Source organism: Tribolium castaneum, chromosome 7 (assembly GCF_031307605.1).
Source record: "Tribolium castaneum strain GA2 chromosome 7, icTriCast1.1, whole genome shotgun sequence".
Classification (NCBI taxonomy): domain Eukaryota; kingdom Metazoa; phylum Arthropoda; class Insecta; order Coleoptera; family Tenebrionidae; genus Tribolium; species Tribolium castaneum.
The window spans coordinates 7,333,904-7,537,062 of record NC_087400.1 but is presented as its reverse complement, the minus strand read 5'-3'; the positions used below and the strand labels follow the sequence as shown (position 1 = coordinate 7,537,062).

The window sequence follows — 203,159 nt, the reverse complement described above, 5'->3', positions numbered from 1 at the left end:
ATTTCTATGTTTCTCACAGATTCGCATTTTTTAAGACCGTTTCTCACAATTATTGTCATTCGTTACGTCGTTTTTACGATGGTGATTTTTTAATAACTCTTTATAACAAAATTTTTGGTTTTTGTTACTAGATTCCGATTAAGCTTTAGATTGAATATTTAATTATACAGGGTGAGGCATTGATCGATTGCTCCTACACTGTCAAATATATAGAAATAAATTAAATGTCACTGCAAATGAGACGCTAAAGTGTACGTTCCAAAATTATTTTGCCTTATACAGGGTGTTTCATTATTACAGTGCAGCCTTTAACATAGTTTTTTTAAATGGGTCCCCCTGTATATTTGTACATATTTAAATTTGCACTTTTTGGGCTGTACAAATCAGTTTAGTTTTTGCAATTTACTATAATGTAATATAGATATTTTTATTTGGGCGTGAATTACATTGTCAATAACAATTCAAATCACAAGTCAGGAAGTTCTTTCGTCAGGCCGTTCCAGCGGATAGACCAACCAGCTCAGACTTCATTCTGTAATGAAGTAAAAAGGGTTGTTGAGTATTTATGTCAACAACTACCAGACTTAACATTAAAGGTAAATTAACATTAACTTAAAAACAACTCTTAGGAACCATGTATAACCAGATCTCTCACACTGAACTGTACAAATCGTGCAATGGTCAGCCCGCTAAACCCCACCTGGTTAGCCTCCACGCCGACCTGATCTTGCAGCTCCTTCAATACTCAATCGTGCAATAGGGTGGAATCCACCATCCCTTGATTAGTATTGGATACCTCCACCAGATTGTGCAATAGGTCAACTTTACAGTCTCCCTAATCCTGGTCTTCGGATGGCAGTCACTACCCTGACTCCATCTGGGACACACCTCATAACATTACAACCAGATCGTGCAATAGATTGGAATCCACCAATCTGACCCTGGCCTAATGATAACTCACTCTACCAGATTGTGCAATAGGGGTTGGACGTAACCATCCCTAATCCTGGTTTATAACACACACGTGATCGGAGTTCATGATACATGGCATAGTACGCGTTCTAGTTTTTTTACTACATTACTAATATTGACTACAAATACTCTGTGAGAACCACACTCACCAAATTTATGCCTTCGTTCTGCTTTTGTCAGGATTGAAGTTCGTATAATTTGTTTATTATTATTTTTATATAGTTACGCACAAACTAATGTGATTCACAAACACAAACACATCATTGGTTAATAAATTTAGTATTTAACAAATTATTTTTATTACAATAACGATTTATAAATTATTTAATTTTTTCTACAATTTAGTGCGTCTGCAGGCACTTGATTAAAAAATCGCAGTGTCCTTGGTTTTTGGGATATCAAGTTGAGACTTTGTCTGTAGGTAAACAAATGTCTGAGGTATCTTTTAATGACAAGACCAAACATTTGCATTGTAGCATCACCTTGCTGTGACACATTCATTTTGGTAAATTTTGAAGAACCATAACTTGAATTTTTTAAATAGCATTCTAGGTATTTTATTACTAATTATTCAGCGTCTAATTTTACATCATTTTTACCTCTTTAGTTTTTTTTCAAGTTGATAGTTAAGGAGGTAATTCGGTTTTTATGAAAAATGCACACAAAATCTCTTGGATACTAAAGTAGCGTGCTATGAAAAACAATACATTTTGACATAGTAATGTCAAAATGGCATTTATAGTACGTCACGTTTTGATTTTGTGAAAATGAATTTTTCGCGTAAAATGTATACCTAGAAATCTCATCTAGACGTAAATTTTAATAAAATTTTGACAAGAAATTATTAAATAAAAATGACAGAAATTTACAATGGAGAAATAAAAAAATAAAAAAACGAGGTAGAACAAATCAATAGCAATAACATATTACTTGCAGTTACAAAACTGTTTAAAATGACGGCATTCTTAAGCAATAAAGTAATACATTGCTCAATTCTTTTTAAAAATTCACCACTTCTAATGTGGCATGATTAATTCTACAAAAAGCTTTTTTAATTCATTCTTGCATATTTTCTCTAGTAGTGCCGTCGTTATTTTTCATTTTTATTTATTGACTTCTTATCAAAATTAAAGTTTATATGTCGATGAGATGTATATGCAATTTACATCAAAAATTCATTTTCATTTAATACGTCACTTACAAAAAACGCCCGTCTGATGTTATTATGTCAGAATATATTGTTTTACATGGCACACTACGTTGGTATCTCAGGGATTTTATGTGCATTTTCAGAAAAACCGAGTTATCTCTGAAACTATCAATTTTTGGAAACAAATTTAAGAGGTGAAAAAGATGTAAAATGAAATGCTGAATAACACATAATAAAATATAGAGGATGCTATTTGAAAAAATCAAGTTATGGTCCTTCAAAGTTCACCAAAATGAATGTGTCACAGCATAGTAATGCTACAGTGCAAATGAATAGTCTTGTCGCCGAAAGATACCCCCGACAGTTGTTTACACATAGACAAAATTCCAACTCAATATCTTGAAAACCAAGCGCACTGCGATTTTGTAATTATGAGCATGCAGACGCACTAAATTGTAGAAAAAATTAAATAACTTCTGGACAGTTAAAGCAAATTGCAAAAACCAAACTGATTTATAAACCTAAAAAAGTGCACATTTAAATATGTACAAATATACAGGGGGTGCCATTTAAAAAACTATGTTAAAGGCTGCACTGTAAAAATGAAACACCCTGTATAGGGCAAAATAATTTTAGAACGTGCACTTTGACTTTCCATTTGCAGTGCCATTTGATTCATTTCGATGTCTTTAACAGTGTAGGTGCAATCAAGCACGCCCTTATCAATGACTCACCAAATCTTTAAATCTAGATTAAATCTAGATTAAATTCAAAATTTTTATTATTTCTGAATTTTTAATCCTTAATTTGTCTTGGTAGTACTGTGTTTCTTACAAGCCCGTAATTTATTTTAGCCTGTTTTTTTTTTAATTTTTGAGTCATTAATTCATTCGCGTCTAAACTTTTGCGGTCTTGGTTTCATTAATAACAACTCAATCAGTTTTTGAACACACTTCAGTACTCTGTAAATTTACGTTTAATAAAATTTTTTTGATCATTCTCCAAAACGTCTCAATATGTGACCAAAGCATTCGTTTTCACGGCCGTGCTCTTCGTAAATAAAATAAATTAAGCTGTCAGCCGCAAAAATTCCCCCGATATCGATTTCGCATCAGATAAAACAAATTTCTTTCCACGTTATTTAATTGAACTTTGTTAAAAGCGCCCCGACACGTTCCACATTTAATTAAAATTCAAACGTTACGAATTAACACAATTCCATTTCAGTCAAATATTTATTTAAAAACAGTTAAATCTCGACTACAACGTCAAAGCAAATAACAAGAAATAAACTCTTCCTCCGATGACACACACAATTTTATTGTCCATGTCTACCAACTTAAATTACACGAAACGTGTTTTAGTAACAAGTGCCTATTGTCATGCAGGTACAACAATTCTTTAATAAATTAATGAAAACATTTAAACATTTAATCGTAAATACAAATATGTATCGATTGTACTAATTAAATAATTTTTGATTAGTTATCACTTTTTGTTCTTGTTTGCTTGGGGTGTTTTATGCTTTTTTTCGGCTTTGATTCTTCGACGTCTTTGACACTCGGATCGATAATCGGTGTTCGGAGAGAGGAACATTGCAAACTGACAAGTCTCGGATCAGGAACTATCGAAAGCTGCTCCAAATCGCCCTAAAAATCCAGCGAAAATATAAGCGGGGGTCAATTAAACTGTCCTAACTCAAAGGGATATTGCGTTAAGCTCCAGAGATAACGTTAATTACCGTAAACAGATAACCGATGATCAGGTCGGAATCGTCGGGGATGTCGAGGGTGTGAGACCTCAAAATGTCAGTCCGGGACCATTCGCAATCCACGTAGCTATCAACCACGCTGTCATCCCGGATGCTGGAACGGGGAAGCAAATGCATTCAATTACATTGGGTTGGCAACAGTGTTACAGGTCAGGTCGGGTAAAAAATTAGCGCATGCGCATAAAGTGGCTAAAGTTACCTTATGGCGATCTGGTGCCACAGGCCGTCCCCCAGCTGGGACGGTATCCGCACCACGTCGGTGCCGTTGGAGGCGGCGTGGATTAATTTCAGGTCAATTCCTGCGATTTCAAGGGACAGGTAGGTGTCCTGGCGGCGGCGCGAACGCAGGCTGAAGATGGTGCCCATCGTGCTTTGCTATTTTGGTAAAATTACGTGTGAAATCCCCATTTTTTTTTAAATAAATGCTTACAAAACCAAATGTTAAAGGATTAGGAAACTAACATTACAAATAACTACACCTGGACTGCTTCCTCGTAAAAATTTTACCAATACATACATTTGTTCTATGTCCTATTTATAATTTTTTTTTCATTTTCTTGGCCAGTTTTCTAGCAGCACTACTTTCCAAAATTTGAAAAGCTTGATGAACAGCAATTTTTTTATTATTTTTTACAGTACCTCAAAAACTAATTGTCATACAGATTCTGCATTTGAGATTAAATATGTAGTCCATGAGATCAGTTTCTCAGAACTTGCAAAATTAACGTCATTTTTAACATAATTCTGTGATTAATTTTTTACTTTTTAAGAAATTGGTCGCAATAATTGAGTTTTTAATGAATAAACACTAGAAAAGGTAGATTTTTGGTCATTTTTTACCAAATTTAGTGTTTTTTTTATCTTCTACTTTAATAAAAACAAGAGAAAAAACTTATTTTTTGATTAAAAAACGTGTTGAAAGCCTTAGAACTTACAAAAAATAATGTCATTTTTTACATAATTCTGTGATTAAATGTAAGCTAATTTTAAGAAATTTTGCACAATAATTGAGTTTTTGCTAAATAAACGTTTAGAAAATGTAAAATTTTGGTCTTTTTCAACCAAATTTAATGATTTGTTAGTCCGAGTTTAATAAAAACAGAAAAAAAAACCTAATTTTTGGACTAAATTTCCAGGACTTGCAAAAATAATGTCATTTTTGACATAATTCTGTGATTTATTGGCTTACATCTTAAGAAATTTTGCTCAGTAATTGAATTCTTAATAAATAAGTAAATTTTTGGCCATTTTCGACCAAATTTGGTGTGATTTTTTCGTTCTAATTTAATAAAAACAGAAAAAAACTAGTTTTTTTGTAAAAAAATGTAATTAAATTCTCAGAATTGGCCAAAATAATGTTACTTTTTAAGAAATTGGGTGCAAAAGTTGAGTTTTTATTAAATAAACGCTAGAAAAGGTAAATTTTTGGTCATTTTTTACCAAATTTGGTAATTTTTTAGTATTCTAGTTTAATAAAAACAGGAGAAAAAACTTGTCTTTTGGTTAATAAATGTGTTTAAATCCTTATAACTTGCAAGAATAATGTCATTTTTGACATAATTCAGTGATTTATTGGCTTACTTGTTTAGAAATTTTGCGCAATACTTGAATTTTTGCTGAATAAGTGCTTAGAAAGGTAAATTTTTGGTCATTTTCTATCAAATTTTGGTGACTTGTTAGCTCGAGTTTAATAAAAACAGGAAGACAAACTAATTTTTAGTCTAAAAACGTCTTCAAATTTTCAGGACTTGCAAAAATAATCTCATTTTTGACATAATTCTGTGACTTATTAGCTTATATCTTAAGAAATTTTGCTCAATAATTGAATTCTTGCTGAATAAGTAAATTTTTGGTCATTTCCGATCGAAGTTGGAGATTTTTTCGTTCTAATTTAATAAAAACAGAAAAAAAACTAGTTTCTTTTGTTAAAAAATGTATTTAAATCCTCAAAACTTGCCACAATAATGTTACTTTTTAAGAAATTGGGCGCAATAGTTGTATTTTTATTGAATAAACGCTGGAAAGGGTAAATATTTGGTCATTTTCGACTAAATTTGATGATTTTTTCATTTTAGTTTAATAAAAATAGAAAGCAATATTTGATTTTTGGTCTAAAACTTAGTTCAAATTCTTAAAACTTGTCAAAAATAATGTCATTTTTGACATAATTTTGTAAATTATTAGCAATATTGGCAAAATATACGCCAATAAACAAAATTCTTCTAGTGTTATGTTCTGGAACATACGATGCCTAAGGGCTTGAATTTTTGGGGCCAACGACAGTTTTCTACGTATTTTTTGGCACAAAACACTAATTACGCACTGTTTGTTTTAAAGAAAAAAAAAATATTTTTTGTAGCAACTTTTTTACGTAAATAAATTTATAATTATTTTAAGGAACTGTAGCCAATTTTTGGAAAAAGTCGCATGCATAGAGATACTACAGGATGTAAGCGAAATAAGTAAGATTTTAAAATAATTTTAAGCCAAAAACTAAAACTTAAAAAAAAGTTATTAGGAAAAATTGTTTGACCTGACGAGTTCTATTACTAGTTAAAACTAATGTACTTATTTCATTTACAACCTGTATAAATATAATATAATATGTAATAATATACATAAAATGAAACTTACATTATATTATTATATACGACCATACTATTATTTTATTGTTTTTACACCAAAAATTAGTTTCCCAAAATAAAATAGATGTCATCTACTTTCGTAACTTGTTAGAAAAAAATTATTTTAATTTTGGCGCCATTGCTTTGTGACGTCGCTAATAAATACTAATAAAATAAAGTTATAAAGAAATACAAGTGGCAGTGCGATTTTTGGATGTATTTTTTTGCAGATAAACAATGAAAAACGTGTGAATAATTGATAAATTGGTAAACGAAAGACAGCAAGTGAGGGCCTTTACTAGTCGAGATTATTAAAGATATTGGCAAGTTATTTTACCTGTTTTAACGTTTTAACGGAAATTGAAAATACCGTTCGTTTTATACCAAGTAGATATAGGTGTATTAAGTGTTATGTAACTTGAAAATTAAGTTGGAAACATTGAATCATATTTTTAGATTATTCAATATTGCCAACTTAATTTAAAAGTCTCAGCCTACTTTGATTGGAAAGTAAATAAAAGACACAGTATTTTGTGTCTTGGAGTAAAAAGTGGTGATTCTTGTGAATTTGGTATACTTTTCCAAAATAAAACGCTCGATGTGTACTAGAAGCACGTTATGGCGTTCGAAGTTCAATTTCCTTTTTAATGTTTGAAACGCCACAAAGAGATAAAAACTGGTAATTTTACGAGCGCTCAGTTCCATCGTCCGTCACCATATCGTGACTGTTTTACGGAATAAATTCAGTTAAAACTCGTCATTTTAAACTTTCCACTATATTATTTCCTGGCTTTGTTAGTATTCAAGCATTGCACGAGAAACAGCATGTGTTCATTTTATGTTAGTTGATTATCGCAGTTAACAGAATGGTGGATGCGCCGGGATAATTTCATTTAATGAAGTCTCGAAATGAAAATTTAAAAACAAAACGCATTTTTCCAACTCGCAGGTGTTCGCTGTCTCACAACGACACTTGCATGAACGGAAAATAATAAACGAAAGAAAAAAACCCGTCAGAGGGATGATTGATGGGTGGAGAACAAGAGGAAGGGACAAAAAGCGGCATGTGTAGAGTTTCTTTATCAGCGATAATAGAAAATTCAATGAAGATAAATCGAGGCTCACGATCTATAAAAAAGGCTTTCTCGGGGTACATTTTTATAACTTACGTTTTGCACTCGGAGGGTGACAAAGAGGGCGAATTCGCGGGGGAATGGTCGAATCTTGGCGTCGGGGAATAGTTGCATTGAGGGCACCCAAATGTACGAATTGGGTTTTAGACGCCATGCTGTCGGACGGTTTGGCACCGTCTGCCAACGATCTTTTGAAGGGTGGAAAAAGCGGCTCTCTTCCAGAGCCAGAGGGTTGACGGTCTCGTCACAACTGAAAAAAAACATGGAGAAAAACCCGATTTTTAACGCTCTCTTAAGAGTTAACTCGAAAGTAAAAATTACAAATAAATTTTAAATCTTCCCTCTGAAGCTGCTTTAGAATCTTTTTTTCCTAAAGCAAATGAGGGTTTACTTTGTGACTTGCTTGTTTGCAAAAAATTACTAAAAATGTAATTAATATTGGCAAAAAATTGTTTAGGATTTAGCTCAAGCTTTACCGTGAAAAAATAATGTTTCTCCAGCCGACAAAAATTTCGTTTTAGCTTCTCAGCTTGGGGTTAAATGGCTAAAATGTTTTCAATCATAACATCCCACTTTTCGTAATGAAAGTAACAAATTAATTGGTACGTTGAAGCTTAAGACATTAAAACTTTATGTTTGGTGTAAGATTTTAAGGTACAGAAAATTAAAGTTCAGCAGCGATCTGATGTAGCTAAATTATTCCAATAAAAAAATTAATGGTGGAAGACCAGCCTTTGTATTCTGTGAAAATAGTAATCACTTTTAATTCCATCTTTAGTAAATAAAATACTTGGTTATTTAGTCTAAGACCCAATGAACCACAATTAGTAATTCAATATCTAAAACCTTATCTGGGTAATCAGAGATAGATACGATTGTTTGAAGGAACAAAAATCTTTTTTTTATTGTTTGAGAACGTTAATTTTTCTTTCTCTCTTGTAAATTTCTATGACCATTCTGCAAACAGACTTTCGTAGGGTTGTGTTGAAATAGTGATTAGTATATTTGTTCCTACAATTTGAAAAAAAAATGTGGAAAAACATACTATGGTTTGGAACACAATTTTGATTCTCTTTGCAACGAAGAAAAAATCAAAAAATAAAAAATGATGCACTCGTAAAAAGTATGTCACATAAATACAAAGCGAATGGGTCATTTATTTAGACAAAAATCCTTGCATGAATATGTATTTAAAACTTTCCCTAGTAGCACAACTGTACTGATAATGATAATAATAATAATATATATATAATAATAATAATATAGCATAATATATAGCATAATAGCATAATATATAATAATAATGAGTTATATTTCGGTTATATAACGTTATATAACCGCAATACACAAATTTAACCATAAGTTATGTTAGACTTAGCATATATAACGGTTATCTAACCACAGTTATATTTAACCTATATAACCATGGCTATATTACGGTTACATAACCGTTATGTTTCTTAAGCAATATGGCCCTAGCTAGATCAGTTATCTAACCATGGTTATGTCTAGCGTATACAGCAAAGGTTATGAGTTAATAATAATAATAAAAGATTATATAACTGCCATTTATGTGACGCAATATAGCGTATGCTAGATTCAGTTTATATATCGGTGATCTAAGCATGGTTATGTTACGGTTATATTTAGTATTCGCCGGCATTTTATAACAATAATTACAAAGCAAAATAAATGATGTAAAAAGTTTTTGGTTATATAATTTAAAATTATCTAGTTTGTTGTTAGTAAATTGCATTCAACAGTGATTTTTGCTTTTTCTTTATTTCTTCGTGTTGCAACCACGTGAATAATCATCCATATTTTTTGTTTATCATGTAAGTAAAGTACAATTTTAATTTTCTTAATTGAAAACTGAAAACGCTTGCCTAAATGTATTTTAGTTTTGACCACAAATAAAATGAATTTGTCAAAACCAAAGCAAATTATTCCAAGAATGTTTTCTCACTTTCTACCTGCCGACCCATTAATCCTACAATGTTAAGCTGGGTTTGGAAAATTTGTCCCAAACTGAGAAAACAACGAAAAAAACAAACAATACGATTTTGAAAATAGTAATACTTTAATTCCTGATGACAGTAATTTGTTTATACAAATTATGCAATTGAAATATAATTGAAAGATAACGGTTAGATAAGGTGGTTAACTAACAGTAAGCTCATTAGCTTATAAGTGTGCTACTAGGGTTAGTTCACTGAAAAAAATACAAACTGATTTGAACACAAAATAAAAAGTGATAGAAGAAATGAGTTTTCTTTTTAATCAAAGTTTAAGATTTTATAACTTTTAGAGAGAAAATGCAGTTGTCACAACCACAAACCGGAAATTCTTATTAAAATTTGTTCCAAATTGCAAAACTACTGAATAAATAATAAATATTTAAATGAGAAACAAAGAAGCTTTATTTCAAAGCGCGGTTTTGTAGCTTTTCAAATAAAATCATGTAATATTTTATAAGAAGGAAATGAATTTTTTATGCAACAAAAATTACAATAAATTTCAGACAGTTGGGAGCATTAGATGCCCCGAAAAAGCTCGCAACAAAAAAAATCTCCCCTCTGGAGCTTCTTATAGGTGAGCATAATTTCAACTCGATTTAATGTCTACTTGAAATCCTTTTTTCCCAAAGCAACTGAGGGTTTACTTTGTGGCTTGCTTGTTCACAAACGGGGAAAAAATTAGGCTGTTGTACACAGCTTATAAAAAATTTATTTAATGTTTATAAAAAAATTGTTTAAGATGACCGAAGAAATATAATTTGCTTGCTTGAGGCTACATCAGTGTAAATAACATTTTTATTGAAAATGTTTTTAAGAAAAATTTAAAAAAATCGAGCCTCACAAGTAGCAAAAAAATATGTAAAATAAGTTAAAAAAAAAGGAAAGACGCTTCTTGTATGAGCATTTGAAGCTCTAGTTTCCTAATTTTATCACTGAACGAAAAGTGATAAAACATTTTTTTTGTAAAACTAAAATTTACACTTCACAGAAATTTTTAAAGTGACACTGTCACAACAAAAATGCTTATTAAATTATGTTTCAAAATTTTTTTCTTCATAGTAATGAGGAACAAAGAAAGGCTCTATTTTTAATGTTCTAGAATTGTAGCTTTTTAAATAAAATCATCTTAAACAGATTAATGGAATAATAATTCTGCAAATGTAAACATTTGATTCGAGAATATTTATAGTGCTTAAAAAAACATTTTATCTTACAGGTATAGTTTTTTAGCTACAGTCACGATAAAAAAACGACACCCCTACCAACCAGGCCGGAGTGCAAAGCAAAAGTTCGACTAAAATCTTTTAGGTGTAAATTTCAACAAACAAGTTAATCTAAAAACTGTCCAGCTAATTTATAAATTAGCCAGACGTACACATTATATCGAAAAGATTTGTGGCTGCGGTTTTAGGGTTTCATTCTTTTTTATCGTAACTGTACATTATACCATAGATGTCGGCGAGAGAAATCAAATTTCTCTCACATGAGAAATAAAGCTGTCAGTTCTACTCACAAGTGAGTAAATCTGGAGAAAATTGGGGAAAACAATGAGATTGTTTATTTCATAAATATAGCAACACAGGTCACTATGAAAACTATTCTAATATTACAGGAGGATATTTACTTGAATTTCGTAGATTTTTTTTTACAATGCACCTGTACGATAAAACGTCGTATATCACACGTGAGCGAAATGCTATTATAAAGCTCGTGAGAAGTGTTCCACTCGTGAGCAAGCGCACTCGTGAGTCAGAATGCACACTCGTGTGTCAGAATGCGCACTCGTGAGTCAGAATGTGCACTCGTGAGTCAGAATGTGCACTCGTGAGTCAGAATTCTCACTCGCATGTAATGATGCATTTCTATCTCTTGTAATACAGTGCGTTCAAAAAGTCTCTAGATCAACTGTTGCTGTGAAATTTTGAACGTATGTTGATTTCTTAGGATTACTACGTACTTATGAAAATACTGGCGTTTGAGAAAATTGCAAAAAGCGCATTTGACATTTCAACAGAATAAAACGATTACCTATCAAAGCAATAAAAACCTGTCAATCTAAATTTCACAGCAAGAGTTGATCTAAAGATTTTTGAACGCACCGTATAATATACTATGTTGCGAACAATTGGAAGCATCAAAAAAAAATCTTCCCGCTGGAGTTTCTTTATAGGTGACCATAATTTCAATTCGATTAAGTATCTACACTTAACATTTTTTTTCCCAAAGCCACTAAGGGTTTACTTTGTAACTTGAATATTAGCAAACATGGAAAAAGTGACTACAAAATTTAATTAATATTGTTTGGGATTTGGTTGAAGCTTTATCCCAAAGAAATATTGATCTTCCAGCCGACAAAAATTTCATTTTAGCTTAGCTTGGGGCTACTTGACTGCGTAAATAATTTTTTACCGACAATGTTTTTAGTAAAAATATAAGAGTAATGAAATTTTTTGTGTTGGTATAGAATTGCAAATTAATTAGAGTGGTAGTTTGAAATTTAAGATTTGGGGTCTACGACATCGAAACTTTAAGTTTGGTGTAAAATTTCAAGGTAGCGAGGCATTAAATTCTATAGTGAGTGAAAATCCCAATAATTTAAATAAATTTAAAAAAATTCAATATAGGAACAGACAAGCATTATTATTTAGTAAACACGATATAATTTTTTTTATGTTCTTGCTTCAAGTGTGTGTAAATAAGTAGCAGTTTAATTATCAATTCATTAAGTGTGCTCGCACAATAAATAACCCAAACGTCTGTTAATAGCAGGCACTTAGCTTCTAGTGTTGTTCCCATACTCATAATTTATGAATATAATCAGTAAATCGCTGTTCTCCCAAGCTCCCGCCCCATTTCCCCCAATCCAAATATCACTTTCGTCGTCCAAAGCGCGAAATTGAAGCGTCAGAGCGGCAGAATCCAGCCGGGGCCATTTGTACAACACAAATCCCCATTTTTATTACAAAACAGTCCAATTTATTATCTACTTAACGTCTCCCAAAGCCCGGCAAAAACTCCGGACTCTTTCTAGCGCGTAATTTTTTCGTCGTTGTGCTTAAGCCAAATCCGGGAGATACAACAACAACACTAAACATAATTAAGTTCTTCTTCGTACCCGAACAGATTGCAGTGTCGCTGTTCCACGTTGAATCCGGGACAGTCCGAGATAAGACAGTGGCGGGTGCGTTGCTGGATCCCGGAGGAACAGCTAACGCTGCATGCGGACCAATCGCTCCACGAACTCCAGCCTGGAAGTGAACCGGATTAATGCACAATACACCGGGATTAGGGAGGATAGAATTGGGAGACTTATGGGAGAAGGATAAATTATTCCGTTAACTCTTGCCGAGTTGACGGAGGCAAAGAAAGGGAGGCAATAATGCGGTCGCGGAACACGACTTTGATAGCGGAGATTAATTAGGGGCTACAGGGACTTCAGAACTCGAGATAAATCACCAAATAATATACATGCTGGCTAAAAAGTTACACCGTATGAGCAAAAAATTGAATCTAATTACTTCTTCATTACTATTACAATGTGTTCAAAAATGGCTGTTCATCAAGCCACCTATGAAATTTAAACGTAATGTGCCGCTTAATTTAAATAGCAAATGCCGTCAAAATGACAGATCCGTCAAAATTATGCAAAAAGGCTGCGAATCCAAAAACAAAGAATACACAACAACAAAAAACACGGAAATATAAAATACAAATCAAGAAAAACCCTACACTTGAAACAAACTTTTTGTCGAAAAATGCCAAAAAAATGAGTTAAAAGCTAATAATTAATGTTTGACAGAGCAACTACAATAGTGATTTAGACGAAGCAGCACATTGAATTTGAATTCCATAGTCAACTTGATGAGCAACCATTTTTGAACACATTGTACAATCTGTTGTTCGAGATGATATTATGGTGTCACACAAACAAGTACATCAGAAATAAGATCTAAATTTTCGAGAAATTAATTCGAGAAACAAGGAGTTAGCTATTTTATTTTATTTCTCAAAGTAATATTGATAAGAGTAAAATCGCTATATATTAAATAATAACAAAGGAAATACAACAACAATTAGAAGACTGGCAAAAAAATGTAAACACTAGAAATGTAAAAAAAATAATAATAAAGGAAAATTTAGAAACTAAAAATACTAAAAAAGTAATCACTAACCAACTAAAGAATTATGAAGCTAATAAAATGAAAAGCCAAAACGTTACTAGAAAGTAAGTATCTAAAAAGTAAAAACCGGAAAAACTCAAAAACTTGAGATACTAAAAAATTAGCATAATACAACAAATAAGAGACTAGTGAGTTACGAAATTCGAAAAAAAAAATTTAAACTAATAAGCTGGTAAAAAAAATTACACTGAAAAACTGGAAAGATAACCTTAAACTGATAGACCAATAAAAGAATTAAACATTGAGAAACCAACAAATCGATAGATTAAAAGACTAAGAGACTAAGAAACAGAGAAGTAACTTCAACACTAAGAAGTTAAAAGGTAAAAAGACCTAAGAGAACTGATAAATCGAAATAGTAAAATACTTTAAAACTAGGAGAAAACATGTAGAAAAAATAACACAGTGATAAATCTGGGAATCCTAATAACTGCTAAGAAAGAAAGATTAAGAAACTAAGAAATTCAAATACTTTAAAAAAATAACGAAAAAGTCAGTAAATAAGTAAACATCAGTTAAGAAACTGAAACAGTGAGAAGTCAACAAGTTAGTACTAGAAACTAAGGAATCTACAAAAATAAAAAAATAAAATATTAAAATAAAAAATTGAAAAATTTTGAAATATCTATAAACTTTTGAAATTTAAAAATCCAAGCAGCAAAAATTAAAGACTAAAAAGACTTAACCTGTGGAGATTTTAAAAACTGGTAAAAGAAAATAAAAAATTAAAATAAAATTAAAAATTAAAAAAAGCAGAAAACTAAACACATAAGAAGTAGATAATTAAGAAAATGGATAACTTGCAAAAAACAAAGGAATTGAAAACCGGACAATATATGAAAAACTAAAAACCTGATAAAAGAAATTAATAACAAAACAAATAAGAAACAAATCAATTAAAAAACTGAAAAACTAAAAACAACTATAAGATGTAAAACGAAAATACTGTAAAAGTGAACGACAGAAACTAAGAAACCGAGAAATTAGAGAACACTTAAAAATTAGAAGCAAAAATTAAAAAACTTAACAAAATAAAAAATTGTGGTAGAGAATTGCTTACATATAAAAGTAAAAATAGTAAAAGATGTTTTATTAAAGTTTTTGATAAATAATGAATTTTAAATAAATGATATGTGGCAACGTTGTCTAAGTATCGTGATCGTAATAGAATTTGATCAACAATAAAAATAAATTGTTCTTGAAACGGTTCTTAAGAAATAATTCCCAGTGTTGGCACGTCTACACATTGTGATTTTTTGGATAAATTTTAATTTTTTTAATTTAAAAAACTGCTAAAGACTTATAGTAAATTTAAAAATAATTATTCATCATTGTTTTATAGACCGATTACTTAGTGTCATCCATAAAAACTTTAAAAAATAATGAAAACTGAAGATGTTAACAAAAAAGTTTTTAGTTGCACATCTTATTTAAAATAAGACTTTGGGACTTTTTTCGAGATTTTTCCCGTAATCTACATATGCTTCTCAACAACGTATCACTGAGTTGGTGCGCCAGTTTTTGAGCACTCTGTATATTACTCGTAAATACTGAAACACTATAAATTGGCAGATTCACAATCGTAAAAAAGCAAAAACTGATTAAAACTACTGAAAGTCCTGAAAACTAGTAAGAAACATAGACAAAAAACTAAACAAAAAACTAAAAAAGTGAAAAACACTTTAGATCTAAATAATTAACAAAGTGTAAGCTGAGATGCCGAAATCATGCGAAACACTAAAAAATTGAAAACTAGACAAACTAAAACCTAAAAAATGAATAACTAAACAAAAAAGAAATGAATAAAAAAAACTAAAACATTAAAAGCAAAGATTAAATAAATTAAATCAATACTAAAAAATTAGGGCATATATGAAATATTAAGAGACTGAAAATCGAAAAAACTGAGTCACTACAAAATTTAAGGCCGGATTACAAAACATTTGCAATTAAATTTTAATATGCGATTAACTTGATCTTTGTCAATGCAAAATAAATGGCTTCATTTCAAATTAGTTTAATCCAGTATTAATTTTAATAAACAGACCCATAATATTGAAAAACTGCGTTTCGCAGGTTGTGGATGTGTATGTATATCCAACATCTCGCAGAAAGCATTAAAAACAATAATTCAAGCTGTGTATTTTATTTGTAAAATTTTTCATGTTTAGCATAATTTTTTGGTAACTTAATAACCAACTACCGTATTTAGAATAAAAACGAAATAAAAACATTCATTAAACTTGGCTGTGTAGTGAATAAAAGCTTTTTTGTAACAATTTGTTTCGAGCTACAGTCTCCATAAATGTATGCAAATTTGCAAGCCGTGATACATCTCTGGCCCAATCTGAATGACAAAGAAACAATTAAATCTCCCGCCGCCCGACAATAAAATACAAACAAAAGCTCTGAAGCCCGTTAATTATTTTTCGTTTACATTTGCTAATTCAAAACCTCTGCTCTTGCAGACAATGTAAGCTTCCAACAGTAGGTGCACAAAAAGAAGTCGTAACGAAACTTTACTGCTTGCCTCGTTCTAAGTTTTCCACAATTTCGTTACATTTTTAATTTAAAAACACGTGTATATAACACCATCTTACTGTAACGTTGTTAAAGCTGTCGTAAATTATATCGTTAAGTACTTCCCGAGCTCTTTCGGTGCTACATTGTGTTTTAATTGGGCGAAATTTAATTTATGGCCAGGGAAGAGATTAGCTCGGGCACACAATTAGTTCGAGTTAATTTTTTGCAAACGTAGAGATTTGCGAAAACACAAAAATTCAAATTCGATTATGGGAAATAGGTCACGGAACTGCAATGTAAAGAACATCACACGAGACAACTTTCGCGTTTCAGACGTCGTAATAAATCCGCGTTTTGTGCACTCATCCATTTTTCGGTCACAATCTGATTTCCAAATGTTTTGATTTTTTTGCCTCGGATTGATTGACGCCTAAGTGAGGTTTTTACCTCTCGGGCTGAGAGAGTGAGTAAAAAGCTCGCTCCAATGAGCTTTTGTCTAGAAAAAACAAAGGTGGTTTTTATCGCGAGACGAAACAATGGGGAAGTGAGCTTTCCAAATGACAATAGCTCCATCTTGTGGCGTCAAGAAATTTACAAATGCATAAATTGGGTTTTCACATATAAGGATGTGCTGAAATAAATTTGGCGAGACAAAGAACTTGGAAGAAATTGCCTGTAATGAGCTTTGTGGCGGAAAAGCTCCAAGCGCCCTGTTACGGAAATAAGGAGCTACTAAAGCAATTACAAGCTCGCTCATTTCGGGGATTTACGGTTGGTTATTGGCGATGGTCCTTTGAAATGCAGATAAATAATAGTTGGGTGAAGATTTAATGCTTGACTTTTTTAAAAACTGAGGTGTTCGGACTACGGAGGACTATAACTAAGGAGACGAAACGAGATACAAAATCGACCCAACAAAAATAGTACAGCAGAGTAAAATGAGGGCGCTTTGAACGTTATAACGTCTCGGTGACAAATCGTTTTAAATTAATTTAAATTTAACCAATTCACTAATTACTTGGAAAAAAATGCAGAAATGTTGAGTTTTGTATTCTCAACAAGCTGAGAAAAACTGACGACTAAAATTTTCATGATAAACATGAGAAAAAATTTATTTAAAATTTAAAATTTGCGTTTTGTCCCGTATTTTTCAAAACGCTGTGATCACGGTTAAAGATACAAGAATAATGTTCAGAAGAAAGTTGTAGAGAATTAAATTTTCTTTAAAAAAGTCAGCGGGATCATATCTTTATCTTCACCGGTTTAGGCCCTAAAGACGCTCAAGCGACGAATTTCCATCAATTTGCCAATGGTCAAGTATTGAAAGTGAATTTATACCTAAATCCTTGAAGATACAAATATGGTGTCGCGGACTTTTTTGTAGCAAATTTAATTCTCTATAACCTCATTCCTTACAATTTTTTATATCTTCGACCGTATTCGCAGCGTTTTGATAAATAGGCGATGGTGCGCAAAAAATTATCGCTAAAAATCATGAATTTGCGTTCCACCTGATATTTTTGCAAACGCAGCAAATACGGTTGAAGATACAAAAGTGTGTAAGAACCGAAGTTGTAGAGAATTAAATTTTCTATAAAAAAGTCCGCGACATCATATTTATATCTCCAACGGTTTAGGTATAAATTCACTTTCTAATACTTGACCACCGGCAAAATGAAATAAATCCGTCCCTTGAGCGTCTTTGAATGAGTTTGAGGCCTAAATGGTTGAAGATAAAAATATGGTCTCGCGGACTTTTTTTTAGAAAATTTAATTCTCAACAACTTTCTTCCTGACATTTTTCTTGTATCTGTAACCGTATTCGCAGCGTTTTGAAAAATAGGGGACAGAGTGCAAATTAGTAAAACTTTAAAATTTTTTTAAATATAGTTTAGGATATAATTTTTGCATTATTTTTATCTCCTACTATTGAGAATTTACTGCTCTATCTGTCTGTATTTTTTTATTCGCCTTGTGCTAACCGTTATTTTTATACTATTTTTATAAAATTGTTGCTCTGAAAACTTGAGCGGTAACGGAACAACTGCGCCTCTGGTGACAATAACGGAACTATCGAGGACGAGGACGTTTTATTTGTACGTCGTTTCACATCCTTAGTTTTAGATATCCATAGTTCGAACAGTCATTCAACTAACATGAGTCAGTTAAAATTCTCGTTTATTGTATTTCAAACACAGTTTAATTAACAACAACTAAATGTGGCAAAGCCATATTTATTTGTTTGTTTTAATTTTTTCCACAGAACTCCAATAAAACACAACGAACGGCTAAAATTCTTGGCTCTAATTGCGACAGTTAATTTAGCAAAAGTTGTTTCTCTTTCGGTATTTCTAATTACGCGTAATTTACTTCTTGGAAAAATTTCAAAACTGTTCTCGTTCATCGATTTTGCGACAGATGATATCATTTTTCGAGAGACAATAGTTACCTAATGCTGCCCAGACCCTTTGATCCGCACTTTCATCCCATTTAGCTACTGAAGTCGCTCGTAGTTCGTCATTCACCAGATTACAAAATATGATGTACTCCCGAGGGACTTGGCTGCCTTCCGAGCACTCTCCAGACGGTCGTGTCAGGAATGTGACGTTTATTCGTCTGAAAAATCAAAATGCGTTCGACGTTAAGAGGAAAAATATCGGCACACATGCTGACTCGGCATTATTGTGTAATAAAAAATAAACGCTACAAGAAGTTAAAACAGTTACAGGCCATTAGCTGATCTCCATAAAATCATATTTGGATTACATTGGCTGTAATTAGGCTTCACAGTTCATGAATTATGCAATTAACGTTGTGGTTGTTAGATCCATCAATTCATGTTTTGCAGTTATCTGATAAATGAGTCTTCAAATTGAATTTTTACGTTTTGTGGTGACAATTAGGGAGCATTTAACCTAGTTATATTCTCCTCAAGTCGAGAATTCTATTTCGAAGCAACCGCTAAAATTGTTAATAAAAATAAGCGCCAGCAAGTCATAATTCTTCTAGTGCAATATTACGCTGCTCCAGGAGTAATAAATCACATTATTTCTTCTTAGTTTTGTTGTATCGTCGTCGCTTTATTTTAAATTATTTATTGGCGAAATAACAATTTCTAGACGTCCATTTCCAGTAAATATCTCAATACTTGTCCGGTTTGATAAATTTGATCACAACATAAACGTCCGGATTCAATCGATTGACAAATTCCATATCTTTAATAACAAAAGTCGTGTTTATTCACCGAAAAAACCGTTTGTTTTCTCGACAAACAGCGTCGGGAAAAAGCTTTTAGTGGGCAAACTATTGACACTATTTTAAAACCAATTTAAAGAGGCCCGGTATTTGCCCACGTTTAAAAGAATCCCTATTTGCACAAATACTTTATTCATCCTGTCTCCAACGTTCAAAATTAAATTTAATGAAAACATGAAAGTTTCAGCCATCAATCAGTGTCGGAAGAAAAATGTGCGAATTGTTTGACGCGACGTGGAAAAAGTTTCCTGTTTATGTTTGCAGCAAAGAATTGCGTTCTCGCGTTCGCAATTTTTTTATTAATTAAGCTTCTAATGGCTCTCTGATTGGAGATGCAATGTTACAAGAGAACACATAGTGCTAAAACAAGGCTATTAAAACGAAAAGTAACCTCAAAGGAGCACTCGGGAAACGTTTAAGTGGAATTAATGGGTTGCTCGTGAAATAAAACTTGCACACTCAACACAAAAATGAAACATTAACGCCAATTTCGTGCCGAGCCAAATTAAAAATTAATTTTTCACACTCGCAATTGTATCCTGATTTTGTATTCCAAAAAAATCAAAAAACTTTTGAACTGATTTCAATAAAGACAGTGTTGTTCAATGGGCTGGCCCCGCAAAACGTAGATTTTTTTATATCTAATAAAACTTCAAAAAAAACAAAACAATTTTTACAAGATCTATGCCCAAAAAATTGCAAGAATGCCTAAAAAATGAATTTTAAGTCATCCTGACGTCACAGGCCGAGAACCACCCACTAGCTTTTTGATTGGTTCGCTAACCTGACGTAACAAAATAACGCAAGCGCAAATCAAACGCTAGGTTATGTTCATGTCATATGACGTTTAGCGTGTTTTAAGTGGTGTGTGTAAGCAATTATGTGATGACAATAAGCAAACACAGCATAAACAAGTTAAGAAATACAAAAATTAACCTAAATTAGTTGATATAAATCATGAAAAGCAGCGCCCAGACCTTCTTTAATCATTCTATCATTGTCGTATGCGCATGCGCGCTTTGAAGTGGGCGTCGCACGGCCTACTACGTCACGCGATCAAAAATTGCTTTTTTTGGCCTTAATACTGAAAATCTATTAAAATAAAAAAATGAGGGTAACCTAATTTTTCATGAATTTTCCAAAAGTGCAGTTAAAAAATTGCGGAACGCAATTACATTTATTTAGTTGAGGCATAAACGATATTTTTTCTATTACTCAAATGGCAATGAAAACGAGTTTGTCTTGCTGTCAATAGAGAAGCAATCAATTAAATGACAAATCCGTCGAGTATTTGCAAAACAAAGCGTGCAACTGCTATTTTTAGCGGCAGTTGAATAAAAATAGCTCGTAATAAATATGATGGAGGATGGTTTAATTACCGACCTGTAATTATCGGCGCCCCAAGCTTCGAGCGCCTCGGCGCCCTTATACGTGTTTATTAGTTCAAAGTAGGCCGTGAAGACGCCTCGTAGATCATTCGGCGTCGCCTCCGAGGCGATCGTGAAACCTCGAAACACAATCTGAGACGTCGAGGCGCTCTCTTCGACGCTCACTTGCTTTTCACTAAAGAATTGTTCGAGATCACAACAGTTCCCGTAAGACACTAGAACGGTGAAGAGGACACTCAGGACGAACATTTCTGCACTGTTTTTCGAAAGAAATGAAGAATTTTTACGACGCCATCTGCATAGCGAGTGATCTGAAACAAAATTGGAGGTTTTAGAGACCGTTTCGAGGCTGTTCAAGGTAAACAGGTGGCTAATAAAGTAAAGAGGTGATGAATTGACTAGTAATTAATGAGAGTGCGTCATTTTGATTTGTTTGGACGCACGCGAATACGTTTGGGATTTTGTCAGGCTGGGGTTTCACAGGTTTTTGGTTTTTTCAAGTGTAATTCGAGAAAATAACCGGCGATTAAGTGCACTCTACGAGGAAGAGTAATTGTAAAATAATTGCAGAGGTTTGCTGGGAAAAAGGCGGCGTTTCGATAATTATAGATGTTCAAATTACAATAATCAAAAAGCGGAATAAAATTTTCCAAATTTAAAACGTACTTGGAAAACTATTACAAAGTTTAACAAATCAACTGGCAAACCAAAACTTGGCAATAATCCACTATATTTGTTAAGTAAATAACCTAATATCTGTTCCAAATTGTTGTGGATCTTCAAGGTTAAAGTTGCCAATACATATAAGTATATCATTTAATAACACTTACTTAGAAGACTTTTTGTTTCATTTTGTGCCTAAAAACAGTTTATTTAAATACCAGTGATAAGTGTGTAGAATATTTTTTGTTAGGAAATGAATAGTGTTCCGAATTGATTTGGTTATCAATATCAAATTTGTCAAATAATAGTCAAAATTCGTTAGATTAAACTTAATTTCCAAAGACAGTTTAATTGTGATAGGTATCAGAAATACGTATGTAGTATATTTTTTGTTAGTTAACGAATAATACAGGCTGACCCAAGGTTGCGGAATCAGTCCATAACTTTTTTGCTATTTGAAATATTGCCATGCTTTTATTATCCGATAGATCAACTTGAAGTCTACAAACCAAAAATATTTTTATTATACACAGGAAGTTATATACAGGTTGGTGGACCAAAGTTATATTTTTTTAAATGGAACACCCTAAGACCAATTTTTAAAAAATTGCTGCGAAATTGCTTACGAATATTTTCCGATAAATTTGCAACAGAAAAATTAAAAATACCTTGTGGTTTTAGCAAATAGACGATTTTTAGTTAAAGCACGCTGATAATATACAGAGTGTGCCAAAACGCAAAAAGTTGAATAACTTCTTTTTTCAAATGGAACACTCTGTATTTTTTATGTATCAATAACATTTTTGATAAGCTTTCTAACAGTATAGAGCTTGCATAACAAATTTAAAATATTTTTCAAGATTTAAAAAAAAAAAAAAGATTTTACAAGAAAATTTGTTATCCTAGAATTTGATAAGTTAAATGGTAATTTATTTTTTGATATGTAGTAATGTGACTAATTACATTAGTAATCTAATTATTACTTAATACATAAATGAACGTTGCAATTTTTTGGAAAATATTCATAGGCGACTTTGCAGTGATTTTTCAAAAATTGTTTTTTTTTTATAACGAAAGTTGAATAATTCCAAAACGAAAAGAGATAGACCCATAAAAGTTTATATAAAGTTACATTATTGGACTAAAATCCAATTATGCAAAAATATATAAAATGTTCCTTTTAAAAAATGTAACTTTGGGTCACCACTCAGTATACAACACCTTGTGTACAATAAAAGTATTTTTGGTGTGTGGATTTTAGTCGATCTATCGGACAGTAAAAACGGCATAACAACATTTCAAATAATAAAAAAGTTCTAGACCGATTATGCAGCCTTGGGTCACCCTGTATGAGTTCCAAATTTAACTCTAGGTTAAATTTGCCAATGAAAATTTAATATTCTAAACTTAAAAATAGTCAAAATTCGTTAATTATAAGATCAAATAATCAAATTTTATGTCCAAAGACAGTTTTATTAAGGTAATTAAGTATTAGAAATACGTATTTTGTTAAATAATAAATAATATACAGGGTCGCTAAAAATTATGGATACAGTTAAAGATTATAAAAATGATTCATCAAAACGTATTGAAATTTGGTGTATGCTAAAGAGCATATAATTTCTAGCGTTTCAGATATTTATTAAATTTCTATCTCCATATGTTCTTCAGATACAAGGGTAACTTGTTATTTTTTAACAAGGGTGAAATTTAATATTTTTGAGAAAAGTTTTTTTCCTGAGTTCTATGATATAACACATGCATACCTTAATTTAATCGAAACCTAAAAAAAAATTGAAAATTTTGAAAAATGCAAAATTTTGTTAACCTTGAAAATGTTGTCTTTATCTATAATTACCTCTTTGTTGTTTAAACATTGAAAAGTTAAAAAACAATGTTAAAATAACCCTTTTAACTATAAAAATTTTTTAATTAAAAAAATTTAAACACAAAATACTCGATTTTTATGCTACAAAAGATGTTCAAAATGATTTCCACTAACTTCTTGGCGTTCTGACTCCATGATAAACATGAGAATATTTTTTGCTCAGTTTTACTTAAATGTGCTATTATTAAACAAATTATTACACCCAAGTTTAATTTTTGGCTAATATACGAGTGACAAATATCGCTAGCAGTAGTATTTTCAAAGTTAACTTAGTTTTACTATCCCAGAAAATTTTTTAATTTTATTTTTTTTACTTTTTAATAAAAGTAAAGGTGGGTATTATGTAACATCACTGAACTCAGGAAAAAAGGTTCTTTTAAAAACGATTAAATCTGACCCTCCTTTCCGTTTAAAAAAATCAAGTTAGCCTTATATTTTTAAAATAAATGACGATAGAAATTTGAAAAAGCTCTCAGATGATAGGATTTAAACACTCTTAACTGTTTCTTAAATTTCAGGATTCTCTGTTAAATCGTTCTCAAGATATTTAACTATATCCATACATTTCAGCCACCCTGTATATTCCAAATTAATGTGGTTACCCAGGACAAATTGGACAATGAAAGTTAATCTTCTAATTCTAGCAATAGTCAAAATCCATTAGTTATAGGACTTTTTCCCTAATTAAATTTTATTCCAGTAGGTATCAGAAATGCGTAAATAGTATAGTTAGGTAACGAATAATATGTGTTCCAAATCAAGGTCAAATTTGCCGATGAAAGTTTAATCTTCTAAACTTAATAATAGGCAAAATTAATTAGTTATAAGATCAAATTTTATGTCCAGCGGCAGTTTTATTGAGGTTGGTATCAGAATTAGAAATACATGTATAAAGTACAGTTTTTGATAGATTATAAATAATGTGTTCCAAATTGATGTATTTATTAATCTTCTAAACCTAATAAAGCTGAAATCCATTAGTTAATTTCATATCTAAAGAGCAAAACCAACTTAATGTATCACTAAAACCAAAAATAAGTTTACTGACCCATAACCTTGACAAAAAACGTAAACAGAACTTGTGAGGTGTTAAATAAAAACAGACGAAACAGGTTTTAAAATATTCCAAAAATTGTAACGAATTCGCATCAAATATTGAGTAATTGACGCAAATCACTTGTTAGGACGTGAGTCTAAGGACGGGAAAAACATGTAGACTCATTAAACTTTTCCAGGCAAGGAAGTGTTTACACTGTGAGCATTTTAAATATTTAAAAAGTTATCAGCGTGTTCGTGTTTCGTATTGATTTTCGATCAACTCGTCCACAAGACTGAAATATTATTTGTTTAGATCTCGTGTTCTTACAATTAGTGAATTCTTCGTTAATTTTGTACTTCCGTACCGAAGGTTTTGTTGCTTCGTTTCGCGTCTGAAAATAAAGAGCAATTCTCGTGAAACAACCACCTTTAGTTGGATCCAATTAGAAGCGCAGGCTAGTCGACATTCTGAAGGCTTCTTTAATCGAGACATGACGGGATTATTCAAAGACAGCTCTATTGGGAGCAACACAACCAAATGAAATTTCTAGTATTTAGTGGCGAAAAAAATTGTGGCAAAAAGAAAATTGATCTCTTTGAAATGCAGTTATTTGAACGAATCTCAAAGAGTGAATTCATTGGAATGTTATGTAAAGGCTCCACTAAATTACTTTGGATATCTTTCAGCAGTCCTTTGACGTCGAGAGATTAAATTGTTTAAAATACTCGCGCAGAAATTTTTCATCAAAACAGTTTGGCTTTTTGTCAGTCACCCACCCTTTTCTGACAGGGCAGTAAAAGTGAAAGTTTAATCCCAAATTCGGGCAAATTCAATTCGTCCTATTAACTAGATAAAAAAGGGTCGTGTAATGGCAGGGCTCTTAAACCGGAGAGGTACGCTCGCATAATTGGGTTTATATAAAATGACCCTTTTTCAGCAAAAACAAAAGGACATGTTTCAGGCCGTCGTGTGTGTAAAACGCGCACTTGAAATTATTGCTCAACTTCCTTTGTGCAATCGGTCGATAAATCCATATATTGCTATGATTAATTCCGACAGATAAATTTCTTTTACGACTCCAACTATCACAATCCAATCCAAGCCCAGTTTGCGAAGGGACAATGCAACAAAATTGATTCTTGCGGTTTACGGAGTTTGTGTACGCAAGGATGAATATTCTAATATGGTTATAGAGACTGACATTCATTACGAAACTCATTACGAAATTATTGTCACAAGTTTTATTTCATTAGCTGTTACGCTAAGATGGCTGAAATTGTAGTTAGATGTGGAATTAATTTACAAGGAAGCTTTGTTACCAACTTAGCTTTAATTAGCGAAATATATGTACTATTTGTTTCAAATTACAAGGCAAAAACATTCAACTGCTAGGGAACAGAAAAATCAATTGCAAAGATCGTTACTTAATTACTAGGAAATGTGAATTTAATAGTCTCATATTGTGATAAGTGTAGAATCACTGACTGAAAAAACAACAAGAAAAAATAATAATAAAAGTAAAAAAAACAAAAAAACGTTAAATTAAGATAACAAAAGATTTTGATAAAACTTAGAAGAACTTGAGAAATGTAAATTTAAACAAAACTGAAGACCAAGCTATAATTAGAACTTAGAGAAAAATAAAATTAGAGAAAAAAACTACAAATCAACGATTTAAAACCATGTATTTACATATTTAATTTTAAATTGCAAAATCAATGTAGAGAAAAACAAAAATGTACATTAAGAAACTTTAAATTATTACGAAAAAAGTTTTAAAAACTTTAAAAACTTTAAAAGCTAGAAAATATAAAATGTACACTTTACTTGAAACTTATTACATCAAGTATACACAAAAACTTAATTAAATTAAATTAAACCAAAATTTAAAAAATATACTAAATACTCTTCAAAACTTAAATGAACAAGGTAAAAAAATGTAAAGCAAATCAACAAAAACTAAAAAAATATTTTATTTTGAATATAAAGTGCAAAATTAGCATAATAAGTAGGTAGTTACATAAAACTAAAAAATAAAAAAAATTATACAGTGCGACTAACAAACGTCTCAAAACCATAGAAGAGACTAGACTCAAAAAACAACAAAAAATGCAAAATCTGAACAAACACTAGAAATAAAGTAAAAAACTAAAGACATATTAAGGCAAACATATAATAATTAGAAATCTACAAAATACTGTAAAAATCAAAAGCGAAAGTTAAAAATTTAATTACATAAAATTATACAATGTGTTTTTAAATGATTCTCATCTAGTTAACTTTGAAATTGGTTTACCTATAAAAAAAAATGGCGCTCTGCGTAGTTGAATCCTCTGTCAATAAATGTCAAATCTGTCAGTTGTGAAATCCAGTTAATTTCTTTAAAAAACTTTGTTAAAATGTTACACTCTGTAAGAAAACACTTTTATTGTCGAAACTTATTTCCGAATTCGAGATTAAATAAATGGAGAATAGTAATATTCGATGTCTAAATGCCTATTAATAGTTTTATGAGCGCCATTATCTGATTTTACTTGAGAATTTCACAGACGACTAGATGAGAATCAATTAAAAATACATTGTACAACTATAGATGAAACGAAAAATTACAAGAAATTAAGAAAACTGAGTTTAAACAATACTTTGAAAAGAGAACAGGAAAATAAAAAAAAAGAAATTACACAAAGATAAGGCGTCAGTGCGTCTAAATAAGAAAATAGGAAAATGTAGAACTAGAGGTAAATAACCAAAAAACAGAAGATTTAATTGCAAACTTGTGTTAAGAGAAACCAGAAGTTAAAAAAAAGTTGAAAGAATGTATAACTTCGAAAAGTGTAAAAAAGTAAACTAAATATGCTAGAAGCAGTAATAAAAAAATACTAGATGGAAATAAACAGAAAAAAACTAAAGCCACAGTAATCAAAAGAATAGGGCAGAAAAATAAAGTATTTTATACCAATGTATTCAAACTAAAATATTACAATAAGAAAAAGGAAGAAACTAACAAAAGTAGGATCATAAAAATTAATCTAAAAACTAATTACATAATTAAAAGCTAGAGAAGTAAATGAAAAATCAGTTAAACAAACAGCTGTGTGGAGAGCAGATGTTACTCAGTTTATGTTTTTAATAAACAGAATTGGATTTTTAACCAAACCAATGTTTGTTATCCGAATATACTTTATTATTAAATTTATTGCTGAAATGTGAAACTATTGACGTAACCATTCAAATAAATACAGCGTGGAATTTTTAACTGGAATAAAATTCATAACTTTGATTTAGGCAATTTTGGTGAAAATTCCTAACACAGGTCAATTTTAATTTTTTATTGCCTACTATTTGGTGCATATGGTATTTGTTTATCTGTTGTCAGAAATGCACAGCCACCTCTAACTTTTTTTTTTCAAATGTAATGGTGTGTCAAGTGACATTGTATGGATGCCCTTTTCGCAAGCATTATAACGCTCTATTTGTTTTTTGAATTTTTGCAAAGCCTACGTGATAAAAAAATAAAAACCAATTTTATAAGTTGAACATTATTTAATGCAACAATTGTTCAAAATGGGCACCGTTCCCCTCCTGGGAGATGACATAACGATAGTAGCATGAATTTTTAATATTTTGGATCATTGCTAGTGTGATTTGCCTAATTTTAACTTATAAAAATTGGTTTTAATTTTTTTATCGCGTAGGCTTTAAAAATATTCAGAAAACAAAGAGTGCGTTGTATTCTTTGCAAAGTGCTCTTTCACATAAGGTGACATACCGTTACAATTGAAAAAAAAAGTTAGAGGAGGCTGGGCATTTTTGGAAACAGATAAACAAAAACCGCATGCACCAAATGATGTGCAAAGAAAATAAAAAATTGACAACTTCGAAAACTATAAAAAAGTAAACTAAATATACTAGAAACAAAAATAACGAAAAAATACTAGATGGAAATAAACAGACAAAGCTAAAGATAAAAATAAAAAAAATAAAATAAAAAAATGGGTAGAAAAATAAAGTACGAGTATTTTATGCGAATGTGTTTGTACAACAGAAAACCAAAACACTACAATAAGAAAAAGAAAGAAACTTACAAAAGTAGAATAATAAAAAATTAATATAAAAACTAATTAATTATGAGCTACAGAAATAAATAAAAAATCAATTAAACAAACAGCTGTGTGGAGAGCAGATGTTCCTCATTTTATGTTTTTAATAAACAGAATTGGATTTTTTAACCAAACCAATGTTTGTTATCTGAATATATTTTATTATTAAATTTATTGCTGAAATGTGGAACTATTGACGTAACAATTCAAATAAATATAACGTATTATTTTGCGTGCGGTATTTACAAACCGAACATTTGGATATATTTAAATACCAATGTTCAATTTTTGCCTTTTCTGTGTGAACAATAAATCATCACTTCAGTGAATTCAACGGGTTACAGCGACAAAATTACTCCAGCGTGTTCTGCACTTCGGGCATTGAAGTTGATTGTCATCTCTCCGTAACAAGTAATTACTCAGAATGATATTGCATTTCAGATCTCTCTTATCACAAATCTTAAAAATTCAGCTAATTTAAATTTCAAGCACATCAAATAACTTTCGAGTTTATCTCCTCTAATACGAAATGCAAATTTTAGTTGGCCGTAAAACTTATGATAACAATTGCAATTATGATGGTAGAATTGAGCAAACAAAGGGAAATTTCGCCTATTTTAGTTGTGTAAACAAGTTTTGCTTGGGATAACAGGTGGGTCATCGTCCCAATTTCCAATTCAAATCCAACCCTGGGGCGAATTTCCACTTACATGAGGTCCTCGTGCACCCAATTCGATTCAAAAACTTACAAATAAACTTTCTGCGCTTGCTTCATTAAGCACTTCACGTGTTCGCAAAGTCGAGCTTTGATTCGGCCGTACCGAGCAAAGCTTAGTCGCGCACTGCTGAGCTTTTGCAGGAATGGTAGCTGAAAGCACAGCGACATGCGCTGTGTATTCTGTTGACACATCGCGAGATAACGTCGTTTTTTAAACGCCGTTATTTCCACCTATTTGCAATTAATTGTTATTCAGGGCCTTTAACGCACGTCTTTTTTACTTTCGGTTCGTCTTAACTAAATATTGAACGACTTGGGTGAATACGAAAGATGGATGTGGGGGGATTACTGATGCGAAGTGGGAGGAGGTGGGATGATTCAGCATAAGGGATTGATGGGTGGCAGATCTTGACCACCGATGGATCACTCAAAAGCTGTGATTTATTTGATTTGGAGGAGTTTTGTGCGATTTCGAGGAATTTATTATACCTTTTTATTCCGCTTTAAGCGAAGCGAAAATTTATATAATACCCTAAAAATCACTTTAAATGAAATAATTTAATGATGTAAGCAGTACTATGTAAAGAATCAAGGTTTGAATATAAACGTAACATTAAAGTTTCTTAGTTTTTGCATGTTTTCTAACTTTTTTCGATTCAGTTTCTTGATTTCTCACAGTTTAAGAATTTTTTGTTGTTTTTTTTGTTTTAGAAACCTTGGTCTTTAATTTCTCTTAGGTTATGAGTCTTTCAGGCTTCCAGTTCATTAATTCTTCAATTTTTTAGTACTTCAGTTTTTCAAATTCTCAGCATTCATCAATTGTTTAAATAGTTTTCTACTTACTTATTTTTCAAGTTTCTAGTCTTTATGTTTCCTTTCAGTTGCAGCTTTTAATTTCTTACTTTCTTAGCTTTCAGTTTCAGTGTCTCACAAAATTAGGTTTCTAGTTTCGGACTGTTTCAATTTCGTTTTATTTTTTTAAATTCTTAGAACCGGTTTACAGAAAGCGAAATTAAGATTTAATTAAAAATTAAACAAATTCCAATTAAGTTGCCATTTAAAATGCATTGACAAATGTCAAGTTAATCGCGATTAAAATTTAATTGCGATTAAAATGTTCTGTAAACCGGCTTTTAGGACCGGTTTATAGAAAGCTTCATTAAATTTTAATTCGTTGTTAAAAGTTAACAACGCGAATGGACCAATGAAACTGGTTCAATTTGATCACGTGATCAGTTAATCACACATTTAAATGCAGATTAAATTAATAACGCATCTATAAACCGACCGTTAGAGGCGGTTTATAGAAAGCTTTGTTAAAATTTAATTCGTTATTAAAAGTTAACAACGCAAATGGATCCATCAAATTGCTTTAATTTGGTCACATAATCATTTAATCACGCATTTAATTGCAGATTAAATATAATTACGCTTCTGTTTCTTTTATCGGTATCTTACTTTTTTGTTTTTTATTATTTCAAGAAATATCTCTATTTTTCAATTTATTAGTGTTTTATTTGTTTTGCACTGGAGTTATTTAGTTTATTAATGTTTCAGGTTTTCAGTTTTTGAGATTTTAATATGCTCTCAGTTTTTAGCTTTCTCGATTCTTTCTTCAGCTTTTTGGTTTTTCTTTGTGCTCGTTTGTGTCTCCTTCTTTTATTTTTTCACATTCTTTTTCTTATTTTCTTACAACACATTTCAGTTTTCTAATTTATCAATTTTATTTAGACAATTTAATAAATTTTATGTTTTTTGGTTTTCAATTTCCCAATTTTTGATTTTTTTACTACCATTTTTTTGATTTCTTAGTTTCAGCTTATTAGTTTGGTAGTTTTTCAGGTTTTCAGTCTCTCAGTCATCTGGTTTCTTAATTTCTTAGTCTCTCAGTATTCCATTTTGCATTTTCAGTCTTTTAGATTTTTAGATATTTAAATATTTCAGTTTTTCGTTTTTTTACGGTTTTCTAAGATATCATATTTCGTGTTTTAATTTCGTATTAGTTTTTAAATTCTAACTGTTAAAAATTCTTGATTTTTCACTCTCTCAGTATTTCAGTTTATAAATTGTGTCAGTTTACAAAAGATTCCCAACTTTTGAGTTTTTTTGGCTCTCAGTGTTTAAGCTTCCTAATTCTTTAGTTTCATTCAGTTTAGTTTCTCAATCATTTTTTAGCACCTTTAGCTGTTTAGTGTTTTACATTTTCAGTCTTCCAGTTTCCTGGTTGGTATATTGTCTAATAAATATTTTTCCAGATTTTCAGTTTTTCAGTTTTGTACTATCTTATCTGGGGCCTTCGATGCTTAGGCTCTGTCTACGTAATTTGCAATATTTCAGTTTCTTAAATATATTCACTTTTATAGTTTTTATTTTTTTAGTTTTTCTATCTCACTCTGTCTCAATGTTTGATTCTGAGTATTTTAGTCTCTCAGTCTCTTAACTATTTAATAGTGTTGTTTCAGTATATTACTCATTTAATTTAGCTGTTTTTAGAAATTAAATGTTATTTTTTTGCAAGGTTTCTTACTCTTTAAAAGCTTTTATTTAACTTGCTGTGTTGTCTGTCTGTCTGTTTTAATTTTTTCTGTCTGTCTGTCTGTTTTCATTATCAATTTTAAAATTCTAATTTGTAAGCAAAAATATTTTTCTTTTATAGAAAAACATTATTTTTTATTTTCTAGTGCATCTTTTAAATAAAAGTTTTTCCTAAAAAACTTTTTTTTATTTTTCTATTTAGTATCCTAATACTTTAGCTATTTAGCGTTTAGTTTTAAACTTTTTTGATGTTTTGTTTTTTACTTTTTTAGTTTTTCATTCCTCGTTTATAAGATTTACAGTCGTTAAGTTTTATTTCTTTGTTTGTCAGCCTTCCACTTTCAGTATTTCGGTTTCTTAAATTACGGGTATCAGTTTCTTAGTTACTTCTTTAGTTTTTCAATGTTACAGTTTCACAGTTTTTTAATTCATCTTATTTTGATCTTTTAAGTAATTTAAATTATGTCTGTTTTTTACTTTTCGGTTTCTCATTCTCTGTTTCTTTACTATTCAATTTAATAGTACAGTTTTTGTTTTTGTTTTTTTCAGTTATTTTATCTTTTCTTCTATAACTTTTGAATTTATTTTCTCACGATTATAAAATATACTTTGTAGAATTGTGATAGGCGTTAGACATATTTTTTTTGTAACTTTGTGTTTTTAGTTAGTTTTTAATCTTTTTTAATGTTGTTTATATGGTTGTGCTTTTGTTCGTTCCGAGAAGCAAATAAAATTTGTCCAACTTGCAGTAAACACATTACTAAAGTTGGCTATATTGCTTTTTTCTTAAATTTGATTACTTGAACTCCTGTTATTGTTATAGTCCTGATGTGAACACGCCTGACTTTTGATTATCCCAGCGCACGGTTATAAAAGCGCCATTTCCCCAAAATCGATAAATTTTTCTCCGTTTATATGAAAATAAGGCAAATATGTCGACATTTAAAAGCAGAAATGTCGTTTCCGAAATCCCATTAGGAAGAAACCCACCGTTTGCAGTGACCTTGATATGCTCAAATGGTCCGTAAAGTTACTCTTTTATGGTATATTAATCAATGTCTTTCTCTCCTATACCCTCCTTTATTGAGGGAAAAACGTCGTCCGAATCGGCATTTTTCCTCAGTATTTAACATGGAGTTTTCAATTTTCGTGCAATTGAGTTTCTTGGAAAATCTATGACCCTATGACCTTAACAATGGGGTGAAAAAGTGAAAAGGCAATTTCCTTCGTGAGGGTGTGCATGCAATACTGGCGTAATTGTAATGCAAAGCCACCTACAGTTGTTTAAGCTTAGGGGTGCATGAATATTAATGAAATCTTAGACTGTGTCATTTCGGACCACTTCAGACATTATTAGATTCAAGGGATTTCAAAGTAAAATCGAGCCAAGCTCGATCAATTTTCAACTAAAAATAAGAATTTCTTGCACGAAACAAGCTTGTTAATCGATAGTGCAAGCTTGAAGTAGTCCAGCTTCATTGTTTTAAAGCGACAAGCTAAAAGCATAATAATTTATTCGAGACATTGGATTTATGACCAGTAAAAATTTCAAGGCACTATGAGACAATCTTATGCTTTATGGCGGTCTTAAAGGAAAGGTTAAAAGAGCGTAATAAAGAATTTTCGCGAGTTAATAAAAGTTTAATTCGCTAATGAAGAATATTTGAAAACTTGATTTATGCATGCATTAGTTCGGACACTATGCACTTTATGACAACAATAAATTACTGGCTAGTGCTTTGAAAGCACTATTGATTTCGCCGCGTGCTTTCAACCAAATTATATAAACAAAGAATCACTTCGATTAAAAAAGTCAATAATTTAATGTAAATATTTTGTTGGTTTTAGTTAAACTTTTATACAATTTTATATTTTTGGGGAAAAACCGGGAAAAATCAAAATACTATTAAGTGTCGGCTCTTGTTCAGTTTAATAATTCAATCCACTTGTATCAAATTTTAAAAGTCTTTGGAGCTCTTAAGCTCTCTGAATCCGTTTTATTTTGAGATTAACATTGATTATTCAGATTTTCCAGTTGAAGAAACTTAACAAAAGCGGAATAATTAACAGTTTCATTCCTGTAAATTTTGTTTGAATTCGATGGCGTAATTAAAAATTTTAAAACTCCAAATAATTGTTGTTGCGAAATAGATTTAAGAAGCTATGGGATTTTTGGCACTTTTTCCAGCGAAAACTCTTTCATTAAAACAAATACAAGAGGCGGAAAGCTCATTAACTCCATTGAAATGCCTTTGTTCTTGTCGTTTCTTTCACCTCTTTTCAATAAAACAATGCCATTTCTTTGGAAACATGATCCTTACTGCATAAAGCTAACTTAAAAAAAATTTCGACAGGTGTATGATGCCTAAAAAATTGTGAAACGCAGTGAGGGTTATTGAATATCTGGAGGCGGGTAATTAATAATAAATTTTATCGGAAGACTATACAGAGGGGCGGTAATTTTCAATTCTAATTTTCCCATTCGGTTGCTGAATTTAAATTTGAAATCATCTAAGGAAAGTTTGCTCACTTAAAATTTCATTATGTGGATTGCTGAATACATATTATTTAATGGGTTAAGTTCGGGCTTGATTTTATCAAAGCGAGTGTTGCGAAAATATATTAATTATTCAATTTGTAGCTTCCTTTAGTTGTATTGATTCGACAGAAACTGGAGTAATCTGCTTTCAGTAATTTTTCTGAAGTATCCAATTAATAATTTGTTTTCTGCTCATTTTAATATTATTTCTATTAAATTTCATACACAAGTATTATTCATACATTAGTACTCCCAACGTTTTTCTTTTCTCAGTTTCTCAATATTTATTTTTTAATTCTTACTCACAGTGTTTTAGTTTTTGGGTTTTTCAGTTTAGATAGTTTGATATCTGCGTAATGATGGGTACGGTTTCTCGGTGTCCTTTTAATTCTTAATTTCATGGTATTTTACTTTGGGCAGTATTTTAAATTTCGATTTTTATAAAGTTTTATTAAAATTTCCAGGCTTCACAGCTTTGTCACAGTAGCAGTTATTGTTATACAAACTAATAATATAAGTTATTTATTTATTTATTTTTATTTATTTTACTATATTATATTTTGGTATATGTTTAATATATTTGCTACAAAAAAGTTTTTTATGTTGTGGATTTAAAATAAAAGAGGATAATCAATAAATTGAAGTAATTCCTAATGCCCGTCCCGCACTTTTTTAACTACATTTTTGGAAAATTCATAAAAAATTAGGTCACCCATGTTTTTTTGTTTTTATAGATTTTTAGTATTAAGCCAAAAAAAGTAATTTTTGATTGCGTGACGTAGTAGGCCGAGCAAATTCCAAAGCGCGCATGCGCATTCACTGGAAACGCATACGACTATTTCGAGTAATTCGACGAATTTCGATCTTTCTTAACGATTAAGTGATTAAAGAAGGTCCAGACATGACTAATAATGTTTTATTTTCACTGTCTAATTTTTATGTTGTTAAAATTTTTAACAATAAAAACCTTTCTGAATATATTTTTTAAAATCATTTTTATACACAAGATTTTCTTGTCCCGTCCGTCATGTGTAAACAAAAATTAATTAATCAGAAGTCGTTACACAATGCCTTGTTCTTTGCTTTTGATGTTTCAACAAATAAAAAATTTTTAAATTGCCTTTTAAATTAACAGAATTTTAGAACGATATATTTTTAGAAATGTAAAAATTTGTGTAAAGTGTGCCGTCTGTTAAAATAGAATGGCTGTTTCACTGCATTTTTAAAAGCTTTTGTTGTCTGTCTGTCTGTATCATATTTTTGGACCCAAATTTGAAAGGGTTTCCGTTGTACCAATGAATTGAAATTTTGCATACTTACGTAATCTGTGTGGCAATGCAATCTTACTGAATCTCAGAGAAAAAGACGATTTAAATAAGTAAAAATTTAAACAGGGATTTAAAAGCAATAAATCAAAAAATTAAATAAAAATTTTAGAAAAAAACTTTTATTTAAAGATGCACTAAAAAGTAAAAAGTAATGTTTTTTTATCAGAGGAGAATATTTTTGCTTACAAATAAGGATTTGAAAATTTATAAAAGCTTTTTTTAATTACAAAAATTTGCTAATTTTTAGAACTTCGTTTGCAAAAATTTTATTCCATTTGTTTTTAATTTTTTTATTTTTTTCCTAATTCAATTCCGAGGTTTTAGCTGTGTATTTAAATTCATAAACATAAAGAGATAAATCTCACATCGTGCAGAACCTAACTTATTTCCGTGAAAGTATTCATAGCATACAGAGAAATTTAATGCCGGACCCTTTTCAATTATTGATTCGCATTTGAGATTTGAGAATTTATGGTCTGGTTGTGAAAATATCAAATTTTATTGATTTTAATCAAACATATTTATTTCTATTTAGAAAATTGAGTTGGAACGAAATTTCCGGCATCCAAATCGTGTTACAGAAAAGAATAAAACTTGATTAACTAGATTGTTTGTATATCAGCACGTGGGCTTGGAAATTAATAAATTGCAATAAAAATTAAACACGAAACGCATCATTGACTAATTTAAAAATTGACAAAAGTTGGTAATTAATGATTGGTCGCTGCCAGGCCCGTTATTGTGTCTCTCTATCCAACTTTTGTCATCTGATAAAGCAACTTGGAAAGCTCCCACTAACGACCAAACTTCCGACGCATTTCTCTTCGATCAAACAGGGATGTGACTGCAGACTGATCGGCTCTGAATAAACATCCTCGAAGCACATATTCCCTGTGTATCAAATCAATAATAGGGAAAAAGAGGCGAAGGCATTTTTGCAACAAGCCAGGTCATCAGTTGAAGCGAAAGCCCAGTTTATGACTTTGGGTGATTGCTAGCTTTAAACATTACAAGAACCTGGGGCTTGGTTCACTTCGAGCTTAATAGTCTGGCGTTGGCGATATACAACGAAAGCTCCCAACTAAATCGGTTTAACGAGTTAAGGGATTGAAATACGCTTTGTTTATATGTTTCGATAAAATGGGATGGGTTGGAGCGGTGAATGGGAATATGGACATTATTTAAATTTGCCCGGTCTCGACAACAAAAGGAGAACGCGAAGTTTGCAATAAAATAAATTTACAATTTTTAATAGAACTCTTCGTATTTAGAGTGTCAATATCTATCTCAGTTTTGTATTTGTTTCTCTCTTAACGAGACTTTATTGCGTTTTTAATTTTAGTATGAAATGTCTCGTAACGTTTTATTAGCGCCATAACCGAGACATTAAATTGTCGTTATTGTAATTTTTTAATGCAGATTTTAAACCCACCTTTGATGACTTGCGTCTGTATTTTCGCGAGTCCAGTGATTTTTGGTTTAATTTTTATTTCAGACATTTGGTTTCCACTCACAATATCTAATTTATTTCAAGTTATTAACTCATCATTTTGATTCCTTGGTTTGTTAGAACTTCACTATTTTCTTGTAATATGTTTAATTGAGAAATATTTAGTTAAGCTTTTATTGCGAACTTTCATGTTTCAGTTTTTAATAAAAGTCATAATTGAATTAAATAAATAACAGAGAAACAACGAAGCGAAACATCAAAGTTGATATAACTTTTATGTGAATATTTTTAACAAATGTACAACTTTTTAAAATTATTATTATTAAAACAGAGTTTTAATTTTTTTCATATTTTAGTCAGTACTTACGTATTCTAGTTTTACTTTAAATAGTTTAAATTAAACAGTTAAAAAACAAAATAATGAATTAAATCAAACATAGAAAGGCTGTTCTTGGTATGCTTTGTTGAATCAGATATCAAATCTGTAAATCTATAAATCTATAAATCTATAAATCTATAAATCTATAAATCTATAAATCTATAAATCTATAAATCTATAAATCTATAAATCTATAAATCTATAAATCTATAAATCTATAAATCTATAAATCTATAAATCTATAAATCTATAAATCTATAAATCTATAAATCTATAAATCTATAAATCTATAAATCTATAAATCTATAAATCTATAAATCTATAAATCTATAAATCTATAAATCTATAAATCTATAAATCTATAAATCTATAAATCTATAAATCTATAAATCTATAAATCTATAAATCTATAAATCTATAAATCTATAAATCTATAAATCTATAAATCTATAAATCTATAAATCTATAAATCTATAGATCTATAAATCTATAAATCTATAAATCTATAAATCTATAAATCTATAAATCTATAAATCTATAAATCTATAAATCTATAAATCTATAAATCTATAAATCTATAAATCTATAAATCTATAAATCTATAAATCTATAAATCTATAAATCTATAAATCTATAAATCTATAAATCTATAAATCTATAAATCTATAAATCTATAAATCTATAAATCTATAAATCTATAAATCTATAAATCTATAAATCTATAAATCTATAAATCTATAAATCTATAAATCTATAAATCTATAAATCTATAAATCTATAAATAATACCTATTTGTTGATACTGTTTCATATTTTCAATTTTTTATAAATTGAAATCTTTAGAATAGTTTTGAACTTTATTAGGAAGAAATTTTTTATTTTTTAATTTAATTTTAATTTTAAAAAACTGAAAACGAATAAACACAAAATTAAAAAAATACTACAAAATTTATATACGTAATAACTATTCTCCTGTTATTGTTTATTTTGTTTTTTTGTATGTTTTTTTCTGGTTATCTTTTAATAATACCTTTACAGAATAGATCAAAAATAACGCACAAAATTCATATCTTTTTAATGAATCATTTTTCAAATTTTTTTTCGAACATTTTGATGCCATAATGACTTTTCTGATGTCATTTATTTTTGAGTAAAATAGTATATGATATTATAAGTGATATAAATGCATCATTGTAGTGAGGATTTTCAGTGTTATTTAAGTGTTCTTAGGTAGAAGCATCTTTTTTAATAGGCCTTATTTATTTTCATAGTTCTTTTTTCTCATTATTTTTGTTGCTTCAGATTTTTAAAATACACTTTTATTTATATACACAAAAAGATAAAAAATAATACAAAAAAGTTTTCTCTATCTCTGCTGTTTGTTTCTTGCGGTTTATTCATTTTCTTTTCCTGTCGTTGATATTTATCATCATTTTTTGCGTTTTTCTTTATTTTTAAATTTTTCGTTTTTTAGTTTTTAAATGAACGAATCAACAGATATCTAAAATAAAAAATTTCAATCTTCCTTATAAATGAATTTTGTTGTGTTTTTTGCTGTATTAGTTTTCTTCATTTGTAGTTTGTTAGTTTCAAGCGTTATGTTTTTATATACCTTCATTCAGAATTGTTGTTTCATTTATGAAACAAAGTTCAAGAAGTTAGAAGTTTTTAATGAGTTGTTTAGTTTTTTATATACTTTTTATTTTTTCATTCAAAATATTTTTTACCATATTGTTTTAAACACTCTCTTCGGCATTGAAATAATCGTAATTTTCTTGAGCAAAATTAGCCTCACAATGAATAAGAAAATTGTTTTCTTACCATTTTTTACTACAGAAAACTTCTCACACAATTTTAATACTGACCTACCTACGTGACATTTGAATGTTTTGACGCAAACAATTTGTAGATAAGCATGGTGTTATTAACAGGAATTTTAGTATTTTTATAACATGTTAAATAAAAATAAAACAACAATTATGTTACAAAAAATGAGAAGATTAAATTTCGTATCCTTCGAAATTTTATATGAAAATGTCATAAAAATTGAATCGTGCTGAATTTTAATTAGACATGAACATCTCCGACTATAAAAATATTATTGCATTTTTACTGACACCTTAAGCATGATAAATCAATTGTTAAAACTCGAAAATTATTTACGAAAATTAATGATTGTATTGTTTTATTGATTAAGTGTAGACCGTTCCGATCTTATAATTACCAAGTAAGTATAAATACATTGTCTTCCGAGACAGGAGCAGTATTTTTCGACTCGGCTACCGTAAGTACCTCCTTGTCTCTCTCAAACTCTATTCAAACTTTCAGATGAAACAACTCATTTCAACACTTTTAATATGCTTTCTGATACAAATCGAAGCGTTCCGCGCCCCTTGGGACCCCGCCCTCCCCGAAGTCTCCAACTTCGTTCCAGTCAAAGGCCAGCCTCTCATGCTTCCCGCAAACTACACCAAAGTCCAGCTTCGAGCACTTACAGGGATTCTCTTCGTAGACACCTTCACTAAACTGTTCAACGTTGACGAAATCCGGATCTTCCAAAGCAACGTCAAAGGTATCGAAGCAGGCGCTTTGTGCACTCCTCCCAACCTCAAAGTCCTCGAACTGGACTTCAGCAACAACCAGAATCCTCCAGTCATCAAAAAGAGCACTTTTGCCAACTGTGGCAACAATCTCGAGTCGCTCACAGTGGCCTTCAACGAGATTTACAGACCAAGGCTTAGTGAAGACACCTTTTACAACCTGTATAACCTCAGAGAGCTGGTTTTGAGGAACCAGAACATCGACCACTTGACCAAGAGATGGTTCAACAACATGAAGTGGTTGCAAGTGTTGGTTTTGGAAAACTGTCGGATTCAGCAAATTGACCCGAACGTTTTGGAACCGCTGAATAATTTGAGACGACTGGAAATTACCCACAATCGGGGATTAACCTATTTGCCGCGGAATCTCTTCAAGTACACCCCTGTTTTGGAGATTTTGCTTCTGGTGGCCAATAGGATCACGGATATTACATGGAATGAGTTCGAAGGGTTGAATCGGTTGAAAGAGTTGAGTCTTGCAGCCAATAGAATCGATTATTTTGATGCCACGAAGGTGGCAAGGTTTATGCCCAACCTGAAGAAGCTTTTCATTGAACAGAATATGGGATCCTGTAGGAAGAAGCTGGATTTCAAGGACAAATTGCAAGCCAAGATGGATCACCCTATACATGTGCAATACACCCTCGATCCTGGATCTTACGACGATTGCAAACATTTCGACGACTGAAGCGTTAATACAATTATTGTCACAAAATAATTTAATAAAAAAATTTGAAAATGACCAAGAGAATTTTAATTGAGACACCCTGTTTACTCAAACGTTTCTGTCAATGTTGGAGTCACGACCTGTAATAACTTCATCATAAACAAATTCGAAATTAGTCGTGTATTTGTTGTCACTGGATTCGAAAGTATTTTTTAAAACTTTTAAAGAGTCGAATCTAAATTTTAAATTTTAGATGAGATTTTTTCACTTGGCGTTATTATTTTTTGTCATCAAATCGGGCGAAAATCGGGGTTTGTGGAAACCAGAAGTACTATAACTGTTGGTACCACAGCTCCAGAAAAATTGTCCACGTCAACTAAACCAGTCGTACCACCAGCTTGAAATTGTGGACGTTTCCGAGACTATTTTTTCCGATTCTTTCTCGCAACTCCACAATGTGACGGAGCTCCGGTTGAGCCACAGCGAGGTCCGAAAAATTGACTCCGGAGCCTTGTGTGCACTTCCAAATTTGACAATTTTGAAGCTTTATTTAAGCATGAACAGTCAAAATTGGGCAAAAACATGTTCAAAAATTATGAAAAGTTGGAGCAACTTTTTTTTAAGATTCACTATAACATGCCTTCAACGAGATTTACCGACCAGGGCTTAGTGAAGACACTTTTACAACTTGTACAACCTCAAAGAGCTGGTTTTGAGGAACCAGAACAGCGACCACTTGACCAAGAGATGGTTCAACAACATGAAGTGGTTGCAAGTGTTGGTTTTGGAAAACTGTCGGATTCAGCAAATTGACCCGAACGTTTTGGAACCGCTGAATAATTTGAAACGACTGGAAATTACCCACAATCGGGGATTAACCTATTTGCCGCAAAATCTCTTCAAGTACACCCCTGTTTTGGAGATTTTGCTTCTGGTGGCCAATAGGATCACGAATATTACATGGAATGAGTTCGAAGGGTTGAATCGGTTAAAGGAGTTGAGTCTTGCAGCCAATAGAATCGATTATTTTGATGCCACGAAGGTGGCAAGGTTTATGCCCAACCTGAAGAAGCTTTTCATTGAACAGAATATGGGATCCTGTAGGAAGAAGCTGGATTTCAAGGACAAATTGCAAGCCAAGATGGATCACCCTATACATGTGCAATACACCCTCGATCCTGGATCTTACGACGATTGCAAACATTTCGACGACTGAAGCGTTAATACAATTATTGTGACAAAATAATTTAATAAAAAAATCTGAAAATGGCCAAAAGAATTTTAATTGAGACACCCTGTTTACTCAAACAGTTTTATCAATGTTTGGAGTCACGACCTGTGATTACTCCACGATAAACAAATCCGAAATTAGTTGTCTGCTCGTTGTCACTTGATTCAAAAGTATTTTTTTAACTTTTAAGGAATCGAATCTAAATTTTGAATTTTAGATGAGATGTTTCCACTTGGCGTTATTATTTTTTGTCATCAAATCGGGCGAAAGTCGGAACTTGTGGGGACTAGGAGTACCAAAACTGTTCGTACCACAGCTCCAGAAAAATCGTCCACTTCAACTAAACCAGTCGTACCACCAGCTTGAAATCGTGGACGTTTCCGGGACTATTTTTTCCGATTCTTTTTCGCAACTCCACAATGTGACGGAGCTCCGGTTGAGCCACAGCGAGGTGCGAAAAATTGACTCCGGGGCCTTGTGATCACCTCCAAATTTGACAATTTTGGAGCTTTATTTAAGCATGAACAGTCAAAATTGGGCAAAAACATGTTCAAAAATTACGAAAAGTAGGAGCAACTTTTTTTGAAGTTTCACTATAACACGCCTTCGACGAGATTTACCGACCAAGGCTTAGTGAAGACACTTTTACAACTTGTACAACTTCAAAGAGCTGGTTTTGAGGAACCAGAACATCGACCACTTGACCAAGAGATGGTTCAATAACATAAAGTGGTTGCAAGTGTTGGTTTTGGAGAATTGTCGGATTCAGCAAATTGACCCAAACGTTTTGGAACCGCTGAATAATTTGAGACGACTGAAGATTACCCACAATGGGGGATTAACCTATTTGCCGCGAAATCTCTTCAAGTACACCCCTGTTTTGGAGATTTTGCTTCTGGTGGCCAATAGGATTACGGATATTACATGGAATGAGTTCCAAGGGTTGAATCGGTTGAAGGAGTTGAGTCTTGCAGTCAATAGAATCGATTATTTTGATGCTACGAAGGTGTCAAGGTCTATGCCCAACCTGAAGAAGGTTTTCATTGAACAGAATATGGGATCCTGTAGGAAGAAGCTTTCAAGGACAAATTGCAAGCCAAGATGGATCACCCTATACATGTGCAATATACACCCTCGATCCTGGATCTTACGACGATTGCAAACATTTCGACGACTGAAGCGTTAATACAATTATTGTGACAAAATAATTTAATAAAAAAATCTGAAAATGGCCAAAAGAATTTTAATTGAGACACCCTGTTTACACAAACAGTTTTATCAATGTTTGGAGTCACGACCTGTGATTACTCCACGATAAACAAATCCGAAATTAGTTGTCTGCTCGTTGTCACTTGATTCAAAAGTATTTTTTTAACTTTTAAGGAATCGAATCTAAATTTTGAATTTTAGATGAGATTTTTCCACTTGGCGTTATTATTTATTGTCATCAAATCGGGCGAAAGTCGGGACTTGTGGGGACTAGGAGTACCAAAACTGTTCGTACCACAGCTCCAGAAAAATCGTCCACTTCAACTAAACCAGTCGTACCACCAGCTTGAAATCGTGGACGTTTCCGGGACTATTTTTTCCGATTCTTTTTCGCAACTCCACAATGTGACGGAGCTCCGGTTGAGCCACAGCGAGGTCCGAAAAATTGACTCCGGAGCCTTGTGTTCACCCCCAAATTTGACAATTTTGGAACTTGATTTGAGCATGAACAGTGAACCCCCAAAACTGAGCAAAAACATGTTCAAAAATTGCGAAAAGTTGGAGCAACTTTTTTTGAAGTTTGACTATAACACGCCTTCGACTATTGAGGAAAATGCTTTGGAGGGTTTGGCCTTGGAGGTATTTGGGGTTGATAGTCTAAAAGTGGAACATTTGAGGAAAAACTTCTTGAAGCTCAATCCGCAAAATTTGAAGAAGTTGATTTTGTCTCACATTCACCTAACCGGGATCGAAGCCGGCGTTTTTGACAGTTTTTCGAAGTTGGAGGAAGTTGAGATTGTCCACAACCCGGAGTTGACTCAACTTCCGGTTGACTTGTTCGAAAAAACGAAACTCAAACGGTTGATTTTGCGTGATAATGGACTTGATTTGACTTGGGATGAGTTGAAAAATTTGCCATTTTTGGAGGAATTGGACGTTTTTGATAATCAAATTAAGTATTTCAATGCCACCAAAATTCACACAAATTTGCCAAAATTGAAGAAGTTCTTCATGGAACTGAATCTACAATCGTGCAAGACTGTGGAAATGTCCAAGAAGGAGTTGAAGGAGAAGTACCGCAGTATTGAATTCCCAGACGAGCATTTTTCCCAGTTTTGTGAAAGCAAGAACTTACATTTATAAATGTGGGACAATGATAAGAGTGATAAATCGAAATGTTAATAACATTCATTGCGTGACTATAAGTTGATTAGTGCTGTCTTCACAATGAATTTCAAACTTTTCACATTTTTGTTGTATTTTCAAATTTTCGAAGGCCAAACTCGTGATTTTTGTGACCAAAATTGTGTCGAAATCAGCGGTTTGCGAGGCCCCCTTTACTACGAAACCCTAACCCAACTCTACGGCATCACCGACTTGAAAATCTTCAACAACCAAATCACAGAAATTGAAACTGGCGCCATTTGTTCACTGCCTACTTTACAAAAGTTGGAACTAAATTTCGCCGGCAATTTTCAAGCTCCACCACTGTCTAAAAACACATTCCGGCAATGCAAACACCAACTCCGCCACTTATTTGTCAAACTCGACTTTGAAAAGCCTTCAAAAATCGACACCGACACGTTTGAAGACACACATTTGAGGACTTTGGCTCTGGAAAGCCACAAAATCGGGTTTTTAAAACGCAATTTTTTGAAGCTGCGACGTGAGAGCTTGACGAGACTGGTCCTCATCAGGTGCCACATTTCCGGGATTGGAAGCAACGCCTTTGAAGGATTAGCGCATTTGGAAGAACTCGAAATCAGTTACAATAAAAACTTGACTCAAATACCCGAAAAAGTGTTTCGCGGATTGATAAATTTAAGGCGCTTGTTTTTGGATTATAACAGGATTAGGGATTTGAGTTGGAGCGAGTTTGAGGGGTTGTCTAAACTCGAGTTTTTAAATTTGAGCGGAAACAGGATTCTTAATTTTGATCCGGATAAAGTGAGTCGGGTTTTGCCAAATTTGAAGTATCTGGAAATTAAGAAAAATTTGTGGCCTTGTAAGTTGAAGGAAAATTTTGCGAGTAAATTGGTCGAGAAAATGAACGATTCGGTCACTGTTGTGTATTCTGATGATAATGTTTGTGTACAGTAATAAAGTTTTGATAAGAATTTTGTGGTTTTGATACACTTTGCCCTCATTCTGCACTGAATGTTATTTTAGTGCAAAATTGCATACAAGATGGTAAGCGAAAAATTAACAGTTACAAAAATCTTGTTTTGTTTTTTAGTTTTTTGAAAGCATCTTTTTGCTTATTTTGGTCGTAAATCCAGCATTATCAAGTCTCTGGGAGGACAGTTTGCCTGAAATTTCCGATATAGAGCTAAGGAAAGAACCGCTTCAAATTAACGAAACTTATACTCAAGTCAAGCTTGATAATGTGACCGGAACCCTTTACGCAACTTCCTTATCAAAATTATCAAAAATAACGGATCTTCAGATTTACACCAACGGGTTAGAAGATGTGGAAGACGGTGCTTTTTGCTCACCCCCGATTTTGAAAAACTTTGAAATTATCTTCAACACAAAGGAAAAGCTTCTAACAATTACCAAAAACATTCTCAAAGGTTGTGATAAGCTTGAAGGGTTGGTAATAGTGACAGAACCCGACAATATGTTGATGCTTGCCGAAGATGCGTTAGAAAATTTGCCAAACTTGAGAAACCTTCAATTGATGGGTTTCAACCTAACTCAGCTCTCACCAAACTATTTTAAAAATTTAAATTCCTTGCAAATTCTTACAATCCGAAGTTGTAACGTGGCTAGAATTGAGCCAAATTTTTTCAAAAATTTGCCAAATTTGAAAGACTTGGAAATCAGTTGGAACGAAATAACTGAATTGCCTCAAAATTTGTTCAAAAATAGCTCAAAATTGGAGGTTTTATCTTTTTATAGAAATAATTTAACAAATGTGACTTGGGACGAATTTGATGGCTTAAAGTCGCTAACATATTTGCACGTTGGTTCGAACCAAATTACAAGTTTTAATGCTGAAAAAATTGCGAGATATATGCCGAATTTGACGGAACTAGATTTTCCTATTAATCCTCTGGATTGCAAGAAGAGGGAAGCTTTCGCTAATGAACTTATCGAGAAATTAAATCGCACTATTAAAATCAGGCATAAGTTTGATCCAGGATATCACGATTCATGTGAGGTTTACGACGTAAAATGGGATGATGATTAAATTGTACTTTTGATGGACAATAAAGTGATAACCTTTTGCGTGTTTTTATATGAAACCTTAGTCTTGTTATTGATTCGCAATTGTTTGTATTACTCTAAAACACCAAAAACGTAATTTTTGAATTTTTAGAAGCCGTTTTTATTGATTTTGTTTCTAATAAACGCCAATTGTTTGGATGATATTTGGGATGTGAAAAGTCTAAATATTATAATAACTGAAGGAGGTCCTTTAGAAATAAACACATCTGATGACGAGTTATATTTGAAGATGTGGGGTGACCTATATTCCGATTCATTTTCAAAGTTGGATAATATAACATATTTCGATTTTTGCAAACAATTTAACTGAAATACAACCAGGAGCTATTTGTTCCAATCTAGCTTTAAGAAAAATGGAGTTTATCGTAATGCCACCATCACTTTTTTCGAAAATTGACGCAAAGTCACTTGGAAAATTGCCAAAATTTGGAAGAATTCGAATTCTATGGTAGCTACAGGAATTTCACTGCCCTCGACGTAGACGCTCTTAAGAATTTACCAAAAGTAAAGAAACTCAAGCTTGATAGATTAGAAATTCCACACTTGACTCACGATTATTTGAAAAACCTCACCTCTGTGACTAATCTAACTCTACAGCATTGTGAAATTGAAGAAATCGATCCACACGTGTTCAGTGATTTGAAAAACCTTGAAGAAGTTGGATTGAATTGCAACAAATTGACAAAACTGCCGCAAAATTTATTCAAAAATAATCCCAAATTAGAAAAACTGACTTTGATTTGGAATAGAATAAGTAACTTGACTTGGGACGAGTTTGAGGGATTGGACACTTTGAAGGTGCTTTACATTGGACAAAACTCGATCAAGCATTTTGATGCCGAAAAAATTTCCAAAAATATGCCCAACCTGAGGGAACTCAACGTGTTTTTGACCAAACTGAAGGGCTCCGAATTGGAGAAATTTCAAAGGGAACTGCAAGCAAAACTGAATCAATCACCCTGTAAATGTCTCAGGGGAGTATGACCACAGGTATTATGCTCTCGGTATTTAAAAATAAATGTACAACCTTTTAACAAGTAAGTAACCAAAAATTTTTTACACTTTGATCAGTCGCTCAAGATAGTTTGTTTGAAACCATACTATTATTTAATTTTTCTGTACAAAAAGTTATTTTAGTGGATAACTCCATACAAGATGGTAAGCGAAAAACTAACAGTTGCAAAAACTTTATTTTGTTTTTTAGTCTTTTGAAAGCATTTTCTTGCTTATTTTGGTAGTAAATCTTCAATTATTAAGTCTTTGGAAGGACTGTTTGCCTGAAATTTCTGATATAGAGCCAAGGAAAGAACCACTTCAAATTAATGAAGCTTACACTCAAGTCAAGCTTGATAACGTGACCGGAACCCTTTACGCAACTTCCTTATCAAAATTATCAAAAATAACGGATCTTCAGATTTACACCAACGGGTTAGAAGATGTGGAAGACGGTGCTTTAGAAATAAACACATCTGATGACGAGTTATATTTGAAGATGTGGGGTGACCTATATTCCGATTCATTTTCAAAGTTGGATAATATAACACATATTTCGATTTTTGCAAACAATTTAACTGAAATACAACCAGGAGCAATTTGTTCCAATCCAGCTTTAAGAAAAATGGAATTTACCGTAATGCCACCATCACTTTTTTCAAAATTGACGAAAAGTCACTTGGAAAATTGCCAAAATTTGGAAGAACTCGAATTCTATGGTAGCTACTGGAATTTCACTGCCCTCGACGTAGACGCTCTTGAAAATTTACCAAAAGTAAAGAAACTCAAACTTGATAGATTAGAAATTCCACACTTGACTCACGATTATTTGAAAAACCTCACCTCTGTGACTAATCTAACTCTACAGCATTGTGAAATTGAAGAAATTGATCCAGACGTGTTCAGTGATTTGAAAAACCTTGAAGAAGTTGGATTGAATTGCAACAAATTGACAAAACTGCCGCAAAATCTATTCAAAAATAATCCCAAATTAGAAAAACTGACCTTGGTTTCGAATAGAATAAGAAACTTGACTTGGGACGAGTTTGAGGGATTGGACACTTTGAAGGTGCTTTACATTGGACAAAACTCGATCAAGCATTTTGATGCCGAAAAAATTGCCAAAAATATGCCCAACCTGAGGGAACTCAACGTGTTTTTGACCAAACTGAAGGGCTCCGAATTGGAGGAATTTCAAAGGGAACTGCAAGCAAAACTGAATCACACTGTAAATGTCTCAGGGGAGTATGACCACAGGTCTTATTCCCTCTGTGTTTGAAAAAATATGTTTTCATTGTTGACTTGTATCGAATAACGATAAATAAATCGATAACCTCTTAACACGTAAATAACCGAAATTTTTTTACACTTTGATCAGTCGCGCAAGATGGTTTGTTTGAAACCAAACATTAAACCTACTAATTTATTTTTTTTAGAATTTTTTGCTACTTGTTTTGGCAAAGTGTGTTCAATCGCGTGACATTTGGGGATGGGAAGTGCTATCAGAAGTCTATAATGTCACACTAACTGAAGGAAAACCTTTAGAAATTAATAGAACTTTGACAAAAGTCCAGCTAATGGGTGTTTGGGGTAACCTTTACTCCGATTCATTGTCAAAACTGGACCAAGTAACTGATCTCAAAATTCTTGCAAATAATTTAAGCGAAATCGATTCAGGAGCGATTTGTGCAAACCCAAGTTTGAAAAAATTTGAGTTAGTGTTAGGCCCTGAAACAAGTCTCCAAAAACTGACAAAAAGTCACTTCCACAATTGCCAGAATTTGGAAGAAGTTTCAATCGTTGGTATTTACAAAAACTCATCGACTTCGATCGAAAAAGGAGCTTTCGAGGACTTGACCAACTTGAAGAATCTCAATCTTGCAAATTTGGAGATTCCACATTTGACACACAATTTTTTCAAAAACCTGAACTCTTTGACACACTTATCAGTGAGGAAATGCGGGATTGAAAAACTCGAGTCTGGTGTTTTTGACGATTTGAAGAACATTGAAGAAATTGCGATTTTCTTCAACAAGTTTACAACCCTGCCGGAGAATTTGTTCAAAAACAACGGCAAAGCGAAGCGGGTGGTTTTGTTTTCGAACAATATCACTGATTTGACGTGGGACGAGTTCGCAGGGCTGGACTCAGTGACCGATCTTTTGATTGGGCGCAATTCAGTCGCACATTTCGACGCTGGAAAAATAGCGAAACACATGCCACAATTGAGAGAGCTTAACATGGAGCTAAACCCGATTTCGTGCGAAGAAATCGAACAATTCGCCAAGGAATTGACGTCGAAGTTGAACCACACTGTGAAAGTCACACACATGTCCGATCCCTCAGCCCCCAATTCTTGTATTTACCAATAAATAATTCCAGTTTTTGCGAGTCGTTGTTAATTGCGCAAGGTGCTTTGAAGTCGCCTTCGAGTTCAATTTCAGATATATTAAGTCGTGGTTTCCGGATCGCTTTGTGCTCCCGGAGTCGAGCTCGGTGATGTCGTGATTTTCTCATATATATTCCGCGGTCTTCGTGGGCGCCAAGCGTGAAATCAGGTCCCAATTTCCGATGCGCCTTTTACTCGGCACTGAAATTCCTTTTATATTGTTCTTTTCGCTGATTCCAAATCGAGAAAAGGATTTTTAGACGCCGACAGCAAGACTGATCGATCCTGAAACAATTTTTAACAATTGGGAAATGAAAATTTGGCAGGTTCGTTATCATTAATGGCATTTAAAACCGATTGAATCAATTCGCTAATTCACCGAGCTGTAACACTGATAAGCAATTTCATTATTACTGCAGTGACGAAATTATTTGTTTTACTCTAAATAAAACTCAGTTCTCGTTTATATACGGTCAACTCACCAAAAAAATAGAACGTTATGTGCAAAAAAAACATTTTTTGAAAAATATAGAACGGAGCGCAAATTTTAAAGCTTTAATATTTAATTTCACGTTTGTTGTGAAAAGTACAAACAGTTTTTCCCAACTTATGAAAATTTAATGATGCTCAACGTTTCATATTTTATTTCAAGCAATCGAGTTATTTTGTCGCCTCCTAGTTCCTATTAGTTCGGATCAGATATTTGAAGTCTGCTGAAAATTTTAATAAATATATGATTCAATATTGCAATAATTATGTAATTTAATTACTTACATTGTGAGTTATCTTTTCTTAAGTTAGACCAAATATTTTTTTAGTTAATTAATTTAATTTAATTTAATCAAACATAAAGGTACAGTCACAATCAAAAAGAATGACACCCCTAAGACCACAGTCACAATCTTTTAGATTTGATACGGTAACTGTGTACGTTTCGCTAGTTTATACACCAGCTAGGTATTGTGTTAACTTGCTGGACAGTTTGTAAACTGAAGGGTTTGTTGAAATTTAGAATCTAAAAAGTTTTAGTAGGTCTTTGGCTATCCGGCCCGGTTAACAGGAGTGTTATTTCTTGTGATTGTGACTGTACAAAACCATTAAACGTCATCCACTTTAGGAAATAACTACGTACAAGTCTGAATTAAGGAGAAATTTTTCCGTAAAATTAATATTTACTTTAATATTTTTTTAATGAATAAGCTTTTAATAAATAATGTAACCTTCTAACGTGTATTTGAGAAATTTACTTCCAAAGTGTACAATCTTCAGGTTTTATTAACTATTCAAGAAACAAGAAATATCTCTTGTCTCTGGAAAACTTTCTTTTTAAAATTTAATAATTTGTTAGTTAACAATTTTGTTTAAAAGAAAGTTATGGATTCAAAAAGAAAAAAGGATTTTTTATTTCAAAAAATTAGGGTAAAACTAAATGAAAAACATTTTCATTTATGACTTAATTTAATGAACACAGTACAACGTATAACAAAGAAAAAGTAAAAGGTGTAGTTGTGTTTTCTCATAATCATGATGCTTTTCACATTTTTCCTTTTTCAATATAAATTAGTTGATCAACAAACATGTAAAATTCGTCTGTTAAGCAAATTATTTTTTTAACAAACAGTTTAATATCAATTTTTTAGTTTTTTGGACTGAAAATGGTATTTTTTGTCGAAAGTACTTTCCCAATATATTTAACATCTTAATGCGTAGGTATGACTCAATATTTTACCTTCCTCTATAATAAGAAAATAAAACCCACTTTGAATATCAAGAATTTTTACAAATTTAACATTTTGTTTAGTAATTTAACTGTTTATTGTGGAATTAACTGCAATTTTCTACATAGAATGGTCCGGCAAAATATTTTTTTTGTTAATAACATTTTAAGTCTTTTTAATATCTGAATCCTAAAATATAAACAGTGTTTTAAAACGCGTTTCCTATAGCAACGTGTTTTCACTATTTTAAAACACGTTTCCCATAACAACGTGTTTTAAATTAAAAAGTTTCAACAAAAATTAAAAAGTTTCAACAAAAAAAAATAACACTCATACGAAAACGCTTAAATTCTTGGGTATGCAACTCTTTTACGCTTGTTGCATAACGATTTCGAACTTTAAGCTTTAAGCTAACTATAAAAAACAATTTTCTATTAAAATTCTCCGCTCGAATTTTATTTTTCTTGAAAAAGGAATAAAATATAACTGCACCCTTCAATTATAATATCAACATCAAAACATTTAAAAAAAAGTTACACATAGGTCTTAAATAATGCAGATCTTAAATAACGTCATTTTCGCAAAACTACTATTAAATCACGAAAAAATTATTAAATTATCAGGTTTATAGAACGCTTTGTTAAAATTTTATTCGTTGTTAAATGTTAACAACTTAATCAAATTGAATTTGATCACGTGATCAGTTAATCACGCATTTAATTGTATAAACCGGTCCCTAATTTTCAATAATTCACGGGATAATTAATATAAAAATATTTTCCTTAGTCGAGAATTTTATTCAGAGAACTAAGTGTCTATGCAACCAAGAAAACAAATTGCTTAGACGAAACACTAGGTTTTTAATGGGAATCTTTCTAACAGAACAACAGATGAATTTCTGTTAAGTGGGATTTAAAAACACCATAAAAAATTTCCAAAAAAGTTATGTTATATTATAAGAATAAAATTTATCGTGTCAAAGTTACCCAAGTCTTCTAACATTATGTTATACTCAAAAACTAATAGTGGGAACAAACACTGCTTGCTTTAAATAAAATGCTTTATATTTTTGTGAGCATGTGTTTTTTTTAGATTTCTTTAAAACTCCTTGCAATTAAAATACTTATTATAATCATAAGCAATTGAAAAAAAACTTCTGAAAAAAAAGTGAATTGGATGCCTAGAGAAAAATATAAAATACACACTATTTAAAACAGTAAATTTGTATGTAAAATTTAGTAAAAAATATAAGCAAACACGTAAAAAAACTATTTCTTTTAAAATAAAATTTGTGCTTTGTTTAGTCAGTTTTTGTATAAAACACTCTCCTTCTAGATATTTTCGCTTAATTTGAACCAAAACTGTGTTGTTAGCGCTGTTCCAACGCGTTTTGAGCAGTTTTGGTGTGGCAATATTATAGTTTTAATTAAACGTGTGATGAAATTCTGCTTCACTTGTGCATCCCTGTAATAATTCAATATCTCGCAATAGCCAAACACTGAATTGACAATGAACCAAAATAATTCCGACCCATTATACGCCTAGTTGCGCCCTAAAACCGGTAATCTTCTATTATTGCCAAATATGACGCTGATATCCACACACTTTAATAGGGATTGTAATAATCTAATAAACGATCGATACAACTCCATCAACTATTTGCACACAACTTAATCGCATAATTTTGGCCGTTCGTGAACAAATTCAAGTCGAAACATTTAGTGTTGCCTAAGTTAATTTTCGAACTTAGAAGTGTGGAAAGATTTATCGCTTTTCATACGGACAATATAGTAAAACACTCGACACGTTTTACAACTTTTGATAAATTTTGAACATAAAAGCCAAGCGTTGATGCTGAAAAGGACGCCTTCGCTTCAATTATTTGGCTCGAAATGGAAACATTGTCGCGGAATATGAAAAACGTGATCTGACCCGAATTATTTTAAACAAAACTCAGCGCTGGATTACCCATTCGGCTACAGCCTAGGAGCGCCAGCAAACAAAAGTTAAAAAAAAAATTAACAACGTAAAATATAATAAAATTTAAAATAAAACAAAAAAAATTCAGTAGTTAAGATATCTTTTGCAAATTGTAAAATGTAAAAATACAATTTGCAATTGTAAAAATTATTCTCAGTGATTTCAACGTTTTGATGTAAATAAAATATCAAGGTACTGATACGTGTTTATATAATTATAACAGATATGTACAAATACCCTAAACATCCATGTTTAGTTTCTTGATATGAAATCACTTTAAATGCATTTTTGAAGGAAAGTAGGTATACTATAAGTCTTAAACGAAACATGACGAATTAAATTCTGTTGTGTATCGGTCGTCTACGATCGTTATTGAGTTCAAATTAATAGAAACATATTTAATATCAACACTAAATCGAAATTTGGAAAATAAAGAGCTTGTGAGCTGGTTGGGCAGAGACAACAGTGAAATTGGTTTCAAAATTATATATAATATACAAGGTGAGTCTTCTAAAAATATTTTTTATTATATTTCAAAAACTAGTAATCACACAGAAATCAATTAATGCTATTAAATACTTACTTAATAATTTTCTCTATGCATGTGACTTTCTTAGAATTGTTTTATGATTCCTCACAATTAAAATTAATTACATAATTAAAAATGTTAATATTCGAACTGGAATTTTGTAATTTCTACTGTCATTCTAAATCGATGCTTATTTAGATAGTGTATTGAGCAAAAAATTCTTAATAAAATCGTTGCCAGTCTTAAAATTACGCTTTTTCATTTTTTGTTTTTGTTTAATTAATTAAATGTTGGGGTTAGTGACATTTTTTTAACATACTTTTTTCATAAATCAACATTTAAGCATCGCTTCTTTTTAGAATTACATGAAATATAGTTTTTTACCTTTTGGTTAATTGAATTAGAAGAAAATGTAAAAAAATTCTGAAACAACTTACATGCACAGAGAACTGTGTAATTATTAGTTTTTAAGATACTGTAAAATATACCTACTCACAGACTCACATTGTAGGTACTGTACCTATAGACAATCAATAGTGATAAAGTTGGTATTATGTGCTCAAAAATTTAAATTCAAGAAGCCTCTTATTTTAGAAGACGTATTGGAGCAAAATTGTATATCAACTTATTTTTTTAAATACGTATAATTTACGTATAAAACTTTATTTCTTCTTCGCAACATGGTTTCTTTTATAAAAGATCTACATCAACAAATTAATGTTGCCTTACAGAATACACTTCTAGAGTATTAGATAACCATGGTCAAGTAGACGTAATATATACTGATTTATCCAAAGCGTTTGACAAACTCGATCATGGCATTTTAGTCAGTAAATTAAGAGACATTGGTTTTTCTAATGTTTTGATAAAACTTTTAAAGTCATATTTACATAACCGACAATTTTTTGTGTCATACAATGGCTTCGCGTCTAAGAAGTGTAGTGTCCCATCTGATGTACCACAAGGGTCTAACTTGGGACCACTTCTTTTTTTATTGTTTATAAATGACCTACAGGAAAGTCTTAATTGCGAAACACTCATGTATGCTGATGATGTTAAATTGTATTCTGAAATTAAAACACTAAAGGAATGTCTCACTTTACAATCCAATATTTCAAAATTAGTTAAATGGTGTAATTTAAACAAACTTAAACTTAATATCTCTAAATGCAAAATTGTTACTTATTCTAAGAAAAAACATCCACTTAAGTATGACTATAGAGTAGATCAATCAGTTTTGGAGCGATCAGATACGGTAGTTGACCTTGGTGTCTTATTTGACACAGAGCTTTCTTTTATAAAACATATAAATTCGTTATCCTCTTCTTCTGCCAAAATCTTAGGTTTTGTATTACGCAACAAACAATTTAATAATAATTTTAGTAATTTTAAAAACTGTCTATTTTACATTAATAAGATCAAAACCTAATTTGGAATCCTTTTTATGAAACCCATAAATTACATTTGGAAAATTTGCAAAAAAAGTTTCTTAAATATCTATATTTTAAACCTTATAGAGGTTCTCCATATGAGACGCTTTTGCTAATGTTTAACTTGCCATCTCTAGATATGTGAAGAAAACAACTTGCTTTAACTTTTTTATTTAAACTTATACACAGATTGACTGTTCTTATATTCTAGGTAAATTAAATTTCTTTACTCCAAGATTATCCGCTCGTGCCAATACTGCATTTTACTTGCCAAATTCAAAATCAAACCTTTTAGCGAAATCTCCTGTGTGTTATAACCAAATTTGCTCAGAGTGTGATATTTTTTGTTGTTCTTTGTCTAACTTGCGGCGTCTTTGCTCTTAATATAATGTGTTTTTTTGAAACTTTTTTTTCTTATTATGTCGTGTGTTTGTATTTTTCTTTTTTATAGTTTATATCTAATATTTTGTTTATACTGCTTTGTAATTATTTGGTAATTTCTATTATTGCGTTGTGTTATTTTTATTATTGTAATTGTCCTGTTATTGGAATTTTGTAATTCTGTTGGACAATAAAGTATTTATTTATTTATTTATTTAAAATGAAAGATTAGTAAAAAGGTGTAGAAGGGGGACACCGAGTCAGAACAATAATCGGGCTCTGACAAAACTTGAATATGTGGTGTCAAGACCGCAAGCAAAACGCTACGTGATGCAACCAAATCGAATTTGAATGCAAGGATGTAACAGAGATGGCCAATAGCCAAGTTAGTTATATCACGATTAAAGTTATTCCCTTGTGGTTTCGGCATGCGATATATAGTTGAATAAGTTGGAAATTCAGATTTGAGGCGATATCTTCGACGTTTGTAATCATCTGGGCTAGTTTATGCGCGGAGTTTGCTCGTAATTTATTGGCACGAAACGGTTGTTATTTTAATTGTGGGGCCGCAAGTGACCTACGTTTATTAACTCGGAGCAATTAAAACTAAACCCCGTTGTGGCGATTATGTGCCTAAGTGTGATGAGATTTCGGGCCGGTCGGGCATTAAATTTTTGGAAAAATTCCTGGCCTAGTAGGCCTTTGTTGATAAGAAAATTTCAAAAAAAATATAGCGGCTCTTGAGGGATTGCGGGATAGTGTCGCATCATGTGCGCTCTTTGATGCTCTTTCCTGCTTCATATTCAAGCGAGGCTTTGACATTTGAGATGTCTAACGACCGAACTTCCACCGAGCGTTTTATCAAGACAAACGGATATACCGGTGGCGTTTATTTGAATTTTCTAGCATAATGGGAATGGCGTTAGACGGAAATAGGATTTGGGATAGTTGGAGAGAAAAGTTTTGGAGTTGGGGAGGAATTTATACGATTTTTAATTCGACTGCACTTAAAACCCTGAAAATACTGGTCTCTGTTCCTGTTCAGGCTTGAAAATTACGCCCTTTTCCGTGTATTCTGATACTTTTATATTTGTTAAATGACAAAGTGTTTTCTACTAATTTACCAACAATTAAGTGTTTTAAATAACTTTGAATAGATGATGATACTCATTAATGTCGCTTTAAAACAAGTATGTATACTTCTTTTCGAAACATTTTACAGAAATAAGCCTAAAAAATATTTATTCATGTCGAAAATGTTCTTATTTTTGCCTATTACAAACGTCCAAAGCTTTCTTTTTAAAAGCTTTTATTTAACTTGCTTTGTTGTCTGTCTGTCTGTTTCATATATTTGGAGCCAAATTTGAAAGTGTTTCCGTTGTCACAATGAATTGAAATTTTGCATACTTACGTAATCTGCGTGACAATGCAATCCTATGTGGTTAAATACCCTCTAAAGAAATTAAATGAGATTTTGTAGTTTTAGGTTATGATTACAAATGGGTTTTCGTACATACTGTAACTTATATCAACATTAACGGATGCTGGTCATTGGGAAATATATTAATACCTAATTATTTTCATTATGTTTCGTTACAAACAAATGTCGCATTTTTTTTTAATTCATTTATCTTGGACGATTGAATATAGACACAAAACAGAGGTTAGGATGTGCTTTCAATGCTAACAGCTGTTTTCTATCACATAGCACTAAACAAGTTTGCACAGATCAGCAAACTAATGGTGTTAGTGTTACAATAATACGGCAAAACTAAATCTCAAAGAAAAAGACGTTTAGAATAAGAAAAGACTAAAAAGCAATAAAAAAAAATTAAAAAGTTATTTTAGAAAAAAGCCAAAAGTAAAAAATAATGTCTTTCTATCAGAGGAGAATATTTTTGCTTACAAATTAAGATTTTAATATTTATAAAAGCTTTGGAAACGGTCCATTAGTCATAACAATAAGCCATTACAGAACTATCTTTTTAAATTGCCAGCAAAAATATTCTCCTCTGAAAGAAAAACATTATTTTGTACTTTTTAGTGCATCTTTTAAATAAAATCTTTTTCTAAAAAAAACTTTTTTTTTAATTTTCTTATTCACTGAACATCTTACTGTTTTTATGAAATTAAAACATATGTCACTAGAGACCGCTAAACCTGCTGAATAAGTACTTCTTCATATTGAGAGTGATGTTCCTTATTTATTTTTTTAAGGTAATTTTAACATTGGTTCTTTTTTTCCTTTTTTTTTTCGCACAAAATTTTTCTTTTTTGCATTATTTCTTTAAAACAGGTTTAAAATTACTTTTGTTTATGTCCACAATATCTCTATTTTGTTGAAAAAAATTGATTTTAGATTAAGATCAAAATTAGAATTTTAGAATTAGGTCAAAAGTGGTATTATTTTGTGTTTCTCTTGAAACAATTATTTAATTTGACCAAGAATTGCATTATTTGTTTTTCTCTGTAAGTAAATCTAATTTTTTATTCTTTAGGCGTCATTTCTGTCGAAATTTCGATGAACATTTCACTTTTTTGTAAAATTTTTCAGAAACCTGTTAAAAAATCATGTAGCTATTTACCTTAAAAATGACATTATTATTGGTTTGATATGAGTTGACACAAAGCTTTTTATTAAAAATGATTTTTGTTTAGAAAAAACGCGCTTATATTTAGTGAAATTGCGTTACCTGGTCAAAAAATTATTTAATCTGGTTGGAACTGAAAATCTTTTTCAGTTTTTCTTCTCTCCGATGAAAATTTCACTTTTACTAAGAAAAATTTTGCTTCTCAAAATTGCTTATTTAGGTCAAAAATATAGATTTTTTTGTTTTAATAAGAATACAAACTCTTCAAAAAGACTTATACTTTCTTTGCTGAAAATTTTTATTTTTTAGTAATGTTTTACATTTTTCACGAGATTTTGCGAACACCTACTGAAAAATACTTATTTTAATTTATTTTTCTGTTTTGTAAATTAAAAAGTTATTTTCGAGGTGATTTTAAAGTAGTTATTCTTTGCACTTCTTTCTAGAAACTTATACTTTTGTTTTCTGAGCTAAACCTTTTTTTTGCTAAACATTTTTTCTTTTTGCAGATTCTGAGAGAAACTGGTTCTGTTTTTTCACATCTATGATTTTTTTATTAAAGCTTACCTACTTATTTTGCAATATAAGTAAGTGCACGTGCATTATAATGGTGAAAAAAGTTATTAATTATCACATAATTGAGTCGAAAAGAAGCCTATTTTGTGTTTTTCCCAAGATAATAAAATATTTATTTTGCTCAAAAATGGCGCTATTTTTGTCTTTCACGACGAATGTTTAAAGTCGTTACCCTAGCTGTCTAAAAAAGCATCCATTTTTATCAAAAAAACTTTATTTATGTATTTTAGGTGCTGGATATTTTTTTGAGAGTTTTCTGATAGAGCCTAAAAAATTACGCACATAGCTTAACATTTACGTTATTTTTTTTTTGTCAGTTGAAACAATATTTTGAGCTGAAACTTTACTTTTTTTAAGAAAAGCTTACTTACCTACTTATTTTGTGATAGTTATAACCGGTTGTAAACTTATTTAACCAGGTCGACATTTTACGCTGAAAATTTCACTTTTTTGCTAAAAGAAATCCAAAAATTGTTTAATTTTGATCAAAAATGTCTTATTTTTTGTACGATGAGTATGTTGTTCCAATTAAAGCCTTTTTTTTCGTTGAAAATTTCATATTTTTCACAAGATTTTACTAAAACTAGCTGAAAAATCAGTGAAGAATTGTTTATTAAATGTCAAGTTTACTTTTAGATGGGCATTGTAGTTTTCCTAGACCTCCTACATGTAAATAGTTTTGCACAAATTGCGATTTGTTGTAGACTTTCTAGACGACATAATTACTCTTCTGTCAGCACCCACACTCTCAGAGATAGATCTAATTTTGAAATAGCACATTCCGAGGAATACAAGCTTTCAAGCTTAAGAATGTCGATAAATGCAAAAACAATTATAAAAATCCCCTAATTAAAAGAAAAATAATTTTCGTACAAAATCAAATTTAATCTTTATGCAGTGAAATGGATTTTTAATTTTTGTTTGTAAAAATCCTCTCATATTCCATTCGTTAGGCCGGCATCAAGCTCTGGTTTTCATAACAGCTGATTCAGCTGCAGTCAACTATTTTAACAAAACAAGAGGATTTTTCTGTTTAATATTTGACTAACGACGTCGCTCTCTCCTAAAGGAAGTAACAGTTAAAAATGTTAAGTGTCCTATAATTAGAGAAGCATTTTTTGTAAAAAAAATTGATAAAAAATTGAAGTGGCTTTTGCAATTAAAGAGATTTTCTATTTTTGTTAGAAATGCTTTCTCCCCCTGTAAAAAATCGCCTCTGTTACTATTCCTTTCGTTAGGCCGTCATCGAGCTTCGGTGATTAGATTACGTCGGTCTCGTGTATCAGCTGCTGGGGCACGAGCGAGGACATCCCTCGTGTCGTGGTGAACGAACTCGAATGTGTAAGTGTAATAAAAACAGCGAGAGGAAAAAAAATACGAACTTCCCATGCTAAAAATAGGAGTCGTGAACGAAACGTTTAAATATATCCATGGGGGCCATGGGGCGCTAGTTCGGAGTTGGGTACCGCAGGGCCGGGCTGACAGTACCTCCCGCGAACATCGCACGGGGTGTCTCTGTGCAGTGATTTTGTGAAAAGTTTATTCAAAAGTGTAGAATTTTTGGTGAGTTTTGGTTGCGCAATTTGTGGCAAAAATCAAAAATTTCCTTCGTTCTTGACTCTCTAACTGAATTAGTGTTGGCGGCCAATAGCGCTGTGGCATCTACTGGAACATTTCCAAATTTAATGAAAATTACATTTCGACATAACTCAGTCGACCTATCTCAATTTGATTAGCATTTCTCGTCTCCGATCCTGCATTAATTTAAACGAAAAAACCGTAATAAAAAATTTTCTAGACGTATGCAATTATCTGTTTGGAAAATCCCTCATTTTCATTTTTATCTGTGTCTCAATTACGACAATTACGGTTTTTCAACGACTTTAAACGAACCCACTTACCTTCGAAAGAACGTAAATCAATGTTTTGTGCACTTTTATGTGCTTTAGAATCGTCTTGAGTCCTTAAATGAAATGAGTCAGAAAATGTCAATTGGTTCGGTCTGATTTTTCGGTTTTATCGAGATTTTGATCGATTTTCGGTACCCGGAATATTTATCGGGCAATAACTCCACAATTATTAGCAGTAATTCCATTGAGTTTACTGTTTATCTTTCTAAATTAATAAGGTTATTGTCCTGAGACCAATAGTTTTCGAGAAAATTGACATCAGGCAAAAATGAGTGAAATCTATATTTGTCTATTACTTGAAAACTATTACGAATTTTCCAATTGCCTCGACGCCAGTCGATTCCTCGGATCATTCTACACAGGCCTTAGATAAAATAGTTGTTTTTTTCCTTATAGTTTTGCCGTAATTGACAAAATAAAAAAAATCTGAACGAAAAATACAAAGTTGCCAATGTTGATGTGCTGATTACGATGGAATAAGACTTTTTCCCCTAGCTCTTTTAGTTTCGCCGTAATCGGTAAAGTAAAGCTACAGACAATTTGAATATGATTTTTACGTTTTTCTCGGACTTATAGCTAAAACCAAAAAGCACTAGAATGCGCTTTAAATGCTCTACCTCTCAGTGAAAACCCGGAACCGCTCCGGGCAACGGCTCCGGTTGTAGAAGCATTTTTAGTTTTTCAGTAAAATAATCATAACTCAGAAACTAAAAGTCGTATAATAAAGTGGTTTGTTCAGACAAATTGTACGATTAATCTTATATACAGGGTGAGTCATTGTACACTGTCAAAGATATCGAAATAAATTAAATAGGAAGTCAAAGAGCACTTTTTCAAATTATTTAGCCCAATACAGGGTGTTTTATTTTTAAAGTGCAGCCTTGAACATCGTTTTTTAAATGGCACTCCCTGTATAATTGTACATATTTGAATGTCTACTTTTTCAGGTTTTATAAATCAGTTCAGTTTTTGCAATTTGCTTTAATCATTTAACAGTTATTTAATTTTTTCTATAATTTTGTGCGTCTGCTGGCATAAAATTAAAAAATCGCAGTGCGCTTGGTTTTCAAGATATTGAGTTGGAATTTTGTCTATGTGTAAACAACTGTCGGGGGTATCTTTCGGCGACAAGACTATTCATTTGCACTGTAGCATTATTATGCTGTGACATATTCATTTTGGTGAACTTTGAAGGACCATAACTTGATTTTTTCAAATAGCACCCTCTGTATTTTATTACTGAGTATTATTTAGCATCTCATTTTACATCTTTTTTACCACTTAATTTTTTTTTCAAAAGTTGATAGTCTCAGAGATAACTCGATCGTGGTAAAAAAGATGTAAAATGAGACGCTGAATAATAATTAGTAATAAAATGCAGGAGGTGCTATTTAAAAAAATCAAATTATGGTTCTTCAAAATTTACCAAAATGAATGTATCACAGCAAAGTGATGATATAATGCAAATGTATGTTCTTTTCACCAAAAGATACTTCAGACATTTGTTTACCTACGGACAAAGTCCCAACTTGATATCCCAAAAACCAAGGGTATTGCGATTTTTTAATAATGTGAATACAGACGCACTAAATTGTAGAAAAAATTAAATAATTTCTAAACGGTTACAATAAATTGCAAAAACTAAACTGACTTATAAATCCTAAAAAAGTGCAAATTTAAGTATGTACAAATATACAGGGAGTGCCATTTAAAAAACTATGTTAAAGGCTGCACAGTAAAATTGACACACCCTGTATAAGGCAAAATAATTTTAAAACGTACACTTTGACTTCCCATTTGCAGTGCAATTTAATTTATTTCGATATCTTTGACAGTGCAAGCACGCCCATATCAATGACTCACCCTGTATATCACATTTTGTACAAGTATCAGGTATTAAATTTTTTGCCTGAAATTAGAGGGTTAAGCTCACTAGACTTTTTCTTAAGAACTTGGTTTTGTCCTAGAAAATTTTAAACTTAGGTATACCATCACGTGTAGCGCGTCATTTTACGTTTAGAAAATCGTGTTTCATACATTTTTAAGATTGATATCGAGTTTTTTTTTCGCTAGATTCAAGCATATTTTACACGCTTTTTATGTCTCTAGACATAATTAGACATAATTATTAATTATAATATTTATAAAAGTGCAGAAATATAAATACAGTGAAAATTTTAATTATATACAATTTTTTGCTAAAGCACATTTTTATAATATAAATAATTATTGAAGATTTATTTATAATTGTTCTGATTAAACATTAAAAAAGGTAGCTATACTAAAACCACATTTTTGGTGTTACTGGTTAAATAATTCGCCCATAAATAATGTGGTTAAAATTAAACATTAAACCGTAGTGAAGGAATTGAGGAAGAGCCATCTCAAACCTTTTAAAATTCTTAACTCTACAAACTACTAATGAACCGAAACGCTAAGTGCAATAACAGTCAGCTAAAATCTAAACTAGTCCATAAACAAGAAACTTAATTCAAATAGTTGGAAAATAGTGCAATTGGCGAAATACTAAAATCCCATGTTTTTATCGACTTGGTGGAAGTTTTAGTTTCATTCGCAGCCAAATTCCCAAAAGGAATCGCACTCAAGTTTCAATTTTCCCCAACATCTTACCACAATTCGGGAAACGCTATCTTTACCTCCAGGAATTAGAAACTCCCGATTTTGTTAATACTCACCTCCAACCTTTGTAAAGTTGAAATCCTCTCGTTTGGCGCAAATTGTCTCTAGTACGTCCGTGGTTCCGTGTCATAAACCGCAAAGGCTACATCTCCAAGCTTTCGAGCTATAAGTGGCTGCAGTGAAAAGCCCGTCATGTGTATAGCATTTCTGACCTCGACATGTACAAATTTGTCACGTCTTTGTCTCCGGATTATTCCGGACGCGCATGCCGCTGGTTGACGCTTTTGAACAAACGCAATTTATTACGCAAAAAGGCGATTTCTACACGGTGTAAAGTGTCGTATTTAAAGCGGGATCCAAAAATAAATCTGAATATAAAAACCGTTATTATCTCGGCGAACTGGTAAATAGACACGCAAGATTGCGCGTCTGCCATTAGCATATATATTGAACTTTGGTAAGGGAAGATTTTTACAAGGAAAGATGACATTTTCATTTTTATCATCCAAATATTTGGAGCGAGTTAGTCAAACTCTCTAGGCGAGGGGTTAGTGACATTTGGACGGGAGGATGCAGCACGAGCCGGTATTTCCCCTCTTTTTTAATCAGTTCCGACTCTCATTATGTCAACTGGGTGGTGATGGATCCCGAATTCTTGGCCCGATGGAATCAATGCGAAAATAATGACTTCCAGAAATAACGCTCATATAGGACAATAAATTAAATCAACAGACACTCTTTGTCAATCTGCAAGGGACAATTTAATTTGATGGTCTTGGAGCACCCTGTCGAGTTCAATGTTCGACACCCTTACAGATGTTTCCGATCTTTTTTCCACAAGATGCGAGACGTATGGCTTGTTTTTATTTACCGCCGATCGAAAATCTAGAGAATTCGGATTTCGGATTAAAGGGGAGGAAGTGGCCGCTAGCGGCGTAATCGAAAATATACAAAATTAAATTTAAAGGGTGAACAAACGGAAACACAATTTTTATGCTCAACAAACGTTTAAAAATAAAAAACAAATTAATGCAAAAACAAATGTAGTAACAATTATGAATGATTAAAAACATTAATTTTCAACCAGGAACTCAATTATTTCAAGGATATTTGCCTCCAAAAAGTCAAATAATGGAGAAATTAGTTCTAAATTCTTTTATTTATCTATTTTTTTCTGGGCTGATTTGGTTTAAGTTTGTTTTGTCCCAGCTCTTCTAGTCTCGCCAAAATCGGAGTTTTACAAATGCAAAAAAGGTAAAATTTTTAAACATTTATGCTTTTTACTATTAACATTTTTATATGACGATTATATTTGAGTCATAGTTTTCATTGTAAGTTCTCAGTAATCGATGTTTAAAATTTAAAAAAATACAAAATTTTGAAGATTTTTGACGTTTTTCTAAAATTGTTATCTACTTAACGAGTTTGGAAAGTGCAATTTCCCACATGAGCACTTTGTTTGCTACACGAGCGTAGCGAGTGCTGCATAAAGTGCGAATGTAGGAAATTGCTTTACAAACAAGTTAGGTACAATATTTTTTGTAACGAATATTTAAAAAAAAAATAAAAAATTTTTTTTGAATAATTTAGTTCTTTTTGCTGATGTTGGTCAAACAATCGTCATATTGTCATGAACTGTCACTTATCATAAAAAACAGTATCATTTTTATTTCAACGGTAGCGATACCAACCTATTAAATGTCCAAACACTGGAGCCTGTGAGAAATAGCTATCTAAAAGCTATGATTACAAAAAACTATTTTCCTATCGTAATTACGATGGTGCCGGAATTGTCGTTCGAGCTTAATAGTCTCGCCGTAATCGGCGCTTGAAAAGTGCAATGAGACACGATTTTTAAACTTTTCAAACATTTTTTAGTGGTTTTTATATAACGGTGGCACCATTTCCGGAGTTTTGGTGATGGTTTTAATAGTGTCGCCGTAATCGGCGTTAGAAAACTGCTACAATACAAAAAATGCAAAAAATTTCTACGTTTTTGGCGATTTTCTAGGAAACTTTATGGCGATGACGTTTGTGTCGAAGCTTTCGCTCTAGCTTTTATATTATCTCTGTAATCGGTGTTTGAATGTGCAAAATAGTTTTCACTTTTTATAATTTCAAAGAAAACACATAAAACTTTTAAAATTATTTTTTTTATTTTAAGAGGTTTTTAAAAATTAAACATTTAAAAACAATTTTTTTCCTAAAAGCCATTTTTGTATGCCGATTACTATGAAGCCAAGTCTTTGGTCTAGCTTTAGTAATGTCGTCGTAATCGGCAATAGAAAACTGGAAAAATGCAAAAAAATGCCAAATTTTTAAAGGCTTTTGACGTTTTTCTAGGAAACTATATGGCGATTACGTTGGTGTCACTGTGCTCGTAGTAGAAGTTTTTGCTCTAGCTTTTATAGTGTTTCTGTAATCGTTGTTTAAAAAAGCAGAATAGTTTTCAGTTTTCATAGTTTCATCGTTTCATAGAAAACGTATATACTTTTTAAAAAACAATTTTTGTTTTTAAAAGGTTTTTAGCGTTTTTCTAAAAACCATTTTTGTATGGCGATTACTATGAAGCCAAGTCTTTGGTCTAACATTAGTTATGTCGTCGTAATCGGCAATAGAAAACTGCAAAAAATGCTAAATTTTTAAAGGCTTTTGACGTTTTTCTAGGAAACTATATGGCGATTACGTTGGTGTCACTGTACTCGTAGTAGAAGTTTTCGCTCTAGCTTTTATAATGTTTCTGTAATCGTTGTTTAAAAGAGCAGAATAGTTCACTTTTCGTAGTTTCATCGTTCCATAGAAAACGTATAAACTTTTTAAAATAAAATTTGTGTTTTTTAAAGGTTTTCAGCGTTTTTCTATAAACTGTCTTTGTATGGCGATTACTATGAAGTCGAGTTTTCGTTCTAGCAATAGTAATGTCGCCGTAATCGGCCTTAAAAAACTGCAAAATGCAAAATTTTTAAAGGCTTTTCTCATGTTTCTAGGACACTATATTGCGATTATATTGGTGTCAACTCTAGCTTTTATAGTGCCTCTGTAATCGGTGTTCAAAAGTGCATAATAGCTTTTACTTTACATAGTTTCAACGTTTCATTAAAAACGCATAAACTTTTTAAAAATAAGTTTTTGATTTTAAAAGGTTTTTAGCTTTTTTCTATTAAACTATCTTTGTATGGCGATTACTATGACGCCGAGTTTTCGCTCTTGCTTTAATAGTGTCTTGGTAATCGGCAATTGCAAAAAATCATAATTTTAAATGGTTTATAGCGTTATTCTAAAAAAGAGTTTTGAAATTTCGTAATTTTACGCTGAAAAAATTGAAAACTAGAGAACAAGCAAAATTATTTGCTCTAAGACATTCTTGTACTGAATCATAATTTTGATAAAATTTTCCATTTAGAACTTAAATTTAGGAGTTTTTATTTTTAAAATTGTGCCGTACAGATTAGTCCATATGTGTTTGAACCTTAAAGATTAAAAAAATAATCTGCTGTTTGTGCATGTTAGCTACGAAAAGAATTTTCCGAAACATTTTGTCCCAAAATAGAACGGAATGTTCTAATGTCCATCTAAATTCCTCATTCTCCCTAACCCCGGCTTGTGATAAAAAAATATCGAATTTATTTTCTATAAATGTCAATAAATACCTGAAGCCTTCGGGAATCGGAAATATTTCTCTTTCAATATCGGCCGAGCGATGATTCGTAATGTTTTTCGTCGATTCTAGAATTTTTCTTATAGAAATAGGAAACTTAAAGAATACGAGAATGTAATTTCGGTCTTTTCTTCCGGATCTGTTGAAGGCTGAGGTAAAAAAAGACAATAAAATAGTGAGAAAATTGTCACCAAGAACGCGAACGCCGTTCATCGTTGCGGAAATTCAGTCTCGCCGTTTGACGTCACATCCTGTGGAATTCTGTCTTTCCGGTAAGCTCGGAATGTCATCGTAAAACACAACCTTTTGTACTGCAATTTCACTAAATCCTGAAAATTTCCAGCAGGACAATACGGTCCTGTTCACCAAAAATAACGTTAATTTCCCGTCCTGTGTTTAATTAATATTGTAATAACCCTTCCGCTGTGTGCTTGAAAAAGCTCTCGTCGTGAAGATAACACAAAATCAATCTTATTTTCCAACAGAAATTACGAAAATTTGTCAGGAGATAAGTCGCGACCGACGAACGAAAGAAAGAATCCTTTCCCTTCACGGCCCATTAGCCTCGAACAGAAATAAATCTGAGGGTTGAGTTCGGGTATAAAGTGACAGTTTTTCGTATAATACTGATATATCTAGCGAAAGTTTCGACGAAAAACGACATACATAGTGATGAGCGGGCAAATATTTACCGGAAAAAACTGAAATATTTTCCCTTGTTGATGCGTAAAATTAAAACCGCCCTTACACGGCTTTCCACCGCTCGTTATTAAATTAATGATGAAAAGGATATTTCCGGGGAAATAGAGCAATGAAACTCTCCTTAAACCGCAAAACAAATTGGTATCGAATATTCGGATTTTTTCATTTATTTTTTGCTTCAGTTAATAGTTAGGCGCCACATACGGTTAGGTGTGTCACACTCGTGTCATTCTATTAATACCCGGAGACTTGTAACTAAATTAGGAATTGCAGCGTTGCCAAAAATTATGGTATTGCCGGAAAACCAAGAAAATTTGCTTGAGGCGTTGTGTTGTAAAGTTCCGGGCCATAGAATTAACCCGGATCTGAATTCCGGTTTGATACACCCGGAGCCAGGTGAAATGTTTCGCTCGACAGAGCTGAAGAAATAATCTGGAGAATGATCCGATATCCATTAAGTAAGAGGAGTTTGTTGACTATCCTAGCTTATCCTCTAATCAAGTCCTTTTAATGATTAGTTTTCATCTCTGCTGTGTCACGTTTTCGCGCCGAAACTTCCGATTGTTTCGATATCTCCATTATCCTGGGACTAATTCCCTCCCTTTTGTATCATCTTATCGGTACTTTTCTTGTATCTGTTTACCGTGCACGAGTTAACAAGTTCCCAACAAAACCCGAGCTTTGATAAAATTCATAAACTCGCTAAAGCTCGTTCTTGTTTTGTGTCAGCTTCAACGCACTAACTTGCTTTCATTGTTGCCGTCTTGACGATGTAACAAAGCTTTATGTAAATGTAACTAAATAATATTTAGTCAGTTTGCGAGCTTTGCTACAATAGTTGCGACTACCTACTAAAGACAAATAGCAAATGAGATAATAAACTGAATTATTACGCGTACAGCGACATTTTATCTTATGCAGAGATTGTCTTGTTACAGGAAAATTTATTGCGCTGAAAGTTTGATGTCATGATTATTTATTTATTAGTTGAGCAAAAACTAAGTTTCTAATTATTAATTACACATCTGACGCTAAATGTTCAACACAACTTTGCAGAAAATGATGCGGTTTTGTTGCAAAACCGCTCTATTATTATTGATCAAACAAATGTAACACCAAAGATACGGCATATTTTCATTAAAGCACTAATTAAAAAAGAATTATTTTAACAATTTCCTAACAAAGCTTTCGTGTAATTTCTATTCAACCAATTCTAGCACATTTAAGGTCTAAATAGGTAGGCATAAAAAATGCAGTGAGAGCTTGAGATAGAAATTCAAGACCTGTTTTCTAAGTTTCTCCCTTCATTAAACAAAAAAGAAAACAAAATTTGAAAAAGTTTTTGGGTTGGCGTTTTTTTAAGAAGGTATTCTATACCTACGGCGATTACTGTGGTGTCAGAGTTTTAGTTTTTGCTCCAATAGTGTCGCCGTAATCGGCGTTCGAATATCGCAAAGCGTTAAAATTTAATGATTTAGGCGTTTTCCTAAGAAATTATTTTATGCAAAAAAGTTAATTGTTTTAATATTTTTGTCGATTTTTTAAGAAGCTGTTTAATATGGCAATAAGGATGGTGTCAACACTAATAATGTCGCCGTAATCGGCATTTAACAAAGTTTTAAGAGCTTTTTGATGGTTTTAGGAAACTATATATTTTATTAGGCAACGCTTACGATGATGCCGTAATAGTGTCGCTGTAATCGGCCTTTGAATCTTGGCTTGTGTCAGCTTCAACGCACTAACTTCATAACCGTCTTGACGATGTAGCACAGCTTTATGTAAATCAAACTAAATAGTATTTAGGTAGTCAGTTTGCAAGCTTTGCTACAATAGTTGCTTGTACCTACTAAAGACAAATAGCGAATGAGATAATAGGTGCACTGAATTATTACGCGTACAGCGACATTTTGTCTTGGACGGAAACTAATGCTAATTTTGCAGAGATTGCTTTGTTACGAGAAAATTTATTGTGCTGAAAGTGTTATGCCATTATAATTTATTTATACAAGTAGAGGAAAAACTAAGTTTCCATTTATTAATCATACAACTATTTTTACCCAGCAATTCGCTGTAGTGCCACTAAGAAAATATTTTGAGACGGCGATTACGGTGGTGACAAAGTTTTAGTTCTAGCTCCAACAGTGACACCGTAATCGGCTTTTGAACGTGCAAAAGTCATAATTTTATAATGTTTTATACGTTTTTCTAATAAACTATTTTATACGTAGATTACGAGGGTGCGAGAGTTTTAGTTCAAGCTCCAATAGTGTCGCTGTAATCGGCGTTCGAAAAATGCAAATAAATCAAGATTTTAAAATGGTTCTTACTTTTTTCTAATAAACTATTTTTATACGGCGATTACAATAGTGCCAAAGCTTTTGCTCTAGCTTTAATAAGAGTGTCGCCGTAATCGGCGTTTAAAAAAAACCGTAAAAAACAGAAAGTTTTAAGAGCTTTATCACATTTTTCCAAGAACTAAATATTTTTAGGTAGCCACTAAGAAAGTATTTTGAGACGGCGATTACGGTGGTGACAAAGTTTTAGTTCTAGCTCCAACAGTGACACCGTAATCGGCTTTTGAACGTGCAAAAGTCATAATTTTATAATGTTTTATACGTTTTTCTAATAAACTATTTTATACGTAGATTACGAGGGTGCGAGAGTTTTAGTTCAAGCACCAATAGTGTCGCTGTAATCGGCGTTCGAAAAATGCAAATAAATCAAGATTTTAAAATGGTTCTTACTTTTTTCTAATAAACTATTTTTATACGGCGATTACAATAGTGCCAAAGCTTTTGCTCTAGCTTTAATAAGAGTGTCGCCGTAATCGGCGTTTAAAAAAAACCGTAAAAAACAGAAAGTTTTAAGAGCTTTATCACATTTTTCCAAGAACTAAATATTTTTAGGTAGCCACTAAGAAAGTATTTTGAGACGGCGATTACGGTGGTGACAAAGTTTTAGTTCTAGCTCCAACAGTGACACCGTAATCGGCTTTTGAACGTGCAAAAGTCATAATTTTATAATGTTTTAGACGTTTTTCTAAGAAACGATTTTTATACGCCGATTACGTTGGTGTCGGAGTTTGAGTTCTAGCTCCACGAGTGTCGCCGTAAACGGCGTTCGAAAAGTGAAAAAAATCAAAATTTTAAAATGGTTTAGACGTTTTTCTAATGAACTATTTTTATACGGCGATTACAATGGTGCCAAAGCTATTGCTCTAGCTTTAATAATAGTATCGCCGTAATCGGCTTTTGAACGTGCAAAAGTCATAATAATATAATATTTTAGATGTTTTTCTAAGAAGAAACGATTTTTATACGCCGATTACGATGGTGTCGGAGTTTTAATTCTAGCTCCAATAGTGTCGCTGTAATCGGCGTTCAAAAAGTGCAAAAAAAAATTTTAAAATGGTTCTAACGTTTTACTAATGAACTATTTTTATACGGCGATTACAATGGTGCCACAGCTATTGTTCCAGCTTTAATAATTGTCTCGCCGTAATCGGTCTTTAAAAAAAACGTAAAAAACTGAAAGTTTTAAGAGCTTTATGACACTTTTCCAAGAACTATTTTTAGGCGGCGATTACGATGGTACCGCAATAGTGTCGCAGTAATCGGCGTTTGACGATGTAACAAAGCTTTATCTAAATTAAACTAAATAATATTTAGGTAATCAGTCTGCTACTACCTACTAAAGACAAATAGCGATTGAGATAATAAACTGAATTATTATACGTGCAGTGGCATTTTGTCTTGGGCGGAAACTAATGCTAACTTTGGAGAGATTGCATTGTTACGAGAAAATTTATTGTGCTGACAGTGTTATGCCATTATAATTTATTTATACAAGTAGAAGAAAAACTAAGTTTCTAATTATTAATCACACAACTATTTTTACCCAGCGATTACGGTAGACTTGAAATTTTCGCTGCAACTCCACTAAGAAAGTATTTTGATACGGCGATTACGGTGGTGACGAAGTTTTAGTTCTAGCTCCAACAGTGACACCTTAATCGAATTTTGAACGTGCAAAAGTTATAATTTTATAATGTTTTAGATGTTTTTCGAAGAATCGATTTTTATACGCCGATTACGATGGTGTCGGAGTTTGAGTTCTAGCTCCACGAGTGTCGCCGTAATCGGCGTTCGAAAAGTGAAAAAAATAAAAATTTTAAAATGGTTTAAACGTTTTTCTGACGAACTATTTTTATACGGCGATTACAATGGTGCCAAAGCTATTGCTCTAGCTTTAATAATAGTATCGCCGTAATCGGCTTTTGAACGTGCAAAAGTCATAATAATATAATATTTTAGATGTTTTTCTAAGAAGAAACGATTTTTATACGCCGATTACGATGGTGTCGGAGTTTTAATTCTAGCTCCAATAGTGTCGCTGTAATCGGCGTTCAAAAAGTGCAAAAAAAACAAAATTTTAAAATGGTTTAGACGTTTTTTTTATACGGCGATTACAATGGTGCCACAGCTATTGTTCTAGCTTTAATAATTGTCTCGCCGTAATCGGTCTTTAAAAAAAACGTAAAAAACTGAAAGTTTTAAGAGCTTTATGACATTTTTCCAAGAACTACTACCTACTAAAGACAAATAGCGAATGAGATAATAAACTGAATTATTACGCGTGCAGTGACATTTTGTAATGCTAATTTAGCTGTCTTGTTACGAGAAAATTTATTTCGCTGAAAGTTCTATTCCATTATTATTTATTTTAATAAATAGAGTAAAAATAAAGTTTCTAATTATTAATTACACATCTGACGCCAAATGTTCAACACAACTTTGTACAAAATGATGCGGTTTTGTTACAAAACCGCTCTATTATTGATCAAGCAGCAACAGCAACACCAGAGATACGGGTATATTTTATAAACTAATTAAAGCACTAATTAAAATAGAATTAATTTTAATAAGGTTTTGCCTCTTGACAAAGCTTGCGGCCCGTTTTTAACTGTCTTTTCTGTGTGGGTAATTAATAAGGGATGGAAATTCAAGATCTGGTGAAAAGTTTAAGATTCCAAATGTTCAAACATAAGAAACAAACAAGATTTTTCGAATATAATTACAAAAAATGTGTTGCTCCCTTTGCAACTCATCCTCGGCGTTTTCGCACAATACCGTCGAATTAAACAAATTTCCCGCAACAAAAAAACGTAAACACGAGGCGCGGTGTTGTCGATTTCAAGAATACGCTTTAATGCCCACGACGTGGCAATAAATCACGATCAGAGCACACAATGGTCCCACTGCAATATTTAAAAAATACAAACTCGCAACAAACAGCGTCCTGATGGTGATATATTAATTGAGGATGATTTCGATAAAAGATGATGGATGGGGAGTGCATTGCGCGACGCCACTGCCTGTTAAGCCACGTCTCGACGCCCCGAGACAAATATAAATAGACATGGCAGGGAATTCCTTTCGCCTAGACGGGGGCTATAATTAGCAGCCCCCCTGCGAACTTTTACGCACAAAGACGCGGTGTATATTTACATAAATTTTTAGTTCAATCTCGCGGCCGAGATTTAACTTAAAACAGATTTCTGGAGTTGTGGTGAAGTAAACTGGCGAATTTTGTAGGTTTCCACTGAGAGCGTCCTCGTGCTTTGACCCCAAGTCGCTAGAAAGCGCTCGAAATGGTTCTAAACTGGAATAAATCAATTCCAGTGGCCGCGTATTGTTAAAAAATGATAAATATAGTTGTTCTGATTGGTAATCATGGAGCGTAATTTATCAAAACAATTTAATTACTAAATATGAAAGTATACCGACGATATTAAGTAACATATCAAATAAATTGGCTTTTATAACCGGCCAGAATCAATATAATTTGTTAACATCATAACGCTCATTAAAATTAAGAAACCGTCTAAATTTATAGCACAAGAAATTAATTTACTTCCAACTATGAAATAATTGACTTAATTAAAACAAAAATTCCTTATCTCGGCACAAATCATTTTTCCAGACTTGTCCGTATAATTGAACAAGAATTATTTTTTCACGATTGAGGAGAGATAAGTAACTGTAACTTGTCAATCTTTTTGCAATACTAATACATAAAATCTTTAATTATTAAGTGTTTTTATTATTATTGTTTCAGAGTTCGGAAAAAAATATGGCGATGCGTGAAAGTATGGAATTTGACAGTTTTATGGATTGTGACAGTATTGCGGCTTCAACGGAGGAGATTTTATGGTCAGACGATGAAACCATCATTGCAGAACAGGAAAATATTTGGCATCAAGGTAGGGATGTTGTGAAAAATAAAAAAAAAATAGAAAACTATTAGCGCGTATTCTGTAACGTTTTTAACGGACTGTTAAAAATAACAAAATTGTATAGAAAAAAAACAGAACACCAGGTTGGTATTTATACTGAAAATTTACAGCTATTGCAAATCTGTTGAATGTTTTACAAATGAGAGAAAAGAGAACTAAAACTTACGGAGTTAATATTTTAATACAGCTAGGACTAAATGCCTATGTTAGATTAAAGCTTTCTTAAAAATACAGAACTTTTAAGATTATAGCTTGTTCTTACAGGTCTTTACAATCTTGGCCTGTAATATAGAAAAAACATTAAATTACATATTGTTGTTGTTTACAGGTAATTTATACAGGGATTCTATTAGCGTGTATAAAAAAACATTTTGTTACAGAATAACTTCCGTAGGTATAATTCGTAAAGTTACAAAAACCCGTAACATAGTTTAAAATGTTTTACCTTAACAAACAATTTAAAGTAAATTGTAGAAGAATTTACAAATCTGTTAATTTACATTAGAAAACTGTTATTGTTTGCAGAAATACTGTTACTTTTACTACCTCGTAAAGTTACAAAAATTGTAACATTGAGTTGTTTCATTTTAACAAAAAAATTAAAGTAAAGTCTTGCAGAATTTACAGTAAATATGTTAATTTTTATCAGAAAACAGTTTTACAGTACTGTTACTGTAGAGTCCAGTTCGTAAAGTTACACAAATTATATGGTAACATTAAAATGTTTTATCTTTACCAAAAATTTGAAGTGTACTGTGTTACAGAAACTCTGTTAGCGTGTATTAGTTATTAGTTTTTTATAGAACTGTTACTCTCGTAAGTATGATTCGTAAAGTTACAAGACTTGTAACTTTAAAAATTGTATCTTAGCCGAAAATTTAAAGTAAGTTGTTTACTTTTTATAGATGACTTGGGCTTCTTTATCGAAGTTTCTATTTTGTAACACCTACGTGCAACAGTTTTTACAGAATTATTCGTACTGTTACTGTAGAGACTAGTTCGTAAAGTTACACAAATTATATGGTAACATTAAAATGTTTTATCTTAACCAAAAATTTGAAGTGTTCTGTTGCAGAGTTTACAGAAACTCTGTTAGCGTGTATTAGTTATTAGTTTTTTATAGAACTATTACTGTCGTAAGTATGTTACGTAAAGTTACAAAGCTTGTAACTTTAAAAATTGTATCTTAGCCGAAAATTTAAAGAAAGTTGTTCACTTTTTATAGATGACTTGGGCTTCTTTATCGAAGTTTCCATTTTGTAACACTTACGTGCAATAGTTTTTACAGAAATAATCGTACTTTTACTGTGGAGTCTAGTTCGTAAAGTTATATAAATTGTTTGCCAAACTTTTTTTGTTTATTTTTTATGAGTTTTTAGATTTTCAGACTGTTAGAATATTTTTTACGATCTTAGAGACACCTATTTATTTTATACCTTTGTAAAAAATCTGAAAACAATCTCTGGACTAGTAACCACTCGTAGTTACTGATTTGTGTTTTAACAATTGTAAAGTTACAAATGGAGGACCAGAAGTTAAGCAGTGTAAGAAGTGAAATAATATTAAAATGAGATAATTAAGAATTTTCTGGTTTTTGAAAAAACTTGACTATTTTTTCTTTGAGTTTTGAGCAAAACACATAACAAAGCGAGTTACTCTTATTTTGGGAATATGCGTAAAAAATACAAATTAGTTTAAATTATTTATTTATTTAATTAGAGATTTGTAATTTTACAGATTCGTATGAGGCTTATCACTTATCAGTTATCGTTACCATAACTGATGTAAAAAAATCAGTAAAATTTCAGGGCCTGAATTATTAATGTCTGTCTATTCGTTGCACTAAAAGTAGAATTATGGTTTCGTTAATTAACTCGTCGCCGTTTAGTGCGACCTATCACCTAAGATTTACGGCTATTTTATTACCGCTTTTGAATAGCAAAGTTTGAGAAAAATTGCTCCCGACCTATGAATTTGTAGCCGTCAAGCTCGAGCTTTCGCGGTTAACATAAAAGCCTCCTAAAGAGTTAAAGACCACCGTCGTCGTGTTATTTTTACGTCAGGTCGTTTGTAGCATTAGTAATAGAGAATCAGTTAGTGTTATAATTACAACCGCGTAAATCTTGATTGAATCTCGTTGGAAATTGTTGGCGTATTTGCTGATATAATGGGGGCAATCAGACCGTCTCGAGGTTTGATTAGCGCCCCCGGTGATATCGGGAGCTGTTGAACGAGTCAACAAACCACCAATCATTTTCTACAACTAACTATCAGTGATAATTGTTTAATCTCTCGTTCAAAAAGTTGCGATTGTCGCTGACGACGACTGGTTGTAAGAATGCGGTTTTATTGTGGATGACTTTTTACACGAAATAAATGGTTTAATATGGCGCAAAATTTATAGCCGACGACGCTAAACGGCCGATTAAAAATGTTATACAAGGTGATTTAAGCAAAACGATTTTATTTCAAGTTTTTATTGCCCGTTTCGCAATTTGTAAAAGACCAAAGCGTAAGAGCAACAGTTTTTAATTACCTGAAACTTTTTCAGTAAATTGCGGTTCAAAGTTTCTACACTCACAGAGCCTCCAAAACTGTAATTTAGTGTGACACTTCCCCAGTTGATTATTAGCGGTTTTTGAGTATTTTGCATAAACATTACGTATAATTTTCGGTTTTTGGTATTCCAGCCATACCACGGACACTGGGTCAAGGTGCTAAATACGTCCTCGGTCTACAAAAAGCTCAAAAATTACTATTTTTCTATGTTTTCATGATTTAAATACGTAGTCCATAAGTAATTGTCCTGATTCACAAAAAGTGTATAAAACCACACCACCAGCCATTCCAGCACAAAAAAAACGGCTTTTTGCAAGAATACTCCGACTATTAGTCAAGTTCTGAAAAATTTTGCAAAATTGGGGTTTCATCCAAAAAATTGTCTTACACTCAGAATAAAAAAAATCACGCTTATGAGGCACAGAAACGCTACACAGATATACAGCGCCATAAGTTTCTTAAGTAAATACTGAATCCTTGCTATCCACCTGCAACGAACTTAATTAACAATTTTTGTGATAATTCTCTCACTTTTTCAATTTTTTGTCTTGAGAGATACACAAACACATATTCTCATATATTGCTTCTTGTCCCGAATCCGGAATTCGTAAAACCATGTCAGTGAGAAGTATTTTTTGTAAATCCAACTGCAAAATGAAATAAAACACCGTCGCCGGAAACCCAATTCCGTGATAAGCCAAAAGCGGGAAAGAAAAAACATAGAAATAATAAAAAAAGGGTGACCACGTTTCAAAATACGTCTTATAAACTTGCGGAGATAAATGAGTTTCATTCAAATCGCCCCAAATCGGTAAAAGTGTAACTTCCAAAGCTACGAACCAAAACAAGACAAAATAATATTTTCGATTGAATTTGAGTGATTTTTTCAAAATTTGGTTTTTAACACTTGGAGCTGAAGAATCGATCGTCCAAAAAAATCGACCACGTTTGTCGATTAATTCCTTAATGAGTTCTTTGTTAAGAAGTGTAACAAACTGGGATAAGAGAAGCTACAATAGAATTCTACACGGTGTTTGAGTTTGAAATAATACTCACATAGTGCGATAATATCAAGGCACATCCGTATTTTGTGAAAAAATCCAAGCTGAAATTTTTAAGCATGAAGTAACTTTCAAGGGTTAAACTGCACGTGTGAAAAATGAAAACAAGGCGGTTGTAATAATTGAGCGGTTTGCTGTAGCCATAATCGATAAAGATTTTTTTAATAAAAATGAAAGGATCGTCCATGTTTTGACCGTTTTCTAATAAAGATTTCAGTCGAATCTGGGTCAGTGAAGTTGATTGTTTTAGTTATTAACTTAATAAATTATGACTGTAATTGAAATCTAATTCAAGTGACATCAGAGTTTTAGACCTTAATTATTTATTTGTGAGGTTTGGTAAAAGATCGAGTCACAATGTAAAAACAAATTCCGATTTATTTATACATGTTATTTGTCGTTTCGCAACTTAAAAAAAATCGAAGCGTCAGAGCAACAAGTTTTAATGACCTGAAAATTTTCGTTAAATTTGGTTTCAAATTTTTACACTTACAGAGCCGCCAAAACAGTAATTTAGTGTGACACTTCCCCAATTGATTTTTAAGGGTTTTTGGCAATTTTGCATCAACATTAGATATAATTTTCGGTTTTTGGTGTTCCAACAATACCACGGACATTGGATCAAAGTGTTAGAAACGTCCTCAGTCTACAAAAAGCTAAATAATTTTTTTAATACACATATCAAAATATTCTGTAGGATGTATTTATTACATGATACACTTTTATAGAAGATGAAAACAGCTCAACAATTTGTCAACAAAACATTTACTGGGAATGAAAACAAGACATAGTCCAGCAACTTTGGAAAATTTAGAAAAAATTAGGTTTCCCATTTTTTATTTCAATAGATTTTCAGTATTAAGGCCAAAAAAGCAATTTTTGATCGCGGGACGTAGTAGGCCGAGCGACGCCTATTTTTTCTATTTTTACCATGCATTTATTACTTTACTGTGCATTTATTATTTTTACTGTGCATTTATTATTTCTATTATGCATTTACTATTTTTACTGTGCATTTATTATTTCTACTATGCGTTTATTATTTTTACAGTGCATTTATTATTTCTACTATGCATTTATTATTTTTACTGTGCATTTATTATTTCTACTATGCATTTATTACTTTACCGTGCATTTATTATTTTTACTGTACATTTATTATTTTTACAGTGCATTTATTATTTCTACTATGCATTTATTATTTTTACTGTGCATTTATTATTTCTACTATGCATTTATTACTTTACTGTGCATTTATTATTTCTACTATGCTTTTATTATTTTTACTGTGCATTTATTATTTTTACTGAGCATTTATTATATTTACTGATCAAAAATACTTTCGTTTTTGGTTTTCATAATTTATATCAACTAATTTAAGTTAATTTTTGTATTTCTTATGTTGTTTATGCGTTGTTTGCTTATTGTCATCACATAATGGCTTACACACACCAATAAATAAAAACACGCTAAACGTTAGATGAACATGAATATAACCTAACTTTTGATTTGCGCTTGTGTTTGCGCTTGCATCTATAGGATGTGCGTCATTTTGTTACGTCAGGTTAGTGAACCAATCAAAACACTGTGGGCGGGTTGGCCTATGACGTCATGATGACTTTAAATATATTTTTTAGGCATTCTTGCAAATTTTTGGATATAGATCTCATAGAAATTGTGTTGTTTTTCCTTGAAGTTTTATTATTGTTTTCAGCACTTGTCTCTAGATTATTTTGATGTGTATATGTATTTTTTAATGTTTTAAATACGTAGTCAAAAAGTAGTTGTCCTGCCTCCGAAAATGTGTATAAAATAAGACTACCACACATTCCAGCAACAAAAAATCCCATTTTTGTAACGTTATCCGTAGTCGTAGTCAAATTCTGTAAGTTTATGAAAAAAAATGTGCTTTCATAACAACTATTTCTTACATTGAGAATAAAAAACATGACAGTTATGAGGCATAAAAACGCTATGCAAATATATAGCGACATATTTCTTTTAAGAGAGAGTCGAATCTTTGCTATCCATCTAAAAAACATTATAATAGTATTTGAAAATAATTTTTTATTTCTCACTTTTTTAATTCTCTGTCTTGGGAGATGCAGAGGCGCATCTTTTTATAAATCCTGACTTGGTCTGAACTCGGGATGAGTGAAATTTGTTCACAGAGTAAAATTTTTTGTAAGTCCAACTGTAAAATCAAATAAAGTGCAATTGCAGGGATCCGAATTGCTGTATAAGCTACAAGCGGTAAAGTAGAGACATAAAAATAGTAAAAAACCGGTGACCAAATGCCAAAATATGTTTTATAAACTTGAGGAAACAAATGTGTCTCACTTAAATCACCCCAAACTGGTGAAACTATAATTCCCAAAGCTACAAACCAAAACAAGACAAAACAAAACTTTCGATTAAACTTGACCGAGTGTTTCACAATTTGATTTTTCACTCGTGGACTTGAAGAATCACTTTTCCAGAAAAGTGATCCACGTTCGCCAATCAATTCCTTGAAAAGTTTCTCGTTCAAGATTGTAAGAAACTGCGAGATGAGAAACTGAAGAGACAATAGACTGTGTTGATTGTAATGTACTCACATAGTGCATTAAAATTACTACACATCCGTATTTTGTGAAATAATCCAAACTGAAATTTTTGACCACGAAATAATTCTCAAGGATTAAAGTGCAGGTATGTAAAATGAACCCAAGGCGGTTGTAGTAATTGACTGGTTTGCTATAGCCATAATCTATGAAAATTTTTTTAATAAGGAGAAAGGGATCGTCTAATTCCCCAAAAAAAGTTCGTGCTTTTAGCTGAGACATTGATTATTTTCTGACATGATATTTAATTGAATTGGGTCAGTGGTAGATGATTGCTTTAGTTATCACATGAATAAATAATAAGAACGTATTTTAATCTAATATCTAGTAATAATGTTTATTTATTTGTGATTCAAAACGAAACAAATTATATAGTGAAAAATCAATTATTTAGCATTTTTCAGTTTATATAAACCTAGAGCATACGAACAACAGGTTTTAATCACCTGTAAATTTCAGATTAGTGATTTTTCTCCCTTACAGAACCTCCAAAATTACACCACTCCAAGATATCCTCAACGGTTTTAGGAATTCTAAGATAACCATAATACATAATATACAGCGTGTTAGGGAATGGTTTAGCAAAAATTTAAGGGTAAATAAAGAATGACAAGACAAATCAATTAAGCAAAATTTATAAAAATCAAAAATGCATAGTTTTCCCAAAAACTGGTTCTGAAATTAAAGTCCCAAATTTTGAGAACCGCTGAACTTGGATTATAAAAATTAGCGTAAATTTTAACATAATTGACAAAACAGCATAAATTAACTTCTTGGTCCACTACGTTATTCTTCTATTTCATTTTGTGTTGTTAATAAATTTTACAAAAAAAAACAAATATTTTTTGCCAGTACCGGGATTTGAACCACCCACACAAATGAACATGTTAACCACAATTTTGAAAAATTTTCAAAACGCCTATGCGCCACGATCTCCACATTGTTTAATGAAAAAAATAACTGGCTATAAATTTCCATAAGCCACACAGTGGTTCTCAACAGATGGGTTAAAAATTTCTGAAGAAAGTTCACACTTTTTGGAAAAATGCAGTTTTTTTTTAATTGTGAATTTTTCTTATACCTACATGAAAGCTGGTTTATTTTACTTAGCTTTTCTCAGTTTATACAAGATCAAGGCATAAGAAGAACAAGTCCTGAATACCTATAACTTTAAAAAATTAGTTCGCTTTTTTTTGGTTTTAAACTTACATGGTTCCCAAAATTATAATTTAGGATTAAACCTCCCCAGTCAACTGTCAGTGGTTTTACGGCACTTAGCAAAAACATTGTGTATATTTTACGATTTTTGGTGTTCCAACAATACCAGGGACATTCCATTAAAACTTGAAAAACGCCACCAGTCTAAAAATATGTAAAAAAATTGCATTCAACATTACAGGTCTCTACATCATCACTGAGTAGTTGTCCTGCTTCGGAAAATATATAGAGAACAACACTACTACAAATGCCACAAATAAAAAAACGTAACTTCATATGAGTACTTGTATTCAAAACCAGATTCTACAAAAAATATCTCAACTGTTGTTTGTTACCGAAATTTTCTTACATTGAGAATGAAAAACATGATGATGACGATACATATTATAGCTAAACAAAAATACACCGGCATTACATTTTTCATGAATTTTAAACATTTGGACAACCAGCTGGAACAAGCGATTTAGCAACTAATGGCAAAAAAATTGTTTACTTTTTCAGAGCCACATGTTGCGAAAAACACAAGCACAAATTTTGAGATACTCTTTCCTGGTATCTCACGTTATCAATATCGACAAGTCCGTGTGATAATTGTCGAATTTTATGATTGAGAAGTATGATTTGTACATGTAATTGCAATACTCCATACAATGCGAAAACAGGGATACGAAGCGATGTGTATAACACAAATGGAAAAGAAGAAACGTAGAAGTAATAAAAAATTGTGCCAAAAGTCCCGAAATATGTTTCATAAACCTTGGGAAATAAATGCGATTCGTCGAAATCACCACATATCGGTAACAATATAATTCCGAAAGCTGCAAACAATATCCATACAAAGTAAAGCTTTCGTTTCATTTTAATTGAATCGTTCAAAATTTGTTCTTTCACACTTGATCCAAACGAATCGATTTTCCAAAAAACCAAGTCACGGATTTTGACTAGTTCAGGAAGGTACAACTTTTCTATAACTACGGTAACGATCTGTGAAATTAGAAACTGATCACTTTGTTAGAATATCAGTGTTTGCCAAAAATATTTACGTAGTTCATTAACATGATAGCACCTCCGTACTTTGTGACAAGATCCATACTGAAATGTTTGATCATGTAGTGAATTTCAAGCACCATACTGCAAGTATGGAAAATGAACGCAAAGCCGCTGTAGTACTTAACGAGCTTGTGATATCCATAAGTAATAAAAACGTGTTTTAAATTAATAAAAGGATCATCTGACTTGTCAAAGTGTTGTTTTTTATGCTGCTTATACATTGATATGCTTCCAAACTGGGGCTTTCGATCGGATTGTATCAATTGATGTAGAAGACAATTAGATTTCTTCAGTAAATTAGTAAACAGTTTGCTCTAATATTCAATAATGACCTCATTAAGGTAACTTCACTTTATGCAAAGTATACAACACCATTTTCAATTCATACAAATAGCCTACATACAAGTATGGAAAGTGAAAATAAGTCGATTGTAGTAATTACCTAACTATTAGGAAATTTTTTGATATTACATTACGGCCTTTAATCAGAAGATACAGGGTGTAATAAAAGTCGATTAAAATTGTAACGTATTTATTTTGTAAGTTTAATGGTATTCCCACCCAAAAAACATACTGACATAATACTGGTTTTATTTGGCAATCTTCAGGTCAGGTTAGGTCAGGTCAGTTCACTTAATCAATATTTAGAGGTTTTAAGAAGTCTAGCATAAACAATAATCTTCAAAGTTGAATTTTGATACAGAGTGTTTTAAAATAAATCTACAAAAAACACAATTTTTTGCACTGCACTCGATTTATTTTGTGAGTTTTGTGGTATTCCCACCCAAAAAAACATACTAACATAATACTGGTCATTTGGCAATCTTTAGGTCAGGTCAGGTCAGGTCAGGTCAATTAATCAATTTTTAGTGCTTTTAAGAAGTCTAGCATAAACAATAATCTTCAAAGTTGAATTTTTATACAGAGTGTTTCAAAATATATCTACAAAAAACACAATTTTTTGCGCTGTACTCGATAAGTTTACTTGGCATTTCTTAAATTATATAAGACTAGAGCATAAGAGCAACAAGTCCTGATCAGCTAAAATTTGTAAATTAATTTACTTTTTACGACACTTTTACTTACAGAGTCTCCAAAACGGTAACCTAGCGTTACACCACCCCAATTTATTGTTAGCGGTTTCAGTGAATAAAGCATAAACGTTACAAATAGTTTTCGATTTTTTGTGTTCCAGTGATACCAAGAACATTTGAGCAGCGTATCAAAAATATCATTACTCTGAAATTTTTTCAAAATTATTTTAATCAACATTTTATTTTGTTTATTTACAGTATCAGTTAGTAATTGACCTGCTGCTGAGAACGTATATAATATCGCATAGCCACAAACTCCGGTAACAAGAAAGCGAATTTTGAGCAGACTACTTGTATTTGTTGACAAATTCTGTAAAAACCTCATAAGGATTTGTTTGACAATGTTTTTTCTTTTACATTTTGGAGTCAAAAACATGACCGCCACCAAACACAAGATTCCCACAATTGAATAAAATGGTACTGTTTTTCGCATGAACTGAATAAGATTTGTGATCCATCTAAAACAAACTTTTCGAAAGAAATCGTCAAAAAATAGCCTACATACAAGTATGGAAAGTGAAAAAAAGTCGATTGTAGTAATTACCAAACTATTAGGAATTTTTTTGATATTACATTACGGCCTTTAATCAGAAGATACAGGGTGTAATAAAAGTCGATAAAAATCGTAACTCATTTATTTTGTAAGTTTTGTAGTATTCCCACCCAAAAAACATACTGACATAATACTGGTTTTATTTGGCAAGCTTCAGGTCAGGTCAGGTCAGGTTAGTCAATCAATTTTTAGGGGTTTTAAGAAGTTTAGCGCTTCAAGGTTGAATTTTTATACAGGGTGTTTCAAAATATATCTACAAAAAACACAATTTTTTGCGCTGTACTCGATAAGTTTACTTGGCATTTCTTAAATTATATAAAACTAGAGCATACGAGCAACAAGTTCTGATCAGCTGAAATTTGTAAATTAATTAACGTTTTACGGCACTTTTACTTACAGAGCCTCCAAAACGGTAACCTAGCGTTACACCACCCCAATTTATTGTTAGCGGTTTCAGTGAATAAAGCATAAACATTACAAATAGTTTTCGATTTTTTGTGTTCCAGTGATACCAAGAACATTTGAGCAGCGTATCAAAAATATCATTACTCTGAAATTTTTTCAAAATTATTTTAATCAACATTTTATTTTGTTTATTCACAGTATCAGTTAGTAATTGACCTGCTGCTGAGAACGTATATAAAATCGCATAGCCACAAACTCCGGTAACAAGAAAGCGAATTTTGAGCAGACTACTTGTATTTGTTGACAAATTCTGTAAAAACCTCATAAGGATTTGTTTGACAATGTTTTCTCTTTTACATTTAGAGTCAAAAACATGATCGCCACCAAACACAAGATTCCCACAATTGAATAAAATGGTACTGTTTTTCGCATGAACTGAATAAGATTTGTGATCCATCTAAAACAAACTTTTCGAAAGAAATCGTCAAAAAATAGCCTACATACAAGTATGGAAAGTGAAAAAAAGTCGATTGTAGTAATTACCAAACTATTAGGAATTTTTTTGATATTACATTACGGCCTTTAATCAGAAGATACAGGGTGTAATAAAAGTCGATAAAAATCGTAACTCATTAATTTTGTAAGTTTTGTAGTATTCCTACCCAAAAAACATACTGACATAATACTGGTTTTATTTGGCAAGCTTCAGGTCAGGTCAGGTCAGGTTAGTCAATCAATTTTTAGGGGTTTTAAGAAGTTTAGCGCTTCAAGGTTGAATTTTTATACAGGGTGTTTCAAAATATATCTACAAAAAACACAATTTTTTGCGCTGTACTCGATAAGTTTACTTGGCATTTCTTAAATTATATAAAACTAGAGCATACGAGCAACAAGTTCCGATCAGCTGAAATTTGTAAATTAATTAACGGTTTACGGCACTTTTACTTACAGAGCCTCCAAAACGGTAACCTAGCGTTACACCACCCCAATTTATTGTTAGAGGTTTCAGTGAATAAAGCACAAACGTTACAAATAGTTTTCGATTTTTTGTGTTCCAGTGATACCAAGAACATTTGAGCAGCGTATCAAAAATATCATTACTCTGAAATTTTTTCAAAATTATTTTAATCAACATTTTATTTTGTTTATTCACAGTATCAGTTAGTAATTGACCTGCTGCTGAGAACGTATATAATATCGCACAGCCACAAACTCCGGTAACAAGAAAGCGAATTTTGAGCAGACTACTTGTATTTGTTGACAAATTCTGTAAAAACCTCATAAGGATTTGTTTGACAATGTTTTCTCTTTTACATTTAGAGTCAAAAACATGACCGCCACCAAACACAAGATTCCCACAATTGAATAAAATGGTACTGTTTTTCGCATGAACTGAATAAGATTTGTGATCCATCTAAAACAAACTTTTCGAAAGAAATCGTCAAAAAATAGCCTACATACAAGTATGGAGAGTGAAAAAAGTCGATGGTAGTAATTACCAAACTATTAGGAATTTTTTTTATATTACATTACGGCCTTTAATCAGAAGATACAAGGTGTAATAAAAGTCGATAAAAATCGTAACTCATTTATTTTGTAAGTTTTGTAGTATTCCCACCCAAAAAACATACTGACATAATACTGGTTTTATTTGGCAAGCTTCAGGTCAGGTCAGGTCAGGTTAGTCAATCAATTTTTAGGGGTTTTAAGAAGTTTAGCGCTTCAAGGTTGAATTTTTATACAGCGTGTTTCAAAATATATCTACAAAAAACACAATTTTTTGTGTTGTACTCGATAAGTTTACTTGGCATTTCTTAAATTATATAAAACCAGAGCATACGAGCAACAAGTTCTGATCAGCTGAAATTTGTAAATTAATTAACGTTTTACGGCACTTTTACTTACAGAGCCTCCAAAACGGTAACCTAGCGTTACACCACCCCAATTTATTGTTAGCGGTTTCAGTGAATAAAGCATAAACGTTACAAATAGTTTTCGATTTTTTGTGTTCCAGTGATACCAAGAACATTTGAGCAGCGTATCAAAAATATCATTGCTCTGAAATTTTTTGAAAATTATTTTTATCAACATTTTATTTTGTTTATTCACAGTATCAGTTAGTAATTGACCTGCTGCTGAGAACGTATATAATATCGCACAGCCACAAACTCCGGTAACAAGAAAGCGAATTTTGAGCAGACTACTTGTATTTGTTGACAAATTCTGTAAAAACCTCATAAGGATTTGTTTGACAATGTTTTCTCTTTTACATTTAGAGTCAAAAACATGATCGCCACCAAACACAAGATTCCCACAATTGAATAAAATGGTACTGTTTTTCGCATGAACTGAATAAGATTTGTGATCCATCTAAAACAAACTTTTCGAAAGAAATCGTCAAAAAATAGCCTACATACAAGTATGGAAAGTGAAAAAAAGTCGATTGTAGTAATTACCAAACTATTAGGAATTTTTTTGATATTACATTACGGCCTTTAATCAGAAGATACAGGGTGTAATAAAAGTCGATAAAAATCGTAACTCATTAATTTTGTAAGTTTTGTAGTATTCCTACCCAAAAAACATACTGACATAATACTGGTTTTATTTGGCAAGCTTCAGGTCAGGTCAGGTCAGGTTAGTCAATCAATTTTTAGGGGTTTTAAGAAGTTTAGCGCTTCAAGGTTGAATTTTTATACAGGGTGTTTCAAAATATATCTACAAAAAACACAATTTTTTGCGCTGTACTCGATAAGTTTACTTGGCATTTCTTAAATTATATAAAACTAGAGCATACGAGCAACAAGTTCCGATCAGCTGAAATTTGTAAATTAATTAACGGTTTACGGCACTTTTACTTACAGAGCCTCCAAAACGGTAACCTAGCGTTACACCACCCCAATTTATTGTTAGAGGTTTCAGTGAATAAAGCACAAACGTTACAAATAGTTTTCGATTTTTTGTGTTCCAGTGATACCAAGAACATTTGAGCAGCGTATCAAAAATATCATTACTCTGAAATTTTTTCAAAATTATTTTAATCAACATTTTATTTTGTTTATTCACAGTATCAGTTAGTAATTGACCTGCTGCTGAGAACGTATATAATATCGCACAGCCACAAACTCCGGTAACAAGAAAGCGAATTTTGAGCAGACTACTTGTATTTGTTGACAAATTCTGTAAAAACCTCATAAGGATTTGTTTGACAATGTTTTCTCTTTTACATTTAGAGTCAAAAACATGACCGCCACCAAACACAAGATTCCCACAATTGAATAAAATGGTACTGTTTTTCGCATGAACTGAATAAGATTTGTGATCCATCTAAAACAAACTTTTCGAAAGAAATCGTCAAAAAATAGCCTACATACAAGTATGGAGAGTGAAAAAAGTCGATGGTAGTAATTACCAAACTATTAGGAATTTTTTTTATATTACATTACGGCCTTTAATCAGAAGATACAAGGTGTAATAAAAGTCGATAAAAATCGTAACTCATTTATTTTGTAAGTTTTGTAGTATTCCCACCCAAAAAACATACTGACATAATACTGGTTTTATTTGGCAAGCTTCAGGTCAGGTCAGGTCAGGTTAGTCAATCAATTTTTAGGGGTTTTAAGAAGTTTAGCGCTTCAAGGTTGAATTTTTATACAGCGTGTTTCAAAATATATCTACAAAAAACACAATTTTTTGTGTTGTACTCGATAAGTTTACTTGGCATTTCTTAAATTATATAAAACCAGAGCATACGAGCAACAAGTTCTGATCAGCTGAAATTTGTAAATTAATTAACGTTTTACGGCACTTTTACTTACAGAGCCTCCAAAACGGTAACCTAGCGTTACACCACCCCAATTTATTGTTAGCGGTTTCAGTGAATAAAGCATAAACGTTACAAATAGTTTTCGATTTTTTGTGTTCCAGTGATACCAAGAACATTTGAGCAGCGTATCAAAAATATCATTGCTCTGAAATTTTTTGAAAATTATTTTTATCAACATTTTATTTTGTTTATTCACAGTATCAGTTAGTAATTGACCTGCTACTGAGAACGTATATAATATCGCACAGCCACAAACTCCGGTAACAAGAAAGCGAATTTTGAGCAGACTACTTGTATTTGTTGACAAATTCTGTAAAAAGCTCGTAAGGATTTGTTTGAAAATATTTTCTCTTTTACATTTAGAGTCAAAAACATGACCGCCACCAAACACAAGATTCCCACAATTGAATAAAATGGTACTGTTTTTCGCATGAACTCAATAAGATTTGTGATCCATCTGAAACAAATTTTTCGAAAAAAATTCTCAAAAATGCAATTTTTTACTTTTTCAGGACTTGATGTTGTGATATACACGCACACATTTGTTTATAAACCTGGTCTTGGTACCCATTATCGCGAAACTTTACCAAATCACTCTTACAATCAGCAGAGATTTGTAAAATTTTCTGGTTGAGAATAACTGTCTGCATGTTTAAGTTGAGCATGGCATAGAGGGCGAGACCAGGGAGTCGGATGGAACTATAAGCTATGATAGGAAATGTGGAAGCGTAAAAATAATAAAACAGTGGCGACCAAAGCCCGAAATAGGTTTCATAAACTATCGGAAATAAATGCGACTCATCCAAATCGCCCCAAACTGGTAACATCACGACTCCCAAAGCCACAAACCAAATCCACACCAGACAAAGTTTTCGGTTAGTTTGAGCTGCATTTTTCACCAGTTCTTTTCTCAAATTTGGATCCAAGCAATCACTGCTCCAGAAAACTGTTCTCTGCTCGCCGACTATTTGGAGGATAAAATTTTGTTTAGCTATTGTAACAAAGTGTGTGATGAGAAACTAGAAATTATGTAAATTGAAAGTAATAAAAACACTTTGCATACTTACATAGCACATCAGTGTCATCACGCCTCCGTATTTGGTTAAATTATCTAAACTGAAGTTTTTGAACATGTAATAGCCCTCAAGCAATAAATTGCAAGTGTGGAAAATGAAAACAAACCAATTGTAGTAATTAATAAATTTGTTATAACCAAAATCAATAAATATTTTTTTTTGGCAAAGAAAAAGATCATCAGACTCTTCAAAACATCGTGGTTTGCCCATTTTTCTTATACTCTGACTTTTGTCTTAAATATTAAACTAGCAATAGAGAATTAGGGATACTTAATAACCAATTAGTCCCATTTAGTTTAATGGTCCTATTGAATTATTGAAATACAAACAGATCAACGAAATTTATTAGGGCTTTTCAACCTTTAAAACTATTGCTTTTGACTGAATGATGTAGAATCAATATTTTCTATTTAATGAACCTAATTGATTTTATTATATTATATCATATAATAATACATAATCTATCTACAGGGTGCTCAAAAACTGGCGCACCAACTCAGTGGTACGTTGTTGAGAAACATGTGTAGATCACGGAAAAAATCTTGAAAAAATTCCTAAAGTCATATTTTGAAAAATCTGGAGCTATAAATTTATTTTGTTAACTTCTTCAGTTTTTATTATTTTTTAATGTTTTTAATTTTCACACTAAGTAATCGTTCCCTAACACAACGATGAATAATTATTTTTAAATTTCCCATCAGACTTTAGCAGTTTTTTAATTTAAAAAAATTAAATTCATCCAAAAAATCACAGTTTGTAGATGTGCCAACGCTGGGAATTATTTCCTAGGAAACCGTTTCAAAAATAATTTATTTTTATTGTTGATCAAATTCTATTGCGATCATGACTGTTAGACAACGTTGCCACGTATCACTTATCTAAAATCCGTTATTTATCAATAACTTTAATACAAAGAATTTTTTTACTACTTTCACCTTTACATGTAACCAGTTCTCTACCACACATCATTGAGTTGGTGAGTTTTTGAGCACGCTGTATATATACAGCGTGGTTCAAAAAGATGTTGCCAAACGTTAGGATGTTATGGAGGTCTCTAAGATAGAAATTTTTTCTATATAAACCCCGGGTCGGAAATGAGCCGTTTTGTGTCTGGAGCCATCTTTTTCCAAAAATTAAACACTGCCTACTTCACATAAAAGACTTTAATATTTAATTAATTAGACTTAAAAATAAGATAAGAAAATAAGAAGAATAAATTTACAATAGTGGTTAAAACCGGCATTCTGTAATTACTTTAGATAAATTTACTCGTCGAATTATTGAATTAAAGACTCTTGTTATTTTTAAGACAAATGTATAAAATATTAAAGTCTTAATGTGAACAAATTGGCATTACATTTTTGGACAAAGATGGCTCCAAAACCAAAACGGCTCATTTCCGACTAGAGGTTTATTTGTAATTTTTTTTTGTCTCAATGAGCTCTATAACATTCTAAAGTTTGGCAATATCTTTTTAAACCACCCTGTGTAAAATTGCTTGTCCTGACTGACTGACCAATCAACGCACAGCCTAAACGTATAGAAACCTGAAATTTTCACAATAGGTAGCTTTTATAACGTAGGCATGTTTTAAGAAAGGATTTTTGGAAAATCACCCTCAAAGGGGGTTAAATGGGGTGTTAAAATTTGAATAAAAATCCGCCATTTTTAAAGTTATATTTTTGAAAATTAGTGTTTGGGTTTTCGGTTGAAAAAAAGACGTGTTTTAAAATATTTGAAAAATCATCCCCTAAGAGGGTTAAATGGCGTAATAAAATTTGTATGAAAATTAGTAACTTTTCAATTTACATTAATTAAAGTTGGTATTTGGGCTTTCAGTGAAAAGTAAAGAAACACTGTTTTAGTTAGAAATACTAACCCTAAGGGGGTTGAACAGGGGTTGGAATTTGTATAAAAATGCGTAATTTTTAATTTCTATCCATGCAATTGGTACTTGAGCTGTTGGTTAAAGATGAAAAAGTTGTGTTTAAAAACATTTGGAATTTCTACCCATAAAGAGGTTAAATATAAAAATCCGTCATTTTTGAACTTATATTCATAAAAATTGGTATTTGGGCAGTCCGTAAAAAATAAAGAAACACGTGTTTTATGACTTTTTGAAATTCCACCCCCAAAAGGGCTAAATATCAGAATCCGTGATTTTTTAACTGATATCTATAAAAATCGGTATTTGGGCATTCGGTGAAAAATAGAGAAACAAGCATTTTATTATTTTTAGAAATTCCATTTCCAAAAAGGGTTAAACATAAAATGCTGCATTCATAAAAAATTGTATTTAATTTTTCGATTAAAAATTAAAAAAGTCGTGTTTCTGGATTTTGGAAATTTCACCCCCAAGAGGGTTGAATATAAAAATCTGTCATTTTCGAAGTTATAATAACCAAAAAAATTGGTATTTGAGCGTTCGTCTAAAAATAAAAAAACGTGTGTTTCAGGTTTGTTAAAAATTCCACTCCAAGGGGGTCAAACAAAAAAATCCTTTTTTGTTAAAGTTATACATATTCATTAATATCTTAGACAGTCGGTTAAAAAAGCAGAGACGTATATTTCAGCATTTTTAGAAATTTTACCATCAGTGGAGTTAAACGCAAAAGTCCTTGATTTTGATGTTGGCATATGGTCTTACGGTTAAAAAGAAAGAAAAAAAAGTGTTTCAAGATTTTTGAAAATTACATCCACAAGCGGGTTAAACAGAGAATGAGTTTGTTTGCAATTATGAAAAAAATACAAAATTTACTCGGATTTGCATTTGGTCACGGTTTTTAAAGTTCACAATAAAATTATGTGTTTCTAGTTTTTATTATACTAAGTTTTGGATTGTTTTTCTGTGTTTTAAAATGGTATGACCATTCTAATTATTAATTAAAAGCATAAAAAAATTTAGTGGTAGTAAAAAATTGGGATTATTTTTAAGATAAAGTTCTATAATCCTGGTTAAGAGTTTATTTACAGTAAATAAGCAAGTGTTCTTCTAAGAGAAAAAAAACAATACAAAATGTTCCAAGCGTTTTATTAAAAAAATTTCATATACTTAATTGCGTTCAGTAAAATAAATGCAAAACAGAACAATTTAATATATTTTCATTGCATTTAGGTGAAAGCAATAAACGTCAGGTGAACTCTAGGTGATAATAGTAAACGCTAGCTTAAAACAGTGATAAAGTGTAGATCAAAATAGAAAATGCTAAGCTTGAAAAATCCATATTTTTTGATAATTCTTCTTTTTAAATATAATTCAAAAAGAAGTGTCGTTGATTAAAAACTATTTTTTTTCAGTTTCTCTTAAGAAACACGCAATTTATTCTTAAATTCCCATTTCACTTTGCATTTCTCATTTGATACAAAACCAAAGCGTAAGAGCAACAAGTCTGAATAACCTAAAATACTGAGTTCATTTCAGTTTTTCTCACAGGTTTATTACAGAGCCTCCAAATTTGTAATCTACGTTGACACCACCCCAAACAATTTGCACCGGTTTTAGCGAGCCTAGCATAAAAATCATCAGAGTTTTTTTATTTTTAGTATTCCAGTTGTACCAAGGACACTGCATTAAAGTATTAAAAACTTGATCATTCTTAAAAAAAGCAGCAATAATTAATAATTAAAAAAGTACCTAATGAGAGTTATACAATTTCGCTAAGAAGTTGACCAGCTTCTGTAAATGTGTACAAAATGACAGTACCATAAATTCCAGCAAAAAGAAAACGGGCTTTTAGATGGTTGCTTGTACTTGTATCCAAATTCTGTAAAAACATTTTTTAATATTTGTTTTAATAAACCGAGATTTTCTTACATTCAGAATAACAAATAATACTGTAATCAGACACAATATTGCCAAACAGAAATAAACAGGAACCGCATTTTCTATGGATTTTAAAACTTTGGCAACAAATCTGGAATTATATTTTCCAAAATCGAATCAATGTGCATTTTGCTACCTTTTTAATGTGACGTGTTGACACACACATGAACGCAAATTCTTAGCAATTTCTTCTTGACTCGTGTCACGTTCTTGCGCAATTTGCAAGATTTTTTGATTTAGTAGGATTATTTGGAAGTGTATTATCAAAGTAAAGTATAATGCCATAGCAGCGATTCGAAGACCTGTATAGGCTGCAAAAGGGAAAGTGGATACGTAAAAATAATAAAAAATTGGCGACCAATTCCCGAAATAGGTCTGGTAAATTTGTGGGAATAAATGTGCCTCACTGTAATCTCCCCACACCGGCAGCATCATAATAGCAAAAATCACAGTCGACATCCACAACACATAAATTTTTCGCTTAAGTTTTGTCATTTCTTGCAAAATTTGCGCTTGTTTGTTGACATCGAGAAAATCCATAGACCAGTAAAGTGATTTGCTTTCTTCCACTATTTGGTGAACAAAATCCTGTTTGATAATGACAATAAATTGTGTGACTAGAAACTAAAAAAAGTGTAATGGACGTTGCAAAGTCACGGAAATTCTTACATATAAAATTAAGTTCGTTGCTCCTCCGTATTGCGTGAAAAAATCTATGCTGAAATTTTTGATTATGTAGTAGCCTTCTAGCAATAAACTACAAGTATGGAAAATGAAAATAAATCTATTGTAACTGTTAATGATCCTGCTGTAGCCATAATCGACAAACAATTTCCTTATAAAAATGAAAGGGTCGTCGGAATCTTGTAAATATCTTGCTTTTGCCATTGATTTCGAAAATTTCAAATTATAGACTTAGCTATCTTCTCGATAAACTGAGTAACTGAAGAGTAATATTGTGCGGAACTACGTTATAATCGATGATAATTGTTTCAGAAATAAACCTAAACCGAAGTCTTACCATAAAACAAAATCAATTAATTGTAATGCGCAATTGAAAAATGTAATTGTTGTATTAAACTATGGTTTTAAAAGGCCAAGGTAATTCAAATAAGTCTAAAGAAATAGATTCTTGAGTCTTCAAAATGGTTTGGTTCTCTTATAAAATACTGAATTTTCGTCAGTTTTATCTGTTGAACTCACTTCTGAATTCTATTTCACAAACCCATTTCTGAATACTGTAATTACTGTATAATTAGTTTTAATATCTTTTCCAATAATTTCTAAAGTTATGTTATAATTATTGATTTATTTAACATATTAGAAAAAGCTGAGAAGCTTTGTTTCTTATAATTTATAGATGTTTGAAAAATAGTATATTATATTATAAGTGATTATATTATTATTTATTATAATATAATTATATTATATTATTATAATATTATTATATTATAAATGCATCATTACATACGAGTGCGCTTGCGCACGAGTAGGACACTTCTCACGAGCTTTATAATGGCATTTCGATCACGTGTTATATACGACGTTTTATCTTATAGTTGCATTGTAAAAAAATCCAAGAAATTCAAGTAAATAACAACTGTCAAAGATATCAAAATAAAACAAATGGCACTGCAAATAGGAAGTCAAAGTGTACGTTCCGTAATTATTTTGACCCATACAGGGTGCTCCATTTTTACAGTGCAGCTTTTAACATAGTTTTTTAAAATGGCACCCCCTGTATATTTGCGCATATTTCATTTATTACTGAGTATTATTCAGCACCTTATTTTAGATCTTTTTTACCTCTTAATTTTTTTTCAAATTTGATAGATAAGAGATAACTCGGATTTTCTGAAAAATGCACGCAAAATTCCTTTGATACCAACGTAGTGTGCCATGTTATTTGTTATACCTTAATTGTTTTATTTCTTTATTTCCCCATTGTAAATTTCTGTTATTTTTATTTAATAATTTCTTGTCAAAATTTTATTAAAATTTATGTCTAGATGCGATTTCTAGGTATGCATTTTAGGCAAAAAATTTATTTTCACAATAGTATAAAAACGTGACGTACTGTAAATACCATTTTGACATTAGTATGTCAAAATGTATTGTTTTTCATAGCATGCTACATTAGTATCCAAGAGATTTTGGGTGCATTTTTCAGAAAAATCGAATTATCTCCTTAACTATTAACTTTTGGAAAAAAACTAAAGAGGCAAATAAGATGTGAAATGCGACGCTGAATAATAATTTTTAATAAAATACAGGAGGTGTTTTAAAAAAAAATCAAGTTATGGTCCTTCAAAGTTTGCCAAAATGAATGTGTAACAGCAAGGTGATGCTACAATGTAAATGTATGGTCTTGTCACCGAAAGATACCCCAGATATTTGTTTACCCATGGAAAAAGTACCAACTTTATATCCTAAAAACTTGATATCGTAGCGACCGTGCGGCTATAGTTATGAAATAAACTGCTAAAGTTATGAAAAATAAAACTGACAGCTTTATTTCTCTTGTGAGAGAAATTTGATTTCTCTCACCGAAAACAATGGTACAATAAACCTAAAAAACTGCACCTGTAAGATAAAGTTAAGTTTACACGAAATTTAAAAAAACATTTTTTTTTATTTCGCATTTTTCAGTTTATATAACACGAGAGCATATGAGCAGCAAGTTTTAATTATCTGAAACTTCAGAATAAGTCTAATTCTTGTTACAAATTTACCTACAGAGCCTCCAAAACTGTAGTCTAGTACCAAACCACCCCAGTAAATTTTTAACGGTTTTAGGGAATCCAGAATAAACATTTGAAATAATTTTCGATTTTTGATATTCCAACAATACCAGGGACACTCTACCAAGGCATTGTAAACTTGACCAGTCTTAAAATAGCTCGGAATTAATGTTTGATTGTTTAATTTTTTTTAGTACAGTATCGACTAGCAGTTGTCCTGTTTCGGAAAATGTGTACAAAATCAAACTGCAGCAAATCCCAGAAACAAGCAACCGGATTTTGAGATGGTTGCTTACGTTCGTATTCACGTTCTACAAATAGTTTTCATTGTTTTGTAATAATTTAAATTTTCTTACATTAAGTATGAAAAACATGATTGTCACTAGACAAAATACACCCAAACACGAATAAACCGGTATGGTTTTTTGCATAGGCTTTAGGAATTTGTTCGTCCACCTGAAACCAATTTTCAGAAAAATCTATAAAACAAAGTTAATACTTTTTCAACGCCACGTGCTGCGAAATGCATAAGCACAAATTTCTCGTCACTTTCTCCTGAAATCTGACACACTCAAAATCGTTGTCTCCAGAGATTTGCAAAATTTTTTGATTCAGTAAAACTATTTGTAAGTCCAAGTTTAAAACGGCATAGAGTATAATAGCAGGGTTGCGAATTGCTGTATAGCCAAGAAGCGGAAATGTCGACACGTAAACATAATAAAAAACCGGGGACCAAATTCGAAAATAGCTTTCATAGACTTGTGGAAATAAATGTGATTCGTTCAGATTTTCCCAAACTGGTAACAGCACAATTACCAAGACGGCAAACGGGCTCCACAGAAGGCAATATTTCCGGTTAGTTTTAGCCGATTTTTTCAAAATTTTGCGTTGCAATTTCGAGTCAAGAGAATCAATGTGCCAAAAAAACAATTTGCTTTCTTCCTCCAACTCGTGGACTAAAGTCTCAATTGCGATTGTAACAAACTGTGAAATGATAAACTAAAAAATGTTATTTCAATCAATGCACGGTGTTTATCCTGTACTTACATAGAACATCAAAGTCATAGCACATCCGTATTTTACGAAAAAGTCTAAACTGAAATTTTCGATCATGTAGTAGCTTTCAAGGAACAGACTACAAGTATGGAAAATGAGGCCGAAATGGCTGTAGTAACTCATGATTTTGTTGTAACCGAAGTCAATGAAAAAAAATTTTAAGGAACCGAAAGGATCGTGTGGGGGGACTTGTCGGTACATGGTTGTAAAAATTTGTGGGTTTTTGGAACATTACGTAACGTTTAAGCTCGTAATTGTATTAACAATTTAATAAATGAAATAAATGGTAAGCACATCACATATTAAATGATTTGTATTAATGGCTTTATTAAACTTTAATGCTACATTATTTATTGCGCATGGTCAGCGTGAAACGGAGTCCAGTGATTGATTTTAGCTAAAAGAAAAAAACACTGTGTTTCTTTCTCAAAAAAAAATTATTTTTTTGATCAGTAGAACAGACTATGTAAGTATGGAAAATGACACCGAAGCGACTGAAACAACTATAACCGAAATCAATAAAAAATTAGGTGAGTTTAAGTTTGTTTTTATACTCCAATCAAATGATTCAAAGTTTTCAATTGTATGCTACCTTATTGTACAATGTGTTTTTAAATGATTCTCATCTACTCGTCCGTGAATTTCTCATGTATAATCAGAAATGCCGCTTTATAGAACTAAAGGACAGGTATTTAGAAATCGAATATTACCATTCTCCATTCATTAAGTCTCCAATTCGGAAATTAGCTTCGATAATAAAAGTGTTTTTTGCACAGTGTAACAATTTATTTGCATTTTAAAGAAATTTTTTAAATCAATTAATTGACAATTTGTGAATTTCACAACTGACAATTTCGACACTTATTGACAGAGAATTCAATTGAACAGAGCGTCACATTTTTTTTAAATGTAAACTACGGATATCTAAAACTAAGGATATGAAACGACATACGAATAAAATGTCCCCGTTCTCAATAGTTCTGTTATCGTCACTAGAGGCGTGGTTGTTCTATTACCATTCAAGTTTTCAGAGCAATGGATTTATAAAAATAGTTGTAATTAAATAACGGTTAGCACAAGTTGAATAAAAAAATACAGGCAGATAGAGCAGTAAATTCTCAATAGTAGGAGATAAAAATAATGTAAAAATTATATCCCAAACTATATTTAAAAAAATTTCAAGCGTTTACCAATTTGCACTCTGCCCCCTATTTTTCAAAACGCTGGAAATACGGTTACAGATACAAGAAAAATGTCAGAAAGAAAGTTGTTGAGAATTAAATTTCTTTTAAAAAAGTCTGCGAGACCATATTCCTATTTTCAACCATTTAGGTCCCAAAGTCATTCAAAGACTCTTAAGCGACGGATTTCCTTCATTTTGCCAGAGGTCAAGTATAGGAAAGTGAATTTATTCCTAAACTGTTGAAGATAGAAATATGGTGTCGCGGACTTTTTTGTAGAAAATTTAATTCTCTACAAGTTCGTTTCTTACACATTTTTGTATCTTCAACCGTATTTGCTGCGTTTGCAAAAATATTAAGTAGACCCCAAATTAATAATTTTAAGCGATATTTTTTTGCGCACTATCGCCTATTTATCAAAACGCTGCGAATACGGCTGAAGATATAAAAAAGTTACGAAATGAGGTTGTAGAGAATTAAATTTTCTACAAAAAAATCCGAGACACCATATTTCTATCTTCAACGGTTTAGGTATAAATTCACTTTCCAATACTTGACCACCGGCAAAATGAAGGAAATCCGTTGCTTGAGCGTCTTTAAGCGTTTTTAGGGCCTAAACCGTTGAAGATAATGGTATGGTCTCGCTGACTTTTTTAAAGAAAATTTAATTCTCTACAACCTTCTTCTGAATATTTTTCGTGTATCTTTAACCATATTCGCAGCGTTTTGAAAAATAGAGAACAAAACGCAAATTTTAAATTTTTTTCTCATGTTTTTTATGAAAATATTAGTCGGTAGCTTTTCTCAGTATGTTGAGAATCCAAAGCTTAACATGTCTGCATTTTTTTCCAAGTAATTAGTGAATTGGTTGAATTTAATTTAATTTAAAATGATTTGTCACCGAGACGTTATAACGTTCGAAGCGCCCTCATTTTACTCTGCTGTACTATTTTTTTTTTGGGTACAGAATATCGCGCGATTTTGTATCTCGTTCCGTCTCCTAGTTATACAGTTGAGCGTTAAAAAATAAATGTTGCTAGCATTTTCCTTAATGAGAATAGTAAAACTGTATATTTTTTTATTAAAAAGATTCAAAATACAACATTTTCTTTTATTACTTCTTACATTTTAGAACGTAACATTCTGTTCGTTAGCGTTTTTCAGCTTATATAACACCAAAGCGTAAGAGCAACAGGTTTTAATGACCTAAAAATTTGGCTTAATTTGACTTGTCTCACTTCTGTTTAAATTAACTTACAGAGCTTCCAAAATTATAATCTAGTATGAAACCACCCCAATCTACTTGCAACGGTTTAAGGGTGTTTAGCATAAACAGCATAAAAACTTTTTGGTTTTGCGTACTCCAGTTGTACCAACGGCACTGCGTTAAAGTATTAAAAATTTCACCATTCTTTAAAAAAATTATATATATTATTTTTATGAATGAGCAAATTTTTGTATCATACAGTGTCGGCTTGAAGTTGGCCAGCTTCAGAAAAAGTTAATAAAATAACAGCACCACAAATTCCAGAAACAAAAATACGAGCTTTACCGTGGTTGCTTGTACTCATTTGCAATCCCTGCAAAAATATTACTTTGAATTTGTTTCAACTGAGATTTTCTACTACATTCAGAAAAGCATACATCACAGCAACGAGACACAGTATTGCCAAAACGAAGAAAACTGGGATTATTTTTTGGATCCCTTGGAGCAATTTTCTGACAAGACTGAAAGGCCAAGTTAAGAAAAATCACAAGAGTGTGGGTGTTACTTTTTCAGGGCTACATGTTGACATATACATGAGCATAAGTTTCGAAAAACTTTCTCTTCATCTCTTGTCTCATCTTGCGACGTTTGTAAGATTTTTTGATTTAGTAGGAGTGTTTGGAAACGCAATTCTAAGGTGAAATACAATAAACAAGCAGGTATTCGAATTGCAATGTAGGCTACAAATGGGAAAGTTGAGGCATAAAAATAGTAAAAAATTGGCGACCAATTTCCGAAATATGTCTGGTAAATAAGTGGAAATAGCAGTATTTCGTCATAGTCTCCCCAAATCGGTAGCATCACAATGCCCAAAGCCACAAACCACAGCCACACCAAGTAGATTTTTAGTTTCATGCGAGTCACTTCTTTCAAAATTTGCGTCTGTTTGTCAAAATGGAGAGAATCCATACTCCAAAAAAATGACTTGATGTCTTCTATTATTTGGAGAATAAACTTCTGCATTATAATAACCAAAAATTGTAAAGTTATAAACTGAAATAAATGACTGGGCTCCAATTAAATAATGCAAAAACTCTTACATATAACATTAAAGCCATCCCACTTCCGTACTGTGTGATCAAATCTAAGCTGAAATTTTTAATTACATGGTAGCTTTCTAGCAATAAGCTGAGAGTGTGGAAAATTAAAATGAATCGACTGTAATAACTAATAACTTTGCTGTAGCCATAAGTGATGAAAATTTTTCTTATATGGATGAAAGGGTCGTTCGTCTGAGTCTTGATAACGTCTCATGATGTACACGTAACAATTTCGAACTTACAAATGAACAGATTAATAAATAAACAAACTTAATAATCTGTTTATGAAATGCTCCATAATGTTATAAATATTAAATTCGTTAGATGTAGCAATGAATTTTTTCACAAAGACAGAGTTGGACGGGTAAATTGTGATTATAAAATCAATTGTTTCTATTCAATAATCTTGGTAAGCTATTGGAAAACGATTTGGTTTTACTCGTTATTAAATTATGGTAATTAATGGTGGATCTTATAATAGGGTTATTTCAAATAAGCCTAAAAAATTTTGCTTTTAGTGTGTCCCTAAGCTTCTCCTGTAAAATTTACATTTTGTTGCTATTCTCTTTTTGCACCGAGGTCTTGAATTTTCATTCTTGGACAAATTAAAAATAAAAAATTTTAATTCAATTAAAAATAAAAAAATTGGTCTAATTTTTTTTAACTAAAGTGTATTAGGAAACAGCGAAATTCCAGATGGTTCGGTAAATATCAGGGGACATTAACCAAACAATCAAATAGCAGTTTTACCGAAGTTGAACGCGTTGTAATTGGTCCGTTTTATTGTTGGGAGTTTCAATTTTTTGTAAAATAAACTCGAAATGTCCATTAACGTCTTAAAACTATATATTTTCTTTATTGTAGATTAAAAAAGCAAAGTATAGAAACAAAAATATTATTACTACTTATCTTGTGTATGCAATTTAAACAATAACGTACCGTTTTTAAATTAGAACAAAAACGCTACATTTTTTTTTTATTAATTACAATTTCTCAGTTTATATAAAACAAGAGCATAGCAAGTTGAAACTTTCCAGTGGGTTTAATTTTTTGACACATTTATCTACAGTGCGCATGATCAGCTTGAAACCAAGCTCAGAGAAAGTAATAGTTTCGCTTAATATTTGCAAAATAATTGCGTTCTTCCTTCAAAATTTAATTTTTTTTATCGTTTTTATCTTTGAAAAAGTCTATACAGTATGGAAAAAAGACCGAAGCGACACACCAAACCGATTAATTTGCTGTAACCAAAATGAATGATTTCTTTTTTTTTCTCTTATTTTTCATTTTCAACAAAATTTTAAATATTTTTCGAAAATGTTAACTGAAATATACGAATTTAAAATTAAATACGACTATGTTTTTTATTAATTATATTTTTATTAAGTATATTAAGTATATTAAAAAGAAATTTTAACAAAATTTGAAATTAAAATTTCAATTGATTTTATTTTATTATATTACCGTGCATTCTAACATGATAGATATACATATAGCGTGGAATTTTTAACTAGAATAAAATTCATAACTTTGCTTTAGTTCTTTATGGTGAAAATTCCCGAAACAGGTCAATTTTTATTTTGCCTTGCCTACTATTTGGTGCATATGATTTTTGTTTATCTGTTGTCAGAAATGCACAGCCACCTCTAACTTTTTTTTTCAAATATAATGGTATGTCAAGTGACACCTCGTATGAAAGCCCTTTTCGCAAGCATTACAACGCACTATTTGTTTTTTGAGTTTTTTCAAAGCCTACGTTATAAAAAACTAAAAACCAATTTAATAAGTTGAACATTATTTAATGCAATAATTGTTCGAAATGGTGCCATTCCTCTCCTGGGAAATAACATAACAATAGTAGCATAAATTTTTAACATTTTGCAACATTTCTAGTGTGATTTGCCTAATCCCAATTTATAAAAATTGGTTTTCATGTTTTTATCGCGTAGGCTTTGGAAATATTCAGAAAACAAAGAGTGCGTTGTATTCCTTGCAAAGGAATGTCACAATGGTGACACTTGACATACCGTTACATTTGAAAAAAAAGTTAGAGGTGGCTGGGCATTTTTGAAAACAGATAAACAAAAACCGCATGCACCAAATGATGTGCAAAGAAAATCAAAAATGGACCTATTTCAGAATTTTTTACAAAAATCGCTTATAACCAAGTTACAAATTTTAATTTAGTCAATATTTCCACACTGATTTAATTTTTTTATCGCGTAGACTTTGAAAATATTCAAAAAACAAAGAGTGCGTTGTGTTCCTCGTGCTCTTTTACATGAGGTGTTACTCGACATACCGTTACATTTGAAAAAAAAGTTGTAGGTGGCTGTGCAGTTTTGACAGCAAATAAACAAAAACCATGTGCACCAAATGATGGGCAAGAAAAAACAAAAAGCGATCTGTTTCTGAATTTTTACAAAAATTGCCTATATCCAATTTTTTCCAGTTAAAAATTCTATTTAATAGATATATAGAGTGTTAAAAAATAAATGTTGCCAGCCCATTCCTTGGTCAGAAGAATGGTAAAACTCGAGGTAAAACTATTTTTTCAAATCACTTCTTCCATTTTAGAACGTAACATTCTGTTCTTTAGAGATTTTCAGTTTATATAACACCAAAGCGTAAGAGTAACACGTTTTAATAACCTAAAAATTTAGGTATAATTTGCATGGTTCACTTTTGTATAAATAAACTTACAGAACTTCCAAAACTATAACCTACTATAACACCACCCCAATCAATGTATGATGGTTTTAGGGAGTTTACCATAAACAGCAGGAGAATTTTTTGATTTCTGTTATTCCAGTTGTACCAAGAGCACTGCATTAAGGTATTAAACACTTCACCAGTCTTAAAAAAATCTATATAATTTATGAAACAAAATGACAGTTTTTTGTCGTACAGTATCGGCTTGGAGTTGCCCAGCTTCAGCAAAAGTGTACAAAACAACAACACCACAAACTCCACCAAAAAAACCACGAACTTTAAAGTGGTTGCTGGTACTCATAGCCAAACTCTGCAGAAATATTACTTTGAATTTATTCCAAATTACGGTTTTTATACTACATTTAGACAAGAATACATTACAGCAACGAGGCAAAGTATTGCCAAAACAAAATAAACTGGGATCATTTTTTGGATACTTTGCTGCGTTTTTGTAACAAATCTGGAAGGCAAAATTTGTAGAAATCACAAATGTGATTGATATGATATTACTTTTTCAAGGCCACGTGATGAGATATACATGAGCACAAGTTCCGAAAAATATCCTCTTGATTTCCTGACTTATTTTGCGGAATTTGTAAAATTTTTTGATTTAGTAACAGTGTTTGGAAATGCAGTGCTAGAGTAAGGTATAATATAAAAGCAGGTATTCGAATTGCAATATAGGCTAAAAATGGGAAACTTGAAGCATGAAAGTAATAAAAAAGTGGCGACCAATTTCCGAAATACGTCTGATAAATAAATGGAAACAAAAACATTTCGTTGTAATCGCCCCACACCGGTAGCAGCGCAATTCCAAAAACCACAAACCATATCCAAGACAAGTACATTTTCCGTTTAATTTTCGTCATGTCTTTCAAAATTTGCGTTTGTTTGATAAAACTGAGAAAATCCATAGTCCAAAAAAATGATTTGCATTCTTCCACCACTTCGGTAATAAGGTTCTGCTCACAAATGAGCAAAAATTGTGAAGTTATAGACTGAAAAAAATGATGGGTTTCGCTTCAATAATGCAACAACTCTTACATATAGCATTAAAGACATTGCACTTCCGTATTGTGTAATAATATCTAGGCTAAAATTTGTAATTACGTGATAGCTTTCCAGCAATAAACTGAGAGTATGGAAAATGAAAATGAGTCGACTGTAATACATAATAATCGTGCTGCAGCCAAAACCGACAAACACCTTTCTTATAAAGATAAAGGGGTCGTCTGAGTCTTGAAAATTTCTCATATTGTACACTTGTACCGACCTGTCGTCAACTGGAACAAAGTTACAAAGTGAATATTAAGTAAAACTAATGGTTTGCGTTTAATATCTAATGTCGCTTTATACAACTAATCCGTAATGTACATATTGATTTTTTTAAAGGTAGCAATAATAATTTAATAAATGAAAATTTTCACAATGATTTATCACTACAATTTTTTATTAAATAAGTTATCATTACAAATTCTTTCTATTAATTAGTATTTCTCAGTTTATATAAAATAAGGACATAAGAACAACCAGTTTTAATCACCTAAAAAATTGAAAATAATGTAATAATTTCGCTTACAGAGTTTCCAAAATTGTAATCTAATGTGAATCCACCCCAGTTATTGTAGCAAAGTTTTCTGTATACAGGGTGCGGCATTTTGGATGTCCGAATAGACGATCTCCGAAACTAAAAAGTTTTTCTCTAAAAAACGAGTTACATATTCTCGGGTCCGTTTTTTGAGAAAATAATTTTGGTCAAATCCACATCTTGCTATCGTCTTTTGTTTTTGACTTAACAACAAAAGTTTGCATTTTAGAGAAATCGTAAAAGATTTATTGTTCCTTAATATAAAAGATACACATTTGAAACAAAAACATTATAAAGGCACTTTTTACAGAGAATTTAATAATGTTATCAGTTTTTTTTTAATCATTCGTTTAGCTGTAATAACATAAAGTTGTATTTTCTTAAATAGGAATCATAGGCGGCTGTGATATTTTTGAAAAGCTTATTATTTTTCTTATTTGATATGTCTATTTGTGTAATACATTATTTTTTAATATTTAAGAAAAAACATAACGTTTTGCTTTTTCTTTATACTAGGCCATGAAAAAAATTTTGAATTTTCAATTAAAACTATGAAAATTTTTTTTTCTGCACATTTTTTTATGTAATTAAAATCTGCGACGATCGCATACTTGTTCAATTGAAAATAACTTTAACATAGCTTATTTTTATAATTTCACATTTTTTACATTAATAACCGTTCACAAAATTTCTAGATAATTCACATCTTTTTTATATGAAATAATTCTTCCATGGCCAACTACTTTCAAATATTTTAAATATATTTTTTCTCAAAAGTATATAATAATATCAAAGTGTATTTATATTCTTCAGAAAAAAATAAGCTTTCCGAAGATTTCACAGACAACTATGATTCTAATTTAAAAAATAAAACTCCATGTAATTACATCTAAACGAAAGGTTAAAAAAATCGCTGATAACATTATCATATTCTCCGTAAAAATGTGTCTTATGATGTCTTTCTTTCAAATGTATATCTTTTATAATAAGGAAGATATGAATTTTTTAAGATGTCAGTCTACCCTGTACACCATTACCTTTCACGCTAATCACTCAGGTAAGCTTAATGTGTGATTTATTGTAAACAGACTGTAGTCCTTTCGACGAACCGATCGGCATCGTAAATATTTTCGGGTCACCCTTGTCGAAACATCTTAGTGAAGGTTGCTTATTTTAAACACCATTATCTGTTGTAAAACTTTAATGGTGCACAAAGAAAGCGTTGCTACAATAATGTTAAGAGCTTTTAAAGACTCCAACATAAAGATAACGAAGATTTTGCGATTTCTTCCAGTAGTGCCATAGACATTTCAGCAACGTGCCAAAAATTCCACTGGTCTAAAACCCAATATTATTTTCCTTAAAAGTTATAATTTTTTCATACATTATCACCACTAAGTAGTTGTCAAGCTTCTGAAAAAATGTACAAAACAAGGCTGCTGCATCTTAAAAATATTGAAACAATTAAAAAAAATCGCAAAATATTTATTACTTAGACGAAAATACATTCTTAACTAGATTTTCTCAAATTGTACAGGACAAGAGCATAAGAAATTGTGGTTCTGACCACCTAAAATTATGTAATCTTTATTTGAATTAAAACTTAATAACATGAATAAATAAATTACTTCCATTTTCAATTTATTTCAAAATTACGGACTCAGTACATTTGTAGTTATCTGGAAACCATCAGTGGTAATACTTATCCATAAAACAATTTTCTTTTCTAATGGTATCTATTGCTCAATAATTTACTATCAAATTATTAAATAATAGCTGTGGTAATAGTAACTAGTTTTTGAATTATAAAACGAATGTTTCCCTAAGAACACTACTTGCACTACTTGCAACTGCATCCACAGTCTGCCAACCGAATTAGTGAAGATTCACAATTTCGGTTGGAAGACTATACTCCTAGTCAGATAAATTACCAAAAGAATTCTGGCTTGAACGTAAAACTATACGGTGTGGAATTTTTTACTGGAATAAATTCATAACTTGGATATAGGCAATTTTTGTAAAAGTTTCAGAAACAGATCGCTTTTTGTTTTTTCTTGTCCATCATTTAGTTGATATGGTTTTTGTTTATCTGCTGTCAAAACTGCACAGCCACCTCCAACTTTTTTTCAAATGTAACGGTATGTCGTGTGACACCTCATATAAAAGAGCACTTTACAAAGAATGCAACGCACTCTATGTTTTTTGTATATTTCCAAAGCCTACCCGATAAAAAAATTAAAACCAATTTTTATAAGTTGAAATTAGGCAAATCACACTAGAAATGTTGCAAAATGTTAGAAAATAATGCTGCTGTCGTTATGTTGTTTTCCAGGAGAGGATCGGTGCCCTTTTTGAACAATGGTTGCATTAAACAATGTTCAAATTGGTTATTATTTTTTTATCACGTAGGCTTTGAAAAAATTCAAAAAACAAATAGTATTGCTTGCGAAAAGGGCTTTCATACGAAGTGTCACTTGACATACCATTACATTTGAAAAAAAAAGTTAGAGGTGGCTGTGCATTTCTGACAACAGATAAACAAAAACCATATGCACCAAATAGTGAGCAACAAAAAATAGAAATTGACTTGTTTCGGGAATTTTCACCAAAATCGCCTTAATCAAAGTTATGAATTTTATTCCAGTTAAAAATTCCACTCTGTAAAAGAACAATTGTTTTATTGATGGAAAATACAGCACAATGCAAAAAATAATAACTGAATAGCTTTGATCGAATTCAAACAAAGCAGTAGTTCCTTTAAATGTAAAACTTTTATTTACTCAGCTCGATTTTCTCAAATTGTACAAAACAAGAGCATAAGAAAATGTGGTTCTGACCACCTAAAATTACGATTTTTTTTGAATATTTTTTTTATTTTTTTCTTACCGAACCCCCAAATCGATAATCCAGAGCGAAACCGCCCCAGTAAAATTTTATCGGTTTCAGTGAATGTAATAAGAACATCAGCAGCATTTTTCTATTTTTGGTGTCCCACTCATACCATGAGCAAGTTGCCAAAGTATCAAACACTTGACTCGTCTGTAAAAAATTTAGACTAAGCTATTTTATTTTGTTATTTCGTACATCATCACTCAGCAATTGCCCGGCTTCTGAATAAGTATACAAGACCACAGCTACACATATTCCAACAAGAACCAACCGTATTTTGAGAAGGTTACTTGTGTTTGAATTTTCCAAATACTACAAAACATTATTACTGAAATAAGTTGAAACGAGGAGAAATTTTCTTACATTGAGAATAAAAAATATAACAGTTACCGAACATATAATAGACAGGCAGAAAAAAATCGGAATGGCTCTTCGAACAATTTGTAGAATTTCTGACATCCATCTGAACGAAAACTTGTCAAGAAAGGTTAATAAAATTGTGATTTTTACCGTTTTAAGGAAACGTGTCGAGACATACATAACTTCAAACTTGTGTATATTTTCTTCTGAAGTCCAGCGTCTAGATCTAGGTTATCATTCTGTGGTATTTGTACAATTTTTTGATTAAGAATTAGAATTTGCAAATGTGCTTGTAAAATTAAATAAAAAGTGATCATAGGAAGGCGAACCGAGGAATAAATCAAAAACGGAAATGTAGAAACATAAATGCAATAAAAAATAATTGACCATTTTCCAAAAAGGGTTTCTTGAACCCGAATTATAAGAAAAGACTTATCTATCTCTCCCCAAAATGGCAACATGACAATTACTAACACCACAACCCAGACGAAGAAAAATTTATAAATGCGAGTGATTTTTGCTGCAAATTTAATGATTTGGGTTTTCGCTTTTTGGTCGCTATCTATTTTCCAAAAAATCGTTTCTCGTTCTTCAAATAGTTGTTTGATGGGTTTTTCAAACCTCATCACAAAGTATTGGCATACTATAATCTAGAAATATATTAAGAAAGTTCTTTACTTTGTCGAAAGTACAGTCACGATCAAAAAGAATGACACCCTTAAAAAATCTTCTCAATATGATACAGTTAATGTGTATGTTTGACTAATTTATAAACAAGCTAAATATTGTGTAACCTAGCTGAACAGTTTGTAAACTAACCTGCCCGGTTGACAGGGGTGACATTCTTTTTGATCGTGACTGTACTTACATAGGCGATTAATATCGTGGCGCACCCATAAAGGGTGACAAAATCAGCACTCAAATATTTGGTGAGGAAAAAATAATGCTCAGTAATTATGCAACAAAGATGAAGTGTGAAACAAAATAAATTGTAAAATTTGATTATTTTGTTGTACCCAAAGTCAAAAAAGACTTTTTTGAAAAACATAAAGGGTTCGTCGAATGTTACATTACTCATTTTTGCTAAGGTACTACAAAAAAGGATCATCTACCTTGAACTAACTTAATGGTGGAATTAAATAAATAACTTTCATTTTCGAATTATCCAAAATTATAGACTCAGTGCACTTCTAGCCATCTGGAAACCACCAATAATAATGGGTTCTTATTGACTAAACAATTTTCGTTTGTAATGACATCGGACAAAGAATTTTTAAATTATGGAACACAGAATTACTTATGAGAAGAACAAATTGTTTATTGAATGAAAATACAATAGCAAATTTCATCGAATTAAAATCTTTTCTCTCAATCTTTCCTCAAGTTGAATAAAACTAGAGCATATGAAAACGTGGTTTTGATGACCTGAAATAATCTAATACAATTTTGATTTTTGACCCACTATCTTACCGAACCCCCTAGTTGATAATCGAGGGCGAAACCACCCCAATAAATTTTTACCGGTTTCAGTGAATTTAATAAGAACATCAGAAGCGTTTTTCTATTTTTTGGGTCCCATTCGTGCCACGGAGATGCTGCCAAAGTATCAAAAACTTGACTTGTCTGAAATTTTTTTAGACGAAACTATTTCATATTTTATTATTTCGTACATCGTCACTAAGTAGTTGCCCTGTTTCCGAAAATGTGAACAGCACTACAGCACCACATATTCCAACAAGAACTAACCGTATTTTGAAAATGGTAGTAGTACTCGCACTTTCCACATTCTAAAAAAAGTTTTTGATTATTTCTACTTAAGAGGATTTTCTTACATAAAGTATGCAGAACATCACAGTTACAAGGACTATAATCGCCAGAGAAAAATAAACCGGGATTGCTTTTTGTACAATTTGTAGAATTTTTGATATCCATCTAAAACAAATTTTATCAAAAACAGTGTTACAAAACTGTGATTTTTACTGTTTTAGTGTTACATGCCGACACATACACACATGCAAACTAGTGCGTATTTTCTTCTGATATCCAACGTCATGAAATTTTGATACATCGTCCATGTGGTTGTTATTCTGTGAGATTTGTCCAATTTTTTGACTGAGAATGAGTATTTGTAAATGTGACTGCATAATTAAATACAGTGTTACGATAGGAAAGCGAATTCCCGAATAAACCATAAACGGAAGTGTGGAAACATAAAGTGTGTAAAAAAGAGTTGACCACTTTCCAAAATATATTTTTTGAATACGTATTATAAAGAAAGTTTCATCCAAATCGCCCCAAAATGGCAGCAAGAAAATTGCCAGTATTACAACCCAAAAAAGGAAGAATTTATAAATGCGATTAACTTTACTAGAATATTTGAGAATTTGAGGTTTTGAGTTAGAATCTATTTCCCAAAAAATAGTTTCACGCTCGTCGAGTAATTCTTTGATGGGCTCTTCCCATTTCATGAGAAAAAATTCGCAAACTATAGTCTACAACTCATTTTAAGGATGTGTTACAATTTTTGAAAAATACTTACATAACCGATTACTATCATGGGGCATCCGTAACGGGTAACAAAATCAGCACTCAAATATTCAGTGAGAAAAAAATAATTTTCAATAATTTGACAACAAATATGAAAAGTGAAGCAAAATAAATGATAGAATCTGATACTTGTGCAGTAGCCGAAGTCAAAAAAGACCTTCTTAAAAAACATAAAGGGTTCGTCAAATGTTACATTACTCATTTTTCTTTAGGTACCAAGAACTAGATCACCAAAGTAATGGCAGCATTATCCAACATTATTGAGTATTATTAACTTAATAAGTGCACTTGTAGCTACCCGAGGACCACAGATAATAATAACATTAATCCACGAACGCTACCGGACAAGGGAATTTAATAGTACCTAATTTTTGAATTATTAAACGAATTTTTCTTTGAGAGCAAGATTTTTTACGCACTTTAAATTAAATTTATTGCAAGTTTCCTTTACCAGTAAAACAATATTCTATTCTAATGGCATATGTAGGAAAAAAGAATCTGTAAGTAGCTAATTTTTGAATTATTGAAGAAATTTTTCTTTGAAGATATTATTAATGCACTTTGATTTGAATTTATGGCAAGATTCCGTTAAATGCAACTGTATTTAAGTCAAATAAATTACCAAAAAATAATTCGATTGCCTTACACAAAATGTAATTTATAGTCGTATTCTTTCAACTGCAATCATGACCCACTGAAGGTAATTGCTTGACAAATTCGGGACAAGTTTAATTTAAAATGTTGCATGAGATGATTTGCGACGTAGATATAATTAAACGCACTTTCCAGTTTTTGGGACAGATTATGTATTCAGGTGAAGTACTGATAGTTAATGATCGGTCAACTGTCATCATTAATTACGGCTTCATGGAACTTTCAATAACTACTGACAAATGCTTGTGTCAATTGTAGTTAAATCGACTGAAGATTAGAACAGTTAGCAACTAACTATTGACTTGCTTAATCAAATTTGTGATCGATAACTACTGACTATGGTCTATGATAAAGTGCTCTGGTAGTTATATCACTTGTTATGCCGATGCAATATCGAGTAACTAAATTGATTATTGTAAATATTTAACTATAGACAAATTAAAGGACTAGCTACCGATTTTTGATTGCTATCGAAATCCAGTTTTGTCAATAACTAGTGACACTCCGGTAACAGCTATTGCCTTATTGACAGTTATTCCCTATTAATCTAATAAGTTAATATTGTAAATTTAATATTGTCAGAAAATATTCAACAAATTTACTACACAATGGCTTTGATCAATTTATCATAATTAACTGTAAACACTTGTTAACTAACTACATAAAAAAAACAAATTAGACTGTCAAATAGTTAACTGGTTAAGTAAATATTTGCGATCTATGTCTATAAACTATTGCCAATAACTACTGTTTTTTATAATTATTACTCTTGACAGTGACATTAGTTAATGATTAGATTATTAGTGGCATGTTGATAAATGTTGTTGATAGATGATAAATGATAAACAATTGATAATGCAACAGTTAGAAGTGGTTCTAACTATTGACTATGTTTTATTTGTTGACAATATGTTGGCAACTAATGGTGGAATTTTTGTGAAAACAATATTTTGTTTTTTTTTAGAAAATTTAGAAGATTTACAATAACTGAAGCAGGTACTGTATGTTGTCATGGTCAGAGGTACCGCCATCATAAGATTTTGACAATGGCAGCAGCTTTTTAACCTTGAAAAAATGAACAAGTTTTGAAAGACTTAGTGTTAGTGTTATAAGTTGTCACAATTTAGTCACACAAAAGTTAACCTAAAATGTGTATTTTTGACAATATAGTCTATTTGACAAAACAAATTTTCAAGGTCAAAAAGCCGTTGTCATTGTCATTGTCATTAGCAGTACCTTTGTCCATGACAGCACATCAAGTACCTATTTCAGTTTTTATAAATCTAATATTTTCTAAACAAAAACCAAACTATTGTTTTCATAAAAATTCCACCATTAGTTGACAACATATTGTCAACAAATGAAACATTGTCAATAGTCAATAGAACCACTTCCAACTGTTGCATTATCAATTGTTTATCATTTGTCTTCTATCAACAACATTTATCAACAATTCACTAATGATCTAATCATTATAACTAATGTCACTGACAATAGTTAATATTTATAATACATTAAACTATTGATAAGTAATTGAAAAGAAGTTAATTGTGTTAACAAATCAATTAACTGTCAATAGTTATCAGTAATTACAGTATCAATTACAAAAATCAGATATTCTATTAATTTTTGATAACTAACTAATGGCTTGATAATATCATAACACTAACTATAGAATAACTATTGTGATTTACACAAACAAAAAAGCTACTGATAGTGTTTATATTTACAAGGAAGATAACTAGTTAAGTTAGCTCGTAAGACTGGTAGTAAGTTACTAATAATTAACTAATGACAATTTACTAAGTACATTTTAGTTAATTTCCCTCAAGCAAGGTTTTCAACAGCTAATAAATATTTACACACATTTGAAATTGTATAAGTTTATTGAAGTTGTTGGCTAACTATAGAGAATTAAAGTTCTAATGTTAAACGTAACAAGTAAAAACAAAATAAAAACAAAATCAAAAATAAATAATAAATAATAATAATAATAAATAAATTAATTAAAATAAATGTAAAAACTAAAGTCAATAGTTAACTAGAAACTAATAATAAAGCAGACGTCATAGTCAATTATTGACTTTGTGTTATCTGTTGACAATATTGTCAATTAGCTGTAAAATTTTTATAAAAATGAAATGGACAATTTAAAATACATCTAACTAGTGACAAATACTTTAAGTTAGATAGTTAATTATTTGAACATATTTGTTAACTGTCAACCATTGACATTAAATAACTAGCTATTTTTTATAATGACAGTAATTCTTGGCAAGTGGTGGATAAAAATCTAACAACTATAACTAGTTGTCACTAGTTAGGCCGCACTAGTTAGCTCGCAAAATTACTGATGATAATTACTTTCAACCCAGTATTGGTGGAACTTTTCAACAGCGTTGCACATAAATCCTCGTAAATCGAGCGTACAAAAGGCGAACGTGTCCAACGGTCCCCGAATATTGAAAATAAGCATTACAGTAAAATCAGACGACAGGTCTTAATATATTATTATAGCTTTTTCATGAATTTTATTAGTTGAAACGAAGTGCCCAGCAGGAGTTTAATTAGAGAGCATAATCTGAATTATTAGCATCTCTGTCTCTTATTTATACAAGCGAACGCACATTTTTCATTCTCGTACGACCGTCGATTGTGTTCCTTTGACTTTTATCGTCTGTTATCATTTTAAATCATCCCGGACGCCTTCACCAAAAAGGAATTGTGTATTTTTACAAGAGTCCATGTCGTATTAATGATTTGTTTGCTTTGAGAGCAGGAAACGTAGGGCAAACTTGTCTAATTTAAGATACAGAGGGTGCCGTGCCAAGGCAACATTTCGAAAAATCGATTCGTTAAAAGCGAAATCGTAAAATTTTATTAAACATTAATAAGAGCGTCTTCCTGTGTGTAAAACGGGCCGAAAAATTTATAATAATCGTGGCCAGTTGCGCGTGTGAAATAACGGCAATTCGCGGGCATTTTTATTACTTTTATTATTAATTATATCGGGGTATAATAACAGCTTTTTAACGTGATTACGCCCAGATTCTTATCGATAATGACGGTTTTTACGTAATACAATCATAAATCTTTTCGTCAATTTCACTCGGACCTGGTTTTGAAAGTTGCAAGGGGCCAATCGAGGCGGCTTTTCTAGTCACGTGACAACAATGTGAGGTTATGGTCGCGATAATATATCGCGCTTCGAATTGGCTATAAAGCATCACCACGCTGCCATGTTTAATCTGCCACAATTTATAGCACTATAATCTTCACGGAAGGAACTAATATCGACTTAACATAAATCATCGGTTTCTTGCCGATTTCATCGGCAATGGCAGCAAGTAATAAGGAACAAATGTAATTCGTGGATTATTTACGAGAATAATTGTTAGTTTGTATTTTGATACTCCAATAAATCTCTCGAAATAAATTGACTGCTAAATGAGTTCTTTCGATAACGATTTTTTAATTAAGTAATTTCGCATCAACGGCGCGATTATTCATTGGCTAATTGAGCGGATCGGAGCTGGCTGTGTCACAAGGGTCAACTAGCGCCTTTTTCCCGTCCACATATTCAATAAATTGCGCAAAATTGTATTTTAATGACGGCTCACAACCCGACTTTATTAAACTAATAGCCCCGACACGAGCTGTCATGCGGACAAATTTACCATATTATTATTTTTCCTGGGTGCGACATACTGGATGCAAGCAGGTTTTTTTCAATTATTGCAAATTTCCTTCAACGGCTTTATTTATTTGCGCCATTACCGCTACGTTAAAGAAATTCTTTTTTAAATGGCCATTATTCTCACATGGCTGCGGCGCGAGGTACAGCTGCGCTCGCATTAAAGCGGACACAATCTACATTTTGCGTAAAAACTTATAAAATATAAGCGAGAGTTCTTTCTTTGCATTCGCGGAGTTGTTTCCACTCTCAGTAACTTGCAATCAAATTTGCATGTACTATTTAAACATTTGCCTTCAAACTAGATTTTTTGTCTATTTGTGACCACAAAAAGCCTAAAAAAAATTGACCAAAATAACATAGGCTGTGCCGATTCTAATTCACTTCGTCTGCGCATGCGCCATCTCAGGGAATCCCCAGTGCAAATCGTGGGATTCCCCAAAGTAACACATGTGCAAACAAAAACAAGCCATGACATCATACTCCAAAAAAATAGCATCCACAGCAGGGGATTCCCATGATTTGTACCGGGAATTCTCTGAAATGGCGCATGCGCAGACAAAGTGAATTAGAATCGGCACAGCCTACGTGATTGTGTTTGTCGTTGTCGCTTAGTGTAATTAATAATTATTATATGGCAGAGATACAAAAATACTTACCAGTTTCAAATTAATTATCAAAATAATACTTTAGGCCGGGAGTGGTTCCTTAGGTTAAAATGAAAAAAATCTTATAAAACTATGTCCGTAAGTTTTTTCTTTGATTTGCTTTATTCTCTATCCTCTGAATATTGTATAGTCTATTTCCTATCCTCTTATTGTTTTCTGTTTCTTCTTTTCAGTTTACTTTTTGTTTACTTTTCTTTTTTTTATTATCTTTATTTTCTATCTTCTATTCCCTATTCTGTGCTCTATTCTCTTTCCGAAATCGGATAGGTATTAACAAGTAGGTATATTTGGCTGTTTTTAACCTTTTTCTTTTTCTCTACAGGCAAAAAGTTTCTATTATCCTCTATTGCTTGTCTTTTTTATTTTTTGTCTTTTATCTTTTGCCTTTTTTCTTTTCTGTTTTATAGTTTATCTTTTTTCCTCTTCCTTCCCTCTTCTTTCTTCTTTATTATTTCTTCTTGTCTTCTATTCTTGTCTTCCTCTTTCATCCCTTTCGTCAATTTTTTTCTTTACTTTCTCGAATATAGGTCTATAGAAACTTTTTTCTATTTTAACTTATGAATCTGTGACGTATGAAATTACTTTGAAATGTTTTTTCAGGATATTCTGTAGTTCATTTCTTCAAAAAATTCATTGCTTCTAGGACATTTTCTTAGGTTTCTAAAAAACTTACGTACCTACAAGTACATATATTTCTCACGCTAAAAAATTCTAACAAATAAGAAGTATATTTTAAATTGGTTTGTATTATAAACTACATAACAAAACTTCCAAAAACAAAACTTATACTATTTTTATTGACATTTTTGACTAAGAAAGCTTCTACAAAAGAGATTACTGTTTTGGATAAAACTGCTAATTTCCTCTTCATTCTTTATGAGCTGATTGGTAATTGTGCTTTTATTTGTGGACGTCTGTACGCGCGCAATTTCGCAAAGACGTTCTACTTGCTCCATTACTATACGGTAAAGTTTAGCATTTCACCAATTAGCTGTAATGAAACGGAATTTATGGCCAATATTTATAACGTACAGCCGTTAAAGATGAAAATATTTTCACAGGATTTTCGGTTTAATTGCAACACATTCGCACGGCGAATTTATAAGGTAGCTCTTTGCGTAAATTTCGCGTAATTGCGAAAAAACCGCATCATCACTACTCCGGATCTAAGTCCCGTAGAAAATCAGGTTACAGCTTTCCGTAGCATCGCATAAACAAGCTTCTGTAGCGCGTAGCAGGAAATGCGTTTTCAGAGCCGTCCTAAAACCTGCTCTACAAGCCATCGAGTGGCTTCTATTCAAACCACCACACCAATAAAAAATTATCGCATAAATATACTGGTTACATAAGTGGTTCGTGGCAATTTTCATAGCACTGCAACTGTCGTTATATAAATTACAGGAACATTTCAAGCATATCCAGGTGGATGGGGAATGCGAGCGGATGTAATTGCCTCACTGGAAAGAAACTTGTATTTTCGTGTTTTTCTCCAAAGGTCAAACTACCCTATATCGCGACGGGTTTATCGCATAAATCACGGAGATTTATTGTAAAACATATTCGGACAACCGCAAATATGACTTACAAGAGATAACCTAGAAGAGCCGTGTTAAGTTTGCTTGTCGCGCATACAATTCGATGCATTATTCAAAATAGAAGTTGTTGGCATTTCGGGACACATTTCTTTCGTGCGAGATGAAGTTGTTAACAAGCGGCCGTTAAAAACGAAAAAATCCACTGATTATGGACAAGAAGTTGCCCACAAACACGTTTCATCTATAAATAGAGCAAGAGTTGCAAAAATCGCGCAATTTACCGGCATAGCCTTGGCTTTTCGTAATTACACACTCGTGAGGGACTATCCCATTTGGAATGACTTTTAGTCAGATTAACTCAAAAAAAAGCCAAGGAGTACCGAAGTTTTTTTTATAAAAAATTCAACTGAAAATACTTTTGTGCTGCGTTTTCAAGTAAAAACTGAACAAATTTAACAAAACAGGCAATTTATTTGTTACACTTGCTACAAATTTTTATTAACCACAATTTTTTAAAGTAGCCGTACTTTTGCATACAGCGATTTTGGTGAAAATTCCCGAAAAAGGTCAATTTTTATTTTTCCTTGCCTACTATTTGATGCATATGGTTTTTGTTTATTTGTTGTCAGAAATGCACAGCCACCTCTAACTTTTTTTTTTCAAATGTAATGTATGTCAAGTGACACCTCGTACGAAAGCCCTTTTCAGAAGCATTACAACGCACTATTTGTTTTTCGAATTTTTTCAAAGCCTACGTGATAAAAAAATAAAAACTTATTTTATAAGTTGAACATTATTTAATGCAACAATTATTCAAAATAGACACCGTTTCTCTCCTAGAAAATAACATAACGATAGTAGCATGAATTTCTAACATTTTGCAACATTTCTAGCAAGATTTGCCTAATTTCAATTTATAAAAATTGGTTTTCATTTTTTTATCGCGTAGGCTTTGGAAATATTCTGAAAACAAAGAGTGCGTTGTATTTCTTGAAAAGTGCTCTTTCACATGAGGTGACACTTGACATACCGTTACATTCGAAAAAAAAAGTTAGAGGTGGCTGGGCATTTTTGAAAACAAAAACCGCATGCACCAAATGATGTGCAAAGAAAATCAAAAATCGACCTGTGCCAAGATTTTTTACAAAAAACGCTTATATCCAAGTTACAAATTTTATTTTAGTCGATGATTCCACACTGCTTTAATTTGGGCATTGACAATATTTAGAAAACAAAGAGTGCGTTGTACTGCTTTCGAAGTGCTCTTTTACATGAGGTGTCACATTTGAAAAAAACAGTTGAAGGTGGCTATGTAATTTTGACAGCAAATAAAAAAAACATATCCACCAAATAATGGGCAAGAAAAAACAAAAAGTGATCTGTTTCTAGAATTTTTACAAAAATTGGCTATATTCCAGTTATGATTTTTATTCCAATTAAAAATTCCACACTGTATAGTATTAATTTTTTTTTAAATTATTCCAATTTTTTTTGTGTATTTTTGTATTTTTTGTGGGTTTTGGAAATTTTTTGTGCAAATCTTGCAAAATAAATAGATGTGTGATTCAAAAATAATTTATTATTGATTACACAAGCCAATTTGTTTTCTTAAATTATATTTAAAAAAAAAAGTTGCTAGTAGTTTCCATTTCTCAGTTTGTATAGAACCAAGGCATAAGAACAGGAGGTCCTCACGATCTAAAAAAATATATACATATTTTTATATTTTTTTGAAACGACAACTTATTCACTTACTTTAATTGCAAACTGGTAATTGAGTGTTATCCCAGCCCATGAAAAAGTCTTAGGTTTCAAGCAATTAGCCATGAAAATTAAAACAATTTTCCTGTTTGGAACGTTCCAACTGTACCACGGACAAGTGGCTATAGCATCGAAAATTAGACCAGTCTAAAAATTGCAAATTTTTGGATTTTCCAAAAACAAAATTTTCTTACTTTATCACTAAATCTTTGACCTGCTTTGGCAAAAGTGGCAACGATTAGAACATTACAAATTGCAACTACTGTTAAGCGTATTTTGAGAATAAATCTTGTGTTTTCCAAACTCTAAAATGAGTAAAAAATGTGAAAGAAATATAGGTGTCAACATTTTTTTACATAGAGAACAAAGAACGAGACAGCAATTGAACTTAGAGCCCCTAATAAAATAAATACAGGCATTGCGGTTTTCGTCAAGTCAATCAACCTTGCCATCCATCTAAAACAAAACCTAATTTTGGCAATTTTCAACAAACTTTACCTCTCCAGAGCGACGTGATACGAAATGCAGTCTCGCAACTGTTTGAAAACTTCGTCCTGGCAATAATTTTCTCCTGATATTTTTGTAATTTTCTCATTTATTAAACTTATTTGCAAGTTGAGATGCAGCGTGAAATATAATATAACCCCCGGTAGTTGGAACGAATTAAAAGAGCTTGACATAAACGTAAATACGTAAAAATAGTACGGAATTACGGACCAATCCCCAAAATATTTTTCATAGACTTGACTGAACATAAACAAGTCGTTAACATGTCCCCAAACCGGGTACAAAATAACCGCCAACAACACAAAGCAACTTAGAGCAAAATAAGTTTGTTTCTTAACTTGTAAAGCTTCAGTTGCTACTGATTGTTGCATCGCATGACTAGAATCTCCAATTTTCCAAAAGTGCAACTCACGTTGTTCCTCGAGAATTTTGAGAGGTTTTGCAAACATAATCACAAAAATTTTGACGCTTATTACCTGAAAAATGTGAAAGAACACGATTGTACTTGATTTTTACTTACATATGTCATAAGACACATCATGCAGCCGTAACGCGACGAAAGCTCGAAGCTGAAATTTGTGACCAAGTAGTGAATTTCGAGAATTAGGGACAGAAAGTGGAAAAGAAGAGTGATACAAGTGTGGATTTTCATCGATTTGCTGTAAGGAAAATCAATAAAAACGCGTCGCAAAGTCAGGTAAGGATTGTCCAAATCTGGGGTTTTTTCTGCACACATTTTTAATAAATGTTTGAGGGCTTGGAAGCTCATTAATTGAGCTTTTCACTGATCAACGCTGTTTTAACGATTTATCCCACAAACAAATTATTTTCCCATCGATTTCACAAAACGACGAACAAATGTATTACTGCATATATTATTAAACGAGATTAGTATTTAATAAGATGGTAGATGCTTTTTTAACTTTTTTCCTCAACTTTAACTTTACAAAACGGAATATCTACCGTATTATGCGAAAGGAAAGATCGACCCACAGTATTTTTTTGTTTATTTTGTTTAACATAAATATATTGTTGTAACTTATATAGGTACAATCACGATCAAGAAGAATGACACCCCTACCAACCAGACTGGACACACAATATCCAGCTAATTTATAAACTAGCCAAATGTACACTCTACACATATCATATCAAAGATTTATGGCTGCGGTTTTAAGGGTGTCATTCTTTTTGATCGTCACTGTACCTATATATCTCTAGAATGAAAAGGGACAAAAAATGTTGAACTTATGAACCGAAATTACAAATGCGAACTAAACTTTTCCCACTAAAATATTTTATTAAATTCTCTAAAAAAATAATAAATTAAAATTTTTCAACAAATTTCGTTAAACTGTATGTTTTTCAAAATAGTGATGGTTACAAAGCAGTTAACTTGCTACTTTTCATATCTCCAGTTATACAAAACCAAAGCGTAAGAGTAAGACATTTTGACGATCTGGTAACAGAAAGTTATTTTTACGGATTGACTTTTCCATTTCCTTACAGTTACAGTAAATTGATAGTCGAGTTTAACGCCGCCCCACGAAAAAGTCATTGGTTTTAAACAATTCAGCATAAATATCAACATAATTTTCCGATTTTGAGCGTTCCAACTGTACCAAGGACATGCTACTACAGCATCAAAAATTGAGTCAGACTGAAAAAACGAAAAATTAAGATCATCACAACTTGAATTTTTATTACATTATCACTAAATTCTTGTCCAGCTTCAGCAAAAATCCAAAGAATCAGAACATTACAGACTGAAATTACGACCAAACGTATTTCAAAAATTAGAGTCATGTTTTGAAGATTCTAAAAAAAATTGTTATACGACAAAAAATTTTTTTTAATCAGTACATAAAGAATGAAAAATGAGACAGCAATAGAATTAATAGCACCCAAGAAGAGGTAAAAAGGCAGAGCTGATTCCAACTCATTTTGAAATATATTTGTCCATCTGGAAGTAGAAATTAGATCGCAAAAAAATTAATTAAATTGACCTTCTTAGCCTCACGTGGTGAGCAACACATGAGCATAATTTTTGGTAAATCTCGCTCTGGCGGGATTTTTCTGAAATTTTGCCAAGTTTGTCATTTATTAAGCTTATCTGTAAGTTTAGGTGAAATATAAAATATGATACAACTGCTGGTAAACAAATAGAGTTGTAAGCGATCGAAGGAAACGTGGAAACGTAAATACAGAAGGGAATAATGGCCCAACTTCCAAAATAATTCCTATACACTCGACCAAACATGAACAAATCGTTCAAATCCCCAAAAATTGGGAACAAAACAAACCCTAACGCCACAAACCACGATAGAACAAAAAACGTTTTTTTCCTAATTTTTGAAGATTCCGCGTTCACCACTTTTTGTGTTTCTTCACTACTTTCTTCAAGTTTCCAGAAATGAGAAAGACGCTCTTCCTCCAAAAATTTGATATGTCTGGCAAATAAAATTTCCAATAGTTTAGCCAAAACGATCTGGACATTTGACTAATAAAAACATTATTTTACATTTATGAGGAGGTACTTACATAAGTCATGAGGCACATCATGCAACCATAACGTGAAAAGAGTTCCACATTAAAGTTTGTAATCATGTAATAAGTTTCGAGGAGTAAAGTCAAGAAGTGAAACACGAAAGTGATTTTAGTGTAGATTATCATGTGGCTAGTGAAAGCAAAATCGACAAAAACGCGTCTCAGAACGATATAAGGGTTGTCAGAGTCTTGAGCTTTCATTGTGAGGTGTTTCAGTAGTAAAAATAACTTAACCATAATATGGAATCAATAACTGACCTGCCTTATATTCGATGATTTTCCTCAAGGTCTCATACATTAATAAATACCATTAAGTTTAAACTGTATAATAATAATCATAAACATAATAAAATTAAATTTAAATTAAGGTTGAAAAATACAAAGCAAAAGTAAACGCATCGTTCAAAACACGGAAAATTTTAAAACCGTAATTTTTGATCTGGTTAGAGGCAATTTTAATTTTCGATTAAAAAAATTAAATTCTAAATCCGTTTCCAAGTTTTGTTCTAAGATTTTTAGTTTTAAAGATATTGGACGAAACGTAGTAGTATTATGTTTTCCAATCAACCAAAAATTAAAAATAAGATAGAAATGAAAATAAAAATTGATTTAGGACAACATGCAATCCTTTTTACTAGATAATTATCCATTTCTAAGCGTAATTTTGTAGTAATCGAATCAAAATTGTTTAAATATACGATTTGAAAATTTCAAAAGTGACCTATTGGACATAAAATTGCCTGATGATTCCAAATCTGTCGAGTTTTTGTTCTACGGTTTGTAGTTTTGGAGATATTGGACGAAAATGCTCCATTTTAAACATAAAAATATAAACATGAAAAATATATATAAAAAAAAATATTTAAAAAAATGTTTTTTTGAAAAAAAACTTTTATTTAGAAGATACACTAAAAAATAAAAAATAATGTCAAAAAATAAAATTAGGTCAGAAACTGAAAGAGGACAAAATCACATATGAATGTGCAATATTGAAGAATAGAAAATAGTAGATAAGAAGAACACTTCTTACCTACTATTTCCTATTTCCTGTTTTTTTTTGTAAATATACAAAAAAAACGGGAATTTTAAGGAACTTCCAACCATACCCAGACATCTTTAGTTTCTCAAATTATTTACTGCTTGTTCGGTTTTCAACGTTTTGTATTTTCTGTTTACTTCACTTTATTTATAAGTTTTGCTTACATCTTATATCATTTCCGCTATAGTTTTTATTCTCTCTCTGTTCCTCTAAAGTAAAAGAATACATGAAGAGATCAAAAAACAAAATTAGATATAAAGGAGACAAGAAAATATAACAAAAAACGAAAAGAGACAATACCTAATGAGAAAAGAGAACGAAAAAACCATAGTGAAGAAAATAACAACAAAAATAGAGAAAGAATTACTCATTTTGTAACAAGCGACTATAGCCAACAAACGAAAAAGTGCAACCTTCAAATACTACAGTCAAGAAAAATTTAAATATTTCAGTTTGATTCAATTTTTATCTTTGTAACGTTACAATTTACAATACTAAAATCTTGGGTTTAAAAAAAATTTTTCTATTGTTGTTATGTTGTGTAATTGCTTGTTTGCTTTAGAAATAACAGCCTTAATGGAATTAATGTTTAATTAATTCCATTAATTAATTAATTAATTCCATTATTTAATTAATGTAATAATGAAAAGTGGAATCTGCAAATAATTTGAAGAACTCCCAATCATACCAAGACATCTTTACTTTCTCAAAATTTTTGCTGCTTGTTTTCTGGTTCAATCTTTTTGTATTTTTTGTTCACTTTTTTTATATTGTTTACATATACCATTTTCTCTCTAGCTTTCACTCTCATCGCTTCTTCTAATAATAATTTTAAAAAAAGGCAAAGAACATATGGATTGATCAAGATACATAATCAGTAATAAAGGAGAAAGGAAACTAAAATACAAAAATTTAAAAGAAAATGTTTTTTTAGAATTTAGCTTTTATTTAAAAGAGGCACTAAAAAGTAAAAAATTATTATTACAAACTAGGATTGTAAAATTTATAAAATCTTTGGGAACAGTGCTTAATTTAACAAAGTAATTCTGTAATATCGTATTGTTATGACTTATGACCGTTCCCAAAGCTTTTGTAAATTTTAAAATCCTAATTTGTCATCAAAAATATTCGTCTCTGATAGAAAATATATATTTTTTACTTTTTAATGCATCTTTTAAATAAAAACTTTTTTTCGAAAAAAATTTTTTTAGTTTTTTTATTTATTGATTTATAGTTTTTACTTATTCTAAATGTCTTTTTCTCTGAGATTTAGTTTCGCCTATTAATCACCATTATTTTGCTAATTTGTGCAAACTTGTTTAGTTGTATGTGACAGAAAACAGCTGTACCTCTGTTCTGTATCTATACTCTATCGTCCAAGATAAACGAATTCAAAAAAAAAAAAAATAGCGCAATGTGTTTGTAAAGAAACGTAATGAAAATGCTTAGGAATTAATATACAGGTGCTCAAAAACTGGCGCACCAACTCAGTGGTACGTTATTGAGAAGCAAGAGCAGATTACGGGAAAAATGTTGAAAAAATTCCTGAAGTCATATTTTAAAAAATCTGGAGCTACAAACTTATTGTGTTAACTTCTTTAGTTTTCATTATTTTTTTATGTTTTTATGTTTCATACCAGGTAATAGTTCCGTAACAAAACGATGAATAATTATTTTTAAATTTACTATCATATTTTAGGAGTTTTTTTAATTTAAAGAAATTAAAATTCATCCAAAAAATCACAATGTGTAGATGTGCCAACACTGGGAATTATTTCCTAGGAAACCGTTTCAAAAATAATTTACTTTTATTGTTGATCAAATCCTATTGCGATCATGACTGTTAGACAACGTTGCCACATATCATTTATCCAAAATCCGTTATTTATCAATAACTTTAATACAAAGAATTTTTTTACTATTTTTACCTTTATATGTAACCACTTCTTTACCACACACCATTGAGTTGGTGCGCCAGTTTTTGAGCACGCTGTATTTTCCTATGACCAACATACCATTAATGTTGGTATAAGTTACGGTATGTACACATTGAAAACCCATTTATAAAGAGCTTCAAAACTCCATTTAACCCCTTTAGAGAGTATTTAACCACATGGGATTGCATTGTCGCGCAGATTACGTAAGTATGCAAAATTTCAATTCATTGGGACAATGGAAACCTTTTAAAATTTTGCTCAAAAAATATGAAATAGACAGACAGACAACAAAGCAAGTTAAATAAAAACTTTTAAAAGATTAAAAATTGGTTTATTTTTTAATTGTTTTTTACCTGCTTCTGAACAAAATGTTGTGGCAATTGAGCCAAAATGGCGCAAATAATCCGAATAAGACAACTTGGTTAACATTTTTTAGTCACGATCACAATATCCAAGAATTTTTGTTAAAAGTATGTAGCGTAAAATTATTTGAGGATTTTAAATCAGTCTTCATTTTTGTTCTCTGATTTATAGTTTTGAAGATATTGGGACGAAATATACTCGATTTTAATTTTTCCAAAAACGCCCATAAGACAAGCATTAAAGCTAACGATCCCAAACGACTTTTTTCGAACATTATTTTTTCTAAAGCATTTAAACTTCGGTTTGCATTTGCAGCAATCAGTGTTGTTCAAACTCGATCCTAGCACTTTTTTTGAGTTCCAAACGCGCTTGGAATCCCGATTTCGAATTTCGACTTACATCAAATTTTGGTGGCAGCGCAATTAGAAAATATCATTTTCTATTACGTTTTTTTATCTAATTCGGCTCAGTTCCCCGTGAACGATCTTCACCTCTCTCTTGGTCCATTTCATGGTCGCCCTACCACGACACCGAGCACTTGCATCAACCGCGAATGCATTAGTATCCGAGCTGCTGCATCGGTGCAGTCACTCTCTTCCGTTTTGCTCCGATTTATGTCAGACATAAATCTCGCAATCGGGACCGCCGACCGAAAAACCGATTCAGTTTACGTTGTTTTTGGTGCACAGTGGGCTTGTGTGCGGTGAATGATGGTCTGATGAAGTCGAGAGAAAAAAGAACGAAACGTAGGTAGCGCCGATGGTGGAAAAGAGTGAAATGTTGCGGGAATAAATGACTCACACAAGTCTGCACAAACCTCACTTATTAAAATACTCTGCATGTTTAAATACGCTTGAATTATCTGACGGGAAGAAAGATTAGATTCGAGATAAAGTGTGCATGGACTATGCAAATTAGAACATGACGTAAATTTAAAATGGAACAAGTAATCAGATTTACTACTGGGTTTTAAATGTTTGACACAAAACTGTAAATACCTGGGTATAATTTTACAAAAGTATCGTTTTATGAAATATTTGCAGTGAGGATACTTAAAACTACGTTTTATAGCCCTTGTGGTTTTCCAGTTGTAAGCATGAAAAATTGCTATCGTGTTACCACCACCGAAAAAATTAACATTCCAGTGATCTTTGACACCAAAACTTTGCCTCCTGCTAGTCTAGACTCAATCAATCATTATTTCGCTTTGTTGTTTTTTGACTTGATCTAGTTCAAAAAATTATTTTTGGTCTTGGAAAAAATCGTACCTCGTATCTCATGGTAGCAGGAAGTATCACGACCATAATTCAGCCGACGTTACCTTAATTCCAGTACTTTATAGGGAGGTAATTACAGTTCACGATCTTGCTAATTTGCTCAAAAGATCACGTATTTTTCGTGCTTTTCGGCAATAAATAAGCAGCTTTCCCGAACGATTCCCGCCGATATTTTACGCTTTTCCTTATCGAAACCGTAAAAATGTGGTTTATAACGCTACCACATTTCCTTTTATCACAGCAAGTAGCTTAATTTATTCTACTTGTCTAAATTAGGATCTTGTTGACAAATGTCGCTCCTGCTAATAAGGAAGAGATTAGAAGATTAGCAACAGCGTCATTAAGGGCCTTACAAAGGGACTTTTTCTCCTGTGTGTAAAAACTCATTACGGAGTGCAAAATGTAATCACGTCGAAAAATTGTGGCGGCCGTGTAATAAAAGAACTGTAATTGTGAAGATGCCCTCGGGGAGCATCAACGCGCGTAAAGAAGAAGATTGCGATGATGATATTGCAGGTAAGGCATTTTCACGTTTTTACCCTTTGAAGCATCAAAACTTTTGCAATAATAAGTCTCAACCGTTCATGAATAAACATCCGATTCTTGTCTAGTCAAGTTCATCCACTCTTAAGGTGTTGTAGAACCGAGTCGGTTTGCAACATCGTAAAATGGCTCATGCTTTGCATTTCAATATAGCGAGCGAGTTATTATAAGTAAATCAGTGCGTTTGGCATAAAATACATTCGAGATTTGACATACCGTAACTTCCACATTAATATTTATCGCAAAGGTATGTTCACAGATAACGAGACGTGATGCTAGGATAATAGAGGCTTTTGTTGCGCTATTGCACTAACTTTTTTCATAAAAGAAAACAAGACGAGATTACGTAAGACAAGCACAGCTAAACATGTCAGAATTTGAAAGAGATATGCTTGCTGGGCACGAAGCCACGGTTTATAGCAAAAATGAAAAGTGAATGAAGATTTCTCTGTTTTAGTTTCTTTGCGAGACACTATAATTTTTTAAGTTTTTAAGTTTTGCTTTTAGTTCTTGTTTAAGGGATTTTTTTAATTTTATTTTAATTTACATTAGCTGTATTATCTTTGTTGTATTCATTATTCAGAGTGGGATTTTTAATTGGAATAAAATTTTTTCTTGCCCATCATTTGGTGGATATGGTTTTTGTTTATCTGTTTTCAAAAATGCTCAACCACCTCTAACTTTTTTTTCAAATGTAACGGTATGTTAAGAGTCACCTCATACAAAAGAGCACTTTGCAAGGAATACAACGCACTCTTTATTTTCTGAATATTTTCAAAGCCTACGCGATAAAAAAATTAAAACCAATTTTTATAAATTGGGATTAGGCAAATCACAATAGAAATGTTACAAAATGTTAAAAATTAATGCGACTATCGTTATGTTATTTCCCAGAAGAGGAACGTTGCCCATTTTGAACAATTGTTTTATTAAATAATGTTCAACCTATAAAATTGGTTTTTATTTTTTTATCACGTAGGCTTTGAAAAAAATCAAAAAACAAAAAAAGTGCGTTGTAATGCTTGTGAAAAAGGCTTTCATACGAGGTGTCACTTGACATATCATTATATTTGAAAAAAAAAAGTTAGAGGTGGCTGTGCATTTCTGACAGCAGATAAACAAAAACCATATGCTACAAATAGTAGGCAAGGAAAAATAAAAATTGACCTGTTTCGGGAATTTTCATCAAAATCGCCTAAATCAAAGTTATGAATTTTATTCCAGTTAAAAATTTCACGCTGTATTTGTTGTAGTGCTGCTCTGTCTTGTTTTTATTTTTGAAGAAGAAGAATTGAAAACTAAGACAAACCAAAAAATAAAACATACAAAACAAAAAAGTACTAATAAATGATTTCTTTATTTTTTGGAAATAATATTTATTGGGACCTTTTTCATAATGAATAATAATAAAAAAAAAAGAAATCAGAAAATAAATTTAATTCAAAAACTACAACTACAACTAATTAAAAAAATCTGAAAATAGAAGATAGGTTGCAAATAAATAATTTGAAAAGCTAAAGGAGTTTTGGTATGTTTTGGAGTTCCTCAAACTATTTCCTACTTCAGATCCGGACTAGGTTCCATTATAAATTATTATAGAAAACAAATAAAAACAGAACGTACAAGAAAAATAAAATTTGTTTATTTTTTTGTATTTTGTTTCATCTACACTTACTATTTTTATTCTATGTATATGGTATTACACATTGATGTTTGATGTTGTCTTTTTTTAGTCTTTTGATACCGTTTTCAATTTTTATTTCATTTGTTACTTATTAAAAGAACAGATAAGTCATAATAAAACTAGAGAAAAAAATAGTAAACTTAAGAAAAATAGAAAAAAACGAACGAAAAATTCAAAACGATTGAAAAGAGAGAAAAAGCAGCAAAAAAGGTGTCTTGGTGTGTTTAGGAGCTCCTCAAATTTTTTTGTCTTTATTCTTTTCTTATTGTGTTTATCCACACTTTTACTTTTTTTCTATATTTTATTACACATTGATATTTGATGTTGTTTTTTTTCAATCTTTTGATATCGTTTTCAATTCCTATTTTATTTATTATTTATTAAAAGGACTGATGAATAACTAGAATAACTAGAATAAAAATGGTGTACCTAAGAAAAAATAGAAAAAAACAGGAACAGAAAATACAAAACGGTTGAAAAGAGAGAATAAGCAAAAACAATCAGCAAATAAAGGTGTCTTGGTGTGTTTAGGAGTTCCTCAAATTTGTCTTTGTCTTTATTCTTTCTATATTTTGTTTTATCCACACTTTTACTTTTTGTATTCTACTTCTATATCTTATTATACGACAATGATGTCTGATTTTGGCTTCGTGGAGTTTTTTGATTCCATTTTCCTTTTTGTTTTTCAATTATTATTAGAAGTGGTGCGGTAGAAGCATAAAAGCATAAACAGAAAATAGAGAAAGGTTGAAAACGAAAAATCTACAGAGAATCATGTGGGAAACTAAAAATATCTTGGTTACGAATAGGTTTGGGCATTTCTTAAAATTTTTAGTTCTTTGTTTTTTATGTATCTTGTTTCATTCTTACTTTTTATTATTATTCTTTATTTTTTGTCAGTGTTTAATTAAATTGAAATTAATTTGGGAATCTGAAGATTGGTATGTTAGGTAAGTTCCTCAAAATTTTCCATCTGTATCTTTCTGTATCTTGTTTCCACAACACTTCTTTTTCTTACTCTTCTTGATTTTATATCGTATTGAACATTATTGGACTAAAGATGTCTTGGTATACATTTTTTGTTTTTACTGTCTGTATCTTGTTTTTGTTTACTATTTTTTATTTTATTTCTTATTAAACATAGATGTCTGACTTTGTCTTCGTTCTTTTGAACTAATTTTTAACTTTAATTTTCAATTATTATTGAAAGAAATGACAGGAAACTAGACAGGAAAATTGTATTACCAAAAAAAAAGGAACAGAAAATACAAAATGACAAGCAGAATTTGGGAAACTAAAAATATCTTGGTATGTTTTTTGTGTTCTTCGCTCATTACGTGTCTTGTTTCATTCTTACTTTTTCTTTCATTCACATCTGGTTTTGTCTTCTTCTAGTCTTTCGATTCCATTTTCAGTTCTGTTTTACTTTTCTTTTGGGTGTTAGTGACTGGGAAATATTTTTCGTGTTTATTTGCATTGCATGCCGGCCACAAAAATTCGGTCTATTCCACCTCTCGGAATGAAGCAATAAATCCCCTTCACCCACTGCACTTGTGAAAAATTTATGACGCCAGGCTCAACAAAGGGGCGTTAAACCCAAGACCTACCGTCTCGTTATGACCAAACCTCGCCGTAAATTGGGGCTAAATCTCAAACAGTGCCGCCCGGATGGACCAATATACCCATCTCCGAACAGTGTTCCCTTCACCCAACACAAGCAAAAAAAGCCATTTCGGTGGAGGTCCACCTTGTACAGTATCATTTGGTGTCGTAAAAAGTAATGGGAAGTATGCAGATTATGTTAATTCCCTTCTTCAAGTCGTTTCTTGGGGAATTTTACAAATTACAAACATCCAAACCGGCCTCTTTTATTCCATGGGTGTAGAAATGGAGCAGGATTGTTGGGCGAAAAAATAACTTTTCCGTGATGAAACAAGGCGACAGGAAACCAAACGTCTTGAAAAATCTTCACGAGATAAGATGCAAGATTCCGAGAAAACGTGATTGTTTTATGCAATGTTTTTAACACTTTTATCATTCCGTATGACCTTAGTCTATTTTTATCTTCGACCATAAAAAGGGGACAAATATAGCGGGTTTGTGATCGAGCCATTAATGAGATTTGAGAACAATTGGTGTCAATGACATCCAAAGAGGTATTGTCATCAATCAATAAGAAGAGGTGAACATTCGTCTTGGCATTGCTACGAAATATTTCACAGAGAAATGAAGAGATTAACATCGCGGTTTACAACGGGAGCAATTCTGAAAATTATTTTTTAATCAGCACCTTCATGCTGCGTGAGCTTTGTTTCAAACAACAATGAAATCAACGATCGATCTAAATTATGTTAGTTACTTCCGTTTCCCGCCTAGATAAGGTTAGAAGGGGTAAAAATTTCGTTTCCATTTTTGCCCTCGAATTATTTACATGACGTAGAGCAAAGCTGTGCTTGGTGAAGCACAACTAACATTTTTCAATAAATAATCACAGCTCGCATATGCAAGTAAGGTAAACTGCGTAACTTCCGGAGAAACTTAAAATTATCTAACAAAATTCTCTTATTTTTGACGCAAATGCAAAGGTCACAAGGAGCTAATAGATACGTTAAAGCGAGCGGAAGTTACTACAATAGCCAATAAAGGATTTACACCTCATGGTTATATTGCTCTTCTGATTTCCTTATTATATCTGTTTTGTTCCTAATTTTTTTATTACTTTCTATTGATACATTTTTCCTCTTTTATTGTTTATTGTCTTGCTTTTTATTGTATATTTTTTTCTATTATTTGTACATTCGGTAACTACTTCTTTTCTTCATTTTTCTCCTATTTTCGTTGTTTTTTTTAAATTGTAAATTTGGAGGAGAAAATATAATGGCAGACATAATACATAATACATATTGAACGGAACTAGTGCATTTACACCCCATAGTTATATTACTTTTCTAATTTCCTTATTAGTTCTCTTGTTTCTTATTTTTTTATTATGTTCTCTAGATATATTTTTCCTGCTTTATTGTTTATTGTCTTGCTTTTTATTGTATATTTTTTCTATTGTTTGTACTTTCGGTACCTACTTCTTTTTCTCTATTTTTCTCCTATTTTCGTTGTTTTTTTTTAATTGTAAATTTGAAGGAGAAAACATAATGGCAGACATAATACATAACAGACATATTGAACGGAACTGACTCTCCTACAGTGGATTTACACCTCATGGTTATATTGCTCTTCTAATTTCCTTATTATATCTCTTGTTACTTATTTTTTAATTATTTTCTCTAGGTATATTTTTTTTGTTTTATTCTTTATTGTCTTGCTTTTTATTGTATATAATTTTTCTATTATGTGTATTTTCGGTAACTACTTCTTTTCCTTTATTTTTCTCTTATTTTCGTCGTTTTTTTTAAATTGTAATTTTTGAGGAGAAAACATAATGACAGATATAATACATAATAGACATATTGAACGGAACTGACTCTCCTACAGTGGATTTACACTTCATGGTTATATTGCTCTTCTAATTTCTTTATTATATCTCTTGTTTCTTATTTTTATTATTTTTTCTACATATATTTTCCCTGCTTTATTGTTTATTGTCTTGCTTTTTATTGTATATTTTTTCTATTATTTGTACTTTTGGTAACAACTTCTTTTCTTTCATTTTTCTCCTATTTTGGTTATTTTTTTTTAAATTGTATGTTTGAGGAGAAAACATAATGGCAGACATAATACATAATAGACATATTGAACGGAACTAGTGCATTTACACCCCATAGTTATATTACTTTTCTAATTTCCTTATTATTTCTCTTGTTTCTTATTTTTTTATTATGTTCTCTAGATATATTTTTCCTGCTTTATTGTTTATTGTCTTGCTTTTTATTGTATATTTTTTCTATTGTTTGTACTTTCGGTACCTACTTCTTTTTCTCTATTTTTCTCCTATTTTCGTTGTTTTTTTTTAATTGTAAATTTGAAGGAGAAAACATAATGGCAGACATAATACATAACAGACATATTGAACGGAACTGACTCTCCTACAGTGGATTTACACCTCTTGGTTATATTGCTCTTCTAATTTCCTTATTACATCTCTTGTTACTTATTTTTTTATTATTTTCTCTAGGTATATTTTTCTTGTTTTATTGTTTATTGTCTTGCTTTTTATTGTATATATTTTTTCTATTATGTGTATTTTCGGTAACTACTTCTTTTCCTTTATTTTTCTCCTATTTTCGTAGTTTTTTTTAAATTGTAATTTTTGAGGAGAAAATATAATGACAGATATAATACATAATAGACATATTGAACGGAACTGACTCTCCTACAGTGGATTTACACTTCATGGTTATATTGCTCTTCTAATTTCTTTATTATATCTCTTGTTCCTTATTTTTTTATTATTTTTTCTAGATATATTTTTCCTGCTTTATTGTTTATTGTCTTGCTTTTTGTTGTATATTTTTTCTATTATTTGTACTTTCGGTAACTACTTCTTTTCTTTCATTTTTCTCCCATTTTCGTTATTATTTTTGAATTGTAAATTTGGAGAAAAAACATAATGGCTGATATAATACACAATAGACATATTGAACGGACCTGACTCTCCTACAGTGGATTTACACCTCATGGTTGTACTGCTCATCTAATTTCCTTGTTATATCTCTTGTTCCTTATTTTTTTATTATTTTTCTCTAGATATATTTTTCCTGCTTTATTGTTTATTGTCTTGCTTTTTATTCTATATTTTTTTCTATTATTTGTACTTTCGGTAACTACTTCTTTTCTTCATTTTTCTCCTATTTTCGTTGTTTTTTTTTAAATTGTAAATTTGGAGGAGAAAATATAATGACAGATATAATACATAATAAACATATTGAACGGAACTGACTCTCCTACAGTGGATTTACACTTCATGGTTATATTGCTCTTCTAATTTCTTTATTATATCTCTTGTTCCTTATTTTTTTATTATTTTTTCTAGATATATTTTTTCTGCTTTATTGTTTATTGTCTTGCTTTTTATTGTATATTTTTTTCTATTATTTGTACTTTTGGTAACTACTTCTTTTCTCCTATTTTCGTTGTTTTTTTTAAATTGTAAATTTGGAGGAGAAAATGTAATGGCAGGCATAATACATAATAGACATATTGAACGGAACTAGTGCATTTACACCCCATAGTTATATTACTTTTCTAATTTCCTTATTATTTCTCTTGTTTCTTATTTTTTTATTATTTTCTCTAGATATATTTTTCCTGCTTTATTGTTTATTGTCTTGCTTTTTATTGTATATTTTTTCTATTGTTTGTACTTTCGGTACCTACTTCTTTTTCTCTATTTTTCTCCTATTTTCGTTGTTTTTTTTTAATTGTAAATTTGAAGGAGAAAACATAATGGCAGACATAATACATAACAGACATATTGAACGGAACTGACTCTCCTACAGTGGATTTACACCTCTTGGTTATATTGCTCTTCTAATTTCCTTATTACATCTCTTGTTACTTATTTTTTTATTATTTTCTCTATGTATATTTTTCTTGTTTTATTGTTTATTGTCTTGCTTTTTGTTGTATATATTTTTTCTATTATGTGTATTTTCGGTAACTACTTCTTTTCCTTTATTTTTCTCCTATTTTCGTAGTTTTTATTAAATTGTAATTTTTGAGGAGAAAATATAATGACAGATATAATACATAATAGACATATTGAACGGAACTGACTCTCCTACAGTGGATTTACACTTCATGGTTATATTGCTCTTCTAATTTCTTTATTATATCTCTTGTTCCTTATTTTTTTATTATTTTTTCTAGATATATTTTTCCTGCTTTATTGTTTATTGTCTTGCTTTTTGTTGTATATTTTTTCTATTATTTGTACTTTCGGTAACTACTTCTTTTCTTTCATTTTTCTCCCATTTTCGTTATTATTTTTAAATTGTAAATTTGGAGAAAAAACATAATGGCTGATATAATACACAATAGACATATTGAACGGACCTGACTCTCCTACAGTGGATTTACACCTCATGGTTGTACTGCTCATCTAATTTCCTTGTTATATCTCTTGTTCCTTATTTTTTTATTATTTTTCTCTAGATATATTTTTCCTGCTTTATTGTTTATTGTCTTGCTTTTTATTCTATATTTTTTTCTATTATTTGTACTTTCGGTAACTACTTCTTTTCTTCATTTTTCTCCTATTTTCGTTGTTTTTTTTTAAATTGTAAATTTGGAGGAGAAAATATAATGACAGATATAATACATAATAAACATATTGAACGGAACTGACTCTCCTACAGTGGATTTACACTTCATGGTTATATTGCTCTTCTAATTTCTTTATTATATCTCTTGTTCCTTATTTTTTTATTATTTTTTCTAGATATATTTTTCCTGCTTTATTGTTTATTGTCTTGCTTTTTATTGTATATTTTTTCTATTATTTGTACTTTTGGTAACTACTTCTTTTCTCCTATTTTCGTTGTTTTTTTTAAATTGTAAATTTGGAGGAGAAAATGTAATGGCAGACATAATACATAATAGACATATTGAACGGAACTAGTGCATTTACACCCCATAGTTATATTACTTTTCTAATTTCCTTATTATTTCTCTTGTTTCTTATTTTTTTATTATTTTCTCTAGATATATTTTTCCTGCTTTATTGTTTATTGTCTTGCTTTTTATTGTAAATTTAATTTTAATTGTAAATTTGAAGGAGAAAACATAATGGCAGACATAATAGATAACAGACATATTGAACGGAACTGACTCTCCTACAGTGGATTTACACCTCATGGTTATATTGCTCTTCTAATTTCCTTATTATATCTCTTGTTACTTATTTTTTTATTATTTTCTCTAGGTATATTTTTCTTGTTTTATTGTTTATTGTCTTGCTTTTTATTGTATATATTTTTTCTATTATGTGTATTTTCGGTAACTACTTCTTTTCCTTTATTTTTCTCCTATTTTCGTAGTTTTTTTTAAATTGTAATTTTTGAGGAGAAAATATAATGACAGATATAATACATAATAGACATATTGAACGGAACTGACTCTCCTACAGTGGATTTACACCTCATGGTTATATTGCTCTTCTAATTTCCTTATTATATCTCTTGTTACTTATTTTTTTATTATTTTCTCTAGGTATATTTTTCTTGTTTTATTGTTTATTGTCTTGCTTTTTATTGTATATATTTTTTCTATTATGTGTATTTTCGGTAACTACTTCTTTTCCTTTATTTTTCTCCTATTTTCGTAGTTTTTTTTAAATTGTAATTTTTGAGGAGAAAATATAATGACAGATATAATACATAATTGACATATTGAACGGAACTGACTTTCCTACAGTGGATTTACACCTCATGGTTATACTGCCCTTCTAATTTCCTTATTATATCAGCTTTTGTTCCTTATTTTTTTATTATTTCCTTTAGAAACTTTTTTCCTGTTTTATTCTTTATTATTTTTTTATTATTTATTTTTGTGGTAACTTCTTCTTTTCCTTCATTTTTCCTTAAATTGTAGTAAGTTTGGAGGAGTAAACATAATGGTAGACATAATAGACATATTAAATTGAACGGAACTGACTCTCCTACAGTGGATTTACACCTTCGCAGCTATATTTCCATTGTGGTGCTGTCACACGTCCCAATAAAAATTCAGAGAGCAACCGCTCGATAAAATCTGAACTGAAACAGTAGATTTTTCTCACACTAGGGTTTGTGTCAGGATTTCCAGCTATTTTATGGTCCATTTGTGACGAAAAAGCAATTTGTTTACACCTGCGTCAAGCAAACAAAAGCTTGATTTTTGACTGTTTTATCTCCTATTGTGTTACGCAGGTGCTTCTTCAATTCCCATCTTTGCCAATAAAACTGTTGAAAAATGTCCAATTAAAGCATCATAATTAGAAGGCAAAATCTTGTTAAGTGCACCACCTAATTAGCCATTTACATTTCTTACCCTCTTATCACTGCATTCTATCTCGTGGCGAAACGAGCAAGTGATTTTTCCGCTAATTACTTGTATGTTCGACCTCATTGCCGATTATTATCGATTTGGGATCGCCTGATAAATGCCACAGTGCCAATATTATGCAAATCGTGCTATATCTAGGTCGGTATTATTTTCGCTGTGTTTCTCTAACTGCTTCCAGGTTCATAAAACGTGCAATTTCCTGCATATGGGAGAGAAAAATTGCTCAAAAATGAGCGGCGAAGAAGTAACGGTTTGGCGCAGTAACATATGGCAAAGCCGAGCATTGTAATCAAGTGTTATTGTCTATTTTCGCAATTTTCGATTTTCCACTCTTGAAAGTGTCCCATAATAAAAAATCGAATTAATTAATGGCACTTACACCGACCATAATGATATGGAATGGGAAAACAAGTGCATAAATTTAAATTTCTCCAAACGTGTGCGTAATACTGCTGGAACTTGTAATTAAACGATGGCCTTTTCCACGAGACGAATTTAAATCGCATTATTTTTATCGAGCGTAACTTTTCATAATGTGGCCTGAAATTCCGAAAATCCGGGAGAAATTCGACCGTTGGCGAAGTGGGTGTGGCCGAGGGTTGATTTTTTTCCAAAGATTGAGTTTCTTCGTAAATAAGACTTCTAGAGTGACTCGAGATCGAGTTGACGTATTAAAGTCAGACTCTAGACCGTATCGAGTTTCTTCCAACAGCTAGGATTCTAAATCAGCGGTGCTTGGCGGCAAGATTCCTCGAAGAACGTGATCAAAGTTTGAGCTCTCAGGTAAATGATATTGTTAAGCATTTGTTAAAGATAATTTTACATGTGACGGCGGGAAACTCGATACGAATTCAAATGATAAAGGAAAATTATGGTCGTGGTCCAGTTTTCCGTTTATGGCAGGGATTGTCGAGGCTATTATTTACAAAGCAAACAAACAATTACACAATGGAACGACAATAACAACGTTTTTCTAAAACCCAGCTATTAATTGCAACGTTACGAAAATTAAAACGGAATGAAACTGGGACTTATTTTTTTCTTGACCAAATACTTCGAGTCACGTTGCCTGGATGTGCAATTTTTCGTAACTATTTGTTAATTTTGTATTCATTTAGATTCTTTTGTTCTCTTTTTTTATTAAGTGTTATGCTTTTGTCTTTTTTTAAAAACTTTTATTTAACTTGCTTTGTTGTCTGTCTGTCTGTTTCATATTTTTGGAGCCAAATTTGAAAGGGCTCCCGGTGGAGAATATTTGTGTTTACAAATTAGGAATTTAAAATTTATAAAAGCTTTGGGAACGGTCATAATTTATAACAATATGGCATTATAGAATTACTTTCTTAAATTGAGCACTGTTCCCAAAGCATTTATAAATTTTAAAATCCTAATTTGTAAGCAAAAATATTCTCTTCTTATAGAAAAACATTATTTTTTAGCTTTTAATGCAAAAATATTTTTTTTAATTTTTTTTGTATTTCAGTTTTCTTTCTCCTTTGTTACTGATTATGTATCTTAAACACCCCATATGTTCTTTACGTTTTTATTTTTCAATTATTATTAGAAGAAGCGATGAAAGTGAAAACTAGAGAAAAAATGGTATATATAAACAATAAAAAAAGTGAACAAAAAATACAAAAGGATTGAAACCAGAAAACAAGCAGCAAAGATTTTGAGAAAGTAAAGATGTCTTGGTACTGGGAGTTCTTTAAATTATTTGCAGATTCCACTTTCCATTATTCCATTATGGCAAGTATTGTCAAGGCTGTTATTTCTAAAGCAAACAAGCAATTACACAACGTAACAACAATAGCAACATTTTTCTAAAACCCAGGATTTTTTTTGTAATTTTAACGTCACAAAATCAAAATAGAATCAAACTGAAATATTTTAATTTTTTCCTGACCAGTTACTTCAAGTCACACTCTAAGGTTGTTCTAGTTACAATTTTTTCTTTGTTCGCTATAGTCGCTTGTAATAAATTTAGTAATTTCTCTGTTTTTATTGTTATTTTCTTCATTATGTTTTTTTTGTTCTTTCTTCTTATTGTTCTTATTGTATTGTCTTTTTCGTTTTTTGTTATATTTTCCTGTCGTCTTTTTAACTAATTTTGTTTCTTGATCCCTCCATGTGTTCTTTAACTGTATTAGAAGAACATAGAGAGTGAAAACTATAACGGAAATGATATAAGCAACACATATAAATAAAGTAAAGTGAACAGAAAATACAAAAATGGTTGGGAGTTTTTCAAAATTTCCTGTTTTTTGTAAACACTTCTTACCTATTATTTTTTAATCTACAGTATTGCTCATTAATATCTAATTTTGCTCTCTTTCATTTTTTGATCCCATTTTTACTTCCATTTTTTTAATTAATGTTGGTAGACAAGGTGATACAAAAAATACAAAACGGTTGAAACTAGAAAAACCAAGTAGCAAAGAATTTGAGAAAGTAGAAAAAATTTTTTAGTGTGTTCCGTAAATTCTTTGCAGATTTTTTTGTTCCCTCTTTTTGTCAGGTATTTTGCTTTTTTGTTTGTTTTTTATTTTATTTTCCTGTCCATTCTGTAACTGATTATGTATGCTTGATCTCTTCATATATTCGTAGCTTCTACTTTTTTGAGTAGATGCCGCAATTTTCGAGGACTTTTTTTGAGACTCGAAATAAATATTGACACAATTTTTATTTTTTCTAAATTCCTAAATTGACTTACAGGGACCTATCCTTTATATGTTCCTTCTTAATTCTTCCCACAATTGTATTATCTTTTTAATTTAAAATAGAATATTTTTGTCTTATTTTAAATTTTAATGTAGTCTAGTAAAAGTGGCAAAAATAATCTTAAATACATACACATATATCTTTTAATTTTGAAGATTCTCAGACCCTAGCAAAAACACAGAAGAGGTACAATGTGTTTTTAAATGATTCTCATCTAGTTAACTTTGAAATTGGTTTACGTGTAAAAAAATTTGTGCCGCTCTGCTCAATTGAATCCTCTGTCAATAAATGTCAGAACTGTTAGTTGTGAAATTCACAAATTGTCAATTAATTAATTTTAAAAATATCGTTAAAATGCAACTAAAGTGTTACACTGTGAAACAAAACACTTTTATTGTCAATGCTTATTTCCGATTAAATAGAGAATGGTAATATTCGGTGTTTAAATGCCTGTCATTAATTCTATAAAGCGGCATTTCTGGTTTACATGGGCAATTCACAGATGACTAGATGAGAATCATTTAAAAACACATTGTACTTTATATCAAAAGTGATCAAAAATAAGTAGCATAACAAGATTAGAAACTTTTGGCCGGAAGCTAGTGAACTGGAGAATAATGTTAAAAATTCTCTAAAAAATATTCCAGTTGATGTTTGTTTTACAAAAATCTACAGACAATATAAATATTTTTGATTAAAAAATAATGGTAATGCAAAGTTACAAAAATATGCGTAAACAATGTAACAAAGAGATAATTTTCTAGGTTGGAGGAACGAAATAAATTACTACAGAAGTAGCGATGTATTGAAGTTATTTAGCTTGTAATAGTTTTTTACAAAATCTCTACACGAAACCTTAATTGAAATCTTCAAGTTCTTTGACATTTGCATTAAAGCTACTATTACCATGTAGGTGCGAATAACGTTGTTATTTACAGGAGAAAATCGAAATAACTGAACTAAAAGTCAGAGAAACATTTTGCTTATTAAAATGACAAACATTTGCCATCTTCTCGATTAATTTGTTCGCCAAATCGGTAAAACCATAAATAACGCACCCACCAAGTGTAAAAGACACCGATCTCGTTAAGCTAAACAAGAAGATTAAAAATCACATCAGTGTAATTTGGTATGCTTCGATCTTGTAGACCAGATTTGTGTTTGTCTTTTTGTGAGCCCATCTCGTCTGGAGAGAGAATGGGAGCTATTTTTACGAGCGAGTCTGGGTATGTGAGGGTCTTCATATTAGCCGGCTAGTAAAGTAGCCAGACAGCGAGCAATTTAGAATATTGCCGAGGAAATAAAAGAACCGTCGAGGAAAACATTACTTCTAATTGGCGTGTAATTAAACGATTAAGGTATGGCGATGGTACATACACGGGTAATTAATGCCACTATATGATAATACCACGATGGTTGAGCTGATTTGTGGGTGTGTTTGGAAAAAAATGCGCGATTTTGCGATAAAATTGTCCCGTAGGTCGACAAGTGCCATAAATAATGTAATTACAATCTTACACAACGGAGATCTTTTGAAAAAACGCCTGAAATGTAAACTACCAACTGCGCAACGCATATAAATGTTTAATACCAAACTAATAAAAAAATTCAAAATATCACGTATTTCTATAAATGCGTGTAAAGTATTTCACTTTATAAATTCGCTTTTTATTGGATGTTAGGTGCAGGTTCTTGATGGTTGCTGTAAATCTCCTTATCTGGAATGGGCATCCACTGTTGGCTTTAATAGAACCATGCGAAAAACTGACACTTGAATCTGGCGATTTTTTCTTCGTGTAATTCGGGGCCAATTCAACCGTCGTAAAGATAAACCCGCGCAAAATAATACTGGTTTCATACAGCTTTGATCATTTTATTGAATGGGAGGAGTGGACCTGGGATGGGTGGGCGAAAATTGCAACCATTTGTTATCACAACTGTAATAATCATAAAAACAAAACGAATTTTGGCCAAATTAATTTACCAATTTTACGTTCCAGTTTTGTTCTCACGTTATTTTCTTTATTCCTTTTCTGTTTTCTTTTGCGTTTATTTTGTGTTGTATGACATGTTTTTTTTTTCGAATCCATGAAATAAGCCCACCGAAAAATATTCACCCGGAAAAAAAACACTCAGAAATAAGCTTACATATAAAAAAACCTCACATGGAAACAACCCACACAGAAAAAAACCTCAAAGATAAAAGCTCATCTAGAAAAAAACTGAAAAAAGCCCATACAGCAAGAAACTCACATGAAAAAACCCACAAGAAAAAAGCTCGCAGCAAAAAACTCACTGGAAAAAAATCTCTGCAATGGTGGATAGATTTATAAATTTGTAACATCTGTGTTTTTTTTCTTTTTGAAGTAGTGTTTATTTGTTAGTAATTTTTAAGTGCTCCTTGCCCAAAAACGGATAAATGATCAAAAGTTTGGAATGCGACAAAACAATAGGTTAAATTTTAATTTATTTTTGGTAAAAAATTATTTTGTCATAATGTCATGAAGATTTCTGATGATAGAGATTGAGAAAGCCCAGCAAGAAGCAAATAATGTCAAATAATCTTGAATTCCAATTTTTCTGGAATTAAATTCTTTCAAATACCTGAGATTTTCTCTGAATATGTTGAAACTGTAAGCGAAGCCCAAGATACCTGTTTTCTACTCTAAGAAAAAGCTGAAAGGGATCGGACAAGTCGGCAAAACAAATAAAAACTACTCATAATAATCACCAGAATTTAGCGTTTGCTTTTAAATGTTCACCTTTCTTCTCAATGTTACCTACAATGTTACTTGTATGTAAATTTTTTCCAAAATTTTTGTACAAAATATCATTGAAGCATCGTTTGTTTTAGAATGACATTTTGGTTAATTAATGTTTTCATATTTTTAATTTTATTAACACTAGTATTAAAATGTATTTTTAATTCAATGATAAAAATTTTATTGTATGGACTTGTAAAAAAAATCCGAAAAAAGACACATGAATAAAGAAAATAATAAAGTATTTTTTGCAAACGCAGATTTCTACGTGAGATTATTAGTTTTTGAGATACCGAAAAAAGTAGCTTTTTAATACCAGTTCTAGTTATGTTAAAAAAAATTATAAACGAGACAAAACCAATCATTACTAAATGACTTCTAGATATCGGGGTTAAATCAGCTTTTTGAATCCCTAATTTTCATCAAATATACAAAATTTTATGTAGGACTTTTTTGTAAAGCTTGTTAATATGGGTAGACCGCTTTTCCCCAAAACGTAAAATACAAGCAAATAATTTGCTGGTGGCTAATAGGTACACAGCTGCTTCCAAGGAGTACCTTCCTCACTGCCCTACCATGACGGAAATTTTGATTTTACAAAATTCTCGTTTTGATATCTTTTCTGTTATCGAATTTTAAAAACAAAAATATATTTGTGATCAGCGAAAACTGTAGATCCGTCGCCTTAGTTTCGTTTTTACAAAAAAATATATTATACGAAATTTTAATTTTTTTTTCAAAAATAATTAAAAAAATAAAAAAGTGTTACGTTGCCCCAAATTTAATAAGGATTCTATATTCAAAACTTTTTTTAGTTTCCGAAAAAAGTGAATGGTTAAAAAGATAATAGAAAAATGCATTCCTTGCGGCTTAGAAATACACTAAAACATGTTCTCCTTTATTAACCTTCAACACAGTGAGCTTTTCTCTGTGTGGGTATTTTAGTTCAGAGCTTTTTCCATGTGGGCTTTTTTCTATGTGGACTTTTTTTCTTAGGGGCATTTTTCTGTGTGGGTTTTTATGTTTGAGAGCTTTTTTGCGAGCTTTTTTCTTGTGGGCTTTTTTCTGGTCACTTTTTTTTAATAGTAATCCAAAAAATGTAGAAACAACCTGTGTCAACTTTTTTCCTGTGGGCTTTTTTCGGGTCACCTTTTTCCTCATATGTATTATAGAATTTTAAAAGTAACCCTAAAATGATGTAGAAGCCAGAATGTGGTAAAAGACACGATCGCAAACGTTTAAAAGGATAGAGACGTCAGCAATCGGTGAAAAAATCTTATCCTCCCTTTACCGTTACTTGTGGAAAAATCGCAACCCAAGTCCGTATCAGTGGATCCTCGTTCACTGTTATTACCTCCCACTTTTCATTAACCTCCGACCTGACATTATCACCTGCGTCTCTTCGTATCGCGTCGAATCCATCCCACTTGGTCCAGTAAGAAAGCAATTCCTCTTCGCGGATTATCCTTCTCGGTTCCTCCGCCAAGTGTTGTCCGACAAGACCGCGATGGAGACTTAATAAAAATCGTCGTTTATTTGTTGTCGAGATCGGACACACCAAATGCATGTTTATAGATTCGATCCGCCCATTTCAGCCTCACGGTCACGATTCGATTCTTCCGGAAAGCTTTCAGGCGTCGGATGATTTGTTTATCGTGTGGTAATATCGCAATAATGATGTTTGCATGAAATATGATTTTCGGACAATTCGACATTAAAGCCACTTTGAAAGTTTAAGCGATTAATGATGATAAATGATGGAAATACGACCGAAACCGCAAGAGAAAGGCGAAATAAAAAGAGTACCACTCGCTCTTAAATATCCTTGCATTATCACGAAAAATCACTTAAATCCACTATTAACATTAAGCAGGATCTGTTTTAAAGATCACTTGTGTAAGACACCGTTCCCGTCCCTTCCCGAGATAAGATCGGCTTGCGTCAGATCGGCTTAATTAAATTTCGAGCAGATCATCTCGAAAAAATCGCATTGAACCATGACACACTTCCATCAAGCGTGTTTCTTCTCGATTGTATGCAATATGGAAGCTAATGCCCGTTATAAATCGCAGTTATGTGGTTGTAAGATTGTTTAGTGGATACGAATAAAATAACTTTGTTATTTGATTGATATTGCAAGAATGACTCGGCTTGGGTATGTACGTTCACGATTCTTTTCAAAATTAATTATCTCAGCATTTCCAGCTATGAGCAAATGGAGTCATAAATTTGCAGGAAATTTTTCCGAATCAGACCAAAGCAAGGTCAAGTCTATAATTATTCTGGTGAAACTATTCAACTCTGCTTCCGTTGCTGATGCCACCACGATAAAAGATGCAAGATAAGAGAGCATCATGATCCAGAAGAGTTTGAATTTGTTCAATTAAAAAAACAAAGCGATTGTGCGGACTGGTTTTCGCATTTCGAGTGTCATATGGACGATAAAAGCTAGATAAGAAAATGCATGAATAAACCCATCCTTAGACTTGTCTGGTTTGACCGGATGATGATGCATCCGACCCGTATATGGCAGTTGAAACCTTCAGACCGTTTGTTTCCTGCTGCTGCTGTAAAAACTATCCAATCAACTCGGACGCCAAAAAGGTGGAATTTATAGAGCGCCAAGAAAAGTCAACTGGGACCAAATCTGGCAGATGGACAATCAGAAGTGCCTCCTAGTACTGTTATTATTTGGTAGCTTAGCTCTAAAGCCGCGGCCATTTGCAGGGCCGGATTACCCATTAGGCTACCTAGGCTGCAGTATAAAAAAATAACTTAAAATAAAATTTTTTTTTTTTCAAATAAAACAAAAAAATTCAAAAGTTGGGATATCAAGTTACTGATACATGTTTATATAATTATAACAGATATGTATAAATACCCTAAACCTGCCTTCTTTACTTTTTTGATATGAAATCACTTAAAATGCATTTTTGAAGGAAAGTAGGTATACTATAAGTCTTAAACGAAACATGACGAATTAAATTCTGTTGTGTATCGGTCGTCTACGATCGTTTTTGACTTCAAATTAATAGAAACATATTCAAAATCAACACTAAAGCGAAATTTTGATAATAAAGAGCTTGTGAGCTAGTTGGACAGAGAAAACAATGAAACTGGTTTCAAAATTCTATATAATATACAAGGTGGTCTTCTAAAAATATTTTTTATTATATTTCAAAAACTAGTAATCACACAGAAATCAATTAATGCTATTAAATACTTACTTAATAATTTTCTCTGTGCATGTGACTTTCTTAGATTTTTTTATGATTACTTCACAAATAAAATTAATTACATAATTAAAAATATTAATATTCGAACTGGAATTTTGGAATTTCTACTGCCATTCTAAATCGATGCTTATTTAGATAGTGTATTGAGCAAAAAATTCTTAAGAAAATCGTTGCCAGTCTTAAAATTACGCTTTTTAATTTTTTTGTTTTGTTTAATTAATTAAATGTTGAGGTTAACGACACTTTTTTTAACATACTTCTTTCATAAACAAACATTTAAGCATCGCTTCTTTTTAGAATTACATGAAATATAATTTTTTACCTTTTGGTTAATTGAATTAGAAGAAAATGTAGAAAAATTCTGAAACAATTTACATGCATAGAGAGCTGTGTAATTATTGGTTTTTAGGGTACTGTAAAACATACCTACTCACAGACTCACATTGTAGGTACTGTACTTATAAACAATCAATAGTGATAAAATTGGTATAATGTGCTCAAAAATTTAAATTCAAGAAGCCTCTTATGTTAGAAGACATATAGGAGCAAAACGGTATACCAACTTATTTTTTTAATTACGTATGATTTGCTTGAAAGTTTTACATTTATCTTAAAAAATTTAGAATATACGTAGCTCCGGAACTACAATTTACCCCTCTGGTATAAGTTCTTTACTAAAATTTATCAATTATAATAAAAACCCTTAAAAATTTAAAAGGGCATTTTAAACTTATTTAGTTTTGTGTGAAAGTTAAGAATTGTAATTTCAGTGATGTTATTAATGAATATTCTTGTATGAAATGTAAAATGTGATTTTAGACTTGGTAGGGAGACTTAAGTGTTCTGTTTTTTCATTCGTTTTTTCTAATTTTTTCTTTAATTTTATTAAGTTATTTACTGTTCTATACATGTGCAATACAAAACATACGTAATACAAAAACAATCATTTAAATATAAAGATTAGTAAAAAGGTGTAGAAGAGGGACACCGAGTCAGATTTGCCTTGGGCCTCCTACAACTATAATCCGGCCCTGGCCATTTGTGGTGTTTGTATTAATTGCGACTTAACACACCTATTCCAATTTAACTGCTTCTTGTTTCATTTAGTCCTCTTCCGGTCCTGGATAAATGATTGCCTTTCTAATTTTCGCATTTTTCCCACAATTCAATAATAAAATTACCAAGCAGTAGATAGTACCACATTCCTTCTGCCATTAATGAGCCGCTAGTCATTTCCAACTCTAAAATTAGATAGCACTCTTGGACATGATATTACGCTTGTAATAACTACAAGTTGTTATAGTTATGCAAATGATTCGATTCCGTTTGTTGATGATTGCAATTTTCGTTCGTTTTTTAATTATTACAGTTATTATAAAAATCGATGTAAGTTTTGCGCCCACCCATCACACTTACACTCCTACCATTCAAAAAGCGATAAAATTATCGAGGCTGGTATTAAACCAGTATATTTGGCTGGTTCGAAGGCGCGGGTTTATCTTTACGATGGCTTAAATTGGACCCGAATTACACGAAAACGAAATAAAAATCTTAGGCAACACCACAAAAAAAGACAAAGGTCCAAATGAAGATCAGGATATGGGCAAAAGAAGGACAACGAAGATGCAGTATATTAAAAATACTAATACAAAAAAAATGTTTTTTTAGAAAAAAAATTATAAACTTATTATAAATTTTATAAATTTTAAAATTCTCTGATAGAAAAACATAATTTTTACTGTTTAGTGCATCTTTTAAATAAAAGCTTTTTTCTAAAAAACATTTGCTTTTAAGTCTTCTAAACGTCTTTTTGTCTGAGATTTAGTTTCGCCGTATTATTGTAACGCCATTATTTTGCTGATTTGTGCAAACTTCTTTAGTAGTATGTGATAGAAAACGGCTGTTAGCATTGAAAGCAGCACAACTTAACCTCTGTTCTGTGTCTATACTCTGTCGTCCAAGATAAATGAATTAAAAAAAACAGCGACATTTGTTTGTAACAAAACGTAACGAAAATGATTAAGTATTAATATATTTCCCAATGACCAACATACAGTTAATGTTGGTATAAGTTATAGCATGTACACATCGAAAACTCATTTGTAAACATAACTTAAAACTTCAAAACCCCATTTAACCCCTTTAGGGGGTATTTAACTACATAGGATTGCATAGTCACGCAGATTACGTAAGTTTGCAAAATTTCAATTCATTAGGACAACGGGAACCCTTTCAAATTTGGCTCCAAAAATCTGAAACAGACAGACAGACAACAAAGCAAGTTAAATAAAGAGGACTTCAGAACATAACAAAAAAATGCAGACAGCAAAAATCAAACAAGTATACAGTATATACAGTGCGGAATTTATTTTGCTGGACATCACATAACACTATTGATAGCAGTTATTAATTAAAAAAAAAAATGCAAAACATAAAACAAGGAATAAAGAATGAACAATGAACAGTGTATCTACACCAAAAACAGAATTTTGAAAATAACACAAAAATAATGTTTCAACTATCACTGTTAATGTATTACAAAACTTTAATTAATTAAAATATTTGACTGGCTTTATTGTATGTCAGTCTGTTTTATATTTTCTGAGCCAAATGTGAGAGAATTCTTGTTGTCAGAATGAATTGAAATTTTGCATACTTACGTACTGCGTGACAATGCAATTATATATCGAGAAAAAAAATATAACAAGTAAAAATTTCAAAGCAAAAAAAAGAAAAATATATGAAATACGTTCTTTAAAAAAGCTTTTTTTGAAAAAATGCACTAAAAAGGAAAAATAATGTTTTTCTATGAAGAAGAATATTTTTCTATTTTGCTTTTAGTGCATTTTCTAAAAAAAGTTGAAATTGTCTTCACTGCTTTGTATATAGTTTGCTTGGATGTCGTTTCAAATTAGAGCTTTCTAGGCGTTTGGGAAAGCATTGTTTCACTTTTACTCCGACTCATGTGTGCTTAATCGCTTAGTCCTCGGGTTGGTGTGAGCGAAAGTGGCCTTAAATTAGCATATTAAGTGAAATTTTCCCGAAAAGCGTTTATTTACGGTCGTGCAGCTCCGTCTCGTGCAATGCTTGTGATTATACGGAGGGCTTTAGGACTGTCGTTTCAGCATAACAACGTTATTAATTTCCTTGATAAATTTGCAACGTACGTGAGGTACTGATAAGCATTACGGTAAACATCTACGGCACATTCGCCGGTCAGAGAATTAAAAGAGCTCGACGTGGAGTCCTTATAAGGATGGAACTAGTACTCGGTGCGACAGCCCCCGGCTCTACCAAGACCCAGACTTTCTGGCTGGCGCTCTGGCTGACTCACTCATCCATGTTTTGCTGAGGTCAACAATAACCACGAATTTTTTACAACGAAATCGAAATGTCTGGCGAATCGTTAGAAATAACAGTTACCTCATTTCAATGCAATTTAAATTTGTAATTAACACAACTGACAGTTGGCTTATTATTATTATTAGAACACCTGCTCTCCAAGATACACCCACACAGAGTTAGACTTTTACAGAATTGTTCCTTAAAAATATTTGTCATCGTGACGTTATTTTCGTTTGGCATTTCTTTGAGGCGTTTGAACGGCTAAAAATAGCCACGCGGACTAAAATAGAAGAACAAAAAGGATGGCAGTGTCGTGAAGTGCCCACACAGTGCCATACACCTGTATCGGTAATGACTACCTATCAAGTGTCTTTTTAATGCGAAGCCTTGGCAAGAAATGTTATTGCGTCTGAAAATTGAAATTATCGAGGCATTAGAATGTTAAGTGAATTTTAATGGAGGAGTCGGTGCAGGATTGCAGCCAGTTTCAGGAATTTAGGATTAAGTAATAGAAAATTTATATAATCAGTCATAAATGCATTGCAAGACAATATATTTACAAACACATGTTGTTCCAAAAGTTTTTTGTTATTTATGTACTGCTTTTACAGGTTTCATCTATTTGTTAGTGTTTTTCTTCTGATTCCATTATTTTTTTTATTTTTTTACACAGTTTTTGGTGATCTATTATTTGCTTTATTCTATTCCTTTTATCTACTGTTTCAGTTTTCCTGCAAAAACAAACGGCACGATTTTTGGTTGTGTTCTCTGCTTTTATACTTTTACACTTTTCTGTATGTTTTCCACTGTATTTATTGTCCTTTGACTTAGTCTCATCCTTTAGTTGTTAAGAGTCTTTTAATTATAGTTCTTTCAAGTGGTCGTACTCAATTATTTTTTGTATTTTTTTTATTATAGTTATTACTTTTTTGTTCTTTTAGTTTCCTCTTTATTTTGGCTTCATGTACTTTTCGTTTTTAAAAAGTTTATTTCTGCTTTGTAGTAGGTACTTTTTTAACAATGCGTTTTCTAATCTTGGTACTTGTTTTCCACCTTCATTTTCTTGTTCGTGCTTTCTTTTTATTTCATTATCTATTGTTTTTTAATTTTTTATGCACACTTGTTCTAGATTTTTTTTGCAGCGTTACTAGTACTTTAAATTTCTAAAAAAAATTAAGAGAACGATTGAAGTTTTATTTTTTCAAGTCCGAAGTCTTTTTTTTTCCATTGTTTTTCTACCCTTTTTGATGACGTAATTCTCTTTTATTTAAATCTTTTATTTAACTTGCTTTGTTATCTGTCTGTTGTCCGAATGAACTGAAATCTTGCATACTTACGTAATCTGAATATTTGCAGCTTTAATAGTAGGTACTTTTTGCGAATTCTGAAAACAATAATAAAATAAAACCTATTATATTTTTCTGTCTTCTCGTCAGATGTTTTTTTCTTGTCATTCCATCATAATGATTTTGATACTTTTTTTTTAAAGAAAAATATATATAAATTGTGATGTTTTTAATACTATGACTTATGTTCTTGTTTCTTGATTTTACATTTTTTCGTGCTTTTTTGTCTTATTATTTGCGTTGTGTTTTATGTTTCATTTTCTCATGCATTGTTTTTGATTTTTTTGCATTTATTGTCAATATTTTGCACCTTCAATAGCTTTTTGCAAATTCTCGAAAATCCAGAAGGAAACGATTGTATGTTTCTATTTTCAACGCGTTTTTTGCTTGTTGTACGTACTTTTTTGAAGATTTTACTTCTAAGATGTTACAGGTACTTTAAGCATAATGAAACAAAAACACAAAAATTCTTGTTTCTTCTTTTCCGACCTTCTATCACTTAATCGTGTTTTTTTCTTGTGCTACCTGCATTGTATTTTATTTTTTTTAAGATTTATTTTACTTTTATATCTGCATTTGTTTTCAATTTTTTACAGTTTCAGTAGTATTCTTCTAATTTTCAGAAAAAATAGGAGTAAACCCATGTATTTTTTATTTTATTTTCACGACTGAAGTCCTTTTTTTTATTGACATTTTTGATTCTTCAAAAAAATAATTCTTTAGTTGTTATGAATCTTCTAACTATAGTTCTTTCAAGTGGTCCTACTTAATTATTTGTATTTTTTTCAATGAAATTTATTACTTTTTTGTTTTCCTAATTTCCTCTTTATTTTGGTTTCATGTACTTTTCGTTTTTAAAAAGTTTATTTCTGGTTTGTAGATGGTACTTTTTTAACACAGCGTTTTCTAATCTTGTTTCTTGTTTTCCACCTTCTTTTTCTTGTTTGTGCTTTCCGTTCTGTGTATTATCTCTTTACCCATTGTTTTTTACTTTTTTAGGTACATTTGTCGAAAATAGTTTACATGTATACTAGTATTTTATGTTTAAAAAAAAACGAAGGGAAAGATTAAATTTTAAGTCTTTTTTTTTCTATTGTCACACCACCCTTTTTATTTTCTCATGCATTTTTTTGACTTTTTTGCAGTTGTTGTCAATATTTTGCAGCTTTAATAGTACTTTTTGCAAATTCTCCAAAATCCAGAAAGGAACGATTGTATGTTTCTATTTTCAAGGCTTTTTTTGTTTGTTGTAGGTACTTTTTTAAAGATTTTATTCCTAAGATGTAAGAGGAACTTTTAACACAGTAGTTCTTGTTTTCCGACCTTCTATTACTTGTCCGTGCTTTTTTTCCTTATACTATCTACATTATATTTAATTTTTTTTAATTTTTTTTACTGTTGTATATACATTTGTATTCAATATTTTGCAGTTTCATAGTATTTTTTGCAATTTTCAGAAAAAATAGGAGAAAACCTATGTACTTTTGTTTTATTTTCACCTCTGATGTCTTTTTTTCTGTTGTTTTTTTTTGATTCTTTAAAAAAATATTTTTGGTTTGTTACACTTTTGACACTACGACTCTTGTTTCTATTTCTTCTTTTTTAACCGTTTATTTCTTCTCCGTGCTTTCTTTGTATTCTTGTTTTTTGCAATAGACTTATTAAATTTAATAAAAAACAGAAGGAAACGATTGTATTTTTTTTTTCACGTCAATAACTTGTCATTCCATATAGCCTCTAAATAAACACGCATGCAATTATCTTGTTGCTATTTTTAATCTGTGATTGATTGTTAACTGTTGATTATAAATTAGTATATTATTATATGATTTTCAAGGTTTTTTTGTAAAAAAGCTAAATAAACGAAGCTGTCAATCAATAATCTTATTGGTGAAAGCAAGTATGAAAAGAGATAATAGCCTCAATGACCCATATCTAACAAATGAATAGAACATGATCAAGCAACTTGAATGAAATTTTTCCAGTTTTTTCGCCGAAGCAAATATTTGTTAATTTTTTCTTAGTAAAATTCGTTCTATTAGACCATAAATATCCGCCCACTTTCTCTGTTTATTCGTTCAGTAATTAATCACCGTGAGTTAATTAATTTATAGCAGTTAACACAACACCCACACAGCGATTTTTCGAAAATTAATTCACAATTTGTAATGATTTAATTCACAAATCAAATAGGGTTTCCAGCCCCAAGCTCTTCGTGACAGTCTACAATTCAATTAATAACAAAATATCAACCACGACATCGGCAAAATGCCCGGTTTTATCCCGAACAAAAAGCCGACTTATGGCATTCCATCGTCTGCAAATTGACAGTAAACTTAATTGGTCGGAACAGATAAATGCATTAACTGAGGCTATTTATGTGATTAGAAACATTAAAAAATTGTTATACCCATCATGTTGCTGAACCTGCCCTACAGCTACAGGACGGAACAAAGGAACGGTTCGCGCTGGGTGTTGTTTCGCTTGAATCAAGTTGTAGTCGAGGCCCACACGAATGGAAATTAAATTTGTAATAAAGGGTAATAACGCGACGCAGCGTGCGATCGACTGCATTAAAGATAAGAAGCCATCATTTGCCGAGTCATACACGCAATTAAGAAATATTCGGTTGACAGTTTACAACTTTGAAACCGTTAGCAAGTTTGCAAAATTCCAAAAATGGGGCACAACGCGGGTAATTTCCTGCGAATGCGCGTAATAACCGACTTCCGCTTCACTTCCGATTATTAACAATTTTCGATCGAAGTTGGCGATAAGAGAGTGCATGTGCACATTTTTATGGTAAAATTAATCAAGATGGTGAACTTAATTATTGATTATAATTTAATTTGTCGCAAGCACCTGCGCTTTCATTGTGCAACAACCTTAATGGATAAATGAGAAAGCTATCTTAATTATTAATTGAATTTGATTAGAGCCGCACTTGGCTATTGTCTCACCTTTTTTCGAGCGTACACATTGCAGGAAAACTAATAAATCACTACAATTTTTCACCAGGAAACTGTGTTTTAGCAGGAATTTTTACGATTTTTTCGGTATCAAAACTATAATTTATTAAGGAATCCACAAATATTTGCAAAAATTTTAATTAAGGCGGCCTAAATTGGTGCCAGATTTAAGTGTGTTTTTAGAATTTTTTGTTCCATTCTTCTGTATCGCAAATTAAAAGTAATTAAATGCCACTCATTCTACTTTAAAGCATCATTAATTGGTCACCTAAATACTTTTTAAATTATTGTTTCCTGATTGGGGACAAAAGGTCACTTTCTCTAAGGTCCCTAATCCTAATCTGCTCTTTTATTCAATTGATTACTTATTTATTAAAGTGCCACGAGAGTTTTTTGCGCATCTAACACATTTACTTGATCAAAACTTGTAGCAGGAAACGAAATATCCAAGTCTAAATAATGTCTGTAGGTTCTTCATAATTCTAAATCGTTTTATTCACTTGTGTGAGATGACAGCAGAAATTCTAGCTTTTTCAGCAGGAAACATGACCTATAACCATTTTCTATTTATTTATATAAATGTTTGAGCTGACAAATTATAGTTATATGCAACAGGAATTGTAATTACACATTTTTCTATTAGGTTTTTATAGTTCAACCTGTTTTGACATTAATAAGAGCTTACAAATCCCCAAACCTTCTAAAAACAGCGACAATAAAGATTATCCAATTTATAGATTCTTCATAATTGTACACTGTTTTATTCATCAAATGCAGCAGGAAACGAGCTTTTTTAGCAGAAAATTAGATAATCTTCGAAAATTTTTAATGATAAAGTTAAGGTGACTTGAAAATTTGTATTTAGTTGAAACTTAAAAAAAACTGCAAAATTAAGCGACAGAGCCTCAGCAGGAACTGGAATAAGAAAACATTAAATGTTTCATTCTTTTGTACTAAATGCAAGGAAAGTGTTTTGTGGATTTAACTCAGTAATGTTATTTTGCAACGGAAAACAATTTTTGGAATCTAGATGAAATTTCTAGATTCTTGATAATTACAAAGCCTTCTCAGTTTTAGAATACGAGCTTTCAGCAGGAAATGAGATAATCTTCGAAAATTTGTAATGAAAAAATTAAGGTGTTTTGAAAATTCTAATTTAGTTGAAACTTAAAAAAAATGTAAAATTAAGCGACAGTGCTTCATCAGGAACTGAAATAAGAAAAAATATCAATGTTTCATTCTTTTTTATTAAATGCAAGAAAAGTTTTTTGTGCATTTAGTTCAGTAATGTTATTTTGCAACGGAAAACAAATTTTTGGAATCTAGATGAAATTTCTAGATTCTTGATAATTACAAAGCCTTCTCAGTTTTAGAAAACGAGCTTTCAGCAGGAAATGAGATAATCTTCGAAAATTTGTAATGAAAAAATTAAGGTGATCTGAAAATTCTAATTTAGTTGAAACTTAAAAAAAATGCAAAATTAAGCGACAGAGCTTCAGCAGGAACTGAAATAAGAAAAAATATCAATGTTTCATTTTTTGTTATTAAATGCAAGAAAAGTTTTTTGTGCATTTAGTTCAGTAATGTTATTTTGCAACGGAAAACAAATTTTTGGAATCTAGATGACATTTCTAGATTCCTGATAATTACAAAACATTCTCAGTTTTAGAAAACGAGCTTTTCAGCAGGAAATGAGATAGTACATACAAAACAACTCACTGTGAGTATTTGCTATTTATTTAAATAAATGTTTGAATGTTGTTTGTACATTTTTCACATTTTCTTGATTAAAAATCCTGCAGCACGAAACGAAATATCTTCCAAATCTAAAAAAAATTCTAGGTTCTTCATAATTCTAAACTATTTTAGTTAGCCTTAGAATATTTTTTTTTCCTGTAAGAAGGTAGCAAAAAAACTAGCTTTTTCGCAGGATAAACATGACCATACAAGCATTTTTTGTGTGATTAGGTTTTGACTTTTTAACTATTTTTTAACTTTTTAATATATATTAAATATCCTCCAAATTTTCTAAAGGCAGCAAAATTAAGGTATCTAGTTTGCATGGTTGCAGAAAATAAGCTTTTTTAGCAGGAAATTAGATAACCTTTGAAAATATAGCAAAATTGAGTGGCAGAGTTTCAGCAGGAATTGGAATAAGAACAAATCTGCTGTCTTACTCAATTAATTCTCGTTTATTAAAAGCAGGAAAGTTTTTTGCGCCTTTAAAACCCAGGAATGTTTCTTTGATCAAATCCTGCAACAGGAAACGATTTATCGGAATTTAAATGAAATTTCTGTATTCTTGATAATTGCAAAGTGTTCTATTCAGTTTCAGAACAGTATCCCTCCTATTTAGTAATGGTAGCACTAGCAGGAAAACGAGGTTTTTCTGCAGGAAATAATAAGTGTATGAACTGATAAAATTAACTGCTTGAATTTTTTTTCTATTGGTCCAATAAGTAAAGAAGCGGGTTTTAAACGATATTGACTATTGGTCCTTTTTGTTCGATTTCCAGGCAGTGATGAGTAAATTGCAGCAATTAAGTGGCACTTATTTCATTTAAAAGCCTCGTTAATTGGCCACCTGAATACTTTTTAAAACTGTTTTCTCATCGGGGCCTAAAAGTCGCTTTCCCTAAAGTTCCATGCGACTTTTCTACTGCTTCTCAATTAATTATTCGTCAAATTACAAGCAAAGCGTGATCTTGTCTAGCTCTCCACAGTCTCCACTTCATCGGCATTAATTACATTTCATCCCGTTGAAGACAATTGATGACCTTTGATACCTAACCCAATTAACATCACCTTTGTGAAAGTGCCTCAACACTTCTAATTTACTTAGTTTTCACACGATCACGGTGTTACATTTTAAACAAGCCAACTCGTGACCGATCTTCCGCATCGATATACTCCCAACTGAACCCTCTGCACGTGCATATTAAATATTACAAATTGATATGCAAATGAGGTCTGGAGAGATCGCATCGTTGATGGATTCGCCTGTCGCGGTGCTTTTTTCAGCGCGGAAACGAAGAGACTGCAACGGGCGCGCAGGAACGAAACACCCGCAGGAAAAAAATGATTTGCGCAATGATCGGGTGTGAAAGGTTGTGCGATTTGCAGGATCGGACATAAATTCTGCTTATAACAAGGTGCCGTAATGATAAACTTTGAGGAATTTTATCTTTTGATCAGACACGAATGGAGAATTTTTTACGACTTTTGCACACTGTAAATCATTGTTTTTGAGATTATTAAGTTTGCTGGAAAAATCACAGCAGGATTACGCCTACTGTGCCCACCGTGACGTAGGCGTGCAAAAATCCGGTTGTATCAAATTTTGAGATCATAACTTTCTAATTTGGATTTTTGCGATTTTTCAAAAGTGATCCGATCTTGGTGAAATGTCACGATCGGAATATATTACTCGCGTTATCGCAAATCACTACAAATTATATTTCATATACGTTTCTCTACGTGAAATAATTACCATCAGGAATTTTTGCCCGTCAAGACTCCCTTGTTATTAATTCGCGATTATCGACAACAACTTGTATTATATTCGCGTAAATAATAATTATGTATGTAGGTTATTCAATTATTTCAAACAATTCTCTCCGAGGAATTAATCACGTTTGAATAACTCGCTTTCTGAAGGAGTTTTCATTATTTCAGCCTGAAAAAATTGGCGGTCCGCACGACAAAAGAAATCATTACTGGAGGGTCCGCGAAAAAATGCGAATCTTACGGTGAATTTAATTAAAATTGACAAGAACAAGACGGTTGCAGGGCGTGATGGGTGGGCTTTGTGAGCGGTTTATTTATCCTGAAAATTGGAAGCTGCAGGAATTTTCCTGAAGTGATTTTCCATCATTAGGAGGCCGACCTGATTCGATCTCTAAATTTTAAAGGCACGACTACCAACCGACAAGATAAAAATACCCCCCGTTGCGCTTTAAAGTGACGTTGATGCTAACTTGTAGTTGTTAATGAAGTCTTCGAATAGAAACAGATTATAAACTGAACGAGTTGTCAGGACGTTACCAGGGGAACATTATTCAAACAAGTTCGAATTAGCTTCCCTATTATCAAATTTGGCCGAGAGATTTTTAATTGACTCTTCGATTCGGCAATCAACGATTAATTTAGATATCTAACCGCTGGTAATTTTATATGTGTATTGCCAGGGCCGGATTACCCATTAGGCTACCTAGGCTGCAGTTGAAAAAGTTGAAAAAAATTAACAACTTGGATTAACATAAAACCTTAAATAAAACAAAAATCTTCAAAAGTTGAGGTGTCTTACATTTTGCAAATTGTAAAAATCATTGTCAATGATTTCATCGTGTTAGATAAAAATAAAATATCAAGTTTCTGATACGTATTTATATAATTATAACAGCTATATACGAATATCCTAAACATGCCTTATTTTTTTTCTTGATATGAAATCTTTTTAAATGCATTTTTGGAGGAAAGTAGGTATACTATGAGTTTTAAACGAAAGATGACGAATTAAATTCTGTTCTATATCGGTCGTCTACGATCGTTTTTAAGTTCAAATTAATAGAAACATATTTAAAATCAACACTAAATCGAAATTTGGATAATAAAGAGCTTGTGAGCTAGTTGGGCAGAGAAAACAGTGAAACTGGCTTCAAAATTCTATATAATATACAAGGTGAGTCTTTTAAAAATATTTTTTACTATATTTCAAAAACTAGTAATCACACAGAAATCAAATAATGCTATTACATACTTACTTAATAATTTTCTCTATACATGTGACTTTCTTAGAATTTTTTTATGATTCCTCACAATTAAAATTAATTACATAATTAAAAAATTAATATGCGAACTGGAATTTTGTAATTTCTACTGTCATTCTAAATCGATGCTTATTTAGATAGTGTATTGAGCAAAAAATTCTTAAGAAAATCGTTGCCAGTCTTAAAATTACGCTTTTTAATTTTTTTGTGTTTGTTTAATTAATTAAATGTTGGGGTTAGCGACACTTTTTTAACATACTTTTTTCATAATCCAACATTTAAGCATCGCTTCTTTTTAGAATTACATGAAATATAATTTTTTACCTTTCGGTTAATTGAATTAGATGAAAATGTAGAAAAATTCTAAAACAATTTACATGCATAGAGAACTGTGTAATTATTAGTTTTTAAGATACTGTAAAACATACCTACTCACAGACCCACATAGTAGGTACTGTACTACAAACAATCAATAGTGATTAAGTTGGTATTAGGTGCTCAAAAATTTAAATTCAAGAAGCCTCTTATGTTAGAAGACGTATAGGAACAAAATGGTATACCAACTTATTTTTTTAATTACGTATAATTTGCTTGAAAGTTTTACATTTATCCTAAAAAATTTAGAATGCGCACAGAAAAATATACGGAGCTCCAGAACTTCAACCTGGCTCTCTAGTATCAGTTCTTTACCAAAATTTATCAATTACAATAAAAACCGTTAAAAATTTAAAAGGGCATTTTAAAATTATTTAGTTTTGTGTAAAAGGAGTTTTTTTTCAGTTAAGAATTGTAATTACAGTGATGTTATTAATAAATATTATTGTATGAAATGTCTAAAATTCGATTTTAGAGTAGCTGGGGAGACTTATGTGTTCTGTTTTTTATTCGTTATTTCTGATTTTATCTTTAATTTTATTAAGTTATTTACTGTTCTATACATGTGTTTACCTTGCTTAAAAAAATAATAAAGCATTTAAAATTAAAGATTAGTAAAAAGGTGTAGAAGGGGGGCACCAAGTCAGATTCGCCCAGGGGCTCCTACAACTATAATCCGGCCCTGTGTATTGCGTAATTCCAATTTGTGGACTTTCTCGCATAAAATGTGACCACCCAACCCATTGTGGCGAAAAATCGCCATTTCTCGGATTCCTGCAGCGAGAACGGATGCAGGATTTTAGAACAAATCAATAAAATTGTTATTAATGTCATTTTTGTTAAAGACGAATTTCCTGTTTAGGACGTGAAGATTTCGAGAATGTTTTACAAAATTTCTTACGGTACTCCGGGTCGTAATTAACCTCTTCCTTGAAAGTAATAGCTGACATCCGATCTTGCATAACTATCTCCAGAAATCTAATCGATAGCTTAGGCCAGATACATAATTTTTCCTCTATTTTAGGCTAGAGATTTCTCTCAGTCATGCCTAAAAATGGTCGAGTAACCTCACCGGTGATAATAATGCGATTAGACCAATCTAATTTAGGTACCTGTAAATGGAGATTAATGTCATTTTCTCTTTTCCAAGCGCTACCGGCTCTGTTTTGAACACTAATTAACTCGACAATGAATGAGTGTTTTTTACGATTCGATGACACGACAAACACTGATTGTATCATTTTCGCGGTTACACAATCGGAAATTTCTGGGCAAATTAATGCAAATTTATTGTCGCAAAGTGTGAGCGAACGAGAAAAAAATCACGTACTAATAAATTCACCTGATAATTGCGTGTGCATTTGTGATTTCTGCAGGTGTTGATAAATATTCTGATAAAACAACGAGTTTAACAACCTTTCCGTATATAAATGAAAATTAGAGCGACACCGACGACGATTTTCTTTCATGCAAGCGGTATGAATGAAAGCCGTAAAACCAATACATATGCCATTAATTAATAAATCAATTTAACGAGTGCACAATCGATTCGGAATAAATCTAGTTACGCAATTTCAGCCCACGATGCAATTCACGAGACTTTCTTCGAGGTGATAAATTGTGGAAATAAAGTACACGCACGCGTGGGGCGAAATGAGAGGTATTAATTTACTTAGGAAAAAATATTAGCTGAGAATAAAATTATCAGCAAAAATTCAAAGAGCAAGAGGTCGCCTCCGACCGTAAAGTTTTACGACAAACCTCACAGTTAACATTTTCACGTTCCTAGCTGCTAGTTTTGGTTTTTGGTTCGATTTTTACAAGCTTCAGATTTGTTCTGCAGATTCTATTAGGCAGAGTTTCAAACTGTCACCAAATTGGTAGCAGGAATTACACAAGTACAGCAGGAATGGAACAAAATGGAAAACTGACAAATAAATAGCAGCAAATTTGGTGCTGTTGTGCTTGTAAAAATTGGTAGCAGGAATGACACAAGTACAGCAGGAATGGAACAAAATGGAAAACTGACAAATAAATAGCAGGAAATTTGGTGCTGTTGTGCTTGTAAAAAATTCCTGCTATTTATTTGTCAGTTTTCCATTTTGTTCCATTCCTGCTGTACTTGTGTCATTCCTGCTACCAATTTTGTGACAGTTTAAAACTCTGCCTAATAGAATCTGCAGAACAAATCTGAAAAATGAAAGGAAGTCCAGCTTCTAATTCTGAACTCAAGAATCTGTTACGATTTCAGTTCCTGCTGAAGTTTCGCAGGAAGTCTAGAAAATGGATAAAAAAGTCTACTCTAACAGATTAGAGCAGCTAAAAATCCGCGAATTAAAATCAAAGAGAGCTTTTAAATCTGAATGCAAAAATTTGACATTATTACAGTTCCTGCTGAAGCTTTACGGTCAGGAAATTTGGAACAACTAATAAGATGATTTAATGCTACAGCAAAAAAGTTCTAATCTTCTGTTTCATACAATGTAGAAGCTTTTAATTCTGAAAACATTAAATTGGCCATTATTCCTAGTTCCTGCTAAAGTTTTATTTATGCACTAAGTAGATCGATCATTTCCCTGCGGCAGCAACAGTTCAATTTTGCTGTACAATATGTTTTATGAAGTCAACACACAATTTTAAATTAAAGCAAACCAGCTATAATATGCACAATAAAACAAAATAAAGCCATTCATTCTAAAGTCAAAAAAATTGTCATTGCAGTTGCTGCTGAAATTTCTCAGCTTAGTAATCAGTAAATTTGTAAAATGGATTTGTAAAATATACGGATTAATCAGTTCATATCCTGTTACAGCAACAAAGTTCAAGTTTACTGTTCTTTACAATAATATGTCTTATCAAGTAAACAAACATTTCTAACTTTTTTTAAATAGAAATAATTTTTACTTTCCTGAGCTCGTATTTTTTAAAATATTGTTTTTCAAGTTGTTTTTAATAAATGTTCAGAACCTTGTTTACAGTTATACAGATCATTATTTCTATCTTTCTTTTCTAAATATTTTTGCCTTTTGTTTCATATTTTGTATTATTGTTATTCTTCCATTTGTCGCCAAATATTGCCTTATTTGCTTTGCCGGCGAGCCACTGGGGCACTTTTAACCTGGCTATCAATTTTCAATATTCGATCGGATTCCCGCCGCGTTCCCAACAAGCTTATTAAAAGCGGTCGGTAGGTATCTAATTACCTCCGTTGTATCGTCCCGATTTGATCGACGTTGATTGCAAACTCGTACTTGAAACATCGAAATTACTTCAAGCCGAACACTTTAGCTACTTCAACGACAACGAAAAACATTCCAGGTATAAAAAAAATAAAGTGGGTTTCCGTACAGGTAGGCGGGATTTATACGAACTTGCCCTGTCTTCAAATAATTATGAGATACCTAAGATACTTCGTGGTCTAGACAGGCGAACGTTGTGAAACTCACTCCTACAGCCGCTTTGTGAAAAATTTATTTCCATCATAGGTGCGTTGCGTGGAACACAGCAGGGGGCTGGTAATTATCAATATTTTGCATATTGTAATGCCTGGCAAGGAACGGTACTGAGGTGACATCACCCGGATTAAGGCTAAAAAGCGAGATTTGGGAGAATTTTGAAAAAAACAAGGAATAAATAAGCTACAGATTCTGAGAAATACAGATCTTTATTTCAACGTTTCTTTTTTTCTATTGCAGCTTGTAGTTCCAGTTTTGTAAACATAATATTACAAAACATAATTGAAAACAAGATATAAAAAAATAGAAATATATATAATTATAATATGCTTAATAATAAGAGGAAGAAATATAATGTAATAAACAAAAAATTAAAAAATGCAAGATAAAGAAAAAGAAGATAGTACCTAAGTAAAAAAGTTAAATCAATAGATATATAATAGTTTCTCTTCGAAGATAAGATGGTTTTGAAGATAGTAATAGTACCAGTATTCAGTGAACAAAAAATGTTTAATAAATAGGTATCTACATTTGAAAAGGTTGTCCAACTTAAGCCAACCAATAGATCAGTTCAAAAGGGCTTAGGTTACGACAAGTAAAGCATAAGTAACAAAAAGATGATTGTAATAATAATAATATTAATAATACTAATAATAATAATAATAAGAAGAAGAAGAAAAAGAAAATGAAGAAAAAGACGAAGAAGAAGAAAAAGAAAAAGAAGAAGAAGAAGAAAAAGAAATAGTTTTCTTCGTTTTTTCTTTTGAATAGTAGTCAGTAGTTCTAATTCTTCCTACCAGATTATGTTATTAGTTTAAATTGTTAAAAATGTCAATCCTTGTTTTTTCCGTCTTTAAATTAAATCTGGTCAAATCAGATAAAAATGAAAAACAAGAAAAAGCAAACCTTTTATTTTAAGATTAGACAACTTTAGAAATAAAATTAATTATATTAGAGGGTAACCTATACAAGGTGAGTCTCCTAAAAATATTTTTTACTATATTTCAAAAACTAGTGATCATACAAAAATCAATTAATGCTATTAAATACTTACTTAATAATTTTCTCTGTGCATGTGACTTTCTTAGAATTTTTTTATGATTCCTTCACAATTAAAATTAATTACAACATTAAAAATATTAATATTCACGAATTGGAATTTTATTTTCTACTGTCATTCTAAATCGATGCTTATTTAGCTAGTGTATTGAGCACAAAATTCTTAAGAAAATCGTTGCCAGTCTTAAAATTATGCTTCTTCATTTTTTTGTTTTTGTTTAATTTATGAAATGTTGGAGTTAGCGACACTTTTTTTAACATACTTTTTTCATAAACCAACATTTAAGCATTGCTTCTTTTAGAATTACATGAAATATTATCTTTTAGCATTTAGTTAATTTAGTTAGAAGAAAATGTAGAAAAATTTTGAAACAATTTACATGCATAGAGAACTGTGTAATTATTACTTCTTAAGATACAGTAAAACATACCTACTCACAGACTCACATTGTAGGTACTGTACCTATGAACAATCAATAGTGATAAGGTTGGTATTAGTTGCTCAAAAATTTAAATTCAAGAAGCCTCGGAGAAGTATAAAAAGAGGATTGTAATAATAATAATAATAATAATAATAAGAAGAAGAAGAAGAAAAAGAAGAAAAAGAAGAAGAAGAAGAAGATAAAGAAGATGAAAAAGAAGAAGACGACGAAAAAGAAATAGAAAAAGAAGAAAAAGTGGAAGATGAAGAAGAAGAAAAATCATTTTCTTGGTTTTTTCTTTTGAATAGTAGTCAATAGTTCTAATTCTTCCTACCAGAATATGTTATTGGTTTAAATTGTTAAAAATGTCAAACCTTGTTTTTTCCGTCTTTAAATTAAATCTGGTCAAATCAGATAAAAATAAAAAACAAGAAAAAGCAAACCTTTTATTTTAAAATTAGACAATTTTAGGAACAAAACTAATTACATTGGAGGGTAACTTCCAATTACTTATGGATTTAACTCAAAAAAAAAACTCAAAGACAACCTGTAAAAGCATCAAAAAAAAGCAAAGGATAATTAATCGAATAGAGCATTGTCCTTTGAATAAAAGACCAGCTACCTGAGCTCGCGCCCAATTTTCCAGAATAACCCTTGTCATTAGTATTTCGTTACACTTTCCTCTAAGTTTCGTGACAAATTTGAGGCTTGTGACCGTATGGTCTATTTTTAGCCACAATTGTATTTCCTGTCTCAGACGCGACTAGATTATCTCTTGGCTTTTTATTAGAGTAGTAAAAATGACTCAAAAAATACAATAATTACAGTTAATTGTCATGTTAATGACCTTAAACCCTGGGAATTGTTGCACATTTAGCGCTCTTGTGACCTCGATTATTTCTTCTAAAACGATTTCGCAAAACTAGACACCATCAAAGAGGTTATAGCGTCCAGTATTTGTAAACAGTTTCAGTTTTATCGGCCTAATTGCTGTAATTATTGCCTGCCATAACAATTACTTGCTTGATAACGAATTGTAATAATTTTGAAGTGTTTAGCGATTGGACAAAAAGGGGCATAAATCCAGTCAAGCTCCTGACACAAATCCCGATCTCGGTTAATTCAAGCTTCTGAATAAAACCTGCGAGCATTAAGCGTTCGTCAGACCATTGAGCCGAGTGATGTGATATTTATTCAATGGTGCAACATATGTGTAAATAAGCGAGTGTTAGAGCTGTCGTGGGCAGATGACTTCCCTTTCGCGTTCATTTGCATCAGAACCCGTTCCTTACACCTACGTCCCCACTTTGTGAATGAAACACATAACTGGGCGTTAAATAATCTCATTACCAAGTGGGCTCCGCAATTCGCCACGACCTAGTCGGGAGACCAGGAGGAGTTTCCGGCACCAAGGATGACCAGACGTTGACTCATTGCAAAATTTCGACCCGGAAACTGGGCTTCAAGCCCCCAGAAACCCGAATCGAATTTTTGTGTGGGATCGCAGATTTACTCAAATTGCTAAATACAGTTCAATCGTAGGCCTCGTGACTTTATGTAGATGTTAAGCCTACGTGGTGTTACGTGACGTGGTGACATATTGAAAGTATTTTACGACTTTTCCGCAACGTTTTGCAAAATTTCACTCATTGATGACTTTTTCAAATGGTGCTTAATGAAGTTGCGAAATGGGATTTTCGAGTGAATGAGTAGGTTTGTGCTCATAAACGCGTAGGAAGTATGCAAATTTTTCATATTTACTAAACTTCCTTTTTTGTCAACGTTGGAGTGACCCATATTTTGACTCACCGCTTTTTTTAAATATCCGTCTGTTTGGCAACCTTTAAACTTGTCCAAACACGAAAAATAACATGCTTTATTGCCAATTTAATCATATTTGGGACAGTGAGTGATAAGGGCAAGGATTTATCTCGTTATTTATTGCCTCTTATCATAGATAAAATTAATTAGAACGCACGATCTTCATAGAAGTTTAAAAATTAAAACCGGGAAGGTTATGGAATTTGATTGAATCAATTTAAACAACAACTGAATCAGCCCGAAGCCCAGGGCTGGATAACCCATTAGACTGCAGCCCAGGGGCGCCAGCAAACGGAAGTTAAAAAAATTAACAACTTAAAATAAAAATAAAATTTTTTTAAATTCAAAAGTCTTACATTTTGCAAATTGTAAAATGTAAAAATACATTTTGCAATTGTAAAAATCATTGTCAATGATTTCAACGTGTTTGATATAAATAAAATATCAAGTTACTGATACGTATTTATATAATTATAACAGATATGTACAAATACTCTAAACATACCTTGTTTATTTTCTTGATATGAAATCACTTTAAATGCATTTTTGAAGGAAAATAGGTATACTATAAGTCTTAAACGAAACATGACGAATTAAATTCTGTTGTGTATCGGTCGTCTACAATCGTTTTTGAGTTCAAATTAATAGAAACATATTTAAAATCAACACTAAATCAAAATTTGGATAATAAATAGCTTGTGAGCTAGTTGGGCAGAGGAAACAGTGAAACTGGTTTCAAAATTCTATATAATATACAAGGTGAGTCTCCTAAAAATATTTTTTGTTATATTTCAAAAACTAGTAATCACACAGAAATCAATTAATGCTTTTAAATACTTCCTTAATAATTTTCTCTATGCATGTGACTTTCTTAGAATTTTTTTATGATTCCTTCACAATTAAAATTAATTACATAATTAAAAATATTAATGTTCGAACTGGAATTTCATAATTTCTACTGTCATTCCAAATCGATGCTTATTTAGATAGTGTATTGAGCAAAAAATTCTTAAGAAAATCGTTGCCAGTCTTAAAATTACGCTTTTTCATTTTTTTGTTTTTGTTTAATTAATTAAATGTTGGGGTTAGCGACACTTTTTTAACATATTTTTTTCATAAACCAACATTTAACCATCGCTTTTTTGGAATTACATGAAATATAATTTTTTACCTTTTGGTTAATCGAATTAAGAAAATGTAGAAAAATTCTGAAACAATTTACATGCATAAAGAACTATGTAATTATTACTTCTTAAGATACAGTAAAACATACCTACTCACAGACTCACATTGTAGGTACTGTACCTATAAACAACGAATAGTGATAAAGGTGGTATTATGTGCTCAAAAATTTAAATTCAAGAAGCCTCTTATGTTAGAAGACGTATTGGAGCAAAATGGTACACCAACTTATTTTTTTAATTACGTATAATTTGCTTGAAAGTTTTACATTTATCTTAAAAAATTTAGAATGCACACAGAAAAATATACGGAGCTCCGGAACTACAATCTGCCCCTCTGGTATCAGTTCTTTACCAAAATGTATCAATTACAATAAAAACCGTTAAAAATTTAAAAGGGCATTTTAAATTTATTTAGTTTTGTGTGAAAGGAGTTTTTTTCAGTTAAGAATTGTAATTCCAGTGATGTTATTAATGAATACTCTTGTATCAAATGTCGTAAAATTCGATTTTAGAGTAGGAAGGGAGACTTATTATAAGTGTTTTTTTTTATTCGTTATTTCTGATTTTTTTCTTTAATTTTATTAAGTTATTTACCGTTCTCTACATGTGTTTACCTTGTTTAAAAAAACTACGTAATAAAAAAAAATAAATCCGGCCCTGCGAAGCCCCAAATCGGAACCATTAAAAACCAATCACTTGTAGAACATCTCTTCAAAGGCGGTTCACACCATCAGTCAGTGACTCACCTAAAAGCCGAAAGCTCTCCCAAAGTCGGATTTTGAGAGGAAATAGCTAGAGATTCTCTAATCTGCGGCCAGACATGAAGCTGAACTCTCGCTGTATTATGACGAAGCCTCGCAATTGACTTTGCCTGGCTCTCGGTTCTACGAACGCTCAGTTTTCGTTCAGTTATGCTGGCGTTCGGTTGTTCGTGGCGCTTTCTCGCCGAAAAACGTGGGAAAGCTGCTTGGTCCGAACGCGTTTCGTGCTTTAGTGGAGCTTTTGTGTGTTGAGAGCAAGAACCGAGTGATTTTTGGGATTAGGATAGCATGTAAGGGAGTTAACCGGTTCTGAGCGAGCTTTAGCAGGAGTGGGATTTGAGGCAAATTATGACAGGTAATGCGAGCTTTGAGGGGACTGCCTTTCATAACTAATTAACTCAATATTTGAACACAATCAAGTTGTTTAAATAGGCTCGAGTGAGGAGGGGAATGCTCATAACTCATTCATTCATGATAACAGCTAACAAAAATGTGGTAGATACACAGCTAATGTTTGAGGAAAGTGTTTTCTCCCAAAAGCTTCCGAGCGGATCACGAGTCACTCGAATCAAACACTTGGAACACAGTTTGTCGGCCTGATCAAGCCTTTCCCAAATTCGATAAAGTAGGTTGATCTAATCGTCCCAAGCCATTATTTGACTCGACGTTGAAATTAGCCTTGGCGTCACTTAACTCACAAATTTTTGTTTATTGTAGTCCCTGGAGGCGACTTTCTCCAAATTACCGACTAAAGCCTCTCATTACGTTGCCTCAAGTTCAAAATTTCGATGTGAATATGCAATTTTTGCAAATGAATTTGTCAAAATCGAACAGGTGGATAACATCTGTTTCCTGTCATGTTGGGTGTACGTAACGAATTTATTAAGGCGTGCCTTTTTGCAAACTTATCTAATCTGGTGTTACTTGGGAAATTTGCCCAGGATTTCACTTCTGGTCAAGCCTTGTATACTTGAAAATTTTAATGAATTCGGTGGAGCGTAATCACGAAATCTAATAATAAATATTCATGTTAGGACAAATATTTATAATGAATGTGTCTCGTAAAACGCTACTTAAAATAATGGCTTAATGATTCTGAAACCTTGTTAGAGATCTCGAGACAACATTCTTGAGAATTAATTGTAGAAATGATATTTGGAGTCTTTGTCCCCTTGAGAGGATCGGAAGCCTCTCAATTGTGGACACAAAAGGAAAAAGGGACGTTCTCGTTACAATAGCCTTGTTGTGGCTAATAATAGTCTTTACGACTCCAGTAGCAGTGATTATAACCTCGACTTTGGTATTTTTGCAAAAGCGTGTGAGAAAATTCAAGTATGCAAGTCTTCAAGCGGACTCAGATCGGGCCGATCCGGCGCCACTTTCCGTCATTAATTACCGGAATCTTCCGCAGAGTGCATGTGCAGTTCAGTGCCCTTACAATGTAACTGGAGGACTTTTAGCCATGACGAGTCAAGTGCATAAGACTAGACCGGGAAGCGGTCTCAGCTTGAGCGTTCTAGGTGAGTCCGATTTTTGGAAAGCTGGCATTTTCCGGTCTATTTGGTGAGGGCTAAACTATCTCTCAATCATTCTACTTTCGATTCCCAGAACTCTATCTAAAAACTCCGATATCTCACTCTTATAATCATATTTTCAATTATATGGCAAGCACAGTGTGATGAAACTAAGAGGTTTAGACAAAAACGAGTGACACATTCTTGGGTCCGTTTTTTGACAAAATAATTTTTGGCAAAACTGCATCCCGCTATCGTCTTTTGTTTTAGACTTATAAACAAAAGTTGACATTTTAGCGAAATCTTAAAAAATTCATATATTCCTTATTATAAAAGATACACATTTGAAACAAAAACATTATACAGGCACTATTTGACAACAATTTAATAACGTTATCAGCGATTTTTTTAATCATTCGTTTAGCTGTAATAACATAATATTGTATTTTTTAAATGAGAATCATAGTTGGCTATGACATTTTCTAAAAACTTATTTTTTTCTAAAAACAATATAAATACAGTTTGATATTTTTATATACATTTTTACACTTTTTTACAGAGAATTTAATAATGCTACCAGCAATTTGTTTTAATCATGCGTTTAGCTGTAATAACATTTTTAAATAGGAATCATAGCTAGCTATGACAGTTTCAAAAACATTATTTTTTTCTGATTTAATATGTCTATTTGTGAGATACATTATTTTTAAGTATTTAAGATAAAATATAACATTTCGCTTTTTCTTTTTAGTAGGCCATGAAAAAATTTTGGATTTTCAATTAAAACTATGAAAATTATATTACCCAACAAGTATTTATATTTTATGATTTTTTAAACACTAATTAATTCAAAAACAGCATAATAAATTATTATTACATCAAATTTTTGCAATTAATAAAAAATATTTGTTTTTAGATTTAAAATGGCAAGCTTACATTGTCATTCTATTTTCTAATTAAACATGAAATGTCGGAAAAAGAAAAATCTTATTAACTGTATGAGTGCCTGTCAATAAAATTTTATTTTACAAAAAAATGTCAATCCAAACACCAAAATTAAATCCCATCTGCGGTAAAAAAATACATAACATTATCAACGTCACCTCCAATGCACTTCACTAAATTCTAAAAAAGTGTTAACAACTGGTAGTGACACCTTGTTTTCAATTTCATGCACATTTTTTAGGTAATTAAAATCTGCAACGATAGTATATTTGTTCAATTGAAAATAACTGTGACATAGCTTATTTTGATAATTTCACATTTTTTACTTTAATAACCGTTCACAAAATTTCTAGATTATTCACACCTTTTATGTGAAACAATTTTTCCATGGGCAACTACTTTCAAATATTTTAAATATATTTTTTTTTTCAAAAGTATATAAAAATATCAAACTGTATTTATATTGTTTTTAGTTCAGGAAAAAATAAGTTTTTGGAAAATGTCATAGCCAACTATGATACTCATTTAAAAAAATACAACTTTATGTTATTATAGCTAAACGTATGATTAAAAAAATCACTGATAGCGTTATTAAATTGTCTGTAAAAAAGTGCCTGTATATTGTTTTTGTTTCAAATGTGTATCTTTAATAATAAGGAAGATATGAATTTTTTAAGATTTCGCTAAAATCTGAACTTTTATTTATAAGTCGATAACAAAAGACGATAGCGGGATGCGGTTTTGACCAAAATAATTTTCTCAAAACGGATATTAATATCTCATAGCGAAATATTTTAATAAAGATTAAACGCACTGTCACTCCAATCCTTGAAAACTACAAATAAGAGTTTCAACCTTATCAGAGCGTTGAACATTTTAATGAATTTATTGACCTTCTGCCGTTGGCACAGGTCAAGTGTGTTTTTCTACGAACTAATGAATGGATCAGTATTTTTGGTCCAAACACTGGCCCCGCTTCAGTGCCTGAAACTGATTTAGAACGTTTTCCGAAGATAAATTTCAGAAACCACCGTTAATTAATCGTGGAGAAAATTTCAAATGGAGGCGGAAAAATTGCCGAAGGCTTGTTGTGGATTACATCAGCGGTTTTATTATGTGAAATATGGTAAATTTAACCTTGGCCATGTTATTGTTTTAATGCACTCGCGCCTAGGCACTTCGTGACTTTAAATTATTAATGGGGTTTTGCACGCTGAATGATGTGCTGTCGGAATTTCGAAAAATTTGCTTTTGTTGCGCTTGGAACAGTTGGCTATGCGCGATTGCTCCTAAATGTCATCGTTTCAAGGTTCTGCAGCTTTGTATTTTGCAAATTGAAGGTTAAATCGGTTATTGCCTCGTCTGCTAATTAATTGTTGTTCAACTGGAATTTTCATGAGAATGGTTTTGTTTGCTTGTAAACGATTTTCGAGTTAGAGGATTATGACGGCTTATCTCTCTTCCTGATAAGGTTGCATCGGCGCCTGTCGGCGAAATCGGCTCACATTTCCACAACGTTTCTACTTCAACAATATCCGATAACAAGTATTTGTTGTTAATCTTATCTCTGGTAGTGTACCGGGTTATCGTAGTAAACAGTGTAGACCCAACACAGTCCAGTCATTTTTCAAAAAACGCAACATAAATCGCGAATAAAGGACTATTGAAGAATCCCTGCCCACAAAAGATTTAATTTACGAGCCGAAATTGTGAATCACGCTAATGTATTGAAGATGAAGCGCACATTAATTGCATGCTTAGCAGTTTCAAAAGAAGCAAGCACAGTTTTATGATTTATCGGATTTTTGGGCGCTGCTCGACTGGAGACAAAATTCTAAAAGAGGTATTCGTGTTGTGACGAAGTAATTTATTGCCAAATAGTCAAAGGCTTTTAAAATTTTCCATATTTATGTGCACAAAACCAGCTTTAAAGTGACCCATATTGCGGCCACAACCGTGCAAAATTTTTAATTCGAGCGATATTTCTTGACCGCGATTCAAAGGCCACCAAGAAGGGTTAAATGACGGAAGTCGGTGTTTATTTGCATAGTTTAACTGGGAAAAGTTTACACAGACAAAAAGCCCGGAATTTATAAACAAAACAAAGGCCCAAACATGTGATCGGCGAGTGTTGACACCCTCTAGTCCTTTACAAATAAAGCAACTGGGGATAAGAGGCTTTGCACATATGTTATTTGTGGTCTAGACGGTTGGGCCTGAAAACACTCAAAGGAAATAAATTTCAATGATGACAACAGGTGGTGGTAGTGGTAGAAACGGTCAAAGTAAATACAATCTCGGATGCAAATAAACGTGTCTCAAGCGAGCCAAACCGAAAACATTGCATTTTGTCTAAACACTAATTTTTAATCAGAATGCAAACACACGCCGTCTATTCAAGCCGCATCCCGTTTAAGTACTTGAGTCAACACTAATAAAACTGAAATTTTCACATCGCCCACGTCACTTTTAATTCATATCCAACGTTGTTCATTCATGAGCGAGCAACATGAACTGAACCCTGACTTATTTGTTGTATTTATTACCAGTCGCTTGTTTTGCAAACGGAAAAAATCACGTGATGAATGGAGTAGATGCACCTTGAAAAATTACAGCTGCGAACTGGTACTTGGCCTTTAAAACCAATTTTCAGCGGTTGAGACGTGACAATTAATGGGCCCGTACCGCAATTTTTTATCTGCATTTTTGGAAAATTCATAAAAAAGTAGGTTACACGTATTTTTTTATTTTAATAGATTTTCAGTATTAATGCCAAAAAAAGCAATTTTTGATCGCGTGACGCAGTAGGCCGAGGTACTCCCATTTCAAAGCGCGCATGCGCATTCACTTTTAACGCCTACTACCATTTCGAGTATTTCGTTTTGGGAAGTAATAAAGTTATCAGTAATAAATTAGATTTTGATCAGTAAAAATAATAAATGATCAGTATTTAATTAATTTTTAGCACAGTAAAAATAATGCATGATCAGTATTTAATTCATTATTGCACAGTAAAAAATTTAAATGACAAGTAAACCACGCGCAGTATTTTATTAAAATTTGCTCAGTAAGAAAATCGTATATGCACAGTATTTAGTTTCAGTCTGCACAGTTTAAATAGTAAACGTTCAGTAGCTAGCTTGCAGGTTGGGGCTTCGCCCTAGCGACCTAAAAAGAAACATACCCCTCGAACGATTGAACTCGAAAACGCAAAACTCAAAATGTGGAATTCTACATTCTCTAGTTTTGAGATGCTATTATTTACTGTGCATTTATTATTTATACTGTGCATTTATTATTTTACTGTGCATTTATTATTTTTACTATGCATTTATTATTTTACTGTGCATTTATTATTTTTACTGTACATTTACTATTTTTACTGTGCAATTATTATTTTTACTGTGCATTTACTATTTTTACTGTGCAATTATTATTTTTACTGTGCATTTACTATTTTTACTGTGCATTTATTATTTTACTGTGCATTTACTATTTTTACTGTGCATTTACTATTTTTACTGTGCAATTATTATTTTTACTGTACATTTATTATTTTTACTGTGCATTGACTATTTTTACTGTGCATCTACTATTTTTACTGTGCATTTATTATTTTTACTGTGCATTTACTATTTTTACCGTGCATTTACTATTTTTACTGTGCATTTACTATTTTTAATGTGCAATTATTATTTTTACTGTGTATTTATTATTTCTACTGTGCATTTAATTTGTACCCTTTCGTTTTTGGTTTTCAAATGTTTATGAGGTGTTTGCTTATTGTCATCACATAATTGCGTACACACAGTACTAAAAACACGTTAAACGTTATATGAACATGAATATAACCTAACTTTTGATTTGCGCTTGCGTCTAGGATGCGCGTTATTTTGTGACGTCAGGTTAGTGAACCAATGAAAAAGCTAGTGGGCGGTTCTCGGCCTGTAACGTCATGATGATCTAAAATTAATTTTTTAGTCATTCTTGGGCATAGATTTCGTAGAAATTGTGTTGTTTTCCTCTGATAATTAACAAAATCCACGATTTGCGGGACAAGCCCATTGGTTGACGGAACCAAAAGGAAAAAGAATGAGGAAAGGAGAATTGGTTTTCTCTTCAAGAACATAGTTCTTGACAAAAGGATTGTTGTAGAAGAAACCATTTTGTCTCTAAAGCTCGCTAATCCCTGTCTTTTGCCGGATGTAGCGTCATTATCCAGTCAGGCAGTAATTACAGAATATTATTATCGCCGTCCAGGACATATACGGCCATACAATCCAAGTTTACCAAGACCGGTCTATCTGCTCTACCACTTGATCGTTATTAGTCCAGCTTTTGTTCATTCATTACGAGCATATGTTTGGTGTCGCGGTCATAACATCGGAGAATACTCGGTCCGTAGGCAAATATTTACCAAGGTTTCACCTTGTCGTTTCATTTTTTCCCAAACAAAAAGTCACTTTGAACAGGACGGCACGTTTTAGCAATGTTTGCAGCGATTTTTATGTAGTTTAATTGCGTTTAAACAGCCATCGAGGGACCGGTGGGTTAATTGCTCTTCGGATTTTTGCAACGCAAGCCTTAATTATCAAACCAAATACTGTGGCATTTGCCATTTTGTCACGCTTCGTGAGCAGTTGCATGATATGTGATGTGAAATTAATGGTATTTCTAGCAGATGGCTCGTTCTAACACTCCAATTATTTATTTGAAACTCTTCCCTCGAAATCGTTTCGAGCGAGTCAGGAGTGTCATAGGTCGGGCCATAAGTATTTTTTACTGCTATGTGGACAAGGTTTAATTAATTCCTCACGGAGGGTTATCTGGAGGTGGGATCTGGCGTTCTAGACTTCTAGAATTCGCATTGTTTCCAAGCGAATTGTCTTCGAGGGTGTTTTAACTGACCTTGGGGGCATCTCCAGGTACCACAACCACTCCTGGAGCCCACTCGGTCTCCCACGGACTACCCACGTTCACACCTGTTAGCCGGCAAGACAGTTACCTCGCCTATCGACTCATTAATACAACTACTGACTTTCGATGTTTAAGATGCGGCTCTTGAAGAGACAAATGGAAATGGGATATGCCTTATTTGGGCGACTTTGACTCTTCTAACACAGTAGCATCGTTTATTGCTATGACAGCTGATAATGTCACGAAATCCTCGATCAGCTATATTTAGAACAGCACTCAACTTCTAAATATAAAACCCTCATTGCTTGATGAAATGCTAGCTATTTTGAGACCAGAAAGCGCTTTGTTAACACCTTGCTTCACATGTGTACGGTTCGAAAAAGTGGTACCGGTAGTACCGTAATGTTATAAATTTCTAATTGCGCTCCAAGAAGTGGAAGCAAAAAGTTTCCGATTCGTTGGCAGTTCATAAATTACCCTCAATTTAAGGCAGAATCTCGTTCGAAATCTATGGTAATCAACTGGCGCCCATAAACCCCCGTTGCTTTATGGCCACAATTTAAAACAACTGGTCCATTCGACAAGCATTTAACTTTATGGCATTTTGAAAATCTCCGATTAATTTCTTGTTCTTGTTGCAGGTACGTGGACTCATAGTTTCTAATGGGTGAGTCTTAACTAAATTCAATTTACAAAACCACCATAAATTATTTTAATTCGGACGCGTGGGTCGTCGTTAGTTGAAAACTCTATTAAAATATTACCCAATTAAGTCGCGACGGAAATCAACTTTTTTCATAATTTGGCTAAATTATTTGAGGCGGAAAATTGATCGTGCGTATCAGACAAAATGATAATAAAAATTAATGGCTTGCAACAAGTTTTATTTCGTTGAAAATGTTGGGAAATAAATAGTCTTGTCGTGACCTAAACGTTGGGAAGTATTCGTGTGGGGAAATTTGTATTCATCACTTTCAACAAGAAATTTCAATTACAATAAACTGTACGAGCTGAAGAGAAGCCGTCACGTACAGAATTCTATCGGGAAATAATGCTTCATTAGGGACTGGTTCCCAGAGAAGCTCCAGCATCTGAAAAATTGAGCAAAAATCCTGAAATAGAAGCAGGAATTTAGCAGTTGTAACGCTTTTTTCGTTGAATGATGTTCACCTTATGGACGTTTTAATACTCTTTTTCACTTTGTAAGTAAATTTCTGATTTTGATGTTTAGTTGCAGCTTTATGGGTCTTCTGAGTCTTAAAAATGTATACCTATCTCTTTCAGGTTAGCAAGTGTTTTTAAATTGCACCCTAACAGGTCTGTTAAAGTACAGATAGGAACTTTATTTAGCAAAATCAAGCTTTATTTAATATGTTTCTCTCGTTTTTGAGCGAAATTTCATTGAAACTAAAATTTTAGAGACCGATTTAAATCCAAAATTATTTTATTTTTGACTTTTTTGGCAACTTCAAGTTTTGTTGAAGTAAATAGTAAGTTTAAAAAAAAAACATACAACGGAAACTGAATGAAAAATGACCGAATTAGATCGGATTTGATGTTATTTTATCTTTATTAGGCCGAGACAAATGTATTTTACAAGAACTTGTCAAAACACACATAAAAATAAAAATTGTTGTTAGTTTCTCTCGACTTAGCTCGTTTGACGTTAAAAATGCCAAAAAATTACAGCATTTGGTCGAAAATCATGTTCTGCTTTTGAACAATGTAAACAATGAACAATTGTGATTTTTGGTTTTTTATCTAATTTTTTTCAAACAAATTGATATGCATTTCACCTTATTTTAATAAACTTGTTCCGATTTTCTGGCCAAAAAATACTTCAAAATCACAAAAATAAAATGAAGGTCATGTTACTTTGTCTGTTTTACTCAATTTTGTTTGTTTTGGAGCGAAATTTCTGCAAGAATAAGCTGAAAAATGACAAAATTTGGTCGAAAAAGGACTTGTTTCTACATTTTTCAAGGTGCTAATTTTTGGGTTTCTTAAATAAATAAACTGAGCTGAAAAGTCACCTAATTGGGTTAAAAGTCAAAAACAATACAGCGTGTTAGGGAATGGTTTATCAAAATTTTAAGGTAGATAGAGAATGGCAAGATAAAGCGATTAAGCAAAATAATTGTAAATCAAAAATGCATAGTTTTCCCAAATTTGAAATTTATGCCTCAAATTTTGAGAACCGCTGAACTAGAATTATAAAAATTAGCGTAAATTTTAATATTTTTGACAAAACAGCAGAGGTAGATCAACTTCTTGGTCCACTACGTTATTTTTTATTTCAATTTGTGTTGTGTTAGTAAATTTTACAAAAAAATACAAAAATTTTTTTTGCCAGAACCGAGATTCGAACCTCCCACACAAATGAACATGCTAGCCACAATTTTGAAAGATTTTCAAAACGCCCAAGCGCCACTATCTCCATTTTGTTTAATGAAAAAATTAACTGCTAATAAATACCATAAGACACACAGTGGCTCTCAACAGGTGGGTTAATAAAAATTTCTGGAGAAAGTACGCAATTTTTGGAAAAATGGTGTAAGGGTCTTTAACGCTTATTATACCTATTACTAAGCCATTCCTTAACACCCTGTATTTTTTATTGTTTGCGTTTTATTAAGTGCAGAAACGTCGTTATTTTACAAAAATTATTGTCAAAAATAAGCCAAAAAAATAATCGGCGGAACATTATAGAAGGTGAAGAAACAATTGAGAGATGACTATTATTACCGAATTTCCACTGTTTAACGTGCATTTAATTCACAGCAAATTTTAATGATTTAATTCATATTTAGATGCGACGAAAAAATGAAATTGGTTTAAATTTGGTGTTAATTTCAAATTTTGTCAGCAGAATAAAAGATTTTGGGACTAACGAAAATACATTGCAATCAACTCGTGTGATCACTCGCTATCGCTCGATCGTGCTTTAAACAGTATGGATTATTATAAATCGCCTTCATTAATAAACTAGTTTATTAAATAATTACGTACATACTAATAGGTTTTTAAGCTCAAATCTTGAGAGAAGGTTAATTGGTTTGTTAATAAGCACCGATCAAAAATTTCACGTTTACAAGATTAATGCTCGACCCGAATCGCTCGAGCTAGCCTAATCCCTTTTCACACGTGTTTTTGTTTATCTGTATCATCTGGGCGAAACGAGGATCAAAATATGTGATGTAGAACCGCCCTGGGAAAGGTCGTCCAAGGTTCAACTTATAAACTATCAAAATTGGCCAATAAATCTGTTATTTGCTCAAAGATAAAATAAGAGCAAGCTTCACGGTGTAATAAATATTGGGCGTGATTTTTTCCCGTGCACTTGCTATATTGTCATGGTCTGGTGGCCTGGACCAAGAAATGCATCAGGTCACCAGGAAATGGTAAAAATGCTATTTGTTTATTTATATTAGTGCGAATTGTGGGGCACCCTGACCTCGATACTCCGTTCACTCGAGCTCAGCTCGTTCATCACAGTCACCTGCCTCACCTCCTGGGGCTTGGGGCCGCGGCAGCGCCAAGCTGACTGCTGCAGCTCTTAAATGTTAGAAGTTAATAGTTTATTGCCATCACGTTTGCTATTGTTTCGAGGCTTGACGAAAACGGATACTTCCGCACGACGATTAATGAGAGATTCTCGCCTGGTGTGGGTGTTGAATGCGAGAATGCTGTTATCATCGCTTGATTTTCGACACGAATTTTACAAAGCAACTTTCCGCTTGTCAAGAACACGAATAGAAATATTGTGGGCTCCAGGGCCGGATTACCCATTAGACTATCTAGGCTGCAGCAAACACAAGTTGAAAATAAATAACAAAATTAAATAAAACTTTAAATAAAACAAAAAAATTTCAAAAGTTAAGGTGTCTTACATTTTGCAAAATGTAAGATTTCAATGATTTCAACGTTTTGATATAAATAAAATTTTAAGTTACTGATACCTATTTATATAATTATAACAGATATGTACAAATACCCTAAACATGCCTTGTTTACTTTCTTGATATGAAATCACTTGAAATGCATTTTTGAAGGAAACTGGGTATACTATAAGTTTTAAACGAAACATGAAGAATTAAATTCTGTTGTGTATCGGTCATCTACGATCGTTTTTGAGTTCAAATTAATAGAAACATATTTAAAATCAACACTAAATCAAAATTTGGATATTAAAGAGCTTGTGAGCTAGTTGGGCAGAGAAAACAGTGAAATTGGTTTCAAAATTCTACATAATATACAAGGTGCGTCTTCTAAAAATATTTTTTATTATATTTCAAAAACTAGTAATCACACAGAAATCAATTAATGCTATTAAATACTTACTTAATAATTTTCTCTATGCATGTGACTTTCTTAGAATTTTTTTAAGATGCCTTTACATTAAAATTAATTACATAATTAAAAATATTAATATTCACGAATTGGAATTTTGTAATTTCTATTACAATCATTCTAAATCGATGCTTATTTAGATAGTGTATTGAGCAAAAAATTCTTAAGAAAATCGTTGCCAGTCTTAAAATTACGCTTTTTCATTTCTTTGTTTTTGTTTAATTAATTAAATATTGGGGTAAGCGACACTTTTTTCAACATACTTTTTTTATTAACCAACATTTAAGCATCGCTTCATTTTGGAATTACATGAAATATTATTTTTTACCATTTAGTTAATTTAGTTAGAAGAAAATGTAGAAAAATTCTGAAACAATTTACATGCATAGAGAACTGTGTAATTATTAGTTTTTAAGATACTGTAAAACATACCTACTCACAGACTCACATTGTAGGTACTGTACCAATAAACAACGAATAGTGATAAAGTTGGTATTATGTGCTCAAAAATTTAAATTCAAGAAGCTTCTTATGTCAGAAGACGTATAGGAACAAAATGGTATACCAACTTATTTTTTTAATTACGTATAATTTGCTTGAAAGTTTTACATTTATCTTAAAAAAATTAGAATGCGCACAGAAAAATATACGGAACTCCGGAACTACAATCTGCCCCTATGGTATCAGTTCTTTACCAAAATTTATCAATTACAATAAAAACTGTTAAAAATTTAAAAGGGCATTTTAAACTTATTTAGTTTTGTGTGAAAGGAGTTTTTTTCAGTTAAGAATTGTAATTTCCGTGATGTTATTAATGAATATTCTTGTATGAAATGTCGTAAAATTCGATTGTAGAGTAGGTAGGGAGACTTAAATGTTCTGTTTTTTTATTCGTTATTTCTGATTTTTTCTTTAATTATTATTAAGTTATTTACTGTTCTCTACATATGTTTACCTTGTTTAAAAAACTACATAATAAAAAAATAATCATTTAAAATTAAAGATTAGTAAAAAGGTATAGAAGGGGGGCACCAAGTCAGATTTGCCTTTGGGCCCTTACAAGTATAATCCGGCCCTGGTGGGGTCGGTACAACGCGTTGGTGGAATATCAATTTAATACATCTTTGTAGCCTCGAAACATTACAAATTGATTTCGGATTCGGTTCTTCGGAGAGGTTTAATTGGATAATGGGCAAGAAGTGCACGAAATGGAGCTTTGTCACGGGATGCCCAAAAAAAGTACCACAAATTGACAATGAGGCATAAAGAAAGTGTTACAGGTCTCCAATATCAGAAAAATCTGTTCAGTTCTGTTTATTGGAGGTTTTCCGTTTGATTGTTTCGCTTTTTTTTCTAAAATAAATGGAGAGAGACGATGGTGTGTGAAGAATTTTTTTCCAAAAAAGTTTCGTCTTTGCAGTGAAAGGCCGAGGCCCCAAACCTTACTCCCCGTGGTGCACTTTCGCATGATTTGACAAAACTCCTCCGAATAGCATTTATCTCAAAAGTGCCTCGATAAATCAAGAAAAATATGTATTAAAACAAGAATTTATGAGGTCGTAACCTCAACCGGTACGCATTTCTGAAAGGCTTAATTGCACGAAATGATCACAAGCAGTGATTTAATAACGTTATTTTTTCGTCGGCATTCAAGTAACAAGCAATCGCTTATGTAAAAGTGACAACGGTTTAAATTTTTGCAAAAATTAGAAATCACACTGACGAGCTAATTAGGCGATGAAATATGGAAATGGCCGTCGGAGGTGAAAAATAAATAAAACGAGTCATAAAATTTAAATCAATTTTTTTAAATCATCGAAAATTATGACAACCTTTGTATTGGGGTCATCATTTCCATAAAAAATATTTTAGCTTGCCACTTGTGTCTTCATTACCATGAATAAACACTGTAAAATATTAGAGAGAATTTTTCACAATTATGTGTTTGCTTTGCCAATAATTAAGTAAATAAATAATGACGCACCAGTAAACATTTTTTACGCCTTGGAATAGACAATCCGCAAACTCTAATAAATTATCTCTGCGGTCCGAATTGTACATTGTGTTATAAAATTAGTTAACTCTTGCGGTTCCAGATCTGCGGTTACTGTTGTGGGAACATTTTTCAGGACAAGGCCCCCCACTAAAAATTATGATTGATTAAATCCTGTTAATAACAAGTCCAGCCAAGTAAAACAATAACCGTTAACATTTTATTTTGTCATTGGATCGTGTCGCAATGTCTTATCTATCGAAATCGGGTGTAGGATTTGAATAAACCAGTGAAGTTTTTCCAAAATGCGTGGGTTAGCTGAATATGGACATCACTGTGGCACAGTTTAAACTCACGACTAATTCGAGGACTCGGAAAAGTGGTGCAATCTTCCGGATTTGCATTTTAAAAATGGGTACAAATTAAATGCAGTGTATTTTGTTTAAACAAGTATTTTTGATCAGTAAAAATAATAAATGCACAGTAATAGTAATAAATGCACATTAAAAATAATAAATGCACAGTAAACGTAATAAATGCAGAGTAAAATAAGAAATGCACATTAAAAATAATAAATGCACATTAAGAAAATAATAAGTGAGCAGTAAAATAATAAGTGCACTGTAAAAAGAGTAAGTAAATGCACATTAAAAATAATAAGTGCTCAGTAAAAATAATAAATGCACAGTAATAGTAATAAATGCACATTAAAAATAATAAATGCACAGTAAACGTAATAAATGCAGAGTAAAATAAGAAATGCACATTAAAAATAATAAATGCACAGTAAAAATAATAAATGCACATTAAAAAAATAATAAATGAACAGTAAAATGAGTAAGTAAATGCACATTACAAATAATAAGTGCTCAGTAAAAATAATAAATGTACAGTAATAGTAATAAATGCACATTAAAAATAATAAATGCACAGTAAACATAATAAATGCACAATAAAATAATAATTGCACAGTTAAAATAATAAATGCACAGTAAAAATTATAAATGCACAGTAAAAAGAGTAAATGCACAGTAATAGTAATAAATGCACATTAAAAATAATAAATGCACAGTAAACGTAATAAATGCAGAGTAAAATAAGAAATGCACATTAAAAATAATAAATGCACATTAAGAAAATAATAAGTGAGCAGTAAAATAATAAGTGCACTGTAAAAAGAGTAAGTAAATGCACATTAAAAATAATAAGTGCTCAGTAAAAATAATAAATGCACAGTAATAGTAATAAATGCACATTAAAAATAATAAATGCACAGTAAACGTAATAAATGCAGAGTAAAATAAGAAATGCACATTAAAAATAATAAATGCACAGTAAAAATAATAAATGCACAGTAAAAATAATAAATGCACATTAAAAAAATAATAAATGAACAGTAAAATGAGTAAGTAAATGCACATTACAAATAATAAGTGCTCAGTAAAAATAATAAATGTACAGTAATAGTAATAAATGCACATTAAAAATAATAAATGCACAGTAAACATAATAAATGCACAATAAAATAATAATTGCACAGTTAAAATAATAAATGCACAGTAAAAATTATAAATGCACAGTAAAAAGAGTAAATGCACAGTAAAATAATAAATGCACAGTAAAAATAGTAAATGCACAATAAAAATAATAAATGCACAGTAAAAATAATAAATGCACAATAAAAATAATAATTGTACAGTAAAACTGACTTGCAAACTGACTAGATACTGTGCATAAACTAGGCAAATTTTAATAAAATACTCTGAGTGGTTTACTTGTCATTTAAATTTTTTACTGTGCAAAAATAAATTAAACACTGATCATTTATTATTTTTTAATTTTATTGTTATTTATTAATTCTTTTCACACTGTCGAATATTTATCAAAACGGTGGGAATACGGTTGAAGATACAAAAAAGTGTAAGGAACAAAGTTGTGGAGAATTAAGTTTGCTATAAAAAAGTGGAGAATTAAATTTGCTATAAAAAATCCGCGACACCATATTTCCATCTTCTACAGTTTAGGTATAAATTAACTTTTTTACATCTCTTAAGTTATAGTCCTCCGTAGTTTCCTGGTTTGAACACTAAAGCTTAAATTCCTCAAGTAAATGGCTCTAATTTTGTAAATGATTTAAAAATCGAATTAATATTAATAAGTTCACGCTACTGTCTTTTGCGGACATTCTTTTCCAACTATCTTAATTTAAAAATTGGGAATTTATGCAGATTTAAAAATTTGCATTCATTTGAATATCTTTTAATTGATAAACAAAATTTGGAACTTTCTCAAGGATAATAAAGCAACAATGACGAATAAATTGTTTTTTATTTCCCTGTCCTAAAATACTGGCCTGACGGCTCTAATTTTCAATAAACCTAAAATCTGCTCATATACAACCGCCAACATACGATTTCTCCACCGTTAAATGTTTATTGCTCAAATATAAAAGCTCCACTTTGGTCAAAAAGTCGTAAATTTAAAATGTAAATGATATAATCATAATTACTTTCGCCATTTTATTTCGACTTAAAACAAACACTGCCCAAATTAAGTGATAATATATGGGTTTAAAGTCATAAAAGGTTTAACACCCATTAAAATGTCACTAAACCTAGTCATAATTAGTTAGGACAAAATTGTGGTAATAAATCGAACATCAAGCGTGAGAATCCGGATTTTTTTCAAAATTTTTCAGAGTATCGTAGCAAAGTGATTTTATTGTTACAATTTTCTCCTGTTTGACACTAATTGGAGGTCTGGTGTCTGTCTGGAAATGATTGATCGTTTCATTTTTTCCACCCAAGGCCGCAAGAGTTAAATTCCTTCCAAACCACTTAATTAAGGGAGTTTCCCAAGCATAACGCGCATTTTTCCCTCTTGTATGTAAATATTGTGACACTTTCCACACCAATTAGACAAAATTCGTTGTAAATGTCGCTGACATAGGCTACTTTATGTGTGCACAGTCTTTTAATAGGTCTTAATCTCAATAAAACATGTGTTTTATCAAACGCAGGTGTTCGCATTAAGATGCAAATTATTTTATAAATAACTATAGCAAGTTTCAAGGACATGAGCTCCCGAATTGGTTACTTATGCAACTTGATGCTATCGAAAGTTACTATCTGACCTATCATGACCTATCGGCACAAATTAATTGTAATTGAAATTGATTTGCTTTGAGCTGTGGGCATTAAAGAGGAACCTTTAACCCAGAAAGTTATTATGGTTACTGAAATTTTTTCGAGTAAACGATTTATCGTTAATAACTGAAGTGTAATTTATAGCATCCTGTAACATTTTCTTTGGAAAGGATAATAATTATTACAATTACAAAATGATTTATTTTAAGTCCAAAGGGAACAATAATTATAATTTATTGGTTTAAGGCTTCAAAGAAGTCGAATTAAAGGTCAGGACTGCAAATCAACCTGATTTTGCAATTAATTAATTTAGTCTTTGCCAGGTGCCCAAAATTTCGAAATCGCAAGTCATCTTGCAATTACGATTTTCGTGGCCCTCATTCGAGCTAAAATTTGATATTAGTAGGGCAGTGAAAGTCGTTATTGCCAATACTGCACTGGAATTATTTTCTCCTTTTTTTCGTGGAGAAAAAATTCGACAACAGCTTTAATACCGTAATCTTCAATTTACGTCTTCACACTCACAATGAAACTGATTTAAAGTTGCTCTTCAGTAGGGAGATTATCGAAGGACCATCGAGGCCTCCATGCATTAACGAACACGCTTTATTATGACTTGCGTTTTTATAATCGTATTATATAACTCGGGTTGAAAACGGGTCGTAAATTAAGGGGCGATGGGACGTAATTGTTAAAGGTAATTTCCAAGCGGTTTGTAAGGCTCTTATCCTCGCTCGGTGGTAATTATTTTCAGATTATTGTATTAGGACCACTTCGAGGCTCTTCAACAGAGGTTTTGCTAGTTTTTATCAACCACAATTGACTCGAAAGCAATTATTTCGAGGAATTTCGAGGTTCAGAAAGAGAATGGCTCTTTGTCTCAGATAATCTTTCGTTTCGGTGCATTCTTTTTGTCCTTGCACCACCTAATTTTCTATATTTACCGAACCAGTAGATCATAGAAAGTATATATTTAAAAAAAAAAAAAACTTAAAGAAAAATTATAAATAAAATGCATGTTTTCAACTGTTAATAGTAACAAAGACGTAGCATATCTAGAGAAATATTTGACAAAAAAGAAGAAAGAATGAAAAACGAAAAAAAAATTGAAATAAAAAAAAACACAGAAAAACGATGTCATCAAGAAGAATTTAATTGTTGGAACGATTTTTAAAAAACTTAATTGGCGCAGTAAGTAGGATTAGTCGAAGATTTTTGTGGTGTCAAAATTCTCCATAGCAAAATTTAAAGTTTTATTGACAATTTTAAGAAATGTAAAGAAAATCCACATTAAAAAATTTTTTGGCTTGAATTTTAAGCAGGTAAAGGTACTTTGAACATTTACAGGAAGAATTAAAAAAAACTTGCTTTGTAAGAATCAAGAAGCGCCTGTACTTCTAGTTATCAGAAAAAAATAAGATCACATAGAGGTGTTCCAGAATGAATGAAAGAAGCCAACAATAGAAAAATAAAGAAAATCGAATTATTTCCAGAAAATTATATCACAATTTTTTAATTGCATTTTTTGAAAATTCATAAAAAATTAGGTTACCCTTATTTTTTTATTTTAATATATTTTCAGTATTAAGGCCAAAAAAGCAATTTTTGATCGCGCGACATAGTAGGCCGAGCTGCTCCCATTTCAAAGCGCGCCTGCGCATTCACTGTAAACGCATACTATTTTTAAGTATTTCGACGAATTTCGACCTTCCTCAACGATAGAATGATTAAAGAAGGCCTGAGCGCAGGTTTTTATGATTTGTATAAACTGATTAGGTTAATTTTTGTATTTCTTATGTTGTTTATACTGTGTTTGCTTGTTATCATCACATAAATTGCTTACACACATCACTAAAAACACGATAAACGTTAAATGAACATGAACATAACCTAACTTTTGATTTGCGCTTGCGCTTGCGTTATTTTGTTACGTCAGGTTAGTGAACCAATCAAAAAGCTAGGGGCGGTTCTCGGCCTGTGACGTCAAGATGACTTAAAATTCATTTTTTAGGCATTCTTGCAAATTTTTGGACATAGATCTCGTAGAAATTGTGTTGTTTTCCTCTGAAGTTTCATTAGGTATAAAATTAACAAAATTTACGAATTGCAGGACAAGCCCATTGGACTTACTTGGCACAGCCAGTAGGATTTACTGAACTATTTTATACCGTCACCTTTCTTTAAAAATGTGTTAGTTTAACGTTTAATTTACAATTTCAAGAAAAATGAAAATTTTAAGGTTGAAGTAATATTATTCTAAACTGGAAATAGAGTTTGTAGTACTGTCCTCTCATATTGTTGAGGGACTTGTGAATACTGTTTGTAATTTTTTGACGATTCTGTGGATTAGATATCTAAGTGACAATTTCAGCCATTTGTTTGGATTAGAAAGTGCCTCGAAACTCCAAAGTTCATATTTTGCTTTTCTCTTGTTCATTATAAAATTATGCGAAATAAAGTTGGATAAAAATCGTTTTCTTTATCACCTTGTCCTGGTCGTCGCATCCGCAGAGGACGACCACAGGTTGTAAAACTTCATCATCACCTCACCGTAATTACGAAGATGAATGGATAATTCTGAGAAAGCGTATCCGATTCCTTCATATTCGTATGTCGCAACCGTTCATTTCCTCACATAAGCCTCATTATTTTAAAATCCCTCTACGAAAAACAGATCGCAATCCAAGCGTATCAAAGCGAGATTACCGCAATCAAGAATTTATTGAAAATTTTGTTGACATAAATTCAGCATTACAAAAGCACTTAAAGTAATATATAACCGTTTTTAGCTTTAAATACCGGCCGTCCTGATGTAATTAATTGCAAGTTTTTGAATGGTCTTTTTCCTGAAAGTACCGTGCGTCAGATAAAGGTACTTAATTATAATAATGCGCTTTTGATGTTCCTTGAACCAATAACCTTTTCTTTTATATTTATGGCTGGTGCTCTAAAACGTGCATATAATGTCAAAAATAACATTCTTTTCTCTCCTCGTCATCTAGTACTTGTCGTAAGCTTTCGCAACGCTGGTACCACAATCTTCGGATCTTAATTAAGGCCAAAATGATTTTTCATACGGTTTTGCATAATGCACTACCGGCTTTAGATCGATCTTGAGCGAACTTGTGTGGTAAATAACCTCTCTAATTATACTAATCTCAAACCTAACATTTATCCACTTGCAATTAACTCCGTATTGTGTTAATTGTGTATGAAGGAACGCTTCTGGTTGCAGTTGCAACACAAGAACGGTTCTTCCTATTCACAATCATTGCATAAGGCCGTAATTAGCTCGTGCCTCGTGCTTCTGGTCTTTGATTGTCTCTCATTTACCAAAAATGCGTGTCCCTCTTCCTCACAATACGTCAATCAAGTCAATTAGTGGTAGGAAACGGATATCTTTGTCATTTTCCGTTTTTTTTTTCTCTTCGATTAATCTTCAATATTCCGACAGGTGAGAATAATGTTTTTATCGCGTCTCGCGCGGCTAACGGAACCCTTTTATTACGTCGAAATGAACGGCTATAATAATTCCAGGTCGGTGTTTATTGGCCATATCTGACTGATTGAATTTTATTGCAGATCTGGCAGCCATCAGGAGGCTACTGGATACCGAGAACACTGCAGGGACCTGTCCCAGTTGCGATATGCCGTTTGATAAGGGCAAGAAACGGAGGCTTATCGATAACTGCGGACATGAGAGATGTTATTCTTGCATGTTTACCAACGAGGCTTGTCCTCTGTGCACCCTGGATGGCCCAGTCATACATGGTAAGCAATTTCGAATTCGAAAAAAAAATCGAAAACAGATTTATGACAAAACGTAAATTATACGATCATATGGAGTTGTTCCCATCAATGGAAAAAAATTAAATAGGTGAGAATATTTTTCACAAACTTAATTGGCGCAGTCAGTAGGATTCGTTGAAAATTTTCGTGTTCAAAATTTGTTCAGTGTTTAACGAGAGATGTTATTCTTGCATGGTGCGCAATTAGAAAAAAACGACTGAAGAATCGAGATCCGAATCGGAGAAATCATTCCGATATTCACCTGTGAGAATGCATCTCGCAGGCATAAATAGCGCGTCTCGAGCCGTCAATCAAAAAGAATTATCTTTGCGTCCATCGACAGCTCACATTACGGTTCTAAGAGCGGTAAAGCAAGCTCGTCTGAAAGGCGCGAATCAATTACACAAACGATTAAATTGGTAGCAAACGTCCGATCTCCTCCACCAAAAATCGAATAAGCGAGACGTGTCACTAAATATCGAGATATGACTTGAAGTGAACGGACGTTCGAGCCAATTTGCCAACTCACTGAGTAACGACAAGATGAATTCAAGAAAAAATAACAAGAAAGTGCGTGAGTCTCATTGCTTTACGGCTATTCGTTAAGTAAACACGCATTAAACGTGGTAGCTTCAGGTAATGCAAGAATTTCGGACCCCCTGTAGAGACTCTCGTATTTATGTAGTGAACCGACCATGTTTATATGGAATTAAAAGGTTAAAGAGTAAAAAAGCGCAAATTTCGATTTGGAAACCAGCAGAAAGATAGGGGACCACCTATAAATTAAACGAAAAAAATGTGAACTAATTCCAATTCCAAAACAATAACTCCAAAATACAACCTAATCTATTTTCAAATAAGTTCCACCCAATAGTTCTGAGAAATTCAACATAATTTTTATCACAAGTAATATCAGGTAGCTCCAAACAGAAAAGATTTTGAGTAATTCCAAAAAAATCACCGAAATACCAGTACAAATTCCAATAACCTTTTGTTATTCCAGTTGATTCCAGTAATTCTTAAGAGATTTTTGGGAATTCCAAAAAGAATTCCAGTCAGTCCTAATTAAGTCCTGTAATTCTAAATTAATTATTACAAAAAATATTCAAGTAATTTTAATGATAATTACATAATCTAATCCAAAAAAATTTCAGTAATTCCAAAAAATATCTACTCAACTTTCAATAATGTCATTGTCATTTCAACTTAGTTCTTGTTATTCCAACTTAATTTTTGTAATCCTTTTTTGTAATTCCAAATTAATTACAATAATTTTAAGAAGTTCAACATAGTTTCAATTTCGTGTATTCTCTATTGTATAATTCCAAAAAGAATTCGTGTCGTCCAAATTTTTTTATCAAATTCCAGTAATTCCAGTAACTTCAACTTTATTTCTGTAATTCCGACGCAATTCTCATAATTCTAACTTAATTTCCGTAATTCCAAAATTTCTGTAATTCCAGTAGTTCTAAGATATTTTAAGTAATTTTCATTCTAAGTAATCGCGAATAATTCCAAATAGAATTCAAGTAATCTGATAAATAATTACAGTAATTACAATAACGCCTTCTTGGAATTAGGTAAATCACTCGAGGAAAAGCAACACAATTGTCATTTTCTTTGTATTGAGTTAATTATCATTAAATTAATTAAATATTTCAAATGTCAACTTATATCATCCGAGTTGACAACGCTGGCATCTGTATGTTATATCTGATAACTACTTTTACTTGTAATCAGTGTCGGGAATATTTTTGGTGCTTGAAGCCGAAAAATTAGGTGTTTTTTCAACCGAGCGATTACGGTGCTCACTAATTGGGGCTAGAATTTGAATTTTTGAACCCTCATACACCTTTCATAAATTAATTAAATAGCGAGATTAATTATTACAATTTATTTGTTGTCTTGACAATTTCGAAACAAATCCAGCTCCAAGATTACATTCAATTATCTCTCCTCTATCAATTATTTTAGCTATTGATAGACGTTGATTTGTGGAGTAGAAAGTCGCTAAATGACGCAATAATTAAGGCTCGATTTTTACGATCTATTTGTTTCAATTCCAATTTTAAAAACAAATTAATTATGAATTTTCGTGTTGTAAGAGCTACTGAAAAAGTCCTCCACTGTATTAATATCGATCGAATTCCTTAGCCAAGGTTGAGAAATGTCAAAACAAGCTTAATTCTAGTTGTTTGAGCGGTGTGATGGTATCACAATAGCGCATGAGTTGCTAATTACACAGCGCGAGATGGATTTTTTTCAGTGACAATTTGCGCAACCGTAATTATCCCCCAATGAAAGTTCATGATTGTATCGCATTATTGCAAATGATAGTTTAGTGTTTAGTGGCGAAAATGTTCGATAAATCAAACAGCTTGTCTCAATAAAGGCACGTTTGCTGCAAGAATTGATATTACCACACCATTATACATAATTCTATTGAGATAACGTGTAATTTGACAGCCGAATATTCAAATCGCACCATCAATCACCCACCTGTCGACTCACTGAAATCGATACGACACTATTCATAGACACACCCTATTTCATTCCTGTTCCAGAAAAGAATAACTTTTTCTACTCCACCGATCCAATTCTCGTTATTTTTTATCTCTTCCTCTTCAATCCTGTTGAAAATTGCCCCATTATCTCCAATCTCTCGCTAATGATAGCTGTTGGGTTGGCATTCCTGCTCTTGACCCAATTGCCCCTAATAACAGGCAACATTGCCCATATCCTCGTCCACATTGTCTTCAACTCCGATAAAATCACATACACAATAGGAAAAGGTCTCGCATGTCCCCGAGCTAAGGGCGTGTGCAGATTTCACCGCCAACGCTGATGCAAAAAGCTGTCAAAATTTTGATTTGTTCTAGTGGTTTTTTTCGCTTGAGTTATTAGAAAGTAAGATCTGTTTTTTAATTAAACGGAAATGGCAAACGTTGCCAGCTAATCAAAGAAGTTTCTAGTTTTGGTTTTTGATTTATGTTGAAAAATTTTGGATCTCTTGAAATTTTGATTTTGGAATCTGGATCACTGTTGAACGTTGTAGTAGTTTTTTACATAAATCTGCTTAAAATTCTGTAATTTTTTAACATGAATTGACGATAATACTGAAATGTATTTGTATCGCTTTTGGGGAAAAAGTTCTAATACAGGGTGTGTCACTGATACGGACGTACTCGATTGCACCTACACTGTCAAAGATATCGAAAGATATCAAATGTCACTGCAAATGGGAAATCAAAGTGCACGTTCTAAAATTATTTTGCTTTATACAGGGTGTTTCATTTTTACAGTGAAGCCTTTAACATAGTTTTTTTAAATGGCACCTTCTGTATATTTGTACATATTTAAATGTGCACTTTTTAGGCTTTATAAATCTATTTAATTTTTGCAATTTGCTTTAACCATTCAGAAGTTATTTAATTTTTTCTACAATTTTGTGCGTCTGCAGGCACATAATTAAAAAATCACAGTGTGCTTCGTTTTCAAGATATTGAGTTGAGATTTTGTCTGTGTGTAAACAACTATCGGGGGTATTTTTCGGTGACAAGACTGTTCATTTGCATTGTAGCATTACCATGCTGTGACACATTCATTTTGATAAACTTTGAAGGACTATAACTTGATTTTTTCAAATAGCCCTCTCTGTATTTTATTACTGAGTATTATTCAGAATCTCATTTTACATCTTTTTCACCTCTTAAATTTGTTTCCAAAAGTTGATACTTTCGGAGATAATTCGGTTTTCCTGAAAAAATGCACATAAAATCGCCTTAAATACCAACGTAGTGTGCCATGTAAAACAACATAACAACATCAGACTTGCGTTTTTTGATTTTGTTGTGAAAATGAATTTTTCATGTAAATTGCATACACAACTCATCGAGATATAAACTTTAATTTTAAGAAGAAGTCATTAAATAAAAATGAAAAAAAAAACGACGGCACTATTAGAGAAAATATGCAAGAAAGAATTAAAAAAGAATTAAAAATTAGAAGCGGTGAATTTTTAAAAAGAATTGACCAATGTATTACTGTATTGCTTAAGAAAGCCGTTTCTCCATTGTAAATTTCTGTCATTTTTATTTAATAATTTCTTGTCAAAATTTTATTAAAATTTATGTCCAGATGAGATTTCTAGGATACATTTTACGTGAAAAATTCATATTCACAATAAAATCAAATTTGACGTACTATAAACGCCATTTTGACATTATTATATCAAAATGTATTGTTTTTCATAGCACGCTACATTAGTGTGCAAGAGATTTTGTGTGCATTTTTCCGAAAAACCGAATTATCTCCTTAACAATCAACTTTTGGAAAAAAACTAAAGAGGTAAAAAAGATGTAAAATAAAACACTGAATAATAATAAGTAATAAAATACGGGAAGTGCTATTTAAAAAAATCATGTTATGGTCTTTCAAAATTTACCAAAATGAATGAGTCATAGCAAGGTGATGCTACAATGCAAATATATGGTCTTGTCACCAAAAGATACCTCAGACATTTATTTACCTATAGACAAAGTCTCAACTTGATATCCCAAAAACCAAGGGCACTGCGATTTTTTAATAATGTGCCTGCAGACGTACTAAATTGTAGAAAATATTAAATAATTCCTAAACGGTTAAAGTAAATTGCAAAAACTAAACTGATTTATACATCCTAAAAAAGTGCAAATTTAAATATGTCCAAATATACAGGGGGTGCTGTTTAAAAAAACTATGCTAAAGGCTGCACTTTAAAAATGAAACACCCTGTATAGGGCAAAATAATTTTAGAACGTACACTTTAACTTTCCATTTGCAGTGCCATTATTTATTTCGATATCTTTGACAGTGCAGGAGCAATCGAGCACGGCCATATCAATGCTTCACCCTGTATAGCTCTGGCATATTATTTATGCCAGATTTGGTATAAAAATTGATTTAGGTTAAAAAAGGTCTTTATTTTGTTCGCAGATACGCCTCCCTCATCGATGGGTTGTATGGGCCTGAGGGGCTCGGAGATCACCCTTTACGGGGAATCCCCGGTGGAGAAAGACCGGATTCAGCCCCGGCCTAAAGTCAAGACCAATGGCCACTTTACGACCTTCATGCAGGTACGGTGTTGTAAATTTGGTTTAATGAAATCTCGTGAAACTCGCTAATGCTCACTCGAGAGAAAAACACACGTTTTAACACCTAAAAATTCATAAATAATTCATTAGCACCGTCACGCCGTCCGTTGCTAACATGGCCGTTTAATGTCGTTGCATTTTTCCCAAACGAATTTATGCAGCACGGAGTAATTAATTTATTTCGATTCGTAAAGGCGCTCAAACAGGCTGCGTAAGTCGTTTGGAACGATGCCAAAGAGGAAGAAGGGGACGTTTCGAGTAATTCCTATTTATTGTCGGCTGAGATCAATTTTAGCGCGATTTACGCTGAGTAGACGGCGGTTATGCCGTTTAGGAAGAAGTTTCCTCATTCTTGGCTTTCTATGCCTCAGCCGACACGAATTGTACGGATAAGTGGCGGCAATTTCGACGAAAGAAGCGAAGAAATGGCTTAAATGGTCGCTTTATTCTGATATTTCCGACCATCAACGCCAATTTACTTTGTTTAGAGACCCGGGGTAGAAAATACACACTTTCCGCGCCATAAATTGGATTATCCCGTTTAGGAGAATGTCTAATTGCTTTCGTAATTAAAATTCGAGTTATATCACATTAATAATGAAAATAAGTCGTCAGCTGGTGCTAATTATTACATTTACATCAATAGATGTCTTCAAATAAGTAAAACAAAGTTGGAATGATTAAGTTGCAATATTAACTCTCTTTACGTCTTGTTTGCATCATGTAATATTATTTAAAACCATTATTCTCATTAAATAATTGCTACCATAGTTTCATTATTAATTTGCAATATTTCTTACAAGTACAAAAAATAATGGAGAGGCTGTTAATCTTAAAATATGTACAAACAATTGCAACTACAAAAACATTTTGCCGAAGTTCAACGTATTCAAAATTCTTCTATAGTTTCGTTCAGAATTCTTTTAGATTATTGCTTCTGTACTTTTCTCTAAACTTCTTAAATTTCTTTTTTTTTAAATTGCTTCTTTACAATTATTATTTTTAAGACTCTATACTCATAGACACTACTTCTATATTCTCTAAATTCTGTTTGAAATGTTTTATATCCTCCGTGGCGTTTTTTTCAAAATCCTTTTTTCTTTTCCATAGCACTGTTTCTGTAGTCTCCACTCTAAATTTTTATTATTTTTTTTCTGATTCTTTTCTAAAGCTGTGCGTAGATCGGAAATCTGAACTCTTCTTGATTGTTTTATAAATTCTCTAGTTGATGCTTCTTTACAATTATTATTTTTAAAACTCTGTACTTATAAATACTACTTCTAGATTCCCTTAATTTTGTTTTAAATGTTTTATATCCTCCGTGGAATTTTTTCAAATTTCTTTTATATGTAGTTTTGTTTGGAATCTTTTTATTATTCTTTATCACTCTTTCTGTAATCTCCACTCTAGATTTTTATTATTTTTTTTTCTGATTCTTTTCTAAAGCTGTCCGTAGATCAAAAATTTGGACTCTTCCTTAGATTGTTTTATAAATCCTCTAGATGATGCTTCTTTACAATTATTTTCTAGACTTCACGCAAAATTATTTTGTTCTACTTTAGATTCTGCTCTAAATCATTTTATAGTTTTGTCCGGAATTCTTCGAGATTATTCTTTAGCATTGTCTCTGTATTTTTTTCTTGATTTTTTGTAAGCTTCGTCTCCGATTCTTTTCTAAAGCCGTCTTTAGATTCTGATTCTTTTATAAAATTCCTTCTAGATTCTCCTTTGTAGGCTGTACTCAAAATTACTTTAAAAACAGCTTTTTTCGAGTTACATTCTCTGTCTAACTCCCGAGGGAGCTTTTACTAAAATAAGCGCAAGAGAGAGGTTTTTCTTATATAGATAGCTAATTACAAGGTTCATTAAATCTCTCCGGTAAGGTTTTGCTCGTACATTACAATTTCAAACGGCAAACCGAAACGGATATGTTAATGGTTTTCGATTTAAAATTCCCGCCCCGGAATTCGCGTCGTAAATCCTGTCGCAAGAAAAGCAGTCTTGTTTTATTTTTCGTCACTTATTTATTTATTTATTCAGTTCTCCTAGTGCGAAAAGCGTTTACTTTCTAATACATACCCATAGAATGACAATACAATGCATATCCGAGACATTAGCGCTGGAATTTTTCTTCCTATATACCTCAATTTGTACAAGAGACAATAATTGATGTTGGTCTACAAGAAAACGGTTACGACCGCCATCCATCATCTTTTCAGATGAGTAAGGAAATATTCAAAGTTGCACCAGTCTCTGTCACTGGTTTTAAATCACGACTTTCTTTTTCAAGCCTGCAATTTACGATAATAGCCATTGGACTATTTATGACATCGCATATAATTAGCTACCCGCTGTGCTATGCTTATTATCCTAATAAAATACAAACTTTAACAGCTTACGAACTGATAGCTAGCGGAAACGCCGCTCTTACAAGACGTGGAAAACTTTGAGAAGTGCTACTTTCCGCTTTATCAAACTTTTTGCAAAAAATCCATCTCGTGAGAATGCTGAACAATTCCACCGACCTCGCTACATTTTTCTTATCAATGAAATCACCAAGACATTCCTCACATTCCACTTGCTGCAGGGGCGCCAGGAATTATCCACGTCCGAGCTAGGTCATCCAGAGAAACTCCCCAAAACCCGGCCCTCCAACCCCCGGACTCGCGTCGACCAGGGGGTGATGACCCAAAGTTGCCCCACTCCGCCCCAAACGCGCCGAAAGTTTTTCCTCAGCCCCAAGGGCCTGAGGAGCCCTTTTGGGCAAAGAAACGCACGACAGGCGCCCGTGGACTCCGCATCTTCCGGTAAGTTTGGTCGCAGGATCCAAGCGATCGGAAATAATTTTCTGGCATAGCTATGACCTCGTCGACGGCTTCGGAGGGGCGCCATTGGCCCACGATGGTTTTGAGCAAAATCCGGTCCTTGTGGTCGGCGGGAACGTCCGGTCCCGGAGCCGGGCTGAACCAACTAGTGTCAGGCAGGGCTCAAAATTTCCCGCATGGTGTCATTATTTTAGTTAGTTCCGCATGAACACGCACCGATTTTTTGTTTGTCGTATACTAGCACCTGTTCTAATTATTTTTGCTTCCGTTCTCTTAATTAATTTCGTTTTGTGCTATGTTTGTCGAGTGTAATTGAGTTGTAAGCGAGAAAAGCGCCTAATTAAATGTAATTTTGCAGATGATGAAGGTGGAACTGTTAAACCTATTTCAAATAAGAAGAATTCGGATAATGATATGTACATGAGGCTTGGTTTGCTGTTGGGTGACGGTGCGAGAAGAACCAAGAGGATGCAAGGGCGGAATCACGAGTCGTGTTCGTCGCTTGCTAGCTACGACGCCGCTGCTATCCTCTCGACCAACACCAGTCCGGTTTCCACCCTCACAGGGAGCTCCGAGGACCAGCATAGGATTAATCCCAGCTCCGACAGCGTCGGCTCGCTCATGTCCATGTCCATGTCGGGGCAAAGCAACTGCAGCTCGAGCCCCGTCAGTCGACGACACAGCGTCACAAGTAAGTCACTGTTACCCTGGATTTCGTCGATTTCTTTAAATTTTTCGCGTAACTTAAGATTCCTTGCTCAAAAATATCAAAACTCGCTGCCGAAAACCTAAAGTCTCTTTATTTTGATACCAAAAGCATCACTTTAAATGAAAACCTTAGATTTTTGACGATTTGCCAACTGTCGAAAACCTAAAATCGCCTTACACTGTCTGAAGAAGGCGGTTCAATCCTCAATTTCGTTAAAATAACTTGATTTTTGACGATTTCTTGCTTTAAAATCTCAAAATTTGCTGTCGCAAACCGAAAATCGCTTTATTCCGGCGCCGAAATAAAGACTTAAGCAACAGTTTTGTTGAAATCAATTGATTTTGGACTATTTCTTTCTTAAAATCGGCAAAACTCGCTATAGAGTATTTGAAATCGCGTTATTTTTTCCCCGAAGACTAACTCGTCGTGAAATTAGTTGATTTTTGTCGATTTCTTGCTCAAAAATCTCGAAACTTTACATCATAAACCTAAAGTCGCTTTATTCTGTTAAACTTCTCCCTAAACCATAGAAAAGCGTGTCAAACGCGTCGAAAAATCCAACAAAAAGTTCTCCCAGGGCTGTAATAGTACTACTATAATTTTTTCAATACCTAAATTTCTTCTGATTTTCTCAATTTTATACACTGATTTCCTCTAGTTGTTTCTGTATCAAAGAATTTCTTTTCTTTAGCTTCCCAACCCGGCCAAGTCGAAGATCTCAACATGTTCCGCAACCGTCGGACTTGCATCCGCCGCTCGGCTCGAACGGGCACCATCAAAGGCCCCGTGGACCCCAAAATCCGCTTTGCCCAATACCGGACCCCTCAACTAACCCTCAAACCCCTATTTTTCGAAGTCCCGCTCCAAGAACCCGATCCTTTGTTCCTCGGCCGGCATTGGTTGATCAAAGAGATCGAGGATATAGTTGGTAAGCAGTGTCATGAACTAAACAATTACAACCAACTACTAAGGTTTGGTCGCAGGTTCTTCAAGCCCTGGAGTCCTCCTCACGGGGAACCCCGGAACCGGCAAAACCGCCTTGATTCTCCAACTAGTGGAGCACAGTTGTTTCGGCCGCCGGAAAGAACCGATCTACCAATCGGTCCACTCCCCCGAGCGGTCCCGAAGCCCTCAGAGCATCTACTACCAAATGGATTTGATCTCCGAACGACTCAAACCCTTGGCGAACAGTGTGGTGGCGTACCATTTTTGCCAAGCTGACAACAATAACACTTGTCTCGTGCCTGATTTTATCCACTCGGTGGCGGCACAGCTGTGCCAAGCGCCACAGTTATCAGGTTATAGGGATTATTTGTTGAGTGAGCCGCACCTTCAAGCCGCCCTTTCCCTCAAAGAGTGTATCATGAACCCGGATACTGCCCTTACTCGAGGGATCCTTGAACCCTTGGCAAGTCTTCGCCGTGTTGGCAAACTCGAAAATCTGAACTGTGTGATTCTGGTCGATGCTTTGTGCGAAGCTGAGTACCACAGGCCTGACCATGGCGATACCATAACTTCGTTTCTGGCGAAGCATGCGCCAAATTTCCCCTCCTGGTTGAAGGTCGTAGCCACGGTTCGAACGCAACTCCAGGAAGTGACCAAACAGCTGCCCTACACGCGGATCAGTCTAGATAATTCTAATTCGAACGAAAACATAACTAAGGATATACTGAGCTATATCAACTTCCGGCTCCAGAATAGCCCAAGTATTCAGAGCAACATCACGTCTAGCACTAGCGGGAAACTGGAAAGTGGTGGAGTGTCACAACACAAATTCTCCCAACATCTACTTAACCTAAGCCACGGCTCGTTCCTCTTCGTTAAACTGACTTTGGACTTGATCGAACGCGGACACTTAGTGGCGAAATCCAGTGGTTATAAAGTGTTACCAGTGACTTTGGCCCAAATCTATCTCCTCCACTTCAATTTGCGCTTCCCCACCGTGCGCTCCTTCGAGAAGGTTACTCACATTTTGAGCGTATGTCTCGCCGCGCTCTATCCCCTCACCCTCCTCGAGATCTACTATTCCGTGAACGCGCTCCTTGTAGATAAATTCTTGCCCTGGACTGAGTTCTTCCAACGTTTCAAACTCCTGTCCGGCTTCCTGGTGAAACGTTTAGACAACACTTATATGTTTTTCCACCCCAGCTTCAGGGAGTGGCTTATCAGACGCGACGATAACGAAAACACGAAATTCTTGTGTGATTTAAGGGCCGGTCATTCAGGCATTGCCTTCCGTTTATCCCGCGTTCAGGCCCCTCTTGACGAGGAAAAAACCCTCGAATTGGGCCACCACATACTCAAGGCCCACGTCTATCGCAACATGTCCCTTAGTGCGATAACCGCCCGCGACTTGCAAGCTTTCTGGGTGTGCGAAAGCTCGGAAAACGTCTCATCAGCTGTGTGCAACTTGCGCAACATGTACAGTCCGAATGTTAAAGTTTCGCGCCTTTTGCTCCTCGCCGGGGCTTCCCCCAACCACGTGACCGATTTCCTGGGGAACGCCCCCGTTCTATGTGTCTACGCCAATGAGGGGATTGTACCCATGGTCTCCCTCTTGCTCGAATTTGGAGCCGACGTGGAACTGACCAACAGTCAAGGCTCCACAGCTTTGTCCCTCGCCGCAGCGAAGGGCCATTGTGATATCGTGCGCCATCTGGTGGCGGCTGGGGCGAGTCCAGGTCACGTGGACACCGCCGGGTATTGCCCATTGGTCCACGCGGCGCGCAACGGTTGCTTAAACGTGGTGGGTTATTTGCTGGCGTGTGATTGGATTATTAAAAACGTGGAGGATGTGGAGTTGGGGGAGGCCGCGCAGCAGGCCTTGGTGGCGGCTGCAAGTCAAGGTCATGTTGATATCGTGGAGTATTTGTTGGATATGGCCGAGGTCAATGTCGATGCTACTGATAGTGTTACCGGAGAGACGGCCTTGACGGTGGCGGCGGCCAATGGATGTCATGGCGTTTGTACGGCTCTGATTGGGCGAGGGGCCAGTCTCTCGGTTTGTAATAAGAAGGAGATGGCGCCACTGTTGTTGGCTGTAAAGGAGGGGCATTGGGCTGTGGCTGAGAGACTGATACAGAATCATGCCGCAATTGAACAGAGTGATAACGTGGGGCGGTCACCCTTGATGCTGGCGGCGTCCGAAGGGCATGTGGGGCTAATTGAGCTACTGCTCAATAAAGGTTGGTATTCCTAAATTAAGACCAAATTGTTCCTTTTTATATTTTACGTTTACCGTACATACTGAAATTTTGCATACACACGTAATATTACAGTAACATAGTGTTTTCTTTAAACAATAATTTGTAAATAATTATTATTATCAATGTCTTGGTTCCTATTAGAAATCCGAACTTGAAATCAAAGCCGTTTCATAAAGCCGAAAAAATCCTATAGGTTCCTATAGGTTTTATTATTATCTCTCACAGGAAATTCATGCTTCATAATCAGTTAATCACACATAACTTCATCAAGTTAAAAAATAGATATTTTATTTTTACTTTTCCTACATTTTTTGTTATTATAGGGGCCGAAATCAACAAGGAAGACCGCGAGGGTTTGTCCCCGCTGTCTTGGGCCTGCCTCCGAGGCAAGCTTAAGGCTCTGCAATGCCTCATCGAAAGGGGTGCCAACATAAACCACACCGACAAAACCGGGCGAACTCCTCTTGACTTGGCCGCGTTTCAAGGCAATCCTGCCACAGTTCAGCTTTTGCTCGACAGTGGCGCTCTCATCGAACACGTCGATATCAACGGAATGAGACCTTTAGACCGCGCCATAGGTTGTAGGAACATCCAAGTAGTGCAATGTTTTCTGAAAAAAGGGGCCAAATTGGGGCCAGCCACGTGGGCCATGGCTTCAGGCAAGCCAGATATAATGTAAGCCGTACCAAAATCATCGAGTTCTTTCAATTTTAGTAATTTTTTTCCAGGCTTATTCTCCTGAATAAACTTCTTGAAGATGGTAACACGTTATATCGCAAGGGTAGACTACGGGAGGCGGCCCATCGCTACCAATACGCCCTTAAAAAGTTCCCGACTGAGGATCAGGCCGAACATAACAAGGCGTTCAGGCAATTGCATATGAATTTCCTCCTGAATTATTCGAGATGCAAGCGAAAACTTAATGTAAGTCCCAACATAATCTGAACGAAATTGAAATATATATTTCAGGAGACAGAGGAGGCCATGGAATTGGCCAACGAAGTCCTAATTATGAACCCCGACTCTTACGAAGCCTACTACTCGCGAGCTAAGGCAAAGCTTGACTTAAAATTGTACGAAAACGCTCTGGCTGACATGCGCGAAGCCTTAAGACTCGCGCCTGCGCAAAACGTCGAAGTCCGCAAAGTGCTCGCGCATCTGCGTGACGAAATCGCCAATAAGATGGCGTCGCCTTCTGGGCGAATGTCCAATCATCGTGATCTAGCAATGTCCGTCGATACTTTACACGAGTAGAAAATCACCAGTGCCTTGCATCATTTGGAAGACTGATTTTTGTCGAAATTTTGTGAATATGTTAGGTTTATTTGCTTTGTAAATATGATTTTTGAATTAATTTATTTTAACTGTTACGACTTTTGGGTTCATCTTATCATTCCCATGGATAAAACTATCCTAATTGTTGGTTTTTATTTTGTATTTTTTTCCAGATAAGTTATAGTGGTGGTAGACTGCTATCATAGTCAAGGCTTGTTTATGTAAGACAAGTTTTTTGTTTTTATACTGCCTTCAAGTAATTAAGCTACTTAACTATTGACAATACTGCACGAAATTTGTAAAGTTCCTTATGTAATTCTTGTGTTTTAGGAAAAGTATTTATTTGTATTCAATACGTGTTTGAATTATTACGAAATGTGGTTTCTTGCCAAGCATGTTATCTAGTTATGCAGTATTTTATTATTTATTCCTTTGTATGTCATAAACAGTTCAACTGTTTCGTGTGGACAAAACTATAGAGAAATTGAAAAACACTAAAGGTGCTACTTATGTAAGAAAATCGTATTTTATGTCTTGAAGAAAAAATTATTGCAATAAAGAAATAACTTTTATTTTTGTGTTTCATTTAACTAATTCAAATTCAGGGGTACATCTACTTGCAAAATGAAGCAACGAAATTTTATTCATATAACTACTTATTCATAGATTTGTTTTTAATTTTTTGCTAATAAGACCGCGACAGTTTTTAAATTAAATTTTCCGGCACCGCTAAAGTTTTTGCACTAGATATAGAGATACTGATAGCTAAATAATTGCGAAGAGTATGCTTTTTCCAATAAACGAATTATTTCCTTCAGTGAAAGTAATAATAAGAAAGGCTACTTTTCTTCTGCATCTATCTCTTCAATAATTCATTTTAATGTTCTGTCATTGGCCAATAAACTAATTTAATTTCAACTTGATTCTATTTCATAAATATTTGTTTGTTACTTCAGAAATGGACACTCCTTCACACATTGGTCATTTTTTTTTCCTTTTATGTTTTATTTTCTTATACTTCTCAGCCCACTTCTTCTCCAGTGGAAAACTGCTTTTGCTTTTTTTCACTTTATGTACCTTGGTTTTTTTTTCTTTCGCTTCTTCTTTAAAGTTGTACTTATCTTCCACTTCTGGGTCTTGCTCTCTTTTCTCACATTACATGAGAGTGAAAATTTCTGATTTTATGAATGGACAATAATTTTTCAAAATTTCGTATAAATTTGTCGTAATTGCCATTTTCCATTTTTCAAAAAAAAAATTATCAAATGTCGAAAGAGAATGTTAGGAATTCCTACTATGATAAATTGAATCTATACAGCAACAATTTTTTAGAGGAAATAAATACATTTCCGCATGTATGGCTGGAAAATGCAGGAAAGAAATTGTTTTCCTGCATTTCCTAATGCTTTGTCTTCAGGAAAGCAGCACAAGCTTTAAGAAAAATATCTTCGACAATTTCTAAAATTTTATATGTTTAACTAAACTATCAATCATCTTCCGCTGATTATTCCGTTTTTTTGTTTTCTGGATTCTTTTGCTTCTGCATTTTCTTTCACTTTCTCTGTTTTTTTTTTTCGTTTCTACAAGCAATATTTTTTAAGTTGGGTACAAATTGGAGAAAACTATCGATTTTTTCTTTATTGTAATGGAGTTTGTATTGGAAAACGTATTTTTCATTAGATTTTGCGGGCGCAAGCCTCGTAAAATTATTACTACTTTTTAAAAAGTTCTGAGTTACCTAAACTAATTTGCAAAACCGCCACAAAACCATTACTAAAATGTCAATTTACCACACAATACAAACAGTTTTACAGTTGTAAAATTTTCAAATGATGATGTTACGTTAGTTCTTTAAATGATTGACTTGACGTTTAAAATTTCGTAAACACGTTTT

At 32.1% G+C, this 203,159-nt stretch overlaps 8 protein-coding genes, 1 long non-coding RNA gene and 1 other non-coding gene across 21 annotated transcripts; 7 read left to right on the top strand and 3 right to left on the bottom strand.

The window, feature by feature from the left end:
- Nucleotides 1–3,343: 3,343 nt before the first annotated feature.
- On the bottom strand, nucleotides 3,344–29,559 carry LOC100142103 (uncharacterized protein). Of its 2 annotated transcripts, none has more exons than XM_008193032.3 (8): nucleotides 29,416–29,559; nucleotides 21,011–21,326; nucleotides 18,822–18,988; nucleotides 12,784–12,916; nucleotides 7,687–7,900; nucleotides 4,093–4,268; nucleotides 3,864–3,987; nucleotides 3,344–3,771 (listed from the first exon to the last, which is right to left on the bottom strand). In XM_008193032.3, the coding sequence occupies exons 2-8, from the start codon at nucleotides 21,262–21,264 to the stop codon at nucleotides 3,604–3,606; spliced, it is 1,236 nt and encodes a 411-aa protein (XP_008191254.1). In that variant the 5' UTR covers nucleotides 21,265–21,326; nucleotides 29,416–29,559; the 3' UTR covers nucleotides 3,344–3,603. The 2 variants fall into 2 exon arrangements, with proteins under 2 accessions (XP_008191254.1, XP_001811794.1); XM_001811742.4 differs by having other exon boundaries at nucleotides 29,455–29,547.
- Nucleotides 29,560–39,852: 10,293 nt separating this feature from the next.
- Nucleotides 39,853–40,995, top strand: LOC103312428 (leucine-rich repeat-containing protein 15). Its single transcript, XM_008193031.3, has 2 exons — nucleotides 39,853–39,937; nucleotides 39,982–40,995. The coding sequence occupies exon 2, from the start codon at nucleotides 39,982–39,984 to the stop codon at nucleotides 40,939–40,941; it is 960 nt and encodes a 319-aa protein (XP_008191253.1). The 5' UTR covers nucleotides 39,853–39,937; the 3' UTR covers nucleotides 40,942–40,995.
- A 2,418-nt stretch (nucleotides 40,996–43,413) lies between these two features.
- LOC103312427 (leucine-rich repeat-containing protein 15-like) lies at nucleotides 43,414–46,589 on the top strand. 2 transcript variants are annotated; one of them, XM_015978319.2, is made up of 3 exons: nucleotides 43,439–43,514; nucleotides 43,562–45,550; nucleotides 45,597–46,589. In XM_015978319.2, exons 2-3 carry the CDS (start codon nucleotides 45,548–45,550, stop codon nucleotides 46,551–46,553), a joined length of 960 nt encoding a protein of 319 aa, XP_015833805.1. In that variant the 5' UTR covers nucleotides 43,439–43,514; nucleotides 43,562–45,547; the 3' UTR covers nucleotides 46,554–46,589. The 2 variants fall into 2 exon arrangements, with proteins under 2 accessions (XP_064213859.1, XP_015833805.1); XM_064357789.1 differs by lacking the exon at nucleotides 45,597–46,589 and having other exon boundaries at nucleotides 43,414–43,514; nucleotides 43,562–45,477.
- Nucleotides 44,588–45,460, top strand: LOC107397578 (leucine-rich repeat transmembrane neuronal protein 4-like). The gene has a single exon (XM_015978225.1). The coding sequence runs from the start codon at nucleotides 44,588–44,590 to the stop codon at nucleotides 45,458–45,460; it is 873 nt and encodes a 290-aa protein (XP_015833711.1).
- A 355-nt stretch (nucleotides 46,590–46,944) lies between the features above and the next one.
- On the top strand, nucleotides 46,945–47,575 carry LOC658716 (protein toll). The gene is made up of 2 exons (XM_015978227.1): nucleotides 46,945–46,994; nucleotides 47,044–47,575. Exons 1-2 carry the CDS (start codon nucleotides 46,945–46,947, stop codon nucleotides 47,573–47,575), a joined length of 582 nt encoding a protein of 193 aa, XP_015833713.1.
- A 649-nt stretch (nucleotides 47,576–48,224) lies between these two features.
- On the top strand, nucleotides 48,225–48,863 carry LOC103312412 (leucine-rich repeat-containing protein 15-like). Its single transcript, XM_008192963.3, has one exon. It carries the CDS (start codon nucleotides 48,225–48,227, stop codon nucleotides 48,861–48,863), a length of 639 nt encoding a protein of 212 aa, XP_008191185.3.
- Nucleotides 48,864–49,161: 298 nt separating this feature from the next.
- LOC103312426 (leucine-rich repeat-containing protein 15) lies at nucleotides 49,162–49,956 on the top strand. Its single transcript, XM_015978228.1, has one exon. It carries the CDS (start codon nucleotides 49,162–49,164, stop codon nucleotides 49,954–49,956), a length of 795 nt encoding a protein of 264 aa, XP_015833714.1.
- A 10,664-nt stretch (nucleotides 49,957–60,620) lies between these two features.
- On the top strand, nucleotides 60,621–201,837 carry rols (rolling pebbles). 10 transcript variants are annotated; one of them, XM_064357784.1, is made up of 13 exons: nucleotides 60,621–60,741; nucleotides 74,206–74,350; nucleotides 168,876–168,984; nucleotides 187,912–188,100; nucleotides 193,093–193,232; nucleotides 195,838–196,057; nucleotides 196,108–196,230; nucleotides 196,434–196,766; nucleotides 197,476–197,712; nucleotides 197,768–199,969; nucleotides 200,314–200,665; nucleotides 200,719–200,914; nucleotides 200,960–201,837. In XM_064357784.1, the coding sequence occupies exons 2-13, from the start codon at nucleotides 74,309–74,311 to the stop codon at nucleotides 201,242–201,244; spliced, it is 4,428 nt and encodes a 1,475-aa protein (XP_064213854.1). In that variant the 5' UTR covers nucleotides 60,621–60,741; nucleotides 74,206–74,308; the 3' UTR covers nucleotides 201,245–201,837. The 10 variants fall into 10 exon arrangements, with proteins under 10 accessions (XP_064213854.1, XP_015833767.1, XP_064213856.1 ...); XM_064357785.1 differs by lacking the exons at nucleotides 60,621–60,741; nucleotides 74,206–74,350 and adding exons at nucleotides 126,299–126,483; nucleotides 127,291–127,530; XM_015978281.2 differs by lacking the exon at nucleotides 168,876–168,984.
- LOC107397592 (uncharacterized) lies at nucleotides 108,135–108,600 on the bottom strand. The gene is made up of 3 exons (XR_010335039.1): nucleotides 108,489–108,600; nucleotides 108,321–108,437; nucleotides 108,135–108,275 (listed from the first exon to the last, which is right to left on the bottom strand). It is a non-coding gene; the product is annotated as an uncharacterized LOC107397592 (transcript).
- Nucleotides 121,365–122,644, bottom strand: LOC107397593 (uncharacterized). Its single transcript, XR_010334917.1, has 3 exons — nucleotides 122,393–122,644; nucleotides 121,559–122,339; nucleotides 121,365–121,511 (listed from the first exon to the last, which is right to left on the bottom strand). It is a non-coding gene; the product is annotated as an uncharacterized LOC107397593 (long non-coding RNA).
- Nucleotides 201,838–203,159: the final 1,322 nt, after the last annotated feature.

Bases quoted from the DNA above. Each gene is read 5' to 3' on its own strand.
- LOC103312426 (XM_015978228.1), top strand. From the start codon at position 49,162: ATGGGTGTTTGGGGTAACCTTTACTCCGATTCATTGTCAAAACTGGAC.
- LOC103312412 (XM_008192963.3), top strand. From the start codon at position 48,225: ATGCCACCATCACTTTTTTCAAAATTGACGAAAAGTCACTTGGAAAAT.
- LOC100142103 (XM_008193032.3), bottom strand. From the start codon at position 21,264: ATGTTCGTCCTGAGTGTCCTCTTCACCGTTCTAGTGTCTTACGGGAAC. The intron at 7,901-12,783 runs GTACGAAGAAGA...GTTTTTTTTCAG, and splicing joins CGACACTGCAATCTGTTCGG to TTGTGACGAGACCGTCAACC. The intron at 3,988-4,092 runs GTAACTTTAGCC...TCCCCGTTCCAG, and splicing joins TGGCACCAGATCGCCATAAG to CATCCGGGATGACAGCGTGG.
- LOC658716 (XM_015978227.1), top strand. From the start codon at position 46,945: ATGGAGTTTATCGTAATGCCACCATCACTTTTTTCGAAAATTGACGCA. The intron at 46,995-47,043 runs GTCACTTGGAAA...ATTCTATGGTAG, and splicing joins TTTTCGAAAATTGACGCAAA to CTACAGGAATTTCACTGCCC.
- LOC107397578 (XM_015978225.1), top strand. From the start codon at position 44,588: ATGAATTTCAAACTTTTCACATTTTTGTTGTATTTTCAAATTTTCGAA.
- rols (XM_064357784.1), top strand. From the start codon at position 74,309: ATGAAACCATCATTGCAGAACAGGAAAATATTTGGCATCAAG. The intron at 196,231-196,433 runs GCAGGGCTCAAA...GTAATTTTGCAG, and splicing joins GCTGAACCAACTAGTGTCAG to ATGATGAAGGTGGAACTGTT. The intron at 200,666-200,718 runs GTAAGCCGTACC...ATTTTTTTCCAG, and splicing joins TCAGGCAAGCCAGATATAAT to GCTTATTCTCCTGAATAAAC.
- LOC103312428 (XM_008193031.3), top strand. From the start codon at position 39,982: ATGAAACAACTCATTTCAACACTTTTAATATGCTTTCTGATACAAATC.